We start from the raw sequence: 288,358 nt of genomic DNA, 5'->3' as shown, positions 1-288,358 counted from the left end.
TAGCATGATGCCACAGCCCACATCAGTGAAAAGCTCCCATGATTATTTTTTTCATCTTCCATGTTCAGTGAAAACTGTGCTCTTTTCTCCCTCTCTCTGTATTTTCTTGCCAATGTGAAATGCTTTAAAAATGCCATTAAGGAATGTGTTACCCAGTGGGACCTACGCTATCTTTCACTTTCTATGCTCTTCCCAATAGCAGTGTAGCTCTGAATCTACAATATAATTCCAATGATTGAAAAAACACAAGCATTTTCTTTTTGATAAGTGTAAGTCTGAGTCTACTGACAATAGGCTTCTAATGTAATGTGCAGAGCCCATGTTTCCGTACATACACAGTGATTTTGATACAATTGGTCTGATTTTCCAAGGTACTTGAATATCTGAGGATCTTAAGCTGGTGGTCTTCAATTTCTCAGTAAATGAGAACAGACACTGCTGGTTCAAAAACTAGACCCAAAGAAGGAACCACCCACATTTGTGAAGTCTAATGGCTTTATCTTTTTCCTCACCCCCCTCTTTGCCTTTCCCATTCCGAGAAGAACTCAGACTGATTTCTTCACTTCCACTCAACCTTTCAAAAGCTCTCCTGGATGTTTGTTTCACCATCCTCGAAGGGCTCAGGGATCCAGGAGTGTATCAGCAGCAAGGGGTGACTCAGCAGTGAGAAGTGGTTTTCAGCCAAACCTACCTCCCACGGGGACTGTGAGAGGGAAGAACCAGCCCGTGTGTGCAAACACATTGGCTCAGCGAGAGGGGATGGCAGCTGCTCCCCACACAACATCTGCCTCCACTCTCAGTCTCTCGTGTGTGCCCACGTAGCACCATCCTCAGCAGCCAGGCACCCAGAGTGGATCTCCCCTTGCAATCCTTTCCCAGCTTGCAGCAGAGGAGGCCTCCCCTGCCTCTTTCCTGTCTCACAGCTTGCCTGGCACCTGTGTCTCAGCTCTAGCAGGGGACAGCAGCACTTGGGGAAGCCCCTGAGAGATGGCACTGTAGTTTTTACACATTTTATACACTGAAATGATGTGATGAAGGGAGGTTGCCCTCTGCACTGCTTTGTCACCCCCGAGCCCAGATTCAGGTTGGTTTGGCTGGGTGCTGTGGGATAAGACCACAGTGGGACTGGGAGCAGTGGCTGTGCAGGAGCAGGATGCTCAGAGACATCCCCACCTCTGCTGTGGGCTCACTGTATGAGGTTATAAGGACAGGTATCTTCTCTGTTCTCTGTATCTAAAGGCTAAAAAAGCAACTCTGACCTACCAAGATTAAAATAACTCAAAAGCCTGGTCTGTGTCTTATTAACTCTCATTGCCAGAAGGGAAGAGAAAAAATAAACTGGAAAAAAAGCTCTTTCACTTATTCTGTCCCACTGTTAATTCCCACAACCTCTACTTGCCTCCCTGGAACCTTGTATATCTCTTACCACAAGTAACAAACTTGGTTGTGCCACTGAGACACAGAATCCTGGTGCAATGCACAGGGAACCCTGTAGCTGATACCTACCCTACGTAGCTAATAATAAAGTGCAAATTTCATTAAAAATACTTTTGAAAGACAGACAAGGTGGATGATGAACCAAAGGCTAGAACAGAGGAGTTACTGCTGATATCACTAAACCTATTTTGGTGTCTTCAACAGGAGTCACACTGGGTGTGGAGTCTGGGACATTTTGTAGACCTCAGCCCTCCACTGTTGTGAGCAATGCTGGATGGGGATGGTTTTGAAGTCCCATTCAGAAATGTATGCACCCAAGATGCTGGGGATTATTAGAGTTATTTTTGCTAGCACAGTTCATTAAAAAATAAAAAAAGTCCTTTGTGATACAGTTACTCAGTTCTTTGTTCTGTGAGTTATGACATGAGAATAAGCATTTCCCTGCATAGGGAAAGACTGATTAGTCTCTACTAAATTCACAATGAGTAGCACCAAAACTGTGACCTTGAGGACCTACAAAGCTTTGGTCAAATAGGGGTAAAATAGTCTAAAGCCTAAAGCCCAGCTTTCAGTCCTGGCAGAAGCACCAGAGGTATGCTGCATGCTGCAGGATTCTGCAGTGTTCCTTCCAGCTGCTGGCTTGCTCCAGCTGATTTCCAGCAGATGAAGTCCTGAGTTTAGTTTCTGTAGTGTGTGGAGTTGGCAAGGCAAGCACAGCACTCAAACTGTCGGGGAAGTAAGAGATCCTTCAGCAGACCCTCTTCCCCTGATTTCCATCACAGCCACTCACTTCTCACCTGCTGCTCCTGCTTGGCCACACTGGCCCATTGTTGCAAAGACAGTATCTGGTAGTAAAACACTTTTTTAGCTGTGAGAAACAGAATCCCTTGCCACTTGCATCAAGAAATTTCTACAGCATAAGTCTATGTGCTTGTGTTTTTCCTTTGTTTATATAACCTGTAACTATTTTTAGCTAGGCAAGGACTTTTCATTGTTATCTCTGCTTATTTTCAAAAACCTTAACATGGAGTATCATATTAGTCCCAATTATTTTGTGTTGCTTTTGTTCCCTATTCCCTTCATTCCTTGCCCCCTCTCCTCGGTGGATCCTAGCCCATGGTCTCCTTCCCCAACAGGCATAGGCTGGTTTCAGCATGTCTGCTCCACTCTGATTTAGCCTAGCACCTTCCCCCAACACAAAATTAATAAACCCTTCACCCTTGCTGGTGGCTTATTTCCAGCTCTTAAACTCACAAACCTATTTATAGCTCGAAATGCTTGAGAAGAAATCATTAAGGGAATACATTTGTGAATGCAGAACAAAGATCTGATTCTGCGATTTTCTTTGTGCAATTACTTAGTGTAAATAACAATGTTTGACACCTGCTTTCCTTTCCTGTTGAAATCTCAAAGCAGTTTACATCTATGAATCCATTGAGCCTGACTGCTGAAGAGAGAGGAAGCATTCATGAGGATCTAAAACTAACCCCATGTTCTGATCTACTGATATTATTTTTCTTTTAAATTCACTGACTTGCTCCTACTCTCTCTGTGACCCCACTCACACTCCTCCTCACTTCAGGGGCAGAAGCATGGGTGAATTAGACCTTCACAGATTCGAATTATATCAAAAATATAGCACTACAGCCCTAAATGATGACATTCAGTGGAGACCTTGAGCTCCTTGTTTTATTCTAAGCCATTAAGCATCATCATTCACCTATAAAATACAGCACAGTTACACACTGATGCAGAGATTTTTTTCCCCCTGTTTCTTAATTTCCCTTTACTATTAATGTAATGCGAATATCATCCACATTGTGAGTGTGGGGCTAAGGAGCTCTATCCTAGTGTGCTGTACTGTGACAGCCTTAATACACTTTTTGTTCAAATTATGTTCTGCTTTTTTCCTTTGGTTCTGATGAAAAACTGCAAACTTGCAGTTAGTGTTTGAAAACCAGTGCTGAGTTGAAAAGTTCATGCATTACTCATGGGACTGAACTTCAAAACCAGAATTTCTCTTCTGGATCATATTTCTACACAGGGAAATCAGGACTCAAGTTAAAAACGACAAATCCCAAACAAGATTCAAACTAATGATACAGCCACATGAGCTTGTCATGACTTTTTTATCCTCAAATTCATATTTTTCCATTTCCCTGTCCGCCTTTAGACCTAAGTGTCACTTTGCTGAAGCTCATGAAAGCTCAGCTCTGTTGTGGGCCTGTTGACTTTCTTTCCATGGAAGCCAGCATTACAAAGACAATCATGTTGATTTAACCAAGAAAAACCATCCACCTGCACCTGATACAGCCCAACAGTTGGTGAAAGTACAGCAAGCACTAGATAGGTTCTTTTGTAACTGTTTTTAACAAGGTGTTTTGTTGAAACTTCATTCCCATGTTCCTTAAAAGGTGTCTTTTGGTGGAAAGGTTGATTTGCTTGGGAAAGTTTATTCTTGCTGTGAATCATCCTTTTCCTTGAATCTTTACTGTGAGCCTTGACAAATGTTTCAATATCCATTCAATTTTCCCTGGGCAATCATCAACATGCAGATCAGAGGCCTCATTCTAAAGACTTCTGGCCATGCTCAGGCAGAGCTGAGAATTCAGAACTCCTCTATTACACAGATTATTACGTAGATTCCTTGTACCCAGAGGTGTGCCTAAAAGATACACCTCAGCAATATGTTCACTGGAAAAGAAGGCAAAAATTAGCTCTCTTTATGAAGGACATTTTAATCTAAGTCAAAATATTAGGCCTCATCTATGAGAATTCAAGTATATTGCTTTTTTTAGGTACCTTCTTGGGAGGGATATAACATAGTGATAAACGGGGACCACAGGGAGTGAGGTAAAGGGTGGGGAGAGGACCTAGAACCACAATTCTTTACTGCATCACAAGGTGGGACTTGGGCTGAGACCAGAAATCCTCTCTAGACATCAAGCACATCTAAACCTTGTCAGATTCCACAGAAGTTTTCTTCTACTCGTGTGCAAAGCTAGCTTGACCTGGTTGGTCTTCTCACAGCTCATGTAATGAACCTTCTTATCTTTCACTCCTTCAGTCTGTGCAGGGCACAGTCACTTTGGAACCATGATGGACTTGACAAAAAGACTTACTGAGATTCTTTAATGTTCTCCCTTGTTATGTTCACTGGGCTGTGTTTACTTGACATGGTTTTGCCCACAGCTTGTGCACTTTTTATTCACCTGAAATATGCTTACACTTAGACTGAGCATTCAGAGCTTTGTGATATCCTTCTCTGTCTCATCCTCCATCCTTGGCCCAGATACATCTCCTTTGCACCTTAACAGATACTTGGTGAAGCAGAAACCTGTTGGCTCTGTGGAGGTGCCAGCTGCTCTTTAGGACATAAAAAAATTACAGCCCAGAACAGGGCCAAGTAGCTGATGAATAGCAGTGGTGAGTGCCAAGCTGCTGATGGCTCTGGGGCCTCTTGGGCTCTCCTGGCTACACCTGTGCTGAGGAACTGGTGCCAGTGCCCACCCTTGGGTCCTGGGGCCAGCTGGCATCATCTGGCCATCTCCCTGCTTTTAGCTCGGCTTCCCAAACAAGTTTTAGTCCCTGGTCCAGGCTAACTCCTGAACCTTTGCTGAGGAGACTGTTGGTTACCCTGGGTCACAGTCATGGCCAAAACCACTCCAGAGCTTTTGCAGTGTTGATGTTCCAGTATTTGACCCTGCTCCTCAGTACTCTTTATGCCAAATGCATGCTGATTTGCTTTGTAGCAATATCTTATTTCCAGACATGAAGGATATTTCTCCCTTCTTGGTTGGTGCTAATTTCTGTGAATCCCCTTATTGGATCCCAGTTTTCAGTGCATGAGTCCCTTGGCATATCCACAGCAACACTATGTGTGTATCTTCACTACATAAAAATTAAAAAGTGGCAGCAGTATTGTAGAGATATAATGGAAATCTCTGTTTTAAAATAATCATAAACCATAGTTCACAATTTCCCTTATTTATTTGCAGCAAGATAAACCAATCCCTACTGAATCCCTGCTAAATCCCAGGCTGCACAACCAGCTGGTATTTCTGCAAGGTGTCAGACACATCCTATGCCCTAGGTCTTTTAAAGTTTTAAGAGCCTCAGGAAGATCAGGTCCTAAATAGCTCACTAAGGGTCATGAAGAAAGTCCGAACAGGATATGGAAACAGCTCTTCCAAGAGAAAAGCCAGCACAGCAGCCACTGGAGCACATTTTTCTCAAATTTAGTAGCTGATGGGACCTCATGAGGTGATTGCCTTCATGAGATCCCACCTGGTATAGTGCATCCAGCTCTGGGTCTCTCAGCAATAGAAGGACATGGACCTGTTGCAACGACTTCAGATGAGGGTCATGAAAATGATCAGTGGGCTTGAGCTCCACTTGTATGAAGACAGGCTGAGAGAGTTGTGGTTGTACAGTATGTAAAGGTGCTACAAGAGGGCTGGAAAGAGACTTTTGAATAAAGGCACAGGACAAAAGGGAATGGCTTTAAACTGCAAAAGAGGGTAGATCCAGATTAGATATTAGTAAGAAATTCTTTACTGTGAGAGAGGTGAGGCAGTGGTCCAGGTTGCCCAGAGAAGCTGTCAATACTTGATACCGGCAGTGTTCAAGGCCAGGTTGGATGGGGCTCAGAGCATCCTGGTCTAGTGGAAGGTGTCTCTGCTTCTGTTTGAGAGAGTTAGAAATAGATGATCTTTGAGGTCCCTTCCAACCCAAACTACTCCATGTTTTTATCCCTTAATATTTTTTCCCACTGTAAAAATACATGGGAGCAACCTTAATTCATATAGGCCAGAGTCACAGCTCCAGTAGTCAGAAAGCAAATCCCAAGGGAAAAGAAGGAGCCCCACAGGGCAGAGGAATGGTCTCACTCAATGGTCCAAAGGTCTTGGATGTATGTATCTTCATGTATTACCACTCAAAGGTGAGTTAAACAACTTCCATGACAGTGATATACTGGAGAAGGCTGAAAAAAAATAAAAAACCTGTAAAACAGAAAGAATGAATGGAGAAGAGCAAGGAAGGCCAGTTGTGCACCCTGTTGTCTGCAAAGAGCTGCTACAAAGGGAAGTCCAACTAATCTTAGCTAACTCTAGTGTGGTAGGTAGGTAGGTAGGTAGGTAGGTAGGTAGGTAGGTAGGTAGGTAGTCAGTCCATGTGAAGATGAGAAGTAGCACACATAGCCCCAGATACAGGAGCAGCCTCTGCACAACTGTGGCTGGCTCTCCAGCATCCACAGAGGACAGACACACTCAAGGGCAAATCAGGATTCTTTAGGGACAGCCCTAATAAATCCTGGAGCAAATCGTGGCAGATGCTTATCACATTCAGGATGTGGTGGTTCAATCTGCCTGTATTACAACTGGGAAAAAATTAGGGTAAGGGAATGGTAAGGCAATCACCTTCCTAATAACAGAGGGTTCACCCCTCACTTCCCCACGTACTAAAATAATTTAAAATAATGTTTTTACTTTCCACCATGCTTGGATTCTGGGGTCTTATTTCTGCTGTCACATCCAGTCTGCTAAGAGAGGTAGGTCCTGTATCTTAGTCTGAGGTACGATTTTCTGTTTGTTCTTTTGAATGACTTTGCCCAAAGGGGTGATAATAAAAAAATGTGAAAGCTGGTGTCAAAATAATTTTTCTGAGCCTGGAACACACTTATTTTTTCATTATTCTTGGCATTGTCTTCTATTTTTTCCCTTCTCCACTTACATCCAGTATTAAAGCAAAGTACAACACATAGGGCAGATAATTTTCCTTTCATATTTCTTTGCTAGCATTGGCACATTCTCATGTGAATATGTGTGAGCTCTGAACATCACATCTGGTCTTTATAGTCCTGTAATTTATGAAGACACATGATTTTTCATTCACAAGTGCACAAGAGCATGGTCATATGACTCCTGCTATTGGGAGCTCTCCTGCTATTTAGCCAGAGCCAAAAGCTACAGAAACATCCCAGAAGCAATCTCATTCAGCACCAAACTGAAGGGAAAAAAAAAAAAAAAAAAAAAAAAAAAAAAAAAAAAAAAAAAAAAGAAGAAGAAAGGAATGCTTAATATTGTTACACAGATTATCCAGAATAGATCTTAGTGTGCCCTCCCATTATGCTGGCCAAGTGGAATGATGCTTCCAAGAGGAGGGGGGCTAACCCAGTGCTTCATGCTTGTTATTCATTTGGTTGTAAAGCTGGGATCTGGAAATGCCTTAGGAACAGACCCTCCCTCCATGCTATTTAGAAGGGTGTCAGGGATGTCTGGTGTTTTCTTGGTACCTGGTTTAGTACCTGGTGGTGAAGAATTGAGAGGAAGAGGCCCATGTTGCTGCAAGGCTGCTGATTTGTGCTGTCAGGCCTTGAGTGCCCCTGTAATGTGGTCTGTAAGGAAGTGCCAGTGTCAGTGCTCCCATAGCACAGAGAGAGCAGGAGCCAAATGGCAGCTAAGGGAGGCTGGAAAGGACTGAGAACAGATGATGCTGTTCCAGAGCTAATCCTCAAATAAAGCTGCTATAGGAAGAGAGTTCATCTCATGGTGATATCATATTGACACATAGCCACTGGCACAGCTGGCAGGGCCCTTCTCCCTGTCTCAGTCCTCTTTACATCTTTCTAAATTGTTTCCTCCCTACCCCAGATTTTCTGTTTTGCAGCCTGCTGTAACAGACCTGGCCTGCTTCTAAACACACTCACAGCTCTTTCATACTGTCAACAAAAGCAGGGGGCTGATTTTTGAACAAGTGCCACTCTTTTGACATTTGCATTTGCGAAACAGCATTTCCAAACCTTTATGGCAGGAGTGACATCTCAAGATCAGTGAAGGTTTGGGTGGCACCACAGCTTCGATCCTGGGCACGGCCACTTCTCCCAAAGGCGGTGCAGGGTAAACATTTGTGCTCTCAGTCTAAATAATACATAAGCTGACATGTTTTCACCTATGTCTCTAATATCTACAGCTGAAAAATTGTTCAAATGAAAATTATTGCTCACTCTGGATTCCTTGCAAACCATAGTGCTACAAAGCTTGTAAAAATGAATTGGATGCTACAGTCAATAAGTGTGAGTGAGCTACTGATGTCACTGCAAAACCAGGATTTGCCTCGTGGCTGAAACAAGGGACTGGCAATCTCCTGGCATTTGTTAGTTTCCACCACTGATTTGAAATGGTGGCTTAGGGCAAGGCTTTGTTTTTCTCACTCTTCTCCTGCCTGCACCAAACAGTATTTCCTGCCTTGCAGAAATGCTGGTGCTGGAAAATTAGCAAGGTCTACCAAGAGCCTAGCACAATGTGGCTGCTGCTGGAAATCCCAGGGACTGTTCTCTGCAAAGACCTGGGTTAAAGAAAAATTCTATTTCATTTCATTGTGCTTGTTGCTGTCTGTCAGCACTAGGAACACAGCAGTGAACACACCATCACAGTCCTCTGGTGTAATGGAGGAGCTGGGCACAGGCTGAGCATGGGAAGTTTACAAAGGTAGGGTGCACAGTTGGTTTTTACATGGAAACACACATTTTCCTGGCATGGGTGATGCCCACGGTGTGAACAGTTCAGAGAATTGCTTTAAGCAGACACACTTTGCAAATAATGTTTGTTTTGCTTCAAAACAAACATGGAGTGATTGAAAAACACAAAGGTATTGGCAGTGCCACAGTGAGAAAATTATAAAGGCAGTCAGACGTGACGTGTTGACTGTGTTCACGTACCAGGACACCTCTGAAGCTCGAATTTGCAAAAGAACAGAAGAGAGATGGGTCTTCAGATCCTACAGTTTTTCAGTGGGTTTTGAGTGCCCAGCACGTTTCAGCATTTAAAATAACAGACAATTCATATTTGAATTTAATATGAAAATGGGCAATTATGCTCTTTCCTCAGTTCAGACCAATGATTCCTGATTGGGCTGCAGCATCGAGAAGATGCTAACTGACAGTCAAAGGCTGATGATGTTGGTAGATGCAGGGTGGCAGTGGCCTGTCTGGCTCCCAGATGGTGGGGCTGGCAGGAGTGGCCAGGGATGGATTACACCAGAGCAAGGGCCCAGGAGTGCTTCAGGGAAGAATAAATCAGCCACTGTAATTACCCACAGGCAATCAAGCAACAACAGAGACAGCTTCCCCACTGCACAGCACACCATTTTTATACATTTTTATAGAGTTTGTGCTGGTTAGATTCTTTCTCAAAATACAGAATTTCCTTCTTTTTTCTTCAAGTCCTGTAGTTCACCAGACAATTCCTCCCAGCAGGTATTTCTGAGTAATAGAAAGTGCTGTGAGGTCTGTTGAGGACACAAGGATGACTAACCCTGCAGCAAGTATCTCCAGCATAGATCAAGCAATGAGATGCAACCAAAGGACCTAGAAGCAGGTTCTAACCTCCTTTACATCAGCTGGATTCTCAAGTAACTCCAGGAGCATCAAAGGCTTTATCTATCTTGTTTTAATATAAATAATCCAAAATCTGAACTGACCTTCCTGCTGTCAGCAGCAGCAATGATTTCATATGGGCAAGGATGGATTCTACCCCAGCTGCTTTTGGAATGATCTCTGGTTTTTACACCACTCTGGCAAGTGAGGTCTAATTTGGGGTAACCTGACCCACTTTGATCAGCTTCCTGAGCATGCAAAGTATGAGGCTGGGCTGCCATCCCATCGTTCTCTCAGTATGGTGAGTCAGAAATAAGACTGGTCTGTCCCTTGCTGTCACACAGGTGGAGGGACCAGTAACTGAGATCATCAGATAGAATGACTTGAATTCTGCCCTTCATTGACTCTTCACCAAAATAGAAACTTGGATGAAGGGGGAAGATGAGGAGAGCAAGTGGGGGGAAGATTTAAGGGATAGAATTAGGTAATTTCAATATATAAGTTAGAATTTTCTGTTATATGTATTTTGGATTGGAGACATCCTACTTGGATCCCTCACTGCTGCAGTCTGGAAATGTGGGGAGCTATCTTGGCACTTTAGAGATGGACACCATGATATTCTTGCATTATTTTTTAGAACCAACATGACCTTTTCTCTTTTCCTCCAGCATTGCCTGCAGGAAGACTTTGGCCACCTATGAGTTTTACATTGCCTGCAAAATGAGTCTCATTTTCCACCCCAAACCTTACATGGTAGGATGTAATTGTCAGACACTGTTCTCCTTGCTCCTTGCACATGCTCTGATGGCACTGACACATTTATTATGATTAATAAACATTCTTATTCATAGCACAGTGGCAGCTAGAGATTCTAATGATACATTAGGGCCCTGTTTCTCTAAGCCTAGTAGAAACTCACAGAAAGAATAAGTAATTTAAATAGACAAAGAATGTTATTACTGTTTTACAGGTGAGACCCAGGGAGATTTGGAAATTCATCCTATGCCTCACAGGAAGCTGTGGAGAATCAAAGGCTGAGCTCACATCTCCCACACTTCATCCTCTAATTTTACTAAGATGAAAATGCAGGAGGAAAACCACTTGCATAAAGCCATGTACATCACAAGATACGCACTCATTCCCTCAGCCCCATAGAGCTGAAGAACTGCGGTTTTTGGTTTTGTTCTTGTGTTTCCCTTAGTTTGTGATCAATTTTGCTTTTCTTCTTGACTTGCAGCTTGTGAGTCATTGTTGTAGGGACAAAATTTTCATTCAAAACAAATGGAGCTCAGTTTTAATCAGAAAATCAAACACTTTTTTTTCTTTACCTCCCTTTTTATATTAAGCACTATGAGATCAGGCCTATAAAAAGAAACCCAAGTTCCATTTAGATTGATATTTGATTCCATTTTACTGCACCAAATACCAGTTCATTTCCATAGAGGCTGGTGTGGAGCATTTTAACACCTTTTCACTGCTGGGTTTCACATCCTGCTGGCAGTGGGGGTGTTCTTGTCCTGTCCAGGACATTTGGCATGATCAAATAACTCAGTTCTCTCTACTTCACTTGGAGCATAAAATGATGTCTCCATGATTTCTGCCACAAAAACTTGGCTGAGATTCAAATCCATCTTGTAATCTTAGCTCTGTCCTCTTGTTCCTGATAATTTGCTGACCACTGTGTCCTGCCTGGGCTGCAGCTTGAGAGATACCTGTGTATGCTGGCCTATATCTGACTATGACTGTGCCATCCTGGTTTTCCCCATTCCCACTCCCCTGCTTCAATTTATTTTTTCAGCCTCCTCACTGCAAGTGGTTTGTTTTCTACCAGAAATCCCCTTGGTATTGTAATTTGGGTGAGGAAGGAGGTGGTGAAGGGTTATTTCCACATTGGCATTTGCTGGCATTTGCTTTCCTCTTTCTCCTGCTTCCATGCTTCATTTCATGTCATGCCCAGCCAAACCACATGTGATTGTAACTTCCCAGTCTACACCATGCTGTGGGTCCTGTCCCAAACATCACTACGCTTCAGCCTCTTTAAAACCTGGCCAGATGGAGGCATCCAGGTAACCTGGGACTGTTCCTGGTGGGATTTCCATGGCTGGAGAGAAGTCATCTCTTCTTCCTCTTTAGGAAGGGGCAGCAGCTCTAGGATACCAAATGCAAGTACAGGGAATGGCTTGAGATGTACCATTGTGCAGTTATCAATCTTCCCACACTACAAGCTGCACAGTACCAGCTCCCTGCAGAGAGATGACCCTTCAGCAGAGAGGTGGCTTTCTGGCACTGCTGCTCCAGCCCAATTACCACTTGGTGTGGACACCTTTTAGAGATTATAAATACATCCATACCAAGATATTGCAAATTTGGTCAAGGATATGGAGTTGGGGGTCATTTAGTCTCCTGGTGTCCTGGAACCCAGTACAGCAAAGTGTGTTCCTCTTTATGATGTTAATTTTTAAGGGAGGTAAAATTAAGCAGATTTTCCTTAAGGAAGCAGAGCAGATAGCAATATCTCAAGGCATGCTGCATTTTGAGAAAAAAGAAGGCATCATGAATGGGTGGATTTGAAGACAAATATCAGATATGCTTTAGTCTGTTCTCTCCTATTCCTTTTATTTAAGAACAGCTGACTGTCTTTCCATAGTGTTTAAGAGGACTGCCTCAAATGGTGTTTCAACTCCAGGTATCTGCTTCTATCCAAACACTGAACCACCATGGTGCTTCATAGCACTTTTTATAGCTGTGACATTTGAGGGCACTAAGCACCTCACCAAAAAAAATTCTGAGCTGATATTCAAGTAGGGAGAAAAGTAGACTGGAAACTATGTGATGCCTTGAAGATAAGGGACTTTTTGGGGGTTTTTGAGAAATGAGACCATGTAACTCTTGCTGATCAGTTCTGAGCATATCAAACGTCCACAGATTTAACCATAGATGCCAGGAAGCAGTGGCTGTGAGGAAGCATGTTCATTAAGACTGTTAAAAGACTTAAGCCTGCTTGTCTGTCTCTTGAGGACCCACTTGAGAGAGCTTGACATTGTTTCTGCACCTTCCATCTCTCTTGGGCACGATAGACTTGTCTCCTCCTGAGAGCAAGAGACTCGGCTGTTGGTGGCCCATTCATTGGGTACACACAATGAAGGGAATTCTTGGTCATTTCCCCTCTGGCATCCTCATGAGTATACATTGTGATAGACTGTAAGGAAAATCCGAGCTTGCAAACCCCATGCTTTTGATTTACCTTGACAACAGTTGTGTTGCAGTTCCCTTGTCTTTGTGGTTTTGTTTTCTCTGTGCTTTGGCATTTTAAACCAACGGCTGATGTCAAAACAGAGCTGGGCTTCCCTGAACTTTCCACTTTTGTTGGCAGACTTGTCAGACCTCTCAAACCACAAAGACGAATGGGTGGTGAGGGAGTTCTCTGAATGGCAGACACTGCGGGGAGCGGCGCTGACTGTTCATCGTGTGTCACTCTGAGTCACCACTGAACCCATCACAGAGATGGGGAAACACACGGCTTGTCAAGGTACCATGTTCTGAATGAAACAGAGAAGGACCTTGGATTGTGGATACTAAGACTTCTGTGGAGAAAACATTACTATTTGAAATGAAAAATCATAAAGAGAAAGCTCAACAGGATCAAGGAGTCCTCTGGGGAATGAGGCTGAAACATTACAAGGTGCCAGATCCCTTTAAACACTAAATGAGGAGTTCACCAATTAGCAGTGTATGTGAGCAGCTCTCTGACCTCAGTTTGCTTTACTCAACACACATTATCTGATGGCTTGGAAGTGAGAGGGAAGTTGTTCCCAGGAGGCAGAGGGCCACTGTGATCTAATGTCTGCATTTGCAAAGCCAAGACTTGTTACTCATCCTTTAAATATCTATTTTAAATAGTATTATTTTTAAAAGTAGCCACAAGACAGACTTGTAAAGTAATTCCTTGTAAAAAACCACTGGTTCAGTGTACTCAAGTAGCCTTTTCACATTGTAAATATGTTCTGTGCATTTCAGATTCTCCCTGCAGTAAATAATGGATTAAGTAATGAAAATCCCATTATAATGAGAATGACATGAAGCTTAAATGAGACCAGAGCTGGGAAAACTAAGCCAATTTTCTGTTTTCCTCAGAAATCAGGCTGAGGTTTATCATTAAACATAGCACGACTGACTTTAATTAGGTAATTAATAGTAGTAACAAGATAATAACAAGGTGCTTGACAGTGGTATTCCAGCTGACTTATAGACACAAAAAATCTGAGCTTTGTCAAGAAAAATTTACAACTGAACAGTGAAGACTATAATGGAAAGTCCAAAGCTGCCAATTTTGGGAGCACCCCAACAACAAGGCAGACTCTTCCTTACCTTTTCTGTTGGAGCTGAACCTTGCACAAAGACCAAGATAGACAATAGACCATTAGTTAGGGATGTGGATGTACAGAACATTTCCTTCTCTCATAGACTTTGAGGAAAGCTGTGAAGAAGCTCAAGTGGAAAGGGAAGCAGATGCACTGAAATCTCTCAGGCTGAGAGTGAAACCCAGGTCTTGACATTTCTGGGCAAGTACTTGAATTAGCAGGTTCTTATACAAAAAGAAGGAATTACCTGTTCCAAGTATATTCAGGAAGAAAAAACAAACAAAAAACAAACAAACAAAAAAACAACAACAAAAAAGCAGAGCTACCTGGTAATCTCCAGCCAAGGGGAGGATTGTGGTGGTGTATGGGAGTGCTCTGCAAATCCCCAGCCTGGATGATTGCCCTTGCCTGTGCCATGGGGACACCAAGATGTGCAGTAACCTTCCATTCTCTTCCACTCTTTGGATTTCATGGGAAGAAGACGTGGGTGTGTGGTTGGAAGTCATGGCCTGCCCCAGCCGGTTCCTGGCTTGTCTGGATGGAGGTCTGTGGGGTGAACTGTGGATCATCAGAGTTCTGCAGCCACACAGCTGCATGTCCCAAGCTGACACCTGATCTGAGCTTTCAGATAAATACCCAAGACAGAAAGGCTTTCAGGATTGACTTCTACACACGTTTCAGTCTCTCTGAGCAATGTCCTGCTCAGAACCCTTGATGCTGTGGGGCCCATTCTGGGCTGCCAACCCCCTCATTGTGGCAGTGCTATAGGTGCCTGAGCCCATGTCATCCTCAGGGCCCTCTGGCTGCCATTCCACAGCCTGCAGCTTTGTACTCTTTCTCCAGAGATGCCACAGGAATGTTTCCCAGCACTTTTGGAGTGGCTGTTTTTCCCCTGCTGTCAGTTGTTCTCACTACTGTTGTTCCCATGCTGCTACTCTTATGGCCTTGAACCTGCCAACCTTATACTTTTCTTCAGGTGTGTTCCCAAGGGGAGCAAGTATCACAGGAGTGAGACTCATGCCCACCCTTTCTCTTCCTCTTGGGGGGATCTTGCAATGAGATACCCAAAAATAATCAGATTAACAACCAGCAGGCCTGTAATACCCACCCTGGTCTAACTGCTCTCCTAACAGCATGATGAGTAGGAATAAAGCACAAATCCCCCAAAACAGTTCCTGATTAAAACTGTTTGGTTATTATGGGACATTATTATAGGGGGACTGTCCTACACAAAGAAAACGCCCAACCATAGGGACCCATTATTTGTCTTCCCAGCTGGATGCTCAAAGAATTTTCCTTTTTCCTTATCTCTCTCTCTACTTCAACACTCGTGCCTTACTGCCACTGATAGAGTGATAACAGCAAGGGCTGCTTGATAAGATGACTGCAAACATGGTGCCCTTACTCAGGATGTGGTTATGGCTGTATCTGAGAACATTCATACATCCATACCCTTGTCTTCATAGTACATCGTTCTTTCAACCAGCTGATTCAGAAATGTACTGAGCTCTTTCCAGGAAAGAACTCATGAGATGTTCAGGTCAATTTAAGATCAGGTCCTTAAAAGAATTCGTGTTCCCTATTTATTATAAGAAAGACCATCAGCATCACCAATTCTACAGTCATGGCTTGTGTTAAGGTTTCATGATGTTACAGAAACATGGACCTACTTCTTTGATACAAAGAAGGATGTCATGTTCATCGTGACTGATAAATTTTTTTAATCACCTTTATCTTTAGATCCACCTAGTTATTAAGACTCAGAAAGGGGCTGTACAAATATATTTACATGCAAAAGATGGTGCTCTGTGTGGATTAAATAATTATATTAGCAGCTTCAATACTGACTGAGAAGTTCCTTAGTCCTGCCAAAACTCAGGAGTCACTCCAGCTAAGATATGATTTCTTTGTATCTTCTCCAAATGCTGTGGAAGATTCACTTCAGTCAGGGTCCTAACCAACACAAATACAGACAAAGCACAAGGAACACACAGAGATAGTGAAGGCTCAAACTTAGAGTGCCTGACTTCCCAACATCCTGAAGGGCAGCTGTGAGAGGTTTATTACCTTGATGATACATGAGATAGAAGGAAATATGACTAACAAGCCTTTCGCTTGAAGCTGTGGCTGAGTCTTTCAAAACTAGTAATACTCAGCTGCCTCTAGGCAAAACTCTCCATCAGTCTCAAAGAGTAGACTGTGCACTGAATGAGTAAACTGAAGCCAGGACACAGCGATTTCTCAAATCACTCGCCACTGCTGATTTCCACCCCTGGTGTTTGAGCTCTAGTACACAGCTTGCAATGCCCTGGCTCCAGATCATTGCTGGCTCGACAGTGTCTAACATAACTCACCCATTACACATTGTCTAGGGTTCAGCTGTCATGGCTATAAACAGAAAAGTAAGAAGAGATAAGAGATTACCCAGATTACTGGCAGCAGTAGAAACTGTAGAGCAACCTTGGCAAAGCTGCCTTTGCTATCTGGAAGAAAGCTGAGCAGAGAGGAAAACAAGGCTCTGCCCATCCTGGGGCACAGTCCCTGGAATCCTGCTAGGAGAACGTGAACAGGCTTCCATCACCCTGTCAGCTCAACAAGGCTCTCTTCAGCCTTATGACATCGCCCCAAGAGCAATATTTGCCAACAGCATGGCCTTGCTAAAGGCTCAAACATGGAAGGAAGCTTCTAAGGAGTCCCCACATGGTATCAGGAGCTATTTCTCCATCATATGCTTACCCTGAGCAGGCAGCAGAAAGGGTTTATGCTAACGTGCTCCCCAGCCCCTATTTGCAGCAGCCTATGCCTTGTGAGAAAGGGGCTGGAGTCATTTCTGAAAGGGAGTCATGGATGCTCAGTGCAGTGTTGGGTGCCCACATTAGCTGAACTGCAGGAACAGCTCATGGTTGTGCTGTCACTCCTTTACAAGAATCAAGGAGAGCACATTCACCCAACCCTCTTCCACTGAGGCTTAACATAATGTGTTTCACCTCCTGGCTGCCGTAGGCCAAGTGTATGAATCAGTCAGCTCTTGCAGCAGAGCTGACATGTAGGAACTCAGCCATGAGTCTCAGCCCTCCGGGCTCACTATTGTCACATTGTCCTTCCTCCTGTATTTATCTCGGCTTGTTTATGACCTTGCATGGTTGGGTCACAACAGATTTAATCTGTGCCTTCCCTTGGCAGGGGACAGGTTTCCATTTCATTTTTGCTGTGCAGTTTTCCTTTTTCTGGGCTGCTGTGGTTTAGGCTCCTTTCCCTCTATGCAGGGGGGTAGGTTGCTGAGCTTCAGAGGTATTTTTTATGATTTTACTTAAACTCACCATTTCTGACCCTCTCTATTCATATTCAGACATGTTCCATGCAAGTAATAAAGCTCTCTTCATAAAATAGAAAATAAACAAACAAACAAACAAAAAAAAGCTTAGCACCAAAACCTGTTTAAAACAGATAAAGTTTAAAGTCTTACATAAAAAGTGGGGCTGATTTTTGCAGTTCTTATTGTACTCAACAGAGCATTTTGTCATAACAACTTTGGACTACAGAAAAAGAACCTTGCAATAAAAGGCTGCCATAAATTGACCTTTTGTTGCAAATTCTGCCATTCAAGCATAAAGCAGCAAGAAAGGCTACATAAGCTGTGCTAAAAGTAGGTCACTGTACATCCGCTGTTACCAGGCTGGGCCTGGCTGCGTGTTGCTAACGGGGTTTCTTGGTTTGAGCAGCAATACACACACAGGAGAGATGTGAACTCACACCACTTCATACAGCACAGAAGGGCCACACTGGTGTCAGGGGGGATTGAAAAGCTTGTTCCTAGGTAGGGCAGGACTCCTGTGGACCAACTGTGCAGCTGCTTTCTGAGAAGCAGGGCATCCTGGTAGCAGGGATGGTGTTTCTGCTGGCACTGCCACCCCTGGGGAAGGTTCTAAGCTTCTAGCCCAGGGTATTCCCTTTCCTCAGCAAAGACTTTGCTCTGTTTATACTCTGGCAGCTACTAGCTAGAGAGATACAGGGGTGAAAAAATTACTGTTCTAGGGGTGAAAAAAGTACTGTTCTACTGTTCTAGATGAACTACTGCTCATCTCTTCCAGTCTCACTGGTTTAGTCTCCACAGTCACAAAAAGTCACCCAGAGCACTGTAATATCAGCTAGAGGGCAGAGAAAAAGGGAGCCTCCACAAGTGTCAGAACTGTCATTGAATCTTCACTGTTGGTCCTCTGAAATATTCAGATGGTCTCATCCCTGCAGCTCCAGGACAGTCCAGATTAAAACAACAGCAGTGACTTAACTCAGTCTGTCCCCTTCTAGGGCTACATACTACGGATGATCCCTATGTTTTTTCAGCATTATCAACATTACTAAAGAGAAAGTTGATTCCAAGAGTCAATAGTATCTTTCTCCATTAGCTCCACTGGGATGGCTACAGGCATTACCTCAGAAAAACCACCACATCCAGAAAAACGTTTAAGTGCACAAAGCTCCAAAATGCCCTTCTGAATTTGAGTGAACAAGGCTCATAGGTCATAGGTTTCTTTGACTCAGACTCTAACTAGCATACAACACATACAACAACTCCTCAAGAGAACAATTATAACATCCATATTTCCCCTGACTGACCAAGCTTACCTGGCTCAGCTGCACTAACTGGTTCAAAACAAGACTGGATTCAAGATCCAAGCTCCTTCTGGAGACTGACAGCAGACTCTGGCGGGCGGTGGAGAGTAAGAGTGCTTCCCCAGAATGGTTCTGCCTTGTATTCAGCTTCAGGATTTCCTGTTAAATCTTTTACTCAGCATCAGGGAAGAGCCTTCATTTACTATCCTTGACATACAATGACATGATAGACCAAGGAGGAGAAATTGTTTTCCTTTGTATCTCCATTATAGACTTACACAGTGTAGTAATATGCAGCCTCTGATCTTGCTTTGTTTGTGTTCTGCATCATCTTTGCAGCTGATTGGAAAATAAAATATAGAATGTGTTGATTTAAAGACATTCAAAGTAAGAGACTAGCTAGACTTTATGATTTGTGCTGAATTATTTATTGCACAATAAATAACTTACCTGTTTTAGTAGACAATCTGCCCACCCATTGCCTTCCATGGGCTGATGTTCAATAGGGCTTGAACACCGTCAGAGGAGAGAAGTAATGGAAGCAAGATGCTGCTGCCTGGTCACCTGAGGAAGCAACAAAATGTGGAAGCTGTTTGGGTGTTTTTTATTATAACACTAGATAGATATTAAGCAGGAAGTTCCTTTCCAATATTTCTGTGGCAGTTGTGGGTAGACCCAAATTGATATGTGGCTCCCTATACACAATAAATACAGGGTAGGCAGACTGGGCAGCCCAAGACCCTACAGAGCTGGAACACCATGACTTGGTGAGGGACATTGTAAGGCAACCAAAACCTGCTCCAACATGCTTAGCTGACACACAAGGTGTTGCATTGAATATGCATTTTCCACTAGTTATGAAGGATTTGCATCAAAATACATTAAAAACACTTCTGGATATTAAAAAGTCTGTGGCCTATACTGCACAAAAGACCTAAACCTAAATACAGACTGATTAAAACAGCACTCAGCATATGAGCGCCAAATTTTTAACTTCCCCTGAAACAAACTTCATAGAATTTCTGTTATCTTTGTAAGCCTGATTTTCTGAGAAGTTTTTGCAATCATACTGTGTGTTCACACATGTGTAAATGCACAGATGTGCCCATCCCACAGAATCACAAAACAGTTCAGCATTTTTGGGGACCATTTGGTCTGATCCCTGGGCAGGGTCAGTTAACACAGCTTGCTCAAGGTTGCATCCAGTCAGACTTTTAGTATCTCCAAAGATGAAGTCTCCACAACCTTTTTGGGCAACCTACTCCAGTGTTAGATCACTGGACAGTAAAAAAGTTATTTCTTTGGTTCACAGAATTTCCTATATGTCACTATGCAACTGCCTCTCTGGTGGTTATTGGGCACCACCATGGGAAGTGTCTGGCCCCATCTTCCTTACTCCCCTCGCCCCTCCAGTCAGATATTTAAAAACATTGATAAAGTCCCCTGCAGCCTGTTCTTCCAAAGGCTGAATAATCACAACTCAACCTTTGCTTACATGGCCCTAAATCATTTTTGTGACCTTTTTCTTGGACTTCTTCCAGCAGGTCCACGTCTGTGTTGCACTGGGGAGCCCAGAGCTGAGCACTCCAGAGGTGTCTCACCAGGGCTGAACACAGGGACAGAGTCACCTGCTCTGACCTGCTGGCAACACTCAGCCTGATACAGCCCAGGAGGCTGCTGGCCACCTTTGCCACAAGCACACATTGTGGCTCTTGCATCACTCCTCCCAGTTCTTTATCATCTGCAAACATGCTGAGGGTGCATTTGGCCCCATTTTCCAGGTGACTAATGAAGAGAATTAACAGCATTGGCCCAGTATCAACCCCTGGGGTATTTCAGTGGTAACTGGCCTCCATCTGGACTTTGAGCTGCTGATCTTCACCCTCTGAGTCCAGCAGTTCAGCCAGTTTTCAGTCCATCTCACTGTCCACTTACACAGTCTATACTTCAACATTTTGTGTTGAGGGTTTTACAGGTGACAATGTCAAGAGCCTTGCAAAATAAACAGCATCCACTGCTCTCCCTTCATCCACTGAGCCAGTCATCTCACTGTGAAAAGCTGTTGGGTTAGTGAAGTATGATTGACTTTTGTAAATTTGTAGAATTGGGATTATTTCCTCCATTTCTGAGGGATCATGGTGAGGCTAATTAGCCGGTAGTTCCTCAAATTCTCCCTGCCTATGTTGAAGACAGAAGCAATATTTACTTTCTACCAGGCCTCAGAAACTTCCTGAAGTTACCACAATCTTCCAAAGTTAACTGAGAGTGGTCTTGTAATGACATTGACCAGGTCCCTCAGTACTAATGGGTACATCCCATCAGATTCCAGGGACTTGTATATGTCCAGTCTGGCTAAATGTTCCTTAAATTAATCCTTATCCATAACGAGCAAATCTTCCTTGCTTCAAACTTTCCTACTGGTTTCAAGCACCTGGGATTCCTGTAGGCAAATCTTATCTGAAAAAACAAGGGAAAGAAGGCACCGAGTTTGACCTTTTCCATATCCCTTGTCACCTATTTCCCTGCCCTATTCTCATCTCATCATCATTGCAATCAAGTCTACCCCTGGCTTTCCTACTGCTGACCAGTTTTTCCACATTGTTAAGTATCAGGCAGAGCAGATTCTTTTTACTGACTTCTTAATCACCTGTGTCTGGAGGAGAGTTATCCCCAATGCACTCCAGAAACAGCCTTGGTTGCTTGTGCCCTGCTGTGCTGCTCTCCCAGCAGCTACCAGGGTGGTTCAAGAACCAGACCTGCAAACGTGACACTTGTCCCAGTTGCCTGCTGCTTCTTCCCAGTCAGATGATCTGTAGCCAACACTTACCACAATTGCTCACACTGGTCCTTTAATCCCCACCCATAAGATCCCAGCTTGCTCATCACCCCTCCCTAGGCAAAGCTACAGGCACTGCCACTGCTCTTTCACATGAAGCTCTCTTCTGAATCTTCTAGTTGATTTCAGAGAAATACCTATCTCAAGCATGCAAAGTTCCTACTACACATTTAATAGAAAAATGTCTCCATAAGGGGAGCAGAGTGAATGGACAGACACATGACAGGATAATGGAATGCAGGAACTACTCAACCCTTCTTAGACAACAGAAATCCAGTTATAGGAGTCAAATGAAGGGGAAAATCAGACTACATTATTTCTACTGTGTATGAGCAATTCTGTATTTTTTATAGAGGTACTGCAAGGCTTTGGACCTTCTAAAATAGAAAAAAAAATTTGCAATGTTACTCTCAGAAAAAAGGAGCAGCTAGATCTTAGGACATCCTATGTGAGATCATCCTTACACAGCAGGACTCCAGATCTCAAAGTCATTATCCAGTCCTATAATAAAAATCCTGCAGTTTCCTCAAGAATTTTAGCTATAGCCTCTTAAAAATAATGTATGAACTTAAGGATTTTGTACCACCAGGGAAAATACGAAATATCGTTCTTTGGATCATTCACATTGGGGCTCACATTTCTACGTATCTCACAAGCACTGGAAGCTCCCACTAATGTCAGTTGTTTTATAGTTTTGGCACCACACAAGTTATTGCTGCTTATTTGTTCTCTACTGAAGGCTAGTGACAGGCTTATACAAAGCTCATAGAGAAGAATGAAATGAAAATCCCTAAGACTCCAAATGCAGACACAGGTCCCACTTGCTATTTCAGAGCCCTTTGTTTCTCAGATTTACACAGAAGGGAGAGGGAATGAAGCCAGTCACTCAATGAACAAACTGCCCTTCAAATCCTGAAGAATTAATCTGATGGCTCTTGTTGACACTATGTTTATTAGTTTCCTGGTGTAAAAAGACGTATGTTCTGTGGAAAAATAAAAAATTGGATTTAAATCAGAGTTCCCATAGCTTGTTTGCGGTTACAGACTTCTTGGAATTGTTTTAAAGCTTATCACTATTTGCCTGCTTTCTAAATAAGCAGGAATGAGGAACAAAAACATCAGTTGTTACCTCAGGCAGGTATATCCTTCAACAGGGCTACTCCAGTGCCAAAGTCCAACCTTAATTCAGCATCTTGCTGAATGGAGCTTGGTGCTGCTCCCAGTGAAGCAAGAGCAGCTCTCACCCCAGGGAATGATGGCACAGCTGGTCTTGTGCTATGGAATTAGAAGCTTGTCTTTTGAAAGGGTTCTTTGTTTCCATAAATACTGGGTAAAATTCTTAAAAGTGCAAATCTTCTTCTCAGAAGTGATAGGAAGCCCTTGAGCACGAGTCTCCGAAGCAGCTGCAGCCGAGTTACCTGATTCATAGGAATCCGTAGGATTCAACATGCCCAAATACTTTTGGGACTCTGTGCCAAGAGCTTGAGTTTCACAAACAAGAAATGGAACAAAGACTCCAAAGTGCTGAGGTTTTGGAGTCCTTAGTTGTCCTAATATGGCCTTGTGAAACACATTAGCAGGACCAAAGAACAATTAAGAACTTTTCTTCGTCTGACTTTTGCTGCTTTTGAGAAGTTTACCCTGACCCCAAAGCTACTTGCTGACCTGTCTTAAAGCCCAATGATTCTTGAGAAAGATGTGCTGTCAGTTCCACCCTGCAGATGATACAGACATCACTGTGGTGGCTGGATGCCTCCCTCAGACCAGAAGGGAAGAAGTGAGATTGCACATGGGCAGTCCTGAATAATCGTGTGGGCTCACCCCTCTCCATTACTGTGTGACCAGCACTAAATATCACTGCAGGCAGAAATAAGAGTATGTCAGATGGATGATGAGAAACAGCCTTCTAGGTTTTGTAAATCTGTCTTGTAGATGCAAGTTGGTGTCCCAAAGGACTTTTGTATTACCTGTAGGGGAATCACTTCAGCATCAATGTCAGGAGATTTTGGTTGTCACAGACTGCTCTCCTCAGGTGATTTTCTGCAGCTATCAATTGTTTGTAATGAATTATTGCCACCATAGTCACAGGACGTCTGAAGCACAGATGTCCTTTCTCTACTTACTGCTGACATTCAGGATGTCAGTTTATTTTGTGTTTCTATAAACCTGTTTTTCTCTCACATGCAAACAAACATTTCAGGTAATAACCTTGTCTCCAGTAGAATATTGTACTTTGTCCTTCAAAGAGTTCTTTTGATATGAAATCCAAGAACCATCCAAAAGGGCATTGACTATAAAACCAGAAGTTCTTGAATTAGTTATAAATACAAATGGCAGGCAATATTAAAAAAAATTAAATTAGGAAAACCCCCTAGAGCTGTTATTTCATTCACTTGCACCTGCCCATGCTGCTTCCAGATGACAAGACTGTAGAATTAATACAAAAGTGATAAAAAAAAATGTCATCACATTGGACTATTTTTAGCAGATGCAAAGCCGACCTGGCTTTTGTGGTTTCTTTTGCTAAATGAGGAGTGTTATTTTCATTGCTGCTGTGTCCATGTCCAGCAGAAACTTATGAGATCTGCACTCCATCCCTCCACAGTGACATGCTGGAAACTGTTCTGTGGGAATGCCTTATGTTAGCATTACTGCAAATGACATGATGTGCTCGTACAGATGTCAGGTGAGAATTTCACAGCTATGATAAAAATCACTACAAAGCCTGGCCAGCATACCAGGAATCCTCTGCAGACTTATGCAATCCTGTTTGTTCCAGTTACATCAATCAAAGTTGTCCTGGCTCAGGAAAAAGAAAGCAACTACAAACAATTATTTTCAAATAAAAAACCCTCCCAAAATGTAATTGAAGAAAGTCTGAACTCTGCTTTATTCCCATGTAAAAAAAAACATTCCATACATATCAGGGATTTGTCAGAATTCCCCTTCCTCCCCCTTGCCTTCTTGTAAAATTTACTTTTAATAACTGTCAGCTTCCTGAACCACAAAGCTCTCTTTTCTGTTTTGCTGTTATTCACCAGGGCAAAATAAAATGCTAAGGCAAGAAGAGAACACAGGTGTGTTTATCCTGGGTCAGGGCAAAAGGAATTTGCACTCCAGCACTAGGAAGAGGCTAACAGGCTGTTTCCAGCCTTTGCCTGCTGCAGTGGGAGGGCTCCTAGAGGGACCAGCTAAAGGACACCAGCCAAAACGACAGCTCCTGCTGCCCACTGTGATGGTTGACCTTGGAGGGAATGTGATCTAGGAAGTCCCAGTCTTGGGACAGCATAGGGGTTAGAGGCATCTTAGGCAGGGCAGTTTCCCCCTGTGAAACCATCCCACTTCCCTCACCATCTGAAACCTTCTCATTGCAATCAGGGAGTGAGTGCCAGGGAGAGGCCTCAGTGCCTTTCATCCTGCCAGCTTCCTAACTGGAACCTTGGAAATAACATAATCCAGTGCAGCTCCCTCTTACTGCAGTGCTTTTCTGATGTGGCCAGAAACCTGCCCTGTGCCCAAAGTGAAACACCCTACCAGAAGAATAGGACAGCCCTGAGCAGAGGGGACTGGCCAAGTCTCAAGCGTTGAGATCACTGCATAGGTAGACAGATCTTGGGGAGAGATTTTCCAGTTGGTTAAATCCCACTGATTTCCATGGCAATGCCATGTTAGTCACCTTTCAAAAATCCTACTAAGCACCACTGCTTCATACCCTGGCTCTTAGTTACTGAAGGACAGTGCCTATAAAACCATGTTTCCTGTCAGTGGGTGAAGTGTTGAGGCAATTAATTTGCTGAGACAGTACAGAGAGAAATGAAGCTTAAGAAACTGAAGCAAAAACAATTACACTTTAAATCTACCATATAAAAGTCTATTAAAAACATATGAAAATACTGTGAATATAGTTCAAATTATTAGTGCTTTTTTTTTTTTTTTCTGCCACACTTTAAAGACCTTGCTATAAAATTCTTGTACAATTTCATTTAACATTCAACAGAAGTATTTCCCAGACCCAGCTCTCTCTTTCTTCAACAGACACAGCATGTCAGCACAGTAACAGCAATTCCTGCTGCAGGATGATGAGAAGATACATCCCTGGTACATACCTAGTGTTATATTGATTTGGAGTATTGATTACAGCCCCAGGTCCCATCATACCAGGACCTGCAACAAGGAGTAGAAAGAACTGCAACTTACTTGCTAAGAATATTCTTGCTCATTAATTTATTCGTCAGGAACATGCACAAAAAGTTTTCTGCATATATTGAAGAGAGCTACAAAACCAAAAGCCAGCACCCAAAGCAAACACCAGAAAACACTGTTCTCTGCATATACATGGGGATAGTTAAGATACTCTTTGAGAAGGTGGGAACAATGGTCTCATACCCTCTCAGGCTGGCTAAAGGGGAGAATCTTCCTCCTCTCTCTAGATTTCACTGCTGCCCAGGTTCATGAGACATAGATTCAAATGTATTTGGCTTCCTATCAATACCTCTGGGAACTGAACAGGAGCACTGACCTAGGCTCCCAGGAACTTAATGCCTCTATTTTCAACCATCAATTGACTTTAAGGTTTCCTTAAACTTCTTAGGCTGCATGATCAGCCTTAATAAAGAGTCCAGGTAAGTGTCTCAAGTCATGATTAGGTGAAGTTTAAATCTCATGTATCTCTATATATTCAACAGGAGCAGCTCAAATGTTAACTGCTAAATGTTTGTAATCAATCTTTCACAAACAAGGAGAGAATTGGCAGAAAATATCCAAACCAAAATGTTAAAAAACCTCAACAAAACAACCCTAACCTGCCAAAAACAACCAATAAACCAAGTGCATAAAAATGTAGTCTACTCATGAACAACTTACAAGAAGTTAAATTTCTCTGCAAAATCTTTACAGGAGCCATAGCTTGAATTATGCCAAACATGCCTTCAAATGCTTGATTTTTTTATCATAGCTACAGCAAAGGCCTCCCTGGTCCTTTTATGCAAAAAGACATGGGGGTGCTCTGTATATATATATATATATATACACACCATCAAGAAAAATTAGAGACTGCAAGAGAAGCAGAGAATTCAAAGTTTTGGTTCATTTCCTCCATCTGCAAGCTGCTGGACTCAAAGGGACATGCAGCAGCACTGAACTGGAGCCCCGTGAGTTGCCCTCCCCTGAAAGCCAGGATGCAGAGGGCTTCTGCCTGCTGGAGAAGGTCCAGGCACTTCTTCCTCCTCCTCTTCCTCCCATGTCACCAGGAATTCCCTTGCAATCTTTTTTTCCTGTCCCCTCTGTGAGGCAGGAAAGGCCTGAAGAAATGCAAGCCTCAACCTCCTGACTATAAAATGGGGAGCAAGGCATCCGGCACACCTTTGTGGGTGGATGTGTGACAGGAGAGGGCAGCTCACAGACAGGGGAGGGCAGGACTGGAACACAGGCCAGGTGAGGAGCTGGCAGCAGCAAGACAGCACAGGCTCTGCTGCAGCAAGGGTGTGAAGTTCAAATGGGGTGATGAACAGAGATGCAGGTTCTGGCCTCCTGTACACACTGTGTGGTGCCACTAGGGAACAGCGAGGCCTCCTGAGATACAGCAGAGGAAGAAAAGCCAAATCAGATTAGAGCAAATACATCGTAGAAGTTTGTGCTTTGACAAGAGGAGGATGATCTGGAAGCTGTGGTGGTTGATGGGGAACAAAGTAGACTAGAAGTCTTTTTTTACATCTTGCTATAAAAGTATCAGCATTTAAACTACAGACCATGTCTCAGATGCCTCTTCCCAGGCATTATAATTTACAGATATTTTTTAAAAATGCCCTCAAGTTCCATCACTTTATCTATTAGACTATAAGGAAGCACAGAGAGGGATCCATCATTTCCCTGTCTACACAAGGCTTGCCTGTGAGCAGAAGTATTAACTCAGTTTGTCTAAACGATCCCTGAGCCTCAAAAGAATATTTGTTCCTACATTAAAAGAGTTAAGTAACCCCTGAAATCCATTAATATAGAAGCAAGCTTTTCAGGGGGTGCCTTGGCCCTCAGCTGTTTTGCTAATTTAGACATTAATATGAGAGAGAAACCTGCAAAACTAGAATTGCCCTGACAATGGTAACATGGCTGTCTCCTTGTCTGCCTCACACCTGTGTGACCAGCAGCAGCCCCCTGCCACCAGGACAGCACAGCTTCTTCTGGGACCCCTGCAGCCTGCACCTGCCAACGCTCTGCACGCCACTTCCAGCTCCCAAGCAGTGAGGCCACGGGGAACCTCTCCTACTTCATACCCCATGCAACAAGGCAACTGCTGGCTCATACTGTTTTCTCTATTTCCTGCATTTTCAGCAGCTTGCAAAGTTAAAACATACTCATTTGCTTAACCAGGGCCATCACCTGGAACACGATCAAGATTATGAAATTTGCATTTTGAGTCTTTCTGAACAAAGTGCCTCTAGGTGAGATAACACACTCATTTCCCGCTCTGTGTCAGCAACAATTTCATCTCACTTCTCTTTTTTTTTTTGTTTTAGTATGAAATGCATTGAAACAGAATCCCAATCTTTCCAAAGCTAACAAGGAAAGGATTTCTTCCTCTGATTGAAGCTGAGTTAGTAAGATTGTCACGAAGCACAGCGTGCTGGGACCTGTGTGGTGCTGGCAATGAACACGTATTGAGATGAGAGGAGCCATTGTAAAACTCTGGGCAAAGGGGTTGGGCTCTTTCTCTACAGACCATTGTCTACCTCATTGTTTCAACAGCAGGCAAACAGCAAGACCAGATTGTTTACAAGAGTGTGGAGGTCAATCTTGACAGTATTTTGTTTTTTCTGTAGTTAGTGATGACAGAAAGGTGATTATGAAAAGCAATTGAAGTTATTTCTTCCCAGATTGGATGATTCATAATTACTTGTTGAAGCTGTTGTCAGACAAAGGTTGAGGATGGTCAGAGAAGGAAGAACGACACAGAGTAATACAGTGCACTTAGAGCAACCTCTCTGCAATCCTCAGCCACCCCTCTGTGCATTCCTTGAGTTGCACACACAAATGAGCACACAGTCCAACACACAGGCAGGAACAGCAGTAAAACATTAAACAATGTACAAAAGCAGTGCTTACATGGAAAGCAAAAGATTAAGTGCCAGCAATAGTCTAGACACTGGGTCATGCACTTAAATCCTATACATAATTTCTAACATTAAACCATCACTCAGAGAACCCAAAAATGAATAAGCCTGAGTAAAGCTCAGAAAAGTCTTTGTCAGAGTACCAGGAACAAGAAGGGCATGGTTAACATGTGCTATGTCCCCACCTGCCTTAGTCAGGATAACTAGAACAAAGCCAGTGCAGCTGTGCCAGTTTACACCAGCTTAAGCTATGACCTGTTTAAACATTTTTGGATGTAGTCCAGCAATAGTGTCTAGACATTGTTATTCAGAAATAACTTGATCTTCATCTTTTGCTTTTGTACAGAAAGGAAGAGGAAATGTATGTCAAAGCAACATTTCACACAGAACAGCAGGGAAAGATAGGATGGCAACCCAATTAAAGGCAGATCAGAAATCTTTCAAAGCTGATTATAAAGAAACATACTATCTCCAGCCTCTGGTGAGTGAATGAAAAGAGATTGTATGGAGCAAGGAATCAGGTGATTTGCCTTGCAAAGTTTTCTTTGCCTCAGAGAACAAAATCCAAGAGCCCATTTCATCACCCTTGCCCCTTTGGTCACTGTTGAAATCTTCTGCTTTTATATTACCCAGTTCCTGATCTGGCAGACCCAGCACCCAAGAAAAAAGCCTTGCTATGTCATGTTAGCAAGGAAAAATAGAAGGAGCTTGCCAGGTCTTCTGTGTTAGAGGCTACGTCAAACAGCATTACTTTTTCTGTCCCTAGTTGCTTACTAAAAAGATTGTCTGAAGCAAATTACCTTTTTTAATTCTAATGTTTTGTATCTTTCTGTTCTTCATTGCCTCTAGGCCTCCTGGTCAAAAGCCATTATTTTTAGATTACTCCTTTTTATGCAACTTCCATGGAAGAATTCAGCATGCTCCTTCCACATGAGTATCTTCACTAAGAGCAGGCAGATGAGGGATAATTTGAAAGGAACTTCTGTGGAGTCTTTGTGCTACAGCTTCCTGAAGGCTCTGACTTTCTGTCTTTTCCTTTGCTTCTACATCAGCATCTTGTCTCCTCACATTCAGCTTTTAAGTATATTTTTAGACAGTTGAACAATTCAAACAGTTTGCCTGGAGCCAGCATTTAAACTTAGACCTGTATTTTCAGAAAAAAATAGATTTAAAGTTAGAATGGCGATTTAGAAGTTTCATAAAGGTCAATCCCCTGCTGACATTTTTACATACCTTATTTTTGTAGCTGCCTATATTTCAGATGAAAAAAAGCTGTACATTATAAAGAAACATATGTTTCAAAAGAAAGAAAAAGAGGTTACTAAATTCTGTTACAAAATGTAGGCTTTTATTCATTTACCTTTACTTTTTAGGTTTTCAGTGGGACTGCTCTAGTACAACCCAGACAACAATTTGATGAGATGCTAAAGTCTGTGTTCAAGGCCCTTGTACTGCATCTCACACATTATGCACACAAGGACTGGTTCAATTAATATCTTCTACATTTGCTAGTTCTTTTTTACCAAAACCTGTTTGTAGATTAGGCAGGATAACCAGTATTGCATGCTGTCTGTTCTTCTGTAGCTGGCCAAAACCTGCATAAGCCTCTTCTCAGGAGTCTTTGCAGGCTGAACAAAAGCACACTTGCAAGCCCACACACTAATTTCATCCAACAGGACACAGGTTCTGCTTGCAAGTGGGGAACCAGTGCCTTAGGAGGTACATGGAGATGAAAACAAACTGATCTCAGCAGCTGTCAGAGTGTACACAGTGCTCAGATATTCAGGACTAGAAATGCTAAGACGGCCCCTCACCTCCCAGGTCCCAGACCACAGGAATTCACTGAACACATCAATCAAGCTTAACACATAGATCAGCTCTCTTTTAAGAAAACTCCAGCTATCTCCACCACAGCCTCTCTTCCAGTTCAGGTATCCTGGGAAACTGTCTCCAGCAAGAGTATGAAGATGCTACAGAGAGATGATGGATGACAAAGCCCAACAGATTTTTTCAGGAAAAGAAATCAGTGATTCCAAGGACATCATTAATTCCTTGCCAGTAAAACCTGTCTTGGGTATCCAGCTGGCCTCTGGATGATCTGATGACACCAACCTTGGCAGCTGAAGACTTGCTTGATCCCCACGGGTGAGGTCTATGACCACAGCAAGGCTGTCCTGGCCCGAGGTGCTGTGGAACAGGAGTTACACAGGACCTACTGAAAATCCATGTGTGTCTCCTGGGTGTCAGTACAGTTACTGATGGCTTAGCCATATCTGCTTACCTTTGGGATTGCTTCCATCACCTGCCTGCTTGTCTGTCCTCCTCCATTGATGCTATTCCATTAGTAAAAAACCAAAAAAAACCCCAAACATTGCAGTTCTTGCTTTCTTCAGCACCACTCCTGGTCTGACTCATCCACCAGTCACCTCTTCACTTTACATTTTCTATTTCTTCTGGAATTGCATGTCCCTCTCATGCCTCCCATACAAATGACACTAGCAACCATAAAAATACCAGGTTCTTCAAAGACTGCCACAACTACAGCCTCGATACTGGTATACTTCCCTTTCCCATACTGCTAGCAGCATAGTTTTGCCTGGCAATTACATTGGATATATCATGTGATGTTCGATTAGAGGAGACTGAGCAGAAGGAAGATCAAAATACCAGTGGCATGACTTGACCTTGAAGTCAAGGAAAATACTATTCAGGTGACTAGGACAGTGGATGGAAGGGCTCCAACAGAATGGGACTATGTAAAGAAAAGCAGTTGTGATGGGGCTGTACTGGATGGACAATTTACTGCTTTTCAACTCATCTATGTTTTCTCTCCATGGTAATAATATGTTCTTATCTAAAGCACATGAAAAGTATTCCAAATAAACTTAGTATTCTCATGAACCCAAAATGGAAATGCAAAACAACTGGATATCTTTGATATTTGCTTAACCGGGCTTCAGCTCTGCCTTAGTAAAACAAGGAATTATATTCATCTCCAGAAAGGTATGAAAATGAATTCAATATTGATGATAGTTCCAAGAACCACAGAGGAGGCTCTGAGGAAATTAACATTTGTGACTTGGGTGTAGTATTAAACAGAGCACATTTGAATGTGGTCTGAAGCTGCACAGTGAAACTGTTGAAGCTGGTAATTCAGGAGAAATCAACCCTCCTTAGCACTAAGCAAAGCAAGCATCATATGGAACACAGGGCACAGAGTGATGCAATGAAAATCTGTATGGTAACACACAGACAGGTAATAAACTAAGGAATGTAGCAAATGTTAATTTTAGCACTTATCATCAGAGTTACTGTATTTGTACCTCATTTTTTTCCTAGTACAGCCTTCTTGGGTGAAATACTGGTATTTTCTAGCAAAAAAAAAAATTCAAACATGACAGCTGGATGTCATTTTTCCTCTCTAAGGAATGTCACATTTGGAATGGCCCAGTGGGCAAAGGCAAATACATAATGGTTATTCAGAAAGCAATTAGATTCTGACCGCAGGGAGATGTTTTCTGAATGGAGTGAGCTTTAATAGAATAGAACCAATAGTCTTTTTTGTTCCTCTATTTGTTATATAAGAATCTTTTTTTCCCTTAGTGTTAAGATCTGGGTTAAGGATGAACACATAATTATACTCTTCCCATGGTTTTTCACTGTGAACTCAAATATACCTTAAAAGTTAAAACAGATGCATTTTAAGACAGATGTAAATTAAAAAAAAAAAAAAAAAAAAAAAAAAGGTATTTTGAGGTAAATTACTTAATACGTTACCTTTGCTACAAGCAAAGTTCTGCTAGTAGATATTTTTTACCTTTTCATTTACAGAGACAGGGTATCACAGGAGTAGTCAGTGTTTTGGGCTGATACAAACAACAGAAGTAATAACCCAAGCCAAACTCAAGTCAAAATTAAATTAAATTTGGCCTCTGAGTGAATTCTAATGTTTTAGAAATCTCACATCTTCTTGCGCTGTTTCTTTCAGTTCTAAGAGAAGAGAAGCTACACAAGCCTAATTCTTCTGTCAACAAACAGGCAAATCTCAAAGCAAAGGCAAAAGGGTTCAGGTAGGTTATGTAAGCCAGCACTGCTACCAGACCTCATGAGAGGCTGATCAGCCATAGAAAGCAATAAGGCTGCTACAAATCAGTATTTGATAATGTAAGAAAAGTTAAGTCTTTACAGTATCTAATCTTATAACTCTGTAATGACAAACTGTAAATGCCTACATTACCCAAATAACCAGCAGTATGCAAGATTATGCAGTAACACAGCAAAGTAGAACAAACACTGAAGGAGGGTGGAGGGAATGAAAAAATTTTTTCTTTGTTTTTCTTAAAGGCACTCTTGTACGAAGGGCAGGCTGACAATTTGCCCCAACTTAAGTGCAAGGCAGAAGAGAAATAGATGCGCTGTGTAGCTGCTGAGTAAAACATGCCCTTTTATGCAGTGAAGCCTCATCAGAGTAGCTATGGTTATTTTCTGCATAAATTGCTATTACTCTTTTTTGCTATTCCCATTAACACTCAGATGCTCCCTAAAACAGCACAATACTGCACCAGTTCAGAAAGAACTAACACCTAGACTCATTTTCCTGTGGGGGGGTTGACAGTTCTCAGTTGCAGCAGTTATTACACCAGAGCTGCTTCTGCTGATTTGAATGTACCAGCTATTGCTGGCCCTCAGAAAGAATCAATTTCAAGTGTTTCTAATTAGCCAGTGAGATTAGGTGCTGCAGTATTAGATCAGCTTCTTGGTGTATTAAAACCAGCCTTCTGTGTTTAGTAGTGATCAACAGCTGAGGTGTGAGTGAAAATGCCTGAGGTTACATCATCTGCTTTTCTGACACCAGGTGTAACATAAGGTGGACAAATTGCTTCATGTCCTATTTAATTATTTTCATCTTTTTATGGTTGTGAAGTTTTTGTCATTCAACACATATCTGTGTCTGAGCAGACAGAATACTTGTAGTACAACCCAGTGTTGATGTCTGTGATGATTTAAAAGGAAAAAAAACCACCTTCTTTGATTTGGTAATGGTATTTATAATATTCACTCACCAGTGAACAGTATCCAGATATCAAGTAGAAGAAGGGGCTTTTTTATTATTACTGCCATGCAAATAGAGCATGAATTCTAATCATGAAAGCTGTTCATAAAAAAGATAAAACACCTGTTTGGATAGACACCAAAGTTAAAACACATGAATGATATCACAAGTCATCAAGTGATAAGATCTTGCTCTTATGAAGTGTTTTTAGCTGGTAGGCTCAGGTAGTAAAGCATATTTAAAGGGAAATCAATAATACAGAAAAATATATTGGGAAGCCAGTAGAGTGAGTGAGGGGCAAATTCTGCCAGCCAAGAGGACAGTGGGAGCACTGGGAATGAAGTCCTTGTCTCTCTATTCCATGATTAGTCTCATTTCCCTGCAAACTGCTGTTGTGTTATTTTAAGATACACATTATAAAGATGTGTGGAAAAAGACCAAGAGAAAAACAGTCTTTGTGAACCATTGTTGTAATTTAACCCCAGCTGGCAACAGCCCTACACAGCTACTTACTCCCCTGTGGTGGGATGGAGGAGAGAACTGAAATAGTAAAAGTGAGAAAACTTGTGGGCTGAGATAGAGACAGTTTAATAGGCAAAGCAAAAGCTGTGCATACAAGCAAAGCAAAACAAGGAATTCATTCACCACTTCTCATGGGCAAGCAGGTGTTCAGCCACCCCCAGGAAAGCAGGGCTCTATCACACGTAACAGTAACTTTGAAAAACAAATGCCATCACTCAGAATGTCCGCCCTTCCTCCTTCTTTCCCAGCTTTATGAGCTCAGCATGATACCATAGGGTGAGGGATGACCCTTGGGTCAGCTGGGGTCAGCTGTCCTGGCTGTGTCCCCTCCCAGCTCCTTGTGCACCCCCAGCCTCCTCCCTGGGGAGGTGAGGAGCAGAAAAGGCCTTGGCTCTGTGCAAGCCCTGCTCAGGAGTAAATGAAACATCCCTGTATTACCACAGTGATTCCAGCACAAATCCAAAACACAGCCCCATACAGCTACTAGGAAGAAAATTAACTCTATCCCAGCCAAAACCACCTTAACTGTTCTTTCAAATGATTATAATACTGTAATGGGAGTTTGTCGACTTGTTCTTCCCTCTCCTAATCCTCATTTGCTCAATGTTTTGCCACCTTGCTCCACCCCTGCTGCCCCTCCTCTGCACCGTCACCTATTCCCATTGGCCCTTGGCCCTCAGATCTACCCCCCTTGTCCCATATTTAATCTTGTGCCCGTGTTCTCTTTGTCCCTGAACTCTGAGGCAATAATCTTCTTGGAGTTCCATACAAAGACCTATCCTTTGCCTCTTTCATCAGCCAGTTTTTACCAAGTTTGTTCCAGGCTCCAAAGGCACAGGTTGCTCTCAGAGAAACCCATTGAAGCACATTGCTTCAGAGAAATCTCACAGAGATCACACAGCATGTCTTGTAGCTTAGGTGCTCTCAGGGTAGGACAGCAAGGACTTGCTAACATTCATAAAGAAGGGATCAACCATTTCCTGTCTCCCCTAAAGTACATTGTGTTCTTCCTACCCTCCTTCCTTCCTTCCTTCCTTGAAGAGAACAATATTTCTAAGTGATTTTTTTCATGTTTCTTGGGCACAATAACACAATAGGGATTATCAACCACGTTACAAAACCTGGGGTCATCCAAACTTCACGGAGCTGATTATTAAATAGATAGAATAGCAGAAAAGGCAATTGCATATCATCCACAGGACAAAGTTACACAGCAGATTTTTTAATGTGCTCTATTTTCAATAAAACAATACTTTTAAAACTAGTCTGTTAGAAGTACATGAAGCTCCTAAACCAGCATCCTCTCTTTGTTCCTTTTCCAACCTCTCTCTCAGTTCTTCCTGGATGTCCCAGGATATGAGTCAAGAATGACACTTAAAGACAAGGGAAGTCTGCAGCCACTAAAAGTCTATTGTCTCATGATATGTAAATGCATTACCTGAATACACCATCATCCTTGGCAAAAAACCTGCTTGTTGATCCTGACTCTTCTTTATCTAATATTCTTTACTTTTATTGTATTTTATTCTTAGATAAAATCTGAAAATTCATGAATTCTTTTAGTATACTCATGTGTCCAAATTCAAAGCCAGAGTCTGTGAGTAGGTCCTTAGCAGATTACAAGGTTCCTTTCACTATTTTACACATGGTAAAATATTAAATTGATTTATTGTAAGAATACATTGCTACAAGAGTCTTGAAATCATGGATCATCAACCAGGGGACAAATTAGCCATCTAATGTACTCTAGGCTTCATCTTCTGTGACACCCTGGAAAATATTTTATGGTGAATTTTAATGCCCTCCTTAGGTCAATTTTGAGCTGCAATTTGTCATGCATCATTAATTTAAAAGTCTAAACAAGACCTGATATTAATTATTTCTTCTTAGTAGCTGAATGTTTTATGAAGCTGCGGTAATACTCCTATTCATAATCTCTACCTACAAGCATCTGGCTGCTGAGTATTTGGTACTTAGTGCTTATTTTGTTTCATGCATTGAATTTGCACCTACTAGGAAAAATACTGCAATATAAAGCATGAGATTATGGTGTTAATTTTTTAACCTTCTGTGTGGTATTTGAACACACAGAACTTTTCTCAGCTCTAGAAATCGAGTCAATGTTGTCTCATAGCAGCAACCACAGCTAATGTTTTCAAAGCTGTCAGAAGCTGCACTCTTTTTTATACCATTAGATAAAAGTTATCTGATTTTTAGAAACATAAAAACTCCAATAAAATCCCAGCTGAAATCAATGAAGCATAATTATTATTATTTCTAATTAGTAATAGTCTATATTGACTGTCATGTGTTTGTGTCTTGTCATACCTCTTTTACCTCTTGAGTCCAGATATTCCCATTAAACAGCCCCTTACATTAGAAAAGTAGTTCCTAAATTTGATACTAATGTTTCACAGCAGTGGCTGTGGCACAAAAGGACCTCATAACCCAGGTGATACCAATACATTAATTGCAACCAGTGTCTCAGGGAGCAGATTTCTGAGAGTTCAGAAATTATTATGAGTGGATAAAAATAACACAGTGTAACATGATCTAAAAACTTGTATTTACATACTTAAAGAATTTGAGAATGTTGTAATTCCAGAGCTAATCAATAGCTTTGCAAAGGCTGATAAACAAAAGAAAGAGGAGGAGGACTATTGTCAGAGAGTCTTCCTTTAGAAATTGCCTTGAGGGCGCAGTGGGAGAGGTGAAGATTCTTTCCCATCGGGCAGCTAAAAGGCAGAGGTTTGTTCCTTCAATCCAGTGACTCCCTGGCCTTTCCTGCCATCCCGCCCCTCCTTCCTGAAGTGGCATCGAAACGAAGGCTGCGAATGCAGCGCTGAGCTCCCAGCGCTGTCAACAGAGCGGCTCAGGCCACTGCTGATACTGCAAGGGAAGGGAAGGGACGGGGAGGAGGAGCGGGCAGGGAAGAGATAACCTTCCTCGCCCTTCATCCGAACGCCAGTGTGAAGGAGCTGCCTCCGTCCTGCCCTGGAATGAGGGCTGCGATTTAGCCCACGCCACTTTTGGAGCCGCCGGGGTTTGTTTCCTTGGCAGCAGCAATGCAGCCGGGCCAGTCCGGCTGACCTCAGCAGGCAGCCCCGCAGCTGCAGCAGCGCTGCGCCGCGGTGATAGCTGCACTTTCATATCCAGAGCTGAAAAAACAAACTCGGTTCATGCAGGGGGCAGAGCTTTGGACTCATCTCTGCTTGAGAGACCTGGTTATTTATTAATTATATTTAAAGTTTTATAACAGCTTAAAAGGAATGCGAGCCAGAGGCAACACTTCCAGTGAAGTCTCCCTTGTGCAATGCTTGTGTAATTCTCTTGGTTTAGTGCTGGTTTGTGCAGCTACGATAGGTTCCAGACTGCTCCCTCCTCTAATGCCTCCACTGGCCATGGCGATTTTTAAATCCTTTGACATGGGAATGTTCTGACAGACAGACCCCCAAAAAGCACTACTGTGTTTCAAAATCCCAGAACATGGGAGTCCAGCAGGAAAACCAATACAAAATCTTTCCCTATTTCTTTCTAAGGAAAATCTGAAAGATTCCTGTCTTTTGATACCCTCCTGTTGAGAGTAGAGAGAATATTTTGCAAGCCACTTTCCTTCTCCTTAAAGTCTCACTTGCCGTAATGAGATGAGTGTGGTTGATAGACTGCAAGATCCAAATTTCTGATAAAGAGCCCAACAAAATTAGAGTATCAAGGAGTGGTGTAAGTGAATGTGTTCAGGTGAGTTCAGAATTGAGGCATACTGGCTTGTTGAGTTGGGAAAAGCTTTGATAAATATATTTATGATTTTCCACTACCTTTTATTAATGCAAAGCAACCATTTATTCAGTAGTAGGCACTTCTGAAGTAGAAGTTCCCTGGTGTGAGTGGTTTGACTTCAAAACACTGGGAACAGGAGAAATTGATTTTGGCCTAGCCCATTTGGGGCATGGATAAGTAAGGACTGGACTCTGCCGAAGGACTGCTTGTAAAGGTACCTGGTATTAATCACTCTGGTGAGCCTACTCCACGTTTCCTCTGGCATCCTGGGACCTGCCCCATTCCAGGCAGCCACTGCCATCTACAGCCACCTGCTGGCTCATCCCTGCATTCTGAATGTTCTGCACAAGCTCCTTCAAGGCATAAGGATAAAATGGGGTGTCAGTATTTCATACCACCAATCTCTTTTTACACAAATATCACCTATTTAATCTGAGCATAGCTTCTTATTCTGAAGAGATCTGTTGAGAACTTTTTACTGCCTTTGTGTTCTCTTTTAATCATTTTACATGAGCCGGTTTCTTCCAGACACTCAGCACATCTTAGCTAATGAAAACATTGGAGTTTTGCATGGCAGATGAGTATAATTATACCCATTTTGCAGCAGAGAGTACTGAGAATTAAGCCAGGTGAAGCTCCAAGGTCTCTCAGAAGCATCATTGGTAGGGGCCCTTGTCTGACCATTCCTGCCTGCACAGTTTAATACTTGCTAGTGTTTCTTCTACATGCTGGCCCCAAGGAAGGAGAGACTGGGAAATAAGATCTGCAGCACCTTGTTAGAACAAAAATCTTTGGAAATCTTTTCACCCTCTGTCCTTCCTTACTGCTGAGTTTAGCTTTGCAGAGCGCAAACAGGGAAAGGCAGGCCTGAAAAACACAATGCAAATTCAATGTATTGCAGATGAGTTGTGGGTCATGCTTTGATTTACCAAATTTACATAGCCAGTATTAGCTATATCCTAATGTACTTAAAGATATGTTAATCAATTAAGAAGTGCTTAGAAAATGATATGCAAACTAAATAAAAGAAGGCAGTGGAAGGTGTGCTTAAGGAAGTGGTTTCTGAGAGGTTTCTTCAGTTCGATGTCTGTGGAGAAGATGCCACCCCACTTCGGCAAGGCCTTATCAAGATAAGTTACTAAGTGACTACTTTGATTTTAGCAATAAACAATATTATCTGTGTTTCTTGATTTCTTTTGAATTAATATGCTACTTTCTGTACTAGTTGCAGGTTTTATAAACAAACACAGCAAAGGTAACAAATGTTAATTGAACCCCCTAACCGCAATGTAATATGATAATCAACAGCTTTTGTTATTTCCATTCTTGTTTTGTTGACTGTGCCATTTCTTCCCTATTCCCCTGTTCAATGCATTAATCCCTCAGTTACCGTCTTGATTTATTTTTTCCTGGGAAACAAAATCTTCCTGACCCATTGTGCATCTCTTTACACCTGACCTTTGGTGCCATCCAAATGAATGGAGACAGAACACTTGGTTCTAGAGCTCTTGATGTTGACAACTGTTACAAAAAACAAAGCAGATGAACAAAGTGACTGTGGTGGCAATAAGGAAATAAATAGCTGTGATCTGAGTCTTACACCAGTTTCAGTCTGTTCCTGATGTCTCCTCTTCGCAGATATCTTCCTTGTAGCATCACTGAAAGTCTACTTCCTAACAAAGGTTCAAGCCTGCACATCTTGGACGATCCTCTGCTCTCTGATGTAAGTTGTTGCCCTTGACACCACTATTAAATGTCTGTCCTTTGATACCTTGTAGCATTGGGCATAAGGACTTTTCTATGCTCTTTTTGTTTCAGACTTTCCCTCAAGCATCTTTCCCCAAAACTTTTCCTCCCACCTCAAGGTGTAGCCTTCTCAAAAGGTATTGCTTCCCCCCCATCCTCAGTCCTCTGTCCTTGGGTGACCTTTCCTGCTGATATGTATGTAATTATTACCTCTATCCAACACCTTTAAAATACTTATCTAATGTTGATCTTCCACACATTGGTTTCGCATCTCACTGCCTCCGTAGTGCTACATCCTGACAGACAGCTTGCTAGCAAGCTCCCTGAAATCCAAAAAAGGAACTCATTAAAAAACAAACCAAACAACTTTCTTAGGTCTCTGGCCAGCAGCCAGTGTGTGTGTCAATTTAAATGTCTTTGATATTTAAATTTAGTTCCCTCTTGCTACTGATACCATTTGGCAGAAGGTGTGCTTACAATATTATTCCCAAAGCTATTCATCAGATATCACTGTGCTACACTCAAAACTTCCCAGGAATTCTCAATTTTGAATAACAAAAATGTAAGAATGAGTAAATTATCAACGCTATCCTAATTGGCTAATGGGATGATTTTCTTGTTTTCACTCTCTTCTTTCTGCTCTCTGCAGGTTTGTATGATGTACCAAATCTTCTAGCCAAGGAATGTCTTTAATTGTTCATGACACATCTTAAGGTTTCTTGGAAAATTAATATGTGTTTTTACAAGTTTGGAGTTTTTTTAATAGAATTGCAAGGCACTAAAAAAGTGGCTTTGTAATGGTACAGTATGACTATAGAGCTTCAATGCTGATACATTGTACATCCAGGTCTCAGATTTGACATAATTTTGCAAAGTAGTGCAGATCAGACTAGAGCTTTTCACACATTTAATGTCTTGGTTTAACAAGAGAAAGGAAATAAGTTGCCTGGCAGTTAGACTCAGAAGGATCCTTCAATTATATTATTTAATGGCTTTTTTCAGAAAACTTCTAAACTTCACACTTGTGCAAGAATTACCTTCATGTATTTCTTAACTTAAGAATTCTTCTTCATTGTGGTTCCTAGTTTCTCTTTTAAGAGGGACTGCTAAGTACACTGGGTTTATTAGTATTTAAATCTGCACATTTTTAAAGCATTATAGAATGAAGTTATAAAACTAGGATTCAAGTGATTCTATGTCATTTTAGGTGCTTTTTACTAAAATATAGGTGCTATTAGTTGCAATAAATCAGTAAATTTTTTTAAAATGAGAAAATTAGTGAAAGTTACTTAGATGTTGCCATAACCTGACAATAGTAGCATCTATATCTTTACAGGACCCAGATACTTTGAATTTAGACAGAAACCCCAGATTTAGGGGACAATTTTTTGCCCCTCCTATTTAATCTGCAGGATTTGATTCTATGTATATGTTGATATGTAATTCTATACAGTCATGGCTGAAGGTGACTGCTTTCTATCCATGATAGCTCAGAAGTGAAGCATTCACCAAGACCTAAAACACCTCAAGTTTTTATCTCAGGACATTGGAATTGGCTGGGTAAGTGCTATAGTCACCCAGCTGTTCAGGGGAGAAGTTCTAAACTATGTATTCCATAAAATGATAAAATCCCAAGAAGAGTTGGGTAAAGCACCCACTTCTTAAATGTTTCAAAGACCATACTGTGGCAAACTTATTTGCTTTCCTTGGCCTATTCAGGTGTGTCGTACAAAGCAGAACTTCCCAGAATATCCTGCAGCAGATGGATCGAGTGATAGCAAAGAGGAGGGAGCTCTGGACAAACACCTCCAGAGTATACTTGAACTTTGTTTTCTCACATCCTGGGTGCCTTTCCTGGGCAGCCTTTTAATTGCCTTGAGCATTTAGAAGAACGGTCAAGCCCTGGCTATGCATTGAAAGGGCTGTTGACCTTCATCCTACTTTTCTTCCTAAAAGGACAATTACAACTCAGTAACTGCAGAATCAGAACCCCAATGCAAATGGTTCAAAAGCAGGATGTAAAGTAAAGCTGGATAAAATCTTGTAAATAGATAATTATCTTTCATGGAAAACTGCAAAAATCTCCCCTTCTGTCTTGCCCCTTAGACCTTTCTTTTTCATGAAACACTTATCAGTAAGCTGCAGAGAAGATCTGTTCCTTTTAGCTCCTTAGAACTATCCAGCAAGGACTTTGATGGGGCAGGGGGAATGGAGGTGATACTTAAACATGCAAGTTACACTGATTTTAGTAGTAAATTTGGCAGATATAAAAATTCATTCATTCTTCCAGCATCAGCCTGAGCGTAGTATTTATCTGTGAAGTTACCTATGGCTTGTTCTGTATTGCATCTTTTTCTTATACAGCTTTTCTTCACAATATAATAAAAAAACTATTAAATTGAGTGGAGACTGTGTTGCTGCTGCTGTCGCTCAGCTGGAGAATTTTTCTCATGGTGCTTTAAAAGCTCTGCAAAAATACAAGCAGGAAAATTTCAGTGTGAGAAAACTGCTTGACATTAATTATTGAATGCATATTAATATTCATAAGGAACCTAATTAGCTGGGAAAGTCATAGTGATCTTATTTGCTGATTAGCAGAGAAAACACTGACATATTTTTCCTAAGTTAACCTTGTTGACTAAAATTTGTGTCAATGAGAAGTGCAAGGTTAAGAACAAGAGGATAATCACCCTGGTGAGATAATAACTGCTGAAGTAAAACTGATGCAACAATGATTTTTCAGCAGCTAAGGAATCTAAAGTCATATGATAATTCAGTTTGGAAGGACCTCTGGAGGTAGATTTGTCCAACTCCCCCAACAAACCTGGGCCAAATTCAAAGTTACCTTCCCCAGTTGCCTGGAGGGGACACTGCAGTGTTTACAAAACACCAAACAGGAAATGCTTGAGCAAGGGAGATAGATGTAATTAGGTATAAAAGATTAAGTTAAGGTTGGTTCTTTGCAATTTCATCCACGGAAAAATGGTTTTTGAAGTCATCAAGCTGTCCTGTTTGGCTAGGCAGTGTTAAAAGTAAGCAAGATAAAATGCTGAAACCCTTTATAAAATGAGTAGTTTAATTCTGATCATATAGGAAGGTCTCCCAAGTGTTGCTAAAATAAACTTCAGACTTCCTAAAAAAAATTTCAGGACAGCCATGAATGTACTAAGTACCAGCTAGGCCTTATCTAACAATTTGCTTATGATGTATTTTTTCTCCTCTGCCTCATTGAGGGACCACTGCAGAAGTGGCTCACAGGAGACACCTGCCTCAGGCTGGGGGTGAGGCACAGATGTGTAGGAAGAGCAGCCAGGCTGTACCAGCGTGGGCTGAGCAGCAGCACTGTGGGCACAAACACCCCATGTACTGATGTGCAGCACTTCCTGCTTGCCTCCTGGCCCATATTTACACTGTTCTCCATCACATTCATTAAAGCCAGGCAGTATCACTTCAATCCCACTCCTAGCAAGGGCCATTCCCTAGGGATTTTATCCAGGAAGCATTCAACCTTGTTACAGCTCTGCCCACTGCTGTTTACACGACTCATGTTGAGGCTGAGAACCAAAGGCAAGTGGAGCTCTTGTGGGAGCTGACCTTGTTCAGCAGGGCTCTGCCATCTTCAGACAATTTTCAGGTTGCCTCTATATAGCAAAAAAAGGCTACCTCAGCTGTTATGATGGAAAAAATGTACTAAGTACTTCCAGGAACTTTAAAAACTCCATTTTACTTCTACTATTTCTACACTGAGAATGTTGCTATTTTTACAGCTGAGACTGAAACAGTTTGACAGCTGTGGGAAAAAAAAAATAAAGATTCCTATGGGGCAACTTTTTTTTTCCCTATAATCTGTATAAAAAGCCTCAAAATTTTAAAAATCATGTATTTTACTTAATCCTGTGAAACTTTGTGGATGTCTGATCTCTTCTTACATTTTCTTCTGTTTTTTCTCCCTAATATTTGCTGTCTGTTTTGAACCACAGCCTTACTGACTGTGCATGTTTCATTATTTGGGTCTGATGCATTGGTGATGAAATTTTTAGGATTTGTCAGCTATTCTGTTGTCTCATGAAGTGTTGTAACACTTGCTTTAATTTTTCACCTAAGGATTAAAAAGACTGCTAGTCAGAAAAGCAAGTAAAAGTTTGATTAAAAGGTTGTGTTAACAGTGGTAGCTTTTGGATTTATGTAAGAGGAAAGAGACTTTATTTTTTTATCTTCATGATATGTTTACCAGGGTTTACAATGATTATTTTGGTAATTTGACCTCTCCAACTTAAGTTTTACCAAAAGACAGTGGGTACAAAGGAAGAATTCTGAATAATATTAATTTGTGATTAAAAAAAATCCTAAAATAAGCTCCAACAGTATCTATGTCATGCTGTCTTGAATTTAAAGCATCAGAAATTTCCGACTATCTCCCTGAGAAGATTGGTGCAATAGACTCTCAGTTCAGACCTGTTTTCAAATGCACAGGAATGTGCATACCCAGAACTAAGGGAGATGAATTCAAGAAGTTTTAAATGGTTGAAAAAAGATAGGCTGTGGTATAGCCTGAAAGCTGTGAACATGAACAGCAGAAAGGCAGAGGAAAGACTTAGGGATGTGACCTTGAGGGGAAGCTGAGAGTTGGTCTCCCTGGGACCAAACCCAGAAGTCACACAGGCAATGAAACATCCCTCCAGAGTTTGTTGCTTCTGCCTGCGTAGAAACAGGATCTATGAAAATTGTTTGCAAATAAACAAGATTGTACTAAGACCATATCCAATTTGTATCAGTAATTTTTATTCCAGTAGGAAAAAAATCCTTGCAAGTCCTTGCAGTTTGTGATGCACTTGAGTGGAAAGGTAACACTAATCAATAGTATTGCAAATACAAAACTCTTCAGTGAACCTTGAAAGGCTTTGAAGAGTTTACTTTTCATTAGCATTTTGCTCTGGGGTAGGTCACAAAGGAAACTAAAATATCATATTACATTTCTAGTTTTTCTCCAGTACTGAAGAACAATGTGTGTGATTCTGCTGTATCAAACAAGACTAAAAAGAGAATTGCTTAAACTGATCTTATAGCAGGCAAATCTGGACACAGCAGACAAGTAAAGAAATTGAAAAAGTTTGGAAAAGAAATAAATGTAAATCAGCAGAAAGTCTGAAACGGACCAGAAATCTCAAACATGTTTGATACTGCTAGAGCAAAGGCAGGACTTCACATAATGGAAACTTCTACAGAGCTAGTTGGAAATGCAAAAGAAAATGCTAGAAAGAAAAAAAATTCAGAATTCTTGACAGAGGAATACTTGACATTTGTGAGATAATAATTTTTTTTGAGGAAAATATATAATTGTATGGTTTATTTTAGATGGAAAAATTTCAAACAGTGAGAAACTAACAAAATAAAACATTAATTTACTTCAGAAAAAAAAAGGAGTGATATAGATGACAATAAATCAGATTAAAACAGAATTTTCCTGAAGCTGCAGGTTCACCTTTAGCTCCTTGACACATACACAGTGACAGATTAAATCTGGTTGGCTGAAATTGTTCTGACTCTGGCTATACACCAAACCTTTAAGGCACATCTAATGCCAGAGTGTTTTAAGTCAAAAATCCAAAATTGGACTCACCCTAAATACAACTTGCCTTATCACAGTATTTATTCCATGGAAGGGTGAGGCACATACATGGGGTGGGCTGAATGTGCCATCAATTTTAATCTGCCATCACATTGTGTTTAAGCATTAAATACAGTTCTGCTGCTGCCAGAGAAGAGGAAACTTCAGCCAAGAAATGTCATTGGACAAGACAAACTTGAGCAAAAATGTTCAGTCTGATGCGTGAGAAAAAAAAAACATGCTGAAAGCCAGTGGAACTGAAGTTTTGTGGGTGAGATCAGTTCTATTAAAGGTATTAGCTGATCTTTAAATATTTAGCTCATCAACTCTATTTGGGAACAGGATTTAGAGGAGACAAAAGATACCCTTATTCATGTAGCCAGCTCTTTTTCTTTATAGCACAGTAGCATGAATATGCCTCAAACCACTTCGACCTTAGCTAATGATTTATTTCACAGTAGAACTGCCCACTAATTCAAAAGCTCCTTGCATGGTCTGCTTGTCATAACAATCCTTGCATGGTTTTGAATGTCAAATCAGGACTTCTCCGGGATCTTCTCTTCGGATCTGGCTCCAAATAACAAGAATGCCTTCTGGCATCTCACACAGAGAAAGTTAATGGACAGACCTCAATTGACACCATTCTAATGAACATGTTCTGTCTTTGTTACTCGCAGTAAAGTCCCAGCACTGTTTTCTCAGACCAGATCTCCCAGGAATATTTGAATTGCTATAGCCCATTAGGTAATTACAGACCAGGATTCCTCAAATGCCAGAACATGGTGGGTGTTCAGGCTTATTTAGGTCTTGCAAGACCAAGGAACAACCAAGACTACATGGAAAGCTCAGTCAGCAGTACAGTAGGCTGAAAAGGGAGACTTTTGCTTCTTGGGCAGCAGGGAGCATTCTGTGTCCAGTTCCCTGAGGAGTCCTGCTACCACTGGCTCTTCTGTCAGAGCACCCTGAGCTCATCTCAATCCCTCCTGATGCCTGTGTCTGGCTCTCTGGTAAATAGGGAAGAATGAGGCTCATGTCACTGATAATCACTTTTAGCAGAAGCACTTCAGCTTTGGCTGAAGAAACTGTTATCCAGCAACACATCGCTTGCTTTCACTCTTGAACCATCCCAGCCACCAGCCAATAGGAATAGAGGTGGTGTGCTTAACAAAATATTAAAGACAAAAATAGAATATATCATCTGGTCCAACTAAATCTGAAGATCTTGATTTTGGCAGCCTTCAGGAGTGGACTCATGAAGTTCAATAAAGCCAAGAGCAAGGTCCTTCATCTAGGTTGGGGCAATCCCCAACATCAACACAGGCTGGAGGTGAAAGGATTCAGAACAGCCCTATGGAGAAGCACTTGGGCATACTGGTAGACAAAAAATCCTGAATTAATTGGCACTATGCACTTGCAGCCTAGAAAGCCAATAGTATCCTGGTCTGTGTCAAAGGAAGTGTCCTGCAGGTTGTGATAGAGGAGGGGTTTTTCTACCTCCACTCTGGCGAGGTCCCACCTCCACTTGCATCCACCTCTGGATGTAAAAGAAAGTACAAGGCATGAAACTGTTGGACAGGTCAGGAGGAGAGCAACAAGGGTGGTCAGGAGGCTGGAGCACCTCTGCTGTGAAGTAAGGCTGAAAAAGTTGAGATTATTCAGCTTAAAGAAGACTGAAGAGACCTCACTGCAGCATTTCCACACTTTAAGGGGGTTTATATGAAAAAGGGAGATGGGTGTTTTACTAGGAGTGTAGTGACAGGACAAAAGGCAAAGGTATATTTAGATTAGATATAAGGAAGGTAAAAAAGGGTAAATTTAGATTAGACATAAGGAAGAAATTACTTTACAGTGATGGTGAGATGCTGGAACAAGTTATCCAAAGAAGCTGTGGCTGCTCCATCACTGGAAGTGTTTAATATCAGGTTGGATGGGGCTTTGATGAACCTGACCCAGTGCAAGATGAGATGTTGGACTAGAAGATCTTTCAAAGTTCTTTACAACCCAAACCATTTTTACAGTTCTTCACATTCAAACTCACACTGTCGAAGTAGAGAACAGGTGAAAAGTTTGCTGTAGATGATAAAACAGAAGAGGCTTCCTTACTTTTCTACGCTCTTCTTTGTCCCTCTGTCTTGCAAATAACTGTTTTAAGGTCACTGAAAGAATAATCTTCAAAGGAGACATATTTACAAAATCAGGTTTAATATAAAAGCAAAATCATGACAAAGTTTGTTGGCAAGTTTTCACTGTTTTACCTACCAGGTGGTTAAAGCACACAGAGAAACAGCAAATAAAAATGCAAAATCAATCAATCAGTCCAAACCAAAATAAACCCAAAACTATCTATGAACAGGTTGAGGGAGGGGTGGAGGTGGTGAGAAAAGAATAGGGAGGGGTAAAGATAAAAAGGAATATGGAAGACCTTCCTGTCTCTGCACTAAGCAGAGCGATTTGACCAACAGGCAATGCCTAAGGGCCCAACAGCACTTAATCTTAAGAGCAGTTAACCTTAACAGCATTTAGCATTTAACCTTAACAGCACTTAACAGCACTTAACAGCACTTAAACCATAACTTAAGTTAAACAACCTGACAAAAGATTAATATAAAAGTTATGATACCACAACAGTAGCTTTCTTACAGGCCTCACTTGCTTACAAATCTGAAGTATTTAAGAATCCAGGAGAGCAACATTCCAAGTACATTTGCTATAGCATATTCACACTTGCATGCACACAGACATAAAGAAGTGTGTATAAGGTATATCTGTGAAAAATTCCCCTTGAATTCAGTGAATTACTCATGTCTGCCTTTGCATCTTCTCAATGGGTGGAGGGTTGAGCCTTAGGGTGTGGGGATATCAGCCACATTGGTCAGCTGTCCACCGAGTTTACCAAACTTCAGGTTTAGCAAACTTCAGATTTTCCTGGCTCTTAGAGGTCCCACTCAGAGGGATTTTGCTGTTTGCAGCTCCTGCAGTCCAGGAGAGCTCCAAGGGTCTCACTTTGAACTGCTGTACACAGGGTTGCAAGAGAGCTGGCTTTAGTCAGAGTAATTTTCCATCGTGGCTGCAACTTGTATCAGTAACTTTCTTTGAAAGTTTGATAATGAAAATATTGTTCCCCTTGGATTGTTATTCAGCAAGAAAAATATTTTTCCAATGCTGTTTGTTAAAAAAGCAGGAGCTCATCAGACAGCACTAGTTCCTGGGAGCAGACAGTATTTCTGACAAGCTCAAGAGCTGAGCCCAGGTGCTGCTCATCAAGGTCAAGGCCTAAGGAAAGGCTCAGATGATAGTGAGACTGTGGGGGAGAAAGTGGGATGCACCACCACACTCTGATGCATTTGCTTCAGACACTTCAGCCTAGCCTTTTTTTGTTTTGTTTTGTTTTGGTTTGGTTTTTTTTGTTTGTTTTTTTTTTGTTTGTTTGTTTGTTTTTGGTTTTTTTTTTTGTTGTTGTTGTTGTTGTTGTTGTTTTTGTTGGTTTTTTGTTTTGTTTTGTTTTCTTGCAGTCACCGTATTTTTGGGAATTCTCTTTACAAGCTCAGCTCAGGTACTTGCTCATGGAAGAAGCAGTCTCTCCCCTTTCCCAATCATTCCACTGGTAGAGTCATATTAATCTTCATTTCATTATGTCAGCTATCAAGAAGTAACACTAATTTTTCCCTCTGCAAGGCAAAGCTGCATACTGCTTAAAGGTTTTCAGCTAGCATTTTCAAATAGGCTGTTGCAACAGTCACATGGTAGTCTGCTTTTACCATCAAATCTGACATCTACAGTTGGCTCTACTACAGTCAAGTAGTTTGGTTTTGTGTTTGGGATTTTTTCCTAATATTTCGTTTAATTAGCTTTCCTTGGTGTTTTATACATGCTTACAGAAGTGCAAGGGGAACTACTTCACTCATTAGCTCTACTTTCCTTGCACAGTTTTCCAGCTGATAAACAGCTGGTTTTGAAACCACAAGAGAATACAAATTCATAGAACTGAGTTCCAGGAGGGGACACAGTAATTTAAATGTCACATGTAATACAAACCATCTTATGTCAGCCAGTTCCCTCTGTATTTAACCAAATTACGTGTGTTGAACAAACGCATAGCTTGTGGTTGACTAAAATATGTACATGACACCTGATTTACAAACATAAAATCATGCCTCTATCATCTTGCCAGAAATCAGTTCCAGGCATTAATCACACTCAGCACTAAATATTTGCGTCTTATTCTTCATTTGAATGGCTCTGGATCTGTTGGCAGCCACTGCTTTTGAGCCACTGCTGTTTGAGTAAGAAACCCATTGGCACACAGAACTTTTTTTCCAGAGGTGTTTCTTTGCTACAATCCAGTCACTTCTCAGTCATTTATTTGATGAGTTGAACACAATCAACATCTTAAATATTGTGGGGAAATGCATTTTCTCAAGTCTAAAAATCAGGTATAGACCTCTTTTTCTCATATGTTTTTCAGTTATTAAGGTTGATTTTTGTCCTTGAGAACACAAATTCCCACAGGCTATTCTGGCATCATCAGCAGCAATACCATACACCATAGTGAAATAATTTTACTTTTTCTATTAGATATGCTCATTTATACATACAAAAATTACTGCTTTAATACCTCTTGCTACAGCACTTTCATGGATATGCACGTTTAGTGAATTTCACAGTTGTTGCTTTCTATACATACCAGTCTTTCATTTTGTATTGACTGCAGTTTCAAGAGAGCTTTGAAAATCTGTGATGCTAAAAATATATAAAGCGTGAGTTGAGCATCATGTACCTGTAAGTTTTTAAAAAAATGCTGCATCAACCAGTTGAAATAAAACTGGAAAGGCAGAAAGAGCTGGAGGCACAGATTGAGAAGCCCAGATAAACCGAATTTTGTGGTGAAGTTTAAAATAAGTTAATTTCTCTACTGAAATCCTCCCCTCTAGCTTTGGTCCATTTCTATCGCAAACTAGTGGGCACGGCAGAAGCGTGGCTGAGGGACTGATTCAGAGATAAAACAGAGTTCTGCTGTGTAATTTAGCAAAAGTCCACAAGAGGGGGGTACCAGCCACAAGCACAGCCTGCTCTGGAAATGGGATCCGCCTGGGTGGGTCTGCAGAGCGTTTTGCAGTAAGGTTTCACTTGCATGGCAGCACTCCTGGGGACCTTTTGGAGATGGGCACCCAGCCCCAGTGTGGTTTTTTCTTAGACAACCCGACCTCCGTTGTTTTTAGGATTTCTAAAATAACTGAAATTGTTTCTATATAAAATAGTTGATTATAACATGTATTGAAGTAAACAATTGAAAATATCCTGTTAGTTACTTCTACTTTTGAGATAACAGAAATCAAAGTCTGGTTCTAGAAATAAGTACAGCTGCACCTAACAACAGAATTTGTATGTGTGCCTTTATAGGAAAGGTAAAACCCCCAGATATCCCTTTTTTACAGAGGAAATTACTGAGTCAAAACTACAGATCTCACTTAGGCCAGCACTGCTCATATATGACTGCACCATACAGAGCAGTACTTAAATCCCCATTTAACCCTTTTTCTTACATTTTGGCCCTAGATACTTTGTGTGAAGCTTTCTTCCAAACATGAGAGCTTGAAACATGAAAGTCTAAAGCCCAAGTCTTATAAAATTTTAGATGCTTAGTTTTAGATGTTGATTTTCAGTGCAGTTCCATTATCTTTTGGTCAATCCTGAATGCTATGTAGAGAAGTATTTCTGTAATGAGGACACTATGACAGCTGTTTGCCTGAAGAAGAAAAAGCTCAACCTGAGGAGCCTGACATTTCCGAAAAATACAGCATGAATTTCTACAGCCTTGATGAAAGCTGAAGGCAACAAGTGTTCTTGAAAATCAGTTTTAGCTAAGACTTTACATAAATGTGTGTAATTTCAGGTAAATCCTGGAAGTGTTTATGTTTCTTGATGTTTAAATTTTCCCTGAAATGCATTTATACTCATTATGCACTCCTTTCTCCTTTTGAAAGGTAGATGATTGCTGGTTACTTCTACTGTTATCCTGGAGATTTGAGCACCTAGCTGCTGTTGTAATTTAGATCTATTACAAGAGGGTCCAATGGAAAATCAGTACTTGTAGCTGAAACTCCAGGAGGAGGAAGGGAGGAAAGGGACGTGGGCTCTTTTCCCACTGGAGGTGACTATTAGCTCATTATGCACAAATACAGAGTCCTGTAGGAGGCCATAAATACTGTTAAAGCGCTTCCTACAAGGGTTTCATGTAGGAATATTCATCTACATTTTGACAGTGGGGCTCTGGAGCATCTAAAGAGTGACCACACTCTACCATGGGTAGAGCACTCTTGTAGACAATGCTTATCCAACCAGTCCTTGTGGTACCTGCCAACTTCCAAGTTTTTCCCTCACTCTTAGTGACTAAGTCAGGGAAGGGAGATTACCCAATTTCAGTGTGAGCTCTCTTGGCCTTCCACCAGGATGGGTGTTTGTGGCTGGTTGTGGTAGGCAGCAGCTCTACAAAGCCCGATTTCTTCAATAGCTGCATGGAGAATGTTGATCACCTGTCCTGGACATCACTTGCAAGGGACCCAGCTGCTCCCCAGAGGAAGAAAGGAAACCAGGAATGACCATCAGCAAGCCTGAATCTGCTCATCAGCATTCTTGAAAACCAGCCCAATCTTATTCGCAAAAGAACAAAATTGGGAGCCAGGGACCTGCCCTAAGCTAGGGAAAGCAGAATCCATGGGACATGGACCTGGCAATGACAAAAACATTTGGAAGATACTTGAGCTGCAGCAGAACTAGAGAAGGACATTCAGAAGTGACCATCTAGAAATGAAGAGTGGCAGCAGTTTGGGAAGCTGACTATAATAGTAAGAGTGAAGTGAGCTTAAACCATAGTTCTGGTAACCTGAGTAAAGAGAATAAGTGAGCTTCATCTGCGGTACAGGTTATATTCCTCTGGTGAAGGAACAGCATGTAAGAAAGCAGGGCAGCCTTTCATCCAGGGCCGCTGCCTCTTGTTCAAAGCCAAGTTTGATACAGATGAGTAAATTTCAGTCACTTTTATTGATAAAATTATTAAGGTGTGAAAAAATACATGAAAGCCTCACCAGGTAAGACAAATAAGTAGCATAAGTGAAGCAGCTGAAATTCTAACACTTAGGAGCATAAAGGTTAGAGGAGAATTCTTAAATGAAAGACAAAAAACAAATCAGGAGATCAGAAGAGAGCAACGCAGTACTGAGGATGTCTCTGCTCCACAGAGCAATGGAAGTCGGTCCCTCCCCATCTGACTCATGTCCTCTTCTGACAAGCAAAGAGCTTTAGAACATCTTACCATGGTCAGTGAGCCCAGCAGCTTATTAGTTCTAGCTCTGTATTTGCTATGCATTTTCATAAAAAAATCTTTGGGTTTGGTGGTTGGCTTTTCAATAGTTTTTATCCTACCTTAAGAGTTTTTGCTTAGAAAATAAAAGTTACCTGAACAAAGTGGCTTCTTCGTTTCACCACCTCATCTGGTGAGGGTGAATCACTGTAGAGATCAGTATCTTCAAGGAGATGAAAGAAGGGATGTTAAGTTCCACTAAATTAGTCTTTGACGTTAGAGGTAAATCCAAAAGTGTGTTTTGTTTAGGAGTACTTTTTCCAGTTTTGGAGATTAAGAAGCAATTGCACCCCCTAATGAGAAATTAGAGTAGATGCAGAAGAGACTGAAAATTCACAGAGAAAATGATGACAGAGAAAATACACATAACTGAATGGAAGAACTTAGCTGCATCTTGAAATTATGTATTTTCAGAAGGCTTTATCACTTGTTTCTACAGTCTAAAGAGACAATCTTTAGTTTAGAAAGCAAGCAAGCAAGCAACAAAAACTCCTGCTAAATGGAATTTGCTAACTGTGGGGATCATCTCCTTGTTTTGTAAGTCAGGCATCTTGCTGTAATGTGCTTCTCTATAATTACAGGCTGTCCTCATTCCTACTGACATTTCCAACCTATAATATTTAGTCATAAATTTCACGTATCTTAGATGTCAAATGATTTGGGCTTTTATTGGCAAGCAGTATTGTTATGAAGTCATGTGGAATTTAGTATGTGGCAATTAACCCTCTTGAGATTTGTAGAATAGAATCATTGAGATTGGAAAATACCTTTAAGTTCCTCAAATCCAACCATTAACACAACACTGCCAAGTCCACCACTAAGCCATGTCTCTAGGCACCACATCTACTCTTCTTTTGCATACTTCCACATTTGGTGACTCCACCACTTCCCTGGGCAGCCTGTTCCAGCCTGACAATCCTTTCCACAAAGAATTTTTTTCCTAATAACCAATCCAAACCTCCCCTAGTAGAACTTGAGACCATTTCCTTTCATCCTGTTACTTGTTACTTGGGAGAAGAGACCAATTCCCATCTAGTTAAAACCTCCTTTCAGGGACTTGCAGAGAGCCATAAGGTCTCCCTTGAGCCTTCTTTTTTCAGCTCCCTCATCAGACTTGTGCTCCAGTATGTTTGCTCAGCAGCAGGATATAATTACTCGAAGCAGAGTTGATGGGGATTCATTCCTGTAAGCTGGTTTTCTTTTTTTTTTTTTTTTTAATGTTTTCTGAGCTCTCTCCCCTGTTCCCTTCTAGTTTTCTAGCCTGTCCTTCCTATCTGCCATCCAGAGCTTACCTAAATTTCTAGAGCATGGATGGACTGTAGATATATAATTTGCAACTCCACCTCATAGGAATTCACAAATATGCCCAGCTCGTTTGTTCCTAGAGCTAGTGCCCCTCTTGCTTCAGCATTGCTGCATATTGAACTTGAAGATGTGATTGTCTTCTGCGTGAACCTGAGCTCCAGCTATGTAGAAACAAACTATTTACCAAGCAAACAATGGAGTGAAACAGCCTCTGCGGTCCATAAAGAGAATATGTTTGGAAATATAGTTTGGATTGCATGTGGAGATAAAGTACAGAGGCTGCATTTCTGTTCAGTGCTGCGTAACTGCTCTAAAGGAAAACATTTTTTTAAAATGCCACTGCAATGCTGAAATGATTCTCCACCCTAACCCTGTCTTCTGGTTCTTCAAGCCTCTGTTAACCCTACTCCTACATTACCATCTTCTCACCATAAGCCGGAAGATTGTAGTGCCTTGTGAAAACATTTTGCTATCTTCAGCAATGAACAACTAGGAAAATGTCTGTGAAACATATCATCAAAATCAGAGAAAACCACAAAATAATGTCAAAAAACGGTGTGAGGATTGTAATTTTTAAAATAATGAATTAGCCTCTCCCTTTCCATCCTTCCATCCTAGTCATCTGCCTTGCAATTATGGATATCATTGGCTGAACACCTATTGACTTATAGAGTAAGAAAAAGAGGAAAACATGTTGATAGTATATTAAAAAAATTACCATGTGAAATCTGAGATAAAATGATAGAAAAATGGACAGTATAATCCCAGCCTTACATAGAAAACAGAAGCAAGAAAGGGACAAATGCTGATAGGTGTAGCTGTTGGGGCTTCCACAGGATATGTAGCCACTGGCTACAACACAGCCTGTGTGCTGCCTGTGTCCCTCAAACCCAAATAACTTTAAATTACTGCCTGGATTCCCCAGGAATTACAGCTTTGCCCCCAGATAAGCAACCTTCTAAGTATTCTGTACTACCTAACTGCAAAGAACGTAATAGCTAGTGGCTTTAATTCCCTAATTATGCATTAATAAGAAACAAATTATTTCACAATGTTCCTGCTGCAATAGAGAGAAAATATTGCTAAACATCCCTTGGTACATTTTAAAATACAATATATCATCAGGGTGAACTTTCATGATGTGTTGCATAGTATTTTTAACTTCTTAATATAATTCCAGTTCATGTTTTACATATATATTTGAGAATGTTTTTTCTGTTATTCAGACGCTAAGCTGTTTTTTCGACATTCAATAAAATAATTCTGAAAATATATGCAGAGTTCATTGTGATCAGTCTCGAAAATATCCAGCTGCACTGCACAACTACTTCTCAGAAAAACAATTTAACTACCCAGCTTCTTAATAAAATGCCCACATAAAGGACAGCATTTTTTTAATTCCTTCACACACCCATATATAAAATATATAAACACATGATATAAACACGATTACGGCTTTTTATGTAAGTGGCCTCTTGCTTCAGAGCTTCAAGCATCTCTCATTCTGAGTAACTGCAGTTTCATATAATTGTCCTTCTAATTCTTCAGAATCCCTACCATGCCTCATCCAAACATTTACCAGGCTCTGCTGCTTCTCATGATGATGAGTGGAACACAAGAATAGATATTTTTCTTTTTTCTTTTTTCTGTCAGTCTGCACACCAGATTTGCTCCATCAATCTACCTGTGCAGGTAGAAGACCATTACTAATTAATTAATGACAGGGATGCATAGTGAGACCAGGCTTGTTGTCACATGTAGCACATCTATGGACACTGTCACTGCAGACATTGGTCCTGATGCCTGTGCTCCTGGGGTAGTTGTGACCAGGAACCAGCAACATCTGTTTTATGGCTCTGCAGCTAAAGATGGCTCAGAATGATGCCTGCTTCTGCACAAGAGGCAGGCTTCGTCAAATGATTTATTTTTTATACCCTGGATTTCAGCCAGCCATTTCTGGTTATTCCAACATCACACCACTGTCCTGCCAATTGCTGATTGTCCAAACCTGAAAACAGCATTTTGCTGAGGGAAGCTGCACCTTGAGAAAAGTTAAGAGAAAAGACTGCTCAACTCCAACCTCTTCTTGGGAGCCTTTACTTCCTGGTCGTAAAGTTGTTATAAAATCTTAGAAATTCCCGCTTCAGCCTTTTCCTATTTGCCACTGGAAGATTTAAATCATTAAAAGATGCTTCACATTTTGATAGGGTAACGCAAATGAAACAATATCAAGAATGCACATAAATTGTAAAGTTGGAAAATAAGGTCATGGCATTTAACAACAATAAAACCAGTAGCTCTGTCTAGCTATCCACCTTATTTACAATAACATCAGCAAAAAAATGTAGCTCTCACAGTGAACTTGCATTTCATGCTCTTCACCACAGCCAGGAGAGTGAGAGCAAATGAAGAAGGAGCAGGGAGCCACCCATTTTCAATGTCTTGGCTGGAAATACAGAAATGTTTTGATAGCATCTGAGCCTTGAACAGGTGCATCTGTCAGAATTCTATAATTGCTTCAATTCCCAGCACTAAACACTCCAAACAGAAGTATCAAGAAAAATTACTCATAAATTACATAATCTCAAAAGAAATTTACTTACTCTTCACTTACTCTTTCCCATACCTTCCATGGATTGCTGTCCTCTCTGGCTCTGGCACAGTGACTACAGGGTGATCTGGACAAGACAAGAAGTTCATGTTCTACAGTGGGTTACACATACCTGTTGTGACAAAAATAATCTTACAGCTGCATCAAGCAGTATTCTCACAGGTTTATGTGTAGCTGGCACTAAAGGGGAAAAAGAAATTTTACTCTAGTGTTAAAATCACATACTAATATCTTCATTCACAGGATTCTGCTTTTGTTTGTTTTCTTATCTACAATAAGGCTTTATATTAGTCACTTCAGCTTGTTCTGCTCCTTGGTACAGTTCTGACAATGCACTTGCATTAGTCTGGTATTAATTTGCAGCAACTGCTGATTCATGTATATCAATTTACATTTCTTAGTCTTTAGGTTTGTGTTGGTTCCAGGAATTTGAAGGCTATGGCTCTTCTTGTGTTTGGTCTCTAGCATGAAATACCTAGAAGGGTTAAACACAGTTTAACTCTATCTGTGGAGACTGAACCATAAGGAAAAAGCATTTTTAGCAGGCACAAGAACATAGGAAATTGAGTGCAGATGTATTTAAGAAGTTAAGTCTCCAGTGGTTTAAAATTTGTTGACAGCTGTAATAACCTTTGTTCAAAGTGGGGAAAAGCAGCTCCTGCTGTGAACATGTTTTGACAGATAGATGCCTATGATCTTGGATGCTACTGCTTCACCAGAATTCATTTCATTGTTGTGGCAATAACCATCATTGTTGGATGAGACCCATGTTATTACCAAGAAGAAAAACCTGTGTTTGATCTCTTTAGATCTCTTTAGCTCACAGGATCTTTACTTTTAGCCTGAACTGACTGATCCAATGAATAAACCAAAGCCCCATCTCTTAATGGCTTCCAATTTCATCTGGATTTATTCAAATGTGTCAAACTGGTTTATTCTCCTTTTACTGAGAAGCTACCAGATGTTCCGTCTTCAAAATCTACTCCATTTTACCACTTCAAAGATCTCATCTTCTTTAGCTCCATGTGGGTGTGATTGGTTTTGACTACTCTTTCACCAGTTCCTGCTGACATCCTGTCTTGTTTCGCAGGTTCCTCACTTTTAGATATTATTATGCTGTGATTGACAGACATGTTTGATATTGTTGTATTGCAACAGGGACGCAGCCTAAGAAAAGTCCCTCTTGGAGGAACAGGAGGATCACAGGTTAGTGCCCTTGAGTTCAATGCTAAAAGAGGAAGCTCAGGTTAATCCTGGGCTGCATCAAAAGCAGTGTGGCCAGCAGGATGAGGGAAGAGATTCTGCTTCTCTGCTCTGCTTTGGTGAGATCTCACCTGGACCAGTGAGGAGTCCAGCACAAGGCACACGTGGATCCATTTGAATGAGTCCAGACCAGGGCCACAAAGTTGATCAGAGTAAGTGCAGCACTTCTCTTACGAAGACAGGCTAAGAGTGATGGGGTTGTTCAGCTCAGAGAAGAGAATACTCTGGAGACCTTACAGCAACTCCCAGTATGTAAAGATACTACAACAAAGCCAGAGAATGACCTTTCACAAGGGCATGGAGTGACAGGACAAGGAGGAATGGATTCAAACTGATGGACAGTAGATTTAGATGAGCTATTATTAAGAAATTCTTTACTGTGAGAGTGGTGAGGCACCGGAACAGGCTGCCCAGAGAAGCTGTGGATGCCTAATTGCTGAGTGTTCAAGGCTGGGCTGGATGGGGCTTTGAGCAACCTGGTCTAGTGGAAGCTGTCGCTGCCCAACCTTCCAATGTCGTTTCCCAAACCCTTCCATGATTCTCCGATTTCTCCGATGGGTGTTGCTTTTTCCGCGCTCCCCGAGCCGCCGCCCGCTGCCCCGGGCCTACCAGCGGCCCTCAGCGCCCCGCCCCTCGCCGTCACCACGGCAACCCCGCCCCGCCCTGCGCGTCACATCGCCCGGCGGGCGCAGGCCCCGCCCTCCCGGCGCTCCGATTGGCCGGCGGCCATAGCGCCATCTCGGCATAGCGCCGCCGATTGGCCGGCGCGGCTGAGGCACGGGCGCGCGGTGCCCGCGGGGCGGCGGCGGCCGTTACTCATTAGCATGGCCGCGGGGCCGCCCCTCCCGCGGGCCGCCCTCGCCGTTCGCGCCTGTTGCCCCTCGTTCCCTCCCGCACCCCCCGTTCCTGCCGCGAGGCGCCGCCGGGCGCCGGCACCGGGTCAAGGAGGGAGGCAGCGGTACCCCGCATCTTCTCCCCGTGAGGCGGCTGCGGGGTGCCCCGGCGCGGGCAGGTAGAGCAGAGCATCAGCCGCGCCCCCCTGGGCGTGCACCGTCCTCCCCCCGCCCCGCGCGGCGCCGCCGCCTCATCCCCGGGCGTGAGGGCTCCGGCCGCATCGCCGCCGCCAGCGCAGGAGAGTCCCGGCTCCGAGCGGGGCTGGGCGCGGCGGAGGGGTGACCTGGGGTGCGGTGGGACGAGCTCCAGCTCCTCCGGCATTGCCTGTCCGGGAGGGGACTCTTGAGAAGACGTTTTATATATTCTCTTTTTTCCGGTTTCGGAACCTCTGTCCAGGCTCCTGTGGCAGCCTGGCGAGGTGGGGCTTGTTCCTCTTCTGAGGCTCCTTGCTTTTTCTATTGAAATCTCCCCATCTTCCATTCGAGGGGAAATCGTCGCTTTTCTATAGATACATTTTTCATCCCTTCCACGAAACCCTATTTTCGGCAGCTTCCATCGGCGGTGAAGCTTTGAAGCAACAACCAGCATCAGTGACCCTCATGATGTGGACCTTTCTGGGTATCGCCTCCTTCATTTACGTGTATAAAAAGTGTGGGGACCTGATGACTTACGCTAATAAGGAGGTGCTGCTCTCCGTGCTGGTGTTTTTCTCGCTCGGCTTGGTGCTGTCGTACAGGTACCACTTCAGGGGGCCCAGGCAGCGGCAGCAGCAGAAGAAGTCACACCTTGGGGTGCTCTCTGATGTGCTCTCAGCATTGCCGCTGGTTGGCTTCTTCTGGGCCAAACCCACCCCGGGATCTCAGCAAGTCGAACAACCCAAATCTAGAAAGGTAAGTTGGATTCAGACGCGGCACATGGGGTGCAAGGTCCTGCTGCTTTTCCCTCTGGCCACTGACCCTGTGCCCTGGTGAAGGAAAAGAACTAAGAAAGGGGTGGACAGGGTTTGTCTTTAGATGCTGGATGTTTGATTTGTCATATTTTGTGTTAGTTTTGGATGGCAAAAAAAAGAGTGAAACTTACTTAAGTGGTAGACCAGGGGTTTTCTAGCATCAAAACAAATATGTTTTGAGAAAGATTTGGAGTAAAGGATTATTATAGTAGCAGAAAAATGTGTTCAGTTGCCAGTCTGTTGCAGAGATGAAGGGCTGGAGAATCTTCCCTGTGATGAAAAGCTGAGTGACTGTCCAGCGGGGAGAAGGCCGTACGTAAATACCCGAAGGGAGGGTGCAAAGAACGCTGCACCAAGGCTTTTCCATCAATGCCTGGTGACAGGATGAGAGGTGGTGAGCACAGAATGAAACAGAGGATGCTTGCTCGGAGCATCAGGAAGCACTGTTTACTGTCAGGGTGACTGAGCACTGCGATGTTTCCCAGAGGTGGAAGTGTCTCCATCCTTGGAGGTATCCAAAACAGGGCCCAGGCCAATCTGCTCTGACCCTGCTTTGAACAGGGGCTTTGGACCCCATGATGTCCAGAAACCCTTCCAACCTCTGCCATTCTGTAACTCTCTGATGAACTAACTAATATTTATGGATAAAACACATTTGTTTATGCAACTGCAGATAGAGTTACTGGGAAATGATTGCTGACCTCTTTCTTGTGCAGTAGGTACAGGACCTGCTCAGATAGTCAGTCAGTTCTCTTGAGCCCTGCATGAGCCTTGCTGTGGGACAAGTGGAGAGCTGTAGATGATGCCTGGAGCTTAGCTGGAGTCCTGCCATCCAAGACTATGAACTGGCCCTAGATATTCAGCACATCTGTGGTCAGCACTATTTGGCTACTTTCCTGTGTACTTCTGGGCATTTTCACATGAGCACTGACCATTCGCGCAGGAGAACATGAAACTGGTTTTGGCTGCCAGTCAAAGGTTTTTGATTTTTAATGTGTTTTTCTCTTAAAGCATGCCTTTAACAATTTCTTGTGTTATCTGAATTCAGGTACTTAATTTTGCACTCTCTTGCTGTATTGTAGATATAAACATGACACTCAGCCACTAGAAATTCTGGTGTCAGTGTGTTTCACTGATGCAATGGTATTTTTACCAATGTCAGCACTGCAGTGCTGAGGCATTTGTGAAAGACTGAATTGAACTCTCATCTACCTGCTGGAAAAATGATTAGCAGCTTTGCACTGGAGTTGCCCTTAAAATTATTTTTCACTTTGAAGTGTATGTGATTAAGTGCTGTTGGGAAGGTTCTATAACAGAGCTGGTTTAAGATACCAATTTCTGTATTAACTGATGTCCAATCCAGTACATGTCAATTCTTAACAGCTTTAAATGTAGATGAACGGTGATTTTGCTTATACTTTCACGTGTCAAATGAGTTTTCATTTCAGGACCACTTCTTAAAAGATTTCCCAGGCAGCTGCTTCTGCTGACACTTTTCTATTCTGAATCGTACCTTAAGTTGCTGTTTTGTTAGTTAGATAGATTCACTTAGAGGATAATGGAAAAGGAGCATGTTTTCCAGAGAAATACATTTTCCAGTAAATCTAATACCTTTTTTATTGTAAAGTGCTGAGGCCTCCATGCTGGAGTGGTTCACTAGCATGAAGGTGTCACAGGACAAGAATATGGGACAGCCTTTTCTTACTGCCTTTTCTAGCAGCTTTCAGTCTCTGACAGTTTTGTTTGTGATTTGTCTTTGACCAGCAAGGCAGGTTTAAGCCAGGGTCTTGATTTTGTTTACAGAGGTGTTGGTTTTTCTTTTCTCTGCTTGTTGTGCTTTTGTTGCCTTGTAGAATATGACAGATCCAATTTTGGACACAGCTAAACTGCAAGATGATTTCCAACAGCACCCTCAGTACCCTGGCTCAGAGTAGAGCTACTCCAAAGTCAGCCCTCTTGACAAGGTTATGGTGCAGATCCACTGGCATGTGTAACTTTTTTGGCTTTGTGTTCTAAAGGGTAAAAGAGGAGTGAACTTCTCAGATGCATATCTGACAGAGACCACCCCAAATACAACATTGTCACTGCAGTATGATCCAGAAATCATCATTGTGGGATCAGGTGTCCTTGGTTCTTCCTTGGCCACGGTGCTTTCAAGAGATGGAAGGAAGGTGACAGTGATAGAGAGGGATCTGAAAGAACCTGACAGGATAGTTGGAGAATTGCTGCAACCTGGAGGATTTAATGCTCTTCGAGATTTGGGTCTTGAAGGTGGGTACATTTCAAAATGTAAATAGATCTGTAACACAAGAGTTACTACACTCAAAAATGTATTGAGTAAAAACGTGCCTGCACAAAAAGTTAAAAACATTATCTGCACTTAACATTTGAATTAAGATTGCTTGTGTATTTCCAGTTTGCTATTTTGAAAATGCTCTTCTTTCAACATGTATTTTGCTTAAGAAAACTGGACCCTATGTAAAGAAATGCCTTTAATAAATAATTAGGCCTTTTTAAAGTCTTGTTTTAACCCATCTGTTGGATTATATCTTGCAGATACGGTCGAAGGTATTGATTCACAAACAGTAAATGGTTACATAATTCATGACCTAGAGAGCAAGTTGGAGGTTGAGATTCCTTATCCGACATCTGAAGATGGACGTGTGGCCAGTGGAAGATCTTTTCATCATGGCCAGTTTATCATGGGTCTCCGAAGGGCAGCTATGGCAGAGCCCAAGTGAGTCACGTTGTGCACAGCACAGTTGGCATCCAGAGATTCAGAAGCAGTGTTCCCATCATTTCCATGAGAAATCCTTAACCATTTCCCAACATGGAGGGCTGTGAGGAACAAGAGTGAGGGAAAGTAGCAGCTCTTCGGCTCTCTGTAGACAAATTCATGAGTTACATACACATCACATATATCATATATGTATCATCCTTTGGGGCAACTTAATCTGTAAGGGAGTATGGGCTTTAAATATTAGGCAAGGTATTTGGCCATCCGTGTGAGAGAACAGGTTACAGGTGAAGGGTTGATTCACTTCTGCTGATTCAGGGGTTTGGCATTAGTGACCTTGATGAGCAGTGCACAGAACTTCTTTGGACAAGGCATGAGTGGCAAATCTATCATGATTTCTTAGATCACAGAATAGTTTGGGCAAGAAGGGACGACCTTTAAAGGTCGTGTAAGTCCAACCCTCCTGCACTGAGCAGTAGAATGTATCTTTTTCACTGATGTTCCCAGTGATGATAGAATTCAAATGTTTACATTTGTATGTTGTTTTGCTTACTTTTTTGATAAGAAGTGAGCCAAAGTAACTAGAAAGGAGCACTGGATGGAAGTGGCTCTTTCCAGTTAATAACTTGTATGTTTCAGAATCTTGAAGACAACTTCTTCTCATAATTAAAAGAAAAATTTGGTGTTTTCTCTTAACTGTTTTCTTTCTTCTATAAAAGAGATGAGAACTAGAAGAGTTGAGAATAGAAGAGAAATGGAATAGATTCTAGGTGTTGCTTTCTGTGTGGTATTTTTTTTTGTATTCTCTTTTTTTCCCCCTAAATAATTTTTCCCCTAAGAATATAATACCATATGTCCCTTTACAAGGGACATACGGCATTATCATATTTTTACCTAACATCTTTATTCTAAGCTGGAAAACTACTTTTTAATTTTATATTTGTTATACTGTATGAATTACTAAAAGTGGTGCTAAAGATAGCAGCTTTCTAGTATAGTTAAAACTAATGGTGACTGTGCTCACTAGCTCTAAAAGCTAAAGCCTTGTTGGGGCTCTAAGTTAAAGGAAATTTGGGTATCTGAGTGCTCAGCTTGTGGGGAAAAACTCCAGTAGCTGTACACAGTCTTTGAAGCAAAAACTTGCAAAAAAAAAAAAAAAATCAAGTTTATGACTTGAATTAAATTCTTTCTCATTTTCCACACACTCTTGAATGTTTATTTTGTGTGTGCTTGCTTGCCATTTAATTTGTGGCATAGAAAACTGCATGTTTATGTGCAGTGAAAGATCAAGAACTCTTAATAGTGCCAGGAGATTTTGGGTTTTATATACAAAGCTTTTGAAGATACAGAGGATAATTATTACTGATTAGTATATCCAATTTATAAGCACTAGGCAATATGAATATATTTCAGATAAGTTTTTTTGCAGCAGAAAGAGGTAGGGCATCACTGATTTATATAATAAACTAATTATATAGAATTATAAACTCAGTTGTAGTGGATGAGAACAAGAAGAAAAAGTGAGCACTTAGGTAACTGAAATTACATCTATAAAAGAAACTTAGAGCTGATAGCATTTGCAGGACTCTGATTCCATGGCATGGTGCTGCAGTCCCTTGCTGTTGAGGTTTCTGTTGTGTGCTCACTCATAACCATTCATATTTTGATACAGCCAACGTGCCTGTTGCCTGGCAAATTAAGCCAGTCACGATCAGCTCTGAAATGTCTGTGCTGGATGACAGGGGAAAAAAACCACATTAATTGAACTGCTTGCATTCCTTCTACGAGCCTAAAATAGCAAGCTGGTTTTTTCTCACATACACCCTTAGCTCAGTTCATAAAGTTGTGGAATTCCATCTGGATATAAGTTTACAGAGATTTAATTTCTGAACTCAGAATAGCTCTGGTTGGGAGATAGAAGCAAGGGATGTTCCACTCGAATATGAGTGTTAGCAGAACTGTAAAAGCATAAATAGAAAAAAACCAAAACTCTATCCTGAATTCCTGAGGTGACAAGCTAGATATCTGTGTCCTAAACAGGTTAGGTTAGTTTGGACTGCTCTGGGAATTATGTACCTGACTTTCATCTTGAGTTCATGTTAAGGGTGTAAGTGCTGCTGATCCTGCTCTTTAATTCTCCTCGGAGTTAGGTCTCACCTGCACTGCTAGCCATTCCTAGCTTTTATTAGAGATGACTCAATCACCTCCCTGATTTCTGACCATTATTAGGAGTGAAACTCCTCTCAGCATCTCTCACAGGGCTATGGAGCACAGTTGGGGACTCTTAAGAAAGTGGCAGGGTGTTTATGATAAACAGTATAGTTTTTAGAATATTCAGGTATCAAACCAAAGGTTTGGTCAAACTGAAATTTGTGACCAACACATTTTGACATTTAATGTGGCTTCAGAAAGTGTTCGAGAACCCTTTTTTTGAAAAATTTAAACCGTGTTGGCAGAGACAACAGTGTTGAAAATTTGGTTTTCTTTCTGTGTCTAGTGCCTTGAAATGCTGACATCATTAATTGTCTTCTGTTTTAACCCTTCTGTTTCATTTCAGTGCAAAATTCATTGAAGGGACTGTGTTACAGTTACTTGAAGAAGATGACTGTGTTGTTGGCGTTCAATACAAGGACAAAGAAACTGGAGACACTAAGGTAAGAGTTTTCAATCTTTGTTAAACTGTTGAGAAAATTGAGGTTTGCTTTATATATATAATTTTTTTAAAGCTTGTGTTTCAGAGCACTGGTACAGAAATAATGTAGTTATCAAGAAAGCGAAAGATTTAATAAAGGGAGATTATTTTCTAGTGCATACAGTCTGGGAATATGGGAATTCCTGTTACTACTTCTTATGAAGCTTCTGCTTCATAAGAAGCTTCTGGAGAATTCAGTTCATTATTTGTTTCATTATTCATATGTCTGGAGTTTAAAATCTTTCGAGAGTTCCTGGTGAAAAAAAAAAAAAAATTTGTGGTTTGGCTGTGTGTGCCTTTCCACATACATTTCCACCTTCTAGTGAGGGACTGAAAATGGAAAAGTTACCTATTCATAGTGAAAGCTCTGTCTTGTCATTTATTGGATGGCAGGAAGAGAATTTTCCCTTATTTTAATGCTAAACTACTGGCTAAATGCTGTGAAACTGTGTGAACTTAAAAAGTTTAGAAAAGACCAGTCTGGGTACAACCCCTGTACTGAAGTTCTGGATATGCTGCCTATTCTTCAGGAAAACCAATTTTGTAATTTTCTTTGTGGACTTCGAAGTCCCTTTGCCTGAAGTTATGTAGATGTACTCTGATGGGAAAGATGGGAATCTCCTGCCTATGCCCTGCTTCCCACCATTCTAGATGGAGAAAGTTCCTGAGTAGCTGCAAGATCCTGCTCTGAGGATTATTAACAACATCTTTCAATCTCTAAGTCATTTAGAAATGGACTGGTAGCACAGAACCATATAGGAGAGAGCCTTTTAAAAGTACTTCCAAAGCTGTAGGGGAGCAAGCTGTTTTTAGATTGTCTTCAGGCAAGTGCCATTTTAGCCCACTTGATGGCTAAGTGCTGCAAGAGAGCAGAGAAGTAACAACATCCTTGACCCCTCTTGAGGTAGCTGGGGGTTAGGAGCGAGTTCCAAGTCGTGTGCCTTGGTCTGTCTTACCTGTCATGTAACACCAATGAAACTGTATTAGGAAATCCACTCTAGGATAACAAGCCACTGAATCACGGGTATGGGAAAGACAGGGAGAGGTGGAGGATATTTGTTGGGGTTAAATAAACCCAAATTCAATTGGCTTTATCATCCAGCAACATAGAATGGTAGTTTTGTTTTATTTTGTTTGAGGGTTAGAAGGGGAAAGTGCATTTTTTGTTTTGAGTTCTGGTTTTAAGCTTCACACACTTATGGATGTTGTTGTTGCAATAGGGTGACCAGTGTTCAAGCCTGCATCTTACCCAAAAGTCTGGATGTCCTTCTAAGGGCCTTAAGTTTCCTTATGTACAGGGGATAAACAAATTAATGTTTTGCTCTGAATGCTGAAGTTCTGTGGCTGGAGAAAGCTGTTTCATTTGCTGGCTTAGATAACACTTGATCTTAGAAATCTAGTATATAAGAAATTTCCATTGAACATTTCTATTTACTGTTTCCCTACCTGTGAGTTGTTACAGCTAGGAGGCTCTTAGCTGAATAAAATCCCCAAACCCAAGCCTGTTTGCATTCCTTAGCCTGATTTTATAAAGAAAGGAGACTGATCTGTGTTGTGAGTTTGTGTTTTTCTGTTCTTTCCATCCTACATTCTCCATCACATTACCTCTGAGATTTTTATTCTCTTAAATGAGGTTCAAATTAGCCAGTATGCTAAAGGTCAACTTAAAAATTTTTTTCAAAACTAGGCAACTGAGGAATAAATGTTAGGTTTATTGTGTTGACTGTGAAAAAATTGTAGCGTGAATGTTCCATCATTAGACAGCAGAAAACTGATATGGACAGGTGACTTTGGTCTAATTGCAGGAGTAATTAGAGTTTGCAATCATCCAAGCTAGGAATCCATAGGAAAGAGGTTGTGTTAACTCTACTCAGGAATTCACTTCTATAAGCACAGACACCATAAAACATGTTTTATTTTACTCACATCTACTCTCATCTGATTTTGCCCAACTGCCCTTCACACAGCAAAAGATGTTAAGGTTTGTGTAACCAAGTGGAGTCAAACTTGATGATCCTTGTGAGTGCCCCCCGAACTCAGAATATTCTGTAATTTTATGAATTTACTCCAATTGGAATTCCAATTATTAATTGGAATTATTTGCTTATATTTGACAGCAATGTATGTGTTAAACATTGAGACCTTCAGGCTGAACCTGATCAGTTTACTCAGATTGTATTTTGTCCACATATGTACTAATTGTTATAGTTCCTAAGTAAACCTGGAACTGCTCATAGTTCCCTGCTTGGTCTTTTAAAGAAGAGCCTATGTGCCTACAGCTTGTCAGTTTTTGTTATATGTTGGTTTGGTTTTCTTTAGTTGCTTATAGTTCTTTAATTTGAAATTCTTCTTTGTTTTCTTTTTTCTTCTAAAGAGCATTACAGCCTGAAGGGAGCAAGTACTCCTCTTTATTGTATTTTTTAAATCCAAGTTTCTACACAGCTCCCATAGCTGTGTTTTCTGAGTGCACATCTAAAAAAGCTGGAGTATATTGTTAGATCAGCTTGTGTAGCAAATAGATAAGTATGAATACAAGGAAGGTAAACCCCACAGTATTTCTTGATACATATGTTGTTAATACGGCCTGTGATTCTCATAGATGTTTATTGTTTTTTAAAGCATCTAATTTACAATTGCAAAGGAGATCTTGGGAATTTCTTCTCATTGTTCTGAAACAAAATTGACAGTGTCATATCTTTATTTTTAATTTATGCTGCAGGAACTTCATGCTCCACTTACAGTTGTAGCTGATGGACTTTTCTCCAAATTCAGGAAAAGCTTGATATCCAACAAAGTTACTGTTTCATCTCATTTTGTTGGTTGCATTTTGAAGGTAACTTTTATGTATAACACTGTATAAACCACTATGCTGTTGCTTCATAATGTAGATATGAATTTCACTAAGTATATTGTTGTTAATTTCCTTTTCCAACAGAATGAATTAGAACTATGCTTTTAGGTATTCATCCAGCTATTCTGTCGCTTTCTGTGTCCCTTTGAAGTGCTTGGAAATTTTGTTCTCTTTTTAACTCTTAATGTGTTGATGCATATTTGGTCTCAGCTCTAGGATAGTTGAACTTCTTACTGTGTCAGAGTTAACGTATTAGGTTATAGATCAGATTTTCACCTCTTAAAACATTGTTATGTATCTCTGACCCTGCTTTTGCTTTGTTTTTTGATTTTTTTAAAGTGGATGTTGTTGATAAAAGTTAGATTTCTGATTTTAAGACTACAGGGTTAACCTTAAGTATATAGTTGAACAAGGGAGTGTTTAAGAAAATGGGCTGTGATTCAGCATAACTACTTTAGACTGAGCTCTGGACTCATTAAACCAGTTCATAGAACTTTATTTTTTTAAAGAAAAAACATTTCAGCATCTTACAGCACACATAGCGCTACATTTTATTAGTGCTATGTCTTATTTAGCATTAAGCTCTGGATCAGAAGTAGGCACTGTTGTAAACCTGGAACCCCAGCTGGTAAAATTGTTTCCCTGGACACAGGTGTTTTGACAGGTTTCTGTTAAGTTACTGGTACCTAAGATGGTGGATGGTGATGCTCTTTTTTTTTTTTTCTTTTCCCTTTTCTTTGCAGTAGTTAAAGTGTTTGTTCAGGGAGTAAAAATCTTGAGTTTTAGATCATCCTGTAAGCTGTGAGCCAAACCACCAATGTTTTCTAGTCCATAAGGGCGCCAAAACTATGCCCCTGCCTGAAGGTGTACCTTATAACCAGGTACATACTTGCCTTCAGGACCTGTAAACTTCAAGAGAGAAGGTGGTGTCCTGGTTTTGGACTGGGAATCTAGGTTGGTAGCTGGGTGGTTGGAAATCCAGGTAGAAATCCTGTCTTGATCCTTCACTCTGTGTCTGCTGCATTAACTGATGCATTAGCAGCAAAAATAATTGAGGGAGAATGATCCGAAACTGCCAGAATCTTCACTAGACTGGGAACACTGACTGGTAGGAACTTCAGTACTTTTTGGGTCTTTAATCCAGTTATCACTGCCCAAGTTTTTCTACTTCTGAAATCTCCTTTTGACCTCATTAGATAGGGCCCTATGATTCTTCTTCAGTAGGTGTCTCCAAGTAATTGTATTTAGACTAGGGGATTTCTTTTCCTCCCACCACTTTTTTTTGTGAAAACAAAATGATCTTACTGGAAACTACTACATTGATTGTATTGCAGGTTTTCAGTGGCATATATTAAATGTTGGTGAGGTAGTCAAGTGAAATGGATACGTTAGTGATTAGTTAGTTAGTAAATACTAAAATTTATTGGCAAAAGAATTGTTCCTACACTGAAATTCAGAAATTTCTTTTTGAAAACATTTCTTAATTTAAGAGACTAATAACACAAACTTAATATGGTATGTGATTTTACTTAAAAGTATTTTAGAAAATTATTTCATATGTCTGGTGTTTAATACCCTTTCATTAATCACAGTCTTTCTTCCCCTTCTTTCCTTTTTAAGGATGCATCACAGTTTAAAGCTAATTATGCTGAACTTGTTTTAGCTAAAACAAGTCCAGTGCTAATCTATAAGATTTCTTCAACTGAAACTCGGGTCCTTGTTGATATTCGAGGGGAAATGCCAAAAAATTTAAAAGAGTACATGATTGAGATTATTCATCCACAACTACCTGGTAAGTCTGGAGAGACTTCTAGGGAATTGTCACATTTAATTTTTTTTTTATTTTTTTTTTAAAAAGGACACATTTAATTGAATTCATAGAACTGTGTGGCTTTTTCCATGTCTGCAGTCACTATTTCAGAAACTATTCACCCTTCTTTGGTTCCACATCACACAACACACGAAAGTTTGTTCAGCTCACATCTGTGAGGCCAGCAATTCAGGATTATATAAAGCTCTGGGGTCCCCAGCACAGGAAGGACATTGACTTATTGGAATGAGTTTAGAGGGGACAGCCAAGTTAATCAGAGGGATGGAGGGCCTCTCCTATGAGGAGAGGTTGAGAAAGCTGGCTTTGTTCAGTCTGACAAAGAGAAGGCTTTGTGGGAACTAATTGTGGCCTTCCAGTACCTGAAGGGAGTCTACAAGAGAATGGGGCAGGACTATTGACAAGGGCATCAGTGACAGGACAAGGGGGAATGGCTTCAAATAGAGAGTAGGTTTAGATTAGAGATTTGGAACAAATTATTTACTGTGAGAGTGGTGGGGCACTAAAACAGGTTGCTCAGGGAAGCTGTGGCTGCTGCATCTCTGGAAATGTTCAAGGCCAGGCTGGATGGGGCTCTGAGCAGTCTGGGCTAGGGAAAGTGTCCCTGCCCGTGGCAGGGGGGGTTGGCTCTACATAATCTTCAAGGTCCCGTTCCAACCCACACCATTCTATGACTCTGTGATATCTCTAAAAAGAGATTAAAATAGATTGTGTACAAATTATTTGCATTTTTGTCTAACTACTGTAACTAAAATATTTGGTTGTTGCAGATCACTTAAAGGAACCATTCTTAATAGCAGTTCAGAATGATCGTTTAAGGACTATGCCAGCCAGCTTCTTGCCTCCGTCAGCTGTAAACAAGAAAGGTGGGTATTATGGAAAAAAGGAAGAAAAAAGGCATTATAAGCATCTTCTGGGGCATAGGATTTTGCTGTCTTAGATGTGTATTTGTTGTTCAATACAACAGTCTCACAAATCTTCTATAAAAGATATTATTTTGAAATTGTGTACCTTGGGCAAAATTTAACTGGAATGTTTACATTGACACCAGGTGTTAAATCAATGCCTGCTTTATCTGAAAGTTTAATTTACTCAGTTGTTCAAGCTTATATAATTATGGCCTTTCTAAGAAAAAATCATAAGAAATTAGAGAAATTAACTTTAAAAGTGTGTTCTTTGACAATATAGGGAAAAAATAGTTTCTCCTTGATTATCTTAAAGCTGTTTTAAGCCTTTTAATTTAAAGACATAGTTTGTGGCTTTTGTTTTTTAATTTCTAGTTGTTATACATCTTATTTTCTTGTGGGAATTAATTTTTAGTAAGTTTGATGTTCTTTATAGAGGATTTGAATTTTAAGATTCCGTAATGGTTGTGCAGTATCCTATTGTTTTTTCTCTTCTACCTAGGTGTTCTTCTTTTAGGAGATGCATATAATATAAGACACCCTCTAACTGGTGGAGGAATGAGTGTTATTTTAAATGATGTTAAAATATGGAGAAGTTTGCTCCAGGATATCCCAGACCTTTATGAAGATTCTGATGTTCTTAAGGTGATTCTTTATTTTGGACTTATTTTAGATAGCTTCTGCTGCAATTTAGTGACACGCTTCTAAGTTTTGTGCAACTCAGGGAATTATTGGAGTAAGTTATGGAGCTGTGGTCTGAAACTGCTGTGCTGTATGGCAAGAGGCAGTTTCAAAACTTTGCACTGACCTGCTGTGTTTTACTTAAGGAGACTGGTGTGCTGTGTCTAGTCAAGATGCTTTGCTAGGATAACCTGATATTCCCATTTTAATAGGGTATTTTTAACCAGATTGATCCTAAATGTGGTGGGTTTGAACCATTACACTTTTGTGAGTGGAACTTGGGCAATAATGAGCTTGTGTACTCAGTCTTACAAGAGACATCTCAGCCTCCACTGACCTCTTGTCTGCTGCATAAATCTGAGTAGTAAGTAGAGGGATCCTTCTTTCCCAGGATCTGCTCCATCAGTGTTCATGCAAGGTTATTTTTTCAGTGATATGTAGTCCCAAAGTTCTGATGAGATAATAAGATTTCTTATTAATTTGTTTACTCCTTTTAATGGGGTTAAGCATATTGTCTTGGCTAAATTACAGGTAGTATAATTGTAGACTACAAGTAGATGATTCAAAAAATGTATTTGAAAAATTGAGAAACACTTAGAAGAACCCTGCATGTCAGGACTTACCTGACAGCATGCTGATATTTTTATGGCAGCTAGTCACCTCAGACTTCCAGTCATTTCCTTTTTGTTACCAGTCAATTGAGGGAACCAGCTGGGCATTAACCTTCAAGTTTTAACTATATCCCAGACACCTCCTGTAGGATGAGATGAAACATGCTCTGGAAATACCTTTATTCCCCGTAAGTTTAAGGTAAAGGGGTCCTGGATAACTGGTTCAAGTTTCTGAAATTCCTTAGTGACCTAGATTGGAATCAATCTAGCATATCACTAAATCCCTTCTATATGTCCATGAGTATGACTTGCCACCTCATCTCTTTGGGAATCTTTTGAATGTTCCTTTGTATTTACTTACAGAAATACTATTTTTTTTTTTTTTTTTTCAGGCAAAAAGAACATTTTACTGGTCAAGAAAAAAATCTCATTCTTTTGTAGTGAATGTTCTTGCCCAGGCACTTTATGAACTCTTTGCTGCCACAGATGGTAAATATATCTTAAAGATAACATCTGATTAATTACAACTTGGTAAATAAATATGTCTGGGAAGGGGATGTCCATGTCTCTCTGTGTATATAGATATATATGTATGTATGTATATTGTTATATTTTAAAAATATATAAATCAAAGAATTTTTATAAGTTTTCTTGTGTTCTGCCTAGTTTTTTAGGCAGAGTTTTAGCAATGTGAAGGCAAGTCTGGAGTTAGGACTAAATAAAAACAAAAAACAACTCCAAAACAAAGAAAAAAGTAGTCAGTTAATACAAAAATATGTGGATATTCTGTAAGACTGACCTTTCTATAAATAAAAGCAGCTTAAAGTTCAGCTGAATTGAACAGAACAACAGCTACAAAAATCCTGGATTTAATACCAGTATTGTGCATGCAGGTTTCAGTATGTGTTAATTATATTTGTTTTATTCATTTTAATGAATTTTGTAGATTCCTTGCATCAGCTAAAGAAAGCCTGTTTCCATTACTTCAGACTTGGAGGAGAATGTGTCTCAGGTCCTGTTGGATTGCTCTCAGTGTAAGTTCACTGTGCTGGCAGTGGTTATTGTGAGTCCCTGAGAGATCTGCTTTGCTCCCCACCAGGCAGCTCAGCACAGGGGGGATGGCCCACATGAGCCTAGATTTTAAGATTATACTAAAGGTTGGAGCTTTATTAGAAACTGTGTCTTTAAGTGCTCTTTTTTTTTTTTTTTTTTTTTTTTTTTTATGTTTTTTTTTTCTCCCCTGCCATAAAAAGGCCACTAAAAGCTGGTGGCTCCTAGAGTAGGTGGCACAGGAATTTGAATAAGGTAGAGGGGTCCAGACCAGCAGCACAGCTGGTGGAGATATTTCCTGCTTAACAAGCTCAGAGTTGTTGGGTGAGGCCTTACATCAAAAGCTGTAAGGAACAGGGAAATCTCTAGCTATGAAGGTGTTTGAATGACCCCTCAGAAACTTGTGAATGTACAGTAAATCACACTACTCTGAACATAGGAGAATTGTGCTTTTATATTTCTCTCCTTTTGGACTGAGAGCTAAAACTGGAAAGCCTGTTTAAAATATTCCTCTGGGGGAAGATAAGGAAGACAAAGAGTACTAGAAGTGCAGAGAAAGCAGTAGTGTATGTTGGCTATGCTGTGGAAGGGAAAGCAGAGTGTGGAACAGCCCAAGAGAACCAAGTTTGTATTTTTCAGTTGAGTTGACAGAACAGATTTGCCTAAATCAGAAGGGGGGGTGTGTGATCTTGAGTGGAGATCTGTATTTGTAAAATGGAAGTTTTTAATTCTTTCTGATTCTGTTAATTTACTAATTTTATCTGTTTCTTTTTAATGCAGGTTATCTCCTAAACCAATGGTACTGATTGGCCACTTCTTTGCTGTGGCCTTGTATGCTGTTTATTTTTGCTTTAAGTCAGAGTCCTGGATCACCACGCCTCGAGCCATTTTCAGTAGTGGAGCTATTCTTTACCGGAGCTGCTCTATAATATTTCCACTTATTTACTCTGAAATGAAGTATTTAGTCTATTAAAATCCAAGGGAAAATGACTGGAGGAAGAAAGCATGAAAATCACAATGCCTTCAAAATCTTTGGACATGTACTATTTAATATTGTATTATGTTCTCCTCAAAATGCAATTTTCTTGATAAGGTTTTAACTTAATTTTGATTTTGTGGTTATATATATTATATGTAAATATTCTTTTCTTTGCAATTTAAGTTCAAAAAAGGAGGTAGCTGTTTACAAGGACCATAATTAAGTGTTGACGTGGTAGATAATTGCCAGTTTCCACAGAATTTCTTTCCTTGCTTTATGCATTGCTGAGTGCACCACTAATATTAAACTGAGAAGTGAAAACTGTAAACCATATGCTGCTATTATCCTTCATGCTTTTTTCTGTTCAGTAGCTCCATAGACTTTATTGCTGTGAAATATTGTAACATTCTTGATCTGGTTGTTTCATTGGGATTTGCGGCTGTTCTGTTTCAGTTGCAGCTAACATACTGGCCTGTTGACACTTAAAAGGACACTGTAAAGGATGTCAGATCTTGATGTGTCACTATATCTTTAATTTTAAGTTACTGTTGTAAGTGCCATGTTGCTCTTCTGAATTCCTTCTTTACACCAGAATTCATTTTAACAAGTAATAACCAAATCTTTCTTTGCTTTGTTGGCTACTGCAATGCACTCAGGTAGTGAAAACACATGTTTTTGAAAATTTCTTCTTATTTCCTTTTAAAACCTTGAAAGTTTGGAGTTGTTCTGCTTGGTGTGTGTGCAACTGAAGTTTAACACTGCCATGAACTGAAGCACAGCAACAAACTGTATCCACTGAAACAAATTAAGTCCAGGCTGTTTCCAGTAAGACAGTAATCTTTAATATTACTTCTGAAAATTAAGGAAAAGCACCATGAAAGTGTCCTTTTAATACTTGGAGTGTGGTGGGATTATTTTTCCTGTAGGAATTACTGCATGCTACTAAAAAGTTCATGTCTATTCCTATTGGTCACTATTCCTCTCAATGTTCTTGTTATCAGTGTGATTTCCTTTGCTCTTGTGCATCTGCATTTTCTCTACCTTTCTTGTGATTGGTTTGGGTATCACTGTATGGCTCTGCTCTTTTGGCTTGCCTAAACAATCACTCGGGGGTGCAGGCAACAGTCTGGAGAGTAGTAACAGGTTTTGTTCTTCTGTACTGGTGAAACTGTGACTCTACCTTGAAAATGACAGAATGCATAAGCTGTGTATAAACATACATTTTATCTTGGACTGTGAAAAAAATCTGTGGAGAGACTTTATTTAGTATTTTATTTGATGGATATTTCAAATGACTTTTTCTTTTCCAGAAGCAAAAGTATGTATATTTTTCTAACCATGATCACTTTTGATACCCTCTTGAAATTACACTCATCATGAATATGTCTGTGTTTAAACTTTAGGATACAGTACTAATATTTTCAAATATCAGTATATATGGTAACTAAATTATGCCCCTTTAAGGGTACACAAAGTTTGCAGAATTTATACAAGTATTTCCAAAATTTGTGACAATTTTGAAAATATTAATTAATTTTACATTTTTTATTTTTTTATATTATTTGCAGTCAGTCTCTTTAAATTCATGGATAAAAAGTCCTGAGCCAAATACACATCCTCAGCTTAAATAAAAAGGTATTATATCTGTAGATTAGTTTTGTTGTGTGTCTCTGATTCAAGACTTTTGTTAAATTTGATTTATCTGTTTAAATTTATATATATATCTAAGGAGTTTTTTCCTTTCTTGTCCTGAATTCAGTGCCTGGTTAAGTGATAGAGGTAGCAATCACTTATTGGAAATTGCTGGGGGAGACACAAATGTTATGTTTGTGTGTGTGTGTCTGTAAGAAGAGTCAGCCTGACAATATGACCATGAAATGCCTTGTCCTCAGGAAAAGAGGAAGGACTTGCTTTGAAATACCAGAGTGGGATCATTGGGACACAGGGCAACACAGGATTTGGCTTCTGGCTGAGATATTGATGAGCTGGTCTTTAGTAGTGTTGGCTGGGTGCCTACTCCAGCTGGTTGTGGCCCACCAGTTCTGCCCCAGAGAAGAACTGCAGGGCAGAATTTGAAGCTGTGTTCTGTAGTCCCTGACTGCAGTTATTTTCTCAGGGATGCTGCTCCACTGCCACCCATATGGAAGACCAGTAATGGGTAGTAGAGCTAGGCCATGGCGTTTGCTAAAGTTGTCCTGAACCTGGACCCCAGGGAGGCTTTCCTAAGAGGAGCAAATATCCAGCATATTAGACTCTGTTCCTCTTAGAAAGGAGTCACAACTACAACCCATCTTTTCTCCTTCACAGAGATTGTTGTGATGTCTTGTTTAGGCCTTTCTGACCCTGTCAACATCTCTGGTGTAACTGGACCTTCATCCTCATCACGTGTTGTCTGGCATTCTACATCCAGAGCCTCAAACATACTGTACAGAGGCACATGGGAGAGTGAGGTGGACAGGGAGGGATTTAATCTGCTGCCCAAGTGAGGACTTTTTATCCATTTACTCCTTTCTTTGGAGCTACTTTTTTCTGCCTGCTGGGGGGAAGATAGAGGAGACCCTTCATCATATTTTTTTTCTGGTGGTTGCTCCTGTCTCAGGGAGGCAGGTTCTACCAGTCTGTGTCCTTCTCAGACTCCATGATGCTCCTTAACCATCCTGCTTCCTCTCTTTAGCTGTGCCACCAGGCTGAGCACATCATCCACCTGGTCACACAGGTGTTTGTGCTGCTGTCCAATACCAGTGATTATGGTGGAACCCAACTGAGAGTGTCCTGGAATCACCATGACTGGTCCTCTCCATGCTTCTACCCAGTCAGCAGTACCAGATAAAAAGGTAAACAGGATGTTGGAAATTGTTAGTGAAGGGCTAAAGCAAACAAATGATAATTCTGCTTGAAATGGGTCTTTGCACTGACTGGTGCATGCCAGAGCAGGATCTTCAGGCAAAGTCAAGAGAAGATGCAGAGTGAAGTGTTTGGCCTTTGCCAGTATCATTTTCAGAAGGTAGAGATAGTGAAGGGCCATGGCAGAAGGGACTTCTGGTATTGCATCCAGGTCTTAGAGCTTAAAACCACGTTCAAGTACAGGTTACCAATCCAGCAGTGACAAATGGCAGAACTATGTGTCAAACACTGAAGAACTCTGGTTAAGGCAATAGAACACGGGGAGTCAGCAGGTCTTGAGAAGCCCCAGTGGGGTGTGTTGAATACTCATCCAGTTTTAGATGGCTCCACCTATGCTATTAGAGTGGCTAATTTGTTTTTTAATGGGAACATATAAGTTTTCTTTGGCTCAACACCTTTGTTTACCTGTGAGCCATTCTTATGTAACTACAGCTTTTTCAGGTTTCTGTGATGCAGCTGGTTTCTTTCAGATGCAGATTCACATCCTCCATTGAGGCAAGGACATCTTAACACTCTTCGCTGATGTGATTTCTGATAGCCCTGATATAGGGGCTGATACTTAATATGGTCCTGAAAAATTGTCTTGCCTAGTAAAGGTACAGAATTGTACGTACAAGCATTGACTTCTAGTGGTGTCGGTGCACTCACGGCAGTGCTGGTGGTGTGAGTTTGACTTCATGAGTGCTTCTAGGCTATGAGGCTGCATTCCTTAGGGCAGGACAGGCAGGGGAAGCTTGCAGAGGGGTAAGTGTCCATGGTCCCTGCCATGGATTGTTAGCTTCACCTACACTGGGAGACACTCAATGACAATGGTTGCCCCTGTCCCTCACTGGTGGTGCTTTGCCTATGATGGGCTTGGCACAGGCTCTTCCTGGGTGTGACTTCAGGGAAAGGGGAATAGCTTGGAGGAGGGATTATTGCCAGCACTGGGTGAACCAGGCTGCTGCATTTTGAGTGTGGGCCATGCTGCACCAAAGGATGGGTCCTGACATGTTTTATGCTGTTGTGAATCAAGATCCTGGACCCAAAGGTTGATGTGGGGCTCCTGGGCACAGTGCTGAACATTGGTTCAAATACTTTTAATGTATGGCATAAACATACCCTTCATCTATATTTCAACATAAATAAAGCCCTGCTAGTAAGATTTAAAGTTACAAAGCTTTACCACCTTCCTTGTGACTGAATCTATTTGCTGCCCCTGCATTTCCTGTGCCAGAACAGTGGTCATTTTATCAAGTGCTTTGCTCTTGTGTTTGCTGGAGGAAACTCTTGCAGAGGAGGACATTGGTAACAAGAAATTGGTTGCTATTATGGGATTGTGGTGGATGTGCACAGATTTTGGCTAGCAACAGGCTCTCTTGGGATGCTGGGGGTCAGTTGTGCTCCCTGGTATCTTTTCTGATGCTAGAAAACATTCCTGACTAATGCTGCCTATACAGCATTCTGCTCCAGGGTCTTCATCTCTACTGACCCCACCAGGCAGGAATCACATCCAGTAGCTGAGTTTTTCTGTGCCAAAAGTGAGCTGCAAAGTGGAAGCTCGTGTTTGGCCATACAGTAGCTCGGCAACCACTGGTATTTACAGGGGTGTGGAAACTGGGTGTTACTTACTGTGGTTCCCTACTGTACTGGTTTAACCAAGCCAAGCCCCAGGCAGCTGCTCACTCACTCTTCCACCAGTGAGATCAGGGAGATGACTGGAAGAGTAAAAGCCAGAAGACTCATGGGTTGCGACAGAGCTTAATAGGGAAAGTAAAAGCCATGCACGCAAGCAAAGCAAAGAGTTAATTCATGGTTTCCCACAGGCAGGCAAGTGTTCAGCCATCTCTGGGAGAACAGATGTATCACATGTAACAGTGACTGGGAAGACCAAACACCATCACTCCAAACATCCCCTTCTTCCTCCTTCTTTCCCCCACTTTATATACTGAGAATGATGTCATATGGCTTGGAATATCCCCTTGGTCAGTTGGGTCACCTGTCCTGGCTGTGTCTCCTCCCACGCTCCCCCAACACACCCAGCTTCCTTACCGGTGTGGCCACAGGAAAAACAGAAAAGGCCTTGGCTCTGTGCAAAGCCCTGCTCAGCAATAACAAAAACATCTCTATATTACCAACCTTGTGTACAGCACAAATCCGAAACACAGCCTCAGACCAGCCACTGGGAAATGAATTACCCCTACCCCAGCCAAAAGCAGCACACCTTTGTACACAAAGGGCACTTGCTGGTTGTTGTAAAGCATACATGGAGCTGCCTGTCTCTCTATAATGCATTTGGTGACTACATTTTCTATCCCATACAGGCTAGTTTCTCCTGCAACTGACATCTGGAAACAGTGCATATAGATGTTATGTGCAAGCCCAGCTTGGGATAATTAAGTCAGAGCTTTCTTGTTTTCATGTGTCAGATCACATCAGCATCATTCTACACCATACATGCCTGCACACGGTGCCTGTCTGTAGCGTATGAAAACGAGAACAAAATGAATCTCTTTACTGCAGAGTTAAGACAGTACTTATACACTTAGGGTGAGAATCTTGGTTCAGTCCTTTGTACCCAACTCACTTGCAGACCTGTAATAAATCTGTTGGCCTGACAGTTTGTTATTTTTTTCAAGGTTTGAAGGCTTTTCTGCCTTTTCTGTTCTCAAATGGTGTGTGTGTGTGTCATCTAGATTCTTCCATGCTTCCAAGAAATTTTCTGCAGTGTCAGACTTGGCTGTTTTCATTCACCTATCAGCTCCTGTATTTGTCACATACCATCTTTATAACCAGATAAATTAAAGCCTGGGACAGGGAGGCATTTCTCCTCTTAAGTTTCTACATTACCAGTCATCACTGCTCAAAGTTGCTAAGAAGACACTTTTGATGCCCTGGAACAACACTGTGGGGAGCTGCACAGCTTCAAAATATCCCTAGACTCTGCTTTTAAGGAACAGCTTATTTATTACTTGGAATTTATTAAATGCATTATTTATTATGTCTGTATTTGGTGAAGGTGCTTATTTTCTAAATGTTAAATAGAGATGGATGTGGTATTCAAAGAAGGACAAGGTTTAAAAGACACAAGCATGCAGAAATGAGACTGTATTTGCATTGGCCTAGTGTATAACATCAGCTTTATAGGCCTGTGTGATTCAGCCAGTGAGAAGTTTGAGGCATCACAATCTTTAATCCTGTGTAGACGTCTCTGGGGCACATTGATTTTGACATCTGGGAGGGTGATAATAGAGATTTTTGTATTAAAATTAACCCTACACCAGCCAAACCCAGCACAATGGAGACACAAGTTTTCCCAAGACTCCTCCTCTCCCTAGAATGGCTTTTCACATTCCCAGTTAACTTGCAAGCTAAATAAAACAGGCATCCCCTGGGCAGAAGTGGGTGTAAGGCTTCCAGAACTGCCTCAAGCCAGCTAAGAGCTTTCCTGGGCCTGGTTAACCAGCTGAGCAATGGATAATGGTGCTCAGATACCACTGCCACTGCCAAACTTTCCAGTAAATGCAATATACTGGGCCTTGTGTTACATGCTGGAATGTGAACTGAGAGTTGTATTTTAAACATACTACTGGTAACTTGGTGTTAATTCCCATCAGTGCTGAGGTAGCTCACAGTGGAGCTGGCTGTAGGGTGAGGTACAGCTGTGGCAGCTCTGGATTCTGGGCAGCAGCAACCCTTCCTAGGAGGGCTCCTGCCACCACTGACAGCCAGAGCAGTGACTGCAGGAGCACAAAATAGTCAAATTATTCCCCAGTCCCTGCTTCAGTGGGAGACAGAACTTAGTTTTTAAATGATTACAAAAAAAATTTATAGATGGAGAATTTGAAGATGGAGAATGTTGTTTTATGTTACTTAATTTGTATAACACTGTATTTGCGTTGCCTTATTTGCTGTTATTTTTTTAAGAGTACACATTTTGAAGACTGGAAGCCTTGTTTTCATGGATCTCTACTTATTTTAATTACTGACAGATGAGACTAATCATATGCATAATTAATTGCTGTCTGCTAGAGTCACACCTATATAATTGTTCTAAATATTAATTTTTCTAGTTTCAGCTGAAGAGTCACAGGAATTAAACATCATAATTAAAATTGGCATTAATTGCATTTTAACTTCTGTGGCACACTATGTATTGGTCTGTTTGTATCTGCTTTGAGTGAAAGAGATTCCTTGCACTTCCTAACCCAGATGAGGCATGAGATATGGTAGCTTCCAGGGTGGAAAGCTGGTTTACTCAGGCATCGTGGATACACCCCAAAGCAGGTTAGCTCAGTCAGGTCTTCATAAATCATTATTAATTAAGACTGTGGGTGCAATACAGAAGAAGAAATGCAGGAATATAATCCCTTCTGAGGAATCCTGTGATGATCTAGAGCACAGGAAAGATTCCTGGTGATGTTTCAGATGCAGAAACCAATTATAATTATTTTTCCAGAGTTTTTTTCTGGTCTGTCTGTGAACCTTAGTTTTCCTTAATATATAATTTCCTTAATACCATTATTGGTTTTTATATTTATTTATGTATGTATTTATGTTAATTGATTATTAATATCATTATTAATTTCTGCTTGCTGATTTTTCTGCTTGCTGAGTCCCAGCAGTGTAATGTGCACTGCCAGTGAATGCCCCTTGTAGCTGCTCCTGCCAGGGCTCCATGTAACTCATAAACAGGACTTAAAATTTGAAGCTTCATAATAAATAATTGCATTAGAAATTTAAGTCTTAATGCATTAAGATTTTTATGTGTGTTTCAATTTAGCCATCTTTAGGAAACTGTACTACTGTGGGAATGGGATATTTGTAGTCGTTTGGGGAAAGTTTAGAGCTTTCTAAATGAAAAGCTTAAAAATGAATTGAAATAGAGAAAAGACAGTGTGACAGCAACTCATACTCTCCCACTGTTGCTCTTTGTTTTCCTACCTGTTAAAATGGAAATACATGAAATACATGCTGGGTGACACCTGACTTCCCACCTCACCAGTTTCACCTTCTCACCTTCTCCTTTCTCTTTCTCTCCCTTTTTTTTTTTTTTTTTTTTTTTTTGTGCTGTCTAACTGTGGTGCTCCCTTTCTTTTGCTCTACAGCTCCATTTGCTTATCTGGCTTCAAAGGTGAGTCATTAAGAGCAATCATAGTGGGATTAACTAAAAGGCTTTTATTAGTGATCAAACCATAAACAAATGGTGATTAATTGATATCTGAATGAAAATCAAATGGTAATCAAAGGGTGATTGGGTACGTATTGGGTCTGGCTGAGATGAAGGTAATTCTCCCCCCAGCAGCCCTCACAGGGCTGTGCTCTGCATTGGCAGCTGAAAGGTGCTGATAACACCCCAGAGTTTTGGCTCATGCTGAGCAGGGCTGGCACAGCACCAGCACTGCCTCTCCAACATTCCCTGCCCATCAAGGGGCTGGAGGTGGGCCAGATCCCGGGAGGGCACACAGCTAGGACAGCTGACTCAGGCTGACCAGAGGGGTATTCCATACTGTATGACATCAGCTCAGATAGAAAAGCTATGAAAAGAGGAGGAAGAGGGAGCATTTGTTTTTTGCAATGTTTGCCTTCTGTAGCAACTGCTCTGTTGCTGAGGCCCTGCTTCCTGGGAAGCAGCTGGTGGGAAGTAGAGAATAATTTTATTTTTTCTTTTCTTTGCTTGCGCATATGCAAATTTCTGCTTTTGCCTTGGTAAACGGACTTATCTCAAGCTATAGATCATTTTCCATCTTATTTTCTTTCCCTTTCCAACTGAGGAAGGGAATGAGAGAGAAGCTCGATGGGCACCTGGCCTCCAGCCAAAGTCAACTCCATCACAGGGCAGCAGCTGAATTTGTGACTTGATGATGACTTAAATGATGATTCACACAGTGATACACTGCTACTTCTTACACTTGTAACAACACTTGGATAATGTCACTAGAATACAGTATAACTCAGGGCCAAAGGAAAGCTGTCACTTACCTTACTGGGAATATTAGGTGCTGGGTAAGGGATCTCAATCCTGATGAATGACTTTGAGAGGTGTCCCTGCTCAAGCTGCATCAAGTCTCAAGCTATGCCTGGAGAGGTTCAGGTCTTGGACATCAGCAGGAATTTCTTCAAAGAGTGGATGATGGAACATTGGAATGGGCTGCCCAGAGAGGTGGTGGAGTCACCATTCCTGGAGATGTTTAAGAAAAGACTGGATGTGGAACTCAGTGACATGGTCTAGTTGACATGGTCGTGTTCAGTCAAAGGTTGGATTTGGTAATCTTGGAGGTCTGTGATTCTGTGCTGTAGGGGAGATCACTGCACAATGGCTGCACAGATTTTTATAAAGGGACTGACTCACAGCCTGCCCCACCTCTGGTGTACGTGCAGGAGTGCAGCCATTGCTGTGTTAATCATGTCCCCTCTCAGCTCAGCCAACACTCTTCACCTAGCCCAGGGTCCTCCATTCCTGGAAATGTGTAACCCAGCACAAATCTTCAGATCTGGACTGCAGGGCTGACCTCAGGGCTCCAGTCAGAGTTGCCTGAACCACTGTGCTGTCCATCCACCTAGAAGGAGATGTGGAAGCCAGAAGGGCATTGGCTGCCAGGGGAAGCTGCTGTGTCTCAGATGGCATCAAAGCTCTTGCATGGATGGGCAGGGAGCTGGGTGCTGGGCAAGCCCCTGCCTGCTGGAGGGGGAAGGGCTGGACTCCCAGCACAGCTGCTGGCACAGAAGGCAGGAGTCAAAATCCTTCCCCACCCTGAAAACCAGGTTACTGTGGCATGGGTTCATGTTTTGCAAAGGCTCATTTGGTAATAGGTGGAACAACAATATTCAGTGGTGCTGAACCCCACAGATCAGAACTCAGTCCTTCAACAGAGGATCACCAGGTTGGGGAACACATTTAAACAATGTGGGCATACAGGACTTCATGGGAGCTGCAGGGATGCATTCCTGGATGTGAGGAGAGCTGGAAGCTGTCAGAGAGAGGCTACTCTCAATGCCCTGTGAATGGTGGTGGTGATCCTGAGGTTTGAACATCACTCCTGTCTTCAGGAACAGCAAGGAGGAGGATGAGGAAAGCTGCAGGACAGCCAGCCTCACCACAAACCTTGGGAAGGTGATGAGACAAAACATTCCCAAACATACAAAGAACAAGAAGGTGCTTGTGAGTATTCAGCATAGATTTACTAAGGGAAACCCAAACTTAATGCACTGGTTCAACAGTGGGGGCCAGGGGATCATGATCAGCACCATGATGTCCAGCTGGAGGCCAGTTCCTAGTGGGACAATCAGGGTTGATCATAGGGCCAGTACTGTTCAACATCTTTGCTAATGACCAGGGCAATGAACCCCCAGCAGTTTGCAGGTGATACAAACCCACAAAGATCAGCTACAGAGCAGAGGGCTATGTTGCCATTCAAGGAGACCTGGACAGGCTGGAGAAGTGAATGCAAATGAATACAAAGTTCATGAAGTCCAGCAACTGCTGGAAAACAACTTGGCAGAAAAATATTTCCTGGGAAAAAGTTGTTTCCCCCTGGATTTCCCTGGAATCCTGGGAAAAATCAGTTCACTCCTGCAGTGGTGACAACCAGCCTTCTGGGCTGCACCAGGCAGAGCTGCTGGCACATCTACCAGCAGGTGGAGGAGATGACCCTCCTGTTGGCTCAGCCCTGGCAAGACACAAGAGACACCTGGGTGCTGAGGTCAGTGCTGGACTCCCCAGTAAGACAAGGACACACTGAAGGACCACGGAGATAATTAATAGCTTGGAGCACCTGTCATAGGAGGAGAGGCTGAGAGAGCTGGGACTGCTCAGCCTGGAGAAGAGAAAGCTAAGAGGGATCTTAATCATGTGGATAAATATTCAATGGATGGAGGAAGTAAAGAAGAGTGACAGTCAGTTACAGTCAGTGGTGCACAATGACAGGAGCCAATGGGGAAGAACCGAGACATGTGAAATTCCATTTTAACATAAGGAAAAACTTACTTCTCTGTTTAGGTGGTCAAACACCTGGGCACACCACCCAGAGAGATGTGGAGTCTCCATCCCAGGAACTCAAAACTCAACTGGCTGTGCCCCTGAGCACCCTGTGCCAGCTGCCCTGCTCTATGCAGGAGTGTGGGCTGGACAGCCCCCCAGTGTGGGACTTTCTCTTTAGCTGTGGCATCTGCCTCCTCTTTTTCAGCCTGATAATCACCAGGCTGTCCCTGTGATAGGGTAACATCCCTGCTGGCAATTCCACAGAAGCTCCATGCAAGATAATTCAGCCAGGTGTAAAATGTTCCATACTGTGGAAGCTTGGAAGATAAGGGGGCTTGTGTATGCAGCAAACTCCAAAAGCTGAGCCATTCAAGGATTATTGGTAGTAACAGCCAAGGACTGACTGTTGTGGCTGGAAAAGGAGTCATAGGAGGAAGAGAAGTGATGTCTGAGACAAACATGTCCTTGTTCTGGCTCCTGGAGATAAGCACAACACAGACAAGAAACTTGGATGGGGAAAACTTATCTATAAAAAAAGTACCCCCACAAAGCCTGGGTGTGCACCCCAGGACACCCCATCAGCTGGATTGCTGCTGGAGCCAGGACTGGTGATCTCTTTTTCTCTTTCTTTCTTTCTCTCTCCCTCTCTTGAATCACCTCTCTTTCTCTAACCCCCCTGCCCCCATCACCCCACCTTTCATTCCACTCTTTTTCCAAACCCCACTGCTGTGTGCTTAGATGGGAGTCAGGGACTAACATATCCATTTCCATGCCAAGTGTGTAATTTAAGAATAAAAATGTGTGAGGTTTTGTGGACGTTCTTACTTCTGTCATTCCTTTTGACTATGAGCAACTACAAATCTTGGGTGCTCCCTGCCCCTCAAGGTTGGGACATTGCATGTACCATGAGTGAAAATTATGTGGCTGAACATCTTGTACCTAACATTAGTCATGTTACAGTTACACTAATATTTGTGCCTTTACGTAGCCTTACAGGAATTTTCAGCTGTAAATATTTGATCATTTTATGTCCTCTACAGAATTACACTGTTTGTAGCACATAGGCAGACATCAAACCTCTTCACATTGTGTATGCATTCTCACTCATGTTCTTTTAAAAAGAAATGTATTTGGAATCATCAGTCTTGGTAAACTATCCAACACCTTTATTTCCAATTTCATTGCTCATTTCTGATACAAAAGTCAAACTTCCATAGATAGTTCTTCAGAACAAAAAATCTAAACTTTTTATACATAAACAATTAAATGCAGCATTTATAATGTGCAGTACAAAATGTACACTGTTTAGAGGAGATACACACGGCGTATCATGCCAAGATTGAAACAAGGGTTATGCAAACTAGTGCTGATGGTTACATTTCACAGAGCTGTAGGCACTGCCTTGAAGCACAGAAAAGACACAGTTCTGAACAGCTGTACTTGCCTCATCCTCAGGCCCCAACTCCTCATTTCAGGTTTGGAGAAAAACATTGGTCCTCCTCCATGTTCATAGAACAGTTCTGAATTCATCAAATATGAAGCTTGGCACATGTGCTTCAACAACCTGAGGGACACAGGAAAGCACAGTTAGGCATTTGCATTGTCCCATTTGTTGTCCATTCATCCACTAACAGGCATACCTGATCTATGACTCAGGCACACACATCATTGACCTGAGCCACCCTGGATGTGCTCCTGGATGTGCTCCTGGATGTGCACAAAGCAAGGAAGGAACAGCACAGCCAGGGCTGTGAGGAGATCCAAGAGCACAGGTACTGGGTAGGACTGGGGGAATGCTGCTGTCCTCTCTGCTGTTGCTGTGCCTCCACACAGCATCAGCTACAGCTGCAGCACAGACACAGGGACCTTCTACCACACAGAACTGTGGACTGGGAAGAGGAGATTGGAAGAATCTCTTCATTGTGAATATTAGCTGGGAAATGGCTATTGAATGCTTACTCAAGAACCACAGAGGTACAGCAAACAGGATTATGATTTATTTTTAATGGTGTGTATAAATAATATATCATCTTTAAATGCAGTTGTGTTTCAACCTGAAATAAAGTCTCTCTACAGTAGACTTTTAGCACTTCCCTTGCACGTGACACAAGGAAGCCGCCTGGGAAATCAGGCTTTGGTAGGAAGTGAAGGAAAGACTGGATACAGTGTTTCACCAAAATTTAGACGTGCTAATTAGCTCTTTACGCTGTGTTTAGAATACTGCTAAGTTTAGTATTACTTGGAAACATCTTAGAACTTCAATTTTATTTCTTTCCTTCCCAACAGCCCCCAGCATTATACACTGAAGATTAAATATAACAGATTTGTTTGAAATTGGCACAAAGGTGAAATCCATTATTTATTAGTATTTATTATTTATTAACTCATTATTTATTATTATTTATTAGCATTTATTCCTGTGGTAATGGGACTAATCTATAAAAATCAGGGCTGCTTCTGCATGAGCAGGACCCTGACCTGTTATTTCTTATGTTGGCTCATTTGCAGTGCAAATGGAAGGTGTGGGCAGTGTCTCCCTGGCCAGACCCCTTCATTGGCTGAAGTGGAGTGGGAGCATAGATTCCCTGTTCCTTTTTCCAGGGAAAATGGTTGGGGTGTTTAGGGGGATATTTAGACACACAGAATTCTTTCTTACCTTTCTTGGTAACTTGGTGTACCGAATGTAATCTTCCAGGAACATGAGGGCACCCACTACATCAGCAGGCATTTCTGGAATCTTCTGGCTAAAATTAAACCACCATGGAAATCACACTCTTATTAATTTATGAGTTACCTGGATTAAATTACATGAAAATGCCAGCCTTCAAATATCACCATTTCTACTAGCTGCCATGTGATTCCATTATAAATAGAAACAGTGTTTTAATCTTCTATTTAGTAAAATATATTATTGTTATTGTGTAATGCAATCATGGAATGGTTTGGGCTGGAAGGAACCTTAATGATCATGTAGTCACAACAGCCCTGCCATGGGCAGAGAAAAAATCCACTGCACCAGTTTCCTCTGGGCCCCATCCAACCTGGCCCTGAACACCTACAGGCATGGAGCATCCACAATTTTTCTGTGAAACCTCTTCCAGTGCCTCACCACCCTCATGGGAAAGAATTTCCTCCTAACATTAATCTCAATGTCCCCTCTCTTTTAGTTTAAATTTTTTTCCCCTTTTCCTGTCCCTGTGTGCCCATGTAAAAAGACCCTCTCCATCTTTTATACAAGGTCCCTTCAAGTACCGAAAGACTGCAAATGTCAACTACACTCTGCTAGAACAAAAATACTGTAAAAGCAGTGCTTTTTCACTGCTGAAGTCCTCTTCACAGAGGTGATACTTGGGTAAAAAGTAAAACATGGATACCTTGTGCACTGCTCCATCGTTGAACGAATAAACTGACCAATCAGAGCCAAAAATTGTTCTGTGTATCTTGAGTGAAACTGTTTCAAAAGGGTAAGGAGCCCCAGAACCAAAGGAAGCCAGTCAATCTGATCAGCTGGCCGCTTGCACACAACTCCTGCACAGAAAAAATCCAGAACACACGTTTATAAAACAGAACATATCCTTATAGCACAGGCTAACTTATGTAATATACTCTTCATGGATCTTTTGCTCTCTCTCCCCTTCTGCTTGTCCACACAAAAAATTTCAAAACTAATGTAACAACTGCATGTCTTCCATGGTGAATAGCTAAAGGATATTAACTGAGGCAGAGGACAGAATGAGAAACCCAGGGGTCTGGAGTCTGTTTCCTACCCTATTGTATTTGGCTTAAATAGAATAACAAAACATGATGGACTGAAGTCAGGAACTGCATATTTTCTATGCAGGTAATTTTACTATCTAGTCAACAGATAATTTCAAATAGGTTTTAATTAGGTTTAGACAAACAACAACTTACACATTACCTAAATTTCTGTTGTACTGAAGTTTTGGAAACTGGGAAATGAGGAATAGGAAGTTGACGGTAGGAAAATATGGCAGACGTTTTGTTGTTATGTAGATCTGAGGGAAATAAAAAAGAAAAGAGTAGTGCAGGACTTCTATGTGTTACTTTTTTCTCAGTTAAGAAAAAAATAGAAAAAAAATAAACTGCACCAAGCATCAGAATGTATGCCTGACCTTGTTTAATGGATTGTGAATGCCAGCAGCTTCCAGATAAGCTGTGATTTCATACAAAAGAGTGTTGTCTTCTTTAGGATAAGGCAGTGATGGGTTCTGATAATGTGCTTCAATGTCAGCCAGTATTGCTCTAAAAGGAAAATAGATTATATTAAATATTTAAAAAAATTATCCCCAAATAAACCTTACATGATGCCACACGTCATACTAATATAAAAATTTCAAAGATACAAAACCTCTACATGGCCACAATCAAGAGCAAAACACCTTTTCTGGAGTTTCTTTTTACAAACATCGTATTTGATTCAAAATCAGCGCCACATATATTATGTTCCTTTTTCTAATCTAAATATGACTTCAGAACCAGGTATAACCAACTGCTATTAGAAACTGCATGTTCAAACTAATTACTTGCAAGTATTTATTTTTAATGCTTTTGCTGGGTTAAAATTCAAATACTGATCAACAAAAACTTGCACACAAATCAGATTTCACCTTTGCTGTAATTTAGATTTTAAGGATTGCTGAGCTGATAACAATTAATCACAGTGATACATGCAGCTTTTCAGCACATTTTGCTTCTTACTTATTGAGATTTTCCAAAGCAGCAGCCAAATGCTTGGAGTCAAACCTGCAGGAGTAATTTAATTCATTGGTAATCTGCCGTCTTAAGATCTGCATCTGACCAACCTGTGGACACAAACACAAAAAGGGAGGTTTATTATACTGGATACAATGAAGGAAGAGTGGAGTCAAAGACTGACCCCAACTGCACAGTGCACTCAGAGCAGAGATGTAGTCACAGTGCTTGAGGTTTATACACAGCTTCTGATCACAGGTACAGCCATGGAAAAATAGCACAAAAAATGTAACAGGTATAAAACCCCAGTTACTTGCTTTTCATTGGTCAGTGAAAATGCCTGTACTCTGTTTCCCACCTCTCTGTAAACCTTAGGGTGAGCATGGCAGGAGAAAAAGCATTAGGGAGGCTCATTGCAGTCAACCTTCTCTTTCCCTGGCCTTTCCTCTTCAGTAACATAAACAAACATTCACAGCACTCTGTAAAACGCTGGTCCCAATATATCACTACAGAGACAAGATGAAGAGCCAAGATAATGACTTGTTTAAATCTTCAGCACAGTAAAATGCCTCCTGTGGCAAGGCAAGTCTGGGAAATGCTACTGCTCCAAACTTTATCCTTGGGCATACTGTGGTTACAAGTGAATGTGAGGAGTCTCAAGAGTTCCTGATACTGAACACTAACTTAGTCTGCCCAGATCAGATCTCTAGTGCCAGACTCTGGTTTTGGTGAACTGCTTCTTATGAATCTCAGTGCTAAGCACTTTGTGGAGTGTGAGGTGCCCATACAGAGGAAGCTCAGGAGCTCTTGCAAACCCAGGCCTGCTTCACTTGTGATGCTACACAATTCCAAGTCAATATAATACAGCACTGTAAAATAAGCAGCTTAAAATATCACAGAATCACAGAACCATTAAGATTGGAAGAGACCCCTGAGATCATTGAGTCCAACCTATGACCAAAAACCACCTTGTCAAGTAAACCTTGGCACTGAGTGCCACATCCAGTCTGTCCTTGAACACCTGACACTGACTCCACACTTCCCTGGGCAGCCTTTTTCAATGCTTAACCACCTTATCTATGAAGAAATTCCTCCTGAACCTCCCCTGGTGCATGTCCTCTTGTCCTGTCACTGGCTGCCTGGGAGAAGAGGCCAACCCCCACCTGGCTACTGCCTCCTTTCAGGGAGTTGTAAGGTAAAGTCCCCCCTGAGCCTTCTCTCCCAGCTCACCCCCAGCTCCCTCAGCTGCTCCTCACAGGGCTTACCCTCCAGACCCTCCACCAGCTCTGCTGCCCTTCTCTGGACATGCTCCAGAACCTCCATGTCCCTCCTGAATTGAGGGGCCAATATAATCAAAGAGCCTTGAGTGAATTCTAAGGAACAGTAAGTCACATGAGCCTACCTTCATTATGGAGTCTAAATAAGCTGTCCAGATCTTCTGTGTTTTTGCAATTGCTGCGGAATAAACCTTGTTTGAATTTGCTGAGAAAAGAAGAAGGGTGAGGTATTAAAAAAGAACAAGTAAGAAGAGAAATAAATGCAAGTGTACAAAGACAATTGCTTTCCCCCATCTTAACCAGTAAACACTCACCTATGATTCCTTTGAGGGGACTGACAGCACTCATAACTGCTTTCAAGGTATCTTGTACTGACCTGTCACGCAATATATTTTTCTGAAACATACTGAGGAAATTCTAAATAAAAGAAAGAAATAAGTAAGTAAAATTATCACACATGCACTCTATGATTAATCTTGATGGCACTGGAGTCACATTTTTTAACAGCAGGGAAAGAACTCTGTAGTTAAAACTTTTGCTTATTGCAGTTATGTTAATCAATGTTAGCACAACTAGAAGATCCCCCTTGTCAGTATCTAATATGCACTATGGACAAGTATTAATTCAATTTCTCAGGAAGAACTGTGTTCATTAATACTTATTTCCCTTAAAATATCTAACCAGGCTAGAACTAGATTCTTCTCAGGAAGCAAAAAAACTTAGTTTCATGTAAGAGGTATTAGACAAACAGTCTTACAAAGAATTGACACCTTATGCATCATGGTAGACCCAAGCAATCTTTGTTGATATATAAACAGAAAAACAGAATATGACCTGAGATCAACTTTTAAGTATACACATAGTGTACACCTTCAGAAAGCATCCCCACACAACCTGGAATTACACAGCAACACTTACTTGAGAGCACCAACTTCCATCATTTTATCTGTAACTGAAATTCTCACTTTTGGAGTTGAACAATTATTTTTCGAATGTTTTTGATTTAATTTTACCATTTCAGTAATTAACAGATTTTTTAAAAAAATTTCATTATTAAACAATAAAGCCTTGTGGCCTTTAAAAACTGAAGTTTAAAAATTACCTGCAGCTCCTTTACAATCATGAAACACAGCAGCCTGTCTAAGCCATTGAGACCAAAGGTACCCAAAGTATCTTGGATCTCTGAGAAGAGACGACTATTGGTTACTTCCTGATGAGTTTTGATATCATACCAGGTATTCATCTGGTCAATGTAACACGTGATTCTGAGGAAAAAAATCAGCAAACAACTTCAGAAAAACCTGTGAACAGTTCCTGTGATACTGTCAGTAATGAGTTACCTCTCTTAGACTGATAAGAAAAACTCTCCAAATATCTCAGGTGATTAGCTATTCCTCCCTCCATCAGGGTTATGTCACCCTTCCCTGATTTCTCTATCCTCTATTTGTTTACCACACTGTTTTCCTTCTTAGACTAGAATCACCACTTTTCTAGACTAATATTTAAAATGTACAGGATGGACTGGATAAATCTGGTTTTAGATAAAGATATGATAGCTTTGGAAAAACTATGTCTTGTATTTTGGTTTGTGTCTGGTGGAATTGGAGCTATCCAATGCATGGTGCTTGTGATACATAGAACTTACTTTGGGTCTGTGATCCTCAGGATTTCTCTGCAAAGACGACCAATAAATGTTACAGATTCATCCACAGGTGTGAATTTTGGTATAGGAATATGAGTAGACTGGTATATACTTTGCCAGTCTTGAATCTGAAAAATAAATTTGACAGTAATTTGCAGTGTTCCCATTGCACCTTTTTGATTTGCTTAGAAATTTTCCTTTTGTTCCATTTAAAAGGAGCACACTGTAACACAATATTGTAAATTGCACATAGCAGAACATTATAAAAACAGAATAAAGGAAAGAGAAGAATGAATCATATTACAAAAAGGTATTAAAATATTCTAGTTTGGGTACTTTCCTCTTATGTACAAATAATGTAGGGGGGATGCTGAAACATTTCAGAATAAGCTGGGGGCAGATGTTTTACACATCTGTTTGATGTTGTAGCACATTCAGTTGAAACCACATGCTATGGACAATGGATACACATGCTCCATCAGTCACAGGATGATGTAACATGCTCCACAAGCTCACGTCACATGCTCCACAGTAACAGCCAACTATAAAGACGTTTATCAACTTATTTGGTCTTGGAATTAAGCAGTACCTTTGTTCTTAAGAAGTTATTGCACTCCTGTTCCACGTTGTAATTAATAATACGAGACACTTCCTCTTGCCAAATTTTTAAGCCATATATGTTGACATAATCCTGGATATATTCAAATGATCGATGGAACCCATCCATTGTAGCTGCCATTTCTTTCAGTTTGGGCATGAGTTCGCTTGGCTGAAGATAAACAACAACAAAAAGATAAAACCAAAACTGTGAAGGTAGAATTCAAAGAAAATGTAAAAGCCTTCTAAATACCCTTATAGAACAACCTCTACAGTATTTCACTATGGTCCAGCCAGATCTGAAAAGCATTGAGAAATTTATCAAAGTTTGATATCTGAATTAATTCTTACTAAGCATTTTTTCCTCCCACTTTTCGTATTTATTTTTGCCTATAGAGGAACTATTGATTGATCTGGGAGATTCAACAATCTGGACAGGATCAAAGCATGGAGTCACTCCTTATTTTATCATTGCTTATCTATGTTTACTTGGCTTATGTGACCTGTCAATCCTCACAGACAAAGGCAGTACTGTGAATTCAGAATTACAGGACGCTTTAGAATAGAATAAAAATATGTTTTTTAATTCTATGTACTCTTCGCAGTTTATAAACTCATCTGAACATAAAATAAAACATTTCAAATAACCTTCAGTAGTCCAAAATATTTTTACAAAAAGGAAATCTGCACATAAAAGCATAAATTACTTTTTAGAAGGCAGTATAATAAAAGAGGTCCCTGCACACCCAAGATAGATAAAAAATTAAAAACCAACCTTGGCTCTAGGATTAAAGATGAGGCCCCTGTGAAGAGCCAGGGCCACCCGTTTTACCAGCTCCTTCCTTATTCCATCCTCTAGTAACTGTTTTGGGTCCACCTAAGTAGAAGAAACACTTTTCCTTTAAAGTCAGAAAGGTATAAAAAATACAAGGGATTTATTTTGTACCAAGACAGATATTAAATACTTTGGATAAATAGGAAAGCACTGTTAACAGATGTTCTTAACCACCAGAACTTGTCCAAAGAATAAAAACTTACGTACATCTACTAGAGAATAAATTATTTATAAGTTGAATGGCAAAGGTTTGTAATTCCCATATTTAACCTTTGTTTACAATCCACTGAGAATGTTGTACAATTCTAAGAAGCCAGTATGCATTAAGAAGGGTATGTTTCTTAAAGAATACTTGCTTCTAGTTCTCAAAGAAGTATCAATGTAGCCTTAATGTAAAACTGCAGGACAGTTTTATATCAATGGAAGAAAAAGCTCTTCAGAAAAGCTTTCCAGCAGGAAAAACCTTCAAAGATCATCAGCTATGGTGGATGAATCTGTTCACAATGGGGACTGTGGGCTCCTAGGAATATAGTTCTTACCTGGCTCCAATTTAGGCATCACTGTTTGAAAATTTGTATGTGAACTTATATTTTCTTGTCTTTTTATTTTTCCCTGAGGTCTCATATACTGTGCTGAAACCTATGCTAAAGTGCTAATTGCCATCAAAAAACCTTTTCCTATTGAAATAATGGATCATTACCTTAATGATACCAACTAGAGTAGTTTTCATCATGAGGATACCTTCAGTGAAAATTGAAATTGCATGGGTTAGCTTGGCAACCTGTAAAAGAAAAAAATTAATTGAAGCGAATCAATAGATGCAAATAATTACTCTAAAAAAATCCATGTTTCCCCGTGGTAGCTTCCTATTTTAGATTCAAACAATTTGCAATGATATACTTTCAACCTTACATCTTGTTCTAGACTTATTTATATAATTACCTTTATTTCAGTCAAATGAATAGAAGTATGTTAGCAGCAGGAAAGAACCCTCTCAGAGGCTTCAGAGGGATTATGGAAGGGAAGACCAGCCATATCTTGTGTGCACAAATATTATGGACAGAACTCTCAGCTTTGAGCAGGCTGGGAACACAGCTCACAGTAGTTATTCTATAATAAAGCCTTCTGCCATCGTGAGTCCACCTCAGTATTTTCACTGATCTAATGTGGTAGAACATTCACTTGAAGTTTTACAATTATTATTATCTTTATGCTCAGAGTTCAGACAAGCCAGTCTTTTGCTTTTCAGGTGTTTACAACACAGAATAGAGAAAACACACTTCAGATCTACAGTTTAACAGAAATTGGAAGTGAAAAGCTTTAGATAAGCTGTTTTCCCTTTACCTCCTCAAAATAAAACATTACTGAACACTGCCTCCTTCTCCACTCCTACCCACACACAAGCCAGACTGATTTTAAAAAGTCTCATGGGGAGTCTAAACCTAATGTTCAGGACTGAACATCAGCTTAATCAGAGATCACGGCTTGTTTGCAGAAAACACCTAACAAGTGAGCACTTTGGCAAAATCTTCAAGGAAAAGCTGGCATCTTAACTGATTATTAGATTCTTCAGGGGAAAGACTTACTGATCTACTCAGGTTTTTGTCTCTCATCTTCCTCTACTGAAAACAAAACCCACATAATTTTAATGTTTGTTCACTCTTCCGCACTGGTTACAAGAAGAAGAAAAATCAGAGACAAAAGGAGCAACAGCAGCTTTATCTGATCAAATCAACATGCCTACATCTCCTAATTTGAGAGCAGTAAAAAGCTTAACCCTGCTGGCTTATTCAGTCTTTGACCTTCTCTTCTTGAAACAAGAATGCCAAACGTGAAGGGCTTAATTTCAGAGTCAGGTTTTCAGGGTTCCATCTTCTCCAATAAATAAAAGTATCTTTATCATTTGTGTTTTTAGTTTTTGTCCTCAGGATCAAAAGTTGAAGCTTTTACAAACAGAAGCACCGAAGTTACTCATCTGCCCTTGTGAAACCTAAAGTATGCTCACACCACCACCAATAAGTTTTAACTCAACAAATCTAACTTCACTGTAAAACTGTAACACTATGGAGATGTACAGATTTAAACCCAGGTTAAAGTTGGCCACATACAAGGTTTGCTTTTTCAGAATTCTCTGTTTTAACTGCACCTCGTATCGTGGTCCAAGCTGAGCGTAATCTCGTAGCTTGTCCTTATCAAGGCGAGTAGGCACTTCAATAATATCGTGAGTCTGAAGCTTTATGATTTTGAGAAGAGATGTAAACATGCTTTCTGGAATTATCTGTAGAACCTTTGTTAATGAGAGGAGAAACATCCACAGTCAGTATATTCTCATTAAGAAAATAATCCTCAATTAAGAACAATTAGAGAACAAGGCACTTTTGCCTTACAAGCACCCACCTTTCTCACGTAGGAAACCAACTCGCCAGAGTAATACTGGGACACGCTGAGAAGGTCGGGACTGTTCGCTTGATTGATACGGAGAAGTGGCAAATCGAGAGCAGAAGCAAGCTAGAAACAAAGTTAGCAGTTTAACTTTGTGTTTGTGTTTCAGATGAAAATTATATGCTTTAATTCTCTTGCTCGGGCTCTTATTCTACAACCCAAAGTACTAGATTCTTCCTAAGGAGCAGTGTTAAACCAGGCATTCCAAGGGAAAAAAAAAATAAAATTTAAAAGTCAAAGAAATCCAACAGTCCAAAAGGCTACCTTCCCTAAGATTGTTAAAATCTTAACAGCTGGTTGGGACATTTCAGTTGTAATTTTATGCTCTCACTCACACTAATCCCAATTCTTATTTTTACAGAAGATATTTTCAGCTGAAGCCAGAGCTTCATCGACAGACAAAGGGCACAGAGAACATGACTTTTTCAATTCCTTCAGCCTGTTCTGATCCATATGCAGAGGATCCCATCTCTGCACCAATGCCTCCAGAAAAAGCTGTAATAAGTAGAGGCCGGATGATGATACTTATTTGCCCAACAGCAGCAATGTAATTGTTGCATTAAAAAAACATGCATCACTTGGTTTTATTTTCCTTAAACTAACCTTGAGTTAATTCAATACTGTCTAAAAAAACTGGACATAGAATATGCTGGTAAAAAGAAGTCTTAATTCTTCTGATTTCAGAGCCTTAAGGCCTTTTAAACCAACTGCTTGGATTGACCTGCAGTGTTCAAGTACATTCTCTGCCATTCACACTTACCTTTAGGAAAGTGGCTCTGAGTTTAGTTACCATAGATGGACTAACTCTTATGCTGTCCTGCATAATAGATGTAAAGCTGGAGTAGGAAACAAATAAAACAGATCAGCTTCTTCCTCTGAAACTCTTATTTTCAACTGTTTAATTGTATGTCAACAGCACCAGTGTAATGTGGAAATGGCATAGGAGATCACTAGCAAACCTCACTAAAAGAGGATTTAGGTCTGAAGAGATACTGGTTAGAGAAAGCCCTATATGAAAAAGAGTAGGTGGGGCAAAAGACAAGGCATCAGGGAGTGCTAACAGCCATGGCAATGAAGTAGCAGCTCAGCAAAATCCCACCATGGAAACAGAGGTCTTGAGCATTAGTCTTTCCTCGCTTGTTTTTAGTTGAAAAATGAACTCCAGTATTTTGGAGAATACTTAATAGGACTAAAGGCTGGGGAAGGGAGGTTAACAAAGCTGTTACAGTTAGGATAGACAGTAAAAAGTTACACTATAATTTAACCTGCAGTTAACAACCTGAGAAAGATATATGTTAATTCCTATTCAAGCTGATTAGAATTCAGTATACTCCACAACTCGCAGAATAATGCTTCAAGACTGTTTTAAAACTGGAATTTTTGTAGACTTAATAACATTTATGCATGTTATTTCCCACAAGTTTTGCAAATGGTGACTGGAAGAAAAAGGTCCTGCTAACATACCTGTCAATTAATTGCCAAGCATAAGAAAGATCACCAACTATCTGCATGGTGATCAAGACTTCTTCTTTAATGTTGATAGTTCGGATCATCTGATGGAGAAATTTGCGGGTGTCAGCCAGAAACTGGCAAACTTGCAGGTTACTTTCCAGCTGGTGAAACTCTTGGACCTATATTTTTAAAAAACAAACAAACAAAACTCATAAAAGGACTCTTTTTTTGTTGTTTTCTATTCATCTTTAAGGACAGCAATATAAACAGAAGCAATAAACTGACATATTACTTCTGGATGTCAGCAGCAGTAAGACACTTAAATCCTGGACTGTTATAGAGTCTATTAACAATATATTCCACAAAGTTACTCAAGGAGGTGTACTGTGAAACATCATTCTGAGTACTCTTTAATATGCTGGAAATAGAACAAGCATACACAGAAAAAAATACACTTTTTCTTGTTTTGCCTTTCAAATCACCCTCTCTAGGTTCAAATGAATTTATTTTCAGAATTTCTAAAAAATTAGTAATACTGACAAATAATGTTAAATACTGAATTAATTTATTTGAAAAAACCTACAAACCCTCAGCTACAGGTGGCATGACCTCTCATACTATATCCCTTATTTTACATTACCAAGGTCTATACAAAACTCCTACTTACCATAGATATATAACAGCAATGATCTAATAGATTTAAACAATTGTTAAAATGCAGATCTCTTTTGTATCTCTGCTATTAGGAGTCAGTGCATGTGTAAAAACTGCTGTTGTTCCAGAAGGACAAGGTCATTTATCTCAAAATGTCTTTGCCATACCTCTTCCAAAGCCTGTATTAGCTGCACGGTTTTTCTGCCTGCTGCAGTGGAATCATCGTAGTTCAGAGACATTATCTGCTTGGAGATTTCTCTGAACCAAGCCTGGAGATTTTCTACAAAAGAATTAAGAAAAATAAATGAAATCTCTGCATGTATGATAGGCAGCAAAAAATACAGGGAAGTTGCTAGCCAAAAAAACAAACAAGCTATACACATAGGAGATTATTTTCACAAGTTTTTATTTCACTGGTACATTTCTAGTCTACATGTAGACTTTTAAAGTGGGAATTGCTCAGTAAATTTCACATGCAACATTAAAAACACCTACCAACATAAATTGGCATTAAAAAAATCTTATTTACACCAGTTCAAGAGAAAAAAAAGAGGTGTTTAAAAAAAATGTGCAAGGAATTTGAAAGTACAGATTTGACTTTTAAGTCCTCGGAGAACTTGGAGAATACCACTCAGTGTAGAAGAGAAGTAAAAGAAAGTTTGAAAAAATGCTGATAAAACTGAAATCCAGGTACAACCAGGAAAAGAATAAGGGAAGATGTTAAACCATCACTAATGGGCATGATCTTCCTATTCCTTCATACACAGAACATGGTAATGTGCACTCTATCATACATACAAAAGTGAACTGCCATTTTTTAGTTTTAGCTGCATTTCTAAATCAATGAATGAAAAATACTTTTAAAAATAGGGCCATTGAAACATTAAGCACCTAAATACTGCTTACATATGGAGTATGTGCTGAAAACCTAAACAAGACAAGAATTAAAGAGACCTCTTTGGCAGCTGACAGACATGAAAATTATTCTTATATTATCACTGTTAGATTTACGTACTTTCTTCTGGTAGCACTTTAGAAATATAAATCAAAATCACTTTTCTCCCCCACAGTATAGTTTTTAATAAATACCATTTTTCTCCACTCTAGTAAGAGGTTTAACTCCTGAGAAGACATCAGCAAGCTCTGTCATCCTTTCAGATCCTTCTTTTTTATAGTTCTCCCACTTTGCTTGTTTTTCTGACAGCATCTGCTTGAACATCTATTGAAACCAAAAGCATTTAGTTTACAAAACTGGCAAGGAGGCATATCACAATAGGTGAAATAAAATACTGAAAACAGATGGAACTGACTTAGTGATTACTACATAATTTCAAGATCTTGCCAGAATATTAAAAACAAAATTAAAACTATTAAGAAATACAGACAGCGTGATGGACATACAGTGACAGAAGCTCACTGAATTTTATAGAACAGTACAATGCAGATTTTTTGATTTTTAGTCACTTATAAAAATATCCAGTGAATTTTTCAGCTTAGAAGATCTTAGAAGACTCTGGTTAGTAGCACATTACCTCTTTTAAAATGAATTCAAATTGAGCTGTATCCAGAAGAAGCTGGAAAAGGATCCTGGGATTGTACCTTGAGTCTGTTAAAATTTGATCCTTTATCTGGCGGAGACGTTTGTTATTTGGGTCACACGCTGAAAATGGAAAGACAAGATTTCCCCACTGGTACACAGAATTTGGCCAAGCTTTTCAATCTTCTAAATACATTCTTTTTTAATAGCTTGAAGGCAAAACCATTTTGCTCTGATATGTAAATTCCCACTTGTTTTCCATTTACATGGAATAATCCTTCCTTTGAATAGGATATAATTAAGGTTTCACTGGTGCTTCAGCCTTCTTAAAACTTCTGCAGGCTTCTGAAACTAAACGTGAATTTAGTCCATCTGACTGAGAAGCCCAGATATCAGTATTTATAAAACCATTACAAAAATTATATGGAGGTGTAACAGAAACATTCTTGCATACCAAAAAGCCTCAAAGATAGCACAAGCATTCTAACGAGGGAATGTCTAAATAGGTCAGCTTACACACCCAAACTCACATGAGAGACATTACTGAATAGTTTCAGCTGAATTTCAGTTCAACAAAACAAAAACCTTGTTTTCAACCTGTTAATTACTAAGATTTTAAGAAGTTGGCCACTGCTTTCTTTTTAGAGCTAGGCAAAACTTTCAGAATGATGTTTTTCTGCAGAATATCATTCAACAAGATCATGACTTCTACTAATTTTTTTACCCATGTTTGGCTCACAAGAACCGAGGCAATGCGTGTGCTGTTTCAGACAAGGCTTTAGGAAACTATTTGCAAAACACAGCTCAACAATCTGCGCCAGTAGAGGAAACTGCTGACTTCAACAGCAGCAGAACTGAACTCCCCCCAGGGCCACAAATGCAGCCTCAGTGGAGCAGGGCTGACAGCTCAGCAGCAGACAAAGCCTTACTCGTGTCTGCGGTGTGCAGCATCAGCCAGCGGATCGCCACGTTGCCGTCTCGCAGGCAATTCAGCAGCTTGGGAATGTTGTCCAGCACCAGCTCTTCCCTCAGACAGCCCTCCTTGAGGAACTGCTGCACCTGCGTGTGCACGCGCTCCGTGACCGCGGCGTATCTGCTGGCCTTAAAACACAAAACAAAATCCTTGCCTCAAATGGAATACACCATGTTCCCTAGAGCTTAGAGGGCACACAGATCAAAGCAGTGCTATAAAAATTACTGTCATTACTAGTAAGCAATATTATACAATGCAAGTGCAGGACAAAGGATGCAATATAAATTTTAAAGCAAAGAGGCTACACAGGAAGCATAATGTTTCAAAAATGCAGACTTGTAGCCTTTCTATATATCCACTTATATAATCTCTAGGAATCATTCCTAAAAAATGGTTGTCTAACAGGAAAGAACAACAGCAAAAATCTGTCCCAGAATACAGACACTTATTATGAATTAAATATGAGTTCTACTTTGTGAACTTCTTCCCTAAAGATGAAGGAAAATTTTCTACTCATATTCCCTAAGTTTGCCAGACAATATAGTATATACATGGTATGCAGGAAGAAAAGACCCATGCATTATTGATATAATATACTTCAAATGCCCACACATTTTGCATCTTGCTAAAAATACCTAATGCTGGCTTATGTACCTGCTCTTTGACATTTGAAAGATCCAGTGTGTAGTTGAGGGCAGTTTTAGCAGCTTTGTAGGGTTCCCATGCTTCTGCCAGATTAACAGTGATTCCCATGTAAATGCTAATGACCTAAAATTGGAAGCAGAAAACAAGAAGTTGCATTTATGTTATTATTAAGAAAAATACTAAGTTTGCATTTAGCAATATCACAAAAAGGGATATTCTGGGGGTATAAATAAGAGATAATTGAATTGTTTTGGTAGCAGTACTTTTTGGTATACTACCTTTGGAATCAAGAAGACTTTGAAAAAAAGGTATACAATAATTAGAAGCATAGTTCTAAAAACAAGATGACAGCTCTTTCAGTCACTATATATGATACTCAATTTTTTCCCCCATGAACTCATGATTTAGTTCTCATTTCCATGATGCTCGAAAGAAGATTGATAAAAGCAACTGGGGAAAAAAACTACAGGGAGGGAAAAATGACATGAATTAATCTCACTGTGAGGATGCCCAAAGGACCAAATTGAACTGTAATGCATCTTTCATGGTGACATAATCAGAAAGAAATTACGATTAAATAGAGTGATTTTTAAGGAGCAAAGAGAAACTGATTTCACATTCCTAGCACAAGTTTAAGCATGACTAAAAATGCAGAATTGTAAGTAACAAGCATTTGTAAGAAAATAGATTAAAAATTGAAAACTGTTTACTGACACATGAAGAATGTACAGGACACTGTGGGATTATGAGCTTTGTCACACTGATGCTCCAATAATCCTCCATACAGGCATGACCACATTGAGGGGGACACTGTCAGCCCTTGAGCTCTTCTGGCAGTGTCAAGTAAAGGCAAATGGGACCCAGGTCTGCTGATATGAAGATCTCTCTCATATTGTTGAAGTGAAGCTCATTATTTCCTGTAGATGACAGTTTCTCAAAAGGCTACACTTCAACTGCTAAACCTAATTTGAAATCAGCCTAGGAGTTAAGTATTTTGTATGATGCAGCTAACTTATCCACACCTGACCACAAGAAGATGGGTGTTGTCTAAAAATATCAATTTCTACTATGAACTCGAGTTAATAAAAAAGCTGGCATAATCAAAAATTCATAGTGTCAAGTTCTCATTTACAAAAATAAGCTTGCAGGTCTCCAGAAACAGAGGGATTCTAATGTCTGCTGAAATAGCCAGCTATTGCAGTCTCTTTCCTCCCTGGTCCACTATTTTACCTGTGGTATAGAAGAGTAAAAGTTGAAACCAGCAGAGATACGAAACTAATGTACAATTTCTTTGTTAAGTCTGATTCTCTTTGATATAGACAACATAGAGACTCTATTCTTATATGCCAGCCTATTTCAGTAGCAGTTTTTTGCAGACTGGGGATTCTGGATGGAAATCCTAAATCTCTGTACTGAAATGTAGTAACTCTGCTTTAATCACTACATCTAAAAAAGTCTGTACAAACACACGTAGTGACAGCTTTAGCTTCTATGTTATTTGGACAACAGCATAGAGCTAATCCTTAAACAAGTTTTCAAATAACACCAGTGTGAGATGATTTGCTGGGAACCAAGACTGTCCTCTAAAGCATTCTTGACACACTGGTAGAATTCACCAGCTGAAATCACATGAGGCTCAGAAACGACAAATACAAAGTCCTGTACTTGGGACAAACCCAAACCCTCACAACAGCACAATCTGGGGACTGGCTGCCTATGTCAGAATTCTGCAGAAAAGGACCTAAGTGTCCTGTTGGACAAACCAAACATGAATCAGACACGCAGTCTTATGACAACAAAGAGTAATCAGACACTGGGCTACACCAGACTGGGCAGCTAGCAGATTGAGGGAAGCAAATCTTTCCTTCTAGTCAGCTCTCATGAGGTCTCATCGAGAGAAATGGGTCCAGATTTGGGCTCCTCAGTATGAGACAGACATGCACAAACTGGAATGAACAAGAAGCCACTATCACACTGGTGGGAACCCAGTATGTAAGAGCAGGGTTTGCTTAAGCTGGAAGAAAGATGTCCAAGGGATCTGACTGTGGTCTTTTACTACTTAAAGGGAAGTTATGACTAAGAGCCCAGACTCATGTGAAAGGTACACAGTGAAATGACAAGAAGCAACAGCCACAACCCATAACAAAGGAAATTCCAGTGGTACAGAAGGAAGACATTGCTCACCATGAGAGTGAATGAAGCACAGCCACAGGTGTCCATAGAGGCTGCAGAGTCTTAACCTTAGGTATTTCTAAAGCTAACTGGGCAAGGCCTGAGCAGCCCGATTTAGTTTTGAAGTCAACCTTGCTTTGAGAAGAAAGCTGGACTAGAAGATGCCTAAAATGCCTTCCATCATACATTTTCCTGGGACTCTCTTTATTTTGATGGTATTAGAGTATAGTTGACTAAAGCATTTAAGACAATAAATTACACTTCCAAAGGACAGCCTTCCATGTTTATCCAGAGTGTTTGACTTGGACTGCTTCACTTTGAACCAAGTAAAGTTTTCACATAGAAGAAACTGTTCCAGTTTTAGGTTATCATTACTTTTGTATAACACATACTGTAACAATAATTTCAATTATAACATATTATAACATTAAATCCAGTGAACAGTTTTAAAGCAGAATTAATTTTTACCCAATTATCTGGAAAGTATTTATCCACTATCTCTCTCATTTTCGCTTGTTGAGTGTGAAGAATAGAAGGGTCAAAATAGAGAATCACATAGAGCATAGCAGCCTGAGTAGCCAGGGCAGTGCTGCGGTGTTCTGGTAATGGATACGCTGAAACCTGGAAAAAGTAAAGACAAAGCTGAACATAACAGAGTGCATCATAAACCACCTGAAATATTCTGGGACACATTAAAGAGTGCAGTTGTATTGTTACTATGAGGCAAGCAGTTTGTTTAGGTAAGCTGGACATGCAACATATTTACCAGATGTATTTCCCAGAGTGTAAAAATTGACTGCATAGAAGTGTGCTACTTTTAACAGGCAACAATAAGATTTTAATATGCTGTAAATGAGTCAAGTAGACATGTCCAATCGTAAAACATTAAAAAAAAAACGTTGCTTTTTACTGCAAGGCTGGCCAAGTACTGGAGCAGATTTCCCAAAGAGGTTCTGTGGTTTGTACCTCTGGAGATACTCAAAATCCAAGTGGATGCAGCTCAGTGTGACCTGCTCCAACTGATTCTGTTTGAGCCAGGTTGGACTACCTGACTTCAAGAGTCCCCTACAACCTCTGTCATTTATTTTTTTCTGCACTTCATGGTTGAGCAATTAACCTGAAAAGCAATGTGATACTCCCCTTTAAAACCCTCTTTTATCTCACGGTGGCTTACCTGGTTGTAAATGTCATCCGACCGTAAGCGGCCGATAACCATGCTAATGAATGTTTCACTTATAGGAACCCTGCTGAAGTAACTCTCGGGGTAGTTTGGAGGTCTTTTAGCTCCAGGTTGGCTTGAGTATCCAGTGCTTCGAAGCAATTTACAAATATCATCTAAATTGGAGTCAGCAGAGGATCGGGCTGCACTGTTTTACAAAAAAAGAGGAACAAAACTATGCGCTATATGACCTAATAATTTCCTTTTCTTCCACCCCTTGTAACCACGCCCTTCTCACAAGAAAATTAATAAATACTAAAGTCTAAAGGATGCTTTTGATTGTTTATTCCATTAATATCATGTTACAGGACGCTGATGAATGTCCATATGAAATTCCAGACAAGCAGACAAAGCACAAACAGAAAATTGAACTCAGGAACAGAAAGAAGGAGCTTTATATTCAGAAAAGAATTTGTTCCTTTTATTCCTTCGTTTTTTAAATTTTCATTTTCCTTCTCCCCATTTCTGAACTCCCCTTGTCAATTCACTTCTGCATTACAGAGTTAAAGAATCTCTCATTATATACTGGGAGGCATTAACACAGGCAAAGCAGCATTTTGTATGTGTGGAAGAATTTTCACTGACACCTTTTAAGACCCCAGCTGCTATACTCTGATGTTGAGAACCTACCTTGTAAAACTTGTTACTGATTTACCTAATAAAGCACTGTAACTACAAGTCTGACTTGCAATACATTTGTCACCTAGACAGCCAGGACTTTTCAGAAGGTTTCCTTGCACATTTGGGAACCTGTGGTACATTCATAGCTGGCACTTGCAACCTAAAAGCTTTATCCATTTGTGGATTTCAAATGTCTGCAGTAACAGAATGAAAAATCTGTTGCTCATTTTGCAGTTGAACTTGCAAACACAGCTAAAAGCTAAAGCAAAGAGTTCTACTGATATTCAGAGCTCTACTGAATTATCTGACGAAAAAGGTGTCAATATTTCCATTTGTCTTAATTCAGTGACCTAGGGTACTGAATATACTGCATGTTACACATCTCAGCCTTGAGTGCTTCTGTACACCTATACACAGTACCTGTATCGGTAGTAGGAAACCAGCATTCTTTCTCTGACTTCTCCTTCAATCTTCTGGTCAATGACCAGTAGCATGACTCCATATAAATACAGGGCTTCACACTGTTTGGAAAGAGAAAGAATGAAGAAAGAAAACTCACATAAACATGTTTCTGCAGCAACATTTAAAGAAGACATGTTAGCAAACTAACCCAATGTCAACTATGTAGTCAAAACACCATGAAAAATGGCAGGCTGAGGATTTTCACTCTTTGTCCTCCTTGAAGTGAGTCACAGCACTTCCATGCGTTTGGTAAACTTAAATTTTTGTCTAGTTTGGCACTTACTGAATGGGTTAATTTTCTACTATTACAAAACTAGTCAATACTTACTAGAAGCTGTTTTCCATCTTCATTAAGGAGGACAGTTTCTAATGTTTGCTGAATGTAAATTCCTTCATTGAGGTCATCTAAGTATCTAGAAATCATGACAAAAACTTTGATCATTGACTATTTTGCTCTCAAACTAGAACTCACTCAGTCACACTTTCTCTGAAAGCCAACAGATGCTTGAGAACATTTCCCTAGTACAAGCAGCATGGTGTTTTTCAGACAAAAAAGCAGAGAAGCTCTCCTGTAAAATGAGAGACTGGAACCTGTAGCTAGTGCCAACTAGTTGACAAAAGTTTCCTTCCATATCCTGATGGTGTATGTGAAAGACACTGGAGGATACCTGGCAGGGTACAGCTCATCCTCTTAATTTTGTCATGGGTGGATAACAGCCTGGGAAGGCTGCCATGCAGTAATGCAGTAAAACTGTCATATTTTCAAGTTACCTAAGTATACCTCCTGGAAATATCATAAATTGATCTCTATTGCAATTTGGAAGGTAAAGCTAGAAATAGAGTATGCTCACCTTAATTAATACACTTATTCCAATTAAAGGTTTTTCCAGTAACACTACTTAATAGTAGTATCAAACATTTAATCTTTTGACATAACATCAATAATAAAACCAACTCTCATGTTCAAGATTCTCAGCAACTTTTTTTTAGAACATTTAATAAGGCTTTCATTTTGTTTTTTACACATCAGAGTAGCAAACTTGAGAATATGGCAACTTCATTGAAAAATTAAGTTCAGGAAAATAATGCAAATTAAATGATGAATTTTCAATAATGAAAGTTAAAAACCCCAAATCTACCTGATATTTTGCTTTGCAAGACCACAAAAAAAATAGCTCAATAATATGGATTCTCCTTTTATTACAAAAAAAATCTTGAGGACAACCTCCAAGATAAAGAAAAACTACCTCATCTCCTCAACTGTAAATTTGGGTTACAGGTTAAATGTTTTCAAGTCATACATTAAGCTGGTAGGGAACTGTTGGAGTAAAAGTTAGTGCTCACTCCAGCAATCCAGGTTTCCTGGTGCATACAAATATGCTTCAACAAGGAGTATATTGGTTCTCTAATAAAAAAGTTTCTCATCAATAAGACAAAACAGTAATCTAATCTTGGAAAATCCGTATGCATTTAAGATATCATACCTGTTTAAATCTACAATGTATTTATGTACACTCTGAAAAGCTAAATAAAATCTTGTCAAAATTTCAATGTTGTTTTCACGAAATTCTTCATCTAAATCCAGTAACTCAGGCTTGGCTTCCAGTTTGCCTTCACATGTCTCAGGCCCCTGAAAAACAGAAACTCATCTTTAGAGACAATACTTTGATCTCTACTTGACTGCTCTACAGTAGGACACAGACCATGTATAACCACCCCCATGTGCAAACCAGAGTTAACATTTCTTACCAAAACATGAATCTGCAGTTTTCCGATCTACTTTATGGTTAAATACTGATTCCGTAAATGTGAGTTTTACACCTTGTTACAATCTGCAATGACTTTAAATATGATTTATCCAATGTAACCAATGGAAAAGAATAGCCAGTGCTTTCAGTAAAGCCCCAGTACATCTGAAGGCACTGGGTGCTTCGTAGTGCTAACTATCTCCCTGATAGACTTTTTTCCTCTACACATTTCATCTGGTTGATTTCTCAGATAGAAACCATAACACTGAGGGCTCGCAAAGCTTAGTACCTTCTCACACATTCAAACTGCTTGAAAGTATTAAACTTTTTTGTTCCACAGACACTCACTCAGCACTTGCCTCCTGAATTAATACAGAAATTTTGTCATTAACAAACACGGGGGAAAAAGAGTTGGGATGAAGAACCTGACCTCCTAAAAGCAAGTGCACAACTTTTCTAACACTTTACCACTATTATATTTCTCATAAACATCATTCAGTCTTACCATCACCATGTAAATAATGTTAATTGAAAGTACTATTAAAATTTAATTGAAAATACCCAGCTGACAATTTGAGTTTTAAAAAATACTCCTCTGCTTCTCTTTTCGTGCAAAATATCTACATAAAATAAAGGATAAAAGCAGGTGCCAAATTACCTATGAAGTCCAAATGGACAAAGTAAATAGTCTCAACTTTTCAGATCTCAAATTTCTCCCCATTAAATAATTCTAAGAATTGTGAATACCGAAGGTGTGCATTTACAGTAAAAGTATCTGAAAGTTCTCTAATTTCTGCCTTATAAGTATGACTTCTATGGATTTTTTGGTTTAACTTTGAAAAACAGCACAGTTAACATTAACATTCTTAACATTAAAAAATGCAACAGCTTTAAGGATTATTGTATTTCTCACCAATTACCTCTCTCTGCTTTTAAATTTTCACATAATTTGTGTAAAAAAGAAAAGACTTCTACCTAGCACTAAGACCTAAAGGTAACTGTGAAATCATTTGTGCTCTGGATTTTCAGTACCCAAGGCTCACAGTTAGTGCCTGAAATTTACAACTCCTACTACAATAAAATTGAATTAAATTTTAGACGTGCCTCACTTGCTTTATTATTACCATTTCCTGTGTTGTACAGTCCCAATAAAGTCAGATTAGATAGTCTCTGTAGTTCCTTCTTAATCATGCTGGAAAATGAGAGAGGGAACTTAGTATTGCAAGCTTAATTCTGAAAGAGAAGTAAGGGCTTTCCACGGACACTTCTTGACTCATTTACTTATTTATTCAGCACATGTGACAAGTCTGGTGAAAGAACAATCACAGCACTGTCAGACAGGAAAGCACAAAGCAGTTTTCATGACTGCAAAGAATAAGCTACAGTTTAGCAGAAGAGAGATGGGCATACTGCCCAGGCACTGCTCTGAAGGAAAACAACCAATCATGCAGGCTCAGAACCTGCTGCTGGAAGTACAATGTAGTGGTCCTGCAGCAATTACTATTACTACTACTACTGCTACTACTACTGCTACTACCTCCTCAGAATCCAATACTTAGATTTTATATAATTGGTATTTATCAAATTCCATAGGCCAGATGACTCAGCAAACATTTTGAAGGATGTAATAGCAATAAACACAATAATCAGGAATGGCTGTTTCACAACCCAAAATATTCTCATGTGGGACAGCAATGCTTTAAGGAGTTTACCAATAAAAGAATTTACCTTAAAATAACTGAAATCAAATATGATATCTCCATACTTCTGCTGATCAGCTTTGTCCTTTAGCCTGAAAACACCAGGAATAAATTCGGAAAGTCTCAGAAGTTCTGCAATGATGGCATTTCCACAGGAAACAATCCGAAGAATTGCCTGACCACAGAGATTGTTTTCAGCCAGAAAATCCACCATTGTGGAGCTGGAAGTGACAGGGCAGCAGAAGTCCTGCAGTCTGGTTCTGATCCTCACTCTTTAGGTCACTGGAAGCAGAAAGCCTGATGAAGAAACCAGCCACGCCATTAATAACCTGCAGAAACAAACCCATATATCCAGAGTGGTTTATACTCATGTTTTTGACAGTTTAATTCGCAGATATTTAAGCATATTCTCCAATCTTTTTTATGAAATCTGAATTAGCCACAGCTTTGTAAAATGAAAAAAATGCATGGAATTTATTTTCAGCATGTGCACTGAGTTTGAGAAATCATCTGTGCGAGCACGCAGGGGCAGTGTGATCTTTGAAGAACAGCTGAAGAACACTGCTTAAGAATGAAACAGTCACAAATACTGAAGCAATTACGACCATGCAATGAGACTGGGTGCAAGGAAAGCAAAACCACTTCCCAAGAAATATTTTTAAGAGCCACTTTAAAAATACAACCGAAGTGATCACAATGAGTTTTGGCAATAAGGAAAACTATCACAGCAAATGGAAATTACGCAGCTCCGTTCCTTTATTTATCGCTGCAGGACGAGCTTCCACCTGTGGTTGCATTTCCTGCTCGGTTTTATTCGTTCCCACTTTTCCTGCGAGATACGGCGTGCAGCACCAAAAATAAGCGTTCGTCCTTCCGAAACATTTATGGGAAGTTATGACCAGGCTTGACTTTTCACCAAACACCTCGTGAACCACTGCGGTAAATTTAAGGTGACAGCGTGCTGTCCCAAGACACTTCAGACCCAGAACGAGCGCCCGGAGCCCTCCCAGGTGCCCGGTGCCGCCGCAGGCTCTGCCCCACAGGGCGCCCCGCGGGTCCCACAGCGCCGGCGGCCGGACGGGCTCCGAACCGCTCCCGTCCCGTCCCGTCCCGTCCCGCTCCGCCACCGCCGAACTCACGGTCTGCACGCAGGCGGTCCCGCTCCCTCAGGGCTCCTGCCCCTGCCCGTGCCCGCCCCGCCCGGCACGCTCACCCTGCCCCGCAGCGCCCGCGGGCAGGGACGGCGGCGGCTGCGGGCACAGCGGGATGGACGGAGGCTGGGAAGGATGGAGGGGAGGCGGCGGCGCTCTCTGCGACGCGGCCGAGCCCTCCCATCACATGACGGCGCCGGCTGATGAGGCGGTTCCGCCTGCCCCGGTGCCCGGCGCTACCGCCCGCCTGCCTCTGGCGCCGGGAGAGCGGCGTGGGGCCGGCCCCGGGACAGCCGCGCTCTCGGGCTGTGGGGACCAGGTGAGCAGCGGCCGCTGGCCAGGGTGGCTGTCCCCGCCGGCCCCGGCCCCTCCGCGGCAGGGCAGCGCTCACGGCCGGGGCGCGGAGCGGCCGCGGGACGGGTGCGGGCCGTGTCCCTCCGTGCGGGGTGCCCGGCCTGCCCTGCCCTGCCCTGCCCTGCCCTGCCCGGCCTGCCCTGCCCTGCCCGGCCTGCCCTGTCCTGCCCTGCCCGGCCCCGGGGAGGCGGCGAGAGGGCCTGCGAGCGCTCCTGGGGCGCGCAGGGGCCTGCTCCCCTCGGCCGTACCGGGAAGGATGGTGTCCGAGCGTGCCTGGGGCTGGACGCCGGTCCTGGTGCTCGGAGAGCACCTGACACCTGTACAGCTGCTGTCAGAAGCAAATAATACTTTTTTCTTACCTCTGCTTCATAGTCTGAGATACTGAAGCACAGAAAGTCATAGAAACTTGTCACAAAAGTTCAGGTCAATTCCTCAAATATTTAAAATAGAGAACAGAATAGAAACTAGCTTTTTCGGTTCTTTATTCTGTCTGGGCCATTTGGTCACTTGTTGAACGAAAAAACATGCCTTTGATAGTCTCCCATTCAGCACGGAGTTTGCTGGTTGTGTTTTCCAGAAGTGAAGGGGCTGGGGGTTGTTAATGATGAGTGCTTTGATGAATCCATTGAAGACCTTCCTGGCAGAAAAGAGTGTCTTAGAAACACTGGACAGCTCCAAGCTGATGTTAAAGAATTCACTTAAAAAGTTCAAGATTGAAACCTTGCCTTGGGATCTGTAGGAGACCTGAGGAACAGGTGACTGCCTCAAAACAGCCAGCTGGGAAGTGGTGGGGGAACAGGGCCTGAAAGCCCTGAAGTGGCAGAGCATAGAAGATAAAAGAAAAGCAACCTGCGTGCCAAGCATGCACATCTACTGCCAGGGAGTTTAGAAACTGCTGAGACAATGTTGCATCCTGGAGTGGTGACCACCTACCCTTCTCTCTCCATTTTCTTTTTCTTTCTCTGATGTTTTTACACCTTCTTCTCAAAATATGTTGTAAGCCGGACTGAAAAATTCCAGTGGCTTCTTGTGTCCAGAGAAGTTAAAGTTTGCTGAGCTAAAGTTAGATTTATTTTGTCTGAATGTTTTAAAATTTGCCACATACTGTATTCTACTTGAACATTCTAAAGTTTGCAAGTGCAAGTTGTTACTGAATCTTCTGGTAATTTGGTTGTTTTTCCCTGCACTGCCGAGGGTATATCCCACTGCGTTCCCCTGAACCTGTCAAAAAGGCTGGGGCATTACAGGATTGTAACCAGTTTCTAAGAAAAATAATCTTTTATTAAAAAACAAAAAAAAAAATGGAAAATCGATCCAAAAAAATTACTTTCAGAAAGACAGACTGAGATGAGCCTACCACTGCAATGATATGATTTAATGTCATAATCAGTAACTCTGCTGTTGTGTAGTTTGCTCATGAGAATGAAGGAGCCTTTTTAACTTTTCACTGTTTTGTTTTGGTTTTTTTTTCAGATTCCTGCTTTCACAGTGTGTATCTTTGAAATTTCCAAAAGAACAGCAGGCTTTCTCAGTGAGATTTACCAAGTTCAAGACGGGAATTAGGCTCTCTTTGATAACTTTGATCCACAAGATAGGCTCAGAAAGATGAAGCTGCTGATATGATTTTATGTGACTATTCATTCAGTAGTGTACATTTGGAAGTTCTATACAGTCTTGCTATGGCAAACAAGTACCTTAAGAAAAAGTGAAATAATAAACTAGCTGGAGGAATTTGTTATTAAATCTTCAAGAGCATCCTTTTTCTTTACTTACAGGGAGTTCTTTAAGGAACTTTTCCTTTGTCTTCTGCTGTCAGTTTGGCAGCCTCTAAAGATCTCTAATGATAGCAGTCACAGTCTTCTGTCAGAGAGAGCATGAGCTGACATAACAAGAAGTGTAGTTGAAGCCTGCTGCATCTGTGGAGAGATGCACCTTTAGAAAGTGACAGAGAGGAAGACAAATTTGCATGTAATTAAGAAGTTGAATTTGAGGTGAGGTTGAACTGTTGTTAAAATGTTGCTGGAAGCACATGACCTAAAGATGGTGTACTAAAAGATAGTATTGACTGACCAAGCACATTTTATAGATGCAAAAAGGGAAAATGATAGGAAATAAACATCAGGAGACAGCAGGTATTCAGGTCTCATAGTCTGTGTGATACTTGTGAGGAATGTGGCAATGTTGTTCAGGTTAGAGGGAGCACATTGTGTAGTTCTGGAGTCTCAGGGAAAGCAGTAGAGATACAGCTTTAGGTATACAATGCTTGGGAAAAGCATTGTAATTTCTATTTAGATGTTTTCCAGATTGCTGTTGGATTATATCCTGTTAAAGGCTGTTACTGATAGAATAACTTCCCCTTCTGGTATACCCGAAATTTGTTTGTGGATTCTGCTCTCTGTCTCCCCCAATGGCATCTCAATATAGTCCTTGAACAAACTAGTTATTCTTCACGTGACTAATGCAGTAATTCTCTCTATCTAAGAGTTCTGCTTTGCTGTGCCTATTTTTCTTCTTTTTGGTGTATCTAAAGCTGAAGTAGAATTTTTCTAATCTGCAACATGAAGTATAAAATTCTGCACACCATGTTCACGTTTCTCACAGTAGCTACATGTTGTCTGAGTGGTTATGGCAAAGCATGAAGAAGGAAGAGCAGAAATTGGGGATTTTTGAGAGGAAACCAATGGATATGAGTGTGGATAGGCACAGCATAAGCAAAAGCACCTCGAAGGTTCTACTAAAAGAGCAGCTAATCCTCACGAGGATGTAGGCTGTGGTTGTGTATTGAAGAGCCAGAGGGTAGTAAGGAAGACAAACAATGGTACCTGTGTGACTATTTTGTGGTAATGGAACATGGGTACCAAAAGTTTGTAGCACCTTTGGCAGAAGTAGGCAGCATTTTTAGGTAGACTTTTATTTGAAGATGATGCTAGATGTTTTACTCTTAAGTACATTCTTGGTAGAGTTTGTTAAATTATTTTTTCCAAGGGCCAACTGCTGGTGAAACTAAATTGAGTGTGGGAAATATTTCTTCCTAGCCTAATTGATTATATGTGTAGATAACCCAGACATGTTTTTGGGCTTATGTGTGCTTTTTTGGATCTTCTTTTGGATCTGAAATAGAGCAGTAGTTTTCAAGCAGACATAATTGTGGAGTTTAAACTTCGCTGTGGTGTAGAGGTAGATATGAGCAGAGGAAAACTGCCAGTTGCTTTTAGTGGTGTAGATTTTCTCAATACTGAATAGGAGGTGAATTGAAAACCTGTGATGAATTGCACTTTCACTGAAATTACTGACATAGTGGGAGCTAACTTTTCATCCCTGCTCCCTAATGCTTCTGTGGTTCTGTTGACACTGCTTTATGTTTAGCTATCTATCAGAACTTAAGTTTTCTCTCCCAAATTCTTTGTGTGCAAACTGCTTTTAATATATTCTCCCTGTTATTTCTAGAGTAACAATTTCAAGATGTCAGGTGGTCCAAGAATCTCATTTGATGCAATTGAATCTGCTCTTTCTTCTTTGAAAAACTGCCAGTCCTACATCAACTCTGGAATGGATGTCGCTACTCAGGTTGCCCTTGACCTTGTGGAAGGTTTCAGTAAGTATATTTTCTCTTGTATTGTGTCCTGAATCTGACAGATGAGTTCCAGACCTATGTATTTTGACTTAGTTACTGTTAATATTAATCTTTATTATAGCTCTTCTGGCTTGGCCAGGGTGTTTTCATTGCAATAATTTCACTTAAATGAAAGATTTAATTTAAATTATAAATTCAGTGAAAACGTAAATACCTGGAAAAAATTGTCCCTGCTTTCATGACACCCGAGACTAATTGTATTCCAATGATTGTTACCCCAGAGTTTTTTAGAAAGTTGAACATTGTTGAATGAGATGGAGAAAGCCCCTTAAATGGCTGAATAAAATGAGTTTTCATTCTCATACTGCTTATTTGTGTGTTTTTATTTGACATTCAGGGCAAAGTATATTAAAATAATACTAAAGATTTTGAATATGAAGGTTGAGACACCTGTTAGGGGATGCAGATTTTTAAAATTCTGTCTCTCCTGAAAATCAGGGATTTTTTAGGGTGCTTCAGTTTGGACATTTGCTAAGTGGGGTACTTTAAATCTCTAATTAATCTAATTAATCTCTTGTAATTGCTATTTCACAAAAAAAGGAGCACTGCAAAGCTGCTTTTCAAAGACAAACATTAGCTGACCCATTTCCTTATCTTAGATCTGTGTTAATGTTATCACTAGGGAAAAATAAGAACTTCAGAGCTCCAAACCCCTGATAGTTTTAATAAAGAGTGAAGAGTGGAGAACAAGAATCTTCTGAAAGAAAAGCTCTGCTGTTCATAATAAATCTTGCACTCAACTAAGCCAAGGATTACGTACAATCAAGATTAATATTTTTGTCGCTGTCTAATGTGATAGTTCTCTCTCTTTTGACCTTTTTATCCATACTGCTGTCAGAGACAATTGACATGTAATTTCTAGCAGGAAGAGGAGGTGGAAAGCTTTTCTGAACAGTCACCTGGGAATTCCCTTTGACGTAAGACTCGTGTAACCAGTTCCATTTCCCCTCTGCTTTAGCAGTCACCGTCTCTCCTACTTTGTCATGAGCAACGAATGGAAATACATTGAATGTATTGAATTCTTTCATCCCTATGATCACAGAAATTAATTATTTATATAAAAATTAAAAGTTTTTATTGATTTCACTTTTCAGTAGGGGCCTCTGTTGCATTCCTATTGGGAAGGATGGAAGGCAACTTAAACTCATCTGTGCAGCTCTGCAGCTGCAAGTCTGCACCTTGTACTCCTAGGAAATGTCTCTTCCTCATTTACCTGCTGCTGACACATTAATCTTTAATTAAAAGCTTGAAATTATTTTGCTCATTTAACTCAGTAACCAAAAGTACCCTTTTTAACATTCTCTCCTGAGAGTAGGAGATTATCCTGATGAAATATCTGGTTACAGTTAAGTTATATCATATGACTGGAAAACAGCTCCTACCTAGACCATAAAACATATTATTATAGTAGAGGCAACTCTCTTGTTGAATCATGGTTATAGAATTATCAAGCATAATCTATTGTCATAGTCCATCCCATTGCACTACAGAGAAGGTATTTCAGATTGGTAGGATTTGTAGGTCGTACTTCTTTCGTCTGGTGTTCCCAAATTACATTTTTACCTACAACAGTTGTCTTCTTCACTCTAACACCTTTCCTTGCTGATGTATTTACATGGAATGAACAAATAGTGAAGGTCATCACTTTTGTAAGATTTGGTTTTCATTCCCCTGACTACTCTGCTTGGACTTCAAGTTCTTGTGCTCCTTACAGAATGCCATCAGGAAAAATACTGTGTTTTTGTGGCATAACATGCTTTGGTAAACTCTCAGTGTTTTAGAATTAGCATCATCTGATCTGCAGGACTTGATTGTTCAGCTCTTATCTCCAGCTCACATGTGGCAATTTCTGTTTCTAGAGCTTTTACTCATTATCCTGCTTTGCCTTCATATTCTGAGGTAAAATACTAATTTAATTTTGAGACAGAGTTAGATAATATGTTTCTGTGTTCTTCTTCCTATCTCATTTGCAGTTTTCTTTAATTTCCTTTGCAACATTTGACTGTTCAGATTCTGACAGGTTTCATTGCCAGGCTTTGTGGAAGGAAGGAATTCTGTTGCAACTGTTTAGTTTACAAGCACATTTTTTCTTTGGGTATATTTTGTTCCTTTAGTCTTTCATAATGGGTAATGCTGTTTTTTGTGAATAGTAATGAAATGTTTCATAGCAAGTACATTAAATAAATAAAAATTACATTTGCTTCTTAAAATAACTGAAAAGACATCAAAATTAGTTGAGCAAGTGATTTTTTTCCTCTCTTAATTCCTGTTATCCACAAACAGAATCCTGAAAACATTTACTGTTAAATGTATTTAAATGTTTATTTTGTTCTACTCCTCTATAGATTTATTAAAAGAAATTACTTGTGTTCAATATTTGAATTAGGCATTGCTCATTTATGAACTTGTACAATCTCTACAAAAATAAGGCTGTTTATTATTAATAAAGCTATTATTAATAATAGCTGTGTGCAGAATAATTTTAATGTATCTGATAATGAAAACCTCTTATTTTTAAGGGGTTTTGTTGATGTCCATGAGGTTAAATTGTTGATTAATATCTCCCTGTCAATTGAGAACCTGCTGACTTTTAGTGTTGAACATTGGTGTTATGAGCATGTGCTGGCAAAGAGACAGAATTTTAAAAGATCCTGGAAGGGGTTAAGGATCCATATCAGAGGTGAAAATTAGTTTCAGTAAACTCACTGTGAGAGGGAAACAGCCAATTTAAAAGCTCATTTTGTTTAATGAGTGAAAAAGAAAGATAAATCTTTTTTCTTCTCAGTCTTTTTGCTGATTATCTTTTAGATACTGACATAGTCTAATGGTTGCATTTTTATCTTCTTTAAAGAACCCTGTTGTTATACAGAAGCATTTTGAAAAGCTGCTATATAAATAAGTGATATGAGCAGAAAACCAGACTATGCACACTTGGTTTCATTATGTCCTGCCTATGCTCAAAATACTCTTGGATGTTCTGTGGCCCAGCCTAGTAAAATACTGAAGGAAAGGGCACACTGATATTCCTGAGTGGTTCCTTCCAAGGGTCTGATTATTTTAAAGCTAAAGCACATGTTATATCTTTTGCTAGATTGGAGACTTAATAGATTTGAGAATTTGAAGATTACACTGTTCAATATAATGCAAGTAAAATCATCTCAGTTCTACTATAATTTGCATCTTTCTAAATCTTGCCTCATTCTGATTTTGAGCTTTAGTAGTGTGATTGCAGAAAGATAATTCATTAAGTCACTTGTCACAAGTACTTGTTTGGCAACATCTCTGAATTGTAATGCTCTGAGTATTGAACTTTCAGCCGTGTGTTGACACCTCTGCACACAGAGGAGCAGCTGTTTGCACTGCTAATTTAACTTCTCTTGATTGCTGAACTGTCTTTGCTTACCTCTATAGAGTTAGAAAGCACTGATGGACATCCATGTCAAATACTTGAACGATAAGTTTTATTCTCTGTTTTTAGAATCAGTGAAACCTGAAATTCCATGTTGACTGATGTGCTGAGTATGGTAAGAATGTGCTGGCCCAAGACAAATCTGGCATATCCGTGACAGACACCCATTCCCAGCTTTGCTCAAAATTTTGGGATGTAAATTAGGTCAGCTTGCTGAGGATGGCAGTTTCAAGTGACTCTTCAGCAGAACTTTTCTCAAGAATATGGGATTGTAAAGTGTGGTGAGCTGTGGGTATTGGAATGAAGAAGTCTAACTCATGGTCCTCTCCAGGCTTCCAGTCCAACAGCTGCTCTTTAGACAGGGATTTATTTTTTTCTGGCTGGAATCCAAGCTGGGAGGATTTTCCAGTACAAATGGGAAATAACTGGGAGGTCTGGAGAGTATACCAACTACAGACAAGATAAGAATTTCTTAGCATAAAACTTTTGAAGAGCATTTTGAAGAATGAACAGTTAGGGTTTTATCTAATTAGCTGAATGGGTTTTCTAGTAGAAGGCAAGGTGCTTCCTTGATGTCTGGAACCTTCTTCCAACCATGTGTCACTTGCCCAGTGTGAAGTGTAGAGGCTGTGAAGTGTGAAATAACTTTTTTGGAAGCAGTTACTGCAGATGAATTCTGATCTTAGTTGAGGAAAAAAAAGAGCTACCTTTTCTTCAGAAACTTTCTGAAAATGTCACGATCAGCTGCCCATGGCTGTTTGCCATCTGTATTGCATAGCAGTGATCTTCATGTAGCACAATCAGGATCTGCTTGAGAATTCCTACTGTTTCCTTACCATCCTTTGAAGGGTTTTTCTGCTCACCAATGTGTACAGAACAGGCAGAGGGATCTTAAAAATGTTAGTGATACAATTCTTTGGCATTTTCCCCAGATTAAGTTAGAGTTACAGCTCAGTCTTTTCTTTCTTGTCTGCTCATTGCATAACCTGCTCCTTCTGCCAGCAGAGTTTACCTCAGTTCTGTCTGCTTACCCCATTTGTCTGTTCCCCTTGTCCCAGGGCTGCCTCTGCACTTTTCTTCATGTGTGCTGCACTGCATCTCATATGTGCAGTGTCCTCCTTTTCTGACTGCTTTCTCATTTCCAGCTGAATGAGACCCACTTATATCATCATGCCTGTTCAGTACTAGTTAAACAGTAGTTGGTAATGTAGGATCTTCTTTCCACGTGGATTTAACCCTGGGAGATTACCCACATTACTTTGACTTATCTAGCTGCTCACTTAGAATGGCTTTTAACAAGAATAGCTCTGGACATTGCTGAGGGTTGTTGACATAGGAAGAAGTGTGGAGCATACAGCCGTGGTGGTTAGCCTTGTTTTATGCTGTTATCGTCAGCCTTTTGATAGACAGTTGGATGAGTTTAAATGAAATATGCACTGTTCTTTGCAGTGACTTTCTAAACCCATTGCAGCAGCCTAAAACAGTCAGACTTGAACATTCTAAGTTTGTTCATCCCTGAGAGAGGGGCACTTTCCATATAAGTTTCTCTGTCATTGACCTAAAACTTCTACTTGGAATGGTATAAACTCCAGTATGAAAATGGACTCTGTAGCTGTGATTGAATATCAAATTATTTTGTTAATTTGTTTTCTTTGTTCTTTTTTTTCCTAGCTTGTTTTTCCTTGGAAATTCAAATGCAGGATTCCTGCAGTATCATACCATAACTTGAATCTTGACATTGACAAAGTTCTTGTGCCTGAAACGACTACGATGTAATGTTTTGGGATCCAGAAATCATCCTGCTGACACCTGTGCTTCTAAAATGTTCATGATCTCTTAGTTTCCATGGTGTTAGAGATCACTTTGCTTCATAAAAATGATCCAAACATGAGGTACCCTGAGAACAGGCTATAGCAAAGAGGCTGGAATGACTTGCACACCTTAAGAGGTGTGAGCATGAAGGTCCTCTGACTGAGGGAATAAGCAGAATAAAGTTTGCCTTGCTGCTCTGCTCTTGTCCAGGCAAGATAAGCCATGTCAAGGTGTTTTCTTGCACATCCTGCCTTCTATCAAATACCAACGGTGGTTTGCTCTAGTCTCCACATTGCAGTGCCCTCATAATGGCCAAAGGTGTGGTCTGTGTTGCAGGGACTGTTCATGAGAAATCAGACCTTGGTTTTCACAATTAGGTCCATGTACCTGTGAAGGTGCTCATGGGAAGAAAATAGTAAACAGTTTTATATGCACTGTAATAATACAGGTTTTTTCTTACTGGAGAACCTAAGTGTAGGTTTTCTTTCTCTGTTATTTTGTTAGAGAATGTAAATGTAGAATGTCAAAGTCCATCCTGGAGATAAATGACTTTTTACTGTCACTTGCTATACAGAAATCTTTTCTGGTTATGAGGAGGTACTGTAGAAAATGAAGAAAGGCCAATGATGCATAAAGTTCATCTTTGTTAGACTGCTAGATGCTTCCTGTGAAGCTATAAGAATTCCCTTATGATACCACGCTGTTCACAAAGGAAGTTTTATTCTAACCCCAGGTTTTTCTCTGCCAGATGCTGTTTGTTCACTGTTCTGCCTTATTGCTACTCCAGTGTCTGTGGTGCTAATTGGCGACACGCACAAACTCAGTGTAAGCACCAAAATTACATCTTTCTTAGGGAAGTTCTTTTCCTGTTGTTTGAAGTAAGCTTGTGTTTTGTGGTATGGGAAATAAAATGTTCCAGATTCCCTTTCTCAAAAATATTAATTTTGCTTTTCTTCAAATCTCTTGCTTAAGATTAATAATTTTAGGAAAGATATACTTTTAACTTATGCTTCTGTTGAGCTGTTCTTCTTGTATTGTTTTACAGGTATTTAACCTTTCAACTAAGAGTGACAAAGATATATTTTTCTTGGTATGTAAGTACATGGTGCTACACTTGGAGTATTTCTTCTTCAAGTAATTTTATTCTTTGAAGCAAGAAAGACTGGTTGAGTTCTTGTGAAATATTTTTCTGAAAACAAAGTTACATTTTTTTGCACTATGCTCTGTGGTCAGTATAAAAATTTTGAGAAGAGAGAGTTGGATTATTTTTTTTTTCTAGCTCTCTTTACTTACAGTGTTTATATCCAGCGCTGATGATCCCATTGCTGGAACACACTGGTCGATTCTGGAAGCTGTTCTTCAAAGGAGCTGTCCAAAAAAGGAGGATTTGGAAATGTGCCTTGTTTCAAAATCTGGAAAAATATGACTTGTAATGAAAAATTTTTGTTCTTTTATATTTATCCAAAACCACTCTGACTGTAGTCTGCAATCTTACAAAGTGGGAAGAAACAAATATGTAGTGTTGTTACTATTTCCTGGCTGTAATTTTGACTGCAAGAAGAACACAGTGCAGTGAGGGGAAAGCAGCTCTATCAAGTTGTAATAAGCTATACTAAGCAGCTCTATTATTGTCTTAAGCAGCATGCTTTTGTTCTGATAGCTCTTTTTCAGTTTGGGTGCTCGTTAAACTAGGTGCATAACTTCAGCAGTTGGAAGGACAGAGAAACCCTTTAGGTGGCAGCAGAGGCTTTCCTTTTTGCTTCACTTGCTGTGGTACTCTGGAACTCACTCCTGGAATGGATCTGGAGGTGTTGGTGCTTTCTCACTGTACTCTTGCATTTAGTGACAATAAAATATAAATGGAGAATTAAGATGAATAGAAGGAGAATTTGTATTACCAGATCAATACAGATCATTGCATTTTATACATTTATTCTTGCATGAAGCTTCTATGTTGTGGTTGATCTAGATAGTATCATTCAGAGTGAAATGCAGGCTTGATTTAAAGCTTAGCTGTCTGAATAACTGTCCTTAGTGTGTTCTCATGGAAATGTTCTAACAGTGTGCACCTGAGCAAAAGGTCAGAGCTGTGTAGTAGTTTTGTCAGAACATTTATGAGTACTCAGATGAAAACCCCACATTTTATTTCACAGATTTTGGTAGGTGGTATTTGCATAGTATCTGATGTCAAATACGTGTATATGTATGTGTGAATATTTATTCCATTTTCTTAAGTATTTTTCTAAGCCAGTGGGCAGTTTTCTCCCCCAAAGGTCATTGTGAGTCAGAGAGATTTGTAGTCACCTGGTGGGTTACCTCATGTACCCATAGTTACTATAAATTTCTCTGTCCTAGACCTCATAAAATCTAAGTAGTCTTCAAAATAGATCATAAGTGGGATTTAAATGCTGTACAGACCTTTTTGGAGACCCTCTATGCACTAGTGATGTTAACCTTGAGAGAATGAGTGAGCTTACGGCTCTGAGTTATAGGCTTGAAATTGCTGGGTGAGGTTCTTTGGCCTCTGCTATGCATGAGATCAGAACAGAATGATGCTGATGGTCTGTTCCAGCTTAGAAATACTATAAAGTACTGCAGAGGTCTTGTGTGGGCTCTTTAGCACAAAGATAAATCAACCTTTTTGAACAAAAGCCAAAGAGGAATATTTTATCTGAGTAATTTACTGTATGAAAATATTCTCTGTAGTATATAAATCTGTCATTTTCTTATCACCATATTTCTGCTACAGAAATGTGGCAATAAGAAAATACTACTAACTCCTGCTTAAATGTAGAAGCATACAGTATATATAGAAAGCAGTGTGGGCTTTGAAGAATCCACTCTGAAGATCTTAATTTTTATCAATTTAAGTAGATTGGAATTTAGCTTTCAGTGATCTAATTGTGTGCATAACAAATTAGGGAAGGAGGAGGAACCCAGAAAAAAACCTGGGGTTGGCAGCAGTCAGAAAGATTAAGAATAGAAAACAATTGTATTTCTTGATTCTTTCCACTAGGAAAAGATTTATCTGGGTAAAAAGTAAGCATTGTCCTGACATGTTCTCAGTGTTTGGTCAAAACACGAAAGAAGCCCTTACATAGATGTGATCATTCTGAAACTTCATCCAGATCCCTACAAATAGACACAGGACACTTTTCAGTTTTTTTTCCTTTCTTTTCCTGTGTCTTTGTTCATCTCTTCAAGAACTGAAGAACTTGTTTCTAGTTTTTACCTTGGTTTTATTAATACTCAAGTTACTTTCTTTTGTAAGTGAACATAGAATTAATTACTTGAGATTTTTAATACTTCCAGTTAAAAAAGAAAAATCCCTCTGACTCAAATCCAGGTTTTATGACATGTTTTATGAAATTTACACCGATGTTATATAGCATACCTATACTCCAAAGAATGAAGATTGTAATATGGATTGATTAAATTCCAGGAACTTAAAGGGGAATGCTTGCTTTTTCAGTTAAAATTGGGTGTAAGACTTTTGTGCTCCTTACTGACACTGAAACCTATGAAAAAATTAGGAAATTTAGGAAAATACCATCCTTTGGAGAATAGGCAGGGATTGGTGGTCTGAATTGGAGCTTTAAAATATTTTAAATTATAATTTTCATAGATTATTTTGTTCCTTTTCATTTTGTTTACCATTTTCTCCGAAGAAGAACAGGGAACACATAATGCTATTATATGAATGAAATTAAATAACTGAGGTCCTCTTGAGTCTAATTTTTCTGAGTCCTCAAGGCTGGGACTAGCTGTGCTTTCAAACTGGCATCACACTGTGGCCTTGAGGAAGCTACTGGAGTTCACAAAACATTGCCTTCTATAAAAAAGGTGTCAGGAATGTTTTGTGAGGATGTATGAATATCTCAAACTCCTGTGTAGATATTCGCTTCTGGTTTTGCTTATGTCATTTGTGCTGGAGAAATTATGTTACAAGAGTCTAAAAATAATATTAATTGTCTGTAGTGGTGGTAGGTGATTGGAAAAATAGGAGATAGGTGGCCAGGAAAAATATGTGTACAGGGGAAATAAAAGGCAACAGAAGACAGCAGACCAGCAAAGATATCATCCTTGCCTTTCAGTGAATTGACAAATAGGAAGTATCACAACTGTAGGTGTGATCCCACAATTGCAGGTGATATGAAATGGTTTGAATCACTAAAATACACACAGGGCATTAAGTGAAGATTTGCACTTAGATGAAGTTTATTAATAGACCACAGCCATGTCTACTGGAGGGTAGTCTGTTGTTTATTAGTGGGATAATACTATGTGAAGAGAGAAATTTTTGCACTGATTCAAAAAATGTGCTACTAGAAAGAAAATTTACAGTGAAACACTCAGTTCAGCAAGAGGTCAACTGAAGAATCTATCCTATCTCAGAATAAATAGTTCAACTTTGTGTTTTCTTTTGTGTTTCAGTTTTCAGGCACTGGATCTTACATTTCTATCGATAATCAAAGAACCCAGTATGTTCAGAAATCTTCAGGTTGGTAGTGGTAGATCATGAACAAGTCACCTTTAGCATCTTTAACTTCATAAGTTGAGCTGCTTTAGTCAGTCATGGTCTAAGTCCCACTTTCCAGGCATGAGTAATTTGTGTTGCTCTTTCTTTGGAATACTGAGAGAGCTTACTGAAGGACAATGCAAATAGCAGGATTTAGTCTCATGCTTGTTTAGAGTCCTTGCCTGATTTATATGATATGTGCCATTAAAGAGAGGGATGCATCTGCCAAATTGTTAGCATACAGTTAGCCCCTTTCTAAAAAAAAACTGAAAACCAGAACAATCCATCTTAGGCATTGAACAAGGGTCTGACATTACTGATGGGCATCATACAGCAAAACCTTCTGTGGAGGGCATGGAGTAACCAAGTAACTGCTGTCACTCACACACCCTCAGGCAGTGTTTATGTTAGGTTAGTTCCCAAACTGTGCACTTCACAGCAGTTACTACTAATGACTGAGGAGCTTACACCCTTTTTGTTATTGTTTCAGTTTGGGGTTTTTTTCTTGCTAATGGACCTTTATGCCAATAAAAGAAAACCAACAGCTATGAGTCTGTGAGTCTGTTAGAGCTGCTATTACATTAAAGGATGGGAGAACGTGAAAGGCAGCCCCTAAAGACTGTGATCACTGGGAAGATAGCATTTGCACATAGAGAAAGAATCAAAAAGTTGGCTAGCAAGTGCTCAGGAAAAAAAAGTGAGAATTGGGGAACTGGCTGAAAAGAAATAGAAGGGGAGAGGAGTAAGTGGTAAAGAAATGGGTAATGAAGGACAAGGAAAAGTAAGAAATAAGAAAGCCCCAGCAACAGGATTAAGCAGGACAGTATACTGATCAGTCTCTAGATGACAAAAGATATTTGAATGCCTTCCTAATGGTGTTTCCATGTAAGCAACCTCTGTAGTTGCCACATAGGTGTTAGCTTTTACAAAGGGGAAGACTATTCTGGCAAATAAAGGGAAGGAGGACTGGTCCATGTGAATGAAAATGAGAAGATAGATGTAATCATTCCAGCTAGTTCCATGCTAGAGCTGATCAGCATATGTATGTGTGAATCTTTTGCCTTTTTGACATTATCAACAGATACTATAGAGTGCTCTGCATGTGCAGTAGCACTAAATAGAAGGTGACAATCTCAAATTGCTCCCTAAATTACATATAATGAACTTTTCTATTAAAAAAAGACTTAACAAAAGGAGCCAGCTGGCTTAAGGAGAAGGTGGCAGATGAACAATTCAAAGAAGTGTTCACACATTAAGGAAGTAATTTTAACAGGCTTTCCCCAGACTGTAAGTGGGAATGGAATTAAACATTGCGTGTAAATGTCAAGTGACAATAATATCTTCTGAGTTAAATCAACCTTGCAACCTCTTTCCTATTTTTCTTCAGATGAATAAAGTTTAACTTGTGATTTCCTTACTAATCATCTTAGTAAGTAGTGGGTGAGTAGACATTTACAGCATGGGTAGATTAATGTGACATTTTCACAAGACTTCATTTTTTGAAGTTTATTACTTGTGGGTGTGGATCTAATTCACAGCTGTTTTTGAGAGAATTAGGTATGCCATAACTCATTCAAATTCTGTATTTTCTTGGCATTTTATATTTTATCCATGCTTTGTTAGAGGTGTGTAGTCTGGTCTGATGTTTCAAGGTAATCGAGACTTCTCCACTGAATATACTTTAGCGTACAGACTCAGTCAGTTTTTAGAGAAAAACAGATTTTAAATTGAACAAAATTCAAAACCATATCAGTATAAAGGAGAGAAAATTCTCTCAACTAGTGCATGTTAGCCACACAAATCTCAACCATAGTCCTATGGTTCTGAATTTAATTTATTTTAATAACACAATGACTGATAGCTATGCCATAGTTTACCAGTTCTTTTTTTGTTGAAATAGAAGCAACCTTTTACTTTTTATCTGGTTACAGAACATTTTCACATTCAGTTTCAATTTATTTATTTATTTATTTATTTATTTTTAACCACCCTTTGAGAAGCTACAAGGCTCCTTCTTTCCTACTATGGACAAAGATAACAGCGTTATATAAAAAACTGCTGAGAGACCATCATCTGTGGTGTACTGTAAGCCATCAAACAAATTCCTGTTTCCTCTCAAAATCATAAATATTTGTGTGTGTATGAGAGACCTAGGCAATACCGACTTGAATTGCTTTTGTTTTTTGCACAGATACACATTTTCCACATGATAAGAAAGTAGCAGCTCCTTGTCATAGGTCAAATTTTTTTTATGAATTTTGTGGGAAGTGAAATTTCAGCAATGGAAAGATTTAGCTCTGTTACTTACTAGCATTCAAGTAGCAGAATGAATGCCACATACCAGCAATTCATGCCAAAAAGAGGAAATCTGCCAATTCACAGAAGGGGTTTTATGCAAAGGAAGCCTGCTAGAGGCAGAAAGAAGTGCTGGTTTTCATTACACTTAAAGTTTGTGTGCAGTCTTTGCCTTTGCCTTGTCTGTGTAAGAGGATTATGTGGGTTGTTGGGTTTTTTGTTTTCTTTTTTTGTATTGGGGTTTTTTTGGTCGTTTTGAGGAATTATGGGCACTGAAAGCCCTAGCTTTAGTACTGTGGCATGGTTAGCTCTTTAAGTGCTGAATCAATATGTGATTCATGCTGAATTGGGTGCTTTGCATGGGGAACATCCCCTGACCTTTGCTTTCATGACACAGTGGTTTTCTACATTCCTTTAGTATAACCTTGATTGTGTTCTGTCTGTCAGTTCTCTTCAGCAGAAACTGGAAAATATCCAAAGCATGTAGAAGTATCTGCATTCTCAAAAATTACCTTTGGGGATGATACTTATATCAATTTTTACTAACCTTTACATTTCTGAGAATCTTACAGATCAGTTTCTGATTTTTAAACCCCAGACTTTCTATTGTCAGCTGTATATTACGAATCTGATTTGTCTTTTGTTTATTCATTTATGTGTGTGGACCAGTGTCAGCTCTGTTTTAAGAGACTTCACTGCTTTGTTCACTATGGGGCAAAATTTGGAGTTGCTGCCAGCCAGATCTGTCTTAAAAGCTTCTTATAAAACTGGATTGCTTTCCCACCCTGAGCTTGCTGCTCAGCTGCAGTGCAGCCAATGCCCCAGCTGGTTAGCAAAAGAGCAGCCATGCTCTGTCTGGGGCTACAGATAACCTTTTCTAAATTCTGAAGTCAGGAATGCCAAGGTTTGTAGAAGCAGAAATACCAAAATTTAGACTGGGAGGCTGTGTGGGTTCAGAGAAAAAAAATTTTAAGCATCTAATCAAAATACTGGGCATTGAAAAACCAGACATATTTTGGCATTTTTCCTCCCCCATCTGTTTCATTTTGGGTTGGTAATGTTAACATTTAAGCGCTTGATGAGTGTTCGTTTGTATCTGCATGAAGCTGATGCAGTTGGATGTGGAAGCTTAGCTTGGGTTCTCTGGGTTTTTTGTGTATGTGATTGTAACTATGACCACTGAACTGAAATAAGACAGTGATGGATTGTCTTGGAGTGAGGGGATTATCTTGGTTTTACCTTCCTGTTTGCCACATGTTCTGTTGCTTTCCCTTGCCCTAGGGCTCGTGTCCACTGTGGCCTGCTCGTGGAGCTTTGTGTGCCCTGCAGAGAGCAGCAGGTCACTGATCTTTGGTGGCACTTTGGTGGGCACTCAGCTTTGCTTTGTGCAAAAATAAAACCTTTTTTTGTGCACAGCAGCAGGACTGGCTCGTGTGCAGTGAGGGGCTGAGGGTGTGACCTGTGCAGCACACAGCCCTCAGTCACTTTGGGAGGCTCCTGTCCCCTGCTCTGTCCCAGGTGAGTGTCTGGCCAGGACACTGCTGATGCCCCGTGGGGCTCCTGTTTCCTGTAATGCCACAAGTCTATTGGATTTCAGCTCGGATGTAGCTGCACCAGACGCAGATACTACAGTAGCTTAAGTCCAGAACCAAGACAGCTAGTGAATGTTTCATTTAGTGAAACATTACAGTGATTAAATAAGCTGTGATGAGGGCTCATTAGCTCTGAGCTAGGCTGCCCCCACTTCAGGACAGAGGTAATGTTTCTGAGAATTTTGAAGGTCTTGGGTGAAAGGAGCTTGTTTTCCTATCTTCTGATATTTTTTTTCTGAAAAGTCGTTCTAACCTATTTCCTGTTTCCCCTAAATGGAGGAAATTCTAAGTAATTACTACATTTACTTCAATGTACTCTTTGAATGAGCTTCTCTGAGATGAGAAATATAATTGGTTCATTAACAGAAGCAAAGAAAAACCTAATGGTATTATTTACTGCTGGCTCATAACAATCATGCCTTTTATTAGAGGCAGACTTGCTCTTCACACTAAAATATTTGTTTTTCACCTGTCAGCTTAATTTAAAATATGAGAAGAATTGGGTTTTGGCAAGAGAAAGCATTAATACAGTTGACTTGTAAATAAAAACTGAATGGATTATTGCTGTAAAATTCATAATGTACCAGTAGAGATCTTGAGTAATACAGAAGAACTTGTGCTTAAAAAGGATCTAACAAGTTAGAAATGAACTTGTTGGAATAATTAAAAAAAAATTGCTGATATTCATTTCCAAGGGAAATCATACATAAAGCAGCCTGTGAGTCTTATAGAATGGTAAAGATTAATTAAAAGTCTTGAAATAAAATTCTTCATTTTAAATATCAGTTTTACAAAGTATTCTGAGAGATCAAAGGGTGACAATTACAAGACTTTAACTAGTATTTTGCTGTTCCTTGTATGGGAAAATATTTCAAGAAAATTTTTCTCATATTCCAGTGTTACCTTATCAAGTTCTGAGAGGACAAATTGGGTAGAAGAAGGATAGCACTAAACCCCTTACTTTTAAATATTCCCAGCTCTGACATCTCTCTTTCTGAAGAAGGAAGGTCGTCAGCAGCTCAGGGCACTGTACCAAGCTCTGTTGTGGGGTGCAGACATGTCCATGCTTCCAGTGGCAAGAAACATTTTGTTAGTCATAGGAAAATTCTTTCCCCTTAAAAATAGTTGGAAATATTGTTTTCAGCCTTACTTCCATCATATGTTAATCCACTGGGATGAGAGTGATATGTGAGTGCATGTGTGTGTTTTTGTAAGCATGAATTTTATACATATTGTATATATATATATAGGAAAACATGGGGAAGGTTCTTTATTTACTTTATGAGAGATTGGTCAGATTTCTTTGGTAAGATTATGTATGCCTTGTGCTTACTTTGGAAATACACAGATGGGGTTCCTTTACCTTTTTCTTGGCAAACAAGTTGATTTAGGAGTTCCCCCCCACCATCTCCACCCTGCTACAGTTTGCTACTCCCTTAATTGTACTGGTACCACTGTTTTAATAGCTGCACTTCAGATTCTGTTGCTGGAATAGCATGGGTTTGGGTTTGGAGGACAGATTGCTATTTTTAGTTTGAATTGTTTCATTAATCCAATTTCTAGTATGACCCTATAAAAGACTATATTATCCTGGCTGATGAGCAGCAGAGGAAGAACATAAGAAGAACAGCAGGGATGAGTGCCTGGGGAAATGACCTGTGAAACTCACTTTGTTGCCAAAGAAAATGTATGTGAACCTCAGCCTTGGTGTTTTGTTGCTTGTCTGTCAACATAACTCATGTTTCTGTTCTTCTTGGGCTTGTGTTGTGCTAGTGTTGAGGAATGCTGATTTACACATTTGCTGAAGAGAGAACAATTCTGGATGGATATCACAGTAATGCCAGGAGACTGGTGTAGAATTTTGAAAGTGCACGGCTTGAGTCGTTTCTCAAAACTATTATGTCTTGTAAGTGCTTTATCCTTCTTTCAGTGCTTCTGCTTACTCGTTATATTGTCTTTGTTAACTTTAAATTGATCTTTCTGCAAAATGAAGTGGGCATTTGTTGGTAAAATAAAGATTAACCTCACCATGACCTTGGAATTTAGTAAGGAGAAAAGAGATGCTGTGCTTGTCTCTCTTGTCTGAATGGCAGGAAATAGTCTGGGAATTGTACAGACCTTAGTGTTTAGTCAAGAAAAAGGCCATTTTTGTTTGGGAAAATTGTATGCATACTGCCTGTCTTCATGTCTTGGTGCTGCATGTGGCATCAAGTAGAGAGCTTACAATAGCAAAATAATATGTATATATCTATAAATCTAGTTTTTGTTTCATAGCGAAATATGTTTACTTCTATGAGAGTTTAGTTTTTGTCCTTGTATTACTTGTGTGTCTCAGCCCAAATTAAACCATCTATATTTTTGTTGAATAATATTTTAGCTTGGATTTTATACAGCAAAACAAGTCCAGCACATGTTGGAGTGTTTTGCTACGTCAAATTCTGAGTGAGAGCTCTGTTTATTTCATTAGCTCAGTATAGTGCCAGCTGGTGTTCAGAGGTAATGCTGTTCTTTACATTGCAGTCTGTTTGGGTACCATGGTCAATATACCTGGTCAGATAGATCTTTGCTACTGTTCTCATGTCTAATCTGGGATCATCACAGCTTTTTAGCCTTCTCCTGGTAGTCTGGAGAAAAAAAGGTACTGTAAGGAAGTTGCTTTCTAAAGCACTGCTGGCCTTGTTCTGCTAGTGATGGAGTTTAAGGGAGTTTCAGGTTGAGGAAAAGTGTTATGATTATTATAGAATAATACAGTTATTTTCAAAAGTTGTTAGTGATGCCAAGTGCCTCAGTTTTCCTGTGCCCACTCTGAAATGACTGTTTTCAGAATGTGTGCAACACTGGAAATACTGGCCCCCTGAGATGTTTCAAACTGGGCACTCAGCAATTCAGATGTTTCAAGGTGGGTGTTCAGACCATGGATTGTCTGTTTCTATTGAAATTCTGATTCTCTACAATATAATGTACTTGGGTTTCTTTTCCAGGGGATTGGCAGGAGCCTCCAGGGCCTCTGACTCTATTCCTATTTCAGTCATAGTCATCCTTTCAGTGAAAATGGTTTGTAATACAAGACAAGGATTTTTTCATCAGGCAGAGTTTGTAATCTAACAGACACTCTTGGCTCTACTGACTTAAAAAAAAAAAACAAACCACCTAAGCAGAGAGAAATGGATAATTGAAGATTTTTTTCCCCCATTACTTGCCAGATAAAGTGAATGTTTAAATCCAGACTGAAAAGCACCACCCTTTCTTTTCTAAAATGCAACCGCAGAAGATTTTACTCAGGTATGGGAAAATACTTGACCTAAATTCAGGTATTTCAGTTTAATTTGCAGTTTCTTAACAGAAGCCAAATAGAAAATAACATGAAACTTTAAAAATCACTCACAAGTGATAGCTCTGATGCCACCTGTTGTTCTTGTTCTTTGTGTTGGTCTTTCCCTTACAAGTACTGCTAGTCCTGCCTCACATGCTCCTCTCAATTTTGCTCCTCCTACTTAGATTTTTTCTTTGATAGAATACTGGAAACTCATATTCCACTTCCTTCTTTGCTTGAGAGGACTTAAACTTGCACTCACTTTAACCCTCTTCCAGAAAAATGGCTTAGAGATGAGGTTGTTGAATATTGAAGAATGTCATGGAAACCCAGAATGGCTGAGGTTGGATGGGATCTCTGGAGGTCATCGTGCCCTAGTCCCTGCTCAAGCTGGCCCACCCATCTAGTGCAGGTTTCTCCTTCTGTCACTCATATAATTTCATTTTGTGAGATACACCTACCTTTCAGTGGAGTCTGGTATCTAGGTGAAAGTATTGGTCTCTAAAATCATGCATGCTCCATCTCTAACTCTGTGTGTGTGAAAACTTTCTGTTCAAAAAGCATGGCTTTGTTAGGGAACAGTGAGGGAAATACAGCATCAAATACTCTAAAGCCCAGTTAAAGGCATTTCCTGAGAAGCTGGAAGTTTCATTATGATTAACTTCAGCAGTTAATAGCTTCTGACTGTTACATGGAGGGAAATTTTGCAATTACTGCCCCACATTCCCCTTTACTCCACCAACTGCCATTCCTTGTATGGTTGTTGCTCCTCTTATCAGCAGTAATTTTTCTTCTGTTAGGAATTGCAGTGGTTAATGCCCTATCCAGATAGCTCCATGGAGATTTTTTTTGTCATTCTACTTTCAACCATTTCTCTATATGAAGAAACCTGCATTCAGGAGATGAATTTGATTTTCTCTAGTTTTTTGCTGTTACTATGTATGGTTTCTCATTTATTTTAGTTTAGGATTTTCTGTGTTAATCGTTTGCTTTTTCTGCAGCCTAATAAAGGAAATGAGATTTGAAAGAAATCAGTTTTCTGAGGAGCTGTCCATGTATCTGCAGGAGAAGAAGTGATGATGGACTCTTCATACTGCAGAAGCAATCAGTCTCCTGCTTAAGTTCCTCTTGGTCTGTATAGTCCGGAGTGCTGTGGCAGGCTTCACTCCTGTGTAGACAGAGGGGGAAATGAGACAGTACTCTCCTGCATAGGTCTCTCACTGCTGAGCATCACTACTGTCTTCTCCAAGTGTGTTGCCAATCTGTTCTGAAAGAGTGTGGGTTGGCTGAGAGTTTTTTCAAGATCTACTGTCCAACTTGAATTATCAACAGTTTTGAGTAGACCAGAACTGGGGGCACACGGGGTAGTCTTAGCACTGTTGGATCTGTAAATGAAAGACGTACTAAAAAATGACTGCAAAAATACTTAGATTTATCCTGAATTGAGAGTGTATTTTTTCCTCCAAAAGATGGAACTAAATCAGGAAGTCAGAGAGCTTGTGTTCCTCTGCTGTCAGCAGTAATTTGAAACCTGCTGGCAAAGTGTATGTTTTATCTGCTGCTGGGGCATATGAAGACAACTGCTACTACCACTGTTGCAAATGGCTCAAATGATGGGTGTTTGTGTTATGAGTGTTTTAAAAGTCTGATATCTACTGTCAAAATTTCTGGGCAATGGTATACCATTCCTCTTCTTCCTTGAATCATGGTAAAACCAGCGTGTGGCCTTGAATTTCAAAACAAGCTAATATATAGTGCCAGAGGTAGAACTGACATGTTCTGCTTTCTTTAAATTGAAATTATGACTTTTGTTAGCCAGTATTATAAAGATATGAAATTATGTATGTATTCATCTTAATCCGCATTGTCTGTGCTTAAACATTCATTTTAAGCTCATCTGTATTTGTGAGTTTGGAGCCTTTCTGTAATTTCACGATATTCCAGACTATTTTGTGTTTAAGATAGTCTGCAGTAGGGGTGAATGCTTACTTAGATTGGTGTGTACTGGCTACTAAAGTAAATATGAACTCGGATATTAGGAGAAATGCAAGTTTTGGATAAATTTCAGAAATTAATGTTACTATAGTATGTACTAAATCAGTGCTTACTTGGCTCTATTCTGTTGTTGCAACTTGTGTTTTAACTCTGTGGGTTCATGATACATAACTTAGTCCTGATTGATTATGGTTTAAACCAACATTAAGGCACCTAGGTGTGATTGGTGTCTTCAGAAGTGAAACTGAACCCTTGCTAGTCACTTTATGCAATTTTGTTCTTTAATATTTAGGGAGACTTTTCAGACTAATATCCCAGTTTCCATTATAATAAGAGATCATAAAATCATGCGAGCTGGAATTCATAATTGCAAACTGCATATTCAGCCAGCTGATTTTAACATGATGCACATGGGCCTTTGAAAATTAAATTGTGGCCATGAACTGGGCTTTCTGTGAGTAAAAAATGTAATATTGCAAAATTCAATCTCTGAGTAATGAGGGAAATGACTTGTGAAGAAATGCTTACTAAACTCAACATATTTAGCCTAGATAACAAGGAGACTACAATATGCACTTGAATAGTATTTTGTGGCAGTAGCTAAAAGCATATGCAGAGAGTTTGGAATGCATTCCTTAGATATGAATTAGAAATAAGATTAGGATAACTTTTGATTAGATAATGGAAAGGCATTCATCCAGCACTTGCAAAGTGTTTGATTTTGGTGTTAAGCTAGGTTGTTGGCCTGCAGAGTGCAAGGTTTGAGCACTTAGGAGAGTTGTCTGGCTTTGTAGCTGGAGTCTGGCTGGAGGCTATTCAGCAGTCGGTGTGCTCATGGTCTGCTGGAAGAGAGTGCCTTGAATCTTTTTACCATGGATCCCCACTGTCACCTCACATACGAAACAAAAGCAGCAGCAGAGCTTGCAGAGTGAATAACAGACAATGCCTTTTGAATCTTTCAAAAGCCTGATGTAATTATGGGATTTTAATTATTTTTTATACTGTAGTGCTGTTAAACCAGTGGTTAGTGGGATTTGTGACAATGAGTTGTGGGATGGTTTTGAGGAGAGAAAAGTCTTTTCTAATTTCTTGTTCCTTATTAAGATCAGGTCAACCAACCTGCTTGTGTTCTGATTAGTCTATGGTGGAGTCTGTTGTATGCATTGAAGGTGCTGGGATCCCTGCCTTGGTGAGCTGTAAAACTTTTTTTTTACACCCCCGTACAGTCACCCACAGTTCCTTATCATATGCGCCCAAGCTCTGCCCTGCATCTGCTCCCTGCTAGGGAGGGGCAGAAATGCTCTTGGCTCTTGAGGGGAAGGGAAAGCAGAGGAGCCTTGCACAGCAGGTTATTCTGTGTGCAATGTAGAACAAGGAGAGTTTTTAAAAGGCAAATAAAATAGCTTGTCATGTAAGCTTTCTTTTAAATCTTGTTTAAGAGATGGGGAAGTAAGTGGCTGGGAACAGCATAGGAGATTTCCTCTTAGCTCTCAGCACCCTATGGGTTGAACTTCAGACAGAAAACGGACTGTAGTATCTGTCAATGAGCAGAAATAGAGTATGGACAGCAACTGACCTGTACACAGTCCTTCAGATCTATCTATGTCCATAGTGTCTCCAAGGGCAGGATATGATTGTGTCTTAGTGACATGTTCAGTAATTTCCAGGATGTGTGTGAAAGAACAGCAGCAGGGAAACAGCAGTGAACAATATTGAGACTTAAAGCAGGATGGTGGATGGGTGGGATGGTCAGTGGAGGAAGAATGTAGAGCAGAATGTGTTTGGAGATAATGTCCCTCTTGCTGAGCTGTGTTCCACCTCTTTGAGCTTTATTTTAGTACATCTCTTAAGTTGCATGCAACATTATTACTCTTCACCTAAAGTTATTTTTTAATTATGAGGAAAGACCGCATTTGTACATCTCTCTTGGTATTTAACAGTGCACTTCTTTTCCCCTAAAAAAATATTTAGGCTACTGTAGTTTCTTTATGTTGTGGATATGATTCATTTTGGCCACGGGAGGAGAATGACAGTTACTTGCTACACAAACCTTTCCTGTGATTCATGGAGTGTCCTTTGTGTCAGCCTTGAAGGAGGCACTTCATATGCTTCCTAGCAGGAAGGAAAATAGTATGATCTTAGTAACCAGATAGGACTGGAAACTGGGTAGGAGGGAAGGGAAAGGGGAGAGGGAAATGCTGATTATTCAGAAGAAAGTTACAGGAATGCCAAGATTCTGTCTGCAGTATCCATTCATCTACTTAATGAAAAATGGATACATACCAAGCCTATATATAATTAAGGGAAACGTCATGACTGTAATCGCCATGTTCACAAAATAGTATAGCTTAGTATGTAACTTATTTTGTGTAAATATATCTTAGCACTTTTCCTTTGTCTCCTTGATCCCTCACTGTTTCAATATGGTGTGATGTTTCTGTCTCTGAGTGATCTGTTTCAGATTTTGCTTCCAAACTGATGGCCATATACAATTGTGTCAATTTTCTGCAGAGACAGATTTTTGTGTTCTAACATAATAATATAGTTAGCAACTTAAGCAATGTGCCAGCTTGCCAGATCAGAAGACATTTTTCTTTCTTCACAAAAACTAATTAAAAAAGCTGTACTATAATTTTCTTCCTAAAAGTAGCAGCACAGATTGGCTACTGAAGTTCTTTTAAAGAATGCTCCATCAAATTACAGCCCTTAATGCTGCATGACAGACTTTGGGGCTCTTTCACAGAGTCTAGCTGCTTCCAGCTGTTTTCTCTAGACCTGAAAACTGCAGGATAGTAATAAACAGGAGAAGCAGAAGTGGAAACAGAGCTTTCCTAATTTCCTGATTTCCTGCATGGATTCAGGGTTTGTGGCTGGCTGTCCTCCCGCAGTTAGCAGCATTTGGTGTGGTACATGCAGCTGTGTCAGGAATATACAGCTGTGGCTGATCAGCTTTGTAGCATCTACAGAGGGTCCTTATCTAAGCAGATGCACAGCAGCGTTAGAATAGGAAAGCAGAGGTGTAGTTAGAGATGGAAGGAGTGGAATTATGAGGAATGCAGAGGAGAATAAAAGTGGATATGAATTACTAATCACATGACCCATGTTAATTGATTTTCCCTGGCAATTATAATTTTATTGCTTGAATCACCAATGATATCCATTCTTCCATTATTTCCTGTGTTATAAAATGTTGGCTTTGTTTTGATTTTCCTGTGTTTATTGGGGATAAGGGGTCTAATTATAGCTGTGAACTATGATGTACTGAGAGGGCATTTAAGTTTCTTCTTACTATTTCTGAGGCAATGTAATGAGTCATGAAATATAACTTTTGCAGAAAATATCCTGATTGCCTAATGACTAGGTGTTGGTGGATGAAATTACACATACCCTCTCTTGTTCACATGAAACCAGTGAAGTGTCTTTCTGACTAAGCTGTTTGTTCAAGTTACCCAAGAAATGTCAAAGATTACAGTTGCAAAATGAGAAAAAAAAGTTTATTTTTGAGTAGCTTCAAAACACCTGCTGAGACTTACAAATGTGTTAGATATTCACAGCATGAATATTTGCAAATAAAATATTTGTAAAGAAAATATGCTGCCTGAAAATAATACAATACCCATGTTCCACGTATTTATTTTGCAGATGAGGAAGAGGATGTTAACAACATGGAAAAAGTCATGTTAGAATATGCTACAATGGACCGAGAACTTAATCATTATATAAAAGCATTTGAAGAAACCATAAATCAGGTAAACTCATTAAGTTATGAAAACATACCCTTATTTAACTATTATCTTTTAACAGACACAAATGTTACATTTAAACTATACACAATTGAAAAGATAGCTCTTCGGCCGGTATAAAATTATAAACCACTGAAGTTGCCAGTACAACTCTTAATTTTTTTCCCCAGCTTGCTGCAGGGTGTGAGAGTTTTTAACTTCTCCCCGCCAAACTCGCACCCTTGGGAATATGGGATGAGTAGTGCCTTGGGAATGATTGAGGACACTGTAGTTAAGACACCCTACTCTCAGGTGGTACCGCCTCATAGATTGTGGAAGATGGAAGTGCAAATGAGTGCGGCAGCTGATTTGAGAACAAACTGATGGTTGTGACTGCAGAGAACCGATGTTTTAAAGCCTGCTTGCCACTGCCTTCCTGCCACTTGACCTGGCTGGTGCGTGTAAAGGGTGAGCTGGAGGGTTGCTCGCTCTGTGAACCAGGGCCTCGCTCTGCCCCTGGACAAAGGACACAGGACGGACACAGGACGGACACAGGACGGACACAGGACGGACGGACTCCGGGCGCGGCGGCGGTGCTGGCAGTGGCCGCCAGGGGGCGCCGCCCCCGCGCGCTGCCCGTTCCCGGGCTCGGCGCGTTCCCGTCCCGGGCTCGGCGCGTTCCCGTTCCGGGCTCGGCGCGTTCTCCTCCCAGACTCGGCGCGTTCCCGGTCCCGGGCTCGGCGCGTTCCCGTTCCCGGGCTCGGCGCGTTCCCGTCCCGGGCTCGGCGCGTTCCCGTTCCGGGCTCGGCGCGTTCTCCTCCCAGACTCGGCGCGTTCCCGGTCCCGGGCTCGGCGCGTTCCCGTTCCCGGGCTCGGCGCGTTCCCGTCCCGGACTCGGCGCGTTCCCGTTCCCAGACTCGGCGCGTTCCCGTTCCCAGACTCGGCGCGTTCCTGGTCCCGGGCTCGGCGCGTTCTCCTCCCAGACTCGGCGCGTTCCCGTTCCCGGGCTCGGCGCGTTCCCGTTCAGCTTCAGCAGGAGCCAGAGAACTCAGCTTCCCAAGGGACTGTTCTAGTGTGTGTGCAGAGAGACTTCTCGGGGTCGGCTTTCTATAGATTTCTCTAGGAAAGACAAAATCACATCCCTGATTTCCCTTCAAGGTGGAAAAATCTGTGTTTCAAAATGTTCAGGTGTAAAGGGTGAGCTTTTCAATTAAACCTGCCTTGCTGTTGCTTTTTGTTCTTTTAAAAGCAGTAAAAGCAGAGCAAAGCCATGCATTTCCCACTAGTTCTGTTGAGATGCCTTTATGGTTTTTCCATTGTAGAAGGGGTTTCCTTTATTTTTTTAAAAATCATCTGATCAGATGTTTAACTGAAAAATCTTCATTCAGATAATTAAATATACATGTTTAAAAGGAGTTCAAAACTATGTCTACATCAGCAAGTGTTGCACAGCAATAAATACATGGGCATTTTCCCCATGTAGTCTTTAAATATACATTTCACTTCAGATATCACTGTAATTGCAGACCTCCTAGTCTATATTGGGTAGTTCAGAACTTTCTTCCTTTTATTTGGACTATTCATGATTTTTAAATGTAACCAAGTCCTCACTGTTAGAGACTAATGTATATCCAGACTTGAGCGAAACACAGTTGGTTTATATTTTGATTATAAGCCAATTAATAATCGATATAATATATAATATATTCCTATATAATAGGAATTTCAAGTAATTTTCAACAATGATTTTTTTAAACTTTTTTCATTATTTCCATTTACCGGCAAAACACATTTTTTTTCAAGTTTAGGACTATAAAGAGCAAGTCTGTGCCTTCACCAACAAAGTACTCCAGTCCTGTTTACTTCAGATGCATCACTCATGATGTTTTAGGTTGAGCACAAGTGTAACTGCTTCACTGTAGTCGAGGTATTTTTGTTGGTTTTGGCAGAGCAGTGATACATTTGTGATTTTTAGGATTGAATCCAGCAGTATCTGTTGTGTGCTTATTTGTGCTGGTGTGCAAAAAATACACCTTGAAGGGTTGGTTTTCATTTCCCCCATTTTTTTCTCTAATGCAGCTCCTTTGTGTTGTTAAACAAGCTCATTTCCTGTTATTTCAGTGCTAAGGTTTTAAAAATGCAGCTCCAAGATATCTAACATGTTTTAGAGTCTACATGGACTATAAATTTTGTAATGGCTAATTTGTTAGCCTCTAGCTGCACTCCTCCTGTCTCTGCTTCCTACTTCACTCTAGGGAATTGTCAGTATCCTGAACAAACCTTCGTGAGTATGAAAACGAAATGTATATAACTTCTGACGTAGAACAGAGTTACAATGTGTTCTCTGAAAAATAACAGCTCATGCTTTATTTTGGAGGCTAGCTGCCTGCCATGCCTCTGGAACTGCACTGCCCCTCTCCAGTTACCTGTCAGAGACGGCTTAAAATCTACTTCTGGGAAACAGATACTGTTGCTGAATTAAGGGCTGCACCTGGAAGTAGCTGTAGAATGGCTTGGGTTTAAAATAGCCTCCACTGACTTGCTCCCTGATTCTATCTGAATTCCTTACCTGAGGGCTTTTTCTGCGGAGTTGCAGCAGGTCATTAATTTTCACAAGCAGTCTGTTCTTTATAGACAGGATTTGTCTTCAGCTGTAAAACACATTGTACCTGATTATTTTATACATTTGTATCTTGATGATTTTTCTGGTCTGTAGTTTCCTCATTCAGAAGTGAATCTGAAAGTACATTATAGTCTGTGTTTCACCTTTTAACCAGCTGCTTCTAATGAAACGTCCAACTGGAATTTAGCAAGATAAGGAGTCAGCAGCAGTTAAAATTCCTGATCTGTTATTTTGTGTACCTTTAAATGGCATTGCCAAAAAGATGATATTGTAAAACCAAAGGATTGTAATGTAAATAACTTGAAACTAGCATGAGATATAGTCACATGTTTCCTCAAAGCCAGTTTTTGTGTTGATTTAGGCTGCAGTAGGTGGAATGCAGAAGGTGAGACATACCAATATCCTCTTCTGGTTGAATCAGCAGCCTGTTGAGCAAGAAGTGAGGAATTGAATCACAGTGTTTCCAACAATAGGCTGTGGGAAATCCTTTGTCTGTGGAAACTCCCTGTGCCACTGGATTTTCTTGTACCTGTGTAATGAGTGGACTTCTGCTGCTGCTTCTTCTTTCATTTCATATGGGTATTTTTATAAGAAATTAGCTAATATTTAGGTCCTTACTATGCAAAGTCCAGAGAGCACTCTTATTTTTAGTGTAAGTACAAAAGACCGATGGAGGTGCAGTATCTCTTGCAGAATTTTTTTATACTCTTGAAATGGACCCAAATGATTGGAAGCCTGGCTCAAGTGTTCCGTACTCTGACAGAGTTCTCAAGTGGCCAGAATACCAGCATATTGTGTTGTCCCAAATATGGGTTATTTCACCCAGTGTGCAGGAAGACAGACTAAACACAGAGTCAAGATACTTGATTTTATTTCATGTCTCTGCAGAGAATGGGTTCCAGTGGTGAATCCATAAAGCTAATGTCTTCAGTATGCCAGGAGCTCATTTTTATACACTGTGAGCAACAAAAAGATGACATTTCCTATAATGTAGCAACCTAATTGTGTAGTCATTGGCTTTGCATTCTCTTGCCTGCATGCAATGACCCAGTGCACATTTGTTTTACTGTGCACATTCTGAGGAAGAGGCTTATGTGAGCAGGGGGTGGTCATAGCCTATGGACAGATATTGTACTGAATTTACCTAGTGAGCACAATGTTCAAGCAAAGTTGTACTTGGCACCGTAGTTTGATTTTTTGTGTCCTGTTCTTGCTTCTTGGGTCATGGCTCATGGTTCCTGCAGGTTTAGCTTTCCTGTATTGTCTCATGGTACTTAATTTCAGCACTTCCACTCTGCTCTCTGGATAAGCAGGGATGGTGATGGTAGACTGATCACTCTCAGCTTTTCAAGCATTTGGTTTCTTTGGGACTGTAGAAGCTGGGGTAAATTTTCTGAAGTCCCCAGACTTCTCTAGATAAAATGAATTACAGTGTATTATAGATCAAACTAGAGAATAAGGAAGACAAAACTGACTTCTAAAGTTAGATTATTCCCACCCCTCTTTTCTTCTCCCTTAGGGAAAGAGAACCTGGGCTATTTTGTTTCCTTTTCAGGTGACAGGAAATTGTGGTGAATTGAATGTGGTAATGGCATCTCTGGCAAGGATTGCTTGGTGCTTCCTTTTGCATATTACTACTTTGCCAAACATCACTTTGTCTAGCTTGATTTATGTCTGCCTTTTGCTAAACCTGAGCGCTGTGACAATGAAACGCAAACCTTAGTGAGGTGGAAGAAGCACAGAGGAGACATACTTAAGAAAAAAACTAAGCAAAGGAAGGACTCAGAATGAGAAGAGGCAGACTAAAAGGTAAAGGACATGGGCTTGGGAAATCTTGAGATCACATAGACAGATGGGGAAGAGACTGGTTGAAAGAGTGCTAAGAAGGATGTGGTGTTGAGCTGAAGAAAAGACAGAAATACTAGATGTTACATTGATACCTGGGTTTTATTCCTACTTCTGCTAGAGCTTTCCCACATTGTTCTAGATGAATCATATCTGTCACTCTGTCAGTGGCTGCTGACATCTTTGTTTTCTGATTATCCTGCACGGAAACTGATTTGAACAGTTAGAATTGTAATTTAATTCAAAGTTAATTAAAGTTTGAACCCAGGAAGTGAAATTAAAATGTTATTTGTTGGCTTTTTTCTGTAAAACTACATACAACTGAGCTAAGTGTATGTCTTGAGATGATTTGAAGTCTGGATGTGTTGGTCATTTATGTCTGTGTGACTTCACACCTTGTTATGTGTTCATTCTTCCTTTGCAAAGATGAGTGGTGCACCGTGTTCCTTTTGTGATTTTGTCTCTACAGGATATATAGGAACTACTCTTAAAAATGTTTTGTATTTTTGATAGTAGTTCTTCCCTTTAGACTAGTAGGGTCATTGGAGTATGAGTAGGAGAGGATGTTTGTTCACTGTGTCAGTAATTTAGAGCAGATTACTTCAGTACTGGGGTCTCTTAGTGGCAAACTGTGTAGGTTGTAATCCTGCAGAAGGATAATTCCCTTCAGCGATGTAGGTCATATTCCAAGTGTCCAGCTTGTGAGTGATCTAAAAGCCTCTGCAGAAAAGTAAAGAATCCTGTTTAAAGCTGCTGTACAGTTAAATCCATGGTCTCTGATTTGCAACTTGTATAGCAGAATTCTAGTTTCTTCACTTAAAACACATAATATAGTGCTGTATTGACTTGGATGGTCTTCCTTGTTCTCATAAAAATGAAAGGAACTTAACATCTTTGTTAACCAGCTTCAGCCAGCATAACTTGGTAGGCCAGTAGTCCTGCTGGAAAAGGTTCTTCCGAAATGTCCAAGTTGTCTCTTTTGACAAAGCAAACTAAAGCAACAAAACACTTCTGCAGTGGTAGCTTCACTTGCAGTGTGGTCTTTGAAGGAACAGCAAGGTCAAGCAGAGGATGTGATTCCAGCCAGCTTCCATCTTCATTGGCACAGCCACGGCAGCAGAACTAGTGTGATGACCAAGTTCAGTGTCTGTGGCAAGTGCCAGCAGGGTCATCAGTGACTGCTGTTGCCTGTTAGAGACAGGGCTGTGCTTAAAAACCAGATTGTCACTTAGTTTTCTGTAGAGATAAGTACCAGGAAAACTGTGACTCCCAAGGGGTTAATGTATTTTAGCTGATTCAGGACCCTCTGACAGTGACTGGCACTGTGACACCCATTACAGTGTTGTCAGTGAAGCAATTTTTGACATGGAACTTTCTAGTTTCATGGAACAAACAGCCTTGTTTGGTGCTGACACTTTCTTAAATAAGCACTTTGCTCTTCTTTTTTCCTCTTGCTACACTGTCATGAGAACATGTTTTAGGGCAAAATCCACTGATGATACCCATATCTGAAACTGTGACCTTCACTCTACATCTGAGCTCCGAACATTTCCTCTGACATCAGTGTTTCTTGATTCTAAAATATTGTCTGCTACCCATGAAAATTTTGGGACCTTCTTTTTATCAAAAAGGTCCTTTGCCGCACAGAATTTGCTCAGGAAGGTCTTTGTGAAGTACCAGAAAAATGGGTTTAGTGGAATGGATGTATCTTTTCTTGGGCTGGCAGGGAGAATAAAAGAGCTCTTGTAGTCTTTTGCTGCATTTATCCTGACTCTCTAATTGTAAAAGCAAGTGATTTTATCTTGAAATTCACTCGGAGCGTACTGAAGGGCACAAGCAGCAGCAATAAGTCAAAACCCTGGTGAAAGATGTTGTACCAATGACAATGTCTTTGGAGATTTTTGCAGAACTTGCTTCATCATTAGAGATTTTTTTTAAACAATGGATGTCCCTATGGCCCTTATTTTGGTACCCTGAATTCTAATTGGAGTTCCTCTTTAGTGCTTGTTTACTTGCTATCTCCTAATAAAGCCACTTCACACTGATCATTCATCTTACAGAGTAAGCAAAATGTGGATATTGGATTAAATCCTTATAATGACTTGGGCAGGATAGTAGAGGAAGATAATATGTGACTCTGTAATTATGCCTCTGCATCTATCTATATATATAAAATGCCACAGGACTTACTTAAACTCTTACAGGCAAGCTTATTTCTAGCATTAGATAGCTATGGAGTTTTTTAACATTTTAAAGTTTCTTCAGTACAATATCTTTGATACAATTTATAATCAATAGTGTATTTTTTGCTCTGTACTACTTCCAACTCCAAACAGTAATTAAAAAAATACAGCACTGTTGTAGGCATGTACTCTGCTTCCTGCAGAAACTGGGGCAGAGATGCATTTAAACACGTTTCTAATATTTACTTTATACTATTTGCTTTACTTTTTTGTATGTCTCTGTATGTGTTGGGCTAAGCATTTGATGGAAGCTGCTTTATTTTCCAAGAATTAGGGATCTATGTGTGTAGTTCTCTACAGTAATATGTTAGAGTCAACATTTGGTGAGCTGCAATTAAAATATTTTTTTAGTGAGCAGCATATAAAGAAGTAGGAGTAGTGTTTTATTTTATGTGGGTTATATAGCAATCCTCAGTAGTGTGTGTTAATGTCTCCTAGCAAGCATAGAAATGTATCCTGCTTTTTGGAGAATAAACACTGGAAATTCTTGCATATGGACATAGGTTTGTTTGAATTCACTGTGGTTGCTTACATTGGTCAAGCTAAACATTTTCCTAAATATTTGCAATGTCAACATGGTAGTTGCTGAAATGGCCCTTGGCTTGTGTGGGTAGGAGTGGGGCAGCAGAGGCCACAGCTGGTTAGCAGTGAAAAGAAATGTTCTGGACCTAGGGTCATCACATGGAACTGGGACCTCTGTAGATATGGTGACAGCAGGAATAGAATTAAGAGCAAATGTGCCAAAGAAGTCTTGGGAACCACTTAGTAATTTGAAAAGTGTGTTTGCTATGTTGGGCAGCAGTGCTGCCCAGTAGGTAGCAAAGATTAAGGAGGGCTGCATTCTATTTTCAGGTCTACTAGCAGCTTGTGTGGTTGACCTTGACAAATTGTTTCACCCTGTTCTTTGGGCTGTGGTCCCGTGTTCTTTAACACTGCATTTACGCAGTACCAAATCACCTGGTAGCGTTCTCATCAAGTATACCAGATCACATGATACTGTTTATGCTGGCTGTATTCTGGCTGCAGGACAGACACTACCTGATGGAGCATAACTGTGCAAAATTAGATTTGGCAGAGTGGGTTACACTCAATTGGTGTGTCATGCAGCTGTGGTGGTTTTGATCTCATACGAGACATCCCGAAACTAAATTTACAGTCTTGCTCAACCACGATCTCAGTTGTGTGGACAGCATCCCGTAGCACTGCTTGTAGAGATTTATTTTCTTTTCTACCTGAAGAATTCAAAGCTATTTGAATTCAGTTTTTAATGATTAAAATTGATTGAATTTCAATGGAGATTGCAACTGGCAGCCTGAACTTTTTCTGAAATTCCAGAAGGTCACACATAGAGCAACTAAGAGTCTCTGTGATTTGTATCCCTACTTTTCTAGGCAGTGTCTGCATTTCAGAGTGAATGTGAGTTAACTCTGTCTGGTTTAGCCTAGCCTAGAGAAAGAAGATAAAATCTTGAAATGTAATGAAAGTGGTAGATGTTGAGGTCAAATAGCCAGATTAAAAAGCTATCTTAATCTCAAATAATGGACTTTTTTTTTTTTTTTTTTTTTTTTTTGTAGATGAAATTTATTACTAGAAACACTGGTGGTGTAGTTTTAGTTGCTCAGTAGTGAAAATAGTATTTCAAATTAATAGTCTCATTTAGAAAGCTCCAGCTGACAGTCTAAGGATTTAAATCCTTGGAGCCTGAGGGTGAAGGTTGAATGCTAAATCCTGGATGATTCTCAGCAGCAGGAGTTTTTACTTTAAATTAGTTTCTCCTGTCAATTCAACACACCCAAGCTGATCAGTGGGGAGGCAGTTTCTGGAACGCCTTCCATAAAATATTTCCCTCCAAAGGTTGAGTGTTGTTTTAATTACTGTAATTGTTTCCAGAAATTATATGTATATGTTGGATACTTTAATATTCCTTCTCCAAGATTTTAAATGCTAAGTCACTTGTTTAAAAACATTTACTTTTTCTCCTAGTATATTTTTAACTGAATTTTTCAACAAAAATACTCAGTTTCCCAGATTTTTTTTGATCAAAATTCTTAGCAGATTTATAGTGAATCACAGATACAATGTTGCTTACAGCATCAACTAGATCACACTTATTTTTTTTGTGGCTGCTGCTGCCATGAATTTGTTTTCATTAAAGAATTAGTTAGTGGTAGGAGTTGCTACTCTCATTCCTAGTTTCCTCATAAATTATATTACTTGGGACTTTTGAGTTATTCAATACTGGGTGTAAACAGGAGTGTGCATGCAACATGTTGCATTCATTTAGAATGGACCAAAGTCATACGACTTTGTAGTATGGTTTCCTGTGAATGTTTCCATTTTTACAGAACTGTGTATTTGGGGCCTTTGTTAAAATGGAGAGCATTTCTTTGCTTTATTTTTTTATGCTGGGAGTTAAGAGCAGCATCATGACTTCTTTGTGTTTATGATGTGCTGCAGTATGAAACAATGCCCATTTCAGTACTTACTGGAATGAAAACAAAAAATCTGCCTAGTAGTATGTATGCACTTTATTATCTTCCAGTTTAAAGAAGAGGTTTCAAAGACTACCTGAATCCTGCCAGAAATCAATACCAGATATCACGGTATCTCCCAAACGTTGCCCCATTGTTGATAATCTACTATGAGTTACAGTGTGCTTGATAATAAGGGTTGGCAAGTTGAGATAATTTCTGGGCTCTCATGTTATTCATACGTGTATAGCCTGAGCAAGCTGATTTAACCAGCTGAAGTATTTATTTTGTCCTTAGACTTGTGTGTTAGCACTGACAGTAAAGGAAAAATACTATAAAAGACTTAAGAAAATAAGTGTGTACATCAGATGTGCTCCAGACTTCCTCATAAAGTGTAAAGTTCCCATGTTTACATGTACTCACACATACCACACCTGATAAATTCTGCAAAACTAGAGATATTAAAAGCTCAGTGATGTTGCTATTCTTAACTCTTCTGGCACTCTACAAATGTTAGTGCCTCACTGCCTTGCCACTGCTTCTGTGTGAGCCATTCACGGTGTTTGTTCAACTGGGTACTCATCCACTGCTCAAAGCTGTTATGATGCTGTTTTTTCCCCTGCAGTCTGTTGTGTGGGGAGAAGATTGGATAGCAAGGGCTTGGATGCAATGGTGAGTTCACAAGAGTTGCTGGGAAGATGGCAACTCTGGTAAGGGAAAACTTACAGGGTGTGGTTTTGTGGGCTGTGATAATTGTTGTAATACAAAATGTGGGCTGTAAATGAACTGTTTCTCCATGGATATTTTTATGCTTAGTTGGAGGTGATCAAGTGTTGCAGGTAAAGGCTGGGCTTTGCTAGAGGCAGTTTGGTCCAGTTCAGTCAAATGTCTCTTGAAAGAGGGAGTTTCTGGAGAAGCTATTAACAACCCCACTGTATGCCTTTAGTCCTCACAAAACAACCCCACCTTTCCCCACTGCTCTCGTCTAAATTCCACTAACAGTGAGCCATAGCCCTCACCACCATCTCTCAATGGCATGCTGATGTTCAGATAACTGGGAAGCTTCTCCATCTTTTCTCATGCTTCCCCTCTTACATCTTGTTTAGGCTTTGGAATCCCTTTCTTACCTTCTTTTGGCCTAACCCAGAGTTGGCTGTTGTTGGTTGGTCACCTGCCCTTGGAGAAGACTCAGCAGTATTGCCTTTTCTCCCACTGACAGCAGTGATTTGTATCTCTTGGCAGATACAATCCGACAGAGCACATGGAAATATCATTGAACAGTGTTTTAGGAGAATCTGGCCCAGCAGTTGCATCTGCACAGAGCTGGCCCATCAATTTTGTGTGTCTCTACCAATCCTGTACAGACTAATTGGACCTGAGATTAGAGAGTCATCCTCCTTAATCAATCAGTTAGGTTGGCAGATGCCTGGCCACCTTTGTCAGTCAGGCTTATAAACAAATACCAGACAAATCCTATCAACCAGGTTTATGTATGTGCACAGCAATAGGTCACTGTAGTGTAATGGTTGTCACAGTTCAGTGTGAGTTTATACTCGGCCATTTCCAAGCCCCACAAAACTCTGACCCAAACTCCTTATGTTAGTCCTTCCTTATACTAGTACTTTTCAGCAGTTATTTATCTAGTAAATTTTTAATAAAAAGAGATTGTTTTATGGTAAGGGGAAAATCCAGCTAAAGCAAAAAGCACCTATACAGGATTACAGGTGTGGCTTCTGCTCAAGGAGAAACTGTCAGTTAATTTAGGTAAGAGGTGACTATAATAGCAATGTGTAGTCATGGATGGAACAGAAGTGTTTGTTCACCTTGTGTCACATTAAGAGCCATTTAATGAAATTATCTAGCAGCAGGTTTAAATCAACAAAAGGAAGTAACTTTTTACACAGTGAATAATTGCATTGTGGAATTAGTTACCACAGGATGTTATGGAGACCAAAATCATTAATGAGTTCAAAAAGCTACTGGACAAATTAATAGAAGTAAAAGTCCTTGACAGCTGTTAGATGCAAAGATTCAAATACAGTCACTGTCTTGGTAAATCCCTAAACTGCAAGCTGTTAGGTGTAGGGAAAATATGTGGTGAGAAACAGGGAAAGATCTTTTGATTTGGTGCTCATTTGATTTTTACTCCAGCTTTTTGCTTCTGTCATTGTTAAAGAGAAGAGAATATACTGGATGGGTCTTTGATCTGAGGTACCATATCTGAAAGAAGCAGGAAATAAACTGCATAGAAAACTCAGTCTCCACAAGCATTACTGCACCCTGAAATTTATGTTGAATAGCTGTGGAGCTTTAGATAAACATTTATTCTCTGTTTCAAACCTATTTTGGAATATTATTCTATCTAAAAGCGACCTTCCACCTCCATAATTTTAATATTTGGAAAGTTTTCAGGATATCTAATAATTTATCTCTCTGTTCTTACTCATATATTTGATGATTTAAAAAATAAGTAAATGAACAGCTCCTGCTCTGGGCATTGTTACATAATTGAAAAATTCTTAATCTGAAAGCTCGCTTCAAATCCGTGTAATATAAAACCACATAAACCATTTAATAATTAGGTACTAGCAGATAAAATCCAACTTGAAGTTTGCAGAGCTACACCTACGTGCATTAAAAAAGGGAGGAATCTTCAGCTAGATCCTTGTACTGCAGCCAGTTTTCTCCCTTGATGCCCAAAAAAATCTTTAATAACTTGTTCTAAATAACAAATCTTGTAGTACTGATGGGAGGAGGTGAATTGCAGCTCTGGGTGATTACCTGCTAGGACTCCTTCTTATAAACTTCATGAAATTTCAGCTGAAGTACCTGCTCTGATCTCAGCCACACCAAATGGGATAAAATGTTTTCCTGGATGGTTAAGAAAAATAGAGTGTAGGTTTTAAAACTATTTTGATAGATCTCAAGATCAGTCCTTGAGATTCCTGGATTGGTGAATATAAAAATGCCTTTAATATTCCCATCAACAGTGTCATGAAATAGGTATGTGATCCAACTGGGGTATATAAATTTAATCAACGAAATTGTGATTGTGGGTTGCTTATTACTGGAGATACTGTATAAGAGACAACAAAGCATGTTGTACTTCTTGAAAAAGAAAGTATTAAGTTGATATCACTGTCAGAAAAACCCACTATTTTATGTGTGTTTTCATTACTCGAAGAAAGCTTAGCTCCATCATTTTTGTAATTTTTCTTCAAATAGTTTTTTGTCTTTCTTAGCCTCATGTTTATGGGCATAAAAAACTCCAACTTCTTCAGCTTACCAGTCATGAGCCCATGGCCCCTTCCCGGACTTGGGTTTCTCCACATGCTGCTTGAACTGGGGAGTCTGATATGAGATGCAGTATTTCAGCTATTGCCTAATCAATGATTCATAGAGAGGAAGAAAAACTTTTGTTGTCCTGCTGGCCATGCTGCTCCAAATGTAGCCGTATCCAATTTGCTAATTAGCAGTGAAAAAGTTTCCTGACATTTCACTTGGCATCTACCATAGCAGAGCTGCTACAAGGCCTGTCAGTTCCTGATGTCTACTGATGCCTGGGATTATCCTGCCCCTAGAAAAGCTGTAGAACTCTTCTTGAACTTGGCATTACCAGTTCTGATTTTCTTCAAGGTCCTTCTTGATTCAAGCTCTCCTGCTTGATGTGTCAAATGCCGCTGGGTTGGTTATGTGTAGGAGATTGCTGAGAGTGCATTTGGTTTCATCATCCGAGCCTTTGGTGAGGATATTGAACATATTCAGCTCTTCTGTTCAGCACTACAATACACCTTTTGGTACAGGCTACCAGTTGGATGGCAACCTGGTGTTTCCTGTGAACTGGCTGACCCAGAAATTTTTGGTCTACCCAGACCATTTGCTTACATCCAGCAGTCTCCCCACATCTGCATTTCAGGTTAGTTCATCACAGAAAGCAGTCATCAGTTTCATCAAGCATTAACTGCCCTGTGATTCCGTGCTGATTGTGGCTGATTACCTTTTTCTTCTCTACATGTCTGGAGGTGGATTCCAGAAGGAAGTGGTATGTAATCCTTCCAGGGACTGGAGGTAGGCTAAGTGGCCTGTAGTTGCCTTTCTTATGTCTGTGCTAAAGCCAGGCACGGTGCTAGCCTTTCTCCAGTTATCAGGGGTCAATGATCATATTTTTTGGAGATGAGAGGCAGGTCTAGTGACACATCAGCTGACTCTATCAGCACTTTCAGATCAATTGTGACTGCACAGATTTGAATACATCAGCTGTTCTAACTTATTCCTAATTTGTCCTGAAAATGTTCCTTGTCAAGCCATACTAATACATCTGAAAGTCTAGGATCTTTGCCTGTGAAGATGGAGACAAAAATGTATCCAGTACCTCAACCTTTTTCAACTGCACAGCCACTGGGTTGTCTTCTCCATTCAGAAACATCCTCACATTTCCTCTGAATTTACACAACTCTGTCTTGCTATTTACATCTATCACTTGTTTTCATTCTAAATATGCTTTGGTTTTCTCAGTGTTGTTCCTATGTGACAAAGTACTGGTTTTGTACTTTTTGTTTGCTATATGCTGTCGTTTTGCATTAGAGTTCATTAAGAACCTCCTTTATTAGTCAGTGAGTCTTCTACTGAAATGTCAATCTTGTTGTAAAATAGGATTATTATTAGTTCCTCGGTTGGCAGTAAGTTTTGTACAAAAATTTGTCAGCTAAGATGGCACCTTTTGCTTCAACATCCCTGGAGATTCTGCTGAGCCATGTCCTGTATAATCCAAAGGTCATTTGCATAAAATCTTTAGTCCTATTTCTTCTCCTTACCTTCCCAGTCTTCTGGATCCTGAATACAATCAGCTTGTGGTCACTGCTCCCAAGCTACTATCTGTGACCACATTTGCCACTTTTCTTCCAGGTTTGTGTACAGAGGTCACATAGGATATTACCTTTGTTTGTTCTGTCTAGCATTTGCATTAAAAAGTTATCACACATCTAGTCTAGAAATACCCTGGATTGTTTACACAATGCCATGTGGCTCTAATGGGGACCAAGTCTGGTAATGGATCATTTTTGGTCATTGTTTGTGTACAGCATTATCCACTTCATTGTCTCTTGAACAGGTGGTGTGACAGGCCGAGGCTGCATGGCTCATGTTTCTTTTGCCTTTGTTTTTGACCAGGAGTTTCCTGTCAGATAAGTCTCTGGTTTCACACTAAGCCTCAGCAGAGACAAGGAGGTATTTTGTAAGAAAGTGCAACTGCCCTTCTTCTCCATTTTCTCCTTGAATAGCCTCCATGACACTCTTCCAGTCATGGATGCTATCCCATTTAATCTTCATGATCCCAGTGACATCAGAACACTCTGTGCATAGACTTCCAATTCTTGTTTGTAGGCCAAGCTCTGTGTGTTTGTACCCAGACACCCGAGATTAGCCTGTGCCTGCCCTCCTTCCAAGCAGAAATGCACAACTTTCCCATGTGGCCTTTTCTTATACAGACTTTATCTTACCTCTGGGCAAAGGCTCCATTAATCACTGAATTTAGTTTAAAGTCATCCTCACTGGAACCATAATCTCTTCACAGAACTATTTTTGTCAGGTGGCTTTAATATCTTCTTAACAGCCCATCTGCACTGAATGGGGCATTGTAGTCAAAGAAACCAAAACCTTGCAAGTGACCTGTCACTGTGCTGACAAGCATCAGTCTGGTTATATCTGTTAGCAGGCCTATCCATTGACTACAAGGGTTGAGGAGAGTTCCACTGGGATTTCTGCCATCGCATATTTGCTCTGAGCTCTCTCTTCCGTTTGAGCTGCTCAAGGTTTCCCCTGGCTGTGTTACTTCTGTCCCACAGGGGATGGCAGCAAGAGGTAGAATTTGGAGGGCTGGGTAAGTGTTGGCAATTTCTCTGCAGCATCAGTGATCCAGGTTCAGGGCAAGCAGCAGACTCACATGGATAGTAGGGATGGATTCTTCTGCTTCACATCTTAAGCATCTTAAGCCACTAACACTAATGCTTTCCTTAGTACTGATACTAGTCCAAAGACTTGAGATAGCCCCTCAGAATTTTATCCCCAAACACCCCAACTGTTTCTGTTAGCTAGGCACAGCTGGAAGAAGAAGCAGAGCTGTATTTCTGTTGCCTGAAATGGTGGAATTCCAGCTTCCAAACAACGCAAGTTTTTATCTGCTTCTTGGTCCTTCAGTCATATCTTTCCACCTGGAACCATAGAATAGAATCACAGAATCATTAAGGTTGGAAAATACCCTTAGGAGCTTGGAGTCCAGTCATAAACCTCACACTGCTAACTCCACCACTAACTCACGTGTATCACGTCTACATGTTGTTTAAATACCTCCAGGAACAGTGACTCAACCACTTCCCTGGGCAGCTTGTTCCAATGCTTGATAACATTTTTGGTGAAGAAATTTTTCCTGATACCCAATCTGAACCTTCCCTGGAGCAAATCCAGACTGTTTTGTCTTCTCCTGTCACTTGTTACTTGGGAGAAGAGACCAACCCCTATCTGGAGATAACGTCCTTTAAGGGAGTTGTAGGGAGCAGTAAGGACCCCCTGAGCCTCCTTTTCTTCAAGCTCAATCCCCCAGCTCCACCAGCAGCTCTCTTGCCCTTCTTTGGACATGCACCAGCACCTCAGTGTCAACATTCATTTGCAAACTGACTGAGGGTGCCCTTGATCCCCTCACCCAGATCATAAAGATATTAAATGGGTCTGGTCTCAATACCAAGTTCTGGAGAGCACCACTTGTGAGCAGCTGCCAGCTGGATTTAACTCCAGTCACCACAAACACGTGTTGTCTGGGCCTGATCCCTTGGTTGTCCTGTATGTGCCATGTGTTGGCACTCAAGGTGAACCTTCTCTGGCACTGAAGTTAGGCTGACAAGCCTGTAGCTCCCCAGATCCTCCTTCCTGCCCTTCTTGTAGGTGGGTGTTACATTGATTCCCTTCCTGTCAAATGAGACCTATCCATAGAGCCAGGACTGCTGACAAATGATGGAGAGTGGCTTGGTCAGCTCTTCCACCAGCTCCCCCAGTACTCTTGGGTGGATCCCATTTGGCCCCATGGATTTGTGTGCTATAGCAGGTCACTGATCAGTTGCCCTTGGATTATGGGGGCTTCACTGTGCTCACTGTCTCTGTCTTCTGGCTCAGGGGGCTGGATTTCCTGAGTCTGGCTATTGAAGATCGAAGCAAAAAAGTTATAAAATATCTCTGTCTTTTACTTTATCCTTTCACCATGTCATGTGATCCCTGTGCCCAGGATAGCCTCCACCTGTGACATCACCCACAAGTCTCTCTCTGTTCACAACAGCAGGTCCAGCAGGTGCCTTTCCTTGTTGACTCCCTCATCAGTTTTGTCTTGAAGTTCTCTTCCACACACTCCCAGAACCTCCTAGACTGTTCCTTCTCTTCTGTGTAGTATTTCTAGCAGACATCTATAATTCTTACTCCAATGGAGCTTAAGTTTATACTTTGGAGAAATTTTTTCAAACACCCTACTGCTCTCCTGAGCAGCACCCCTGCAGTGAAGCCCACTGGCTTCTCTTGGCTGCTCCTCACTGAACAGAGCAGTGATTTGACCTGAGCATGGCTCAGTGCCTGCCTACCCTGGGAGGAGCACTGGACAACTGAGCAGTCCGAGCTTTGGATGGCAGAGTGTATCCTCACCACTTCCAAGGAGGTTGAGTTGTCAAAGTACCAGGAAGGCTGCAGCAGTAACTACTGGTGACGTGCTGTGTTTGGGAGTAGCTTTTCTTGGTGGCATCTCTGGGATTTCTTTTACACTCCCTGCAATCCATCTGGCATATTAAGTGCATTGCTTCTGTTTTTGTGCCCTGATGGCAGGGTTCCTTGTTTGTAGTGTTTCCTAATGAATACCATCTCCTCTAGGTGAATAGGAAGCTGATGGAGGTTAACTCTGCCCCTAGTGAGACTCCCACCTGGCAGGGAGCTCCCTGCTGCTGATTTAGTGAGTTCCTGCCCAGTTTGTTTGCCTTGGGATCGTATCACACATTGCTTCCTCTTACTTAGCTGTTCAAAACACAAGTTGGAAGATGGATGTGAGTTAGCTGTGCTGCTTCAAGTCAAGAACTAGAAGTCCTAGTTTCAGGGTAGGCAGATTAGGGCGGTTTATAGGATTTAGTTTTATGTGCTTTTCACAAAAATCATTCAGTGAAATAAATATATGTTGTTATTTTGTTCTGTAAAGTATTTTTAGTAAAACCTCAGTGCCTCTTTTATTGAATGACTAATACATTTTGGTACATCTGAATTACATCTATACTGAGTCATTTAATTTTGTAATGACATATTTAAATGTTTAAGTCTCTACAAAAATTAAATATTGTAAAAGACTAGCATTTTGTTCTGGGACTTTGTGCCTGTATCACCGAAAGTCTCTGCTAAGGGGAAGAGCTCCTCTGAACTGAAAACTAACAGGCTGCTGTATCACAAAAACATTTTGGGAAAGTATACATGAGCCTGTATGTCTTTGCACAGTCAAATTATTATTTTTTTTCCAAATCAGTTCTTCAGCTGCTTGCCATGTAATGTTGCATTTAACATTTCACAATGCTGGTGTTGCAGTCTTAGTTTTTCCTAACTCAGTGTTCACCCAACATTTCTAAAATTTTCCCTCATCTCAGACTATATTTACTTCACATTTTGAAACTCAGGCTTTGTTTATGGGGGAGATTTTGCCAGTAACAGAATTAAAATAGTTATATCAGTGTTCTCTGCAATCTTGGTTTTCTTGTAAGTGTTTGTGTTCTTTTTTTTTTTTGTAGGATTTTCCTTTATTTTGTTTTTTTAAATTTTCATAGAGGACATGTAAGCTGAAATAAAATAAAAATGATCTGCAAGTTTTACACTGGGATAACTATAAAATAAGTGTACACATGTGTTGCTTGTGTGGACCAGTTGAACAGCCTGCCTTGAATTACATTGTCATGTTCACTACTCCTTGAAGTACTTTTTCCCTGGTCTGATGTCGTTCTCTTACCAGCTCACAGTGCCCTTATATTCCTTGAACAAATGCCTGTTTTGCCAGGCTCTCTTTATTTTGAAACACCTTGCAAGCTTTCACTTGTGCATCATTATGCTGGATTTGTAATCTGTGTTTCTCCTGATGTGTGGTTGATACCATGTCTTTGCTTTTGTGCCAGGTTCATCATTTACTGTGTGAGCTCTTTAGGGCAGAGAGCTGCTCATCACCTCATGTGCTTGCTGCAGCACATACCGTATTTTTAGACTCCAAGGAGCAATCATCAATCATTGTGAACTATCAATATCCTTTTATTCTGCTATCTATGAATACTGCTTGAGGCTTCTCATTGCCTTCTTCAAGCAAGGAATCAAAGCTAAGAACCACAGAAAAAATTGGTTTTGTACTTTCACAATGGGGTTGTATGGTGAGAAAGGATTTGAAAAAGAACACTCTCCACCACCAAACCAAAAAAAGAAAAACCTAGTTTTCACCACCGAGCAGGAGAGCTCTGGGACTATATAGGAGAAGAGTGGGAGATATTTGTAGTGGTAATTCTGAAATGAAAATAACTTTCTGCTCTGTAAATATTTGTATGTAAAATACAGAGAGCAGGATTTTCAAAAGTGCTTACATGATGTAAGAAACAAAATGAGAAACTGAATCCACAGCTGAATGGTTAGGCAATAACCTGGGATGTGGGAGAGTCAAGTTCAAATACTCACTGCAATTATCTTTTAATTAGTTATACAAAGTGGAACAACTTCAAACAGGAGAGATCGAGATGTCTTACCCCTGAATACCCAATAGCCTATGGGCTAGGACAACTAATATGGGATGAGCAGTGATTTGAAAACGGGTCACTCACCTTACTGATGACTGTTTTAACCACTGAGATATTAAATCTGATAGTATGTGGGTTTCTCTCATCATTGTTTATGAGGAAGGATTTGCCTGGCTTAAGCAACTGACTAAAGGATTTGTGGAGGAGGCACCTATTGCTATTAGAGGAGTACAACTCCCTGTCCCTTAGACAGTCTGCTTTGATAGCTGGCTTTTGTGATTCCTGTTTTTTTACACTATTTTATACAAGATCTGAATGTCTAATTTAGGGAGGAGATTTCTTTGGATATCCAGATCTCTAATGCTTCAGTACTACAATTTGCATCTTTGCTACAACATAGTCTTTTTGTGCATTTAGTTGTCTGCAGCAAAGTGGGGAGTTGCAATAGTGTGACAGACCAAACAGAAGGATGCAAAGGAATTTAAGCAAGGCTGACATATTAAATAGCAGATATAAAGACATTACGTATTGTTAAAATGTATTTACTGCTAAAGGAGGAAACCATGCTAATATACTAATTACATCATCTTGAGACTGATAATTATCTCTGCAGGATTTCATGAGTCCGCATCCATTTGATTTTTCCTAATTCAGAGCCTTGTCATCCTCATCTGCCAGATGGAGCATAGAGATCGACACAAGCTTTCCTAATATGCAAATAGAGATCTGCAGTTCCACTTCAAAGTAGCAGCTTCTGAAGTGGGAGTTTTAATTATTCCATTTTGAGTTAGTGACTCTGCAAAAGAGGTATTTTTTTTCTTCTGCCAGTGAGTTGGGTATTCTTTTTTGGTTTTTTATTTTCAGATGTGTTACCCAGCTTTGCAGTGGGCATGTCTTATTCTGTCATGCAAACAATGGTTGACCAGTTAATGATCCATTTGTTTACTGATTGCAATCCATAACTTCCTCGGAGAGTTGTTTGTCCTGTTCTTCTTGGGTTCTTTTGCATGTAGTGTTTTATATAACAAGATGAGATTCCTCATTGCTCATCACAGGAATTCTGTCATGAACTTGACAAACAAGGTCATGTATCAACTGTACTATATTTTTCAGAGGTGATCTGTATCTCCTGTCAAAACTAAAATCCCTTGAAAAAGGAAATGAGCTGCTCCGGTTGGGGAAGAAGAGAAATTAATGAAGCAAGAGATGTTAAAATGACTCTATATGGCAAGGCAGAAGACAAAAACTAAAGGCAGTGGGATTGTCCCCTTGCACTGGTGAAGCCACACCTCAAGTATTGAGTCCAGTTCTAGGTCCTGCAATTCAGGAAGGACATTGAGGTGCTGGAGCAAGTCTAGAGAAGGACAGGGGAGCTGGTGAAGGGTCTAGAGAGTCAATCATATGAGGAGTGGCTGAGGGAGCTGGGAGTGTTAGCCAGGAGAAATGGAGGCTCAGAGGGGACCTTACCACTCTCTACAATTCCCTGAAAGGAGGCTGTAGCCAGGTGGGAGTTGGCCTCTTCTCCTAGGCAACCAGCAACAGGACAAGAGGCCTCAAACTGCACCAGGGGAGGCTCAGGTTGAATATTAGGAAGAATTTCTTCACTGAAAGGGTGGTTAAGCCTTGGAACAGGCTGCCTAGGGAGGCAGCAGAGTCACCATCCCTGGAAGTGCTCAAGAAACAACTGGATGTGGCACTTAGTGCTGTGATCTAGTTGACATGGTGGTGATTGTCAGGAGTTGGACTTGATGATCTTGGAGATCTTTTTCAACCTTAATGATTCTATGATGGGAAATGATAATAGTTAAACTACAGGATCTGACCAAAATATAAAGTGATTGGCTGAGATGTGGCTGAAATTTCATCTGATTGTGACTAACTACGGAGTGGAATCAGATCAGGTATTTTGCTGTGCCATAAGGAAGATTCCAGTTGAAGTGTGAGATGCAATTACAAGGGTTAATTACTTACACTGAGTTATACTGTTCCACTTTGGATGATGTATTTTCACTTTATAATGAGGTAAACTTAAGGAGGTTACTAACAGTGAGGAAGCTGTCAGCAGAAGCACTCAAGACAAAGTAATCCTAGGTACCAGTGGGTGCACTAGGAAGAGAAAGCACTACAAGACCCCTAGAAGAGGTCAGTGTAATCTGCTGTTCTTGCGAGACTGCTGACTCCTGTGTGCAGGGGAGGCAACCTGCATCTGCTCCCTAAATCCTTTACCAGTGACTCAGCAGGTGTTCAGTGAGAATGTAATATATAAAAGAAAGAATGGAGGCATCCCATAATTAGGGCTGGTAGTATGTCTAAGACATAATAGGACAGGAATCAGTTTAGCATGTGATATACAGTGAGTCAGAGAAACTAAGGAAGAGCAAGATTGATAAGGTTATAAGAAGGAAAGTGCAGTACTAAAAATTGTGATGAATGGTGATGAGATGAGCTTCAAAAGAAACTAAAAAGGGAAAGCAAAGCTATATGAGAAAGAGGGAGAACAAGTTCAAAACCTAAATATAAGAAGGCTGTACATTCAGGAAGATGTAGGGAGAAGTTCAAATGGCAGGAGAGGTGTTATCAAAGAGTTGGCTGGTATTGGGCTTGTGCTAGCAGTCTGAAAGAACTTGGGGACAAATGTGATAGTGTTGCCAAAACTGAGGAATAAAAAAAAACAAACCTGCCCGTTGAGTTTAAAAATAACAGAAAGAAAATACCTGCAGGCACAGAGTGATAAGTTTAGAAGAAAATTACTTTTTAATGCTTTTAAATATTATGGTAAATGACAGTTTCTAATCATGGACAGCATAAAATTTCTGTGATATTAGGCAGGATTATGAGAATGTTTCTGATGGTCAAAAAAGTACTGATTTTATTTTTCAGTATTTTGTCCAAATTCATAAGGGTGTGTCTTCCTGTGTCAGTAAGTTCTTGGAATGGCAAATGAAATTTCTATTTTTAACGCCTTTTGTCAGCCAAATCAGTATTAAGAAAAGTGTATTTAAATTTAGGCTAAGCTTTTTAATTTATTTTTCTTTTACAAACAGCACTTTAACAGTGTATCTGAAGAGTACTCCACTTAGGAAGTGCTCTGGTTCATGCTCCTGTTTTTCCTATTGCCCTGCAGACTCAGGCAGAACTGTTTCCTTCAGCCTTAGATCTGCAGATGAGGACTCTCTTTTTTCCCTGTTTCTTCTCACCCTGCTGTCACATTTTGAAGACATAACTAAATTGCTGCTTCAGTCGCACAGTCTCATTTACAGAAATTCTTATTTTAAATATGAACTATTTAAAAATTAAATTTGTATTTTAATTGCTTCCAACAACAAAATCAAGGGCTTGTGTGTAATGGGGGAGTCTATACATGCTGGAAATCTGGAATATGATTTAATTTCTAGTAATAATTTTAAACCTGGATTGATAATTTGCATTTAGCTTTCTATAAAGGTATTGTGTATGAACTGCAAGAGTTACAAAACAAATATCCCTGAATTTTTAAAAACTCTTCTTGTATGCTTCCTATTCTAGAATCAACTACCAGATTCCATCCAGTACACTTTACTGCTAGGTATTGCTGTTGTTAGTATTGTGCTTAATTGCAGTTTCTTACACTGTTCAACTTTTCAGGTTTCCTTTATTGTGAAGAGTATGAAGCAAGGTGGCTTTGAACTAAGATGCAGATACTAATGTAATGACCTATAACAAAAAGCTGCTCAGGTTTCATCAGAGTTCTGAGGACCCAGTTTTGTGAGGCTCAATACAAAAGGGATGCGCTGGAATCAGGAAGTTTGGCTCAGTCATGCAGGACACACAGCTGGCACAGAAATAGTTGCGAAAGGATTTGTAAGGCATCATAATAACAAAAAATGGTGTAAAACAAGGGTTTTGAAGAAGAATTTAAAAATACATTCCCAAGTGTGTGTTAAGAGCTTTCGGAGAGCAGGAGGACCAAGGAGATAGAGTGTAAATGCATCTGTTTTGAAAATCAAACAGGTGGAGTGTCAGAGACTGGTATCATCAGTTATCTGATGGCACGAACCAGCCTCTTGATACTGTGATAGATAACAGGAAAGGTGTGGATAGACTCCAAGGATTTTGGAAGGTCAATGGGAAGGATGCGTAGGGTGGCAATGTAAACAAGATGAATCCAGACTTGTCACACGGCACACCTTCTCTTTGCAAAAACTGATAACTACAGAGAACAGCAACATTATCCAGCGTACTAGGGGCAAAAGCTAAGTTGAAATGCTCATTTTCTGATCCAGTTCTTTTTCTGAAGCTAAATTACAAAGATGAACCTATAAGCAAGGAGGAGGAAAAGAATTGCAGTTGAAAACATCCTTCTCTGCCTGCCTGCAGGGAACCTGTAAAAACTGGGGAAAGAGGATATTCTGTGACATTTATGTAGCAAAAAAGGGTATGTTACCATTTCAGAGTGTGCAGTGCAAGAGAAAATAATCACTTGAGCATGTACTAGGAGAGCACTTAGTGTTTGGCAAGACAAAGGAAGGAGCACAAGCTGTCAGCCAGAGCTGGTAAATCAAGAAGAGTAAGACTGGAAGTAAGGCCTGGGATTAAGTGCTAATAATTCCATTGAGGGCTGTCCCAATAGGAAGCTGGATAAGTAAACATCACTAATAAGGATGGAAGAATGTTGTATGTAGAAAGGCTCAAAGGAGAGACTTGTCTCCATGGCATTTACAGTAAAGAGCAAAATAAAAGGCAATTCTGCCACCACACACAGACTGAGACAAGTGAGATATTTGTACCCACTAAGTATAAGAAAAGTTGGTATTCCTAATTTATAAGGAAATTGGGAGGCTTAGTACAGTTTCATTCGTTGAGTTTTTTACTTAGTGCAGCCCTGCGCTATCACTGAATTCACTGTTCTGTGTTAAAGGTGGAGCTCACTGAATTATTGCCATCCTGATCTGTATGTTAATAAAGATATATTAATTTGGTGAGTCTAGACTGCAAGTTTCATCCAGGATTTGTGTTTTTCAACTTATGTCAATTAGAATACAGCATGAATCTGTACTTAAGATATCTTATTGCTGTTTCCTGAAAGTGAAAAGGCTACATTTACTCCTAATGAAAAATGACGACATGACTCACATTATGAAGAAGAAATGCTGTCAGTGCTGAAGAACTTTTTGAGGACAAGAATTTAATCACATGAATAAAAAAAAAACCCAAAAGGGGTAAAAATTAAAAAAGCTTGCCTGATGTTCACTGGGTGCATACCCAAAGAATATGGAAAACATCCCTCTGGAAAAACAGCAGATTTTCACAATGTATGAAGGTCTTCAGAGGATAAGTCACACTTTGTATTTGTAGAGGAATAAGCTACACAGCTGGCATAAACCAGAGTTTTATAGGAGCTTTTGAAGATAACACTGAACTTTACTTGTTTTAGGATTTAGCCCTTTATTTCCATACTGTAGAAAACATGGGTTTTAGTGATCGTAGTCAAACAAGCAGAGCCATACAAGAGTAAACAGGTTGTTAATCTGAAATCACCTTAGGGCCTTCTTCTGCTCCCACTGAAATCAATGTCTAAATTCCCATCAGTTTGAGTGGGATATTAAAAAAAGAAAAATAGCTCTAATATCCATGTTAATGTATTTGCTAAATATGTGAATTAATCAGCAGCTTGGTGAACTGGTTCAACAGCCTGATGCATTTGCTGAATCAACCTTGCCAAAACAGATGCACCATCTGCCTCACAGTTTCTAAAACACTGTTAAAACAAAGCAACATTTTTATACAATAACGTTATAAGTTGGTTTTGCAGTTACATGCCTTCATCTGTGCTCTGGCAAAACTACTTAGAGCATCTCTAGTGCAGCAAAATTAACTTTCATATAAACTCAATTTATGGCAGACTTTTAGGTAAGAGGAGAAGATAGTCTTGCTCCTTCATCATGTGTTGAACCATAATACTGTAGAAGTTTTTGCTTTGTCGTATTCATATTTAATATATAGGAAAAAACATATGGAAAACAAGATGAAGACGGACTTCTGTTTTGTCAAGAATATTTAGTCCAACCCTTACAGCAAATGATAGGCTTTCAGAAATGCTGAAAGGATTAAGGTGCTAAATATCCATGAGCTTTCTTCACTTTGATACCTTGGGAAAACCTCACCTTTAATAAATAAAAGCACATTTACTGCTGTTTTTGTGAGCCATTTTTACGTTACTGGTAGGTAGTTTTAATACTGTTTTTTCAATAAGATCCCCTTTTGTTGCTTATTTTTACCACTTTGCACTTTGAAAAGCATTGCATGAAGGGTCTTGGAGAGAAACAAAAGGGTGTTCAGCATCTTCTCTCTACCATAGTCAGTAACTGGGGAAAATACAAACAGGTGGAATTTTTTTTTGTTTAAATGTGTGTGGATTAGAGGATTTTGCTTGGGGTGAAACTTCTAACATATGGGAACCCCCAGAGATGCTGTTCAAGCTGTAAACTTTGCATGCACATAGGCAGTTTTGTTTCTCCACCTGGTGCTCATTTACATTAATCCCTCTATAGATACGGTTCCTTTCTAAACAGGAGACAGAAAGCAACCAGGGTGACCAAAGTCCATTAATAGCCTTGCTGAAATGACTGTCGAGTGCCAGGAGTTGTGAGAGTTCGCTTGGATACACCCCAGTATGCCTGGAAGCAGTGTGTGCCCCTCAGTGCTTACTTTCTTTTTAAGGGTTGAACATGTGCAGCTGTGTTTAAAGTAGGGAAAGGAAACTGTTGGAGGTACAGCAGTTTTATTCTGGGGACATCCTAGCTACAACAACTATGCTGATGTGCTGTTTTGGAACCATGGGAACCCTGCCTCACCTTCATACTGTTACTTTAGCAGAGTTTTGGGATATTTGAATTGTGCTGACAGCGATTTTCTGTTGTGCTGGCCTGGTTTATTAAGGCAGTATGTGTCATAAGTGTGGGTCAGCCCTTAGAAATCTGCCTCTCTTGGTATTTCACAACAGTCTGCAAAGGTGTTGCTCAACCAGAGTCCCAGCCCTGCAGCCATGATGTACAGAGGTGTTGAATCTCCTGAATCAGATGTGGGCCCTTAGGCAATCCTGGCTGCAGCTGAGCTGTGCTCATACTGCAGCTCCTCCTGCTGAATGATGATATCCTTTTTGACTGTCCTTGCAGATGTTTCCAAGTGCAGTGTTTTATTTGTGCACCGACAAATGATCTGATATTTGCTAAGGGTTTGAATCTAGCCATTGAAGAATAATAAATTACTGTTTAGGTTGAGCTGAAATTTTGCAGCCTGATTCAGTTACAGTGGTGACTCACAGTAGGTTCTCACATGATTCACAAAGTGTATGGGTGACTCAACCCACAAATTTACTTAGCTCCCATGTTATTTTCCCTCTCAGTGAAAAAAAAATGGTTATAATAAATAATCACAGCAAACTTTGACTTACCCTGAGGTAAAACAAATGTGTGTTGAAAGGCTGCATATTTGTAATAATAAATTATTTAGTAAGGTAAGGATGAAATAATAGGATGTAGAAATTGTCAAACAAGAAAGAAAGGTGACACGCATTTCTGTTTTCTTTTGTTGCATAGCAGAGATAAATAAAGGAAGAATAGTTCCTTCCTCTATGGTAGGAGATGCTCAGAGAGGCTGTTTTGACAGTGTCCATAATTACTGTTGTAGCCAGCCAATTCTTGGCATTTGTTCTCTGAAATAAACTGATTTAGACATGTCCATGTCTGGTTCAGACATTAGAAAGTGATGTCAGTTCAGAAGATGTGAGGTTCCCAGGTTCTGAACTGGGTCTTCATAGGATGTGGTAGGCTGGCACACCTAGTCCTGAAGGACCTGAAGTTGGCTGTCTGAAAAATTGATGGAGTTCCTTCACAAAAGCAAATTCACAAGGTAAGAAATCCTGTCCCAGCAGGAACTAGAAGCAGTTTTTCTTCAAAAGATGCAGCTGCTGTCAGTGTTTCATAATCATGTGTAGGGGCACATGGCTGTAGTGTAAATACAGTCTAAATCATTCTGAGTTTGGAGTTAAGTGGAAACATCACCATATCCTTTTTTGTGCTGTCCCAAAAGAATACAAATATCTAAATAACTACATACTTCTGAGCTTTATAGCACTGATGACTAATCCCCCTCCCTTTCATAAATGAAACAACAAAGAATCTGCAAAATGAAGGAATTCTGCCCTGCTTGGTCTTTAAAAAATTCATTAGTAAACAGGAGTGTTTCTATACTTCACAAAACTCAAATGTCTATAATATCCATAAATTAAACTTCAGAAGTCCATATTTTGCAGAAATTAAATTACAGGGAACAAATAATGCATGGTTTGAAAGCATACGGTGAGAATTCTGAATTCTTTCTTTGGAAAGATAGTTATTTTGTAGATTGTATCACAGATTTGAGGAAACTGCAGCATGGTTCAGGTATGGCAAGAAATTTCTGAGAAATAAAATGGATGGTGCTGGCAAGCTTCCGAATACCAGGGACATAAAAGATAGCCCTGAGAAAGAGTACCTTGTAACAGTGACAGGATAAAAATATGCAGCTAAAGGACTTCTGTGCTAGAGAGAGAAGAACAAAAAGGCTAAAGTATAACTATGGAGTGTCACATGCTGAACCACTGCAATGCAAAGACCAGTGGAGCATTTCTGTGACAGGCAGAACGCAGTTCTTTTATCACAAAGTTTGCCAAGCAGCCACAAGCTGTTTCAGTCCTCTTTATAGAGAGTGAACCAAATGCACATGTTTAATTTGAACTTTCCCTCGGCTAAAGGAGAAGGTAAAAGGATGGCTTTATGCTCAAAGCCCAGAACTGGGATTTATTTATTCTTGGTTCTGCCGCAGTCTCCTTGTACAACCTTAGGCCAAGTTATTAATCTCTTAATGCCACAGCCTCTCCATTTGTAAAATACATGGTATGTGTCACAATGGGTGTCTGAGGCTAAATTCTTTAATGTTTGTGAAGTGGGACTTGGCAGGACAATTATTAAATGCTGCCATGCAGCATGCAGGGTTATGCTAATTGGTGCCTTTATAGACACTGATCCTTCACTGTATGGAGACTAATACCGCAAACTGGTTCGATTTTAGTCTATGGTACCTTTGACCTTACTCGTTCTGACATTGGTCTGGAACAGAGTAATTTATTTTTGACTTGGTGGTTATGGTAATTGATGAAAGAAAAATTCCCCGGACTGTCCCTTGGAATACCCTGCATTTACTCTTCCCTTAGGCTCTGCAAGCCTTTCAAAAGGCCTGATTTTTGGAGGCATAGTTTTAACAGTTTAGGCATAGAATAGACACACTCCCAATAGAAGAATCCGTGAGAGAAAGGTGTATCCTTACAGACAGATATTGGCAGAAGACAAGTCATGAAGTTGCTCATTCCATAAGCACTGCCTGTTAAACACAGAAACCCCTTTGCATGTATGGCTCTGCGAGGTGTTGTGGTGTGAGGCCATGAGTAAATGCATCTCTTGATAATTAAACTACAGCTACGTTTTGCTAAAAAATTATGTGTTTAGCATTTGCAAATGTGTTTTCCTATCCGGACTGCTGGTAGATCATATATGTATATTATATATAACATGTCTGCTCTCTTATTGCTGAGCCCTCATGTAAAAACCTGTGTGGTTCTTTGCTGGTATGGCATAGCAGATGCTTTTGCTTTTTCTGTTGCTGTAAACAAGCTGTTGTGACTGATACTTCTTTTCACCATATGTCCTGAACACTCCCAGTTCATCGTTACATGTAATTTCCAGGATGCCTTGTAGGGTGTGTATGCCTCCACCCCATTTCAAAATCGATGTGGCTCTCAATGGATTGACTAATGACTGCAAGGTGTTACTTAGCATGCTGGTTTTGGCTGACAGTGCTGCTAAATGAACAGTTGTTTGCTTAATGTGTCTTCCACGGTTCTCATGTGAAGTAACTTATTCTGAGGAATTGAAAATGTCAGTGACTTCACGTCTGCTGGTAAACATTAATCAGACATGCTGCTGAGACCAAGAAGACCCCAACTTGGTGCCCTGAACACTGGTAATTTTGCCTTGTCCCTTAGCTATACACTGTGTTTGTATTGTCCTGAAACATTTTGTTATGCTGATCTCATCATTCCTACATCCATCAAGAATCTGTAGAGTAGGAGTGGGTGGGTGGTGAGAGCTAAAGAAAACTCTAGGGAACCTGTAAAGGTGTTGTGCTGATGTAATGTATCAGATGTTGTAATTCTGTCCCACTGTGAGGATCATATTATGTTGTGTCGACCATTCTAACCCTCTTCAAGGCATAGGATATACAGAACCAAAGAGAAATTACTTGTGCACAGCAAAATGTATTTGCTTGTTATTATAGTGGATGGACATGCCTTATTATTCACCTGTGATGTGTTGACCTTCCAGAAGGTCTACCTGGCATTTCAGTAATAGCATGTGTGTGCTACTGTAGTGAGTGTGGTCAGGAATGGTGTCTCTACTAATCATTTTAATGAAAGCAATCATGTGGAGGTGAACAGAAACTGAATTTAAATTGGAAACATGAAAGAAGTTAAACTACAAGAAAGTGCATTCTTTGAGCATCTCTCACATCTGACTCTACGTTTTTGTATGAGGTGGTTGTCTCAGCCTTTGTTATGTGTGCTGCATTGCTGGGCTGTCCTCACAATCTAATAATATATTGCTATTGGGAATCTAGCTGGTGTGAATTAACCTTTTTTCCTCTTGATAGCTGGTGGAATTGTTTATGTTGCCCTTAACAAATAGCAAGCTAGCTCTTACTTTGATAGACCTATGGCAGCAAGCTGTGTGATTAGTTAGGTGCTGAGAGAGAGTTTTATGTAAGCATTCTCTTGAGATTAGTAAGATGTCTTCATGCAAATTTTTGTAGCTCCACAGTGGTACAGACAAAGTTTATTTGTGTGCCTGTCATAGAATCATAAGAGTATCCTGAGCTGGAAGAGAGCCAAAGAGGTCATTGAGTCCAGCTCCTGGCCCTGCACATGACACCCCCAAGGATCCCACCATGTGTGAGAATTATTCAAACGCTTCTTGAGCTCTGTCAGGACTGGTGCTATGGTCACTTCCCTGGGAGCCTGTTCTGGTGCCTGGCCAGTCTCTGGGTGAAGAACCTTTTCCTAATACCCAGTCTAAATCCCCCTGACACAGCATTATGCTATTCTTTTGGGTCCTATTGCTGGCCACCATAGAGCAGAGGTCAGTACTTGCTCCTCTACTTCCCCTTGTTAGGAAGCTGCAGATTGCAATGAGGTTCTCCCCTCAGTCTCCTCTTCTCTGGGCTGCCCTCAGCCATTTCTCATACAACTCATCTGAACTGTTTACTATCTCCATGGCCCCCCTTTGGCTGCTCACCAACAGATTCTGACATTGTGGTGCCCAGAACTGCACACAGCACTTGAGGTGAGGTAGTACTGGCACAGAGTGATGTAATGCACCTTCTCAAACATATGTCCTTTTGGTAGCATAATGCTGTAAGTTACAGTTCCTGCCTTTTTTTTTTCTGCTCATATGTGTAAGTCTTTTAATTCTGGAAGTTGGAGTTGAGAATCACTGTTTGAAGTAACATTGGCTGTGCCCTTCTTTTCACCTCTCAGTCTGACGGTATGATTGAAGATGCTATGTTGATGCATATCTGCACTCAAATCTTCCATGAGTCAAGGAAAAGATAAAGAGATCCTGATGTAACTCTGTCAATGTGTAATGTGGTCCCTATGGAGAGAAAAAGATTATTGACATTGTCTTTACTAGTGATGGATGCCTGTGATGAATGTCCACATAATTTATTTTACTTTTCGTGCCAGTCTCATCAACTTAGAAGCAATTCAGGGTTATTTTTAGTATACACAGCTGGATCTCCTATGTGGGATCTGGCCATAGTGCTCTCTTTTGTCATGAGGGCAGATCTTAGTGGTGGGTTTTTATTTGGACTATTCTTGTGTGTGTCTACATGTTATTTTTATGTTAAAGACAGAATGTTGGTAAAAACAGCGTGATGTTGCAGAAAGGAGTATGTTTGCACTGCATGAGTCCACATCAAAGCATTCTTTTATGATGTCTTGGATTTTAAATGAATTTTGATTTAGTAACTGCCTTTTTGTTCTTGCATACACTTTATAGCCAAGTTTCTTCTCCAGCTGAGTACTGAACAATGCTAGCTGGGGTTGTGATAGGCCTTCTGTTGCAGCAGTGTGCTGTGATGCTGGCACAGGCAAACCATTTCAGTCTGTATGATTGTCCTCACTGCACTGGGCCCAGGATGCTCTGTTTTCCTTTACCAAAGGGTCAGGTTTCATGGGGTAAGGACTCCAGTCCTGTCTGGCTCCTGCAGCAGTCTAAGCATCTCTGATGACGTGCTGCTGGTCTTTCATATTCACTGTGCTCCTTTGGTACCAAAGTGTTACTGAGTCTTTCTTGTTTACAGCTGGATGTTGTGTTAGGTGATTTTTTATCTCCAGGTGCCTTTGAAAACTTCATGCTATCACCTGGCAGTGCATGTTTTTTTTCATATTTTTCTTCATGCTGCAACTTGTGTCTGCTGAAAGTAAATGTGCCAAACTGGCTTTGCTCTTTGAGAAGTAATAGTTCTGTGGATTACTTTGCCTGAGGGACAGTAAAGTTGGTTTGGTATTTTTTCATTTTATGTATCTACTAAGTCAATTTTTATGTGAACACTTAATTTCCAAGGATTTCCAAGGTCTCTGTAAACTTTCAAACCTGTAAATTATTTGAGGAAGTGGACTGGTTTTTTTCCTCAGTTGGGTCCTTTTTTTCATGTCTTTCACAATGAATAGTGTCATGGTCTGGTAAAGGGCAGAATTTCGTGTGTGTGGTAGGGGAAGAGTGGCTCAGCAGAAATGGTGCTTACCTCCTTTTTTTCAGATTGTCATATTCTGACATGATTTTAGGATAGAAGTGGCCTTTTTCTGGTTCAGAAAATTCTTAGCATTAAGTATTTGACAGCATTCTTCCTGACTTGGTGCTGTTGCTTATTCTCACTGCACAGCACAGTCCCTACTACCTGTAAGCTGGTTCTTATGAAGGCCTGTCAAAGTTACAGTTCCCCAGAATTTAATGTTGCCTTGAGAAACAGGAAACTCCAATTATTGATTTTAGGGGATTCCCAAAGTGCTTTTTGCATTCTTAGAATGTCTTAATATTGTCTGTGTGATGACTTCCCTTTTCTGGGTATTTATTCTTCATATCATTCCAGATGTATTTGCTGTAAATAAGTGCTTTTCAAGAAATTGTGTTTTTGCCTGCTTGTAAGGCTTAATGCTTCTTGTTCACACAGCACAAATAAATGGAGGTGGTTTCCTTTCACATTAGCTGTAGTGTTCTTGCTGTTGTTATCATACTAATCTTACATGTAGATTATAGACTTCGGTAAACCTGATTCCAAAGTGATGAGCGAGTGGAGGTTTTTACAAAGCTCTTAACAAAAGTTATTTCAGATTTTCTGTTACATTCTTGCTTTATGGACAGAGTTGTATACTTTGGTTTCATTCTGGTTATGTGTTACACTGGTTCCTGTTAACATGTTTACCTTCACCCCTCACAGAGGTGCACTTGACTGCAAGGTTCAGTTTTCCCTTTTGCTAGTGTGACAAATACCTAGAAAATTAGTTAAATGACACTGAGAAGCTAATATTTACATTTCATAGTTATTTTTGCTGAAATTAATTACTTGGAGGTTATGGCTTCAGAGCAGGAAGCCTAACTGTAGTCAAAAGAAACTGAGATTATGCTAATGAAGTTCTGATTGATGTCTTTTGCTTTGTATTAAAATGTGCCATAATGAAGACATTCTATTTCTTCTTCCTTACAGGTGAAACAAGAAAAACCAGAAAATTTACCAGATTTAGAAAACTTGGCACAAGAAAAATTCCTTGAAATGGAGAGCAAGAACAGTGACTCAGATTTACAAAGGAATGAAAAATATATATATTTTAAGGATCAACTTAAGGAGATGAAAAAACAATGTAAGTCAGATTTTTTAAAAACAATCCGTTGAATGCTAAGCAGTAAGATCTGACTAACTGCTCTGAAATATAGAACTGCCACTTGTGGCTCAAACTGATGTGAGTATTCTTAAAAACTTATTTAAATTGATATCTGTGTTGAAAAAAGCCAGTGCAATTACCTTGGTAGTTTTATTTAGAATCCCACAGCTCTTGCTGTGTTTGAATACAAATATCATGAAAAACACATTTTTTTGGTAAGGTGGGCTTTTTCATTTGAAGACCTTTCACATTTATTTTCTGAATTGATAGGATCTCCTAAAAGGATTAGGTAAGCTGTTTTCATTTGTCACTTAAACAAATTGCTCCTGTTTCACAACATAGGATGTGTTGCAACACTAAGAAGACCTTTGCTTTAATCGTAGAACTGTATTGTTGGAAAATGCTTACTGAATGTGTTCTCAGGTTTACAGCTTCTGTGCACGCACCAGATAACTCTGCAGATTACTAAAATCCGTTTACTCAAAAATTAATGTAATTTTTCAAGTGTTAAAATTTTAATTTATTTGTGCTTAAATTACCAGAAAAGTTGGAGAGTAAACAGTTTGGTTATTTATGCAGCACAACAAAATTGTCTGCTTTTATTGCCCCACACATATAGCAGTCATTAAAGTATCACTCTGATTACTGGATTACTGGAAGGTTCATGGGTTCTGACACTCTTTGTGTTGCTCTTCCCCAATCATGATTATGTTCTGAAATCATATTATTCTGCTTGCTGTCCCTTGACCCCTGTACCTATCCCTCCCATCTTACATTTTGATTTCAACATAAACTGGTATCTCAGAAACTTCAGGAGTCATAGATTAATGATTTATACCACTGGAAAATGATATTCTGGGTGTTCTCCTTGAGCTCTCCTTGAGTTCTGGGTTTTTTTGAAGCCCTATCTAAAATCCAGTGAAACTAGTGGAAAGAAATTTTCCCCTAGACTTTGAATTGCTTCCCTATAGAGATCTATAGGACATGCTTGACAAGGTGAATTTCAGATCTGGTATCTCAAGACTTCCTAGAATTAGAGATGGAAGGCTTAATATATTTGTTTCATATCTTCATGCATTTTAAACTGATCTCTGAGTTTAATAGAGCTCTTGGCACTACTCTAAGAACGAACACACCAAGTTGCAGACCACAAAACAGTGTAATTTTCACTCCCTACATAACCATAAAATTATTACTGCCCCACCATTATGTTGTAATTTCTAATTTCCAGGTGTTTGTAACTAAGAAGATAAAAATCTTGATAACTGACTTTGGAAACTGACTTTGGATGTACTTTCCACCTTGTAATTGCCTGAGGAAGGGGTGTATGCTCTAGTGTTACATTCAGTTTGAGCTATGGGACCAAGTTCTAACTGACTGACCTGATGAAAAAAGAAACCCAAATTAAATAAACACAATACAAATTATTCTTTAAAAATCTGAGGACATCACTCATGTACTGCTGCCTGAAATCCATATTTGTCTTACAAATACTTGACTTGCAATACCAGCTGAGCTGAAGATTAATAAAATCTATAAAAGACATTACTAGTTTCCATAAGCTGATGATTTACCTCAAAATATACCATATGTACATGTGGTTTTGGTGGGGTTGTTTTGTAAGAAGAAATTAAGGTCATCCTGTTAAAGCTTCAGCATTCATGCCTAAGCCAAGTTATCTGTGCATTCTTTACCTTCTCCTGTATGAGTTGTGATTTCAAAAGCGTGAATCCTACAATTCTGGCCTTATCTTAACAACATCTTATAATGTGTCTGCAGATTTTGGGACACACTTCAAAATGACTTCGTAAACCACTACTTGTTAATATTTTGTCTTCAACTATAAGCCTTGCCACGTGCAACTTAGTTCACAATTCCTGGCTTGTTTCAAGAACACATACATAGTTGAAGTTCGGTTTTAAGCTGTTTTCTGGAATTTGGTGTTATTGCTCAATTAGATAAAACATAAAAATTCCTGCCAAGTTTTCTCAGAGGGGCTTTTATCTGTTTGTTTGTTTGTTTGTTTGTTTGTTTTTTCCCAATCTTTTCTATCTCAAAGGAGCAGATAGGGTAGATACTAAAATGATTTGCCTTCCAGGATGAGTTACCTTTAATGATTATGGATCTTTTTTGCAGACTTTGACATTTGTATTGTAGAACAGCTGAACAAGGAATTGTCTTGCTACTTAGAAATTAACTAGGATTTGAAAGAGAAAAGCTTTCTCAACACAGTTTTTAGGTATGGTGCAAAATGTGAAGCAGTTAAATACTACCTTAAACAGAAAATTAAGCTAATATATTTTCTCTTTTGATATTTGCTGCCGCTGTGATGAAGGGAAGCTGCATGGTTGTTCCTGTGCCATAGGTAGCTCTAGTTCTCAGGGAGGAGAATGGTGCTGTATCACCTTCAGCCTGTCTTCCCTTGGCAGTTCTGTGGGAAGGAGACCTTCTTAGCTTTGAACTTCAGCAGCAGCCAAGGTGCAGAAATGAAATTGGGCAAGTACATCTGTGTGGCAGTAAGGATGAGATCGTGCCTCAGAGCAGTTTCTGCTCTGCTCATCATTCAGACAATTTTCAGGCTTTTTCTCTGTGAGCCTTTATTATGCAGCTACTTTAGCTGGAGTTGGTGAAGCAATGAAAAATCTTCACCTCTGATATGTGTCAAAACACTGTCAGACAGGTTTTATGTGAACAGCAAGTGATTTTTCTGAAGTCTGTTTTCAGAACTATCTTAGTTTCCTAAATTCCCACTTCTTATTTTTAATGGAAAACATTTTCATTTGTCTACTCAAACCTTCTTAGACTGTAAGCAGTAGAAAAGAGAGTTGATTAATTTTTCCTTTTTTTAAACCATTGCTTGTACCCCCAAGTGGCTATGTTATCTGTTCCAAGTAACTGAGTTCTTGGAGTAGTATTCACTAAATTTGGTAATACCACAAAGTTCTAAGTGATTGCATGTGTGGTAAGGAAATTTTTTGGTGTACTTAACTCTACATGACTGGTGTTCTCCTTAGACATAAGGATCCTGGATCTGCAAAGTGCTTAGTGATCTCCAAAGGAGAAATGCTTAAGTGAAATGCTTAAACAAGTTACTTAAATTAAATTTTATAGATACTTTGAAATGAGTGAGATTTCTGGCATGTTTCACTTCCTTATTGGAGCATGACCACAGGACAGAGCCTTGCAGGAGTGAGCCCATAGGAACTGAAGCATGCAGGAATTGTAACTCTGCATTTTGTGTCTTCTGTAAGTTTAAAATCCTACCTTCTGTTTGAAGTTGTATTACTGAGTCTTTTTATTTCATGCCAGAATATATATATATTTATATACACATACATATACACATATCAAAGGCATCTATCTTCTGGCAGAAAATATGAGAATTTCTTTCTTCACAGAATGAAAGTAAGATCTGTCTTTATTCTCCATGTATCAGTTTAAATTTATGATACTTTGTACGGAGAGCTAATCAGAAGGTATAATCTCTACTCCTGTGACCCAAGGTGCCCCTACAGTATTTGCTAAAGGTTATTTAGTGTCACATTTGGTGCCCAAAGGATGGCAGATTTCATAGCCCTTCTGTAGCAGCTGATAACGTGCACTTTGGAATCCTTGATAACTGTGGGTTCTGCAAACACAATAGATGCATGCTTCAGTAGTAATTTTGTGGAAAGTGCTAAGATTTGAGTGAATGACAATATTGCTGGTTATGCCAAACAGTTTGAGTTCTGGATTTAGCAAATGTAGGAAAGATTTTTATTTTTTTAACAGGGGACAAATAATTTTGAGACTCAGTTGTAATTTAGGCAAGTTTTTGTCATAGGAAACCAGTCACTGTAATGTAGTTTGGAAAGTAGCTGCTCTGCAGTTGTAAGAATCTTTCTTGCATTCTTCACTAAAGAAAAAAATGTCAGTGAGTCTTTGAAAGGAAAAAGCATGTATCGTTTTGCTAGGATGGATTTACAGTTGTTACCAATAAGCAAATATTTTGAAAGAAGAAGATTTTAAATTTAATGTTCAAGTAGATGCCGTATGCCCTGTTGATACATGTATTTTAAGTTATGCATATGCTGAGAAATAACAATGTGAAAAAATGTTTTTTTAGATACAGTTTGGGATAGAAAAAATGTTGCTGTGGAAGGAATTATTTATAAATTTTTAAAACAGTCTATCACAGATTCCAGGAAAGACTAAGGTCTTTGATTTGCTTTTAGCAGGGTAAGAAAACAAGCTGCAACAAGATACTGTGTATTATATTGCTTGATGAGTTTAATCCAATTAATCTTCAGAACATCACTCTGAGGTAGGCAAGCTAATTTTACTTCTTGCCACACAGCAGTGGTGAAATTTGAAGAAATAGTTTAAGTTATTTGTATAGAGTCACATGACTGATTTACAGATCTGGCTTTCTCTTCAGTTGTAGTTGATTTCTTAGTTGGCCAATTTTTGTCCCTATACTTAGCTCTTATGGCAGAGAATCAGCTGAAAAGTAATGTTAATGTATTTTTCCTTATATTTTCAATGTAAAAAAAAATTAAAATCCCCTTACTGACTAATTATGAGAAAACAACTTCAGCACAAGTGTTGAAAATTCCAGCTGAAGGTGGGATTGGAGTTATGACAGTTCAGTGGTGTGTGTGGGATATGCACTTTTCATTTACGCAAAATCCCTTACAGACAGCCCCTTGACTAGTAAAGAAATGAAAGAGGATCCATTTGAAAGGTCATTTGAAGTTTAGGAAACCTCAGTTTAGGTCTTTGCTTTGTTACCCTCTTGTTATCTTAGATTGAATCATTTAATTTCAGGACTGATCACTGGGAATTAAGTCCCTAAAATCTTTGTGGGTCTGGACCTTACACCCATGTCTGGAATTCAAGTCTGGGTGTATTGTGTTTGTGGACTGTGCAAGAAGAGACCTGGACTGGCTCATATCTGTGCTGCTCTGGGCTGGTAGCCTATGAAGCAAAGCAGCCATGTCCAATTGAGTGCAAAACATTCAATTGCCCTGCTTGTCTAGAGGCACTAAAACATGTTTTTGAGATTTGCTGAGTTCAAAGAACTGTAGGTAATAACCTAAGTGTGTTTTAGTGTGCCAGAGTAATGTTTTCATGGCATGATGATGCTGAGGGGGCAAACTGCAGCCCCAGAGGAGTGAAATGAGTATGTCAAGAGGCATTTGTGTGGGTGAGAGCTGACTTCTGGGTAGGGCATAAGGACTATCCCGAGAAGAGAAACTTGGTGTAGCTTTTCCTTTTGGGACTGTCCTGTCTGGGTATTTCCTGGAAAGAACTGGTTGATTTGCTCAGGAGTGAGTTAGCCCACTTGTAGTTTTGAAGGATTAATAGATGAGGGTGTGATAATGGAATGAGGTAATGTTACTCTATTTCAAGAGTTTTTGGAAGGATCAGCTAGAAAAACAAATTAGATAAATGGAATGCTCAACTAGTATAGCAATGGGAGCTGTAATGGTACCCAAGAACAATATCCAAAGTGCAAAATTACCAATGCAGCTACTGTCCTTGCTAGTTTGTCAAGACCAACTTCAGAATGAATGAAACCATCAGAAGTTTCCTTCTGCAATCTGGACTTCTCCAGGGTACATTTTTTTTCTGCTAAAAATGCAGAAGCTTGCATTAATAACCATGTTCGTGGATTAATGAAGAACATCAATTGCCAATACACCTGGTGAGGGATTCTTTGATGAAATTATTGCCTTTCTGATGAAACTGATCAAAATAAGAAATTTCTTGCTTTGGCATTTAGAGCTCTGACATGTAATTCAGAGTGAAAATGAAAGAGGAATCAACCTACCCCCTCAAACAACTCTTCTCCGTTATGAGTAACCTGGAGTATAAGAGACCTGAGTTTCAGTCTTTGTGATTTAAAATTAGAACTTGACTGACTCTTAGCCTACTAAGTGATTGATCTGTAACTCTAGAATCAGGCTCTCTCTCCCTCTGTCCACAGGATATTTAACTATATATAAAAATGGCAACAACTGCAGAAGGAAATACTGAGAGATACTGACTCTTCAGCCCTATAGTAAAGCACTCAGCTGAGGGAGCATGTATCTAAATCAGAAAGAGCATCAGATATAGCATCTCTCCTGTTAAAAATATCTGCCCTTCTAATCAGCAGTGCTTGAGGATAAGATCTTCTTATCTCTATGTCTGTCATCTAATCTATGCATATATTTTTTAAAGATCTACATTTTATTCTATTGCAAAAGGCTTTCTAGGATGTAATTCTTGGTTTTATATCAGCCTGGCTTTCAGGTCAACACTAAGTCTATAAAATTTAGAAAGTATATAGAGTGTTCCATGGAAATATTTTTTTTTTATTATTATTATACACTTAGGGATAATACTTAGGTTAATTTATTGTTACTGCTATGGGATAATTCTCTCTTAACTGAGCACATTGATGGCTACCAACATGACATTTTTACTGTTTGTATGAATATATAGGTCAGGAGCTTCTAGATGCTGCTTCTATTCCCTTGATATTGCATTCAATCACAGTATCTAATAAAATCTTAAAATATATTGTTTTTTTCTCCTTTGTTTCTCTTGCAAAGATGATGATAAACCTTAGAACATTGCTCAGATGGTGAGAAACTTTTGAGCAAAATAATTCTGTGACCAAGTTTTCGCTCATTGTTCCTGTTCCAGCACTTTACCCTGGCGTATGGACATGCTCTCCCTCAGTGGAGTTTAGTTTGATTTAATCAGTTCCTGTATTTCTTGCGTCTATGATAATCCAGTTATGAAACATGGAAACTTATAAAATCTCATGGCTTGTGACCATACATGAACTCATAAGAAATGTTTTATAAATTCCAAATGAGTGAGAAGCATAGGGATAGGTACTAAACCTTGACTTTGTCTAAAATCCAGGAATGTTAAATAGCTATATTATACCCTACGGGAAATTTGCTTTCTGATAATAAATCTCTAGTGATTTAACTTAGAGTTTTCATTCACTTCTTCCCTGGTGTAGTAATACCTATTATTTTGCAAATCTGAGCAGTGAAAATAAAAGGACTGCCTCTGTCAGCTAAGTACAATTTTACTTGCCATTTAATTTTAGCTGCCCACTTTACAGAAAGATTTAAAAGTCAGATGATACAGGATTCCAATCTTTTTTCATGACCTTACAGATTAAATTTTAAGTGTGAGAACAAGAAAACAGGTGAAGAACAGTCCAAGGAGAAAAAAATGAAAGAAGGGTGCAACAGAAAACATCTCAGTGTCAAAATTTTTAAATTAGATGCTCTCATTTTGAAGTTAGTATATTGAGGAGGAAGAAGAAAAATAAAGCCTAGTGGAGCTTTAAAATTAGAAAACTTAGTTTTATTTAGACTTTTTTTCCTGTTACTTGAATATTTATCTGGAGGGACTCTCTTTCTCTATGTTCACTTTCTATATGTTCTTCACTGTTTCCATATGTTCATTTTAGTGATTTATATGGTGGGATTGTGCCATTAGTATGCACGAGGATCAGTGGAAGTACAAATTCAAGTAGAACTCTACTACTCCAAGTAATGAATTTGTATTGACTTCTGGGACAAAACAAATTTGAGGAGAAACAGGCAAGTAGTTCTGAGATAATGCTGACTAAATAATAATCCATCAGTTCATATCACACTGCACGGTAACTTCAGAATATTCCAGTTCTGAGAAAGTAAAACTCTAGGAGTTTTTATGGGTCCTGAAACTATTTCCCATATGGCTCTTTGGTGTGTCCTTCAGATGTGTGGTGGGTTGAGGTAGATATTGCTTTGGTAAGTGCCAGTGTAGCTCTGAAATCAGTGGAATTTCCCTTTCTATACTTTCTATCTATACTTGCAACGTATAATAACATGCAAAATAGTAGTGCACAGCAAGATTAATAAACATCCTCTAATTCCATATTCATGTGCATTGGCTGCTTACCGTAATTTTTGATATCCACATTATTTCATTTCCCTCTTAAAACCGTAGGCACCAATAAACTTACAGTAGAGCATGGTTTCTTTCCAATTTGAATTTTATGCCATTAATATGCTGGAGATCATCTTCACACTCCCCCAAATCTCTTAGATGTTGAGCTGAAATGGAGCAATAAAGCTAGAGAAGCACTAAAGAACTGCAACACCCATCTTTTAGGTCTGTGGATCTCAGACTGGATGCCGGAGCCTCGAGTTAAGTGTTTTGGATTCCAGGAGGAGGGCTAGGGCACACCTGCTCAAACAGCTTTATTCAGTGACAAATCTGTTCCATCAGCACAGAGTGCTTTACATCTGTATGTCAATTACAGGATTGCATAAGCTGACTAAAATGTGCCAACTTTAAAGTAACACAAAGGTAATGAATCTCTCTTACTGTGAGACTGAGCACCTGTGCTTGTATTGTGTAGCTGGAGAGGAAATGGACCGTGGCTTTAATCTGTAGATTTAGGAATTTCAGACTCTCAGATGATTACTGATGTTATCAGGGAGCTGAAGTGCTAATTCTATGTACTGTTTCTCACAGGTAGCCTAAGAGATGTTGCTTTCAATCTCCATTAGCACAAAGTCAAAGAAATCAAACACCTTTGTAGGCGTTTACACTTACTCTTAAACAGACTTGGAGCATTCAGATGTTTTGTCACAACTGAGGAGTGGTTTAAGTTGTCACCTTTCAGCAGTTATTAGCCCTGATTTCAGACATAGCATCTGACTTTACAAGTGTGGATAGGTTTATCGTGTCTTATCATCTCAAACGTGGTTGTAGATTTGTTACCAGGCTTGCAGTGAATGATTTTAGGATTAAAGACAAGTTGCTTAACAGGTGTTCCAACAGGCACTAAAAATACCTGTTGAGGGAGAGAAGCACTTAATGGAGGGAAGGTGAGAGTGCTTATATTTTATACCATAGCCTTGTGACTACAGCAGTTTCCCAGGAAGCAATGACAATAAATTTACAAATAAGCACCTAAAAAAGCCCTTATGAGGAAGATGACATGGTTGACTCCTCTCTGGATCTTCCCTTGACTGGATTACTGGAGACTGGACGATACCAGGAAAACATTGCTGTTGGCTTTTCCTGCCTCGTGCCCTCTGTAGCAATTTTCATTACTCATCATCAGGGTTATGCTGCTGGATGGGATGGAATTTGACACCACAGCATTGCTCATAGGCTTTTCAGCAACCCCTCGGCTGCAGGCGGGTGTGCAGAGGGCACTCTGCAATCCTTCAGTTGAAGCAAAATGCCACCATCTGCAGCTGGAAAGGGGCTGGGGAGGACTGGAACAGAGTGCATGACTGTGTACTCCAATCATTTACTTGGAGCAAAAGATCTGGGCTCTGTACATCTCCATCATCACCTTCTCTTCTTCCACTTGAATGGTGCTTGAAAGAGCCAGAGGTTGCAAGACAAACAATGTATTCTTAGATATTCAGTCTGGGGCAGCTCTGAACAAGTACAGAACTCAGATCTTCAGATCCCTGGAGAACCTGGGAGAGACTTACTGGAGATAGATACTTTCAGGGTTAGGAGACCATGGAACAGAGTTTTTTGTCATTTTGCACTTTAGTAGTTTGCTTCAGTTCTTTGGATCTGAGGTATTCTCCCTCACTTCCTATTTGTAAGTTGAAGGGTCAATCCAAGACTTAGTGAAATCAAAAGAAGTTTTTGCAGGAAGGTTGTTCATCAGTATCTATCTAAGCTCCCAGTATAAACTATGTGCCTAGCTTATAGTTAGATGGGAAAACATGCAGAAAAACAATCCTTGCTTATCACAGGATGGAAGACTTCATGCAGAAAAGCTAGAGTTTCCTTCGAGGGAAAAAACAAAAAAGCTTTCTGATTGCTTTATCAGCTTCTACAATAAAAATAGTAATTACTGCTATTTAAGACTAATGAATAAAGCACTGTATTAAAATGGGAGCAAAAAAGTTTAACTAGCAATCATATGTAGTCATTTGGCAGCTCTGTTATTAGTGTGGGCAAAGTAAGCTATTCACCTAACCTTTGCTGCAGCATCCATTGCTTTGGATTTTTGTAGGTATTGGTTTTTGGTTTTTTTCCTACAGTGCAGATTGAATTCTTTTCTGATCTCCAGAAGAGTTTAGTTTTGATGTCTACATCTGTTTTGTCAGATGTCTACATTAGTCGGAATCATATTCCACAAATACCTGCTCACCTAAGAAAACATGGCTGTGTAGATTGGTGTACTGAAATCGTGCCTACATATGGGTTTCGTCACATTGCAGCTATGTCATGAAAAGATATTTTCCAGCTCTGTCATACTCTCCTCACCACTTCTCTCATTTTACCCAGCTGTTCCCCAACCTCAATCCTTCCTCCTTTTTCTGGAGCTGCTTTCCCTTTTCAGGTGATACCACAATCTCCTTCCTCCCTTCAGTCATCCTCTTTGGCTTTAGCTTTGCCAGCTCGTCCTTAGAAGTGTCACAGAACATTTTACCCATGATGGATGTACTTAGATTCACTAGTGACGCCTTCCTGCCAGTCCTGAAAAAAATACTTCATTATCATGCTTCCAGCTCAGCAGTGTACACAGCACAAGCTGTAATTTAGAGGAAAGTAGTGGCTATTGACCACTAACAGTACGGTGGTGTGCTAGCTGTGGCTTTACGTTTTTGTTAGAGTTGGAAAAACTAGTAGCTGAGTGAGTCATGAAACCCAGTGTAGCAAAATTCAGTTGTAAATGAAAGAGGAATATTTCCATATTCTTAATTTGGCTTAATTCCTGTGCCTAATGGCTGTGTATATACCATAAACATTGTGAAGGAGCAACCATGGAAACACTTGTTTTCTTGCATTGCTAAATTTACTCAGGGTTGAATATTAACACAGTGCCTGGCATTACTTTAAAAGCAAAAATAGCTAAAGCGTGACTCACTATGAGTCATTTACTGCTAGTCCTGCTATACTGCCTAGAGCTTGACATTGAACAAGTTGGCAGCCTGCATTGCTGCATTTTTTCTAGGAACTTTGAACACATTTCATTCTTGTGAATTCTCTTGTGCAACAATATTGAACACAGCAATGTGTTTATTTTTCTTCCAAAGTCGAATGAATCAGAAAATGGTGAAACAAAGAGTATTTTTCTTGGACATTCTGGAAGAGATGGATTCTGAGAATTATTTTTTTTAGCTGCAATAATGAAATCACTGCATGGATGTTAAAAGTTAATTACATTTTACTCAGATTATGCAAGATATATTTTATATATATAAAAATACCTTTATTGTTATTATTGATTTGCATTTTCAGCAAAGCCGTATGTGGAATCAGGAAGCTAAGCATGTAGGCTGAGAATGTTTTCTCTTGAGTTGGCAAGGGTTTGTGATGGGAGGGCAGACAGCTCTGAAGGGGTAGACAAAATGAGGCAACTACATTCCTATTGGCCTCTGTTTGTAAAAGACACACCCTAAATATGGTGCTGGGTATCTGACAGTGGGTAGCTCATTGGCTGACTGTGGGAATGCCTAAAAAGATCAGCTGATTTCAGTCAGATGGGAAGGGGTAATGAGAGAGGGTTGAAACCAAAAGCAACTTGCTGAGGCAACCATGTGATGAGATCCTGAAATACACCAGCAGAGCCGAAAATCCCTCTTCATTATGCTAAATTTTTGCTTTCACCTAAATGTTATTTCTAACTAAAAGCCACTTATTAGAACAATAGATAAGGAAATGCTTTAATATTAGCTATATTTTTTAGACTTAAGAATATTTCTGTGATAATTGAAGAAAAATCTTACACTATCAGCATATGACCTTCTGCATGTGTTCAGAGGAGGTAGCAAAAATCAAACTAAAATATTAATAATGTATGTTCAAAACAGCTACAAATGTAAAATCCCACGTCCCTTGGTATGTAGAGAAAGCTTCCTATGTATCTCTTTGTTTGACTACAGATTATGGAAATGGAGACTGTAAGCAACGTTCATCTGTACATTTAATAATATGTGCTGTGCAGGATCTTTGTAAGCTAAAACATTTTCTCTGTCTAATCTCTTAGAACATCAGCTTCAAAAATTTCTCTTGAAGTGGTTTCCCTATTAAAAAATTTCATTATGATGACTCAAGAGAGAAATAAGAATGATTAATTAAGTTTAACAGTGACATCCTAAGCATTGTCCTGATATGCACTCTTCTTTCTCATTTCAACATGAATTTGTGATCGCTGCACTGAAGACTTCTCTTTAAAATTTAAAATTGTTCAGTAAATTTAACTAAATAAGCTAAAGTATTTTTCCTTTGTTTTCCTGACTAACAATCTTACTAAAAATGATACCATGTTATTTTCCTATACCTAGAATAAAAGAATGATTGTGTTGTTTCAAACATATAATAAGTATAAAGTGTAAGAGCCCAGTAAGTATAAAGTGGGAAAGGATTTTGATTTTTTTCTGTGTTACATCTTTGAGAGTGACCCCCAAATCCCTGTTATTAAAATGGTTTCAGTAGTTGCTCATGGTATATGCTCTTTAGCAACCTCTTCATAGCTACTGAATAGGCTGTGCCTCAGCCCCACCTCCAGGCATGTTGGGCAGAATATAGACATGAGAATTTATGATAGGAGTAAGACTGTGCCTTTTAAAAGACAGCTTTGTGTAGGAGGTTTTTCTGCTCAGAGGATCATCAGAAAGATTGGAGCTGCCTAAGGCATGATATCTCTTGGGCATCTCTGTACATGTCATGTAAGTAATGTCTCTGTTAAGCTATAGCAAATTATTCCCCTCACGTATGCCCTGTTTCCATGTACATGTTCACACATTGACAGAGTAAGGGCAAGGCAGTGGAGTCTGTAGGACAGAGCAGAAAACCATGTGCTAAGTTCTAGATTGACACATAGATTCATAGTCTAGAACTTAACGAGAACTTTATTACAAAGTACTTTTTCACCATAAATACATACAAAATACTGTGTTGAAGTGAAACCAACGTCCTGTTACTTGTGCATCTTAAAATGACAGGTGAAAACTCTCAGTTCTCAAATCACTTGCTGTTCCAGTTATGAATCCAAGATGATTTTCTTTAATATTTTCACATGATGGAGCAAACAGAACACATTATGGAAAGCTGTAAATCATGCAGAGTGCTAAGAGAATTCATACCCACTTAACCACTGCAGGCTGTGAGGGTGAAGATTTTGCTGCATTCTTTCCCTGAGTCTTGAAGTGTGCTTGAGGTGCAGTATAGGCACCATGGTGTCTGTGAGTTGTCAAGAGAAAAGTGACAGGAATTTTGGACTAACCAATTAGGTTCTGTGGATATATCCAGATCCTGCACAGCTTTCAGTTGCAGAGTAGAGGCTTTTTTTCCCCACCCTTCAAATTGATTTTATCGGGTACATCTAAGCTGAGGAACTCTTTCATATGTAATAATGGATAGGATGCTTAGGGTGTAATTCGTTATTCCTATGGAGTTATGAATAATATAGTTATTACTAAACAAATTTGCCATTAAATTACTTGCACAGCATGAGCTACAGATGGCCAGAAAAAACTTTTCTTTGTCTGTTGCACTATTTTTATGTGACTGTGCCCTATTAGAACCAACCTTTCTGACTAAGGTTGTCCTGTGAGCCTTTAATCTTAAAAATAGCCCTTTTTTGCTGCAGTTTGTCTGAGGTTGATTCACAAGCATAGTCATACAAGATCCAGTGGCATCACTGAACTGTTAATCACTGTCACCTTTTGAAAAGAGTCTGAATGTTAAAATGCTCATTTCTAAACAGCTGCCAAGTGCTTTCATTTTTCTAAAGTTATTCGTCTAGCAGATTTCTTTTCCTCTGTTTTTTGTTTATTACACATTTAAAATCTATGGCAAACCTTTTGTACTTCTGATAGCAGGTGTATCTTTGATGTGTTAGGGGACAAATTTGCCCTGAGATTAACTCAGCAGATCAGAAACAACAAACAGAAGTTTGCAATTGAAAAGATCTTCCAAATCATGAGAATCCTTAGTCTTGGGGCAGTTGTCACCAAAGACAATGGGAGTGAAGACACAAACTTTTCACTAAACAAGTTAAAAACTCCTCCTTTAAGGCATAACTAGCTTGTGTATTTCAGATCAATTGTGCTATGTGAGGAAATTAAGATACTGAAGGTTAACTTGCTGCATCAACACTGCATATTGCAAAGCTAATTTCCTAAACCCACATTTAGGAATATAAGTCTGGAGCTGTATTTTTATTTGATATATAAACTCGGAGTATCTCTTTAGCTCCCTCATTGAGAAGTTTAATTAACTTCTTTATTATGTTGTCCTCTGTAAGATGAGGAAAGTCTGCACCTCAGGATGAGTGTCTACAGACATGTGCAGACATATTGGGTTCCTCTGCCTGCCTTGTCTCTACATCTAGTCAGGCCAGTGCCATGCAAATGTGGCTATACAAATTCTGAATCAGCACTAGTCTCCATCAGTTCAACCAAGGGAACCGGCAGAGGAGCTCTGTTACACCCACCTGTGTAGATGTGCCCGAGATTCGCCAGAATTCCAGAGAACTGAGATTGTAATTAGAACAATGTGCTCTCAATCTGTGAGTCAATTTGCTTTTGCTGCTTGTTCCTCCTGAGCAGAGGTCAAGCTTCTGCTTGAGACATCATCATGATTAATATTCCACTGAATATCTAGCTCAACATCATTATTGTATTTTTTTTTTTTTTTTTTTTGGGTAAAAATAGGTAGCAAGAATGGAGAAGCTTTTAATAGGCTCACAGCCTGTTGACATACCTCCTCTTTAAAGAGAAACACAAAAAAAGAGAAAACATTCTGTATGTAAGATGGATGAAACTTATTCTAAAATTTCTTGAATAGAAGTGTTTAGTGAAAAAGATCATGTTTGCTGTTTGGGTATTGTTTTAGACCTTAGTAAAATACTACAGAATGTGAATCAGTTGATGGTTATCTGTGATGAGCAGGTAAACAAAAGATGTATTTCCCAATGGGGTTTTCATATGATGGTGACAAACTCCATTGCACAACAATGGTCACATTCCAAAGCTGCAACCAGGTTCTGGAGGGCTTAATTTCACAACTGCTTACTGTGTCCTATTGCATTACAATGACCTTTCAATAAAAAGGGAGATTGCTAGCTTGTTTTTTAGGGTTTTTTGGGTTTTTTTTGTTTTTTTTAACTTAAAAATTCAGTGACTGTATAGTGCTCTGCCCCATTTTTACATGGCAAATTTGCCCTTGACATTTTTAAACTGTGTCCTCCAGAAAAACGTTCAGAAGCTTTTGTATTTTCTACCTTTTTATTAATCTCTAATGTGCAGATCTACTTAAGGTTTGCATTTATGTTTGCAGTACAGCTAATCATAAAAAACCAATTCTGATATTCAGTGACTGACATTAAAAGTATGTTTTCCTGTAGCAACTTATCCATGTGACAGAGGAACACAACAAAATTTGTTGTTTACTTTATGAGGGGTTCTTTTTTTTCAAGGTGAACTCATGAAACCTCATTTCTAAAAATTGTGTAGTTGCAAGAGTAGCCACAAAACAAAAATAAAATCATGTTAACATGATACTATATGAGAAGGATATAAACATCTAAACAGTATTTAGTTCTTGGCTGTTAGAATTTATTTTATGCTTATGACATTCCCTAAATAGTGACTCTGCTACAAGTACACTTGTACCTCGTATTGTGAAACAGTCATGTAATCTTAAAAATTATTTCAGTAAAAAATCAGTCTGAAGCCTGATTCTACAGCCTGAAGAGAGTAGGTTGACAAGGCCAGACCTGCAATGAAAAATATTTTACCATTGGTCCTGGGAAGGCAAGGAAGAGGAAAGCCCAACAAACACTGGCCATAACCAGGAAGGAGCAGCTGGTTGGATGGTTACTTAAAAGAGCTGGGTCTTAGATAATGTGTCTGTGATGTGGGAATTTAGACTGAACAGGCATCAATTTAATAGGATATAGATTCTCAAGTTTGAGTAAATGGCTGTTCAAGATAAGAAAGGAACTATTAAGCCCATTTTCAGCTACAGACTGGCCTATCATCCACCTTGTATATGTTGGGTGTGCTCAGGTGCACACTTAGATCTCACTCTGGGAGATGCTCTGGATGAGGAAGTCTTGAGGCTGCTATCCTGACCCCAAGGTGTCAATCATGTGGTCTGACCTGATCGGTTGCAAGAAAGATTTGAGCACCAAGCAACCACAGCTCACCAGCAGATCACATAACCTTGGCTATTTGTAACCATGATTTGGATGCTTTGAGCCTGAGCCACAGCTGTGCTGGCAGCTGGCAGTGTGGTACCAGATGTGACACCTAGAATATTTTGTTTTGAGTAGCTGTTTACTTTACAGTGTAGATAGAGCCCAAGATTACCCATGAATTCAGTGAGAATTAAAATCAATATACCTTCAAATTGGTCTGTATTGTTAATATCAGCAGAAGTTTTCAGAAGAGTTCATGCCTCCTCTGAGATTCCTAGCAGAGAGAAAAGGTCACTTCCATAGTGAGAATCTCACCCCCCCTCCCCCTCCCCTGTTTCCACACCAAAAAGAAGCTTTCCATGGTGCCAGAGAGTCTGAAATCGCTGTAAGCAATTAGCAAGAAGAGCTTGAAAATTCCACTGCAAGAAGCAGGACTGCTCAGGAGTGGAGACACTTGGGATTTTTCAGCCTGATTAGTGCAGTGACAGCGAGGTGATGTGTGCTAATTACAGCTCCTTAACCTCCTTAGATGCAGTTGCATAAAAGCCCGGAACACCTCCGTGTTGAAACGTAAGGCACCGCAGCATTCCCTGGCTCCTCTGCCTTGGTAGTCTCAGATCATCTGTACAAACCATTGACCTGCCTGGGTGAGGCATAGACAGGTGTGTCTGTGAGCCAGCTTGTCAGTGGTTGTGGTGCAGAAATGGGAAAGTTTCTCATTAGGATGTGTGGCTGAGTAATAAACCTCCGATATTATCTCTGTGGGTCAGTCAACCCTTGAGAGTGGATCATGAAAGCTGTGGTCAGTGCTCACATAGTGCCTTGTAGTGCAGATCTGACCCAAGTATGTGAATAGAAAAAAGATTTTTGTGTAAAATGACATTTCAGTTTTAGCAGATGTATCTTCTATTCTGGTGTGCTTTTGTGTGCTGTCTTCATTATAACAAGAAACAACAGCATTATAACATAATGAGTTCTGATCGTTGAGTGCTCCTTGGAGAGAGGAGATCAGCATGATATTTAAATTAACCCTTTGTAAATATGAAAGTCTCATTATAGATAATGACTATCACATTTTTCCAGGAATTATAATGAAAGGATGTTTTTTTCCATGTGGTTCATGGAACAAATTGTTTAAGGTTTAAAATAGAAAAATGGTTATTAGGCAAAAAATTGTTTTAAGATACTGTTATTAAAATAAACAACAGAAGTCTTGAGCAAAAAAGATGACTTGAAATAATGTTTTCTGTCTTGTTCTTTTTCTAGAAATCTCTCCTTAAATTAATGATACTGTGGTATCCAAAAACATAATACCCTTCTAGAAATTAATTCATAAACAATAATTAAATAATAAGGGATGTTTCATATATGGAACACTAGAATTTAATCTAGAAAATCTTGCATATTGCATGGACTAAAGCTTATGAGACAGCACAGGAAGTATGTGCCACAGCAAGCATTTCAAACCATCATTAACATATGCCAAGATTTTATGCTGGTCAGCACTGAAGTAAATGTCACCCCTACTCTACAGTGATCTTCCAAAAGTTCCACGTACATTTGGTTTAATATTTGTTCTCAACATTATTTCAGGTGAAAATTAATATTGAAGTGAAACCTGGTGACTTAAACATTGCAGAGAAATGTTAATACTTTTTTTTCTTTTGAGAAATTGCATCTTCCATCTGGTTAGACATTGTGTGTGTGAATTCTTTTGTAACCATTGGTGATGTCACTTCCTCAGATCCTGTTGTAACTCTTGACATTGACAATCTTTTTCACTTCTCAGTTACCTTTTCTTCAAAAGTAGAACTTCAAGCTATTTGATTGCTCTTTCTCCAAAATCTAACAAAGTATCGTATTCTGCTGAGGTTTGAGAGTAAATGTAGAAATGGCTTTCTTTTCTTGGATGAGATAATGAATTTTACATTCAGAAATAAGTATTTTAAGCACACATCAAAGGAAATACCAATGTATTTGAAAAGCTGCTAGAAGTGTTAGGAATTACATTCATTAAGTTTGAGTGTACTATCAAGTAATTCAAAGTCTGTCCAGAAACTCTGAAGAATGCAAAATACAGAGCTAAGCATGTACCCAGATCTACTGCAGGACTTGACCCAGTACCATTATTCTTTAAACTTGCATTTATGGTCTTTTATAGTAGGACCGGTCTAAGCAGTAGTTTTCCCTCTTTCCTGAAGTTCCTTCAAATTTCCTTCAAATTTTTTTTTTCCTTCATTAGGAATTTTTTCCTGTTTCAATCAAAATTATTTTTTTTTCAATCAAATCAAAATTACTTCCTTCAAATACCACTTGTGTGTTATGTTCTGTGTACCCGTCCACTATGTCTGCCACCTACTCCTGCTGTGTGGTGCCAATCCCCCAAAGCTGGGGATTCACTTCGTTCCAGTGCCCGTATCTCACTTCCCTGCTTTACAGCCCTGTGTCTTTCCTCTTCTGGTCACTGGCTGATAAATTCTGAAGTTTTGCTCTCACAGTGGTAATGCCTTCTACCTAGATAACAGCTTGAGATCTTCGTAGAAGATCCTTTCCTTGAGAAGCAGCCTGGCACCAGAGCCCTCCCTATACGTGCAGGCTTGTTTGCCTTTGCTGGGGACCTGGCTCTCCAGTGCCCCTGTGTTGTGTCCCCAGGCACAGGGAGGGTCATGCCTCAGCCTGGAGTTACACTGAGAAATCCCCAATGACAAGTCCTGTAAATGCACTCCTAAATTCTGCCTACTGTTGAAGAAGGAGCAACAGGAATTGTGCTCCAGATGATTGCTGCTAATTCTGCTGATATGAAGCCTACAGTTAAAGCTGTTTGATGTGCAATAGTTTGTGTAATAGTAAATAAGTCTAACTGGTTTGATAGTGTATTGTGACTTTATGTATTTAGGAAAAAAACCTAGAGTTTTTAGGATCAAAATACCTGCTTTAAAAGTTAGGAAAGTAAAACACAAAAGCAGCCTTTGCTGCTTTTGTATTAATCTTTTTTATTAATCTTGTATTCTCAAGATTTACTTTGGTGAACTAATTTTCCAGGAAATAGATTTTGTATTAATCTTCTTGCTCACCACCACTTGTGATTTTTTAAACTTGTTTTGATTAAGCTATATTCTGATGAGTATTAGCATGACAAGGCTGCCCAGCAAAAGACACATGTACTAGCACGGTTTCTTTTGTTTCTCAAGGCCTTAGACATGCTTAGCTTTCTTTAATTTTAATTTTTTTAATTTCCATTTTTTCAATTGTTGTCTTTATTTTTCTGCTCTCAGTTTTACTCAGTTTTACTTTATTTTTCATCCTCGATCAATATTTTTGTTTCGGGATGCTACAAATGCCGGCACACAGCTGTGACAGCTATGAATTCCCCCCAGATTTTGTCTTAAGTACAGCAAATCTGCAGCTGTCAGTACCTATTGTAAAGCTGTGGTTATCTGCAGGGTAATGGTTTCAGTCATATTTTGCAGCCACTCAGGGTATCCACACATAATGTGAACAAGTAGTGTGACTTTCTTTTTAAGAGCTGCCTTATCCGTACAGAATTTTGCAATACTGAGGCTGCAAGTTCAGTGAGCTGTTTTTCCTGTCCTAGTAGAAACTGAAAATTACTTACATTTCCAGAAAGAATGGAGCATGTCATTGTGCAAAACACCGTATTTACAGAAAATTTACAGAACATGGAAAGTGCTATTTTTGCATTTTATATTCAGTAGATATGTTGCAATGTTGTAACTGTTTTTACTAAACTTGAATTTCATGGCATTTACTGCATAGTCCCTGCTCACATCATGGAGTGATTTATTCATCAGAATGAATTGAAAATGAAATCCCAAGTTCTTCGCTTCAGAATTGAAGGGCACTAATTTACATGCATTAAATAATTTCTGACTCTGCATATTTAGAAGGTTTGAAGGTGAACTGTATATGACCATTTTATTTCAGCTGTTTAAAACAGCAATTGCTACAGTAGGTTAAAGCAGCAATTGATGAAAGGAGGTCATTCTGATTTCCTGTCTCAAGAGAGACAGACATATTGTTTTAGAAGAAAGGATAGAAACTCAAGCAGGGATCGTTATGTCTAAGGAAGAAAAATACTATTGACTTCCTCATTTAGAGAGGTTCATATGTACCCTAAAAAAATGGTTTTAGTTCTTCCAAATCACTCTCTTGGTGTTCACATTTACAATAAAGACATCTTCATTTCTCTACAGATGATCTCAGTGTCTTCTAAGAAGTAAAAAGCTATTGTTGAATGCCAAGAAATTGAGGTTTTACCTTTTTAACTAAAATAGTGTAACTGGAAATAGCAGTTCCCAGCTCATTGTAAATGTGAAGTAAAACCAGTTAGCTTAAACCACCATGAAGTTGACTTGTAAAGAATGTTCTTATTTTGTGAGCAAAACCTTAGAAAAAAGAAAAAAAGCAGATTTTACCTTTGTGATGATTTAGCCCTTTCTGTCTGTGATCTGTTACCTCACTAGGTCCTTGACACTTGGGTATCTCCTTGGGCATCTTTATTCTTTGTCACATGAGACCTTACTGGGCACAGGAAAGGTTCTAAAACACGGGAGAAGGTCCTGTCCTCCTCCAAGTGTCTCTTCAAAACTGCTCTGCTGCACTGCATAGAGAAAACTCTGATCTAATTATGGGTGGGCAGATGGCACGTTGGGGTTGTTCTTCCTCACTGGCTGCAAATCCTGTGCATCCCATCATTTGTTACCCTGTCCTTGCCACCATCCCCAGACCGACCCACTTGTTTATCTCCTCTGCCTGGTTTGTCCTGCCCTCTAGGTTGATTGCTTTGGAGCAGAGATTGTCATTTTTCATAGTACAGGGGTTTTCTGATCAGGTTGACATTCAGGTGGTACTGCAGTATAGAAATTATATTATGGTAATACTTCTGCAGAGGTGGATCAAGTGTTATATATAAAAAGAGCCTCATTCTCTTCCAAGGTGCACCACATGCTAATATTTTGTGTGTTTAACTATGAGCAGAAGCTTATATACATCTAAATAGAGCTACTTTGGCAGACTTCCTGTGACAAGAGCCAGCATTCTATGAATGTAGTTTAATCAATGAACTGTATGTAAACCACTGAAATTTATTCAGTCTAAACAAATCCAGACTCTTTCATGACAAACATTTAATCCTTCAGAATTGCATAACTGGGGGATTTAGGGATTAGTTAACTTTGAAAATAGGTCAAAGAAAACATCTACATTTGGTTAAAAGCTAATCAGGCAAGGAAATAAGTAAAATAGTAAGAAAACTTTAGAAGTCTTTCGCAAAGTGAATTTTATGTAATGATACAAAGAATGTTTTCTATTTATCTAAGAGATGCAGAGCCTTGTCCCCCTTCTCATTTACACTGACAGAATTTAAAGGAAAGTCTGTTAAATAAGTGATGCAAGTGCATGCAGAGTTAGGAGTTGAGTATTTTGTTTCTCTGTTTTGTAATAACTTCATAAAATTTTATGAAAACTTCAAAATTACTACTAAGAGATAAGATTTGTAAGTAGAACATTATTAAAAGTTGCAGTGAAAATAGGGCTATAATCCTAGAAGTGAGGTTATGAAAGAAAAGTTTAGGAATCACTCCAGTGAGGCTGTTGACCTAAATCTAATAATCTCCTCAGCCACTGAAGTCTGAATTCCTTCTTTCAGTTACTATTCAAACTTTCTTCCTCACTTTGCCTCTTTTGCTCACTGCATATGCTTTCTTCTTCCTAGTGTTGTCTGGTGGCATGGTTTGACTTGTATTGGCAGAGGTTATCCAGTCCTGTCATCTGGGTTCATAAGGATTTTGTTCTGTTAGGTTACTGGAGAAACAAGTTTCAATATCACCTTCAAGCTAGTGCTCAAAGTTCTCAAAGCTCAAGGGCTCTGTGGTGCATGAAGAAAGAGATGCTGTCTCTGAGATGCACTGTGTAAGCCTGTGTAACTTTGTGCACTTAAGTGTTCTAAGAAAAAAAAAAACATCAAAATATTTGGAGAACTGCATGACAGCTCTCAGCACAAAATGTGCTCGCATGCACAGGGTGTGCAGACTGGATTTTTTTACCTTGTGAAATTTCTGTGTAATACACTGAATACTTTGCAGATTAGTACCAGCAAAGCTAAAATCCATCACAGCATGAGATCTGCACAGTCTTGTAGTCAAATGAACAAGTTGAATATCCTGGATTGAAACAATGAATGCTCTCAATCACTATGTAGAATTAATGTTCAATAAGTTGATACTGTAATTCCTAGGAATACAGTTCTTGCAATACAGTTCTTCCTTTCTCTAACAAAACACATTTGCCATAAGGACTGTGAGGATTTATTGAGGCTACTAGCAGCATGTATTATTGCTTATTTGTTCAAGGCATTTTAGCTTTCTAAAATTTCATTGTTACAAGGTGACATGGATGTAATTAACCATTTGTCTCTTTAAGCAGTTATCCTTGCAACAGATACAGTGTTTTGTTTTCTATCTGAGAAATAGTTTTAGTAAGTGACAGTGCAGGCAGTGATGTTGAGATGGTTGCTTTATTACAGAAACACTGAAAAGCGTGCTAAAGGTTAGTTTAAGTTGAGCATTCAAACTTAGGTAAATTAATAATGAAGCTTCTTACCAGGCTGGAAAAATTAGAAAGGAGGAAAAAATTATCCAGGAATGCATGAATCATTGACATGTGATCCAAAATTCAGCATTTAGAGTCCCTTTTAGCACTATTAAAAATATTCTTTACTGTAGTACTGCAGAACTGATTTCCTCTTTGTTCTTTGCTGATTTCAAATCTTATTTTATAAGCAATTATTTTCTATGCTGGGCCTTCTCAGTTACCCAGTTCCTCTGTTAACCATCTGATTACATGCTTTTTTTTACATATTTTGTTTTGTCTTAATATAATACATTAGATTCTGATGCAGCTGAAAAGCAGGAAGATAAATGGCAGAGTTTTGATTCCCAATTCTAGGCTCAGATCTGAGCTGCACAGGTGCCATGAGACTTTTGGAGGGCAATAGGAGCAGCAAAAATCAGTGAAATGTGAAGATGGCCTGTGCCAGTCATCCCCTCTGTGAGCTGTGCTGCTTCTTCAGGGAGCAATGGTGCTGTTTTGGTCTGCCAAGTTTAAAGAACATTGTGGAATCTGCATAGATCTAAACTTGATAGAAACCAGTGCAACTTTTTATAGGGCTTATTTTAGAACTGAAATTTCTTTGGATTGGAAATTCCACTTCATTTCTTTTGTCCTTGTGCCTGGCAAATGTGGTGAAAACAGCCAAAATAGGATTTTTGTTTGCTGAACTGATCAAAATAGAAAATTTCTTATGCATTGAAAATTGTGAAAATTACTTGCTGGGCAAAAATGGACCAGTTGTTGCTCTGAAATGCTACACAGTCTCTCAGCATTGACTGGAACTGAGATGTTCTTTTTTATGTAACATTATGGAACTGTCAGGAATGGCACTTTCAGCTTCAGGAGCCTGAAGACTGCTCTAACACAACCTCTCCTTGTGAGACCTCCTTCCTGCCACTCTGGGCTGCCAAATTCCTAGTCTTGGAACACCTACAGTCTGCTGTTGGGACAGTCAGAGAAACTATAAAGGCAACAGAGCCTCTCTCATGTAACATGGCTTTGGATCTTGTGGACCCTGCAGCAGCCAGATTTCCTGCCTCTGCAGCTGAAAATTTGGAATGCCTTGTACCATGAGATTGTTTTGTGTTTGAGAAGTTTCTTTCCTCTCCAGGAACTCATCAGAAAATTAGAAACATACTGGTGACATGAAAAAAAGGTGTATGAATACACAAGGTGTTTTTATTAAACATATAAAATTGGTTGACATTATGTTTTCATTTTAGATTTTGTGACTAACTTTAGCTGATAATCAGTTACTCGTGAATTTAAGACAGAAACATATTTGAAGCCACATCTGGTTTGTGGGACTTCCTGCAGCGTCCTATGTAAAGATGGCAGGAGTTACATGAAATTGCAGGATATCAGAGAAGCACAGAAATGCCATTTAATACAAATGTCTAAAAGACAGTAAATTTCTAATATTGGGGATTTCATTTCAATGTCTGTAGTCAAATGTTGAATTTGGAAAATTCCAAATAGATAACCTATTCTGTGGTATCCCTATTTGTCTTTATTATCTGGAGTTTGCCAGTCAAAACTAGTATTTTCTCAAAACCTTTTAAACTTGGATTAATTCCAGGCATTAGATTTAGTAATGAATCCACTGGTGCAACTATGTACATAAAAATGTAGCAATTTTTGCAGTAGGCAGTTGTGGAATCTACAGCATAATACAGACTGGGCTCCCTAACAGGAGCATTCAGTCAGAGCAGAGGAGTTTGTTTCATTCAGCAGTGATAAAAGCTTTTGATGTTGGCTTTGATGAAGACTTGTTTATGACCCAAATTTTGGTTTTAGCTTTCACTTACTGTAGAGTTCACTGCATCACCCATGTTAACTAACATAAAAGTATAACACACTAATGGGGAACAAGAGAGAACAACTCAGCTTTCTTGATACTTTATATAAATAAATCAACACAAATGTGTTTGATACAAAAAAAAAAAAAAGTCTATGCTAAAAATCAACAATCTGAATTGCAGTCCAGAAGCCAAGCTATAGCTGTAATTGTTTCCTTGTTAACTTGAGCAAATACCTGTCTTTTGTTATCCTCTGACAAACATGGGAGCACAAGTACAATGACAGATCACTCATAACTAAATGCTGTTCAAAACATAATAGTCATTTTACAGTCAACTTTTTATATTTGTTGCGTCACAAAGATTTATTGAAGAGATAAAAGTGATTATGGAAAACACTGTCGAGTAACTATGGCAACAGTTATTTGTTCTCACAATAATTAGCTTAGCATTTGGTTGCACAATACTTTCACAATACCTCCTTGGTTAGTTCATTAAATAAAATTAGCTTTTGTTTGAACTTTCATCATTTGTTGTTTTAAGATTAGTCTAAGTTCAAAAGAATTGAAAAATACATTTTCAAGCTGCTATTGTACATGAATTATTTATGCTACAAGTGAATTTGATAACGTCATTATGTAGTAGCAGTGATATGTTAGTTCTAGATGTGTTTTATTGGTTTAACTGAAAATTACTTAATATGTATATACAGGTGTGCACACAGTGTCAGTGTGGCAGATTCGTGAGTGCCTGAATGAACGTCAGTATGAGCACACACATAATGTGGAGTTTAAAGGCAATTACGAAAGCTGCAAAGGCAATCTTAAAAAGTGTCTGAATTAAATTATTGTTTTATCCATTCCTGCTTCTGCCTCACATAAGCAATCAGATAGCCTTTAAGTTACACAGTCACAGTTTACTTTTTCCTCTCAATTCTGGTTCAGTATTTCATATTCTCTACGTTATTGGCTGTATGGTCAGTGCCCTTTACTTACTGCTATTGCAGGTATTGCTCAGAGTCTGTGAGTTCTTAAATGCCAAGATTTCATTTTGCCAAGATATAAAGAACAAAAGTCCCATTTGTTGTTTACTACAGACTAATTAATCTCTGTTCCTAATGCAGAGTTAGTATTTCTGTTGTGCTTTTTTATGATCCTCATTATTACAGTATCTGCAAGCATTAATGAATTTGTTTTTACATTATCCATATGAGAGGATTATTATTATTCCTACTTGACAGATGGGAAACTGAAATTCAGAGAGATTAATATAAATGTTTTGGGTAGCTTTTGAGAAACCTAGGACATGGTATCAGAGTTGTTACGTGGCACGTAGTTCCCACTGACTTCAGGGTTTATGCAAAGCAGACTGCAGTCTTGCATCAGGTTTCATAGGTCATCTCAAATCACTCCTTTTCTAAATCTGGAATAAGGGAACACTCTTCCTAACTTCCCTTTTCCTTTCCCTACCAGTCTTATATTCATTCCATCCTCAAGCTGCTTTTCCTAGTCTTCCCATTTCCTTCTCAAGGCTTCGATCTTATCCTTATCAGAAAGTTTATTTCTTCACTTAGTTCACTTAGTTTAGGTAGGGGAATGATCATACTCCTTTCTTCTCTCTGGACTCTTGCTGAGTCTAGATTATATCTCAATATTACTAAGCCCAGAAGCAAATGTGTTGGCTTTTCAGAGAGTTAATGTTGAGTAAAATGGACAGACCTTATAGGAAAGACAAACATTTATTCCCTAAACTTGGAGTCAACTTCAGGTCCCTGGTTCAGGACAAATGGGTAATGGAACTGTCCAAAGAAAAGCCGTCAGAATGATGAGGTAAAATTGCATAATTTTCCTTGGCTCTGTAATTTTGGTGTGTAGATGTACTGTAGATGTTTTTGACTGAAATTCAGTCAGTTTCTGTCCAAGCTGGTACCGTCTAGGAAAATTTTAAGCCCTATTTTACTGTATTATTAAAACTGCTATTTCTGATTAAATTGCTGAATGTAATCTGTTTGTGCATATGTTTGAGAACAAAGTACCATCAATTTAATTTATTTGATACTAGTTTTGTCAAATGACTTTACAAGGGGGCATGAAAGAAATTTATATGTCTTTTTCTTTAGTAATTAATATCTTTTTATTAAAGTGCTACTATTTTATTACATTCTATACAGTAGAGTGTTTTAGGTTTTTCTTCACAGGTGCAACAGAAAAGAGGCAGTACAACCTGAGTGTCTGCAGGCAAAGCTTGGGGCTGGTACACGTGTAGCTGTGATGATCAGTGGTGATCCTCTCGTAGCACTTTGGAAAGATTAGATGTCAGAGTTTATCCGTATTTTAACAGTAGAGAATGTTAGAGTTAGTCCATCTTTGGAGAACAGTGATCTCTTTCCATTTTTGAAGCAGAAAAAGGCAAAGGTAGTGACGTTTTTTTCAATAAGCAAAAGTCTTCACCCATCCCATAAAACAGCCTGACAAGCTAGTAAATCCAGTAGATAGTATGGACTAAATAATGAAGAGAGTATTAAGGGAAATGCAGGACTTGGCATCTTTTAAACAGCTTCTCTTTTTTTGGGAGGGCTGGTCTATAGATTCTCATCCTGCTTATATAGGTGTGATTTATCTTTTGCTAATGCAATAGTTAACAATTTCAAATGTAACCTTCACACATTGTAGGTGTTGGCCCTTCAAGAACAAGTCTAAGCCTCACAAGGATGTGTTTGCTTAAACCCTACAGCGTTACAGACCACAGAGTTAGAACCACTGACCTACAGCCTGCTAATGAATGGAATCTTACCTTGGAAATCCTTGAAGAAAGAAATGTTAGTTTAAAATATTTTTTAAAGTAGCATGGATGCACAAAGCACCGCAGTAGTAAATAGCATTTCAGGGTTGGTGTTATAAATGGTACTAAACTACAAGTGGAACCTCCAGAATTGAAAAATTCACAAGTGTTTTACATAGTCTGATCATATATTTCTACATAAAAGGCCATTATATTTAATTGTTCTGATTAGTATTTTGAGGAATTGAGTATTTTAAAGGAACATTACATTTTGTGTTTACTAATTGCCTATGGTTTGACTGTGAACTTCTCAGGTGTGCAGACACCAATTGTTCAAAATACTTGCCTTTGCAATAGCTCTTTATTTGCTGTAGCAAAATACACTCAAAGCTTGCTCTTGAAAAATGCTTTTGTTCATGATAGTTTTGTATTAATAATGATACGTATTCATAGGAATAAAGGGTATTCAGCTCCTTCAGGGAATGTTTGGGTTTGAATTTTAAATGCTGCAGTTCTGGTAAGCAAGTGATACCAGTGGAGAGAGAATGCTAGAATGGCTTGAGAAAGAAAGGATTGGAAAGGGAATGTGGTCAAAGCTGAAAGAGTGGGAACCCTTTCTAATCATAAATTAGAAGAGAGTGATTTGCTGCAACTACATCTGTATGGAAACTAAATTTCTAGGAGAGGTGATATAAAAAGATAAACAATCATAGATGTACCTTTTACATCAAAGAATTTTGCATTTGGCCCATGCTGTGTTATCTTCTTAACAATCTCAGAAGAAAGTATCTGGGCAAAGGCATATTGTAGTTGGAACATTTCAATTGGTGTTCTGCTCTGGGTATGGAAGTAACTCATGTGAAAACTATTAAACAATAACTAATTATGATTTATAAACTTACACAATGTCAGCTTTTTTTTTTAAATATGTGTGCCCCAGTCTGGTTCTTCATTTTTTTGTTTTTTTCCCAATTGGGTTTCAATTTTTTGCCCTTTTGCACTGGCTCCTTTTGAGTTGTATTGAAAGAGCCAGTGTGGTCACCAGAACAGGAGGAACAACAAGGGCATAATATGTTCATGATTTTTATTATTTGTTCTAAAAATCACTTTTAAAGATAGGTATGAATTTGGGCACCGGAAGATTTTAATTTCCTCTTCTTGAGTTTTAAGGAAGTTTGTAATTATGTTGCCTTCTCTTTCTAAGAAGAAATATATATAGTGCAAAGTTCACCAAAATGTGGCATTCCAATAATTATTGTTTCTGTGGACCCCAAGCAAGTGTTTGATTTAACAAAAGCTTTTTCTCTAAGAGATGTATTTACCTCTTATTGACTGTAGAAATTGTGAATGTTGGCTATAGCTCAGTATGTGTCCTGAACATATGATCCTGAATGTCCTTCCAGATAGTAGGCAGTTGGTACAGCTGGAGGACACTGGAGCTTTTTAGATGTGAACACCTTTTTGAAAATAAAACCCAAACCCCAAAAACTGTTTTACTGTAATTTAAGGTAAATCACAAATTTTTTAAAAATCATGAAAACAAAACCCAAGTAATCAATTACATTATTTAAAATGTGATTTTGCTTTCTGTTCCTTAGTCTATAATTCATAGCAGAGCTATAAAATCAAATCTGTTCCTCTGAACTTTGAAAAGAAGAAAAAGTCTTAAATGTGGTCCTTAATGTACATGGTTCTTATAGACTAATTAATAGTGTCAGGTCTCTGCTCCAAGCAGCTTACAGTACAAGTACTTTATGGAATGTGTTGTGCAAGAGAAAATGCACATTGTTCATTAATTCTGGAATTTTCACTTTAGTGCATTTATATAGGATTAGGTATGGATTCTGTATCCACACAATGCAGTGTGCATTTTCAATCTCTTCTTACAGCATTGTGAATAAGCTTCTTATTTGAACCAAAAGTGTTTAACTGAATTATGTATAAGCTGAATCTTTCTTCTATTGCATTTTCTTTGATTGGGAATTACTCTGGGAGAACATGAGCAAAACTTCCAGGTAGAACACAGCTGGGTGCTACCTGAATACAGATAAACCTGGAAAGTAACAAATAATAAACTCACTGTCTTCCTGCACAAAGTGATCCAGAAATATTTCATCTTACTAAACATGCTTGTGAGAAATGTTACCTGTCTTATTCAAACTCGCTCTGCAGTGTAGACTCTGGATGGCAAGATAAGAGAGTGTTCAACATCAAAATCTCTGTTCTCTACACTTTGGCTTGTGAGTCTCATAATTGTTAACACAGCAGAAACTGGAGCATAAGCAAATTCCTGATGTAAACAGCAAAACTGAATGTCCACCTATTGTGTAATCAAGGAAATATTTTTATTGCCCTATAAAATGTGGAGCTTGATAGGTAAAACAAGGCACTAAATCTGCACAGCTTGATGTGCCACTGGCCTAGGTTGTCGATAACCTTACGTCAATCCCAGTCTTGTTAAGTCTCTTTTTTCTCTATGCTTGGTGTCTCATGAAAGGGAGTGTGGACTTGTAGAGCTAAACAGAACTGAGATATGTGCAAAATTCTGGAAGGACGTGATGAACACCAAAACGCAGTTCAGTTGTGTTGTTGCCTACTCTTGATTTCATCATCATTTTTTTCCTAAGCCTGCTGTTTTTCTGTGATGGTATTACATTTTTATTCCAGCTACTGCCAGCTGAAAATGGCTTCACATTATGCCAAGTGCATCTGTGAAATAATCTGACAGCTGCCTTGTCTGTTCCTAAATCATGTTTCTTAAGCAGAAAGTGGTAGAATACTCAAAATGATCCAAAACAGCTTCTCACTTACTAACAGCTGCAGAAACATGAAGGAAACACAAAGAGCTCAGACTGAAGAAAGGCCGTCAAGATAGGGGAAGTAGAAAGTTTATTATTTGGTTATTAAAAATGTAAATAAATGTAGCAACCTAGAAGCTGCTGCAATGTTTAACTACCAAGAGGAAAACTAAACAGAAATGCTGGGATCCTGCTACAGAGTCAATGAATGTTCCAAGTATTACCCAAGAGGAAAAATACTTTAAAGCCTGACTGTTAATTTCCTGCAGTTGAATTACAGGCACTGTTAAATGGAGAGTATTGCTTTTGACTTCAGCATTACTAAGATTTCTTCCATTTGGAAAAAAAGAGTAAAGAATAGTTTGAATTTGCTTGTCAAGGGCATTTGGAAAGGCTATGGGCCAAGGTTGGCTTTGCTGTGTATTTTGTACTAGGTGCTTTGTCTGCTTTAATTTCTTCATTCTCAGATCTAGGTTGCCTCATCACGTTTCTGCTGAATGGCTAAAAGAACGTTTGATTGTGGTTTATTGCTTTGGTGACTGAGGGACATTGCTGATATGTTGGAGGCTATTCTTTTTGCTCTTCATGCACTTCTGAGAAAGGCTTAACAGGTGCTGGCAGACAACTCTTATGTCATCATCTACTGTTTTGAAATGCAACAGTCCTTAAGGCCATATTCTGTCTCACAGGTAGTTTATTATGATGCTTTGTAGAGCCACCACTTCAGAATTTAGAAAGGAGGCTCATCAGTATGCTGGTGAAATACAGACATGTCTCTCTTTACTCAGAAGAACCTGTAAGTTCAGCATCTCCTGTGAAGTCATACTTGAGGGATATTGCCAGCTGGCTGTGTTAAAGCTGCCTTATTTTCAACCCTGGAAAAACTAAAGTGCTGCTGCTAAGTGAAGGTCATTGATAGAGGGAAGTTTATTCTTTGTCTCCCTGTTTATTTAATAACTATGTGTTCGCAGGTAGCAAAGCCAAGCTAAAAATCCCAGTTCTTAGGACCTTGCCCCATTGACAGAAAATCTGTTGGATTGTTAGGATGTATTTTTTCTCACCACCCAATTTGTACTCTGTGGTTTATTTTGCTGGTAACAGAGTAGCAGCATATACCTTATGCATCAGAGCTCTGATTGACAGATGGATTTTCCTGTTGCCTGTAATTTGTTGATTGACCAATACAGCTGCTCTCCAGCTTCTATGCATCTTTATGGATAAGACTTGGGTTTTGATTCCTCATACTACTTACCAGAGAAACAGGTTAACTGTAGGGTTACACAATCTCTTAATAACAAAGTGGATTCTGGCAGCCGGTTTCCTTGGAGCTCTTCGTGCTGGTATTCATTTCCCTCACATCAGGGTATCTAATACATGAAACCTCCATTAGCTCCATCTGTAGGCACATGTACTCATGGTACCTGCCTTCCATCAGTCTGTTGTCACGTCTCCTTAAATCATTGTCTCTTGGTGCAATTTTAGTGTACTGAGACAGTTAGCTTGAAAAAATACAGTTGACAATTTCATCATGAAACAAGAGGCTTAAGTCTTGAAAAGCCTTAAAATAAGGGGGTTTAGTGCTGTCACAAGCTTGCTGTATTAATGCTTCTTGAAAATGTTTGGGTGCTCTTTAATTTGCAGTCTTGCAGCCTTAAATCTCCATCTGTTCAGCAGACTGTTGAACACCATGGTGGTTTGTTGCATTTAATGTTACTGAACTTTTTAACAAGCACATTTTATTTTCGAGCAGAACATGAAGTTTCCAAACTCTTTAAACTTCAAGGAATGTCTTCTCGAAAACCTACGACCCATTTTACACTGTTTATTAGAACAGATAGTAAATAAATGGAGCAAATGGCAACTGCTCTCACCAGTGTGAGAGCTGATGAAGAGAAAACTTCTTTCATGCCTAATGAGATAACTTGATGCTGCAGAAATGTCTCTTAGCTTCACATCTCTTTGACATGCTAGGATACAACTGCACTGTAGATTCCTAGTGAGGCAATCTGAAATAGGTGCTAAAAATAAATAAAATGTGACTCAATTCTGCCTTGAACTTCAGATCTTGTAGTGAAGTGTTGATCCAACTGAATTTGATCAGTATTTTCCAAATAATTGCATGTGTAGGACTTTATTTTTCTCTTAAGTTTCTATCAGTAATTATTTCCTATAAATAGCCATGACAAGCAAGCTGTTGGAACATAATATGTTTTTGATTACATGCCTGCTGGAAAGGAGAGTTTAAATAGGAGCAGCAGGAAGCAGCAGTAAATCAAATGCATAAAACTTAATGACAGCAATATTTTGGCAGAAAATCTTTGACTCTGTTTCAAATGTAGAAATGTTTCTTCTTTCTATTAATTTTTTAAAGGAAGAGTACGTTCCTATACCCTTGCTGATAGTCTTTTTTTCCATTCTAATAGAGTCACTAAGATTTTTTGTTCTTCTGGAATCTTCTTAGTGCAGCAGTGTGTGTCAGAGAAACTGTGACTTCTGAGACACTGGAACTGTTTATTTAAAAGACAAGTGCAGCTTTGGGATTGAAATGTATTTCTCTAGGTCTCTTTTTCTCCTCTCTGAGTTGCTACACACAGCCAGTACTATCTAGGTTTTTCTATATTGTGGATATTAAATGGAATGTGAGTTGCTTTAGAAGAAAAGCTGTTTTACAGTAATGCCTATTTTGTGGATGGAAAAAGAAGATTTACTTTAAAAAAAAAAAAAATTGAGGGGCTATAACTGTCAGGAGTTTCACCTTTTCTTTCATTATCACCTTTTTTTTTGCCGTAGTGTTTCTTTATTTCCCCTGTTAGACTGTCTCTTTACCTTACCAGCAGACCATAAACCTGGAGAGTACTTGCTGCACAGTAACTTTGGCCTTAAGGAGCCCCAGTAAAATGCCTCCTGACCAGGAGTAAAGTTGTGCAAGTGAAACTTAGTCCTAATGAACAGACTCATATTTTTAGAATTAGGGTGCCAGAACCCGTAAAGCTTTCAGAAAGCCTCAAAAGTATTTCTGTTTAGGTACTGAACAAGTTAACATTGTTGAATTTTTTAAGCATGAGAATAATTTCAACAGAGTACTATTGAACCATGGAATTAGTCTGGTCTCCTGACCCATGGCACAAAATCTGAAATTGTTGTGGTTAATAAAGTCTTTATCAGATTTGGAAAAATTAAGCCCCTTTCTATGCCACACCAGAAGTGTTTTATTTCAAAAAGCAATTAAGTATGTACCAGGAGAGGATAAATTAAACAGAAATAAGTAACACACTTTGTCATGAAAGAGAGTCAATTTGAGGTGACTTGGGGGACTATCCAGAAAAAAAGGCATAACACAATAACTTGTTTTATTAAGTAAATTTAAAAATAAATATTTGGACTAGAGTAGGAAAGCTGTGAGAGCTGTAGTAAACATACCATAGGCCAATTCAAGCTAGTACAGATAAGTTTAGGGATAATGCCTACAGAAAAGAGAACTTCAAGTCTGCATAGGTGTGATTAAACTCAAAGCCTCCTCTCTGTCCACAGGACATCTGGAAGTGTCAGCTGGGTCCCACAGCCTGGCACAAGTACAAGGAGTGGAATTAGGGGCTTCTCCTTGGCAGCCAGCAGTTTCCTCTTCCAAAGGACATGGCAAAGAAAATCAAGGCATTGCAGAAGAAATTAAGGAGAAATTAACTTCTTTTCTGCCAGAAATGTTCCTACTTAAGTCAGACAGACAGAGTCAGCTCATGAGGTCAAGTAGATGTTACAGTCAGATGGTTTTGTTGTTCTGCACTTGTGTTCTTTAGAATAACTCTGTGGAGGAGAGCTCTGAGCTGCCCAAGAACTGATCCCAGAGGTACACAGGGGCCCTTGCATAAAGCTGTCTCGATCACAGGCTTGTTCTCCAAAGCTCTTTAGAAGCACAAATAATTGTAGCCTAAACCTCTCCAGCAAGATGTTTAGTTACTAACAAAGGGACAAGAAGGGCCCAAAATAATGAGTGCTTTCTTTTCTGTATCCTTAAAATCAAGTTCATCACAGTACAGCAAGAGGAAAAGGATCATATTAAAAATGAATAGAGAAAGCTGAGAGACAATATACAAATTACGAATCCTCACCATGAATGCTGTATTCCTCTGGAGAGATTTTATCTTCAAAGAGAAGGCAGTTAGAGTTCAGAGAGAGGCAGGAAAAACTATTAAAAATAGTAAAAATACTTTCCCATATGAAGAAATCTAGACTGGAAATGAAAAGACAGAAGAAAAGCTTTTAAAGTGATAAATCGTGCCAAGAAAACAAATTAGACAGCACAATCTTCTTAATTTGGATAGAGATGTGCTCTATAGTACTCAGGTAGATTCTGTTTAAACCTGCAGAGTGAAGCACTCTCTTTATCCTAAATGCAGAAACTTAGGGTAATTCAATATTGAACCCAAAAATTAAAGTTTGAATGCCTCCTCAAACTCCAAAAAGCTTTATAAGTAGCTTCCAGAAACAGTTACATTAGGAAACAGAAGATAATCTGAAAACCCAGAAGCCAAACCTTTTTAGAAATTCAAAGACCAAATAGGAGGAAGTCATGTGAGAAAGTTTGTTTAAGGGTGAAATAAATGATTTTAGCCCTTCGTCTGTGATGCTTAAATAGGCTGCCACTTGGACAGAAGGGGTTCATCATAAGTATGTGAGAAGGAGAATCTTACAAATATTTCTAATAAATACTCAAAAATTAACATCTGGATCATTCCAGGCTGCATCTGAAAAGATACAAACATTTTTAAAAGCTGATCTCATTCAGAAAGAATTATTGCAGGATAGTGATGCAAGGGAATCACTCAGGAGTGTAGTGAACATCAGAACTATTGTGAGAAAAGAAAGCATTCTGCTGTAGTGATCAGAGAGAAAGTAGCTGCATTTCTAGTGAATAAAGAAGGTCAATAGCTCCAGCAGAGAGTGTGCATGCACTCACACATGCAGGGCTCAATTTAGTCACAGGGTAATGATCAGCCCAGGCTCAGTGATGACTTTTGCATTGCTCACAGAAAAAGGAGGTAGAAAGTGTGCAGCTGGAGCACACAGTTGCAAAAGTGTTCAATGTCCTCCCAGTACACAGAGCAACAGGTTCAGATGACATGCTGAGTCACAAGTTTTACAGGAAATCAGCAAGGAAATAAATGAACCTTTAACTGACATTTGTAGATGTTTGCTTCAATAAGAGAACAGGAGGGTTACAGAGAGAAAAACAACACTGTACTTTTTAAAAATTGGATGTAATGTACATTAAAAGTAAGGGAAGATAATTCAATATCTTGATTTCTTCTGTGAAATCTATGAATGCTGCATGTGTTTGTGCCATAGAAGTGCTGTGATGAGTAGAACTGAGTTGTGCACTGTTCATGTACCTATTTGGATTTCCAATTCTAGAAACTAAGGCCCCCTACCTGTGTTTTGCTGTCAGCATAGACAGGCAAATCAGTATTGTTTGGAGGGATTTCATGACTGATTGCTTTGTTGTTCTTATTGCATGCATTTTCAAGTTCCTCCCCACCCACCCAGCATTGCTGTGCTATACATATTTGTGTATGCACTCGCAGTTTTCACAGGAATAAATTCCATCCATCTTAATTAAGATGCTTATCCCATCAGACTGGGTTCTGCACCAATGTTTTGCAAGAAATAATCCCTACTCAGAATAAACTACAGTCTAGATACAGAACAGTGAGAACTTCAGTTATCTTCCTAATTTCTGTAAGGCACAACACCTAATGTTATACTTGATTATGCCCAGATCTTCTAAGTCTCGACCTATTCCTTTGCAAAAGACTGATGCTTGTTTCAAGACATTCTTGGGACTAATATTGACAACCTCTACTAATTTGTGTTTGAGTTGGTTTTGTTTTATTTTGGTTTGTTTTTTTTTTCATTACTATTACTTTGCAATGGTTGTAGGAGGAGAATGTGGTATACAGGGGCTTTTTTGGTTTTGTAAGTAATTTTTATTACACAGTTGGAGTCTTATTTTGAAGTCATGTTCTGAAGACAAGGTGGAAATCAGAGAATGGAAAGTCCAAATCTAAATTAAATAAGCAAAGGTATACGGTAAAAAATGAAAAGGCAGAACACTAGATAAGCGTCATAGAAATAATTTCTCAGTTGAAGTCATCTTATTAGATTGGAGAGTTTGTATTAAAATAGAGAACCAAAGCATAATCATGTGCTATTTACTCATTTTTAGCAGAAGTTTCTTTAAGCATGCTTTATTTCATAAGTACTTGGAAATGAGGTTTCACATCCTTTCCAAGTCTTTTGTAATACCAGCTCTCTTTGATATGCTTAAATATCCAGCAGTCCCTTTTTCTAGCAGCAATTTTTTCATTTTATAATTCAGAAAGTGTTAGCACTACAGAATATATTTTCATGCAAAAAGATCATCTTCTGTAAGGTTGTAGTGGGTGCAAATTCCTGCTCCTCTATTCCCTCTTGCACCTTTGTCCATCATGTTACCACTGTAAGTCCACATACAGCTGGCCTTTTTTAGATGAGAACCAGCAATAAGCCCCATTACTTAGTTATTTTCTTTCACTGCTACTGTTTGTATTTTTATCTTTAGGTTATACATATGACTGTATGAAATATGTTGAGTATATTTTTTAGTTTCTTTAGAAGCTGGAAACAGGGAAAAAAAAAGTAGTAAAATTAGTTCCTTGTCAGCAGGTTCACTGAGAGCACAAAGTGAAGGATGAATGAACATTCAGGAGTCCATTGCTTTGAGTGTTCCTCTTTACCTCGTGTTGAATGTCCTCACTCTAATCTGGTATTTGTCAGCCTCTATACAGAAGATAACTTCTTTTGGTAGTCATGTAATAGCAAAGCCAGTAGTCACTGTCATGGGTCCTTGTGTCCAGACTGGTGAGTGTGCTGGTGGCTCTATGGGCACCATAAGTACAAGATAACTGGTTTTTACTTAATTACTACTGCATATATACCTTGTTTTTAATCACAAGGTCTTCATGTGTTTTACCAACAAAGGCATCTCATGTAATGAAATTCAGACGCTGGAAGTGAAAGTGGTTTTCTGAAGGTCACCCCACCAGTCAGTGCAGCATCTGGAATTCAGATTATTGTCATGGAAGAACCTAGGAGGAAATGGGTCTTTGTGTAATTCTGGTTTTGGTGTCTCTAGTGAATGAGACACTGAACCACACACTGAGTGAGTCACAGTGACAGAATGAAATGTTAGACTGATCTATTTATTGCTCTGCAGCCTTCTTGTGCTGACAATAATACAGGCTATGTTGTATTTTTTAAAAGTGTGAAACTGTATAATTAAAGGACTGTTTCATAATACACGACAGGTTATCTTCAGGAGAGGGTGATGTTTTTAAAATACTCATGTGCTCCACTGTAGTCGTTCAGAAGAGGCAAGTAAATCAATTCAAAATTTGTAAAACCAATATAAAAAATTTATCTAGCTTCAAGTACAAAAGTCAAATGCACCTGGTTTTTAAAAGCAAAACCATAAATTATGTGTATTAGAAGCTCACTAGCTTTCCTTCTTTTCGTAACTTCCTGGAGAATTTATGGACGAGCACTAGTCTCCCTAATTTGGATTCTGAAAAAAAAGTGCAGAAATCAGTGAGTTTCTTCTTCATAGTGTTAATGTAGTCAGATATAATTGTGTTTGTTTTTTTAAATGTCAGTGCAGAAAATATACAAAAAATATATGATAATTACACAAGAATAACACATATATTTTTCTGGAAAGATAAATAAGAAATGCAAAATAAGAGGAATAAGCTAATATAAGGCAGAAAATAAGCCTAGAAGTTAAATTATTGCCGTAATTAAAAAAATAAAAAGCAAAACTAAAAAGCTTCCATAGAAGCTTTTAATATGAAAAAAGTCAAAACAAAATCAGAGAGGGTAGTTGGGAAACAACTGATGCAAGAAGTTATGTCTAAGGCATCTAGAACTTCAAAACTATTAAATAGCTCTTAAGCCATCCTTCTAGGAGATGATAGCCTTGTCAAAGTTAGATAGCTCTTCCCATTCATCTCTTCAAAATGATTGCGAAATATTTGGATGGTGATGGGAACGGAGGACTGGAGAACTCTCATGTAATGAATAGAGTGTAGCAGTTATTAAAATTTATTTGATGTTTTACATCACTGAGTTTTAGACGAGTAGTCATTAAAATCTTAGGAAGAAGTAGTTAATTGAGTTTGTTGTTCTCTTTGTAGCAACTGGATAGATTTCTCTTGCTGCCTGAGAGTTTTATGATATGTAGAAATACTGTTAACAAAGAAATGACGTACTTTAGAAAGTTAAAAAACTATTAAATTTTTTTTTTTATGACATCTTCTACTCTCTTCTTTAGGTTTCAAGACTTATAAAAATTTAACACAAAAAACCCCAGTATAATGAATCATAATTCAGGAATAAAGAAATACAGAAAATAGTTTATGTTGGCTACTTGGAGTAGATAAAATCTAAGTGAACATATAGGGGCACTTCAGACTGGCAGCAAATTTTGATGGATACTTTCTAGTTGCACGTTTTTAATACAAAGGAAATCCTACAAGTGGTGTCAAGGAGTATTCTAGCAAGATGTTTCAGAAGAGTATTGCGCAATTTGAGCACTTCAAGGTGGAAGTATTTAATCCCACTTGTTGTTATGAAATATTTTGTTATTCAAGGCAAAACTGTAGATATGAATAAGTATGAATGGAATTATATTTAGATGCGGATAATCAAATTAAAATATTTTTAGTTTGATAATAGCTTGGATAATATAATAATATTATTAATAATAATAAAATATAGGACATTTATTTATTTAGACATGAGGTCAAAAGGGTACATTCTAAGTGCTAGAAGACCTACAAATATATTTACATTGTTCAACATTTTTAATGTCCATGTTTTTCTGATTTTGCTTTCAGCAAAAATATCAGCCATATATGTTATAGGAAAGTGTTATTTTCTACTTCGGAATATTTGTTATTAAAGATTATGTAAGCAGCTCATAGATCAATATTTGTCACAGTTTTCATCAGCATAAATCTAATTTCTGGTTTTCCCATGAGAGAAGTAAGTGATAGATTCTGTAATGTTCTGCCTGGAGTTTTGTATTTTATATTTACAAGTTTTACTTCTCTTTTTCAGTGCCCATTTCTTCTCATACAAATTATTCAAATTATAAACTTTCCTGTCTGTATAAAGTGGCTGAAGTGAGTTTATTGCCTCCTGATACAAGTTACATGCCCAGGATGCAACTTGATGCAGTCTTGTCTTTGCAGTTCATATGGTCATCAGAAATCAAAATAAAAACATATCCTTATGTCATAATTGTTATACCTTGTAATTGGTACATCTTGTGCAATTCCTTCAGTGGTGATTTCCTTTCTTTCCTGTAAACTGAAATTTCTGTAAGCAGTGTTTAGACACATTGTTTTGTAAAACAGATCTTATCAGGATTATGCAGAGCTTCCCATTTTTCTACAGGGGTTAAGGAGTGCTCACCACAAATGGTATGGTATTTCAACTGAAAGAAAAGAGATATTTTCAAAGAGGGGTATTTCATAGTCTTAATATTTAAATTTCTTTAAACGGAACAAAAGCTATTGTATTTTCTTGAAGACTGTATACTAAGTAGCATATGTGGACTTAGACAACTCTCTCTTAGGGATGTAAGGAATCCCTTGTTGGCTTATTATCCATTATTGCAATGGCTAATAAACAGGCTTGAGTATTTTGTAAGTTTTACTGGCGTTAGAAAATGATTCATTGAAATGTCACAGAAATAGCCTTATAAAACTTAAGAAATATGTCTCATTGTTATGCCTTACTCCTCCCTTCTTTTCCACCTACCAACCTTCTGCTAGCCCACTACCCCACTTCATATGTATTGTCAAACCAGAACAAGACAAAACTTGTATAAGACTTGAAAGACCAAAATTTTAGAACTTAAGAAACAGAAGAAGGGGTATTACTTTTAATTTGGTGGTTGTTATTGTTGTGTTGTTTTGTTGGGTTTTGTGGGTTTTTTTATTGATTTTGATCTCGGATGTATTAAGATTAGAATTGGTTGAGAAAAAAATAATCCAGCTTTTTATTCTGACTCAGAATGAAAACTAGCAAACTTGACTTATTTTCATGCAGAAGGGGGGCGTGAGAGTGGTATGTGTGTGTGAAAAGAAATGCCAGAAATGTTTGAATAATTGTATTCCATTCCAAGCAGTAAAACAGAATGGTGCAGGTGGCTCCTCCTCACCTCTTGAGAGAAGTGGGGTCAAGAACTGTCAAAGAAATTTCTTTTCAGTATGTTACTACAGGCCATTTAATTCACATGGAACCATCCAGAAAAGATTGAAAGATGAAATTTGTATCGAGCCTTCATGTTATCAGCTGATGTGGAACATTTGGGTATAAGATGTTTCCTGCAATTAAGACTAAGAAATACCAGCAAAGCAATACTTCATGGTTGTTTTCTGAGCAACCATTAGTGAGAGATTTTCTCAGTGCTGAGGTTCTGGAATTTCAGGTTTCATTTCAGACTTAGGGAAAGCATATTGTATTTGTAGAAAATCTTCTGTTGCAGCCTTGGGTACTTCTTCCTGCTACCCTTTCCAGATTTTCCTAACATTCTTCTGCCCAGCCTGTGCTTATGCCTGTCACTCCTACCTCTTCTGCAACCCAACTGCTGCAGTATTTTTCATCTCACCATCTTAATTCTTTCCCAGTTCGTCTGCCATGTGCCACTTGACTTGTAACCCATATCCTCTTCCCTTCCCCTTTCTTCTTCTATGCCTAGTTCCCTGTTTTCATTCACTCACAGTCTCTGCAGACTCAATTCTAGGCTACAAGTTTCAGCATTTTTAGTCTCTCCACATAAAGCACTTTGTCCTTCTCCTTCATTGTTTTAGTGGGCTTTTTCTGTACCTTTTGTACCTTCACTTTGTCTTTGAGCTGCAAAAACCAGAACATAGTACCCTAGCTGGAGAACACCAGTGATTGATGTCCAGGCAGAAGGTTCCCGGTGCCACGTTTCTGATGCCATTGCCAGAGATGCACATCAGCTTCTTGGCTTCCTAATCCTGTGCACTGAGCTGCCTCAGCACTGGCAGCTCCAGGATCTCCTTCCTAATTTGTAACTACAAGGTCTGGGGTCTGGGTTCAGCACTGTGCAGGCATGGCTTAGATTAACGTTTGTCAGCATTGAAGCTCTCCTGCCACCTTTTAGAACATTTACTTTTGTGAAACCTTAATGTAGTTCCTCATTATTGGGACAGGACTTGGCTACCTGAGTTTAATGGATCTTCACACTTGGAGATGTCAAAACCCTCTCGTTTCTCTGTGTCATTACTGAAAATATTGAAAATATTGAAAAATTGGTTCTAACAAAGATCCCCAGAAGGGATCATGGACCCTTATGCTGATTCTTTTCCAGTTTTCAATACATAAAAGCATCTTTCCTTAATCCTGCAGAAATAATTTTTCTTATAATCTTTGAAGTGGAACCTCCTACACCTCCAGTCCTACTTGCAAGGAAATATTTGGAAATATTAACTTCTTAAGTAATGATAATTTAGTAAGATATGAGTAAATTTTTTTTTTTTGTATTCTTGCTAAGCATTTAAATATGTCCAGTTTTGAATAAGATGCTGAGTGTCAAACCCATGACATGATGGTGTCCCTTTCATTGCTAAATTTCTAAATATTGAATATTTTTTAAATGGTCATTTACAACACAATTTTGTTAACTTTGTAATTCTTACTGTGTGTCTTGGCATAATTTAATCACGGAATAGTCTTTGCTGGATTTGGTATCAAAACATACATACCAGTCAGGCAGCTGCCTCAGAAAATTCCTGTCCGAATCCCTACAATTTCACAGTATCTTCATTGTATCTTCTGAAAATCATTCTAATATTGCCCATGATTTCTTCTGGTAAGTTCACACTAAGAATCTGCTGGGAAGTGATATAAAGGATTAATGGTATAAAATTCTGGAAACTTAATTTGGGAAGAAAGAGAGCTAATTCACATTGTTAGTGTGAAGTTTAATTAATTCAGATGAAGCATCATTCTTCAGAATTATTCTGGGCTAAGGGGGTCCAGGAATCCTCACAAAGTCATGTTACTTCTAGATTTTTAGAAGGGCAGAGAGTTTAGACGGGCAGAGAGTATTAGAGGGTATTTGCTGGACTGTAGAAAAGTAGCTGTTCACCATTGAGCAGGACAAATGAATTCACTTTTCTTGTCCTGCACCTAAAATTCTTCATGTATCTACCAGGTAGAATACATAGTGATTCTTCTCCCATTTTCTCACTCTGCCCACCCCAGAATGTAATTCTCTGATTTATGGTGGCAAGTAACCAAATGATCCAGTCACAGCTGTATGGAAACTGAGAGTTGTTTAAATCAGGTCTTAACTTCTGTTTGGCCTCTTCTGGCAGGCTTCCACAAATGGCAGAGAGGCTGTTCCATGGCCTTACTGAGCTTTGGCAGGAGCCATTGGCAGGATGCAGAGAGCAAATCCTCTGAGAGAAAATCATTAAGAGCAAACAATGCTAATTTGTGTTGTGAACAAAAATATTTAAAGGCTAGGAAGAAGTTCAAACATTTTTAACTGTGCTTTTAGAAATATGGCAGGAATACTTAACTTACTTTGTAGTTTTCCTTTGGACTTCAGGAATGATCTTGAGCCATCTGAGATCAGTAGTTTGTGTTAATATGCTCTTGCATGCCAAAAATACTTAGGTAACTCTGTTTACTTTTAAAGATTTTGTTGTCATTAACACAAGTCTACAGAAGGAGGCTGTGTAAATAATTGCATTCATATGTAGAATTTGTTGGAACATTTTGTGTGAAGACAGGAAAGTAACGTTTGGCTAGATACTTTTGAGCTTGTAGATAACTAATTCTCCAATCTGAGGGCCAGCTTTACCATAAGGTTTCATTCAATGCATGAGGTAACCAGCAACACCATTTCTTAGAAGAGATGCTGATTCACTCTTATGGCATTTACTGGCATAAACTGACCCAGTGTTTAAACATGGGAGTAGGTGTCCTGATTTCTTAGAAACACAGAGGCACAAGTGAAAGAAATTCTGCATAAGGAGAACCCTGTGAATAAGGACATTTTTGTTCAGGTGTCTAAAAGTCAGTTTGCAAGTGATTTGTTAGACAAATTTCAAGCTGTTGGGTTTTTTTTTTCCTATAGATTTTCTATTTATGCACTTTATCTTCTGACTCTCACGAGTTTGCATTCAAGGGTTGCTTGTTGAATAGCAGTGTAAAACAGGTATTCCCTCACTAAAGTCACAGTTCTACAAAGCAAAACAAATGATTGTGTGGCTTTCTTAGAAGTAAGGGTCATCACTGTGAAGGTATCCCTGATTTATTGTCATCACCAGGTTCCAGAAGAGCCCTTCAGATTCAGACAGGCAGTGTGATTTTTCAAATTCATGTCTGGTGTTGAATTCTAGAGAGCTTAAGTATTTTTCTTTCTTATTGCTCATTTTGTAGGCTATTGTGCAAATCTGAGTGGTACATTCTGGCCTAAAAATTGTATTTCAGCCTTTTATATGTCCTTCTCACTGTTGAGGTCAAAGGGGGAGAATCATAAATCATAAAATGGTTTGGATAGGAAGGAACCTTTGAGACCATCTAGTTTCAACTCCACCACCATGGGCAGGGACACCTTCTACTAGACCAGGTGCTCGAAGCACATCCAGCTTGGCCATGAACACTTGAAAAGGAGCATCCACAACTTCTCTGGGCAGCCTGTTCCAGTGACTCATCACCCTCGTGGTTGAGCATTTCTTCACAACATCTGATCTAAACCTATCTTCTTGCATTTTGTAGGCTTTACTCATCCTGTCACACCATGTCTTTGTAAAAATTCTCTCTCCAGTCCTTTTGTAGCTCCTTTAGTACTGGAAGGTGGTATAAAGTCACCCTTGACCCTTCTTTTCTCCAGGCTGAGCAACCTTAAGTCTCTCAACTTGTCTTCATGAGAGAGTTGTTCCAGCTTTCTGAGCATCTTTGTCACCTCCTCTGGACTTGCCCCAACAGTTCCATGTCTTTCTTATCTTCTGGGCCCCAGAGCTGGCACAGCACTCCCAGTGGGGTCTCACAAGTGCAGAGCAGGGGGCAGAATCACCTCTCTTGACCCGATGCAGCTGTTCTTGTTGCAGCCCAGAACATGTTTGGCTTTCTGGGCTGCAAGAGCACATTGCAGGGTCATGTTGAGATTCACATCAACCAACACCCCCAAGTCTTTCCCAACAGGGCTGCTCTTAACCCACTCTCCACCCAGCCTGTATATGTTGAGATACATGACCAGGTGAAAAGAGGGAGGTTAGAAAAGCAGACACATGTATAAACTGCAAATACTAGTTGAAGCTGTGGCTGGTTGAAGTCACTCACTGATAAAAGTCTAGTGACAGAATAAAATATATATATTGTCTCTATGATACAAAAATATTAAATCAGCTTAATTCTGTAAATATAATTTGTGAAAAGTTACAAACATACTTTTTTAAGAAGTATGTTCCACCGTCTTTAGCTGCAGAAAGGAGAAAGGGATGCTTGAATTAATTGGTCAACATGGTACAGTTCAGCTGTATATTTTCCACAGTTAGTTTCTAAGCAAGTGTAGTTTTTGTAGTTCTTCTCTTATTTTTTGTCCTCCTTATAATTTTTTTCATTGTAATGAGCACACAAGTCTATACTTCAAATGAGCTTGCCATAGAATACACAAATCTGTGCTAAAAGATTAGTGGTTGTGGTCTGCAGCCAGGTATTGGCATTCATAGTGCTTTCAGGGTACTGAGGAACTGCATCTTACATTAGACAGTATGTGACAAGAAATAACCCAGGAAGCAAAGGGAAAAGCTTAAAACTTTATCCCTCCCAGTGGAACACCCGGCTCTTGGCACTGCAAAGCCATTCCCAAGGTTTTTGGCTCTTGTTTTCAGTCCATTGCTTCAGCTGCACAGTGGTGCAGCTTCAGCAGATGTCAGAGTGTCTCTTTCCTTAGTAGGGCTGTACACTATCCAAGAGTAGCTGAACTTTTTTCCTACTTCTTAGTTACTAAAGAAAGGGAAAGACTGCTGCTATTGCTTTCTCTTCCTGGCATATTTTGAAAGAAACAATATTGTCTGCTGGTGTTTTGAAAGAAAGAGCTTTGGACTCTAAAAAAGCCTTAGAACTCTTAGAACCTCCTCTGATGGTAGGAGGCTTTTGCAGAGAAAGAGCACCAAATTCCCAAATATGAGGGATCTAATGTGCTGTCATCCACATGTGCTCTGTGAATCTTTAGCAGTTACAACGTCAGTGTAGATCCCTTTGCTTAGCTGACTTTCCTGAGGCACTATGAAAGGTTCTTCAGCACCTGACTTTGTGCTCTCTCTGCCATCACAATGGCTGGGCACCCTTGCTGGAATCACTCACACATGAATCACTTTCAGTTTCACATAGCAGCTAGTCAAGTGAGGCAGTAATAGAAACTTGTATAAAATACCAAAACTGACAGACAGGCTATAATCTGGGTTAGTCTGTGTGTCCTTGTAGTACCATTTCTGAGGCAGAGCTAACTTCGGCCACAGGGTTTAGTTATCTCAGTCCATACTGATGATTGCTGTACATTTTCAATTAGCAAGTTGGACTATTATAATAATATAAGAGGTTCTAATATAAGAACATTCCTGACCATCCTATACTAAACTTTTTTAATCAGCTGTCCCAGCCTTCTTTTGCATGCTGAGGAAGGGAATCACATTGTGATTTGTGTCCTAAAAGAGAAAACCTCAGAAAACCCTCAGAAAACTACCTAATCCTTGTGAACTGGACTGCATGGCTGACTGGTGTTTCACTGCCACAAACAGTAATTACAAAGCATGCTAAAAGCAAGGCTTTCATAAAACTGAATGAAAAATATGATTCATTTTCCAGGAAGACTGACCCACCCATTCAGCCATTGACATGTCTGTTGTCTTCTTTTGCTTCTTCTTTTTCTTAAGTTTCAAAGGGAAATAAAATGTCTGAAATAGAAGACCTGCCTGAACATATTCCTTTTCTGTATTTAAATCAATCTGTAAAATAATGTTTTGATTATAAGGTTTCCTAATTTCTAAGGTGTTAATAACTGTCTGCATTTTCACCCATCTACTTGTGTACTCATAACAAGTAGTGCTCAGTGCATTAAATCTTCTGTTGGCCTTTGATAAGAAACTTCCCATCATTTCCAATCATATTTGAATATAAGTTTCTAATATTGTTAAGCACTCTATTTCAAAAGAATTTGCATATAACATTAAATGCTGTATATTATCTCAAGACAGTTAATTACTTTTGGAAAGAAGTTTGTGATGTACTGCTAACTTAAGATTTCAGTTAGAGACTTGCTTTTACAATAGTATAATCCTTAACCCACTTTAAACCTTCAAACATCCAATAACTAGATCTTTATGATGTTGCATATGAGAAAAGATGCCTGTGGCTACCTATGCCAGACATGTTTGCAGGATTAAAGTGAGTAGGGTGGTGCTGATGCTACTGGTTTATACCAGTTTTTTTACCCCTTTTCAGAGTTTTAGATCAGTGTGAGCAGGGTTCTAATTATATTTTTTCAAATAAAATTTCCCCTGCATCTTCAAAAGCATTATATTATTTGATATTTTCAATTGTATTTGATTTTTCATGCATGTATATGCTTTGTCTAAATGTTACTTAATTTCTAAATGTTGTGTGATCAGCAGACTAGAAAATTTTTTCTTAAGATTTTGGCCATAACAGCAGTATATGTAAAGAGGGATTTCCATCCTTCAGTGAGTTTAGGGACAACAAGATGTCTGTGAAACACAATTAGCAAGACTGCTGGTACAGCCCTCGTGGAGCTCACTTCATAGTCAGGGTTGTAATGCACAGTCAAATTCCCTAGTTCAAAACTAAATTGAAATGAAAAGAACCCTCTCCATTTGTGATTCTGTTGGAGGAGGAGAAAGTATTTCATAAGGCCCTTGGAAATTCATGCTTGTCAAAAGTGAAAAGAGATAAAAGTATTGTACATTCTTAGATTTATTGCTGGGACAGTATGCAGACATCAGGATGTATAACTTATATGGCAGCATATAACAATGGTCAATATCAATATCTGAAATGCAGCCTCAGTTTACCAAATCCAGCCAGTCAAAACAACCAATTAGTCAAAGATGTATTCCTATTTCCAGAGTGAACTTTACTCTTGTGGAGACCTGATTAATGTGCTTTGGAGACCTGTAATGAGGGAGAGCTTAATTATTCAGATTTATCAGCTTGCAGAGGTTTTGGATGATCCCACATAAGCCTGTTCAATTGGCATTCCAGAATGTGCACGCTGCGTGTTTAGCAGTGGTACAGTTTGCTTAAGCATGCAATTTAACCTGAAACACCAAGATTTGCAGTAATACTTTCCACTAACTGAAGAGATCTCCTCTTCTAGACAATTGAGCTTATTTGAGAAATTTCACTTTATATACTGCATGAGTTGTTATTAATTCTGTGTATAGTGCCATAACAGCACTGCTTGTTTACTATATAAAGATGTGTTCCCTCCCCCAGAATTCTTGCGATCCAAGATAAGTGAGAGGAGACAATGAGAAAGCCATTCTAGAAGAGGAGGGTGTGGAGTAAAACAAGAGACAGATAAGATGGCAAAAAAGAACCTGACAGATAGGCAGGAGCAGGCTCTGGGAGCACTTTGCCTGCAAGGACCTTCCAACTGCTGCTGCTCCCAGCTGTGCTGGTGCTCCATGGAATCACCACTTCCCCTTTGCTGGGGCATCACTGCCAACCTTGGCTCTCAGCTTCACTTGTTTACTCCAGAGTGTCCCTTTGCCTTTTCTCATGTCACCCCTTCATGATACACTCTCCAGCAGAAAGGGAGGCCTGTAAAATAAATTTTCCTTTTTTCAAACTCCAGCTTCAATGACTTCTGTTGTAGAAACACCAGTAATCCTTGAACCAGCACTAAACTAACCCTAATAATATCTTTTTGCTGATTAAAATAAACTAAAAATTCTATATGAGTGAAAGTTGTATGCCTAGCTAATCTGTAGAAACAAACATACTGCTTGTACACAATCACTCACTCCACCATCTGTTTGCTTCCCATAACTATTGCTTTGTCTTCAGTGAAGTTGTTTCTTGGCTTTTCCAGCTAAAGTTGTTTTTAAACTTGCACAACTTTGCAGCTGGACATATAAACTTATAGCAGTGAAAATTACAAAGAAGAAAAGTAGAAGGTGTTTTTCACAGAGAAATATGATTCTATTCTGAACCTAAGTGAAACGTCCCAAATGAGACAGCAGATTTGAAAATAGCACTAAAGAAGTACAAGAAGACTGAAAGTCGGAAAGAAGAAAGACATTTTTTTCCTTTTGACAGAAATCTGGGAATAATGAACCCAGAAGCTCTTCTTTGAAATCTCCAGCCATCAGCATGAGCCATAGTTTCCATTTCTATCCAAGTAGCTTTCTGCCTGTAGAAAATGGAGCAAAATTTATTTGCTTTTATCAGTGAGATTCCCAGTGAATGCAGTCACCTGTGATCACAGAGAGCATATAAGGTCAGAGTTAAGGAAATTTCCTGCTCCTCCTTTTGAAAAGATCTTCTGACAGATCAGACTTTTGTAGAAAAGTAGATTGAAGCTTTCGATGGAAAAATAAGACTAGAAATACTAACCTGTTATTCTGTCTTTGACAATATAATTCCACATCTAGGATTTAGCTAAATAATGTTGGACTAAAAGGAGCTGTTACAAACTTGGCTTGTTTTCTACCTTTGCAATAATTTTATATATTTCATTGATCTTGAGATGGCTGCAGTAGTTCTCCAGCAAAGTCTTGTCAGGGAAGATGCTTAGAGACCTATGGATGATGCCAAAGCCAGGGAAAAAAAATATGGCAAATCTAGATATTCCAGAAAGAACTGGTGGACTGCTGCAGTGCATCTTAGGTGTTCCACAGGAACAGCAGGAGAGGTACTGAAGCAACCACATATACATGCAAAGTAAATAGTTTGCTCTGCCACTGCATTAGCAAGGAAACCACTTCAAACAACTCTCTCTACCTAGGGAAAAATGTTGTAATAATAAGCAATAGCATAAGTCTCCACTCCTTGCCCCAGAGCTTGTCTACTAATCCTTAGGAGCCTTTGCACTCTGCAGGCTTCCTTTTTCTATCCTCATTTGTCACAGGAAAAATATTTGTATGGGTCACAGGCATACTGCAATTCAAAAAAAAATGTTCACCAATGAATCCCTTTATATATGTAAAGTAAACAACAAACTATGTGGGTTCTCTGAGGAAAACAGAAACTTGTTAAAGAAGCTAGAAATCCCTCCTGCTTGTGAGTTGCTGGAAACCCACTGTGCTGATGCTTCTGAGAGGGAACTGAATGCACTTGTGAGGGTTTTCTTTTCTTTCATTTCAAAAGCGTTCTCTGGTTTGAGATCTCCCCATAGCTAATTAAAACAAGAACACAGGGCGACATTAGCTATGCACCAGAGTGGGAGTCAGAAGATGTGGGTTCAGTTCCCAGCCCTGCTGCTGACTTCCTGGGTGACCTTGGGTAAGCCTCTTGATGTTGATTTTCAAAAGACCTCTGGGGCCAAATTTTCATATTGAAGTTTGATTTTCAAAGGAGCTCAGTATCTAGTGATTTCCATGATGTTGATTATGGCCAGAATTTCAAGCAAGCTCAGCAAGAAATATGCTGAGCTCATTTGAAAATCAGGCTCTTAATCTTTTTTCTGCCTCAGTTTCTCATCTCTGACAGTGCTAGTGAAATATTTCCCTTGTCTGTCCTGATTGTTTAGACTGTAGCTCTGCAATGCCAGAATTGTCTTTTCATGAATGTGTATAGTGTCTTGTACAGTCTTGTTTAATTTCTATTATAGTTTTTAGGCATTACTGTAATGATTATTCCACCAGTGTTCTGTTTTAGCAAAGAAAGAAACTGTAATCAGAAGAAAGTCTAGTTACTCTGTTGTTTCTTGGATCTGGGTGAAGATCTATACTGATTTCTTTCGTTTACTTGGGAAGATGTCATGTGGAAAGCACCAAAAGCTGTATTTAAGATCAGGATATGTAGGTTAGCTGCCTTCTCTCGTCCAGCAGGGACAGTTAATCTGTCCGAACAGCCGGTTAGGTCGGTTTGGCCTGATTTGTCAAGAAACTTATTGACTGTCTCCTGCTACCTTGTTATCCTTCAGCTGCTTACAGTCCAATTGTTCAATAATTTGCTGAAGAAAATTTTCAGGCACTGTGTGGTGTGAATTTCCATACACCTTCCTGCCTCTCTGGTTAATAATGTGATTCTGTTTGTAGTTCCTACTGCACCAGCTCTGTTTACACCTTTCCCACACTGCTTTCATGCTCTTGCAACATCTCAGAGCAACGTAACATTCTGTGTTGGCAAAGGCATAGAGTGCTTCTTCACTTCATAAGTGCTGTTTGCTTCCTGGGACCCACTACAACCCATTCCTGAAATTCCAGATCAGCATTGTCAGTGATAATCGAGCTCCTGGTTTCAAGCTCTGTGCTGTACAAGCCAGAGGCCAAATGTAGTAACCCAGGAATGTGTGATTGCAAAGACTGTCACTTCCCAAGGAACTCTGCTTACTGCTAAATGACTGCCCTTTCCACATACCTGTGGGTGTCACTAATACGGTGACTCTTCCCTGCTAGGTTTGTCATGTATGGGTGGCCAGCACCTCAAGCAGCTGAAAGTTTGGAAGTGATCATTTCCTATGTTTACAAAACCAGCATGCACTTGCTGCTGTTTTCCAGATTCCCCTGTACTCCCTGGCTAGAAGTAGCTATTTATTCAAGTGTGTGCCCTCTGAAGAGTCCTTTTGATACTTTATGTTTTCCTTTACCTAAAATGGGCTGCTGTACCTTGATTAGCTCTGCAATGAAAAATCTAGCAGGACACCTCTAGGAAGTGTATGATCTTGGCTGTTTTTCAGTTAAAGCTTAGTGTGTGTTGTTATGGGGAGATCTTAACTGTGCCATTTGTCTGTGACTAGAATTTTCTGTTGTATTTTTTAAGGGAGAGACTCCCTTTTTGGTCTTTACTAAGAGTGATTTTCGTTTTCTTGATCTAACAAATAATGTTCTAAATTGTGTTACATATTCTAGTATTGGCATGCATACCATGCCAAGGTGGTACTTGATCTCAAAGAGCTGTTATCTGCCAGGGCTGGTATCTGTAAATAAGAGCTTGGAATCGGGGAAATACTATAGATGGTTTGGGTTTAAGAGACCTTTTGAGATCATCTAGTTCCAACCCCTCTCCCACAGACATATTCTGCAAAATCAGGCTGCTCAAAGACCTGTCCAACACTTTCAGGCATGGGGTGTCCACAGCTTCTCTGTTCCAGTGTCTCACCACACTCATAGTAAAGAATTACTTCCTCACACTCAATCTAAATCTGTCCTCTTGCAGTTTAAAAGCTCTGCTCTTTGTCCTGTTGCTCCTGGTAAAAAGTCTCTCTCCAACTTTCTTCTGATCCCCCTTTATATATTGATTTAGTCCTTAAAAGTTTTCCATTCCTTCCAGTTACTGAACCCAGCTCCCCCATATTTTTACTAGCTGTATCCAAATGTTTAGAAAAGGATGAATCTTAAATTACCTTTACAAACCAGAGAATCCCAGTAACACTGAGCTATCCTAAATTCTGGATTGTAAGGCTATGCTTGATTTCTCATGTGAGAGAAGCACTGACAAAAAGGTGATTCCTTAGGGTAGCTCTTTTGTATTCAATTTTAGTTTCCTTCTGTAATTAGTGCAATTTGGTTGTTTCACTTATATTAAACTGTTTGAGATATAAACCCTTCATCTTCTTTAGCATCATATGGGGATTGTAGATATTTCTACAAAGGCTGATGTGCCAACCAAAGAGTGCAAGAGAACTTAATGGTTCTTGAGGTAAACTATAATGTTATTCCGTTCTGGTAATAACTATAAGACTAAAATAACGAGCGTAACATTAACTCCTTTGCCAGAAAGATGAAGACTGTGCAGGATGCCCTTTGATTTAGCTATGTGCTCGTTATCCCTGTTACAAAGTACCAGTGACACTGCAACTGCTGTCCCATCAACTCAACATCAGCTTCCCTTGTTCTGCTTGTCCTGCTCTGCATTCTTGTTTCTGCTGCAGTGTGCATCTGTGCTGAGGCTGTTCAAGTCCTTTCTCTGTCCCAATTCACTCCTCTATTAAAGCTGATATGCAGAAGAAAGTGTAGGCATAGGGAGACCTTGAGGGTTTAAAAGACTTTGCCTAGTGTTGGACCTTAGTTAAGCCCCTCACAGTCATCCCATCTTGTTTGCCATAAAGCACAGTCATTTCCAGATTGCCTGTTATCTGCACCACGCAGAATGTCAAGGTGAAGTCAGAAGTGCACGTTTTGGGATATAAATGACAGTGATGGAATGATAAGAGTTTCCTCATGCATGTAGCATTAAAGAAGATGCACTCTGGCAGTTACACTTCTAGCAAATGAGAATCTGCAGAAAGGGATTTAAAATAAATATCAATCAGACTTAAAATTAACTACTAATTACCATCAGAAGCTACTAGGCTTCTGCAGTTATAATCCATGAGTATTTATAGCTCAGGGCTCTAGCATTAGGTTTTTTTCTACTGACTGCCACTCAAGAAGCCTAATCTTACATCACAGGACAGGTTGAGAAAAATAATCTCAAACCAATGACAACATTATGTCTGGCTGCACAAGGCCACCACGCCATTGTTTTGGAGGATGCTCTATATACTGGGATTAGGAACATTTTTTGTTTCTTTTGGGAACATTTTACTGAGGATTATTATAGTGAAGATCTTCTCAGTGTGCACAGCATAGCTCATGCAGAATGTCTTCGTACACACACAGGAATATGTCACCCTGCTTTAATCTAAATGAAAACCATGCAGTTTTATGATTGAGCAATGGCCAATCTGTAAGTCCCTCTTAAACCCCCCCTAAATAACAACAGCTCAGTTTTATTTCTTACTTTGTTTTGATATTAATTATTATTTCTTCTTTTTTTTCATGTAGCTTAGCAAAGACATATTATTTTATAAATATGACTTACTAGATAATTACCATGTGTTCTCCAGCACAAGTGTTGGTGTTCTTAGAATAAACAACCAGATATTGTGCAATTATAGAAGATACTGGGTTTTTTTTCTGTGTTGTATTTTTTGCTTTTAGTGTGGAACTGATGCATTCACTAAGAATGTGTTTGGAAATTGTTCTCAGCCTTAGTTACTCAGGGGTAAGACAGTGTGGTATAATAGGAAAGACAATGGTCTAACACACAGGGTGCTGGTGGCTCTGGATGTATTCCTGCCCTGTGCCTCAGTTTTCCACCAATGAAATGTTCACAATAGTAGAACTGACCTCCTTCTATAGTGCTTTGTGTTCAAGAGAAGAAGGGTGTTAGTGCTTCTTTTTGTTGCTTAAGAAAAATTCCTCTTCTGAGGAGGTTGTCAGGACTGTGGGCTGGTAACCAAGGCAGGAGCAGAGCAGGAGATGCACCCAAGCAAGTACCCAGCCAGTGCCTGAAGCAGTGACAGGCAATCCCAGAGGCATTCCAAGCAGTGCAAAGCTGCAGAATTCAGAACAACTGGAATTGCAATACACAAAATACAGGAAAAAATTATTTCTATTAAAAAACTTGGGAGATGAACGCAACTTCTCTTTTTATACATCCTGATAATAAAGCTCAAAAGGTTATGTGGATATATATAGTGCTTCATTGCACACTGAATTATATTCACTTGATGTTACATTTTAAAATTAGGTAAATTCATTCTGAAAGTAAGTGAGAAATTTAGAAAGCATTGTGAAGTACTGAAATACATCACTAAGAAGAGAATTGCAAATGCTGTCTTCATTAAGAATGATTTTAAAATAAAATATAGAACCTAAAAATTCTTTCAAGTACTTCAACATTTAGGGGGGTGGAAAAAAGGATATTTTGTTCCCACCATTTTGTTTCCACATTTTCTTATTTGTACTCATGTCTTTATTCAAGAGCAATATTTTACATCAGTCTTCTGGTAAAGGGAAGCACATCTGTTCTCCCCTCTTTCCTTTGGGTGAAAGGGGCAGTGGAGCTGGTTTTCTGTACTATAAATTTGCCCATTCTCAAAGGTGACAGATTGTTCTTTCCTGTGCTTTCTCTGCAGTTTCAGAGTTGCTGAATCTGTGTCATTCTTGCCAATCACAAAATCAACAGGTTAGTGTTCAGGGATTAAAGCTTCGTCCCTCTCATGGTATATCTTATAAATATTCCTACCTGTGCCCTCAACACATGACAAACTCCATGTGTCTGGATGCACAACTTTCCTGGCACATTATTCTAAGGTATTTTCAGAGAGCTGTTTAGAATAGGAAAACAGTGAAGTCTTTGTCAGAAATCTTGTGAGGAGAATGTGAATAGATTGAATAAATTGAATCTGAGTGATAATTTTCTAGGGGGATGATCATTTGGTGTAGCTGTGCGGTTTTCTGCTCACTGGTTCCATAGCAGCTTGTTGGATGGACTGCTAGGGACCACTGCTGCCTGATCTGCTTGACCCATCACTGCTCTTTTTGTTTTCTGTCCATTACCCTGGAACAGTTCTGTTCAGGAGCATATTCTAGCAGAAGTTTGTTCCACCAGAAAATCTGTCACCAATTCACTTTTTCAGAAGTGCATGTCTACAAGAATGCACAAATGACATACTGCAATAGGCAAAGTGACTCCCAGCCACAGGGGTTACAAGATACATGATGTTACCTTTTGTTGGCAGATGTCATAGCCATGATTTCTGCATGCAGAGAATACTTGCAATAGATTGTTCTTAGAAAATATGAGTTAAATTTACAGAACAGGGACTGCTAGGGACTTTTGCAAAAATGGATGGGGCTCCCCTCCACTGTCAATACCAACAGCTGTCCTCTCACTACTCCAGCCCAGGATTAACAGTGCCTTCCTCAAGTCGTGTGGAAGTGGATTAGGCTAAACAGCCAAAAGGCACTCCTAGTGCAGATTAGGAGTGTCCACACACTGAGTTACTGCCAAGTAGTTAATGCATTCTGTATTCACACCCTCGCTTATTTTGCAACAACTTCCCTGTGTAGGCAAGCCCTACATGTTCATGTCATTTGATGGTTAGCATTGCATCAGTGACATTCCAGATTCTGACCACAATGTTAGTAATGGAAAGTGGTTCATCTTCTAATGAAATGGTAGGCTTTTTTTTTCCTGGTTGCGTCTTTTGCAACTTTTTCTTTCATGTGCCTGGAGTGAATTTCTTCATTTTTTAAATGTGTGTGATATTCTTCTGATCTCTGATATATGAAATGATGCTCTTTAAGGATGGCAATTGCCTTTATACATTATACTGCATGAAGCAGTGATTGCTCAGCCTTTTTTCTTCTGAGGAGCAGGAGAAAGCCCAAGTAATAAAAATGTTCTTTACATATATTTGCAATTTACTAGCTTGTGTCTGATATATTTTTACCTCATAAGATTTTCCAGTTTTCATGCTTTGTGGCATCCTTAATACTTGTGCTTCATTGTCACATGCCTGGCACACACTCAGTCTGTTTATCAGTTTGGTTTATTTTCAGCAAGTCTCTGGTACTTAACCTGCTTCTTAAGTTTACATGCCATCATGGGTGATGGTAGTTAAGATGGAAAAATATGACCACCTTAGGTTTTCCAGAAATAGTAGCTCCTCTGAGCTTACTAGTGAACCTTCATGACATCTTTCTAGGTAATCTTCTTCTTCCCCAGCAGCTTCTTCAGATGGAGGCCAGGCAGCACAATGAGGAAACTGCAATTTAAAATGTCATCCAAGGACTTTGAAGTGTGGACTTCTCATGTTTCTTTGCAATAACAGAAGGAGCAAGAAAGCTGCCTCTGTGTTTGCCTACCAGATTGTTTGAGTGGTTTGTAATCAAAGATATATCCTTTCTGTTCTACAGACACACTGTACAACAATCTGAATTTCCCAAAATCTAAAGGCAAAGTTGCTCTCTTCTCACTTTGATTAGTGTGTGAGTTGAAGGTTTTGCAGGGTTTTCTAGAGTTCGTGTTGGGTTTTTCCCCCTAGGATTTGTAGTCACATTTTATTAGTAATATATTAAACAGCAGATTGTACCTAGCTGCAAGTGTCTTTCAATCTCCTTCACTTACATTATTTCTGTAAGAGTTGTCCAATAACATTTCCATCAAATCACAGTTTCTCTTCATTTAAAAGCTATTCTGGAAAACTGGCATCAAATAGCTCTACCCAGTAGTGAAAGGGTAAAATGGGAACAGTATTTCCATTTAGAATAGTTTATTGTAAAAGACCTGAAGCTTAGTGGGACAAAACACTGTAAAATATACAAATGAAATTGATGTGAAATTGATGGCATTAAAGGAGTTTTTAGAGGATTGATGTTAGTGCAAGACACAGTCCTTTCCTTCCCTACTGTTGTGTAAAGGAACTGAAAATTTGCTAATACATTCATCTAATTTGTATTTCACACTCCAGGAAAACAGGAATGGCTTATATTTACAAGATTGTCATTTTATTTTGGATTGACCAAATGCACCTCTGTGTGCTTTTGACAGAAGTATCTGTCAAACAGGGCACATACAAAGCACTTGGCAGTAAATTACCAGCAAGTTGCTTGGCCTGGGCAGGAGCAAGTAAATTTGCAATTGCAATCTGGAGCAACGTGTTAGAGTCCACCTTCCTTAGATCAACTTTGTATTGCAACACCAGCAAGTAATCAAATTGTAATGTACTTCAATGCAAAGCCTAGTTTGGCTTGGTTGGCAAATTAAACTATCGCATGCCTCTGGCAAAAAGCACAAAGCCTTTGAACTGTTTGACTGCAGCTGTAGCTTGCACACCTTATTTTCCCTCTTAAAAATCAAATTAAACTCTAACCTGCAGCCTCTGTGGTAATTTTCAAGGAAAATTAAACTGTTGCTAACATTTCTAGCAAAGATAACTGTCTCTAATCAAGCTGAAAGGTCCAGGTCGAAATTCCCCTCTCCAAGTTTAGACAAATTCATTGAAGGAAAACTCCAGGGCTTATTAAGTATGAAGATATTACCTCTGACTCAGGAAGTCCTTGGCCACAAATTGCTAGAGACTGGGAGAGTTTGCCAGGAAGGTATCATTCTCTGCTTCCCCTCTTCTTTTACTCCTATAGCATTTATTACAGATCCATCCCTAGGGAAGGACACTGGACAGTTGTTCTGGTCTGCTTCTCTATTCCCAAATTCAGAGCAGTGATGGGCATGCTGACCCACTTCCAAGAATTACCTGGTGGTCTCAGCAGTATTAGGTCCTTCCTTTAGACTTGTCCCTGGCCCTTCCTTACCCCAGATGCCTTCTGACTCCTAGAGCACAACTCTTGGACGTGACAACGTCCTTCAGCTCCCCCACCTTTCATTATTTTCTGTGCCCTGCTGGCAGGAACACTTGGCATCTGACTTGTCCTCATAACATTCATGTTTTTCTTGGAGCTCTCAGAGATAGGATTTTTCCCAGCCTGGATGAGTTGCTGTTATTTCTATGGAGTCAGCAGTACAATAGACCCTCTTGGGAGCCAAGACCTTGTCTGTCTGGGGGCTCAGGCTTACAAAGACTCAATCCCACATGCTTAACGTTACCCTTTGATTCTCAGTATTAGTGTCTGACCATGGCAGGTGAGAAGGCAGAACAGCCCAGCACAAAAGGAAAGAAATCAATTGAGTTTACATTGCAACATGTACTCACTGAGAACCAGGTTAGAGAAACAGAAATCAGGGACAGGGCATTGCTGACACTGAGTGCAGTGAGCAGACAGTAGTCTCTTGGTTACAGAAATAACATTGACAGTGGAGAGGATTTTTCCTCTTGTGTTTTTTTAACGTGTATATTTTCTATGCTTAGTATAATTCACAATCCAGCAGTTAATGTCTCTGCACTATGCTTTTCCTGTTTTTAAAAGTTGGCTTAACAGTGCTCAGTCTCTCTCCACAAAGTAAAAACTGAGCTAAGGCATGTTAGTCACAATATTATCAAGAGATTAAAGTGATAGAGATATAAATTGATACCAGCTTTTAATTAAATTGAATAAGTAAAAAAAAAGAAGTTGGCAGTTGCAAAATTCATTATGATGTGTTACCAAAAATAGATACCTTTATAAGAATGCTGTTTTATTACAACAGCTGTAAACATCATTGCTGAGATAGCCAGATAGAAAATGTGTTACTAATACTCGTAACATGGCTGGAATGGAAAACTAGAAACTGTTAATGTACTTAATATGTGATCTCTCAGACTACTACTGCACTTCTGTTTAAGGCAACATCTGAATTTTGGGAACAATAACTTACTGTTTTCTGCGTCTGGTTTTAATTTGCAAGGAAAACTCAATTTTATAAAAATATAACCTGACTTAGCTGAAATATATATGACCTGGTGTTTTTATTTCTTTCTGTAGAATAGTCAGACTTGCAATTTAGAGTCTCCAAATTATTATACATTTCATTTGGTAAAAAAATCCCTTTGACCTTAATGAAAACATCTTCCACTATGAGACTACAGATATAGATCTACAGGTTAGAGCATCTTTCTGACCAGCTTAGGATGTGTGTCTTTGTCTTGTGTAATCTCTGCAAAATTTACTGTCACTGAAAAAAGTTACTTTCCTTTCTTCTCCTGTAATGTAGAACATCAAGCAATAACAACAAATCTGTGGGTGGTTTATCTGATTTATGCTTATTTTCTATTGACATGTTTGAGGTATTACTTGCATCATCCCAGTCTTGCATATTTGTTTTTTAAACTATTAGCTGCTTATGAAAAGGAAATATTTTAAATAATGATTCATTTGGGCTGTGATCACTTCTTGAAGCCAGAGCCCCAATCTGATAGGCTGTATACAAAGTCATTGCAAATGAAGTGCAACCTGAAGTGTTTAAGATAAGCTTGCAGCAACAGGACAGTTTGAATCCAAGAAGATTAATATACCCACCTACAAGGATTAGGTCTCAACTCATGAAATTTCAACCATTAAACATGAGGCATCTGAATCACCTCCAGAGTCAGTATGGGAAGAAAGTTACCCCAGCCTGGGATTTATATCACATAATTTAAAGACCTGAGGCCTTCAGGGGAGGTTCAAGCTTGAGCTCATATTTTTGAACTTGGATGCTTCACTGCAGTCTCCTACATTCTTGTGTCAGTACCTCAGTAAACATACACAGAAGTGATGAGGGAAGTGGTGACTCTTTAGCAAAGTCAGAAGGTGCTACACATACACAGGTGAATACTCTCCCAGAAAATGCCACTTAAATGCCTATGTTATACTGTTGGGTTTTAGAAGTAAAGTCACAGGTACAAGCCCCACATCTTAAAAATTAACCCACCTTCCTTGGCACCTACATATTGATTTTTTTTTTTTTTTTAATCATCTTTTGTACGTAATCCCCTGTCCTAGATCTTGCTATTACTGATGCTTTCTAATGTCATTAATGAATGTGATGCCCTGGTACACTGGAATTACATGCCAAGTTCATGGGTTGAAACAAGGTACAGCATAGAAAAATGTGATCTTTTCCACAGGAAAGATCAGAGCTGCAGTATGTCAAAATTTGCAGATATGCCAATTTAAAGACAATCTGAATCTCTTGTTCTTTGTTGGCATTCCTTGTAAAAAAAAAAATCATGATATTGAAGTAAAACAGTGCATCCCAAAGCTGCCACCTGCCAATAACTCCAGTATTTCTTAGCCTTGCTGTCTAAGTAGCATTTCACCCATTGCTTTGCATTACAAAGGCTTCATTAAAAAACTCCCTTTTCCCTCTAAAAGTTGTACTTTCTTCAAATACTATTTGCTTATGATAGAATAAACCATATATATGAGCAATCTAAGAATAATATGTGACAGTTTTTTTCTAACACAAGTGCATTTCTGGTGTCCATACCATTGCAGTTTTTATATTTATAATTAAATTGTGCTTACTTTTTCCTTCTGATTTGCAAGTGTTTGCCTTTGTTAGGCAGTCAATATCTGATGAAGGTACGTTAATATTCTTGGAGATTAAAGCTTTGAAATTATGATTGACATTGGACATTTGAGCTCCTTTTCCCCCGAAATCCATACCCTGTTGATTGAATGAGACCTTAGTAGCAGACACAGAAATATCCTTGATGATTGCTTGAGTATTCCCATGATATTCACAGGAATAGAATCATAAAATGGTTTGGGTTGAAAGGAACCTTAAAGGTCATCTAGTTCCAGCCCCAGTACCTGGGGTTAGAGCACCTGGGTCAGAAACATTCTTAAATGCTTGGAATATTGAAATGGAAAGAAGGGCAAGCTCTCTTAAGGAGGAAGGTGTGGAAATAGGCCTGGCATACCAAGAGGTGCTGTGGTGGAGTGATGGCTGCAACATCAATGCCAAGAGTTCCCCATCCAGAGCTGTGCTGGCTCACAGGGCAGCGAGCTCAGCCTAGGCTGGGTGTGAGAGGTTTTGGTTGCTCCACAGGCGCTGTCTGCTGGTATCATCCGGAAGGTGATGGGATCACACAGGCACGCAGCACTGACCATAAGTCAGGAAACTCTGCTCCTTAATAGATGTGGAAGACTGAATACCAGGGATGCAAAGATTAGCTGATAGTGTGCAACAGCAGCCCAGGGAACCCTGGCTGGGACGCTGTAGACAAATCATGAAGTAATTCTAAACTCTCTGTGTCCACTTGTGTTTCTCACTTCTCCCTTGGAGTGCAGCTTGTGCAGCTGGAGAGAAAAATGTTCTCTTTGCTTGGGACACCTTGAGGACTGCACCTCAGGGCTCTTCTCTGCCTCTGCAAAGGCATTGCAGAACTACCCCAAAGGAATGGAAAGCTATGGCAGGTGTTAAGTTTGCTGTTATTATGAGATAAGATTCAAAGATAAACAAATGCATTCAACTAAAAGCCTAGATTTACAATAACAGAGGAGAGCTAAAAGATAAAACAACATGTATGCATTTCATTAAGGCTATACTTATCTCTCTCTCTCTCTCAATATATATATGTATTTATATACATATTTGTCTCTTCCTTAGCTGCTCCCATGTCTCATCTTTTGACTTTGGCTAACTTCTGCATGGAACACTGCTTGGTGTGCCCCTGGGTGCACAGAGTTGCTTAAACCTTTTGTCTTCTGGTAAAGGTGAGGACCTGCAGGTCCTCCAGCTCTTGGTGGATTTATTCTTGTTTGTCTGCCCTTCATTCCCTGGCATTGGGCCATTGGGTGTTTTCTGGGAATTGGGCAGCATTTCATTCTGCCCCTCCTCTATAAGGTTACTTCAATAACATTTCTATTGTCTGTGACAATTTCTGGCTTTTCTTTTTCACTAATTATAGTCTTAAAAAATACATCAGCATCACTTTATAAATGATGCATTATGGTAAACAGTACAAATTCCTTTTAAAGTGTGTACAGTGTATATAGGCTATACAGCAAGCCCATTTATGACACTCAAATACAAACTGATATTGAGGGTAGGACTACCAGATCTGCTTGGTGAAGTTGAATAGTGAATACCAAAGGTTTTGCATATCTTCAGGCCAGCCTGGTCTCCTTCTCAGTCTTTCTTTCTAGCATTGGCTGTAAATAGACACACACACACACATACACACATACACATACACATACACACAAACACACACACAAACACACAAAGTGGTTACAATATAAAAATCCTCATTTTCTAAAAGACATTATAGTACAGTATTTTTTGCAGTGTCTTGTTCATGGAATGGTGCAGAAACATGCTGTGGTATTTTATATATCACTGTGAGATAGTGCTTGGCAAATGTTGGATTTTATTAGCTTATTTTAAGAACTGGCAATCTACATTAAATATTTTTTTTTCTTTTTTCCTATTATACTTTCTCATAAATTAGATCGTGGTAATGACACCATTGAACAAATTGATGAAGATATAGCTGTGACTCGGAGTCAGACGAACTTTATTTGTCCCATTACACAGGTATGTATCACTGCTACAGTAATTGACAGGGAAATAGTTATTTCATATTCTTCATTGGTTTGTTTATTACAAATCTGCAGTACCTGTTAAAAAACATTATATTTAACAACAAAATTGTATAAATTTTAAGCATTACCAGAGAAGAGCAGTACTGCTTGGGAAGAAAACCCATGTAGCATGAATGTAGTTTACCAAGCAGGACCTCATCCTGTAATTTGACTGGAATGCCATGTATGAGTAGCAAACACACTTCCTGCTGTTTCACATGAAAGCTCCAAAGAGGCATTTTCATGGGCATTATCAGTTCCTTTAAATCAATCCTTACTGATTACAGATGACAATGAAGAGGCCAGTGCGGAACAAAGTCTGTGGACATATTTATGAAGAAGATGCCATTCTAGAAATGATCCAGACTCAAAAGCAGAAAAAGAAACAAGTCCGGTAAGCTCAAAAGAATGTGTGCAAAAGCTATTTGCTTTGCTGTGTAAGTGGAATTTTACTCCACTTGTAGGAAATGTATTTGGATTGGAAAGGCTGCAGGAAGTAAAACCTCAGTGTCTGCCCAAGTCACAGTCTCTTCATTAGCACTAGACACGTGAAGGTGCTTTTCTTTTTAATGAAAACAATGTGTAAGGAAATATTCAGGAACTGTGTGGGGAAGTTACAGCTACTTGTAGCTGCACAACAGAAGTAAAGAAATTTCAACAGAGACTCAGTTTCCTAAAGTTTAGTTGCTGATTTGTTCCCACAGCTTATGTAGCAAGCTTTGAAGTAAATGAAAAAATGTTTCCTCTGTGCACCTTCTTTTGCAGTTATATTCCAATACAGCTCAGAAATATTAAAACAACTGAGTGTAAAACTGAGAAATATTAAACCACGACATTTTAGGTAGAACAGAATTTAAGAATGAGATCAGATAGTGCAGTGTAGTTCCTACCATGATGCAGTTAAATAATTCTTTCTTTATGTCACTAAAATAGTGACACTGTCACTTTTCCACATGGGACATATTTTTTTGAATGAAAAGATGTAACACTTGAATTTTTAAACCTCAAATTCTCCACAATAAATTTGAAAATGGGAATGATGTTAAGAAAAAAAGAGAAAAGAAAAATAAAAAAGGCTTGAATACTAATGCATTTTGGAGCAAGCTGAGAGGACATATCATCTCATAATTGATTTCACAATTTTTTACACCATTTTTGCTAGACCCTCCTGCTCTGGGGCTGGTGACTTCAGGGAAACTTACCAGTTGTGGACTTCTTAATAAATGTGCAGTTTGCTCAGGAAGGTCTGTCAGAGACCAGCAGCCTGATTTCCCTGAAGGTAATGCCACAGGCATTATTTCCTCCATCTGTTGCTCTGGCATTTCTGGTAGGCTGTACGCAGTCCTTCATGAGGGCTACAAAGGTGGAGCTGAAGTTTTTATTCCAGGCTCCTTCCCTGCTAGGAAAGCACTGTTATAAAGCCAAGCATCAGTTGAGATGCCCAGCCTCTATCTCAGTGTCAATACAGCTTGAAGAACAAGATGGAAGTACCTTGCTTGTGTTACAAAGTCTAGGGAAAAATCTGGAATGGGTGCAACATACTGGGAATAACAACAAAACCAGCAACATGGATGGACAGAAACTTGGCTGGAAAACAGGAATTGGGAAATAGCTCTCAAGTTGGAGGAAAGTGAGTGTTATGGAAGATAGAGAAAGGCTAAAAAGCATGTGCTCAACAGCCCAGTGACAAGAATATCTTCTCTGATACTGAATTTAGGATGTTCATATCTAAATATTTCTCTGTATTGTTAAATCCATCAGAATAATGTCAGTTTAGAAGAAATTGTTGTAGTGGATCAAAAGTTTCAGCTCTGCTGAAAAACAAACAGGGTCACATGATTGAATTTTACTTTACATTTTAAGAAATGGAAGACTACAGAAACTCTGGAGTTTAAAAAATCATATCTGCTGTACAACACCTAGCTTTAAAAGCCACCTGATACCCAAACCAAAATTATTTGTGCAGTCTGAACATCAGCAGTTCTTAATACTGAGCTTTTAGCTTGCAGCTTTACCATTTTTACAGCAGTTATTCCAGTGCTAGAAAAGCACACACACAGCAATGCCACAGCCTCACTGTAACTAAATTAAGGACTCCTTGGTTTTCTCTGCCCAGTCTGACCAACCTACAGTAATTTTAAACTTTCTCATGAAAATGCAGTTACTTTGAAAAGCCATCAGCTGCTGTAGTGGGGGGACAGCTGTTGCAGCAAGGTCCCTGTTTCAGTATCCCAGTCTCATAGTGTGGCTGCTGGGCTGTGCTCCTGCCAGGATGTTCCTGTGGGAGCAGGTGTCCTGGCAGAGTAGGGCATGACTACAGGATCCTGGCTGTCCTGACTCTGGAATCAGAGCTGTTGCTCACTCTGGAGACACTGAGTGGCTGTTTCCTCATGAGTGCTTCCCAGTTTGGATCCACAGGATCCCTTCAGTGCCCTTGGCAGTGCAGTGCCCTGCAGCTGACGTACACACAGCCCGTGCTGACAGACTTGTCACACACTCCTTGAGGCAACTCTTACGTCTCTTGGTTTGCTCACTATTTTCCACTGCCTGGAAGGACATACTAATACTTTATGCTTACAGGAAATGTGGGAAGCTTTCTGAGCACTTGTTATTCATTAATCTGGCAAGCTATTGCTGTATTAAGGTGATAAATGGGAAAACTGAGGCACAGAGCAATTAAATGACTGATCTATGACAAACACAGTAAGCTGTGGACAAATCTGGAGGAAAAGTTATGAGTACTGAGTGTAAATAAGTTCAGCACCTCAGACAAAAGTTACTCTAAGAAAGGAAAAATTCAGGAAATTCTGACTATAGGTACCACCTGTGTATGTTTGGGCTGCTACCAAAGGAAAATAACCTTTTGTCCCTGAGTATCTTTCACCCTGCTGTCTTTATCTGGCTGTTTCAAGTAGCTGTAAGACATTTTGTACTTGATTATCATCTTGAGGCTGTTAATTTGACCCCATTTCTCCTTTCTGAGCTTTCACAGCTCATAAAAGGTCAGGTTGACTTTTTACACCAACTAGAAAGTCCACTGATTCACCAGTCAGTCGTGGCAAGACTCATTCCCTTTTATTTGTTTCCCTAGAAAATAATTTCCCTACTTATCTGCCAGTGAAGATTATACTTTCTCACTGCAGATTAGTAAGGCAAGAGGTATTTACCTGCAGTTTATAGAGGACTGCAGAGAGAGAAAGCAACACAGAAAGGTGTCCATACAGTGCTGATATCATTGCTGATGCAGGCAGCTTGTGTGCTTGAAGCAAGAGAGTGGTCTACAGGTGAAAGGCTCCATCTCTCACTGTGCTTCTTTCCTTCCTTCAGATGATGACTGCCACCAGTTGAGATAGATTTATATTTTTCCACATAGATCTGGTGAAGAGGACAAGAGGTTACAAGGAACTGACAGAAAGAGTGAAAATCCCAGATTACAAAAAAAAAGCTAGCAGATGCAATGCAAAAGCCTGTATCTCACAAATACAATTCTTCTAATTTAATGGAGTCTCTCTTTTCTTTTTAACAGATGCCCTAAAATGGGCTGCAGCCATGTTGATGTAAAAGAATCAGATCTTGTACCAGATGAAATACTTAAAAGACTGCTTGACAGTCAGAAAAAACAAAGCTGGTCAACAGTGGACACATGAGCTGGATATGCTACTGCCACAAAGAAAATCTATTATTAGAGGTCTTGTGAGATAAATTGCTGATTCTAAATAGGTTGTATAACTGATTGTTATTTGTTAAGTGTTTCATTTATAGGTAAGTCATTGTTAAATGTTTCATTTATAACCAAATTTGAAGGTCTCTGCTGTAACTGAAAGCATTTTTTGAACTCAGGAATATAAGGAATTCCAGTTAAACTTGTTTGGGTTTTGTCTACCTTCCTGAATTTCTGAAAGCTTACATTTGGTAAATAAAACATGTTTTGCAGCATTTAAACTTCCTTCTCAGTGTGCTAGTTTCTTCAGTGTATTAGAGATGCAGATCCTGCCAGCATGTAATAATGAGTGCTTTGCTCTATATTGCAAGTAGTTCTGTTACTGTCTCTGTAACTACTGGAAATGCTTGGAGAAGGGCAATATGACCAAGGATTTTCAGTGCTTGGGACCATGCCCAAGCCCATGTTTTAACACAAACCTCAGAGATGAATTTTCAGTGTGCTGTACACTTACACATTGGTTGTGGCCACAGAGAACAACCACTCAGCTTTGAGGATCTCAGCCTTGTTTTTATAATTTTTGAACTCTCTGCCCTGATTTAGGCTTTTCTTTTGAAATTCAGAAGCATTTAATTCAGGCTTTTTGCATTTGGGAGTCCCAGAAGGCTTTACCTTAATATTGTAGGCTAGAAGACTACAATTATTTACCGAGGTATTCCAATAACTAAATTTTAGATGGTACAAATATATTGTAATTTTATGCCTTGGATTGAAAAGCAGTTAATCTCATTTTATATAAACTTCAGATATCTATGCTTTTGGGCACAGATACAGAAGAGAATTTAAACTTGTGACACTATTTATTGCCTAAATTTATCTGAACACATCGGGCAGATAAGGCCTATATATACATGAGTTAGAAACAGCCATAGATAAAAGGATCTGCCTTGGCAGTCAGATGGCAATTATCTCTTGTCATATGTAAGCAGAAAATACAGGTTTCTTTGAACTCTGGGATTCTTAGTGGGTTGGATGATATTTTCCTATGTAATTTTTCTGAATTTACAATCCGACATTTCACGTAAAATGTAGCTGAGGTAACCATATGCTAAGGTTTTCACTCTGGGTTACTGTTTGCTAACAGCTCTCCTTTCAGAGACTATTATTAACCCCAATTGCACTTAAGAGCACAAACCACTTCAAGCTGAAAATTGTTATTTTGTAATTGAAGAATATTAATCTGCAAGCTGATTTCACAGCTGAAAAAGAGAACTGAACCATTATTACTTGCACTGGGCTTTTGTGTTCAAAACACTTCATGGGAATTGGCTGGCTAATTTTCATTATGTGGTCTAAGCCCTGAGGTCCATCTTTTTCCAACTCAGCTGTGAGCGTAGGTAGGTGCTTCTGCCATGGAAGCCTAGCTGATGATGCTTGAGCAGTATGTACTTGTTTGTATTTTCCTGTGTAAAATCAGGTCCCTTTTAAGATACCTCAGGGTTCAAACCTGTAGTTTTTAAGGGGAGTCACAGATTTTCACTTAAATACTGCAAAGGAAGATGTTAAGAATAGCATGTTTCAGAAAAAAAAAATGGAGAGGGAGGGAATGTCCTTTTTGTTTCATCTTTTAAGTTTGTGAGTTAATTTATTCTCGAGCCATTTCTAAGCAGAACAGTCAGAAACAGAAACTTGCATTGGTTAAACAAGCTCTGCAGTTTCTGGCAGAGGTGCATTATCATTGTCCTCTTGGATCTAATTCAATCCCTACTGATAACCAGCCTCCCAAGTTTTCAGATGCAAAGATGTACATACATTTTCCATGGCCACAGGTGTTGCACCTCAGATTTAGTTTGTGTAGGTGTCTGGGTTGCTTGAGTGTGCCTTCCAATAGCACATAACATTATAAATGGTAAATTATACCCAGATTCCTACCAACAAACTGGTGGCAGCAGGTTTGGTTTGCTACCTGTGGCACTTGTACCAGTATAGCCTTGGATTGCTGCAGTTCCTGATATGGTTCATTGCCCTCATGTTCCAGTGAGTAATGCTGTGAGGGAGATTGCTGTCTTGGTTACACCTTGTTGTCCTACGTGAAAAAGAGGCTTTACCCATCACAGTGCTGCACTCAGCCTCTGTTAGCTAATCCACAGGTGAACCACCTGCTTGAGATGATGCAGCTGGGAGAAAAAAAACAAATCTGAAGCAACACTTTAAATGAAAAGAACAAATAATCAAACTGTCACTTATGGCCACTCTTAAGAGGAAAGGTATTTTTGGATGTTCATATTCCTGCTTCAAAGTACATCATCTTCCTTCTCTCCTTTGCTAGCCTGAGCCAGGCAGTGTCAGTGAATCAGAGAACCTGAACAGCAAGTGAAGTACAGCCTAAGTTCTGAAATCCTTGGTTTCATCTGAAAGAAATGGACTGACTTTTGGCAGCACTCACCTGCCTAGCTTTAATAATAATCACATCTGAGGTGAATAGGTATGTGTATTTAAATAGAGGTAGGTTTCTTTCTTTTATCAGCACAGATGCCTCTTTTAAAATATGGCCCTGTTATCCAGAAAAAGACATACTCATTCACTTGTGTCAGGGTTGCTGGTGAGAGTACTTGAGTCCCATTAGAATCAGTGATGCACCACACAGATTCAAGTGCTAGAATAAACTGCCTGTGTTCATTGAAATCAATGAAGTTCTCACCAAAACATTTGGCATTTCTGAATTAAAACTATAACATAGCATCCAAGGAATCCCAGTATGATGAATGATATAATTTTTCTTTGAACCTGGAACTTGAGCCATCCTGTTGATTTTGTCGTAGCTGGTTCTCTCTTGTTTGTTCTTACAAGTAATTTTCCTCCTTAAGGTGAAAGATTCCAGGGTTGGTCATCAGCATCCATTGCAGCTGGCACTTAACTAGGTGGAAGGACAGACTAACCTTGGCAACTGGGGAAGGTTTCTGTGCCTGTCAGCTCACCTGGTGCAAGATACAAACCACTACTGATTCACTGGGGTGGCTGCAGTTAATGGCAGCTCTTTGCCCTTTCATTTGCAAAGTTTGGGGTTTGTTGTGCAGTTGTGATCTCTCTGTTCCCATGCATCCCATGTTCCCCCTAAACTCTGCTCTGGGAAGAAGTAGCTTGAAAGAGTTAAAGAATAAAAATAAGTGCCTGTGATGAATAAGCTGTATGATCTGTATGATTCACAGAAGTGGAAACTCAACAGCAGTTAAACCTTCAAATCTTAATCTGCTTTGGTTATAAGATATCATATGTAAACAGGCATATGTTAACAGTTCACAGGGTAATTTGTGTCTCATTGTCTGACGTCAGAAATTTTGCAATGATATTTTAAAAAAGGAATTCAGAGGTCAGGTCTTTTTTTTCTTCTTTTTCCGTAAGGTGTGCTTTACAAGTGCAGCAAACCTCAGTGTAGCTGAGAAGGATCTGTCACTGAAAACCAGTGAGAATCTGTCTCTGCTAGAGAAGTTCCACCTAGTATTTTGAGGGATTAAAGAAATGTCTAGGCAAATACTGAATTAAAGGCAAGAGAAATCCACATACAACAGCTTTCAGTGGCACCCTGAGGCACAAGCCATTAACACAGCTTACTCTCTCACTTGAACAGATTCCTCCTGTGAATTCTCCATTTTGCAACTAGAGAGTCTGAAGTCTTCAAATCAGTGAAGCCATGACGAATAAAGATAAAAACTAATCAGGCAGGCATCTCATGGAAGATTTAGCACACTTGTGCTAAAAGGAGTGCACATTCCTCTGAATCAAGGACATATTCATCATTACTGCTCTGGAGCTGTTATCTTATTCATTCTAGAAGAATCAAAAGGACTAAGTCAGTGCTCCCTTGAGAAATACGTGGAGCAAAAGCAGGGGCTGCAGGAAGTGATACTGATGACTCAACAGCCAAGGCCAACACACTGCCTTATTTTAGACAATGTCCTCTTGGATACTCATGTTTCCTCATGAGTGGCTGATGACAAAGGTCTTACCTACCTGTGGTCACAAGTACCTCATGACATTTTTCTCAAGAATAGCTCTAGTATTGTGGCCAGAACTAGCTTAGAATTCACTGTGCAACTTTATTAAATTTCACTGCTGTTTCAAGTGAATCTTAATTTTCACCTTCCCTAAAAACTTCCATGTATGGATCCTGCTGTGTCCATTAACTAAACATTTACCTAATGGATAATGCTCTGTTATACGGTGAAGAGCATGCACTTAGAAAAAGACTTCCTGGTGTGAAAATGTTAGAATATCCCAAAGACATGTCTTCATTTCTGTTACTACAGCCAAAGCTTTAAGCTGATGGCTCCTTACTATAGGTACAGACTATTACTCATTGCAAATTCTAAGTCTTCCATAAATAATAATTTATTTGCTGGTCATAAAGTTCTTATTGTTAATACATAATATTTCAAACACCTGACGTGGTCACAGAATGCTAAGAGGAGAATCCTGTGTGTAGGTGCCAGCAGATTCTAGGCTCCCAGCCAGTAACTATAAAGAGCAAAAACATTAGATTGATTGTTAAGCAAGTAAAATTCTGGAATGGGTGTACATCATCCAGTAGATACCCATGTATGTGCTTAGCCTCTTGATGCATGAATAATCCCAGTGACTTGAGAGGACTGCAGCAGTGTGCAGAAAACACAGTGTGTTTCATCATTTCAAAGCACTGCAGAAAAGGCTGTGGTGGGCTGAGAAAAGAGCCCGCCTCTCTTGCTTGTTCTGATGTTAGTCCAGACCCAAAGACAGAGCCTGAAAGCATGCACATGAATTGAATTGCATGGGAAGCTTACCAAAGGAAGTGTTTGCTTGTAAACTCAGTATGAATAGGATCTTCTCTGACCGCAAGGGAAACGGAGACACTCATTCACTGTCCGCTTGTGCAATCAGCTTCTGAAGTAAAAACAGGATTTGAGGTCTAAAACCTGAACCTCCACACGTCTGCCAGGCAACAGAAGAAGCCTTCATGCTCTTCAGTTAGCAAAGGAACAAAGTCAGGAGGTGCTGCTCATAAGACTCCTTGGATTTGATAACAACAGGCTTATCAAAAGGGAATCATTGAGAGTTCAGAGCTGCAGCAGCCCTCAGAGCAGCTTTTGTGTGGGCTTGAGGGGAGACATCTGAACACCATTACATTGCACTCCTTTTGATGTCACTACGTGCTCATCATGTGTTTTATATCTTCGCGCTGAATCTGCCGCCAAGTTCTGCAGTGTCTGAGGATGGCTGTGGGTTATCACAGATGCTGTTCTGCTATAAAAAACACTGCTTCTAGTTCTTTATCACCTGGCCGTACGACTACTCTTTGAGTCCCATCTGTGCAGGGTAATTCTGTACACTAGTAGATTATAGATGACATGCTGGTTTTAAATTTTTGGCTTTCAATCTAGCAGTAGTTTAATTTTCATTACATGGCTTGGGATAACTTCTAAAATAAAGATATTTTTCATAGTTTACGAATAGCTTGGTATTAGCCAAAATATTTGTATGCCTTGCCCCTCTCATCCAGTAACTAAAATAAAGACCTTTTCTTTTTTTCCTGTAGCAAGCAGCCAGTTTATTTATAAGTGCCCTAATCTAATAGAGATTTATTCTGTGTGTCCCATGAGACATACTATCAAAGTTACCAGACCTGTCCCAAGCACTTGGGAAGTGGGGAGATGGTTACACAATTCTCATTGCCTCTGGCTGCTCTAGTTATAGAGATAAAGGGTCAGAGAACTGGAGCAGCAGAGATAATTTTGTGAGCATCTAAGGAAAAGCTGCTCAGGTGAGTGTAAGCACTGGCTGAGGGCAAGGCAGGTAGATGCTTGAAAACCAAGCAACAAAAATTCCCTTAAATAAAATAACAGGAAAGGGAAGATCAATGCCTGAGCACCAGGAATTCTGGATTCTTTGGTCTTCATCTCACAGATGCACTAAGCTGCTTGTCTGTTTCAAAAAAGAGAAAAAATATATGAAGGGCAATATTCACAGTTCTAGCAAATCTGTGCTGGGCAAGACCCTTCCCTCTGCTAGGATGTGCCCATTCTGTGATACACGTCCCACAGGCTCTTTTTTCTGCTGCACTCCCATATTCTTGCCCAGCAGCTAGGACTTCAGGAAGTGAGGAGACAGTGAGCAGTCCTGCTTGCTTTGACTGGCCTTTTCCAAGGCAGGATCTACTTTGTGTGAAATTCTGCAACGTCCTTTGACTGAGAGCTCCTCAGACTTTGGCAGTATTGGGAAGGTGCCTGTTACACACTGTTGTCCTTTGCCAAGCATGTACTTCCAGCAGTCATCCCTGCCCACCTCACAGGCATCAAGTCCCTTTGGAACATTTATTTTTTTTCTGGCACTTGGATAGCAGGACTCATCCACCGAGTCAATGTTTTATCCTAGCATTAGGTCTGTAATTGTGCACTGATCTGTGCTCCACAATGATTTTCAGTGCTGCCCACTGGAGATGTGTAACCTTGCCCTGGTTCATTTTGAAGGGCTGTAAAGCCATTCAGGCTCAAATTCACCACAGGCACAACTGGGAATTACCATGACAGTATTCATCACATATGCTAAGTATGTAAACCCTGAAAAGTTTTTTCTGGGGAAGGGGGAGATGAAATGATGAAGGCTTGTGCAGGGAATAGAAGGATGACCCCAAAAGATAGCTTTTGATTTCAGGAGGAGACTAATGCAGGAGATAAGCCTGGATGCTTAAAAGCCAGTGGTGTGACCAGCAACAAACACAAGGCTGCTATGGCAAATGTGGTAGCCCCATTTTCTGCAAAAATTGTCTAATATTGAAATGTTGCAACAGTTTTTCACAAATCTCTTCCTGGAATTCCTCCTGCTCTCAGCACTGGTTCCAAACCAAACCAGAGTTGCATGCAAGCACTGACAGAGATGGGCAAGGAGGACAAGTTTCAGCCTTTGAGAAAGAGCATGCCATGCAGGTCATCAGACACCATCCTTGGCATCCTTTTTTTTTTTCTTTTTTTTTTTTTTCCTTGCATTTTGGGGATTGGCCAAAATTAGAAAAGTCAGAAAAGCCAAAGTGGGACTCACTTCTCTGTTCTGCTCTGCATCTTGAAATTAATTTGGTGGGGATGGAGGGGAGTCTGGACGTGGACCTTTTCCTATGTTCTGTACCCAAAACATAAGACTAACTTGAGTAATAATTGCTACTGTATGTTTAGCCATGACATTACTGCTTTGAGTACCTGACAGCATGCCAGGCATGTTAAAGAAGCAACAAAGGTTCCCTTCTGTCAAGAACTTCTCCCATTTTACAAGGACCCAGAAGATTTAGGCTTTGGTTTGTCTCAGTCACATGTAGACAGTCAACTGTGGTTTATCTATCCAGTCAACTAGAAGAGGGCTTCTGGGATGAATGCCCCAGGGGTTATCTTTTCCTGGCCTTTGGGGACTGCACACCCTGTTTTAGGGCTCCAGTTAACAGGGACACACATACAGAGCATGAAATTGCTGTAATCCCTGTGAGAAAAGGCTGCCCAGGCAGGAGAATGTGGCAGGACTGTGAGGTACAATGCTGTGTGTATCTCTTCTCTCCTCACATGCCAGGTGTTTTTTGGGAGGGGCAGGATGACAAGAGGTGCTTTTTTCCCCTCTTTGGGACCAGTGGGTGCCATCCCCCCAGGAGCTTGAACCAAGCACTGTGCTCAGGTGCCACTGTGTCCCCATGGTGTGGATCTAGGGGTTCTACATGGATGGGAGGCTGGGCAGGTGAAAGACACAGCTTCCAACAATGTGTGCAACAGATCCTCAGTATGGGATCTATTCTTCTCCTCAGCAGGGACAGTGATCTGACACAGGAGCTGAGAGAGGGGTGTCTTTGGGAGGGTGAGGACACTGACACCTTCATCCCTGCTCACACTGCACCTCAGTTCTGAGAGAGCTCCAGGGGACACACTACCAATGCCCATGAGTACCTTTATGCAGGTCCATTGCTGTTTTGATGTGTCTGCACCCTTCCCCTGTCCCCAAAGGTACTGACACCCTCCCCCCAACACCCCCACGCACCTTGTGCTGTCTCAGATGTAGGAAGCAGCCCACACATGTGGCATCCTACCAGCTAAATTCACCCAGCAGCAGCAATCCAATCATTAAATTTCCAGGAAGGGAAAAGTAAAACAAAAGGTCTGATGGATACTTGCGTGTGTTTTACCTATAAGAGGAACCAAATAAAATAGCGTGCTTTGAGAGCTGTGGTGAATCACTCAGGAACAATCTGCAGGCATTAACGGAATTGTATTTCTGGGGAAAAAAAAAAAAAAGAAAGAAAGAAAGAAAGAAATGCAGGCCCTGGGATATCCCTTTATGGCATATGCGTTTTATGTTTAAATGCATTAATGGGACTGCTATGCTATGAGTCATCCCGCACAAGAGTTTCATGTGTTTCTTAAAATACACTGGAAGTAGCTGAAGGCATGCACGGGTTTGCTGTGCAGTTATCTACCAGGAATCTGAGCAAATACCTGCACGCGTGGCATCACGGGCTTCAGAGCTGGGGGTTCATCCTCAGCCCTCTCTGCTGCTTGTACAGACTGGGTTGGGGAAACCAAAACAGAACAGGGATTGCTCCTACTGAATAAAAAAACACAGGGTCCCTGTGTTAATATTAGAGAAGCCTCAGCACTAAATTACAGAAAATTTGCGTATATATAAATAGACAACTGGACAGTTTCCTTCCGAAGCATTCTTGTCAAAACTACAGCTGTCTGCTTTTTTTCAGGGATGATTTGTTGTCTGGTTTTGTCTCCCCCCTCCCCCCCTCCATTTACTACCAGTCCCGGCTGTAAGTCTATTTACTACTCCATTAGAGCCGCACATCTGAGCCTTGTGGAGCTCCTCCGTCTGCTCCTCACAGGTCACTTCAGCTGCTGGCTGCTGCCTGGCTCTCCGAGCTATTCCTTTTTCGGACAGCAGATATTGTCTTAACACGGGAAACACCCAGTGCCAAGTATTTCTGATGGTGCGCGTTACGTCTACGCTTATGAGTAAACGCTTATGTTCACACAGCAGCGCCGTGATGCAAACTCTGGGGTGAGGGAGGGTTATTTAGTGGTTAGTGAAAAGTAAGAACTGGGGCTGGGAACCTGCAGCTGTATGGAGGAGAAGATCCTGGAAAGGATGGTGGCCTCGCTTTCTCGACATAATTACTGAAAGTGGAAGGGGGGACCCCCCCCCGGCCCCGGCGAGTCCCGCAGCGGCTCCCGCCCCTCCGCTCCCCTCCCCGCCCGGCCACGGCGGGCCCGGGGCGCGGAGCGCGGCGGGCGGAGCGGAGCAGGCGTGTCCCGGCCTCCCTCCTCCCATTTCCCCGTGCGTCAGGGCCGGGAGGAGGAGGAGAATCACCTTTTTTTTTTTTTTAATTTTTTTTTTTTTTTAAAAGCCTCCAACTACTTTAGCGCGGACTCGGCAGCAGATGGTGGACACGGCCCGAGGTTCCGGCGGGGACAGCGAAGGGATGCGCCCAGCGCGCAGCGCCCGCCTGTAGCTCCGCGCCCGCTCCGCTCCCCCCATGAGCCGCCCCGCGTCCCTGCTGCCGGCCGCCCGCTGCCGCAGCGCCCCGGCCAAGCGCCTCCAGCCCCTGCACGACGGCCCCGCCGAGGAAGCGCCGGCCGCCAAGTGCCCTCGGCTCGCCGAATGCGGGCCCCCGGACTGCCTGAGCGCCCCCGGCTCGCCGTGTGCCCCCGCTTCTCCCGCCGGCGGCGGCGGCGCGGCGGGTCCCAGCCTGATCGCCTCGTACCTGCTGCTGCCGCTGGCCGAGCGGGAGCAGGTGTCCAGGGCGCTGAGCGTCAGCTCGGGCCGGGAGCTGCGCTGCAAGGTGAGCGGGATGGGAGGGGAGCGGGTCCTGCGGGGACAGCCCTGCGAACATCCCTCCATCCATCCATCCCTCCATCCAGCCTCCCGCCGCTCTCCGGCTGGGAGCTCCCGGCCAGCCCCCGGCGGCGTTTGCGCGCCTGCGAGTGAGCCGGGACTCCGGCTTACCTCGGAGCGCCTTCCCCACAAAGGCTGTGGGAATGGCGCTTTGTTTTAGTTTCCCCCCAGCCTTTCAATATAAAACGAACAGGAAGGGTCTGGTAGGCGCTTCTGCCGGTCCTGCCGAGCCCTGGCTCCCCTCCAGCTCCCTCGTCATTGTTTGGGGAGAGTTGCTACGCGAGCTGCAGCTTTCAACGCCCTTGAGAATGAATTTGGGTTTAATTTCCTCTGTACAGGTGTTCCCCCTCAAACACTACCAGGACAAGATCCGACCTTACATTCAGCTGCCGTCACACAGAAACATCACCGGGGTTGTCGAAGTCATTCTCGGGGACACCAAGGCCTACGTGTTCTTTGAAAAGGACTTTGGGGACATGCACTCCTACGTGAGGAGCTGCAAGAGGCTGAGGGAAGAGGAGGCTGCCCGGCTGTTCAAGCAGATTGTCTCCGCTGTAGCTCACTGCCACCAGTCAGCCATCGTACTTGGTGACCTCAAGCTCAGGAAATTTGTCTTCTCTAATGAAGAAAGGTAAGTGGCTGTCAGCAGCCAGCCCTGGGGTGAGTGGGGAAGGAGGAATGTCACTTCCAGAGACACAAAAAGCGTCCCAGGGAGTGGAAACAGCCCCGTCAGCCGGGCATCACCTGCGAGCAATCCGAGTAGGTGCTCATCACGTGTGTGCAGTAGGTCACGATCTAAGCGCAGCGCACTCCCTCTTACTTAGATCTTGACTGATGAAAGGGAGGAAGCTCTCCGGGAGCTTCCTCTCATTCAGCAGAAGTTCGGTGAAACCCGCTGGCAGACAAAGGGATGATAGTTCGGATGCTCGTTAGCGCCAGAAGATGTCATGTGTGCCACTCATTCAAGTGTCAGATGAATAAAAGCAGAGAGGAGAGGGGGAGGCTGAGGTGTGGTGCCGGCAGGAGGAAGCAGCCCGGCTGGGGAGCAGGAGGTGTGAGAAGCTGGAGCTCGGCTCCCTCCTCGGGACAGTTGCCTTGTGACCCACGGTGGAGCCACAGCACTTGGGAAGGGTGTCCTTGCTGTACCACTCTGCTGATGAGAGTGAAGCTGCTGTGCCCTTGGAGGCTTTTATCCCCCCTCCACTGCCCTGCTTTCCATGTCCCCTGTGCCCGTGGATTGTGGGCACACACAGGAGAGAAGGTGGGACATGGTTAAATAATGCTTTGGGAATCCTGCATCAAAGAAAATCACTTTAGTAAAGCTTAGCCTAAAGCCTAGGTTCATAGAGGAGATCACAGAATCTGGTTGTTAAATTTAGATTAGGGAAATAATTCAGTATTCCCCTGGAGTGTTTGCTACTCTTGCAGTGCTTCACTACACGTGGCAGTCAGAAATACAGCAAAATTGACTCTTGACTAGCTACTTATCCCAAGGAATGTTAAAAAACTAAGTAAAAGCTGTAATGGATTTGTGCTTAATATCATAAAAATATAAGGTGATATTACTGATGTAAAAGAAAAGGGATTTTGTTTGTTTTGTTAAACTGGGCTAATGATTCTTCAGGTTATCTTTTACAAATGAGATAAGAAAATTAACCAGCACTGCCCCTCTGAAACAGAAACAGCCATATGTTGACATGGAAAGAAAACTATTCCTTTGAAGGAAACTATTGCTGCTTTTCCCTCCCATAAGAAGATGAAACATTTGTTGAAATGTTACGTTGCGCACAGTCTCGCTCATTTGGAAATAACGTGTTGCACAGGCGATGTCATGTGCATCACATTTGGCAAGAAGAGGGTTAAGCAATGGCAGCGACGCGGGCTCTCGCACAGGTGCAGTTTCAGGGCTCCCGCAGCCAATCCCGGGCCCACGGTTCTCGTTGAGTCATATTTTCCGTTTGCAGAACCAATGGGTATTTGCCGAGGTCAGGCTGAGGACAGGCTGAAGCCAACATATCTACACCCCAGCAGGCTGCCAGGCAGTGCAGAGCCCTTCCAGGGCTGGCTGCTGGCTTCCCTGCCGATGGGAGCTCCCTCACTCCAAAACAGGAGGTTGAGGTGGACCCATCCCCACCTGGAGATGGTGCATGCAGTGATACACTCCAAAAGACAAGAAAAGTAAATTAAAAACTAAAATGAAAATCAAAAAAAAAAACAAATAAAAAGCTCAGGAAAGGCAATGCTCCTCAGCAGTGCAGAGCAGAGCTGGGCTTTGTGGTTTGTGGAATCACACAGCTGGATGCTGTTTGCTCAAAGCCTGAATGGCACACAGTGGCTGTGAGGTGCCATGTCACCAATTAACCCCCTGCAGCGACACTGCAACCTGTGTGGGTAGACAGTGACTTGGTGTTCCTCAAGAGTCCTCTGTGTTGTTAAAATCCCCAGTTAATAAAAAACCATGAGCGTCACTGAACACTGGCCTGATGCACACACTTCCATTACACATTCCCAGGAGTCTGGGCACTTCTCAGCTGCAAGTTAAGAGGTGTTTCCTTTCTCAGTGCCAGTGCCAGTGCGAGAGAGAATGGGGCCATGGCAGGGGCTTGCTGTGCTTGCTCATGACTGTGTGGTGCTGCTTCTCACCTGTGGCTTCCTCTCCTGCCCTCCCTAGGACTCAGCTGCGTCTGGAGAGCCTGGAAGACACACACATCATCAAAGGCGAAGACGATGCGCTCTCAGACAAGCACGGCTGCCCGGCATACGTCAGTCCTGAGATCCTAAACACAACGGGGACTTACTCTGGAAAATCGGCTGATGTGTGGAGTTTGGGAGTGATGCTCTATACCCTGCTGGTGGGACGCTATCCCTTCCATGACTCGGACCCTAGCACTCTGTTTTCCAAAATCCGGCGTGGACAGTTCTGTATTCCTGACCACGTCTCCCCCAAAGCCCGCTGCCTCATCCGCAGCCTCCTGCGGCGGGAGCCTTCTGAAAGACTCACTGCTCCAGAGATCTTGCTTCACCCTTGGTTCGAGGCAGTCTTGGAGCCTGGATATACAGACCAGGAGACGGGAACTTCGGATCAGATTGTCCCAGAATATCATGGAGACAGTGATGATATTAGTTCCTTCTTCTGCTAACCCCGAAATCTCAAAAACCTCGCCGGTTCTTACCTCCGGTATCTTCGTAGGGTTTCATTTTTCCACGTCTGCAAACTCAACAGCATCTTAAAGTGCCAGTATGGTCAGAAAAGTGACCTTGTCTAAATGAATGCCAACCTGGAGATCTCCACTCCCTAAGTGTACTCAGAGTTCCATGCTCCTGCTCTGCTGGTCGGTCCCACCAGCCCCGGAGGACCTGTGCAGCTTTGTGAGAACTGTCTGGCTCTTCTGCCTCCTGCATCCTCCTCCGGCGTAACTGTGGGATGGAAAGGCAGCTCCTTCTGCTTTCCTGCAGCGGCTGCAGAGGTGTGGAGCCCTGGCCACGATGTGTAGGGGCAGAGGGGCACACAGTGCACCTCTGCCTGAACAAATCTGACAGAAATGGTTAAAAGGGGAATGCACTCGGCGTGCCCCAGCAGCCAGCTCACAAAGCAGCTCTCTGACTGTAAGCACACCTTAATGAGGGAAGGAGGTCTTCGCCCACCACGGCCAGCTCTGCTCGCTGCTGCTCCTCCAGCTGATCCCGCTTTCAGAGGCGTGAAGCTCCTCCATCCACCTGTGGCTCTTTCTGAAGCAGAAACCAGTGGATCTCCTAGCCAGATCCCCTCTGATTCCGTTTGCTGACCAGGAAAACATTTTAAATAGACTTAAGCCTCTTGTTACCGTGGTGTAGCCTATATAACTTTATGCCCTCAGCGAGCTTGTCAAGTAGCAGGTCTCGTTAGCTCCGAGTGCCAAAACGTATCCGTTTACCAAACCGTAACACTATGGCTGGGGTGCCTTCCCCTGGGAAAGGAGAAGGAGTGTCTTGTACAGTACCCATAAACATGGCCATGTTTTTCAACCTGCTCAGCTCTTAAAAATACCACATCACCTCCTCTTTCCACCTCCACCCCCCAAAAAGTTAGTCTTAAGAGGTAAAATCTCAGTACACCCTTAGCTGATCATTCAGGTATGCTGTTTGCCTCCAGCCACCCCCTTTTTTTTTTTTTTATTTTAATTTTTTTTTTATTTTGCATGATTATTCATAGTCTTTCCAATATGTGTGGATAATGAATATATCTGAATCATTAGCTTCCTGGGTTGGGGGTAAGTAAAGCTTAGTCCTGCTTAAAATTACTGCTTCGTTTTACATGTGGCCAGTGGTTTATGCAGAGATGTCCATTCACCTTAGGCAAGACTGTGGCTTCTGAAATGGCTGTGGAGTGGGTGATGCACATTGCCAACACCATGCAGTTTGAGTAAAATAATTTTAAGGGTTAACCCTGGCAAGCTGCAGTCCCACCACGCTGCGAGAATACCATGTATACCTCATGGACTGTGTACTTTGTACATACCTTACTGTTTGGGGTTTTCTTGTTTTGTTGTACTTTGTCCTAATAAGAGGTGTCGAAGAGCAGTTTAATGTGAATTATTATTGGCAATACTAACTTGACAGAATCATGAGCATTAAGAGCAGAGCAGTCCAGCTCTCCGTTGCACTAAACCTCTCATGATTGCTTGACATTTGTATCTGTGATACAGTTTAACCCTTCTATGAAAAACAATACATTTGTATATATTGGTAGAAAATTCTGCCAGAAAAGCTAAAAAACACTATGTCCAATTTGTACATATGTATATGTCTGTGAAAACCTGGATGATAAAGTCTGACTTGTAGAAAGTTTTAATAAACTTGGTTTCATAATGTTTGTCCCCATTTCTTGTGATGTCTCAAGAGGAATGCAGCTCAGTGTGTCTGGTTTAATCTGAAAAAAGGGGTTTGGCCTCAGAGACTTATCAGCTCCTCTATGGTCTGTATATGCATTCTATCATGCCTTAGCCTGAACTCCCCCAACTCAACCTGGAGTTGAATCCCCATGGAGAGTAGGGATAGGGATCCTGTCTCTCATGACGTGGAAAGGGCTGGGGACATCCCCAGGGTTCTGTGAAATGGGGTATCCTACTCCTCTGATAAACAAGGGGGAGAGGAGTTTGAAAGCCTCTTGCCTTTCAGCCCATGCATTTGTTTCCCTCTGTGCCCTGTGGGCAGAAGATGCTGTGGCACAGCAGGGCTCTCATCCTGCACCTGTGTGCCTGGCAATGTGATGCTCCAGCCAGTGGAAAATCCGATCTCAGATGTCTAAAAGTGAGCAGCCAGAAGGAGAGGCAGCAACCAAGAGCATTGGTGTTAGAGGGAGCTGGAGCTCGTGGGCAGAGGCTTGACCCTGCTGCTGGGAGGCAGCACGGTGCTCTCATTAAAATGAAGGGGAAGATTATTAGAGCTGCTTTTCTTTGTGGTGAGAAGAGAGAAGTATAAATAGCTGCAGTATCAAGGTTAGAGAATGTGCTTTCCTGAAAGAGATCAAGCCACCCTTGCAATCCACCCGGAGCGGTGAGATCATCGCTCACAAGTGGAAAGGAGGAGGAAGAGAGTCTTGATTTTTATTTATACTTTGCCTCATGTTTAACTTTGTCCTTTTGCTTGAAATCTGTTCAGCAGAGCAACTGCTTCTAGGCAGCTCTTTGAGCAGGAGCAACTTTGAAAACAATTTTGCTTTTAGAAGGGGTGTGAAAAGTGAAAAGGAGGAAAGAGGGACCTGGTCAGTGATAAAGCAAAGTGCACTGACTTTCATGAATTACCTTGACTCCCACTCTGAGAAGCCACTGATCTGTGCAGTAAGCATATTTTCTTAGCACTTGCTGAGTGAATGTCAGACACCAAAATATCTCAAGTTACTTTACTGATGTCATTCTTGCAAGACTTGTCAAAATGTGTGCGCTGCACAGCCTGGCTGATTAAATTACCCCCTGCCCTACCATGCTTTCAGGCTTGGACAGGAGCCCTGCTGCATCCTTTCAAAACAACTGCAAGAGGTTCGTATTTTAGTGAAACCTCGAAAACTTTCAAAACACTTTTTTCCCTCCCTTGCAGTTAAGTCACCCTTAGTAGGTGAACGTGTAGGTCATCTCGTGACTTTGTTTCACATGAGCTGTGCAGCAGAGCAATTAAAATAAACGCCAAATTGTAGTAACATCTGCAAACAGCCTCTGTATTGCTTTAGGGATTATAATGCAACATCCGTTTGTACAGCAGAATAAATTGCTATTGCTTCGTTACCCCATCGTTTGTATTATTGTATACAAAGTTTCAGAACGTGTTGAAAGAACCAGCATATTAAGTGATTAAACTTTGATGGTGGGTGTGAGAACTTTGATTTATGCAATGCACACATTTCTTTTTGAGAGAGTCATAGTTTGTCTATTTTTAAATGGTCCTTTTGGCTGAGGACCACATGAATCTCTTATGTATTTTGTAGACCTCATCACCATTTTCACCTTGAAATTGCCCTCTCTGAAAAGTGTTGTGAGACTTCAGTCCTCTGTTGTTGCTAAAAACACAGGAAAAGATGAGGTTTTTCACAACATCCTGGTCTCAGTCCTATGCCAGCATCGAACCACCTCTCAGTCAGGATAGATCTTACATCCTAAGTATGTATTTTTATCAACTCTCAATACTTCAGCTGCATTTTAGGCACCAGTTCAATAATTTTCTTTTGAAGTAGCAGAATTTGTAAACCAGCTTCCTCTGAAAGTGCCAGGTAAAACAGCCAGCTCAGCAAGCTCAGGTTTAAGGTCAACATCTCTGCCAAGGAGGTGATACTGCTAAGGTTACTTGCAGTCAAAAAGGACTGGTCAAGGTTCAGCCCTACCTATGCTAAACAGTGCCCTGTTTTTAGTAGAACACCTTCAAGTCAGCCAAAGGCACTTCTGCATCAATGTAGTATTTATGAAAGGAAAGGGTTGGGAGAACAGGGATATTTTACAGATGTACAAGAGGAAAATTCATTGCCCTTGGCTGGATCACAAAGCCAGTGCAATACTCTCCTCTAGCTCTGCTTTAATGCACTGAGGCCAGGCCTGACAGATAACCTGGGAAACCCTTTTTATTCCAGCAGTGCTGAGTGCACTCTGTCAAGCAATTCTCAATAGATTCTCTTTATGCAAAAGGAATTTTTTCCCTGCTTTTTTCATTCTGTTGCGTTCTGTCAGGAAAAACAGCCCAACCTTCAGCATTATGGCAATGCACAGATTTAGCAGCACAAAGAACCATCCCATGCAAATACTTCTTACAAAGATGTTTTTCTAGTAAGCATTGAGAATAACTTGACATATAACCACAGTCTGAATTAATCCCTTGCAAAAAATGTCTTTGTTAAATGCAATGTCTCAGAAGTATTGTTGATAAAAGTACCATGAAATTTGCAACAGTTCTTGCCATGATTCCTCCATAACTTGCAAAATCCTTTTCTCTAAGTGAAATCCAGAGTTCAGATTTCAGACAGGATCAACTTTTGTTGCAGCAAAATGAGAAATCCTTCAGGATATGAGTTCACAGCAGCATCTTTTTCTTCTTTTTGTGAAGCCAGCTAAAGTGCCTTAAAGAAAACTCATTAGTTTTCATTGCCCTGCATGTATTTATTTACAGTATTTAACCAGCTAAACAAGCTAATGTGCAGCACTTCATTTCCTAATTTGGCTTTGAAACTGGAGCAGCCGAAGTATCAATTACATTCTGTCAAATGCAAACATTAACATAACTGTATGAAGCAATCATGTTTCTAACAACAGCAAGCACTGCCCAGAGGACCAAAATAAATAAAATTCATAGAGCAAGAGGTAACGCTTTTCTTTAAGGCAGGATTAGGGCTGGGGCGCTTCCCTCTCCGTTTGTCTGTGCAGGCAGCTCCAGCTCCGAGCTGGAGGTGATTAATGAGGCACTTGCTCACCAAGGGCACGGTCTCATCACGGCAGGTGTGGATTTCTGCATGCAACTCCCACTGTTATTAATGGTTAATTAATGTGTAATTTGCAGAAAGAGATGAAACCGGGACCTCGGCGGTGTGTTGTGAGCACACACACAGGCTTATCATTCGAAGAAATATCAGGGTGACACGAAGGGTGGATGACAGAAAATAAGTGTGGCATGAATCAGCTGCCCTGTGTTTATGATACGGCGCTGTTGTGGGAAAACATTCACCTCCATCAACTACCGTCTCCTGCCAACAACAAAAGTTGAGTTTGATAAATTATTAGTAGAGATGTTCTCAGTGGCTTTGCTTAGATTTTACTCCTCTTGCGCAAATTGCAGATTAGGAAAGGATTAAGTAACAACAGTGTGGCTAAAGTATTACACATCGTGCTGGCAATTAGCCAAAGAATGTAGCATGCAAAAGCTGACATTGCCTAAGAAATCAAATATAGCTCTGGTCACCACAGAAAATGACTCTTCTCCACCACCCAAGGTAGTTGCTCAGTTTCTTTCCTGTCTCACACAGAGCCTTGCACCAGCAAATTGTTCATTACAGAAATTTGTTTTCCTTTTCTTTTCTTTTTTTTTTTTTTTTTAATTTTAATTTTTCTTAACTTCCTGGTAGTGAAAAAGTCATAATCATTTAGATGAATTAATTGAGTGTAAAGCCTTTGTTGGCCCCTGTGATAACATCCCTGTCAAGTCTCAACTTGTCAGATTCATAGTCTCGCTGAGGCTCAAATACCACGAGTTTCCTTTGCTGTACTAACAGCTGGAGACAAACTACCCACCTAAGTTGGGGCAAAAGGCTGTGCAAGGGTCGCACACCCAGTGAGAATGACTTTGCACACAGGCAGTGGGATACCTGCTGTGAGCAAGTGTTTGATCACTGGGGGCAGTGATTAATGGCTGCAGAGTTAGGCTCACAAAGTTCAGCCAGCAGCCTCTGTTGTTAAAGCAGGAGGGCAACAGCCCTCAAACATCAGGTGAAAGTGCAAAACCCACCTGGTGCATTTATGAAATTGTTGGACAAGACTGGTGGGGAGCCCTGCTCCTCCCCACCCTCCTGCCTGTGCCCAAGCTGCCTGGATCTGGGGGAAGGCAGGATGCTGTCAGGCCAACAGGTCCAGCAGGAAAAGCACGTGCACTGGCCTGATTCCTACAGATGTGCATGGGAGCACGGCAGGTGCCCATCAGGCACCTCCTGTGCTGTTTCCCTGCAGCACAGGGACACAGGACCTAAAGGGGACCTGCAGGAAAGACGGAGAGGGACTTGTTATCAGGGGCTGCAGTGATAGGACAAGGGGTAACTGTTAAGCTCAAAGAGGATTGATTTAGGTTGGGAAGAAATTCTTTACTGTGAGTGATGTGAGGCAGTGGAACAGGTTGCCCAGAGAAGCTGAAGATGCCCCAACCCTGGAAGTATTCAAGGTCAGGCTGGATTAGGCTTTGAGCCACATAGTCCAGTGGAAGGTGTCCTTGCTCACAGTGGGGGTTTTGGAACTAGATTGTCTTTAACGTCCCTTCCAATCCAAAGGATTGCATGATTCTATGACACTGTGGCCCACTGATACTCACTTTGGTATTTAAGCATCCTCCAAGGACCGTCCTATGATTGGAGGCCTTGCTTGGCCCTTGCTTTGACTCTGTTTGTACCTTGAATTCTCAAAATCCTGCAGCAATGAATTCCTCAGCAGAGCTTGTCAGTACTTCAATAAATTACCTTGCTTGGAAGGGGAATGCACTTCAAACAACAGCAATGTGACAGGAATGGCTGAAGAGGAGCAGCTGGCCCAGTTTTGGAGGGTCTTTTTATTGTGCTCAGTCCCCATGGGGGCTGGAGGTGACCCTGTGCTCGGTGCAGGTCAGGAGCCTTCTGAGGCAGCCACAGCGCCCGAGAGGTGAGGACTTGAGCCCAGTGGACAGAAAGGCTTAATCAGACAACTCATGGGATTTTTTATCATGGGTCTTGTGATCCTTGATATGTAAGGGCTCTCTCTGCTGAAGGCAATGATCTCCAGGAGATTTTGGATTTTCATGCGAGGAAGAGCAAGCAAATGTCTGGTTTCTCTGTTACAAAGAGGGATTTGAAAGGATGTGTCCCATGAACTCTTCGGACTATTCCCTACTTGTTACTAGTGTCCCAGCCAGATGCTTTGTGCTGCGAAGACATGCTTGACTGGCTGCCTCATTACAGCAGGCAGTTTTGTCCTTTCATCTGAGCAGCTGGCAAAACAATAAATTAAAAAATAAAGCAAAGTCAGCAAATAGTTTTCTTTCCCCATGTGCAAGGTTAGAGGAACTACTGCCCCTCCTCCAGAAAGATTTCCTGACTTAGTAACATTTTTCTCAATCTCCTGTTCTTCTTTCTTTCTGGGCACATGGGAAAAAGCAGGATCTGTGTTTTGGGCAGAGAGGGAGCACCTTTACATGTGTGTGTGCCAACCACTGAGCAATCTCCCCCCCAGCAAGGAGCAGGAGTGGATTTGCAAGGAGAGTGCTTTTGTTGTGTCAGGATGGCGCCTGGACCCCAGATAGGAAACCCCCCTGCCCGCAGGCTCTTCAGAGAGCAGACAGACAGACAGACAGTACTGCCAGTATTAGCCACTGGCAGGAGATGGTCCATCCTGGATGTGCTGGAGAGAAGATGCTGCAGTGGCTGCAGCTGTGCCCAGCTGGGCAGGGCTCAGGGTGGCTGGCAGGGCTGCTCTGCAGGGCGCCCTGGGCTGAGCTGCTGACCTGGGACTGGCCCGTGATGCACATCCTGCTCACGCATGTGGGCATGAGTCAGAGCCCGAGAGGAAAAGGCCTCACCCAGTGACAGCAGAGTGGTGCAGGGAGCTCAGGCTGCGTGCTGATAGAAGAGATTGCTTGTTACAGCTGACAGCCTCCCTCGGCAAAATCCCCGCAGCTGTGACTCGGGGAAAGGGCTTTGATGCCACCCAGGTCTCCCACCTCATCGTCAGAGGTTCAATGGAGCCTGGTTTGTCGAGGTGGCTCAGTGCCTGCCTTCAGCATCTGCAATCTTAGAGCTGGATGAGCTGCTGGGGGCTCCCAGCACACACACCCCAAGCTGCTGGCAGTCTGTCCACAGCAAGAAGGCACAGCGAGATTGATCAGACCCACATGCATTCCCCTCTGCCCTTGTGAGACCCCACCTGAAACACTATATTCAGCTCTGGGGCCCCCAACACAGGAAGGACATGGACCACAGAGGATGGTCCTGAGAAATGACCAGAGGGCTAGAGCACCACTCCTGTGAAAATGACCAGAGGGCTGGAGCACTTCTCCAGGCTGAGAGCGCTGGGGCTGTTCAGCCTGGAGAAGAAAGGGCTCTGGAGAGACCTTGCAGCATCTTCCTCTACCTAAAGGGGGCCTTACAGGAAATATGGCGAGGCACTCTTTGTCATGGAGTGTAGTGGTAGGACAGGGAAAAGTGGTTCTAAGCTTAAGAAGGGTAGATTTAGATTGGATATTATGGAGAAAACCTTTACTTGAAGCTCAAGAACCACTGGAACAGGTTGCTCAGAGAAACTATGGATGCCCCATCCCTGACAGTGTTCCAGGCCAGGCTGGATGGGGCTTTGAGCCACCTGGTCTGGTAGAAGGTGTCCCTGCCCATGTCAGGGGGGTTGGAACAAGATGATACTTAAGGTCCCTACCAACACAAATCATTGCATTATTCTATGCTGGGCAGAGGCCTCTAGGGAAGCAATACAATGTTTATGTCTCCTTGTCAGTTGGAACTGAATCTTGCTGTCTTCAGCACCTGCCACCTGCCCTTTACCCAGGTGCTGATCTTCCTTGGGCACTGGGGCAGCTGAGCGATGGTTGAACCGCCCTTCCCTCCTCACTGCTTTCCCAGGAAACAGGTGTCCAGAATTTTTGAGCCTTGCAAATGATTTAATTTAATTATTTCTAGAAAAATTCCACTACAGTTTTATAGTGCTCCTTCCAGAAATCTGGTTTATCTTTGCTAGGAAGCCACTGTATGTCTCAAGCAAAGGTCAGGATGAATCATTTCGGAAAGCACGCCAGCTGCATGGACTCCCAGCACCAGAGGAGTGGAAGCGTGTCCATGGTTTGCCACTTAAACACAAAACCCTGGACACCCCAAGCTCTTCTCAGAGTCAATGGGATGACTTGCATAGAGTAACAGATGCTGGGTATGACTGTAGGCAGTTCAAAAGCCAGCAGTAGATGGTCTCAGAGCTGTGGCTTTAAAAGGGTTATTGATTCATATGGAAACAACTAGCATGAGTGACTCTGTAACAGACAGGATTATTTAGTCTCACCACATGCCAAACATAGAAAACATACAGTTCAGCACTGCAATTCTTCCAGTGATCATCACATAAAACACCCAACAGGATAAGCTACCAATGGACTGGATAATGCACTTTCCTTATATATGTTTGCAGCTACCACAGGATGTGGGTTATCCTCAAAAACAAGGGGAGAAATTCTTCAGTTAAAGATCTAATAGGGAGGAGTTAAATAGAGAAGCAGTCAACCAAACAAAAAAAAAAAAAGTATGTGGATAGTGATACAGCCTTGATCCAGACTGCTGCAGCCATTCAAAAGAAGGGGAAATAAGTCACTCTGTGTCTAGAAAATGCATGCTCAGAAATACACAAAAAGAGCTTTTCATCTCATATCTACTTCTGTGCTGGGCAGCCTGAGGGAGCTGGGTCTTTCCTGTATGGGCCAGCTGAGGATGCTCCTCAGGTGATCAGGTGATAAGGACACACAGCATGGTACCAATGGAGCCATCTCCAATCTCAGTTTCTCCTCCTTTGCTAGAAAAGTGTCAAAAAATGCCAAGGAGTTATGGAAGCAAAGACAGCCAGGGGTGGGAGTGACCAGCAGGGCACTGAGCTTTCTGCTGAGAGCCTGTGTGGGTCTGTCCTACCCTACTTGTGGGAGTTTGAGAAGCTTCACTCAAACCAGATGCCTCTGAGCAAGCAGAGAGCAGCAACAAAACCCTGGCAGCTCCACCAAGTCTTCTGCAGGGATGATCCAGTTTCCATGCTTGGAGTATCTAGTTCCACAGATCCCACATGCAGAAAATCCCCACCCAGATTGTATGGGTGTATTAGAAATTTTGCTCTGACATGTACATTAATGCAGCTACATTCAGTGTATACTCAGGAGTTTTGCTCTGGCATAAATTATAACACAATCATTGTAATCTGAAACAAATCAGGCTTGGCCTGCACTCTGTGATGCCATTCTACTGGGTCAAACCTAGAGATTCAAACTCAGCCTTCAACCAGCAGAGCCTGAGGAGCAAGTCAGGGAGAAATTCTCCAGTGCATGCAACATTCCTGTATAAATCAGTGGGAACTGTAGAGTCTGGCCTGGAGTCAAGATTTCAGGATTTGACCCAATTTAACCTTGGCATAGTTGCCCAACTCCAATTTTTTACTTTTTTTGTGAGTCTCAACAATTAACTTTCAAAACAATTAAAAAAAAAAAAAAAAAAAAAGGCAGCTGGGGTTCAGAAGGGCTGTGCTAGCCAGCAGGGTTTTGTTAAAGTTGCTTCCACAACTATGGTATTTGTTGGTGTCAGCATTTTGTGCAAAGTAAAGCACTGCTCTGGGCTGTCTGTCCAGGGCAGAGCCATATGAGCTGGGGGCAGAAGTTGTGACTCTTCCCATACTTGACACACAGATGGGAAGTTCCTTTTATCGAGTTCAACTGCTGGGTTTTTTTTACTCACTGGAGTGAAATTCAGCCACATGCAAAATGCAAGAATTGCTCATCTCATATCCAAGGAGTCCCAGTATGGAAGGTTTATTGGAAATGCTTTGGGGGAGCCAGGGGATGAGATAAGATGAGAAGAAGCAGGACAGGATTGCAGCCTTGCACAGGACTGAACTTTCTGTCCTTTCTGTCCCTTCTTGCTCCTATGCTGGGAAAGGGTGCTGTTTCCCAGGCTGTTTTCAGAATCTCTTTTGAAGAGCTGATACAGATATAAAGATCCCTTTTTCTGTTCACCTTGTGGATGGACAATAAAAGGCATCATCTCAGTCTTAAAGATTTTATTGTTTTAATTACTCCACTGCATCTTTGAATTTACTGTGCTACTATTTGTTAATATATTCAGTAGAGCACAGGTGTTGCCAACACTACTGAAGTTTGATGATGTTTTTTTTCAAGTTTCAGACCCTGACTTTTAACCCTGCACTGTGCAGTCCTGTGGCTCCAGATCCAGCCAGGGCAGTGGGGATGGGTGTCTGGCTGTGGCTGCTGCAATGGGAAGGATGAGCCCAGCACCAAGGAGTCACTGCAGCCCAGTTGTGGCCATGGAAGTACTGGGAGGGATCACTCACCAAATACCAGCATAGGCAAAACAGACTCAAATTGGAGATTTGAATTTACTACTAACAAAATCAGAGCAAGATAATGAGAAGGAAAATAAATCTTAAAAACGCCTTAGCCCCATCCCTACTTCCATCCCAAGTTCTACCTCCTCCCCCTCAGTGGCACAGGGAGATGGGAATGGGTGTTATGGTCACTTCATCACAGGTTGTTCCTGTCACTACTCAGGGGGAGTCCTTCCCCTGCTCCAGCATGGGGTCCCTCCACGGGAGTCAGTTCTCCAGGAATTTCTCCAGTACTCCCTGCCCATGGGCTGCAGCTCTTCACAAACTGCTCCAGTGTGGGTCACACATCCCAGGAGTGCAGTCCTTGGGAACAGGCTGCTCAGTGTGGGTCACACATGCCAGGGGTGCAGTCCTTGGGGACAGGCTGCTCAGTGTGGGTCACACATGCCAGGGGTGCAGTCCTTAGGGACAGGCTGCTCAGTGTGGGTCACACATCCCAGGGGTGCAGTCCTTAGGACAGGCTGCTCAGTGTGGGTCACACATGCCAGGGGTGCAGTCCTTAGGGACAGGCTCCAGTGTGGGTCACACATGCCAGGGGTGCAGTCCTTGGGGACAGGCTGCTCAGTGTGGGTCACACATGCCAGGGGTGCAGTCCTTGGGGACAGGCTGCTCAGTGTGGGTCACACATCCCAGGGGTGCAGTCCTTGGGGACAGGCTCCAGTGTGGGTCACACATATGAGGGGTGCAGTCCTTGGGGACAGGCTGCTCAGTGTGGGTCACACATGCCAGGGGTGCAGTCCTTAGGGACAGGCTGCTCAGTGTGGGTCACACATATGAGGGGTGCAGTCCTTGGGGACAGGCTGCTCCAGTGTGGGTCCCCCACCTGGTCACAAAGGTGACCCCCCACCAGGAAACTGCTCCAGCGTTACTCTTCTCTCCATGGGTCCATGGGTCCCTGTCCACAGGTCACAGGTTTCTCACAGGGTCACAGCTCTTTTTCAGGCATTCCCCTGTTCCAGCCTAGGTCTCCTCCACGGGCTGCAGGTGGATCTTTGCATTCCTGGGGTCCTCAATGGTCTGCAGGGGCACAGCTGCCTCACCGTGGTCTCACCACCTCACCTCTGGTGCCTGGAGCACCTCCTGCCCCTCCTTCTGCACTGACCTGGGTGTCTGCAGGGCTGTTTCTCTCACATGTTCTCACCTTGCTCATCTCTGGCTGTAATAACATCTGTGCAATAACTTTTTTGTTTCTTAAATATGTTATCATACAGGTGTTGCTATCATTTCTGAATGACTCACCCTTGGCCAGCAGCGAGTCCATCCTGGAGCCATCTGGCATTGGCTCTGCTTGACACTGGAAAAACTTCTGGTAGCTTCTCCCAGCAGCCATCCCTGAAGTCTGCCCTCCACTACCAAAATCTTGTCACCCATCTGGAAAATCCAAGAATATTTTCAGGGAGGACTGGTTTTATTTCCCCTGGGGCAAGCACATGAATAATTTCTTTTGGTTTAGAATAAAATCAGCAGGATGGTCAGTGTCAGGGTGCTAAGTAGGAGAGGGTTTTAATCCTTTTAAGAGCTTTGATTAGTTTTGGTTCAAACTCCCTTCCCTTCACTGCAGATGAATCTGAATGGCTACTTGGTACTTCAAAGCAGCTTCTGAGATTTAGACTTAGGGTTTGAATCTCTTTTTGCTTCCAAAAACATCTTCAAAGATTATTTCCAGCAATGAGACATCCTCTGGGCTCTTCAGCTCCAGCTTCACTTGCAAATGACTGTGAAAATAAGAGAAACATGGCCATTTTTGAAAGTAAAACTAGCCCATGGAAGTTTAAGATGCATGGGAACACCCATATTCGGCACCATGAACTGTTCTGGCACTGGAAATGTTGCATTGTGTTAGGGTGTGTGTTGGCACAAGGTGCTCGAGAACCCACCAGTGCTTTGGCAGGGGGAGGAAGAGTGAGGATGTGCAGGGGAGACCTGGGACTGGAGCAACTGAGGGTGGGAATTTTCCAGGTGATGCCAGGAGTGCCTGGAATGCTGGTTGTATTTTACAGTTGTGTGGGTGATGCCAGGCCATTGGCCACCTTGCTCCTGCTGTCCCTTGTTTTAGTAAGTGACTGCAGCTCAGCCTCCTGGATGGTTCAGATTGGGGAAGGGAGAAAAAGGGGTGGCAAGGCATGTGCTTGCATGACTGAGGGTGCACTCAGTCTAATGAAAGCAAAGAAGCACCCTAGGACTTCAATTGGATTTTCAAGCATGAGCAGACAATGGGAGGGCTTCAGTAATGGTGATGATCTTGGATTTGTGTGGGAACTTTTTACTTTTAGCCTTTTACTCCTCTTCTTACCACCTGGCCTGTGACTTAACACCACTGCACATAACCTCAGGCACACAATCATCCTTCAGTATTGTGACTGTCAGAAAAACAGATTGCTCACACCATCCTATGCTGGGCTGAAGCGATTACAATATAGATTAGGATCAGGATTGCCTTCCGAATGTTCTCAGCCTCAAAACAGGTGTAAGGGAAGAAGATATGGGGAAAATTATTTGCCAGTGGAGAATCTGTCCAGGAGGTATTGTTGGATAAATACTAACTGGAGATTGGGATCAGGCAGCTGCTGCATTGGGCTTTTCACACTCAGAGGTAGCCTGAGAGCAGTGCTCCAGGCTGCAGGCACAAGCAAAGCAAAAATGCTGTTGTGTGCATGCATGAAGGACCTGTGCACTCACACCTTGAGTCCTGAAAGGGTCTGGTAAAAGGGTAATATAATAATAGAATCATAGAACCACTGAATGGTTTGGGTTGTAAGGGACCTTAAATATCATCTGGTTCCAACATGGGCAGGGACACCTCCCACTAAACCAGGTGGCTCAAAGCCCCATCCAATCTGGCCTTGAACACTACCTGGGATGTGATATTCACAACATTTCTGGACAAACTGTTCCACTGCCTCACCACCCTCACAGTAAATAATTTCTTCCTTTTGTCCAATCTAAACATACCCTCTTTCAGTTAAAACCATTCCCTCTTATCCTAGCACTGCATGCCATTGCAAGAAGTTCCTCTCCAGCTCTCTTGTAGCATAGTGCTACAAGGTCTCCACAGAGTATTATGTTCTCCAGACTGAACTAGTCAGTCTGGAAAGAGAACTGAACTCACTCCTTTGCCAGTGCAGGGTACAGTGTGTGATACCCACTACTGGAGGTGGCTTAAAAAATGGGGTGAAAAGTGAGACTGCAAAGCGAGATCCTAAGGATTCACCCATATAATATATATATATATAGGCACTTGTTCAGGTAGTCCTGCATATGGTGAGATTGTGTGAGAGCTGCAGATGAAAAGAAAGAGCCACAGGCCCAAAGTCAATATGCATTGCCAGAAGCCTGGTATCTCTGTTCCAGAGTATTAAACTGCAGCCTGCATGTGTGATACATCAGTTTAGATTATTTCCTGTAAATACATCTGCGCTGAAAAGCTCAGGTTGGATTCAGCATGTATTTCTTGCCTGCTTTTTTTCAGCTGGATAGAACTTGAGCAAACAGATCATGTGACTTGCCAAAACCACCCAGTGAGTCACTGGCTCAGCCCAGATTAGATCTCAGGAGCTTTCTAGCTTTGATCTAGCCACAAGACCACATGGCCTCTTTCTATAGTCTTTGATGAAAGGCTACATAAACACACATAAGGGAGCTTACTAAATTTTTTTTGGAAGTTCTGAAAAATGTTTTGCCCCTGCGGCAAGCAAAATTGGAAGGAGCTATAAAAGGGTGCCATGCACATATCTGCTGGAATAAAAAAAAAATCAACAGTGACCAAGTATATGTCCAAACACCTGAAAAAAGACCTGCAAATGATAACAGGATGCTCTGGATCATAGTGCTGTGAATGCTGTACCTGCCATATGGATCTTTCCACAAGAGCTAGTTACCTTATAAAGAGACATTCTTGCGTCATCCTTCAGAAAGTATAAACACATTAAGCAATGTTATTCTCTAAAACATCAACACATGAGCTACTTACAATGGACTAAAAAGTCATTGTTGCTTTGAGGATGTATTTGTCCCAAGTGATTCATAACAATCCATGGCACTGTGGCTATGAAGACTTCTAAAGGATGCCTCCACTTCCAGGCAAGTATCCACGGAAACAAGCCCACAAGTTTGCTTTGTTTGCCTTCTTTTACCTAGGATAACCTTTTAAGCTGCTCTGTAGACAGCCAGGCTTCCCAGATGTCTATCCCTTCTTGATGCTGGGCTTTCCTTTCTGTACCTGCTGCTCTGCTGACTACTGTGGTCCCTCCTGGAGGAAGGGCAGTGGTTGCCTTTGATGGAGCCAGATGAAGATGCGGACATCTTGGTGGCAGTAACTCCTATAGTACAGTACTAATGCAGTTCCAGAGGCAGCTGCCAAGAATTGCTTCCCATGGCTGCCTGCGCCAGGGGATGTGTGGAATGATGAAACCGAAGCTAGCGGAGTGCAGGGCCCGTGTCACCATGGCTGGGGACTTGGAGCAGGACCCGAGAGCAGCTCAGATACCCTCATGCTCAGCACGGGCAGCTCAGCTGGGCAAAGACCTTTCTCTGGCAGGAGAAAGCCAGGTCAGGACCCCCAATGCCAGAAGACTGTAGGTCTGTAAATCACCTTTTTTATTTTTTTTCTTCCCTCTCCTGCTCTAGCCTCTCTGTTCCTTTGAAATCAGCTCTGAGACATAGGGAGACATCCTACAGTATTTTGGATCCCATGTAGCCCAATGGCCACCTGGAATTTAGCTCTCAGTTTTCTGTGAGACTCACGTCATTAGGGTAAGCCAGTGTGTGTGCATCTGTGTCAGCACATAACAAAACACATTGTAAGCACCCTGAGCTCAGGAACTAATACGTGCTCTGGCAGGAACACAGCTGTGCCAGCAAGAGCACAGGGTCACAAGCAAAGGCAATATCGTCTCCGGGGGGACTAATAAAGACAAAAGACAAAGCAACTGTTTACTGTACTATTGAGGGGACTGTTTGGGACAGTGAGGGGGGGATGCAGCAGATACTGACCTGTGGTTCTTAAGTACAGGTAAATGTTCAACCTGAAAAGAACACAGAAACTCAGCCTGTACATAGGTGTTCTGGGCTCTGAAACAAGTGCCTAGAAGAGTCATATTGGAGCAGCTTGTCTGCTGTTCTCCTCTCATACTGCTGTTAGCTCATCCTACCTTCCTGGTTCACATCAATTGAATAGCAACCACGTGGACTCATGCATTCTACTCAGGTCAGTTGTAAATGGGCAAAGTCAAAAGCATTTTGATGCTCTTGGAAACCCAAGACCTCTGTCCTCCTGCACCAGGATGGGCTCTGTACAGCTGCCAAGCTCTAAAAGCCTGCACAGCATTTGTGCCCAGTACCAGCAGGAAATGTCTTCCTTCTGGTACTGCAAGTAATGAGATGTGATTTATGGAGTGAAGTTCCATTTAATAAAACTGGAAATGACATACTGATGGGTGGCTGAAAAGACCACCACACTGCACAAGAGAACAGAGCATTCAGTCCTCCAGTCACCTCTTTGCAGTTCAGAGGAGGAAACCACACAGGATTTTAATTCACTGTAAGTTGGATTATTTCGTACAGCCAACAGCAGTTCCCCAGAGTTTAAAAAAGTAGGGGTTCATTGCTTAAACTTCAAAGAGCACTGGGTAGCTCAAAAGAGAGCCTCCTTCTGACAGAAATGGATGGAATAATCACTCAATCTAAAAATTAGAAGTTGTTTTTGGACCACAGACCATAATCAAATTAGATTTATCATTCAATTAGATTAGAGCAGTAATTACCAGCCTATGTATGCAGTATGCACAGACATATCTGTGAACATAAACACCCATATGTTTCTATATTCAGAAATGCAAACAAAGTTGAACCCAAAACCCAACGGGATGTTATTGCTGCCCTGTGTGGGGAGGAGGATCTCCACATCTATGATGCTTGACAATCTTCACTTCATCAATGACTTTTAATGCTCCAGACATCTGGGCTTGTCCACAAAGATGGTATCTTGGAGGTGGAAGATTTGGCAGAGCTTGTGGTGGAACAACAGTTAAGCCATAGACAAGAGTATGGCCCAGTAAGACTGGAAGAGATTGCATCAAAGATTGGGTTTCTGCCAATGAAACTTTAGTAGCCATGGGGCAAGTTCAGCCCTTGTGGCCTTGCGGTTAAATTTCGAGCTGTAGCCTCTTTAGCAGAAAATCTAAGTGATGCTGGTGCCCTTGGTGAAGTCAGCAGACCTCAAGAACGTGTGTCATTGTCAGAAGCCCAAGCACATGCTGACAGACTGTCACTTCTAAGAGACATGGGCTGGGACATCACATAATTTCACTGAGACCTCTGTGGAGCAGCACAGAGCACCATCCAGGAGACAAAGATCACAATTTTTTTTAGTAATAACATGACTGAAGGCCTGTTCACCATCTTGAGGGTGGGTTAAATGCAGTCTCTCACTTTGATGTCATTACAACACATTGCCAAGTCTGTTCTTTGGTGTTCCCACTTCATACAAATTATTGCTAACGTGACCTTTTTTTTGTGGTCCCCTTATGTCTGAGTGGTCAAGGATGTGATGTGTTTGTGTGTTCATGCATGTGTGGGTTTGCACATATTTAAAGCTGTTGCTGGCATAGTTGACTGGGAACATAAACATAAAATGTGAAGTGTTAATGAAAACTGGAAAATATCCAAGACTATTCTACTGGTTGTTCAACAAACCATGATATCATGGAGACAGAAAATAGATATGTGAGATAAGAAATAGTCTGTTTTATAAAATATGTGAAAAGAGCAATATAACATGGAGAAATGATGTATAAATCAGGCAAAACCCACAGGAAATACAACAACGATGATGATAAATTACAAGTTAAAACAATGTAAGTGATTGATAAAAGGAAACTAAAGGATTAATAGGCTATCAACAGCCAAGAGAGTGAAAGAAATGCAGAAAACATTGACATAATCATGTCAGGAACAATGCTGCCTCTTCACCCAAACTCATCCACATGGCTGTATAGATCAATTGCCAAATGCAGATGGTAAAATCACAAACTGTGTTAAAAAAAAAAAAAAAGAAAAGTCTATTTCTATTCTGCATTTGGGAAGGAGATGGATGTTCATCCTTTATGATATTGCAGATGGAGTGAGTACATAATTTACCATCTGGAACAATGGAGGATGTGAGGCAGCATCTGCTAAAATGAAACATTTTTTACATCATCTGGCCTGGCTATCTTTGTGTCTTAAAGGAGAAGATTAAAATGCTTGGAAAAGTTTTATATTTACAAATCCCAGGGAATTCTGAAGACATGGGGACTGACAGAGTAGCTTTGGAACTTAATAGGTGTAAAAGGGGCACTCCAGGGAGCAATAGGTTGGTGAGTAAGACAGTATCCCTCAACACAATCACCAAAAGTTCATTCAGGCCTCCAACAACAAGCCATTAGAGGTTAAAAATAAGACCAATGCTAATCAGTAGGGTTTTGTGGAAGGTAAGTCTTGTCAAAGAAGCCTGTTGCCTTTTCCTTTGGACAAGATTAGAGATCTGGTTCACACAGTATTATTGGCTTTCTCCACCACACAACAAGTTGATTAATGAGCTCACATTACACAGGATGAATAGGATATAAGCTAAGAGTTGGCCAAGTGACAGATGTAAAAATGTAGTTATTAATGGGGGATTAATGGGGAAGCAACAGCCCAGGGATGCTTGAGGGGGTGAAGTCAGCCACATGGAGTTCAGTGTTTCTGCAGCTTCAGTCTGTGTGACTCAAACATCTCCATCCTATAGCAAAGGGTTAGAGATCCTGAGGTTACACATTTGTCTTGGCACGATCTGTTCTGTTTGCACACCACTAGGATACATCAGAGCAAATGTCACCATTATCCAGGTAGAAATCAAGGAGGTAAGAGAGACAGGCTACTATTTTAGGAAGCTGTGAGAAGCAGTGGATGCCAAGAAACCAGTTGCTTTCTTAAGGGGCAGTTTGAGGGTGCAATAACAAATTTCTGGCCTGACAAACCCACAAAGGCTATCAAACAAATCAGTAGCAGAGCTTGGAAAAGAGCTCAGCAGTTGCTGGCTGTGGGCCTGACCTGGGATGACTCACTTATCTAACACATGTTGCATCTTTTCCATGCAGGGAGCAGGCATTGACATCAGCGAGCCGAAAAGATCTACTTCTGGCCAGCACTGGCTGCTCTCCTCCCAGCACATGCATCAGCTTCCACCACCAAAGAACTGGAGCTTCACTTAACACCTCCACACCCTGTTACTAAATGTTTGATAGAAGATTAAAGAAACAAGTTGTTGTATGCTAATGCGCTCATCAAGTATTTGCTCCTAATTTATCACTTCACTTGCTTTGTTGTCTTTCCTGACAACTTGACTATTCACAGGAAATGTCACCTTGCAGGATATCATGATGTGATTGTTATACACAGTCATAGGGAAAAGCTTGATAAGGTAAAATTTATTGGATGCATTAGATTTTTGATTCTGCAGTCGGCAGAGGAAAGCTTGTGTCTCAAAGTTTCCCAGTACCTGTCAGCAGCAGCTGATAGCTGATTTAATGCTGTGGGCTGTCTGTGAGGCTGCAAGTAGAACCCTATGTTGTCCTGGGAAGGCTGGAGAGGAAATGAGAAATCTCTCAGGGATGCAATGCTTATGGCAAAGCTGCTCTGCACTCTCCTTCCAAGTGCTGCTCTCTGCCAGGCTGGTGCATGGCAGAGAGAGAAGCAATAGCTGTTCTGAAGGTGATGGTGAAATAGTCTTTATAAAAAAAAGAAAAAAGAAGTGGGAAAAGAGGTAAAAAAATTGGCTTGCAAATATTTAATTATCTGTTGGAAAGCAGCAAGATTCATTTTATTTCCTCTGCAGTGCCTGTGCTTGACGTAGGAGAGCTGCCAGCTATGACATCTCCCCCAGGATCAACAACCCAGAGAACAGGAACAGCCGACAGCTGGACCTGCTTGGGCCTTTCCTTAAAAAAAAATCTGAAAACTTGTGATTAATAACCAAAACAGAGGGCAGAAAGTGTCATGCTGGGGATGCTCTGGAAAGACAGGGTTCAGAGCTGGGCTCCTGTACCCCACTGATGATGAGGATAGGAACTGCCCCTGGGTGCAGGAGTCCTCAAGAGCTGGGGAGCTGAGACTCAGCTCTTGCCAACACGGAGGCTGAGGTGATGAACTCGGATGGCAATTGGGAATCCCTTCCTGCCTGCAGCCCTGACAACATGTGCCAGCATTTGTTTTCATCAGTGACTCTCCATGCTGTAATTACAGCCAGTCACCCAGGAAATCCAGCAGAAACTCTAACCCCTCCAGCAGTACGACTGCAGCAAAGCCCAGGTCTGCAGCTGGCTCAGCCCCTGGACATCTCTTGCAGTGGCAATGGCCAGCTTTTCTGGAGGCCCTGGCACCTGAGCATGGGAATAGCCAAAGGAGACGTGGCAGGGCTGGGAGATCCCTGGGGACCCTGGGCTGGAGTGCTGCTGCAGCACTGAGTCTCTTCCCCTGGTCATTGGACACCCGTGTGGAGCCAGGGTGACTGGGCAAGGAGGCTTTGCTGGCATTGTGTGGGGGACCAGGGCACTTGCTGAGGTGTCTCAATACCCTCTTTGTTCACTCACCACACCCTTTGGTGAGGAAACCCTTATTGTTTCCAGTTATCTCAAAATCACCCCCAACCGGAGCCCTGGCCAGCATGGCAGGAGATGCAGAAAAAAAGCACAGATGTACAGTGGGAAAAAATAGCCAGGACTCATTTCCAAAGGGTGGAGATGGAGATCTCTCTTGCTTAAAGGATGAAGCTGCAGAATTTGTCCTGGACATCACGACCATGTGTTGCTTCTTCTGATGTGAAGAAGGAGGGCCATTCTTCTTAGGCTCTTAGACCCCTGAGATATCCATCCCAGTAGATCCAGACAGTTTCAAAGCCTGCCTGTCCCTGGACATTCACTAAGAGAGTGTTGCAGTATTTACCCATTTTCCCAGAAATTACTTGATTACTTCTTTTTCAGTGATTGGTCTGATAGCTCTTGGTTGAATAAAGCTCCTCTTTACCTTCTTGGGGCTCATCTCTGTCCCTGTCTGATGGGCACTCACATTCTGTCCTTCCATGTGGATGGCAAATTCTGCTTTCTCCTCTCAAGTACCTGTTTGAGTGGGCATTGCCCTTTCCTGAAAGCAGTACACCACAGCCCCTGGCATGGTACTAAACCTGAAACTAAATTTAAACAAATTAATATATATCTCAGTACTTGCTCCTGATGGAGATCATTCACTGTGAGAGTGGGTGGGGGTTCTGACTAATATTTTTCCTCTAGGCAGAGTTTAACACAAATTTCAAGAGCACAGATTGATGGGAGAGTTCTGGAGTGGCAGCATTTCTCTGTCTCCATCTGGTGCACAGACACCCAGAGTGGTAAGACATCTTCTGCCATATTTGTAAATAATACTAATTATTCTGAGCTCCCTCAGAAGCACTAGAATTAGAGAGAATAAGGAGCCAACTCTATAGCTGTCCTCCTGAGATACTGCAAACCTGGGTTCATCACACAGTGTTACTGAGTACAGAAACTCTGTAGCTGCAGCAGTGCTACAAAACCCTGAACATAAAATGCAGCTGTGCCAGCCTGGCAGAGCTGGCAGCCCTCATCTAGGCTCAGACCTCCCTAAAGCTCCTCTGCAGTAGAGGAGGACATCAAAATGCCCAGTTCTGAACTCAGCTGAGGAGTTAAGATTGAAAGGTTTTTTCTAGTGAAGAAGCAGTGGGAAGCAGAGGCTCTTGGGGAGGCTGCAGAATGAGTAGATCCCAGCATTGCGGCCATAGGAAGAGGCTCACATGGATGTACAGTGACTCCACAGCTGAGCTACAAGATCAGGAGTTTCTCAGGAGCAGTAGCTCAGTGAAATCCATGAATTAATAAGGAGAATGTAATCAGTGCCTTGGGAGGCTGTGAATAGGCCAGCAGCAGTCAAGGCTGTGAGGCTGAACACAAGAAAGCTCTATTACTGCTACAACCAAATTGTGTCATTTTTACAGATTGTTTGCTGCTGGTTTTTCTGTTTATCATAAAGAGAGAAAAAATCAATCACTTTGAAAGGGCATGACAAAAAGCAAATACCTTCCATTTTTTTTTTCTTTTATAAAATATATAATTTTCAATAATAAAACAAATGACTACAGGAAAATGTCATTCTCATTCATGCATAGGTCAGGCACAAATCAACCTCATTTATGCCCAAGTATTAAGATTAATTTAGGTTTGTGCAGCCACAAACTTGTCACTCTCTGCCTCAGCCACATGCATTAGCCACGGGCTCTCCCCACCAGTGGCATGTCTTCATGCCCTGGGCAGTCCTGTGGTGCTGCCCATAGACCAGAAATAGCTGTTGGAGCTCCACAGGTGAGTCTGGCAGCCTGCACCCAGCTCTGGCTGGAGGCAGGTGCTCACACACTGACCCTGTTACTCTACCATGGACATGTGCAGCCTGCAGTGGCAGGAGCTGCAGCAGGAGATCGATGTGGGGCAGGAGCACATCTGTGCCACGTCACAGGGCTCAGCGTGGGGCTGCCAAGGCAGCTGAGCCCCAGCTGGCACAGCCACAGGGCACAGCCAGGGTCTGTCCAGCTCCAGGCTGGAGAAGCCAGGCTGTATTTACACAGTGCTGCCTACGAGCTCCCGAGCCCTGGCTCTTGGCAGCTACAGCCTGATTTGTCTAGACTACATCTGGACTTGAGCTGGCTCCTGGCCAGCTCAAATGAATCTTTCAACACCATGCTTCCCACGTGGCCAACCCTGGGATTAGCAGGGGCAGCGAGAGCTGCCATCTATCTGCATCAGCATCAGCATCAGCCAAGCAGTCAGTCCATACATGTTGATAATATATCCTGAATTTACAACCTTTGAAGTAGACGCTTCTTGTTTTGCGTTTGCAGCTCATGCAAGGGTCCTCATCCCTGACTGATATTCCTTGGCAAATCTGCAACAGAAATACCAACAATATGGACTAGAAGTATATATGATTTCTAGCAGCCAAGCCAAAATTGAATGAAATCCATAGAGAGGCATAGACAGTCTTCACTTTACAGAGGGACATTTATTTTTGTTTGAATAAAAAAATAACTGTCATCTAATATGAAATGTTTAGGTCATATTTGATTCTCAGGCTTTGTCCATATTAGTATATTAAGCAGCACACATTCCTGGCCTCTGATACACAATCATCCATGGTATTGAATAGTTAAACTGTTCCATTGTGCAATGCTGGATGGCGTTAACCAGCAGGCTTCCAAACAATTCCAAAGCATTGGGAGTCCATACAGGCTAGTCAGTTCTCAATGGAAAGGTTGGATATGGGTGCTCTGTCTTTATGGATAAGGGAATTTAACTGTACAGACATGCCATTTGGCCTTAGGGCCAGAAATGGTCCCAGGAACATTTATTTTGCCAGTATAGGCATGGCCTTTGGTGGTGACCACTTATTTAAGTGTGTGTAAACAGGTTATTAGGATTATGCAATTGTTGCTTGGTCTAATTGCATATGCCAGGTCTTTACAAGGGGGTGGGTGCTCAGCACTCAATATGCACCTTTGAAAAAAAAAAAAAAAACAGCAATAAATGGGCACAATGAACACTTGAAAACCTGGCTCCAGTGGTCTGTTTAAAGTTACAGAATTCAATAGAAGTAGTTGAAAGTTACTATTTCCATGGTGGTTTGGGTTGGGGTTTTTTTTGTTTGTTTGTTTTATATTTATTACAGTTTCTGAAATTTGTGGCTTATCGTGGCTGGCCAGATGGATGTGAGAGTAAAGAAAATTGGCTACTCAACTTTTTTTTGAGAGAAAATTTCCAAGCTAGAAAGTGTAATCCTTGAGAGGGAGGGAAAAAGAACAGGAATGGTTAAAAATTAAGGGCTGGGGCTTGGACTATTGATCTCTGATCCACAGCACTAAAAACATAGCAGCAGGTGACCTAAACTGATTATTTGAATAGTGCTAATTAGCACTGTAACAAAAACCTTGTTTTTTCCCACCAAGTATCATAATAGGATTTTTTTTCCTATTAGGAAAATATGCCTTTTTCATATTTTTGAGGTTATTACATCCTCTACTGCCCTTTAGTTCGTGTCATATTAATAACAGGGAAGATTTCAAATGCAACTTGATTCATTTTAGCATGCTCTCTCTTGATCTGAGTGATTACTTGGAGACTACATTCTTCAAACTCTTTTATGCTGTGCTGGTCATTCAGCACAATCCCAGGACCAGGATATATCCTGAATTGCAGTGAGTTTCTGTCAGACTCACTTGTGATTGCAAACACGCCATTTGGGATTTTGAGCCTTTTAATGATGATATTAATGTCAATTTTTTGAAAGTGTTCTTCAGTTACAGTTGGCTCTAGATTAGACACACAGGTAAGTTTGAGAGTTTTCTGATTCAGTTTATCTATTTGCAAAATTAATATAATGCTTATTAATTAATCATGAAGAAAATCTTACTCTGTGTAAAGATCCTTTTTTTTTTTTTTTTTTTACCTACTTGTAGGATTTCAGAACCTCTTGAAAATGTTGCAAATAGTTCCCAGAGGTCACTTTATCTCCTGCTGAAGAACTGCCAGCTTTGGAGTGATCTGTGGCAAATATTTAACATTCCAGAGCAACAATTTAAGCTAGGAAGTGGAAAGGGAAGCCTTGTTCAATTGAAACTAGAGGGAGATTTCAGATAGGCGGGATGTTAGTACCTCAATTGTGCTTTGATTAATTACAGCTGCCTCTCCAGGGTAGTCATAAACTTGGTCACCTTTTATAAACAGTCATAAGAGGAAAGCAACTATAGAAAGGGAATTTCAGAATCATCCTTTGCAAATATGAATGAGTTAAACACTATCTGATAAGAAGGCAGTATTTTGGGTTTTATTTTCAAAACATCCCATGTGTAAATGAGTAATGCAACTGTTCAACCTCTTGAGCAAGTGGCCATGTACATAACTAGCTGTTTACTCAAGATACGTCCATCAAACACAATCAGGTTGCCTAACTAAGTTTGCAAGACCCCCTGTTGCAACAGGTACTGACTGCAAAGGCCTGGAACAAAAATCTAAGGAAGGATGTGACATGGATAGATAGTGAACTTTGACGTACAGCAATGTTATCTCTGGGAAAGAGGGACAGTGGCAGTTGGGCTGCTGGAAAACAAAACCTGACAGGGAGCCATCAAGTGTAAAACTGGAGAGAAAACCTGCCAGTCAGGGGAAAGGTGAGAGAGGGGAAAAGTTTAGTGGGAGATTTTGCTCTTTTCTGTAACTGATTAGATACAGTGCAAAGCCTGGAGCAGCTTGATTTGGTTTGACTGCTTAAGGCAGCCTGGCCCAGAAGTGCACATGTCCTGCAAGTGCAGGCATCACTTACTTTTGAGACTGTATCTGATAAATGAGACCTCTGATAAAATGCACCAGTTTATCTCAAGAAAGCCATAAAGCAGACCACTAAAAAGGAAAAGGTTCATAATGAAATGCCAGGACATAGATATATTTTTTTGATACCAATTACTCTCTAGTACTAAGTGTAAGATACCTGCATATTAAAATTCTTCATCTTTCCAAGTTTTGGCACAGAAGCTATAAGTTTCTGCTAGTCAGACATCATTCTTTAAGCACTGACATTTAGGGGTGGGAATTTTGGAAACCTTTTCAAGTTTACTCATGCATAAGTAGGTCAATGTCCTCTGTCTTATGCCATACAGGAGAGCCAAGTCATGGATCAGAGACCTGGAGCAGGAATAAAAGTCTCTCAGAGCTGGCCAGTCCTGAGGTTCCAGCTTGAAGCTCTGACACAAGTTCCTGAATACTTTTCCTCTGGACTCTTCCATAAAGTAGGTATTCTTGAGCAATATTGGCTGGTTGTTTATTTAAAATGTGGAACAGAGAAGAGAAGGAAGAGGCGAACCAATGTCCATTTCCCAAATCCTAGAAAACTCTGGAAAAAGTATTAAACAAATTGTTTGCAAGCCCAAGATGGGCAGCAGTCAACATGGATTTATCAAATCAAATAATGTAAAGCAGATCTTTCCTTTTACAGTAGGACAAATGGTTTAGAGGATGGGGAGAAGGTAAGGGTCTTCCATCTTGATTTTTGTCATGATGTAGTCTGACATGACAGACAAATGCTCTAGAGTAAGTCACTATGTAATAGCTACTGTTAGCTCGTGCTTGTGCAGTGCAATTAGTTTAACTATAAATTAACCACCATCTATATAAAAAACCGTAGCTGGTGGAATTCTGCAAGGGCTTGTGCTGGTTCACCCTCTTCTATAACTAGCTGGTGATGACAAAGCTGAGCATATGTTGGAAGCCATGGTCAGAATTCAAAATGTTTGTGACAAGTTGCAGAAATAGGTTGAAAAAGGAAGAGCTCAGTGGTGCAGGTGCAAAATGCAATGTCCAAGCAGAAATAGAGCAACTAGACCAATTTGGGACAGGGAACAATTGTTTAGCTGGCAGTTCTCTTTAGAGAAGACTCTAGGGTTATAGTAGATCACATGCTGCACATGAATCAGCTGTGTCATGGGATTGCAAAAAAGGCAGACATTGTATTGGGTTCTGGTAAGAGGAATGCAGCTTGCGAGACAGATGAAGTCATCCTTCTGCTCCACTTATCATTGGTGAGGCCTTGGCTTCGGGATTATGTTGAGTCTGGGGCACTCCAGTAAAGATTTGGGTCAGATGAGGAGGGCCAGAAAGGGGAAATAGGAATGATCAGAGATCTGGAAATAGTTGTATTGTCATGCTGAGACTGAAAAAATTGTACTCAACTTAGAGAAGACTGAAAGGGAGCACAACAGCATTCTGCAAATACAGAAATCTTTCTCAAATGAATAGTGCACTACAAGAGTGGCTTAAATTTCATTAGAAAAGATTCAGGTTATTAATTGGGAAAAAACCCAAGCAACCTAATGAAAAGATAATGAAACACTAGAATCAGCTGCAGAGCTTGAAGGACAAGCTAGGAAAATAGGTCAGGAATAACACAGGTATCATTTATTGTTTTTAGAGGGCTTCTTGTCTTTTGAAACAAGAAGAATCAGTTTTAGAGATTGTTCTGCTTTGCTTTGCTTGGGGTGTATGGGACAGCATATTTAAGGTAATCCAGTATCACAGCATCACATCATGGTTGAGGCTGGAATGAGCCTCTAGAAATGGCTTAGCCCAACCCTCTGCTCAAAGTGTGGACAAAAGTGGCTCAGAAACAGTGGCTTGAGCCAGTCAGGTTTTGAATTTCTCCAGATATTTAGACACACATTGTTTTGCACAATTCTCCTGCAAAACTTTCTCCGATGTTTGGCCTTCTTTATTTTCAATTATTGGAATTTACTGCATTGCCTGTCCTGTCCTTGGATACCACTGAGAAGAATTTGGCTCCATCTTCCTAGCAACCCCCCATCAGGAATTCATTCACATGGATAAGATGCTTCTGAGCCTTCTCTTCTCCAGGTTGAATAGCCCCAGTTTCTCAGGCTCTTCTCATACAGCATATGCTCCAGTCCCTGAATCAACCTCGTTACCTTTCTCTGGATTCCCTCCAGTGTGTACCCAGCTCTGGACACAACACTTCAAGTGTGTCCTGCCATGGCTGAGCAAAGGGATAGGAACAGCTCTTGGTGATGCTTTATCATCCAGGTTATCAATGAATATCTGGGAGTTGTGGCTGCAGTGTCAACCCCTGAGGCATACCTCTAGGCCTCCAGCTGAATTTGTGACAGTAATTGCAACTTATTAAATCTGGCAATTTAGCAAACTGTCAGTCTATATCAACTATCCAGTTGTTTGATCTGTACTTCATCAGTTCAGCTATGAGGATTTCATAGGAAACTGTATCAAGAGTCTTGCCAAAGTGAAGATAACCAACACCCATTACTGTCCCATCCACCAAGCCATCACAGAGTCTATTTGGTTTAAGATCTATTTCTCTTTCATAAATCTATACTGAATAAGAATAGTCAGCTTCTTGTTTCTTCATATGTTTGGCAGTGATTTCCAGGATTATTTGTTTTATCACCACCCCAGTAACAGAAGTGAGACTTGTAGTTCCCCAGCCCTTCCTCCTTGCTCTTGTTGAAGATAGCAGTGACATTTACTTTTTTCCAGCCCACATAAACATGCCAGTTTGCCCCAGCCTTTCAAAGATAACCGAAAGTGGCCTTAAAATGACACTGGCCAAGTACCCTCCGTACTTGGAAATCAGGTTGCATGGACTTGTGCATGTTTGCTTTAAATTCCCTAACTTGGTCCTCACCCACCAATGGTAAGTCTTTCATGGTCCAGATCTTCCCTCCAATCTCAGGGCCCTGCAATTCCTGATGGCAGGTATCACCAGCAAAAAGTGAGGTGAAATGGGCACCAAGTACCTTGGTGTTTTCCATGCCCTTTCCATCAGGCTTCCTGCCCCATTCAGCACCAGGTGTATCTTTTCCCCTGGTTTTCCTTTTGCTGCTCATATAACTGCAGAAACCCCAAAGTCCAGGTTGTGATCCTGTACTCCACCATTTTTTGCTCACTATAGTCAAGACTGCCCCTGTTCTTCATATCCCAGATCAGACTTTCCTTGTTTGCAAGCATGAAGCCAAAAGCTACATAAAGATGTGTCAGTGTGTGGGGAAGGGGAATGTGCAATGTGGGAAAATTCAGCAGTCAGAATAACTTCCTGACTGTGACCTGAAAAAAATAGAGAATTAGGGTATGGATCTCCACGTTTTCAGCCCATCTGTCCATCCCACACATCTGGCACTGCATTTGCACAGGAGTTAGCTCTGAATTAATTTTTCTATCTGTCAGGAAAGCCAGCAGGGTTGGGCAGGTGTTGCACTGAACTTTTGGGTTCAGCCAAGTTGACTCACCTTTCCCAAAATCCTCCATCTCAACTTGGCAAGGAGGAGAAACTGTTGCTGGGGTTGTGAGGGGAGGTAACATGTCTGGTTAAATGGTGAGGATGGGGATTACAAAGGACGTGAATTAGGGAAAACAGGCAAAAACAATGTGAAAAAGAAAAAATAAAGAAAAAAAACATGACAAGAAAACTTTTTTGTGTGTAGAACAGGGGTATCCAGAAAGCTGATTCAAGTCATACCTCCACTACTGACTTACAATATACCTTTAGTTAAGTGGTGTTGTTTCTTTGGGGTGTTTGACCCCCTCCCTTCAGCTGCAGAAGTGTTGAGAGCAGGAGAGGGAAGAGGAAGGGTTTGGCTGAGGAAGATCTATCTCTGCCTCCACTCTGCCAAGCCTGCACACAGTAAGCATGTGCCTCCCACCATGAGGTCAGCAGTTGTCTAGCTCTGTAGCTGTTCCCTCCCTGCCTCAACCTGATGCAAAAGCTCGTCAGCTGCAGGAGCTTTTCCTCATTCTTGCAATAAGGTTGTGACTGCAGGCTCCAATAATCTTTTGGCTGAGCCCTGGATTGAGAATGCTGGTTTTAGTCCATCTTCTCCATGCCTGGGAATGGCCTGAGTTCAGTGTTGTTGGTGGCCTTTCTTTTCCTAGCTTAGCAGAGAGGGAGAATGTTTGGGAGGCTGGAAATCAGGGAGGTGAGTTGGAGGATATAGAAGTGACTTTGTCAGGGAAATACAATAGGTTGGTCTATTCTTTTTCTGAGGAAATATTTTCTTTCTGGCAGGTAGGAGAGGTTATTCCTCTGCTCTGATAGCTGTACTTTATATAAACCATGTCCAGTGTCTGAGATGGTTGCTCTGAGATGTAGCCACAGGAAAAAAAACCACAAAAAACCTCAGAATTCCCTTGCTCTGCAAATAAGACATGAAAAATAAAACCTGAACAGGATATAAGGGAGAGGAGGATGGGCAAAATTATCACCCTCCAGAGTCAAATGGCACAGACCCAAGAAGGGATATGGCTTACACTTGCACAAACAGGAATTACCTTTTGCCCTTGCTAGAAGTGACTCAGCTGCAAACACCCTCCACTATTGATTGTTACCCTGGAAAAACAAATGATTGGAACTTTGTACAATGGCTTGTGCAAGGCACCACAGTCCAACACCAGGACACGAGAGAGATCAGCACTCTGCTTGCAAAAAACAGTATTTCTAAGACAACAGCCTTTGAAGCCCACTGTAATGCACAGAGAAACACTACAGGCAGGCAAATAAAACCTGGCTCTCCCCAAAGTTAATGAAAGTATTGCCACTGGCTAACTTCAGGGGGAACAAGCTGGAAACTGTACTGAAGCCTCTAGCCTGGGATTTTATGCTCTGCAGCGGTACTAACTGGCCTTGGCATGTGAATAAACAGCAGGAATGAGCTTCTATGCAATAAGAAATGTAGAAATATTTACCTCCCTGAAAAGTCAATATTTTAGCACAAACATGATTGAGAGAGTTTATGAAGGCATTGTGTTTGTAAGCAAACTTCAAAGGTTTTTATGGGCTAGTTTTTTAGCTACTATTATTTACATTTTTTAATAGCAAAACAGTTCCCAGAAGACTGAATGGGATGAGTTTAGGGCTTCAGCAAACTGAGGGAGTGACACACAGTACTTCAGTGGAGGCTGTGCAGTGGGAGTGAGCATGTTAGGATGCTGGGTGAAGCTGCTTCCCAAGGAGATATTCAAAGTGATGTCCTCAGCCTGGGTTTCTGGCTCCTGCTAAGTGACATGATGTGCAAATACCCTGCAGATTAAAGTGAGCTTTCCAGAGCTTTCTGAATACTGTGTGTACTGACTGAAAGTTTAGTTTGCTTTTTTTTTTTTTAATCCTGTCCAATTCAGTCTTTCAATCTTTTCCTCTAAGAAAATACTTTTTTGTAACCTTGAGAACTGTTTTATGGTTCCTAATTCTTCTGTCAAACAAATGGAGGTACTCAAGAGGGGACAAAGGAGTGCAGCCAGGCCACCCAGCTTTAGTAGTGAGCGTTCCTATAGTTTAGACATATTACCCTAAATTCTCCACAGCTCTGCCTATGAGTTTAGGTTGTAATTTGGCATTGTTACCACTTTCCATCCACAGTACAGGGAGCTGAGACAACCATTTCTCCAGCCAAGCAAAGTACCAAAAGCTGGGTGATGATATGGCTAACCTGACATTACTTCATGAGCTCAAAACCTCAGCCTTGTTCCCCAGCTTCATTTGTGTCTTACTGTGCAGAACCCCTGCTTAGCTCTGTAAAACTGCTTAGAGGAAAACATTGTGTCTCTTCCTCTAACTTCCTTATCAAAAGGTCTCACTTTAATCCTGAAATGCTTTAAGAAAAGGGATACAAGTGTATGCTTCATATAAAACCCTATGGCTCTAAATAAATAGTTTAAATAAAAGATATGGTGCAAAACTGAAAGGTCATAGAAGGATCATTAACCACATGGAACTGCAGAGTTTGCAGTTTTTCTTCTACCCCACAAATTGTTTGTTTCCTGCTTTGATGACTTTAAGCGTAAATGTGATAAAAGTGTGGCCTTACTGAGAACCTCCCATAGATTTCAGAGAAAAAATATGCTGTGATTTGCATCACTTTGCTGCATATGAAAATAAGATCTGTTTCTCACATATAGTCCTTCAGAGGTGCACCACTAATCTGTCCTGATAGCTCTGGGGATATTCCAGCTGTATAGCTGCAGCTGTTACTGTTGCTATATCCTGTGCTGTAGATGGCTAACATGACAAAGGAGCCAGGGTTTCCTGGAGTAGCTCAGTGGTTAGGATGCTGGCAGATGACTCAGACACAGAGGGGTTTAATTTTGCTTCTATTCAGTGACCTTGCATAAATCATTTCCCACCCTCTGAAAGCACTTTGAAAATGATGGCTGACAAGTGGTATATAAGAGCTTGGTGTTTTAGCAGGGCCTGGCAGTCATTTCAACACAGCCATTTTGTAATCAGAGAGACAATGGTTTATACTGGTGCCAATGTATTTCATTAGGGCTCTCCAGCACTGTGGTTCCCAGTGGTACTGCTCACTGCTGTGCCATGAACACCTCAGCTCTCTCTCCCACTGCCCTGAGCTCCCCATGCCCGTGCTGCTTGCTGAGAATGAAAACTGCAGCTTTACAGGAAAGCTAATATGGTTGGTGGGCAAATGCAGTTTTTTGGTTCCTCTGACCAAGGGAAAATATGCAGAATGGGAGGATGGCAGACAGTTAGAGAAGGGGTATATGAAGATGGATTTCAGGAGAAAGCTTTCTGACAATGAGTTTTGAAGCCAGAAGCTCATGCAATGACGACCCAAACCACATGGAAATTCCATGTTTGCTTCTGAGAGTTGAATCAGTGGGAACTCCCTCCTAGGGAGCAGACTGGAAAAGAAGTACTAGGCAATCAGATGAGTTCCTACATGTGGGCAATAGATGCTTCAGTGAATATCTGCTCCTCACCTAAGCTTACCTCTGTGCAGAGAAAATCCAGTATTTTATACTTTCTTCTCTTAGTTCAGGTTTTGATTATTTCTGGATACTTTTGACTTTTTGACTGCCATTAACTAGGTGTCCATGATTGTACTCTGGACAAGAGAGAGCCCAGTCAGGCTGTTACCCAGAGAATCAGGTGGAGCACAAATGAGATTTACCTTTTTTGTTACTTTGTCTCGCATGTGGGAATATTTTCACAGTAAACTGTCCAGATGTTTCTTAATCTGTATCGTTCCCTGTCATCCTTCCTGTTCTTCTTCATGGTCTTCTCTTTTTCTTCTGCAATCCTGAGCCTTTTTAAATGAGGGGCCTTGCTTGCAGAACTGCAGGTGTGGGACAGAAAAACATGACCCCTGAATGGCTGTGCCACATCTGAAGGGTGTGTACAGCACCACTGTGTTGAGTGCTGGCTGACTAGATAACACAGATCATTAATTACCAATGGAAGGCTGCTCTCTGCTCTACAAAAAAGAGCAGTTTTCCAGTAGAAAGCTGTTTATATGCAAATCACCACCTCTGTTTGAATTAGAGACTGGATGGAATGGGTACAGGGGATGTCTCTCTGAAGGACATTTCTCATTCTCAGTATCAGGAGGGAAATGAGTAACGAGAACATTGACCTGCTACATCTCTTGTCTTTATGGAGAGCATTTTGGAAATAAGCATTTTGGGACTAGGTTACACCAATGTCCTTAACTAGCATCACACTGCTAGAGAGGACAAGGAAAGACTATAGAAGTGCTTTTTTTCTCCATGTCCTACTCACCTCTTTCTGTCTCTGCTGTTGCTCATTGAGCAGGTTTCAGGGGCTATGCTTTTTACAATGCTGATCAAGCATTCTGAGAGGCTGTGATCTAATCTTGTAAATTTTTTTTGAAACACTGCTCATATAAGAGGTACCCAAGGTATCTGATGTGCTGGCCCTAAGAATCTTTCAGTGTTTGCATTTGAGGTCAGAGTTCTGTCCTGACTGTATGTCTCTGTTTAAATACTTCTTTTCATAACACCTGCAGTTCTTAGAGGTTGGTGACCTCAGGGCACAACTAGAGGATCTTTCAGTGTCTTGTGTATATGTGCTAGATTGCTATGTTCCTATTTTCCTAAAAACTCCACATGTTTCTTTGCATCCTATACCATGTAGCCCTGAAGAGTAAACTTTTGGCTTGGTGAGGTGTAAGTTTTATTTAACCTATTAGGAAGCCGACACTGCTTTTACTTTTGTTGAGCACCTTGAGTTCTGAAATCCCATTTCCATGCCAAGATGAAGAATTAAGAGGAATGCCAGAGTGAGAAAGGGAAGAAATAATCTGGAAGCCTCAGTAGTACTACAGTGACACTCAAGCAGATATTAGATTATTGTGCCTACTGTGATAAGGAACCTAAATTTGGATTATGCACCACATTTTATTGTATGAGTTGGCCCAGGTATGTTTGCTTATTTTTCAATTCCATCTTGCACACCTGTCTTGCTGTAATTGTGGAGTTGAGGAGTACCCCGTCAGACTTGATTTCCATAAGGCAGTTTGTAATTTGTGTTTCCTTCCCTGTCCATAACAAACTTTTTGTCAAGAACTTTCTTGATCTAGGCCTCCTTCGCACACAAATGATATTCTACCCCAGAGTCAGCCAATGGACATTCTGAGAGAGTGCAGTCCAAAAGCCTTTCCGGTGGGCCAAATGCACAGAGCTCTATAATTTCCAGCTGGATTTCAGATGTCTTGTAAAAGAAACCAGGAACAAATCCAGTCCTGTCTGCAGTGCTGAGGATGAACTTCCACACCAGTGTAATTCTGTGCATGTATAATAGCACAGGCTTTCATTAATATTGGCGTGAGCAGGAATTCACAGAGTTCTTGTGCCAAAGGTGCCCTTGTCCTGATAGCCTGGGCTTGTGGGCTACCCTGTGTGCTCTTCACAGTAGAGAGCTGCTCCTGCACCAAATACCCATGGGTTTAAAGGATCTATCAGCTGTTGTTGTTATTTTGCCAGTATAGGAAAGGGGCTCAGCATCAGCCCTACAGGTTCTACTTTGAAAGATTTTTAAGGGTAGCTGTGAACACTATAAGGAGCCCTTCTCTCTTCTCTGTCTGTTTGTGGTTTTGTGATGGACATATATGGTCTGGGCTGGGAAAATCCCAAAGGTGTGGGGGACAAGGGCCCCAGGTATAAACCACAGCTCAGTGGATGAGGTTTGGCAGGTTCCTTATGTGTGACTGGGCTAAACCTAATGTGCTTATGTGTGTTCTGAGCCATCCTTCAAGTGATCCACACCAGCGTATGGCTGAGGTGGCACAGCCTAGGTTGTGAATGCAGCAAAAAGTGCAGACTTGGGCCCAGGCAGAAGTGGAGAAGGGATTGGACAGCACTAGTAAGTGCTGAGTGGAAAAAAAATGGATGGAAAAACACAGGTTCCTTTGTACCTCCTAGCCTTGCCTTAGCAGACCAGCTTAAAAGTAAAGAAAAACATCGGCTTGGCAAAAAAAAAAAAAAAAAAAAAAAAAAAGGAAAAACTCTCTCTACAGATTTGTCTCCCTTTTTTTTTGTTGAGTTTGCACATTTCACTTCTACAGGGGAATAACAGCTGCAATCTTTCCTCATCACAATTGCAAAGAAATGATCATCCCCTTTTGCTGCATTTCCTAACCTCCCCCAGTTCCTCTTTCAGGTTTATGCCTTTTCTGCATGAAGTTCTCTTGGCAGCATGGAAATTAATTGAAATGAATGTGACTAAGAGGGGAAGACCCAATAATGTCAGGATTTCAGTAGTAGCTCCTGGGTTGCGTAAGTACTATTTTTACAGCGATTGCAGACAATCTCATGAATCATTGCAAATGTACACAGCTAAACACAGGCTGTTTCTTCCCAAAGGCTGGGCCTGAGTGGTTAAAGCTTGTACATCCATGGTGTATGGATGCTAATAATAACCACTGCCTTTAGACAGCGCCGTGAGCTGGTGTCACTCACAAACATGATGGGGCCTGATTTTACAGAGGTGTAATGAAACCACAGCATTCACTGAAGCAAATCTCCTGCAAGCAATTACGAATTCCTGTAGCCTCCTTGGACTTCCTGCAAAAACCTCACCCCCACAGACCATTAAAAATATCCCTGCCAGGAGTCTAGAGGCAAAAACATGTTCAAATCTCCACATACAGTATTGCTCCCTTCCTTCCTCATCTGCACAGTATTTAAGTGCCTTCTACTTGCCTTCAAGGTCAGCTAAAGCCTTTAGAGGTCCCTAAATAGAGGCAACTTCTGTTCACCATATACTGATTGTCCCATCCTCCTGTGGAGGCTTTTGAACTTTCTTCCATCTGCATGCCTTGCCAACTGTAATGGGAACTTCTTCCTGGACTGAGAGTGGCTCATTGTTCAGTGCCCGTCTGCAGAATCATCAGCCTAGGATGTTTCTTTAGAAAGAATTAAAAGAGGAAAAGGGAGAGAAAAAGCTATCCTCTTTACTATATGACAGGCAGTAATCCCTACTAAGTTCCTCTATAATCTTTATTGTTATTACCACTTGCTTTCCTCTGCTCTGCACTCCTTTTTTTCCTTCTTTCAATATGAGCAAGCTGGGAGTTTTACCCTGGTGTGCTTCTTCATTTATGTGCTGACCTTGAGATGGCATGTTTCCTTTTGGGAGAGGCAGCATTAATCAGTGTGGCTGCATGAGTATCTCTAATGCCTCATGGAGAAGGCTTCCAGTGCTTCCAGTCCTGGCTCTTCTTGTGCCTCCTGGCCCCGTGGCCGCATTACATTACCCTTACTTACTGTGCTGTAGTCTCCGTGCTGTCTGCACTGACAGGATGCATCAGGGCAATTTGATGACTGCAGTGCATTATGGAGACAGACTCCAGCCAGGAGTCTCGCTCATGCAGCAAGAAGTAGCATGAGGCTAGTAAATGATGGGGACTGGGAAGCAGAAATGACATTAGCTGGGACACACAGGTACAGGGACGGAGGAGAGACTCACTGTCATGCAAAGGCTATGCTTGGTGCCTTCTCTATTACCATAAGGGTGGTGCAGGCATTAATGGGGTCAGGGAACCATAAAACACAGGGTCAGAAGAGACTGTGTCTCCATTCCCCAGCTAAGATGTGGGAATCAGTGACTCAGTGGCAAGGGACAAAGGAATGTCATTCTTGAGCCATTTATATGACTGCCAGACCATAGCTTGGAAGATGAGATTGCTTGCAATTGGTTTTATAGCTTTGCTGTCCTCCTCCAGGCATTTGTGAAGCATAAGGATGTATGCTCAGAACACTGCAGATTGAGAACCTGTTTCCAGTGACATGAATATTGACATTTAAATATAGTGCTGCTCTTAGACCGGATTAGTTTCCTGTTTTCATCTGGCACTTCTGGCTTTGGATGGCCAAGAGTGCTGCTCCTCTTTCACTATCCACTTGCCCTTGTGCTGAAGAGCAGCAGAAGGACACACTTTGAAGATCCTTAAATCTCAAAGTTAAAGTAGGTTGCAAATTGCTTCTCCTAACCCTATTATTAGGATTAACAGAGAGTTACCCATGAATCATGACAAATTGTTTTTATATTTTCACAGAGGATGTATAGCTGTAGTTAGAGTTTAGGAGGTTGTGAAGTCAATGCAAGCGTGCTTTTTCAGCCAGAAGCAAAAGATGCTTGAATGTAAATTGGAATATGATATTCTATTACTAATAATGCTTCTGTTTGTAAAAACACTGTACAGCAATGTAGTAAATTATTCTGCCTTTAAGAAGAACAAGCATACATACCTACAGGGAACACAAAATATTTTAAACCTATGTATGAGATAGAAACATGATAACAACAATGTAATAGAGGTGCACATGTCTGTTTACTATAATATGTAACTGTACTAGTCTCAAAGCAGTGGACATGCAGTGAACAAAACACGGACTTGTGGGTTAGAGGGCTGGAAATCTGAGGCTCTTTGAGCATTGATATGTATTGATGTAGTATCTGATATTATCTGATTCAATAAAATTTCTTCAGCTGTGAGACTTTTGCTCCCCTCCAATCATCTGCACATTTTCTTGAATAATTTTAATTTCTGTAATTTTGAAGAAGCCCTAGGATTTTTCATTTCCTTGAAAATGAAGGTTATAAAACTTCTTTGCAATTCTTTTCTCTATGCCCTGCTGCCTCTGAAAGCAGGGAAATTGATATATAAAGGCTGCTGAGAAATAGGATGGAAAAACATGAATGGTTGTTTCAGTGCTTTTAGAGATGAGCATCTCAAATGCCCAGTGAACAAATGGATCCTCAAAATACTAAAGATGGTGAAGATGTGAGAAACAATAGACCTTAACTGTCACATGCTTCAACAGGAAGGGAGCATTCCTTCTAGGATCACTAATAAAGTAGCAAAGCATCTATCCTTTATCTTACCTAATACTGGACTCTGTTGGGACTGGGGATTTGCAGTAGGAGCTACAATGGACAAAACCGTGGAAAACAAAACTTAGCAGTGTAATTAAAAGCAATCTGCTCCCGTTTAATTCACCAAAACCGTGCATCGAAACCATAGTCTGAGGAGTAAAGTGGGGCTGAGAGGGGCTACGTGGAGCCTGGCACTTCTGGGGTAGGTGGGAGTCTGTGGCACTGAGAGGGTTTTATGCTAGGGCTGGGATGGTTTACAGGCACTAAAACCTTAGAAATGTTGTCATGGGATCCCTGTGGAGTGGAGCCCAGTGGTGCCCACGCTGGGGTCAGCGGGTGCTGCTACAGCACGGGGTGGGACCTGCTGGTGAGGGAGAGGTGCCTGGCACGGCCTGAGCCACCTGCCCTCGCCCTGAGCCACCTGCCCTCACCCGGAGACGCCTGCCATTGCCCTGAGCCACCTGCATTTGCCCTGAGCCACCTGCCCTCACCCTGAGCCACCTGCCCTCGCCCTGAGCCACCTGCATTCGCCCTGAGCCACCTGCCCTCACCCTGAGCCACCTGCCCTTGCCCTGAGCCACCTGCACTTGCCCTTTGCTGTCCCGCCTGGGCTCTGGCCAGAGCACTCAGCCATTTTCTCTGAGCTGATCCGACGAGATCACAGCACAAGGCGGGCAGGCCTCCCACCAGCAGCTGGAGATTTGGCAGATGCTGGTCCCAGTCCTGCTCCTGAGGGTGATGGCTGCTTGGCCAGCGACAAGGGTTTGTGTCCGTGTCCCACATGTGCCACCAGCACAGGGCCCTGTCGAGTCCATGGGCCGAGTCCCAGCCTAGCCTCACGTCTGTGGCCATGGTGGCAGCAGCAGCTGGCCCATACTGCAGCCTCAAAGCAGAGAAGGATGCTGCCTGTAGAGTCCCTCCAGCT

The 288,358-nt window shown here is 40.5% G+C and overlaps 4 protein-coding genes and 1 long non-coding RNA gene across 6 annotated transcripts; 3 read left to right on the top strand and 2 right to left on the bottom strand.

The window, feature by feature from the left end:
* Nucleotides 1-58,748: 58,748 nt before the first annotated feature.
* On the top strand, nt 58,749-75,802 carry SQLE (squalene epoxidase). The gene is made up of 11 exons (XM_056485058.1): nt 58,749-59,760; nt 61,838-62,090; nt 62,376-62,556; nt 65,114-65,210; nt 67,968-68,081; nt 69,720-69,891; nt 70,698-70,793; nt 71,335-71,477; nt 72,517-72,613; nt 73,071-73,158; nt 73,955-75,802. Exons 1-11 carry the CDS (start codon nt 59,470-59,472, stop codon nt 74,145-74,147), a joined length of 1,725 nt encoding a protein of 574 aa, XP_056341033.1. The 5' UTR covers nt 58,749-59,469; the 3' UTR covers nt 74,148-75,802.
* A 10,358-nt stretch (nt 75,803-86,160) lies between these two features.
* On the bottom strand, nt 86,161-110,876 carry WASHC5 (WASH complex subunit 5). Of its 2 annotated transcripts, none has more exons than XM_056483076.1 (29): nt 110,846-110,876; nt 109,735-110,003; nt 107,743-107,888; nt 106,587-106,671; nt 106,217-106,317; nt 105,131-105,323; nt 104,425-104,577; nt 101,794-101,907; nt 101,096-101,267; nt 100,162-100,289; nt 99,719-99,848; nt 98,797-98,909; nt 97,988-98,154; nt 97,284-97,359; nt 96,479-96,589; nt 96,228-96,368; nt 94,782-94,862; nt 94,022-94,123; nt 93,239-93,418; nt 92,653-92,777; nt 92,110-92,272; nt 91,322-91,424; nt 91,133-91,212; nt 89,737-89,840; nt 89,151-89,280; nt 88,937-89,033; nt 88,392-88,545; nt 87,674-87,761; nt 86,161-86,581 (listed from the first exon to the last, which is right to left on the bottom strand). In XM_056483076.1, the coding sequence occupies exons 2-29, from the start codon at nt 109,918-109,920 to the stop codon at nt 86,525-86,527; spliced, it is 3,480 nt and encodes a 1,159-aa protein (XP_056339051.1). In that variant the 5' UTR covers nt 109,921-110,003; nt 110,846-110,876; the 3' UTR covers nt 86,161-86,524. The 2 variants fall into 2 exon arrangements, with proteins under 2 accessions (XP_056339051.1, XP_056339052.1); XM_056483077.1 differs by having other exon boundaries at nt 109,735-110,035; nt 110,846-110,873.
* Nucleotides 110,877-110,972: 96 nt separating this feature from the next.
* Nucleotides 110,973-236,694, top strand: NSMCE2 (NSE2 (MMS21) homolog, SMC5-SMC6 complex SUMO ligase). Its single transcript, XM_056483079.1, has 7 exons — nt 110,973-111,176; nt 114,659-114,806; nt 137,423-137,529; nt 170,303-170,456; nt 232,620-232,705; nt 233,040-233,146; nt 236,279-236,694. The coding sequence occupies exons 1-7, from the start codon at nt 110,973-110,975 to the stop codon at nt 236,397-236,399; spliced, it is 927 nt and encodes a 308-aa protein (XP_056339054.1). The 3' UTR covers nt 236,400-236,694.
* LOC130248923 (uncharacterized) lies at nt 233,153-245,353 on the bottom strand. Its single transcript, XR_008839706.1, has 4 exons — nt 244,912-245,353; nt 244,457-244,690; nt 241,231-242,368; nt 233,153-236,127 (listed from the first exon to the last, which is right to left on the bottom strand). It is a non-coding gene; the product is annotated as an uncharacterized LOC130248923 (long non-coding RNA).
* A 472-nt stretch (nt 245,354-245,825) lies between these two features.
* TRIB1 (tribbles pseudokinase 1) lies at nt 245,826-251,162 on the top strand. Its single transcript, XM_056483078.1, has 3 exons — nt 245,826-246,260; nt 246,652-246,944; nt 248,985-251,162. Exons 1-3 carry the CDS (start codon nt 245,955-245,957, stop codon nt 249,451-249,453), a joined length of 1,068 nt encoding a protein of 355 aa, XP_056339053.1. The 5' UTR covers nt 245,826-245,954; the 3' UTR covers nt 249,454-251,162.
* Nucleotides 251,163-288,358: the final 37,196 nt, after the last annotated feature.

This window comes from Oenanthe melanoleuca, chromosome 2 (assembly GCF_029582105.1).
Source record: "Oenanthe melanoleuca isolate GR-GAL-2019-014 chromosome 2, OMel1.0, whole genome shotgun sequence".
Lineage (NCBI taxonomy): Eukaryota > Metazoa > Chordata > Aves > Passeriformes > Muscicapidae > Oenanthe > Oenanthe melanoleuca.
The sequence above is the reverse complement of the archived record's forward strand: the minus strand, read 5'-3'. Positions and strand labels throughout refer to the sequence as shown.

Bases quoted from the DNA above. Each gene is read 5' to 3' on its own strand.
- SQLE (XM_056485058.1), top strand. From the start codon at position 59,470: ATGATGTGGACCTTTCTGGGTATCGCCTCCTTCATTTACGTGTATAAA. The intron at 69,892-70,697 runs GTAAGTCTGGAG...TGGTTGTTGCAG, and splicing joins TATTCATCCACAACTACCTG to ATCACTTAAAGGAACCATTC. The intron at 73,159-73,954 runs GTAAGTTCACTG...TTTTTAATGCAG, and splicing joins CCTGTTGGATTGCTCTCAGT to GTTATCTCCTAAACCAATGG.
- WASHC5 (XM_056483076.1), bottom strand. From the start codon at position 109,920: ATGGTGGATTTTCTGGCTGAAAACAATCTCTGTGGTCAGGCAATTCTT. The intron at 107,889-109,734 runs GTAAATTCTTTT...TCTGTTTTTCAG, and splicing joins TTGATTTCAGTTATTTTAAG to GGGCCTGAGACATGTGAAGG. The intron at 89,034-89,150 runs GTCAGGCATACA...TATTTCCCTCAG, and splicing joins TTCACAATCCATTAAACAAG to ATCTACATAACAACAAAACG.
- NSMCE2 (XM_056483079.1), top strand. From the start codon at position 110,973: ATGGACGGAGGCTGGGAAGGATGGAGGGGAGGCGGCGGCGCTCTCTGC. The intron at 137,530-170,302 runs GTAAACTCATTA...TCTTCCTTACAG, and splicing joins TTGAAGAAACCATAAATCAG to GTGAAACAAGAAAAACCAGA. The intron at 170,457-232,619 runs GTAAGTCAGATT...CTCATAAATTAG, and splicing joins TAAGGAGATGAAAAAACAAT to ATCGTGGTAATGACACCATT.
- TRIB1 (XM_056483078.1), top strand. From the start codon at position 245,955: ATGAGCCGCCCCGCGTCCCTGCTGCCGGCCGCCCGCTGCCGCAGCGCC. The intron at 246,261-246,651 runs GTGAGCGGGATG...TCCTCTGTACAG, and splicing joins GCCGGGAGCTGCGCTGCAAG to GTGTTCCCCCTCAAACACTA. The intron at 246,945-248,984 runs GTAAGTGGCTGT...TGCCCTCCCTAG, and splicing joins GTCTTCTCTAATGAAGAAAG to GACTCAGCTGCGTCTGGAGA.